This window comes from Kogia breviceps, chromosome 14, assembly GCF_026419965.1.
Source record: "Kogia breviceps isolate mKogBre1 chromosome 14, mKogBre1 haplotype 1, whole genome shotgun sequence".
Taxonomy (NCBI): Eukaryota; Metazoa; Chordata; class Mammalia; order Artiodactyla; family Physeteridae; genus Kogia; species Kogia breviceps.
The window spans coordinates 11,819,407-12,030,186 of NC_081323.1; the positions used below are offsets into that span (position 1 = coordinate 11,819,407).

Consider the following 210,780-nt stretch of genomic DNA (forward strand, 5'->3'; position numbering starts at 1 on the left):
TGTGACACCAATTGGATCTGAAGGTCGGGGCACTTTCAGGTTCTTACGAGAAACTTAGAGAAAATCCTGGGCCTCAGAACTCATCAACTTTTTATCAGTTCTTCATTTCAATCCATTTGCAACAGGCTTACCAAAAAACAGTGGCCAGAGAAGCTTGCAGCCAAATCCTGAGACGACATGTCCCCAGAATCTGCCATCTCATCTCCCCTCCCCTTTCCAGCTGCCTGGCTCCGTAGAGCCAGAGATTCGTGGCAAGGGCAGTGGTATTTTTCCAGCTTCCCCCTATCCAGGCCTCGGGGAGTGTCTGGACTATCCTGATAATTAATTCTACCAGGCGGTTTCCAGGCCTCGGGTGGGCAGAGGACATCTCACGAAGCAGGATCTTCAGCAGGAAACGATTCTCCATCCATCAGCTCATGCAGGAAGATGAAGCAAGCCCAGATAATCTCCATCTTGCATCTATAGATTTTCATATCCCACCTGCCTCGCTGTCAGCTACAGGGCTCTGGCCTCTGCCCAGGTCAGGGATCTGAGCCAAATCAGGACCCCCAGATGGCAGTGAGCCATGCCTGTTGGGTCAACCCCAAGAGGAAACCATCCGAAGTACAAATGTGTCATTCTGGACTAAGATTCTAATCAGCGTTCCCCCACCCCCCACCGCCAAATTCCTGGTAATCTGGTTTGAACCAGAGCCAAATAAAACAGACAAGATTTTTTTAAACTACTGCACTAGAACAACAACAACAAAATTGTCTCGCAGTCATTTGCTAGGTTTGATGCCCAGATAAGCAAACACCCTTGCCTGTGGCCATTTTCATCTAGAGGTTGTGTAGTCTGGGTTTCCATCCACTGACCTTGATATTGGCTTAACCTGGAATTTCTCCTAAACTCCCCAAAATGCCATCTTGAAGACATGGATTTGGAAGGGACTCTGTTAATCAAGTGACCCCTCATCTTCACTGCTAACTAACCCTCCATTCCTTCTTGCAAAGATCCTGGAAAGATCTAAAGGTTGGAGGGGACGGGGATGCAGTTCACCTGAAGGACACCCCACCTGCCCACATTATCTCTGCATGCCAGTCTCTGAAAGTTTCTCCTGCATGAAAGGGACAGGGCAGTCCATTTCAGCTCAAATTAAGGAAGCACTTCTAATAGGTGGGCCTGCCTCACCATGGAACTCGATGCCATGTTGGGTAATGAGCTCTCTGACAGCACAGGTGTTTTAAAGACAGGCTAGTTGATGTACAAAACGGATGTTGCTGAGGGAACCGAGCACGGCATGCTGACTGAACTGAACGTCTGGGGAAGTTCTCTCTCCAGCTCCGCCGCCCCACCCCCTTCCAATGTACGCATGTGTGTGTGTGTGTGGTTTGAACATCTGAGCACAGGCTCAAGCCACTGGGGCAAAGGCAGAAAGCACAGTTAGCAGAAACTCAGAGTCTAGAATGTGGCGCTTTCTGGGGGAAGGTCAGGGAGGGAAGTGCCAGCAGGATACCCTGATCCTCTCTGCTCCCCATCTTGGACAGTTTTAGTGACTCTTGGTCGCTTATCCACCCCCAGTTCCCCGACAGGGCCCACACTGTGTGGGATGTGAGGTTCGTGCTCCCCTCCCCCAGGCCAACCAAGGAGCAACCCCCCTGTTTGGGTGGCCTTCTCACGGTGCTTCAGCCCTTCTGCCCAGGCCCTGGGCCCTCGTAGGCCTCAGGCTTTCTGTACAAGAGATATGATTATCCTTTACCCTCTCGCCAGCTACCTAATAAACAAACTGGCCAGGCAATAGCAAATGGTACCATCCCCAAAGGGCTTTTTTTTTTTTTTTTCTGGAAAATAAAACAGGAAATCCCGTTCAAGACCCTTGAAAGTCCCCACCCAATGAAGTAAGTCCAGGAGGGCCCAAAGCAAGAGACAGCTGCAATCTAGTTTTACAACAAAACGAGGCTTCGGCTACCTGCAGGTTGAATGCCCGCTCTCCCACCTCTGCAGCCCCTTCCCAGGTGAGTCTGGATACCGCATTCTCCAAGGACAGCATGTGACACAAGAGGTTTGAAAGTTCCATCTAATTGTGTATGGTGGGCTTGGAGGAAGTGAGGCTTCATCCTCAGGGTGACTCCAGGTCCAGGAGGTCTCAGGTTGCTTCATTATAGGAGAGGCAAGGCCATAGGTTTTGATGGATAGTCTGAGCAGCTGCCTTCCTCCCAAAATTAAACAAAAACCCAGTTTCCAAGATCCCCCTCTGAGGCTCTGCCCTACAGAAATAGCTCAAGTTGCTGGCTGCAATGAGATGACAATTCTGGAAAATGAAGAAAACTCCCAATTCTGTCCCATTAGAATGCTCTCCAGAGTCCTGCATGGATTGTTGCGTACTTCCTGCCTCCCTAAACTAATCCAGATTTGGAAAACAAGGAGGGAAGCACAGAAGAAGATGCCCATGAGGGGCTCCCCTGGTGGCGCAGTGGTTAAGAATCCGCCTGCCAATGCAGGGGACACAGGTTCGAGCCCTGGTCCGGGAAGATCCCACATGCCGTGGAGCAACTAAGCCCACGAGCCACAACTACTAAGCCTGCACTGTAGAGCCTGTGAGCCACAACTACTGAGCCTGCATGCCACAACTACTGAAGCCTCTGCACCTAGAGCCCGTGCTCCGCAACAAGAGAAGCCACTGCAATGAGAAGCCCGCGCACTGCCCTGAAGAGTAGCCCCTGCTCGCTTCAACTAGAGAAAGCCCGTGCGCAGCAATGAAGACCCAACGCAGCCAAAAAAAAAAGAATAAATAAAATAAATAATTTTTTTTTTAAAAAAGAAGATACCCGTGAGATCTGGACTTCTCCACAGCGGGGCTCAGGCTCCCTGGTCTTCACCAGGGCTTTGGGGTCTCTCTCTGATGAGCTTGACATCTGAGCTCTGGACGCCTGCAGGGTGGGGAAGAGGAAGATCAGCAGCTGCTGGGTTGTGCAGCTGGCCCCTTTGCTCTCCAGGCCTGTCCTGGCTTCAATCCAAGGTCAAGGAACTCAGGGTTATCTCCCAACATATGACTTTGGTACACAGTGGTCACCCAACCTGTGTTTGTCTCTTTTTGTTTGAGTGATTGTGTAAATGGGTGACTTCTGAGCGAATGAGTGAATGTGTGAGTGGAGAGGGGAGTTCATTCGTTCTCACCTGGCTTGAGGTATTCCTAACTGGGAAGGAAGGAGAAATGGGAGGCTCCTCCCACTGAAGCCCGCAAGCCCCCTCAGTGCCATCTGTTCTTTGACTCAGTTGGGGTCCAGATGACAGTCAAAGTTTCTTCCCTAAGGATCTTCTCAGAGCTACACTTCCAGGGGCCTATGGGGACAGCCCCAGCCTCCTTTTGACCCTCCTATCCTGCATTTTCAGCCTCGTGCTCTAGTTTAGCTCACACTAGCCCATGGGAGACTACAGGGTGGTTTTCCACTAGGCTAAGCCAAGGGTCCAAGGTAACAGTTTCCCCTGGTCTGGGACTCGCTGGGGGCAGGAATGTGGGAGCTGATATCTGGAAACTGGATTGCATTCCCTGAGCCGTGGGAGCTGAGCTGGAGAACGGGGCCAGCCTGTCCTCCAGCTTTGAGAGCCAATGGTCTTCCTTTTTTCTGAGCCCAATTCCCTCCCATGGTAGCATGCTCCCTGATCCCATCAGCTAAGACCCTCTGTCTCTCCCAGGAACCATGGCGTGAGGTTGAGGCTTTTCTGCCAGCAAAGCCATTCTGATCGCCCCACCCATAATGGGGGCCAATCACATTAGCCATAAATGACCAATGTCCTTAGCCGCTCTTTTCTCGGGGTCACGTTCATGGGTTCTGTTCATCTCCGGTCAGTTGATGTCTCTAGTCCTTCCTGTAAAGGTGAAAATGAGCAGCATACACACACACACACACACACACACACACACACACACACACACACACACACACGGAAACCAAACAACAAAAAACCCAGTGTCTTTTTATGCATGTGATGAGATGAAATTGTGACCTCCAGCTGCTGTCCTGTCTTGTAAAATACGTCCAAATGTTTAAGAGTTGCTAAGCAAATGGTCCCTTAATGAGTCTGCAGAGTTCAATAAAAAAAAAAGGTATGGAGAAAACAAGCTTGGTGGTTTATTTTCTGGAGGGCACGGGGAGGTGAGGGGGTGAAGATCTGTAAGGGAGGCTGAATTGGAGAGCCTGGGGACCCGGGGGAGCAGCGCTGTTTCTCTTCATCTGAAAGAGAGGAGGCATGAAAATATTACTGACTTATCCCAATATGCAAGCAGTGGTCACCTAACCCAAGCTGTGTCCATGGAACCCCAATTCTGGTCATTTGACTCTCATGTCAACGATGCCTGGGTATTCCTAGCCTTGATACCTCATAAAAATGTCTCCTAACACAACTTGTAAGCTCAAATGCCTACAGAAGTTAAGCAGGTAACATAACTGAGTAAAGCAACCCAGCTAAGACACACAGGGAGCAGTGGTGAGTGTGGCGAACTGAAGATCACATTCCCCATCTAAAGGGGTGAACTCTATTCATCTCTGGCTGGTTGTCAGCACACAGAGATGCAGGCCCAGCAATGCCAGATCCTCAGACTTTTTCAGAGAAGTCAAAAATCTTGATTTCTATAGGAAGTATCCCAAATTCTTAGTGTCAACAACGAATTCTGTTTTTTTTCTTTTGGTCCTGTAGTAGCCAAATAAAAACATCTATGGACAGGCTACCCTGCTCATACATTGCCCTTTTGTGATCACCTTGATTGACAGGGCTTGATGATTTCTATATTAGTTATCTATTGCTACGTAACAAGTTACCTCCAAACTTAGTAGCCCGAAACATTTATTATCTCATAGTTTTTGTCCGTCAGGTATTCAGGAGGGTCTTTAGCTGAGTAGTTCTGGCTGGTGGGGTGGGGGGCAGTTTCTCATGAGACTGCAACCAAGACATCAGCTGCAGTCATCTGAAGGCCGGACTGAGGCTGGAAGATCTGATTCTGACTTGGCTCAGGAGGCCTCAGGTCCCTGCTGGCTGTTGGCAGGAGGTCTCAGTTCCTCACCATGTGGGCCACTCCACAGGACTTCTTGAATGTTCTTACAGCATGACAGATGGCTTCCCCCAGAGTGAGTGATCAAAGAGAGAAAGCAAGGAGGAAGCATAACGCCTTTTGTGACCTAGTCTCAGAAATCAGACAGCATCACTTCTACCAAATTCTATTCATTAGCTCATACTCAAGATAAGAGGAATTGGGGACTTCCCTGGCAGTCCAATGGTTAAGACTCCACACTTCCAATGCAGGGGGCATGGGTTTGTTCCCTGGCTGGGGAACTAAGATCTCACATGCTGTATGGCAAAAAAAAAAAAAAAAAAAAGTTAAGAGGAATTGCACCTCATAAAGACAAAAGTATGGAAGAATTTGTGGACATATTTTAAAACCACTACATTTCAAAGCCTGGAAAGAGTAGTTTCCAACTTTAGAATTTCATACGCCAATAAAATTTGGGGAAGTATATAAGCCTTGCTGGCATTTTTTTTTTTTTTTTGCCAAAGTAACAACCATGTACTATCACCATTTCCTAGTAAAACAAAAGGTATTTCCAAACTCCCCCAAAAATATTATCTCAGAATAAAAGACTGTCTTTAAAACATGGAACTTTTATTTTTTCCATAGATCAGTGTTTCTCAGCCTCAGCACTACTGACATTTGGGGCTGGATCATTCTTTGTGATGGGGGCTGTCCTACACACCGTAGTATGTTTAGCAGCATCCCTGGCCTCCACCCACTAGATTCCAAGAACACCCTCTCCCCAGCTGTGAAAACCAAAAATGTCTCTAGACACGGCCAGATGTCCCTGAGGGACAAAATCACCTCCAGTTGAGAACCACTGGAAGAGGTACAAAATTCAAAATCCAAAAGGTATATTGAAAAGTGAAATTTCCCTCACACCTCTAGACCCCAGGCCCCCTGTCTCCAGAAGCAACTACTGCTACCAGTTCCTCATAATATATACTTCCAGAGACATTCTTGGAAAACACACACACACACACACACACACACACACACACGTATAAGTGTGTGTGTGTGTTTGGTTTTACCCCACACAAATAGTAACATTGACACTGTTCTGCACTTTGCTTATTTCATTTAATATATCTTGAAAATCATTCTGTATGGATACACGAAGAGATTCCTCATTCTTTTGCAAGCCTATGTCCTATTCTATTGTACACAGTAACTGCTAGTTTCCTACAGCTGAACATTCAAGTTGCTTCCAAACTTTTGCTGTAACAAACAGTTCTGAAATGAATGGCCTGTCAGCGATTCCTGTGGGCTCTGCCTTCAAAATAGATCTGGAATCTGCACTTCTCACCCCTCTGCTGCCATAGCTCTGGGCCAGCTTGTCATTGTATGTTGCCTAATGATTGCAGCAGCCTCCAGACCAGGCTCCCTGTTTCCGCCTTTGATCCCTTTCAGGCTCTTCTCAACACAGTGGCCAGAGGGATCCCTTCTGTCAGTTCAATCATGTCACTTCTCTGTCAAAACCTTCCAAAGGCTTCCCATCACATTTTGAATAAAATCCAAAGTCCTTGGCATTGTCTACAAGGCCATACATCCCCTGGCCCCTGCCTGCTGCTCTGATTTCATCTCCCCGTGCTCTCCCCTAAGGATGCTTCACTCTATTGTCACTGGCCTCATTGCTGTCCTCAAACATGCCCACCCTGGGTTTATCTAGTGATGCTGCTCCTTTCTGGCCCCCCTCTCAGACCCTTCCACCCTCTCTGACCTCCTATCTTATTACTCTTTACTTCCTTCACTCCCCAACACACACACTAGCCACCAGCCAATTTTCCAATACACCAAGCACACTTCCACCCTAGGGCTTTTGCTCTGGCTCTCCCCTCTACCTGGAACATCTTCTCCAGGCTAGTCACAGTGGCTCACTCCCTATTTATAGCAGCAGCCTCCCACACTGACGGCCCTCACATGCACACATTTCCCAATACATCCCCTTCTCTGCTTTATTGTTCTCCATAATGATTACCACCCTCTGACACACTGGATTTTATGTGTTCATTTTGCTTATTGTTTACTCCTAGAATGTAAATTCCTCCCTCCAGCAGAGGGGAAACTCAAAAGCTGAAAAGCCAAGAGAACAAAGACTGAAAAAAAGAGAAGAGAATAGACAAGGACTGTAGGGTATCTACAAAAGGTTTAACGTATATGTAATGGGAAAACCAGAAAGAGATGAAAAAGATGAACAAACGAAATATTTGAAAAAATAATGATTGACTATTTCTGCAAAGTAATAAATGCAAACAAAAACAAAACAAACAAACAAAAAACACCCTACACCCAGGCATGTGATTTTCAAACTATAGAGAATCAAAGATAAGAAAAAATCCTGGGCTTCCCTGGTGGCGCAGTGGTTGAGAGTCCGCCTGCCAATGCAGGGGACACGGGTTCGTGCCCCGATCCGGGAGGATCCCACATGCCGCGGAGCGGCTGGGCCCGTGAGCCATGGCCACTGAGCCTGCGCGTCCGGAGCCTGCGCTCCGCAACGGGAGAGGCCACCAACAGTGTGAGGCCCGCATACCAGGAAAAAAAAAAAAAAAAAGAAAAAATCCTGAGAGAGCTGAGTGCTGGCCCACCCAGCAGCCACTGCTCAGCTGCTTTCCAACGCTGTCGAATCCACCTCTCCAGGGATCCGGGTCCCACTCCATGGCCGCTCTCTCCTCAGCGCCTCGCAGGCAGGGGTCGCCACAGATCACTTCTTGCACCAGGGCCTCTCTCCCCCGACCATCGACCATAGTCCCTCCGGAAGCTCAGAAGGCTGTCCTGGGCTGCAGCTGAGTGCAGGTGAGCACCCAGGAGGTGGTGGGGGAGGGTGAAGGGGTGGGGATTCGAGCATGGTGGGTCATCGTGGAATGCGTGGAGGCGCATGTTGGCTCATTTGACCAAGGCGGGAGGTAAAATCTGAAGAGGCTGAGCCCCTGCCAGGCTGTCTTCACCGGGAAGTGCATGAACGAGAGCAGTTGTCCTACTGAGTGCTGACCTTGCGCTGCTGAAAGGAGGAGCAGAGGGGTGAGTTCCGACTACTGTGTGACCTCGGGCGAGTCCCCTCCTCAGGTCTCTGATTCTCGCCTGTGCCTGCCGGGTGCGGCAGCTATTTTACAGCGTGGTGTCAGTTTAGACCTAAGTTCTGGGCATGGCATTAGACTTGGCCTGTAGTCATAGTAGTAGACGGTGGCACTTATTGTCATGATGAACCCAAATACCCCAAACCTCCACCGTGACCTATCTTATCGGTCCAGGGATCATTAATAAGAAGACCTTCTGAGCCCGGCTGGGGGAACTGGAATGTCGAAGACTTAAATTCCACCTGTTCCTTCCCTTCTCTTCTCCCTGGGAATGCCTCTTAAACTGACCAAAATGAAAAAGAAAGAAAGGAAGGAAGGGAAAAGGAAGGAGGAAGGGAGGGAGGGAGGGAGGGAGAGAAAGGAGGAAAGGAAAGGAAAAATCCTGAAAGAAGCCCAAGGAAAAAACACCTCTCGGGCTTCCCTGGTGGCGCAGTGGTTGGGAACCCGCCTGCTGATGCAGGGGATACGGGTTCGTGCCCCGGTCCGGGAGGATCCCACGTGCCGCGGAGCGGCTGGGCCCGTGAGCCGTGGCCGCTGGGCCTGCGCGTCCGGAGCCTGTGCCCCGCAACGGGAGAGGCCACAGCGGTGAGAGGCCCGCGTACCACAAAAAAAGAAAAAAAAAAAAAACACCTCTCCTCTAGAGGAACAAAGATAAGAATTACATCCAGCTTTTCCTCAGAAACCATGAAAGCAAGAAGAGAGTGGAATGAAATATTTAAAGTGTTGAAAGAAAAAAAAAAGGCTACAATCCTGGACCCTCCAAAATTATTCTTCAAAAGTGAAGGAGATCAGGCTTCCCCGGTGGCACAGTGGTTGAAAATCCACGTGCCAATGCAGGGGACACGGGTTCGATCCCTGGCCCAGGAAGATCCCACATGCCACGGAGCAACTAAGCTTGTGTGCCACAACTACTGAGCCTGTGCTCTAGAGCCCGTGAGCCACAACTACTGAGCCCACGTGCTGCAACTACTGAAGCCTGCGCGCCTAGAGCCCGTGCTCCACAATGAGGGAAGCCACTGCAATGAAAAGCCCGCGCACCGCAATGAAGAGTAGCCCCCACTTGCCGCAACTAGAGAAAGCCCGCGTGCAACAACGAAAACCCAACACAGCCATAAATAAATAAATAAATTTTTTTTTTTTTTTAAAGTGAAGGAGAGGGAATTCCCTGGCAGTCCAGTGGTTAGGACTCGGCGCTTTCACTGCCCAGGGCACGGGTTCAATCTCTGGTTGGGGAAGTAAAATCCTGCAAGCGGCAGAGTGTGTCCAAAAAAAAAAACAAGTGAAGGAGAAATAGTGATTTTTCTCAGACAAACAAAAACTGAAGAAATTTATGGCCGGTATACCTGCCTTGAAAGAAATATTTTTATTTTTTTTATTTGTTTGTAATTTTCATTTTCAAACATTAAACATACTTCAAAGAACTCAAGAGAAACATAATAGTCTATCCTATTCACCCAGATATTTCCTTATCTGCTAGTGTTCTGATGATAATGGAGTCATCATAGTTCAGGCATATAGAAATGGAAACGTCTGCCATCGAGAATCTGGTCTCAGACATGTCCTTACATCAATGAAAACTTGAACTTTCTTTCAACTTTGCCAAACCCAAGGATGCCACTTGCCCTACTGAGAACAACATAACCAGCTGCAACCTTATGGTCTCAAGGTTCCCCCTTGTAACTATGTAATCAAAGAAATGTTTTTAAAAAGTTATTTAGGACTTTCCTGGTGGCACAGTGGTTGAGAGTCCGCCTGCCAGTGCAGGGGACACGGGTTCGAGCCCTGGTCCGGGAAGATCCCACATGCCGCGGAGCAACTAAGCCCGTGAGCCACAACTACTGAGGCCAAGTGCCACAACTACTGAAGCCCGTGTGCCTAGAGCCCATTCTCTGCAACAAGAGAAACCACCGCAATGAGAAGCCTGTGCACTGCAAGGAAGAGCAGCCCCCGCTCCTGCAACTAGAGGAAGCTCGTGTGCAGCAACGAAGACCCAACGCAGCCAAAAATAAATAAATTAATTAATTTTTTAAAAATTAAATTAAATTTAAAAAAATAATTTAAGGAGAAGGAAGATGATATAAGTCAGAAACTCAGATCTACATAAAGAAAGAACAACCATCAAAGAAGAAATAAGTGAAGATAAAATAAAAACTTTTATTTTTCTTATTCTTAAATGATCTAATAAACAACAGTGTGCCCCAGATAATAATAACAACAATGTATTCCATTATGTATGCTTATATACATATATGTATATGTATACATAAATAAGTATATATACATATATACATACATATACACATATGTGTTTATGTATGTATATATAGGTATATGTATATATAAGTGAAATGAATGACAGCAATGATGCAAGAGACAGGAGGGAGAAATTAGAATCAGTTTGTTACTATGAGGTACTCACACTACCTGTGAAGTTGTATAGTGTTATTTGAAAGTGGATTTGTATTAGTTTTAAATATATATTGCGAACTCTAGGGCAGGCCACTAAAGAAGGTTTTTTTTTTAAGTATAACAGGGCTTCCCTGGTGGCGCAGTGGTTAAGAATCTGCCTGCCAATGCAGGGGACACAGATTTGAGCCCTGGTCCAGGAAGATCCCACACGCCGTGAAGCAACTAAGCCCGTGCGCCACAACTACTGAGCCTGTACTCTAGAGCCCATGAGCCACAACTTCCGAGCCCATGTGCCACAACTACTGAAGCCTGTGTGCCTAGAGCCCGTGCTCCGCAACAAGCCACCACAATGAGAAGCCCATGCACCACAACGAAGAGTAGGCCCAACTACCCAACTTCAAGACTTATTTTAAAGCTATAATAATTATTCACTCAACACACATATACTGGCATCTTCTACATGTCAGCTATGGATAAGCATTACAATTTTGAGATAAAATAAGACATCCTTCCCTCCTTTGTTTCTTTCTTCTTTCCTTCTCTTCTCCCTCTCCCCCTCCTTTCCTTCCTTCCTTCCTTCCTTCCTCCCTTCCTTCCTTCCCCTTCTTTATTTTCCTCCCTCCTTCATGCCTTCTTGACTTCCATAAACATTTATTGAGCACTTACTGTGTAGTAGACCCTCTGCTTGGTGCTGGATGGGCAGAGTCCCTGCCCTCATGAAGGTAAAAATCTAAAGAAGGAGCCCACACTCATTCACCTTACAAACAGGTGAGGGGGCTTCGAAAAAAACCACACATACACACACATGCATACACACAGATCACAGGTGCCTGCAAGAAACAGGATGTGACCCAAGATCTCCTATTGTCCCACATGCTTTGCTAAGCCCTTCCCATGTATTATCTCCGCCAATCCTCACAAAGCACTACTAGGAAAACACTGTTATTACCTGCATCTTGCAGCCAAGGGGACTGAAGCAAAGGGCAGTAAGGTGACTTGTCCAAGGTAACCTAGCTAGGAAGAGGCAAAGCCAAGATTTTAACCCAGGTCTGTCAATGTTACCAGGTTACTACCTCTACCAAAAGGATCAAGCATAATTATTCAGTAGACAGAGCAGTGCAGGGTTTGAGAGGGCTTGTACAGAGCCAGACTGCCTGGGTTCAAAATCCTGACTCCTCCATTTAGCAGTTATATGGCATCAGGGAGGTCTCTAGCTTCTGTGCCTCAGTATTCTCATCTGCAGAAGAAGTCTAATTCCCTTAAGCAACGGTTATATATTAATTAAAGTCCCTCAGGGCCAAGAATGGGATGAGGTGACCGAGGCAGAATTGTACCAGTGCAGAGTTGGATTCTGTCTTTATTTGAAATGTTGATATCTTGTTCATTGTGGATTTTTTGCATTAATTTTTTAAACATGTATTTATTTATTTATTTATTTATTTTTGGCTGTGTTGGGTCTTCGTTTCTGTGCGAGGAGGGCTTTCTCCAGTTGCGGTGAGCAGGGGCCACTCTTCATCGCGGTGTGCGGGCCTCTCACTGTCACGGCCTCTCCCGTTGCGGAGCACAGGCTCCAGACGCGCAGGCTCAGTAGTTGTGGCTCACGGGCTTACTTGCTCTGCGGCATGTGGGATCTTCCCAGACCAGGGCTCGAACCCATGTTCCCTGCATCGGCAGGCAAATTCTTAACCACTGCGCCACCAGGGAAGCCCCTGCATTAATTTTTAAAATATGCTTTATCTTTATTACTGAGTTTGGGACACACCCTTAAATATCTCATGAGAGATGACTTCCTCACTCACCTCACCCTGGTCTCAGACCTTTCCGCCCCCCCACTCCCTCCCCCACCCCGGACTCGGAATTTGCAAATTCCTGCCTTAAAGAGAGAGACCTATATTCTAGAGGGGAAGGCTGCCAATCAACAGAGTTAAAATGTATGACACATCTGGTGCTAAGAAGAAAAATGAACTTGAGTAAAGAGACAGAAAGAGACACAGCAAAAAATAGTACCTATCCCACAAGGCTGGTATAAAGATTAAAGCAAATGATCCACACAGAGCGCCTAGTATAGAGGCAGGCACATGGTAAGTGCTACTCAAGCACTGGCCATTAATGTGATTTCAGTGCTGGCTCAGGGGGCACACACAAGTTAGAGTCTCCAGGGCTCTGCTCTCCCTGAGCTTACAGCCTGGGGCAGTGTTTCATAAACTGTGAGCTGGGACACCCTGGTGCCAGGGTTCTTAAATGTTGTGTGCTGTGGACCCCCAGGCAGTCCAGTGAAGCCCACAGACCCCTTCTCAAATAATAATTTTAAGTGCATAAAATAAAATACCTAGGTTTACAAAAGAAACCTGTTGAAATGCAATTATCAAAATATTTTTAATACATGATACAATGATACATGTGCTTCCTAGCAAATCAAATAACAGGACCTAGCAGTGGGTCTAGTAACTACCATAATTTTTTTTGGTGGTACGCGGGCCTCTCCCATTGCGGAGTGCAGGCTCTGGACGCACAGGCTCAGCGGCCATGGCTCACGGGCCCAGCCGCTCTGCGGCATGTGGGATCTTCCCAGACCGGGGCACGAACCCGTGTCCCCTGCATCGGCAGGCGGACTCTCAACCACTGCGCCACCAGGGAAGCCCCTACCATAATTTTGAGGTAGAGAAACATTTATAGGCTGTTTCAAGGCATCTGAAACAGCTAAAATGGGATGCAAAATAATCTATAGTGTTTGTTAGTGACAATGTCACAAATACTGCATATGGTACTAAGATTTTTTTTGCCTATATTTCTAACTAAAGGAAGTGCTACATTTCAGCTAGAAGTCGGTGAAAATAAAGCTATAGAGTTTTGTCCCATCCAAGTTCACAGACCCAGATTACAAATTCCTGCATTAGGGGACTTTGAAATCTATTTTATGGGTCACAACTAGCACTTTTTTGATGAAAGAATGATATAGACGAGACCAGATTAGAACAGAACATAATAGATCAGCATGCATTGCTCACAATAAAGTGAGTACAGATTCATGAAACTTTCATTTCACTTGTGTGTGTGTGTGTGTGTGTGTGTGTGTGTGTGAGAGAGAGAGAGAGAGAGAGAGAGAGAGAGAGAGAGAGATACAGGTCATGATGTAAAAATACTTCTTCCTGCAACTCATGGTCAAAAATATCGGAGAAGCAATGGCACAAAGGGAAAGCAGGTCCAGCACAGCCACTGGCCACTGCCACACTGCAGGTGCACACTTCCATGTCCCTCCCTCTGGGCCCTCATCGGTCTTGGTTTAGCCTCTGTCTACATTTCTGCCCACACACAAGTGTACACACACGACCCAAGCTCAAAAAACACTGTGTTGTCAGTGGCTGCACAGCTCTTTCCCCCGTCCTCAGAAAGAGGAGCAGGTGTGGTGATGCCCATGTCCTGAGCTCATTGCCTGCCTGGGGACATGCCCCTCCTGATGGCCACATGTCCCCACAGCAAATATTAGTCAAGCTCTTTGTGAAGAGCCAGCTGGCAGCATGTCTGGAGGTGCCGGGTTGCAAAGGTTTGGGGCTAATTAAACAGCCTCTGATGACACTCTAGGAAGCTAAGGCCAGGCAGATATTCTTGTGCTTCTCTGAAATGTGTGTGTGTTCTTCTTATCGCCCATACTGGATATCAAAGGAGAGAGTCAGGGAGGGGGTATTGGAATCAGAAAAATAAAACTTCTAAGGGAATTTACTCTGGGTTTCCCAAGGGGAAGGGGGTTTGACCCTCTGCAGATGGGAAATGAGGAAACAAATTATTCGGCTGTCAGATGTGTTGGCAATTAACCCTGTGCTAATAAACAGGAAATTGCTGAAGGGGAAAGAGGGCCTTTGGGGTGAGGGGGTGGGATTTCAAGCTGCAGCTCAATCTAGTGGTTCAGAAGAGAAATGTTGGGGTCTGAAGCATCTGAGTGCAAATTCTGCCTACACTACTTCTTTGCTGTGTGACCTAGGGCAAGTTATTTTACCTCTCTGTGCTTCATGAACTTGTAACAGCTAGTCCCCAGGGCTGTGGTGAGGATCAAGTGTGCTGTCTCTTGTAAAGTCCTTGTCACAGTCAGTAAAAGTTACTGTGGCTTGTCCCTCCCTGCACCAGACTGTAAGCTCCATGCAGGCAACAACCATGTCTTATCTCTGTTCCAAGCACCAGCACAGAGCCTGGCACAGGGAAGACACTCAGTAAAAGTTTGCTAAATGAATTCAGGCATTCATTTCACAAATATTTATTGAGCACCTTCTCTGTGCCAGGTCCTAGGGAGACAAAGGTGAATGAGGTAGGCATCTGTGCTCTCATGGGGTTTGTATTCTCATAGAGGAGACAGCCAATAAACAAATAGGCAAATAAGTAAACAAAAAGATATAAACTGCTCAGTGCTATGGAGAAAATGAAACAGGTGGTGATATAGGATGACTGGGCAGTCAGGGAAGACTGCCCAGAGGTGGTGATTGTGAGACAAGATCTGATTGACAGAAGGATCTAGCCACCAGAAGAGCTGGGAGAGCTTTTCAGGTAGAAGGCACAGCAAGTGCAAAGGCACTGAGGTAGGAACACTCTCGGGAGGCCAGCTTGGCTGGAGAGGGATGAGTGAGGAGAAGAGTGGTGGGTAGGAGGTGGGAGAGGTCAGCAGGGGTCCATCACACAGCACCTTGTTAAGCAGGGTAACTCTGAGCAGCCATTGGGAGGTTTAAGCCAGGGAACAACACAGTCTGTGCATCCAAGAGCCTCTCACATAATGAAAACAGTCCCCACTGAACCTAGAAGAATCTGCTCCTCCAAGGCAGCATCTGAGAGCTCAGCCAGGAGCAGCTCAGCTGGGAGTCGCTACCATCAATCCTTGTCTCGGCCACCTAGTGGCCCCATTAAAATAAATGAGGTCTTTGCTGACTTGATTTCCAAATGAGTCCAGCCGCTCAAGATCTTTATTCCAGGAAATGTGAAATTTATGTAATGAAAATTAAAAGAGAAACTGGGAAATTAAAATTAAAAGAGAAACTTAAGCAGCTCCTTAAGTGCCTGCTTGCTGGGTAAGTGAGCCAGGTTTGCTCATCTGGCAGAAGTTGGATGAAGGCGCCACCCAAGGGAACCTGTGACCAGCAGGGAGGCGGGGAGCATGTTGGCTGCAGGCAAGGATGAAGGCCCCAGACCTCCTTCGTTTCCTCCAAAAAAGAGCCATGATAATAATAGCTCACATTCACTGCTACCTGCCCAGCCCTGTTCCAAGCGCTTTACTTACGTGGGTTATTTCATTTAACCTTCATGACAACCAGATGGTGTAGGCACTACTATGTTCCCCATTTTATAGATGGGAAAACTGAGGCTCATGTTGGAGAAATAACTCGATCAAGGTGACCCAGCAAAATAGTGGCGAAAATGGGACTTAGGTCTTTTGTCTATTATCCCCACAGACCCTCTCGTCCAGAGCTCAGACAAAGTGAAATGGAAGAAAGGCTCAGGAGGAAGGGAGATCTGGGTTCGAATCTAAGTTTCAACTACAGATCTGCTATGTGACCTTGGACAAGCTGCTTCCTTCCCTGAGGCTCAGTTCCTTTATAATCTTAGCCCCTTCACCAAGTTCATATCTGAATTAAGGGAGATAATGTATAAAGATGCCAAGCGCAGAATTTCAGATGCCTTCTCAAACCGATTTAACTTTAAAAACCAATTGTAAAAAAACATTCATTGCTGGTAAAATCTAAAAGAAAAAATAAAAATTAAAAAAAAATGAAATCACAAACAGGTGCTAAATTTTACCAAAATTTTTATTGAGTTAATAAAGTTTTTTTTCTTTAAATGAAAAAAAAAACAATTGTAAACTCTTAGAACTGGAAATTCTTCAGGCAATAGCTTCAGGTACAGTTGGATGCAGAGGCTCTAAAGATGCCAAGGGCTCATTTTTTTTTTCTCTTTTTCCATGTAGTGGACACTCCTTCCAGGATTATATCAGATTTCTTATAGCTAGAAATCTAGGTTGAAAGAGAACTTTTTTCCCAACAGGGCAGCAAAAGTCCTAGGATTCACTCTGATTGGACCAGCTTGGGTCATATGCTCATTCCATAACCAATCTTTATAGCCAGAGGAATGGACTATGCTGATTGGGCCACCTGGGCCACATGCCCCCTCCTGGAGCTAGGGGAAGAGGTACAGAAAGCCCTCCCCCTAGCTCCAAAGTCTGAGACATTAGGACTGTGAGGGGGAGAGGCTAGGTTCCCCCACAAAAAACTGGGGTGCTCTTACCAGAAACATTGTATACTGGGCCAGCAGGCATACCAGATGGTGTTCCTGGCACATAGTAGGCCATAAATAAATACATGTGCAATTGAATGAACAAATATCTACCCCCAGAGGTTGGTTGTGAGGATGAAATGAAAATATGTATGCAAGGCCCTGGCACATAGCAGCACCCAATAAATCTTGTCTTAGAGGAACAAGAGGTGCTCAGATTGGGCTTGGATTCTGGTCATGTGCTGATGAGCACAGATGCTGGAAGAAACTAGAAGGAAAGGCTTCCCTTGCCTCAGCCAGGCCTCCCCCACATTCATTTTATATACATCCCCAGGGCAGAGCAGGGACAGGACTATGGTAAGGGGCGTTTGGCATAATTTGTAAGGGGAGACCAAAAAACTCAGTAATCAAGATAAATAATATTTTTAAAAATCAATATTGTAAAAATCCATGATATTCAAAATATTAACATTTTAAATAAAGACATATCCATATGCACACATTTACATATCACTTATATGCAAGTGTCCAGACACATGCACATATGGACATTTTCACAGAGATGTTTTTCCGCTTTTTTGTTTTTTTTCACATCTTTATTGGAGTATAATTGCTTTACAGTGGTGTGTTAGTTTCTGCTGTATAACAAAGTGAATCAGCTATACATATACACATATCCCCATATCTCCTCCCTCTTGCGTCTCCCTCCCACCCTCCCTATCCCACCCTACTAGGTGGTCACAAAGCACCGAGCTGATCTCCCTGTGCTGTGCAGCTGCTTCCCACTAGCTGTCTATTTTACATTTGGTAGTGTAGCTATGTCCATGCCACTCTCTCACTTTGTCCCAGCTTACCGTTCCCCCTCCCTGTGTCCTCAAGTCCATTCTCTATGTCTGTGTCTTTATTCCTGTTCTGCCCCTAGGTTCTTCAGAACCTTTTTTTTTTTTTTAGATTCCATATATATGTGTTAGCCTATGGTATTTGTTTTTCTCTTTCTGACTTTACTCTCACAGACATGTTTTTATGTTTCAATATTTACTCATAAATCTGCGCAGGGCCACTGCACGGCACAGCCCCAGGAGGTCCCATCGATTGTAATCTGCATGGATGGCATCCCCTGCATTGTGTGGGCACAGCATCCATCTTGTCTTATATGTGGCCAAGCACAGCCACATGTTTGTGTGAACAAACATGTACGCACATCTCCATCCATGTGTACACATCCACATCCACGGCACGACCACCCATCTACCACTAAATGTGTGCCACATGACACCATACATGCACACGTGCCAAGAGATATAACTGCACAGTATGGTTTCATACATGCCCACTTTCCTGGGCCAGGGCCTTTGCACTTGCTGTTTGCTCTGTCTGGGATGTTCTTGCCCCAGATAACCACATAGCTCCCTCTGTTCCCTCCTTCAACCTGTGCTCAAAGGTCACTTTCTCAACGAGGCTCTGACACCCTACCACTATCTAAAAGTGCAAACCTTCACCCAGGGTCCATATCCCCCCCACCATCACCTTGTTTTATTGTTTCTCCTGAACATTTAAAATCATCTGACATAATACGTATTTTTCCTTTTTATCTTATTTAATGTCTACCTGCTAAAATGCCAGCTCTATGCAGGCAGGGATTTTTGTCTGCTTTGTTCACTGTTGTATTCCCAGCCTCTAAATCTGCCTCACACAGATTGGGTGCTCAATAAATATTTGTTAAATGAATGAATAAAGCCAGGGAAGTGGGGATCCCTGAGAATGACCGAGACCAAAATTTCCCACTACCCCAGCAGAAAGGCAATCAAAAGTCGGATGTATCAAAAGGTGATTTCTAGAACTTAGTAACAATGCAAGATACATCCTAAGTGATGCAAGAGCATTATTTCATTTAATTATCACAGCAGCCCCATAAGGTATCCATACTATTGCCTACCCCCTGTTTACATTGCAAGGAACCAAGGCACTGAGAGGTTAAATCACTTGCACAAGATGTCACAGTGCAGAAGTAGGCAAAGCTGGGATTCAAACCCAGCACCCTGGTTCCACATAGTGCAGACTCCTACACACACACACACACACACACACACACACACACACGCGCGCACGCACGCACATGCACACACACACACTTATATAGTGCCACCAAGTCCTTTCAGTTTTTAGGCAACTCTCAGAAAAGAAACCTCCTTCCCCCAGACTGGGTGTGTGGAGTCTCCGTCCTCTGCCAATCCCATCCCCATCGTCCTCACTGCATCTCAGCCAAATGCAAATCTGCATCCCTGGTGACAGCTGGAAGCTGTAGGCTGTCCAGTTGTCATGGCGATGGTCTCCAGCTCCTATAAACAGTCCTACCTCCTGGCTGCTGGGCTGGCTTACTCTTATCATACTTAGAAGCTATTTCCTGGGCCTTGCTTCATACTTGACCCCTTCTGGGTGGCTGGGTGTGCCCGAAGGTCCACATGTCTATCCTGTTCCCACCGGGGAGCCACAGGAAGCTTGGAAGCAGGGCACCTGGTTCCCACCTCCCTTCCCGCCCCTTCTTGGCTATGTGACCCTGAGCTGTCGCTTCCCCTCCTGTGCCTGCTTTACAGGGTGGCCGTGAAGAGTTAATGAGCCCAGTCATTCCTTTATGCAACAAATTATTATTGAGCACCTACCATGTGCCAGGCAATGGTGTAGGTACTGGGGGTACAGCAGTGACCAAGATAGACCAGGTCCTCTGGGATTCAGACAACAAAAAAGTTCTGGGAAGGAGATAATATAGCTGAATGTGTAGGAGTGGAGGGATCAGGGCAGAGACTACTTAGGGTGGTTGGGGAAGGCCTCTCTCACGGGTGACACTTGAGCTAGACCAGAATAAGCAGATAGTCATGCAAATACATAGGGAAAGAGTGTTCCAGGAAGAGAGTGCAGCATGTACAAAGGCCCTGAGGCAGGGATGAACTGGACTATTTAAGGAACAGAAGGCCCTTCCCTCAGAATGATGCTTATAATGTTAGGAAGGCAGCTCCAAGGTATGAACTCCAACACTGCAGGTTGAGGGAGAGAAAGTGAACATTGACAAGGGATGCTGCTCATGGTGGCAGGACGAAGATGACCTCATAGCCAGCTGCTGCAGGTCCAGCTTCCAGCTCTTGGAGGGCAGCCCTCAGACTTGGAGTCTGAGCCTCTGCACCAGGCAAGAAGAGTAAAAGAACAGAAATAATACAACATATTCTAGATGCTTTACATGGATTAACTAGTCTATTCTTCACATCCCTAAGGGAGAGTTTACCGTTCTCATCATCTCCATTTTATAGATGGAAAGCTAAGGCAAAGAGCTACTTGCCCAAGGTCAATGGCTGTTGGCTGGCAAAGCTGAAAACATACCTGGCTTCAAAGCCCATGACCCCAACCACCATCCCAGATGCTCCGTAAAAGAGCAAAGGGACTCAGTTCAGAGCCTCCAGGAGTGGTGGGGACAGTGGTGAACTAAAGCATGTGCCCTTTGTAGAGGGTACCGCTGCCCAGCTCCAGCCCATCTTTGGAGGCATGTGGGAATATAGACTCACTACGGCAAGACGTTCTAATTTTCCAAAGTACATCAGATTTTTATGTGAACTCTCCAAATTTTAAAATGTGGACTGAATTATTTTATTTTATTTTTAAATTTATTTATTTATTTATTTTTGGCTGCATTGGGTCTTCGTTGCTACATGCGCGGGCTTTCTCTAGTTGAGGCGAGCGGGGGCTACTCTTCGTTGTGGTGCGCGGGCTTCTCACTGCAGTGGCTTCTCTTGTTGTGGAGCATGGGCTCTAGGCACGCAGGCTTCAGTAGTTGTGGCACACAGGCTTAGTTGCTCCATGGCATATGGGATCTTCCCGGACCAGGGATCGAACCCATGTCCTCTGCACTGGCAGGCAAATTCTTAACCACTGCCCCACCAGGGAAGTCCCATGAATTGTTGATTTTAAATATCAAGCAGTCCAATAAAACATAGCATCACTCTAGATATCCAGGTGGGACCAGCAGGGACCAGTGCAAAATGATAACACAGGGCCCCTTGTTCAAAAATGATTAAGAATCTCAAGACAGGGACTTCCCTGGTGGCACAGTGGTTAAGAATTTGCCTGCCAGTGCAGGGGACATGGGTTTGAGCCCTGGTCCAGGAAGATCCCACATTCCATGGAGCAACTAAACCCGTGCACCACAACTACTGAGGCAGGACTCTAGAGCCCGTGAGCCACAACTACTGAGCTCACGCACCACAACTACTGAAGCCCGCGCTCCTAGAGCCCGTGCTCCACAACGAGAGAAGCCACCACAATGAGAAGCCCGTGCACCGCAACGAAGAGTAGCCCACACTCGCTGCAACTAGAGAAAGCCCGTGCGCAGCAACGAAGACCCAACACGGCCAAAAAGAAATTTAAAAATATATATATATTTAAAATTATAAATATATATAAATATCTCATGACAGCAACGATAGAGCAATAAGCCAAGTGCAGGGCCCTGTACAACCAGCCAAGTTACACATGTATGAAGCCAGCCCTGCCTCCAAGGTAGGCACTTCCTAAATATTTGTTGCATCAAATGGAAGACAGGGGAAAAGGAAGGAAAACAGACATGTATTTGGCCCCTTGATGTATCAGACACAGCTTTATATAATAGCTCACACTTATCAAGCAGTCACTACGTGCCAGGCACTGTGTTAATGCATTTAAACCTCACAGCAGCACTATATTATTATTCCCGCTTTCCAGATGAGGAAATTGGGGCTTAGGGAGGTGAAGTCCTCTGGTTATCGTTAATACTTGATCAGCCGCAGGGTGAGGAGGAACAAATGCGGGGAAGGAAAAGTAAGAGAGAGAGAGAAAGGCAAGAAGAAAAGAAGCCACCGCGGCGGGCCTGTCTCCCAAGCTGGGCTGCACTCAGGTCTCTGCCAAGAGCGAGTGGAATTTGGGGAGGCCGCCGCACCCCAGATCACAGTGCCATCCGCCCCAGCTTGGCTGCTCTCCAGCGATCCAATTACTAAATGCAGCCGCATTCTTTAAAAATGTCTTTCCTCTTATGTAATGCAATAGTGACAAACGCCAAACAGATGGTGCCGTGACAAGCTTTTTAAAAGTTGATCAGGAGCTCATCTTTCACGATTAATGTATGGGCATTTAAACGAGCTTCAGTCAGCCACAAAACGCCATCGAGAATCCGAGAATCCGTACGGGACAAATCGCTCGACGATTGGCCTTGCTTCACCTCCTCTCCGGCGGGGGGTTGATATGACAAGTGGTCACGTTGACTTGTGAGCAACAGTCAGAAGATACCTGGTTTGGACAGAGTGAAGAAATGCCTTGGGCCTCTCAAAGCCCCCAAAGCTGGAACCTTCCTCAATCTATTACCAAGACTTTTTTTCCCAAACTTTTATGTCGTCTTCGAGAGAGCGGACTGTTTCTCTCAGACGGAAACGGGTTAGTCACAAACAGTGTCAGATGCTGCCAGTGAGCTATTTTCCCTACCCCCACGCCCATCCATCTTCCTCAGTGTTCAGGGATGAGATCATTTCATTTGGAGCCAATTATAGATGGAGAACGCTGGGGATGTGCAAAGAAACCTCCTTGGAGCCCTTCCCTCCCACCAACACAGGCTGTACCCTGCCGGGATGAGCAGGAACAGGAGGCTGGATGTCCGGTCCCAAGTTCAATCTCAGGGTGTGTGAAGGCCACGCATTCCTAAGCCACAGAGCTTGGATCTGTCAAGCTAGGATGCTGGGCCGCTGGCTAAATGAAATCTTTTGGTCTCAGAAGCTCAGAGTTGGATGAGTCCAAGGAGCTCATCACTGTACAGATGGGGAAACTGGGGCTCAGAGAGGGCAAGGGGCTTGCTCAAGTTCACACAGCTGGTTGGTGGCAAAGCCAGAGAGCTGGACGGTAGCTCCTCCACCTCCCATGAGGAAGAAGTCTGTCGTCTGGGACCTGTCCAGCCCACTTCCTTGCTGCTGCTTCTGATAGCGGCACCCCGAGTTTTCCTAGGGGAATCATCCCTTCCCCTTGGTCCATGTGGTTAAAGTAGGACTAACCCCTCTCCTACCCCCAGGACTGACCCAGTCCCAGCCAATCAGAGCCCACTGCCCTCCCTACTGGTTCAGGGGTGAGCATGTACAATGAGCCAGGTCAATAAGCAGCAACCCCGGGACTTTAGTCAGAGCTACGGCCATTGGAAATGAGAAGCTGTCTTCCACTTGGTGTTACTAAACTGGGAGGAAGAAAACCTAGAGATGCTGACGGCCATCTATGCCACCACAAGATGCCTGCTAAGAAAAAAGCCAGACAGAGGAGAGCATGGCCAAAAGATAGCGATAAGACAGCTTCAACCTTGAAACCCCTGGATCTAGCCATACCCAGGAGATCTATCCTGAATATTTTAATTACATGTGTTATAGACATGTAATTATTGACATTAATTACATGTAATGTAATTTCCATTTTTGCTAAGGTTGGTTGAGTTCTGTCGTTTACCCCTCAGAGGTCCTTGACTTGAAGTGCTTAGGTGTGGGGCAGGGCTCCAGGAATAACACACTGCATGCTTCTCACCTCTGTCTCCAACACATTTCTGAACTTTTTTTTTTTTTTTGTATTGGCTGGATGGAGATACCTCCCCTTCCCCTAGCAGATTCCCTGACTCAGCACAAACTCCAGCTGAAACTGGGGGTAATGAGTCAAATCCATTTCACCTGCCTTTGCTAATCAAGCCCTGGCAGGTCCTCCAAGCAGCACGTGGCCTAAACAATAAGACATTTGCTCAGGGTGTTTTCCAGGAACTTGGAGTTGGCTGTGTCTAGTTCTAGCTGAGCCTGTTAAGACGGGACAGGACCATTGACCCTTCAAGTGGGTATTAGTGAGTGTTCCTCTGGTGAATTTTTGACGTCAGAGGGTCGAAAACTCCACCCTCAGATGGTGCTAAGTGCCTTCATTTTTTAACGTACAGAGGCCGGTAGCTTGGTTGCACCTGAGCAGAACAACAGTGACTGCACCTTTTTCCAGTCACCTTTCCCTACGCTCCCCATGCCTCAGACCGCCCTGCTGCTTTATTGTTTCTCCCATAAATACCCTGAGCTCCTCTGGGGAGGCAGATTTGAGACTTGTTCTCCTATTTCCTCGAGATTTGCAAACCTCGGAATCTCAGCGTTTTGGCTTTGCGGTGAGTCAGGCAAAATGAAGCTGGTTCGGTGACATGGCAACACACTCCAGGAGCACCCAAGGTAAATGTCCCATTTCACGGTACCCGTAACCCAGTGTTTCCCACCACAGCCTCTGCCTTCCTGTTCGGTCAAGAGCACAGGCTTTGGAGCCCAGTTCGAATCCCAGCTCCAGAATTTCCTGGTAGTGAGAACTCGTACAGGTCACTTGACTTTCCTAAGCCTCAGCTTTTCCTTCTGCAAATGGGAGAAAGATCATCCACCTTCCAGGATCCTTGAGGGGATTAAAACAGGCATCACTCCTTAGGGGCTGGGTTTTCAACGGTAGCTATGAGGGACTCCAAAAAGTTTATACTACCGAGCCTGGGCATCTCAGACACTTAGTCTGCTTGGGAAGACAGCAGCTAAACACACATAAGATAATTTCCATGTAAAAAGACCTCCTGCGGCCAAAACAAGTGTAGGGGCAGAGGCAGAGGAAGCCTGCTTCTAGGGAACCTGGCCTGGACGTGAAAATCGGGCAGCCCCCTCGCTGGCCTCCTGACCAGTCAGCACCTCTCTCCCCTGCATTGCCCCAGCTCCCCACCCCAGACAGACACACGCAGGTGCTGCTGAAATGCTTGCCCAGTGACTCATTCGCACTCCCAGAGAGCGGGAACAGACAGTGATTCCCAGGAGTGCCCAGAGTCCTGATTTAGGAAGGAGGATTGAGTAGCAGGAACATGTGGGCCAGTCCCGGCCCAGTCCCAAGGACAGCAGAAAGATATACCCCTCCCCCAACTCCATCCTCGGAGCTCCTGGGTCCAAAGGCTGGGAAAGCTGGGCCAGCACGCTCGCATGAGGAGCGGAAGTGAGCCAGGACTCCCCCATAGTTCTTTTTTTTTTTTTTTTTTTTTTTTTTTTTTTTTTTTTTTTGCGGTATGCGGGCCTCTCACTGCTGTGGCCTCTCCCGTTGCGGAGCACAGGCTCCGGACGCGCAGGCCCAGCGGCCATGGCTCACGGGCTCAGTCGCTCCGCGGCATGTGGGATCTTCCCGGACCAGGGCACGAACCCGTGTCTCCCGCATCGGCAGGCGGACTCTCAACCACTGCGCCACCAGGGAAGCCCCCCCCCATAGTTCTTTATTCACTATCACTGGGCTTCCCAAAGTGAGGGGCTCATAAATGAGATAGTTTTACACGAATTCAGGACAGGGCATTAAATAATTGACTACAAGATGAATGAACCTTGAAAACATTATGCTACGTGAAAGAAGCCAGACACAAAAGACCATTTGTATGATTCCATTTATATGAAATGTCCGGAGTAGGCAAATCCATAGAAACGGAAAGTAGACTAGTGGTTGCTTAGGGCTGTGGGGTCTGATGAATGAGCAGTAATGGCTAATGGGTACAAGGCTTCTTCTAGGGGGGCACAAAGAGTTGTAAAATTAGACCAAGTTATACGATCTTACGAATATACTAAAAAAGACTGAATTGTACACTTTGAGGGAATGGTATAATATTGTGAATTCTATCTCAATAAAGGTGTTAAAAATGCTTATTAATTACAGCTGACTCCCAAGGGGAGAAAATACTTGAAAATACTTTCAAGTCCCTTGTAATTCCTCTAGTTTGTCAAGGGCCTAGTCTCCATTAGATACTAGTGTCCCCTCACTCCCTCACACATGTGCTAATGTCTTTTTGTTTTTTGGGGTTTTTTTTTTTTGCGGTACGCAGGCCTCTCACTGTTGGGGCCCCTCCCGTTGCGGAGCACAGGCTCCGGACGCGCAGGCTCAGCGGCCATGGCTCACGGGCCCAGCCGCTCCGCGGCACGTGGGATCTTCCCGGACCGGGGCATGAACCCGCGTCCCCTGCATTGGCAGGCGGACTCCCAACCAGTGCGGCACCAGGGAAGCCCCGTGCTAATGTCTTGTTTGAATAACGAGAGAGCAGGCTTCACGCTCGGCTCCTTGGGCAACAATACCTCACCAGACTTGTTTTGTTTCCATTGTGTGTGGTTTTGTGATTGCCTTCTAATTATGGCAACTGATCATTCACCTATTCATTTCATTTATTCAACAAATATTTATTGAGCATTATGGAGTGCCAGACACTATTCTAGGCACAGGGGACACAGCAGGGAACAAGACAGACCAAAAACCTTGCCCTCCTGCAGCTGATGTACTGCTAGTGCAGAAAATCTTAGCAGTCGGTACAGCTCAGGGGTTTCAAATGCCCACTCTGCCCCTCACTGGCTTTGTGTCCTGGGGCAAGTAACTTAACCTCTCTGTGCCTCCGTTTCCGCCCATGTAAAATGGGGATAATAACTGCACCTAACTCAGGATCCAATGAGTCAGTATGTGTAAAGGGCCAGGACAGGACTTGGCACACTGTACCTACAGTACTTGTACCTTAATAAATGTTTCCTACTACTATTTATTTTCATTTCTAGTTGTGATTTTTTTAAAAAAACATTTCCTATTTATACACATATACGTAAGTATAAGCTTCCTTTAAAAAAAAATTTATTGGGCTTCCCTGGTGGCGCAGTGGTTGAGAGTCCGCCTGCCGATGCAGGGGACGCGGGTTCGTGCCCCGGTCCGGGAAGATCCCACATGCCGTGGGGCGGCTGGGCCCGTGAGCCATGGCCGCTGAGCCTGCGCGTCCGGAGCCTGTGCTCCTCAACGGGAGAGGCCACAACAGCGAGAGGCCCGCGTACCACACACACACACAAAAAAAAAAAAAAAAAAAAAAAAAATCTTAAAAAAAATTTATTTAAGTAAAAAAAAAGAAAAACAAAGGATGAAGTGGGGTGTCAAAAAGAAAAAGGTACAGGTAAGGAAAATAGGGCAAAATGGAGAAGGGTGTATTTAGGAGGTGAAATTTGGGAAGCCCTGAACTAGAGGGAGATGGCAGTAAGGCTGTGACTCAGCTGGCACCCAGTGGAAACATAAAGCTATTTTCAGTGTCAGCATAAGGACAAGGCTTGCTCCTTCAGTCTCAGATGTGCAGGTTTCTCCCCACTCCCTCGTCCTGGAGGATCCCAAGCCCTGGGGGTTTCCCTGCCACCCAGGGAGGCCTTGGAAAGAAGGGCTCTGGACAGACGCGGGTCACCACTGCTAGAGGAAGACGAGGCTGTGGACCTCGGGGCAGGAACAGTCCTGGAGCTGCCCAAGCCTCTCCCAGGTCCCTCGGCACCGGGGGTGGCCGGCTGCTTGCCACAGCGACAGCTGGTGCCTGCAAGACATGGGGCTGCTTCAGCGGCGTCATGAATCTCCTGGGCACCAGGGATATTTGCTTTCGGGGGCCCCTTCTCCATGCAAAAATATTTTAAATCAACGTTTACAACTGCATTATAAAAAGATAAATATAATCCGGGCTGGAGTCAGTATCAGATCTTCACTACTATGACATCTTATTTCTTCTGATTTTAAGAGTTTAAAATTAAAGCATTTTTGTGGAGCCTGAACGTGTGTGGGCACTGGGCCCTGTGTCTACTGTGCCTGATGAAGAAGTCGGGCTGGCCGCAGAACTGCTGACCCCAGAGGCCAGCCGGGGCAATCCAGACTTGGCTCTTAGGGTCTGATGACACTAAGACATCCTTAACCTCCCTGCGCCCCCCTTTCCCTCCTGTTGGGAGGCAACAGAGTGGAGTGATTAAGAAAGGTTTTGGAATGGTGGGATGGGGAGGTTCATGACCCGGGTCCTAGGAGCCTCTGGCTCTTCAGTGAATAACAGATAACTATAATCTCCGCCCCTCTGGAGTGTTGGGAGGGTTTGATGAGATGCTGTGTGCAGAGAAAGTAAAAATGATCATGACAATAATAGCTAACCATTTCAGCAACAAGAATGAACGATCCAGTGCTACAAGGCAGCCACGTGCACGGACCTTGCAAACCGCATGTCGAGCAAAGGAAGCCGAATTCTAAAAGGTACATCCTGTGCCACTTTATATATGTGAAGTTTGGGGGGAAACATTTAAACTGTAGTGTTTAGGGATCTGCACTGAGTTGAGTAAAGCTATAAAGAAAACTGTACAGAGGATTACCATAAAAGTCAGGATGGTGGTCTCCTCTATGGGGAGGGGAGGGGCTGTGGTTTGGGGCGGGACTGGGGGGCTAGCCAGGTTCTGTTCCTTGCCTGGGTGGTGACTACCCAGATATGTCCTCTTTGCAAACATTTATTAACCTGTTCCTATATGTTTTAGCCAATTCTCTTTAGGTATAATTCACGTCTTTTAAAAATGCAAATAATGGCAATAATAACACACGCAGATTGTCTTATGTGCCAGGCACTGTTCTAAGCTTCTAAGCACAGTGCCTAGCACCTAATAGGCACTTCACAAATGACAGCATTTAAAGTTACCATTGTTATTGCCATCCTCAGTGTACAAAATGGAATGAATGTCCCTTGTCTCAACAGGGCTTGTGAGGCTTGAGTGGAAGCTCACATCTAAAGCACCCACTTGGTGCCCAGCACACAGTAGGTGCATGACTATAGCAGGTGTTCTTTCTGCTTGTCCCAAACTCAGAGACACTTCTCATGCTAAATAAACCGTCCTAAAATCCCCAGCTGGCAGGCTAACCCTCCCCGGGGCTGGGCCCTTTGCATGCCTGCCCTCACCAGCTGCCCACGGAAAGTATCTGGCTGGCAGCTTGTCTCCATCCTCACTTTGATCCTCCTCCTCTGCCCAGTCCTGCCTGGTGAGCTCATGCCCCCAATCAGACCTTCCGTCACCTGTTCTGTGAGCCTGGCCTGGCTGGGGTGGGATCAGGGGAAGATGCCCCTGCCTGGCACACACCTGGCTCTGCTTTCCATCCCCACCCATGCCTGGTAGAGGCAGCAGTCCCTGCAACCCTCATCTCAGCCTCACCAAAGTGCCATGTTCCTGGAGTATTTGCATCCAAAAAGAGAAGTTTGGGATTAATCAGAGTTTTAGGGCTAGCAAGGCTTAGTCAAAGATGGATAAGTAAACTGAGGCTCTAATAAGTGAGCATCTAGTCCAAAGAATGAATCTCTAATGGTAGAATCTCAGGTCTAGGATGAGTAAGTGGTGGGGGGGAGAGGTTGGAGGAAGGTTGGTTGAGAGGGCCTCCCTATCGTCTGCCATTTATTTATTGGGCACCTACTATGTGCCAGGCTCATCACATTTATCACATGTCATTTTCACAAAGTACATATATTATTATACCCATTTTATAGGTTAAACATGACAAGAGCAGCTTTCACTACTAAGCATCTACGAGGAGCCAGGTGCTGTGCAAAGGGTTCAGGATCCTTCCCACCATCTGAGTGGTGGGGACTGTCAGGTTAGGAAGGGTTTGCCCAGAGTCATATCTAGTAAGGGCCAAAAGTGGGGTGTGAACCCAGATCTGTGCAGTCCCAATGCCTCTCGTTCAGATACATCTGTCCCTAACACTCCAACAGGCACTGGCATTCCCTGCTCTAGGTTTACAGTGAGCAGGGCTGCTCAATTTTAAAAGTCAGGAAACTAACGTCCTTAGAAATGGGAGAACTCCCTGGAGAGACCCCAGAGAGAGCTATTGTTCCTACAGTCTAATAATCCCTGCATGGAAAAGCACAGTCAGTGGGAAACAGTCTAGACTTGTCTTTAGAGCTTGGCCAAGGAGTCTGAGCAATTTAGGTTCAAAGCCTATTTCTGTCACTTGCTAGGTGTGTGCCCTCGGGCACCTCTTTGTGAATCAGTCTCCTCATCTAGAAGGAGAGGATCCTGAAAGTATCCACTTCGGGCTCTTGGAATGTTTCAAGGGCATCCTGTGTGTCAATGTGTCCTTAGCTCCTTCCACGCTCCCCCTTGCTCATTCGACGCCAGCTTCAATGGTGGCATGCTCCTGCCTCAGGGCTTTTGCACTTGCTGTTCCCTCTGCCTGGAATACCCTTCCCCCAAACCTCCACAGGTCTACCTCCCTCATTTCCTTCCGAACTCTGTTCAAATGTCACCTCCTTAGTGTCACCTTCCTTTAAAAAAAAAAAAAAAAATCCCCAGAACTTCCCCAATTCTGCTTTCTTTTCCTAACACTTATCTCCCATCTGACAAATTACAGATTGACTTGCCAAATATATGCCTCTTCACAGCAGAATGTGTCTCCATAAGAGAAGGACCACAGCTGCTTTGTTCACTGCATCTCCCCAGTACCCAAAGCATTGTCTGGCACATGCTCAGTAGTAAGTGCTCAACAAATATGTATTGAATGAATGAATGAATATAGAGCTTAGAATAATGCTTGGCACATAGTAGGCACTCAATAAAACTTTAGCTACTATTGTAATGCTAAGTGCTTTCCAAGACATCTGCCCTTGTGGGAGGAGTCTAGGGGGATGATAACAGCCAAATCTGGGTCAAATCCTGTGTGACCTTGACTAAGTCACAATGCCTCTCTGAGCCTCTGTTGCCCCATCTATAAAATGAGGGTAACCAAACTTGGCTTTTAAGGGAATTGTAAGGATTCAACAATGAAACCAGCTCCCTTTTCTTGAGTACTTTCTGGATGTCAGGAGCTATGCTAAGTCTTTAACTTGCACAATCTCACTTCACTTACATCATTGCCCCATGAGGAGGTCCTCTTATTATCTGCATTTTCAGATAGGGAAACTGAGGTTCAGAGAGGTTATGAGATCGCCCAAGGTCACACAGCTGGAAATGGCAGGAGCTGCTCCTCCTCAGACACTGGGATCAGAACCCTCCTGTGCCCTGCCCTGGCCAGGAAACAGGCTCCTGCTCCCCGGGCCCCTTCATCCCTCAGGCTGCAGAGAGGGCCCAGGCTCTACAGTTGCACTTCCCCATGCCCGAGTCCCACGGCTTACCCTCCGGCCCCTCCACCATCCCCATAGCAGCGCCGGCTCCTGGCATCCTGGGCAGGCCACTCACACCTCACACAAACTGTGTGGCCCTGGGTCAGATACCTTGTCCACTGGGCATGGGGCGCCCTCACCTGCTGGCAGCTCCCTGGAACGGGCCCCAGCCGGAACTGGACACAGTACCTGCAGCCACACAGGAAGACACCACCCCAAACACCTGTGAGCATTAATGGAGCACCTACTGTGTACCTAGCCCTATGTAGGCTCAGGTTGATACAATTTCTCCCTGCTACAGAAGAAACCTTTTGGGCAACTCAATCTGCATCCGTGAGCCTCAGCTCCTGCTTTTTAAAGTTAACATCATTGAGGGCTTCCATGGGCCAGTTCTTCAAACACCTTATCCAAAAGATTATATTGTTTACTTCTCATCTCTCTCCCCCGCAGTAATGTCAGCTCCACAAAGGCAGGAATTTGTATCTGTTTTGTTCACTGTTGTGTCCAAGTCCTAGACTAGGACCTGGCTGGACAAAAATTTGCCGAATCCTTTGGTCCAATGGAATAGGGAAACCCTGCAAGGTAGATCTCGGCCCCAGCTTACAGATTAGGAAACCGAGGAGCAGAAAGATAACTTGCCCAGAGTCACACAGCTAATAAGTGGTAGTGCCTAAAATGGAACCGCCTAAACCCAAAAGCCTCAATAAGCTCTCCACCACATTTTGTAAAAGATCCTATTTTACAGAAAAGGTTCACTGCAGGAATTATTTAAATAACTGTCCCATTCTGGAGTATCTGAATTAAGACCCAATTTGCTAAAATTTTACTTGGACCCAACTTTTTCTACAAGTAGCGGTAAATGGCACCCTCCTGCTGGAAGAGATGCAGCTTGCCAGGGACCCCGGGAGGTTATTGTGTGGGGCTGCTGCCCCCTGGTGGCTGCAGCCTCTGGGAAGCTCAAGGAGTGGACAGTTTTCTTCCAGGAACAGCCCAAAGCCAGCCCAGAGCCCTTTCCTCTCAGCTGCCCCAGAACGCCTCAGGAACCTGTCCTTGCCAGAACGCTGTGATAATTCGAATTTTCGTCTTCCCAAAGTTCTTTCTCTTGCCCTTTTGGTGGTTCAGTTGGGGAACTCTTGTCCTCACCCTACGTGGTCTTGGAAGGGCAATCAATCAGGATGCCTGGCCTGACTCCTCATACCTGCCCCTAGAGTGGACAGATGATTCAAGCTGACCAATCAGAGGTCCCATCATCTGGGTCACAGTGATTGGTTCAGGGATGGGCCTAGGATCCAAGCAGGACCAATCAACCTCCTCCAGAAATTACACAATGAGACTGGGAGGAAGGACCCCGTCAGCTGGGGCTGCTAAGCTGGGAAGATGTGGGGCTGCTCGTGGGCATCTTGGCTACCACGGGGAGAGAGGCTGCTTCAGAGTGAAGCCAGTATATGAAGGCAGAAAGTGGAGAGGGAGTCCTGATAATATTTGACCTCTTGGCTCCAGTTCATGCTTGAAGTAATATTATTTCAAAACTTCCCCCTCAGTTATATGAACCAATAATTCTCCTTGTCACCTGAGCCAGTTTGAGCTGAGTTTCTGTGCCTTACATTGAAAGGAATCCTAACAAATAGAGCTCTCCTCTCCATCTCCCTTAGCACTGCCTTAGTTCAGACCTTATTCTTTCAATGAATATTTGTTGAGTATCTATCATGTGCCAGGCACTGTCCCAGAAGCTTGACCTCATCACCACCATCAGCAACACACTGTCTGACTCCAGTCCCTGAAATCCACCCTTCAAAGGCACAGGGCTACCACCCTGGTCCAAACCACCTTCATTTCTCATGTGGACCATTGCTGTAGGCCCTGCATATTGGTCTCCCTGGTTCCCTCCTTGCCTCTCTGCGATCCATTCTCCAAATAGCATCCAAAGGGACCCTGTGAAAACCTAAGTCAGATCCTGTCATTCCTCTGCCCCAAACCCTCCTATACTCCATCTCATGCAGAGAAAGTACCCAACTTCCCACCACAGCCTATAGACCCTGTGTGATCTGACCACCCCCCTCTGCCCAGTATATCATATTTCCTACTCTCCCTCACTCTCCCTGAATTCCAGCCTGAACTACTTGCTGATCCCTGAACACCGGGCATGCCCTGCCTCAGGACTTTTGCACCTGCTATTCCCTTTGCCGGTCATGCTCTTCCCCCAGATAACCTCTTCAATATCTTAGTTCCTCTAAACAAGGCTGTCCCTGGCACACCCACCCTCTTCCCTGCTTCATTTCTTTCCATAGCACTTAGAACCACTTGACAGGCTATGTGCTTGTTTATTGTCTGCCTCCTGTGAGGCAGACTCCATGAGGACAAGTATTTCTGTCCTTTTTTCTTCCTTGCCGTAGCCCCAAGGCCTAACCCATATAAACAACGTAAACATACCTGTCGTAGAAACCATAAACACTGAGTGAATGAGCAAGTGAATGAAGTTGAATAGAGACCAATCATTAAGGACTCAAAGTTCATGTTCATGGGTTTACAAACAGGACAAGAAATGGGGAGATGTTAAAGCTATTAAAGCAAGAGAGAGACATGATGAAAGTCTAATCCCAGGAAAAGTGTTCACAGATTTGAGTTTGACTTTGTGTCCATTTGCTTCCACTTACCCTGTTGTCTCCTGCTTCTTGGGGACACCTCGCTTTTCTCGTTCTTTCCCGTAGCTGCCTGCGGTTATCAGAGCAGGGACTGTGAGCCAAGGAGAAAACAGAGTCAGGTGGCCCAGCAACCCCCCCAGGGCTATGACACCACAGGAAGCATGATTAGGTACTCCTGGTGTCAGAGTCATGTCTATGGTAGCCCTAAGGAGACTGCGGGGTCTTGTAACTGGGTAGATAGTCCCCACAAGTACCCCTTATGCAGTGATGGAGGCAGGATCATATTTATGTCTTAGATGCAGGGCCTAGCACTGTGGGTTGTATAGTGAGTCTCAATAAAAAGTTCCTCCAATGAATGATTTTGATGAATGAATAAGTGAGTGAGTGAGAAAAAAAGAGATGAGTTAATAACTGAATGGATGGATGGGTGGCTGAAATGATATAAGAAAGGAAGAATGGACGGGTGATGAGTAAATGGGAAGATGGGAGGATGGAAAAAAGGAGAGACAGAGATGATAGAAGAGATGATGAGTGGAAAGAAGGATGGATGAAAACATGATAGGTAGATGGACAGATGAAGGGATAAAAGAACCAGACGGATAGGTGAATGAATAGGTGGGAAAATGTAAGGATGGGAGAAAAGGGGGACAGAGGTATGGACAGATAAATGAATTAATAAAATTATCTTGTTGGGCCAACTTCCAAGCCTCTTCCTCCCTGGAGGAGACAGAGAACACAGAGGAGAATTGAGGGTCAGTCCATGAGAGGCTGGTGATTCCTTAGGGGGAAAAAGAGCCAAAAGAAGTCCCTATCCCTGCCCATTCCCTGAGTGATGGGGCTGAATCAAAGATATGGTGTTGAACTAATTAATGCTTGTGATCTAGAGAAGGTAACACACTTAATACACAACTTCCCTTTTCTCTTCTCTTCCAACATCCAGTGATGCTTTTGGCGTAGCCTAGAGCAGTGAGGAGAGCCCCAGAGAAGCCCAGATTTTGGTTCCAGCTCTCCCTCTTATAGCTGAGTGATCTTGGTCCCTTCTGAGGCTCAGTCTCCTCATCAGCAAAATGAGTATAATACTAGAACCTATATCATACAGTTATCGTCAGCGTTAAATAAAATGATGCAGGATGAGCCATGTATCTTGGGCAGGTGTTGTGCCTCCCTGAGCCTTGGTGTCCCCTTCTGTAAAATGCATATTAACACTGTCCTCACAGGTCAAGTAATGTGGCCACGTGCATGGCAGATAGTAGGGGCAGTCAGGAAAATCTTCCTGGAGAAAACTGACATCTACACAGGAAACGATGAACCAGGCAAGTTAGATGTGGGTGGCAAAGGAGAGGGAGGAGGATTTCAGGCAGAGGAAATGACATTCCCTCTTTCATCACCTCACTGCCACCATCCTGGTCCAGACATGTTCCTCTCTTGCCTGCACCACTGCAGTCACCTCTTCCCTGGCCTCCCCGCTGCCCTCTGACCCCTTTCAGTCTGCTGTCCCCACAGTGGTCAGAATGATCCCTTAAAATGTAGACAGAAGAAGGAAGATGAGGTCACAGGAGGTAAGAGTCAGAGCACTTGAGCTTGTAGACCATGATGAGGAGTTTGGGCTTCATGAGGGTGCGGGGTACCTATTGGAGAATTTAAAACAGAAGGGTGACACTGCAGTAAGGTTTGGTGAAACTAAGGACATTTGCTGAAACTAAGGGGAAAGAGGCCTTTTCTTCCAGCTGCTAGGCTGGTTGCAGGGAAGCCTGGAGCTATCAAAGACCATTACATGGGGAATGCCTACCTGAGAATGAGGCCAACTCATTAGAAAACAGAGCTGAGAGATGGAAAGAGGTTCCTGGCCACATTGCTTGAGCTCCTGGATCCAGCCATGCCTGAATGCAGACCCTGGGATCTTAGTTACATGAGCCACACAGTTTTGCTCAGGTCAGTTTAAAATGGGTTTCCCATCATCTTCATTTAAACAAAGCCCTGACTGATTCACAATGGGAGATGAGTAGAAAGAAGACTTCGACATGTCTAGAGGAAGTCAGAGCTTCTTACCTCATTCAGAGGGTGAGGAGGGGGATGAGGGAAAAGGAAGACAAAGTCCCACCCTAAACTCAGACCCCACATGGAAACTTATGGAGGGCCCTGCGGTCCGGCCAGGCTGTTCCCTCTGACAGCCCCCCCCGGGGCCACCCCAACTCACGCAAGGACTGTTGGCACTCCACCCCCTGGTGGCTCCAGTACTCCACGCAGCCAGCCCGCTCCTCCAATGGGGGGCAGGGAGCACCCCCGTTCCTTGGCTCCTGCAGGACATGCCTTTGGCGGAGGCGGTAAGAGACCTGGCAGGGCTTGACACAGCGACTCCAGCCGCTCCACTCTGCCACGACGCAGGAGACCGCTGGAAGAGAAGGTGGCGTCTCCAAGGACAACTGCTATGGCATTTGGGCAGCGGCCAGGTCTTGTCCACCTTCCCCACAGGCCAAACCCCCCAAAACACCACAGTGAGCACCAGAACGTCTGCAAACCTGAATCCATATGTGCCTGAAAAGTTTCTCTATGAGAAATTTGTATACGTCTACCTAAACTTAGCATTCCACATTTTATTTACCCATGATCCTGTTGGCGATCATTCCAGTGGTTTCCATCACCCACTCCTCCAATTAACATTTCCTAGGCACTTATGGCAACTGATTTCACCTCCCTGTGCCTCAGTTTCTTCCACTGTCAAATGGGTATAAGAATCGTATTCACCTGATAGTGTGGCCTTGAGGATTCAACCAGATGTGACATATAAAGCGTTCACTCCTGGCACACAACAAGTGCTCAGTCAACACTAGCTATTCCTCTGCAGCAGTGAGACGAACCACGAGTACACTAGCAACAACGTGGATGGAAAGAAGCCTCCTGCAGAAGCTATTTCTGGTGTGATACTATTTCGATACAGTCTTACAAACTGCAAGAGAGTGCTATATAGTGTTTAAGAATTCATATAGGTAATATGCATTACATATATGATACTATATATGTATATATCACATATATATGCTATTGTATTGATATATATATACCTAAGTATATATATGTCAATCTTCACTATTCACAGATTTGGTATTTGTGAATGTACCTATTTGCTAAAACTTGATTTGTAACCCCCAAACCAATACTTGAGGCACTTTTGTAGTCATGCACAGACGTACGCAGAACAGCAAAAAAAATTTTGAGTCACCCAACGTGCACATTTACAGCTGAGGTCAAACAAGGCCCCGATCTGCCTTCTTGGGTGGAGGGAGCCAGTGGCGGTGTGGTGCGGTTCAAGGAGCTCCAGCTCCGGCACCAGGAGGACGGGGTTTGAATTCCAGCTCTGACACCTGTTAGTGGGGCAGTCTCGGGCCAGTCACTTACCACCTCTGAATCTTGTTCTTCCCTTTTTTTTTAAAAGAGAATCTACGAGAATGAGTTGTTTTTAGGATTTACGATTATAAGCTGTGTGAGATAGGGATGTACATATTTCCCCTAGGAGCAATGGTTCAGTACTTGTCAATTCAGTGGTCATGGGGGTTTTATAGACTATAACTACCGTCCGTCATGAGAACTGACTGTATATATTTTATATACATTGAATATATATGTGTGTGTGTGTGTGTATATATATATATATATATATATATATATATATACACATATATATATATATACACACACACACACCCCTCCGCAGGAATTATAAATACCAAATTCAGCATAGCAGTTACCTCTGAGGAGAAAGGGAAGGAATGCAGAAGCTCCAGTGGTATTCATCTAGGCTTATTTCTTAGCTTTTCATGAGGGCTTATTATATTGTTCTCTCCACATTGGGCTAGGTCTGAAGTATTTCATCATTAAAAAAGAAGGAAGTTGCTGGCTGTCCATGTCCATGAGATGCTCCCTGTGCTACCACAGTCAGGGGTCCAGTGAGTAGGTATTTTCTGATGATGTGGCCTTTGAGACCTTCAGCTTCTTCACCCAAGTCCACAGTCCCAGACCAGGACTGGGCCAAACCAGACAGGGAAGGCCATCTGGCCCAAACGTGGGATCTTCGGACTTTCCCCAGGGAGAGGATTTCTTGACAAGAAATTGTCAAGCCATGGACTTCCCTGGTGGTCCAGTGGATAAGACTGCATGCTCCAAATGCAGGCGGCCCGGGTTTGATCCCTGGTCGGGGGCTAAATCCCGCATGCATGCCGCAACTAAGTCCGCATGCTGCAACTAAGAGCTCTCATGCCACAACTAGAAGATCCCGTGTGCCACAACTAAGACGCAGTGCAGCCAAACTAAATAAATAAGTATTAAAAAAAAAAGAAAGAAAGAAATTGTCAAGCCTTTTTTGACAGGCCTTGACAGTCACTCTCTCTCTCTCTCTCTCTCTCTCTCTCTCTCTCTCTCTCTCTCTCTCTCTCTCTCTCTCTCTCTCTCTCTCTCTCACACACACACACACACACACACAGGGCACTACTGCTGTCAGAATTAGTTCACTCCACTCAACCCACAAACATTTACTGAGCATCTCCTGTGAATTGGGCACTGTCCTAAGTGCTGGAGACACCGTGGGGAAAAAGAAAGACCAGGTCTGTCCTCATGACAAACATTCACCAGCTATGAGACATATCCTAGTTCAGCAACTTGAAAATGCGAAGAAAATAAAAGTGTACATTCTTGAACTGAGGGAAGGAGGCGATTGTGTTGTAAAAACAGACAGTGTTGCTTCTGGCACCTCAGGAAGTCACATACTCCTTGCATGGCTCTCAACTCTGAGCAGAGTTGAAATGCTCAGGGGAAGGAGGGAAGGAGGAAATAAAGCACAACAGCCTAACAATCATCTATTGCTTTCAACACCCACCTAATAACGATGTCAATTATGTCACTGCTGCTGGACCAGACAAGTCAAGTCCTGGACTTCATGTAATCTTCACAACAACTTTAGGGTCCTTCTTTGTGCCCTATGCCCCCCGGGGAAGCCTGTGCATCAGAGAGGCCCCCTGGCCACTGATTGAGTTTGGCCAGTGAGGCACCCATGGGGAGGAGAGTGCAGCCCAGGTGTTTATTGGCCCTCCACCCACCTCACCCTCAGTCCTGCATGGAGGGGCCCCTCAGCCATGGATCCTGCCCTCACCAGGCTCCTATAACACCACTTTCATCTGCCCGCACCACTGCGAATGGAACCCTTGTCAAATTATGTTCCATTCAACTCTTCTGGGCGTACCACCTGTCACTCGCCAGAACCCCAACTCCTACATACATACATATATATGTATTTGCGCTATTGTCAACTCCATCTCACAGAAGAGGCAAGTGGAGCTTAAGGAGACTGAATATCTGAGTCAAGCCAAGACACTGGAGTCACACAAGCTTGGATTCCAACTATAGTCTCACAGAATTGGTGCAATGACAGATGTGAAGCACTAGGAAGATAGTAAACACTCAATACAACAGGGGACTCTCTGCATCTATTCAACAACTATTTAGGGCCTACTATATGCCAAGCACTGGCCCGGGTGCCGGGAACACAGAGGAGCAAAGCAGAAAAAGCCCCTGCCCTGGAGGAGCTGACATTCAGTAGGGGAAACAGACAAGAAACAATACAATATATGAGGTAATTTCAACTAGCGATCCATGCTCTGAGAAAATCCAAAAAAGGATAAGAGTGGCAGGTGCAGGGCGATAAGAAACTGTTTTAGACAGAGGGGTCAAGGAGGGCCTCCATGACAAAGGACATCTGAGGAGGTAAGGGAGGGAGCTGTGTAGGTATCGGAGGGGAAGTGTTCCAGGCAGAGGGAACAGGCAGTGCAAAGGGCCGGAGGCAGAGTCCAGGTTAGATGCTGGAGGGACAGTGAGGAGGCCAGTGTGGCTAGAGCATAAAAAGCAGGAAGGAAAGTGGCAGGAAGTGATGTCAGAGAGAGGCGGGCAGTGATAGCATGCAGGGCCTTGATGACTATTGTAAGGAACTTGGACTTTATTCAAAGCATGAAGAAAAGCCACTGCCAAGTTCTGAGCAGAGGAGTGACATTATCACTATTAAGGTTTTAATAGGATGTCTCTAGCTGCCAGGTGGGGGGGTCAGGGCAGAATCAGGGAAACCAATAAAACAGGTACTTCAGTTGTCCAGGTGAGAGTATAATCTACAATAGAAAAATCTGCTAGTGGGAACTTCTCTGGTGGTGCAGTGGTTAAGACTCTGTGCTCCCAATGCAGGGGGCCTGGGTTCAATCCCTGGTCAAGGAACTAGATCCCACATGCATGCTGTAACTAAGCAGCCCACCTGCTGCAACTAAGGAGCTAGCAAGCCACAACTAAGACCAGGTGCAACCTGCTCTTAGTTAATAAATAAATAAATATTTTTTAAAAAGAAAAGAAAAAAATCTACTAGAAAAAGTGAGTTTAGTGTCACTTAGTGTTCACAGAGTGGCTGGACAACTGACAAGGAGATGGCAGACCAGATTCAGGCACTGGCTGGGCAGTCGGACCAAGAGAATTTCCAAAGTCCAACCATGGTCCCCTGCCAGGCAGGTGAGAAATTTTGCAGAAAATTAGGCAGATGCCACCCTACGCATATTCTTTCCATGTCGCTGGCATCTGTGATATCACCAAGCAGCACGCACGGCTGACACCCCCAGGGAACTGTCATCACACCTCACCTAGACCCAGGGTCACAACCTCGGTACCTTCATGTGATTATTCATATCTTGTCAGCCTCTTCAACTAGAATGTCAGCTCTGTGGAGGCAGGGGCCTTGTTCCCTGCTGAATTCCAGGACCAAACACAGTGCCTGACACATAGGGACCTAGTAAGTAACGAGTCAGTGAATTCTGAACGAGCAAATTGTGCCTTAGCAACCACAAAGGAAATGTGACCGCAAGTTGGCATTCCAGAGAGGTACCACCAGATGGCAGTGTTTCTCAAAACAAAGGCCATCCCACCTTTTTCTGAGTAAAGGAGAAATTCTAGCTTATCAGTGCAGCTGAAAAAGAGGGAGATGCGAGGAGCTTTTAAGGTTGCTCTTCCAGCCCTGGAGACCCAGATAACATCATGTCAGCAGAGCCTGCTGGAGCCAGGCTGAATTTCCCACAGTCCCCTTGGACCCCTCTGCCCTGCCGCCAACAGGCCCAGGCTCAGCAGGAAATACTTTTCTGGACAATGCAAACCCAACCTTTTTCTCTGAACCTCACTGCCCAGCCCCCTGGCCGTCCATCCTCCTCACTGTCTAGCAAAAGGATTTTTCTGGAATGCAGTTCTGACCTGTCACCTGAAATCTTTTACTGGTTTCCATCTCCTGTTGAGGTGTTTTCACAAAAGTTCTTTTGTAAACACTAGTGGCTAAAAATGTGTTTCCCCAGTGCATCCACAGTCACCCCCTGCCTCCTTCTCCTCCTGTTTGATGTCTCAGCACACTTTTACTTCGAGTTCCCTGAAATGCAGGGTCTGCTACAGCTCAGAAGTGGGCAGCTGTCATTTCTGCCCTCCCAGCCTCCTTACCCCCATCTTCCGGTAACACCGCCTCAGTTTCCTTTTGAGGAAGCAACCCTCCCCACTCTCAGTCCACATAGTTTGGGTAGGTCTGACCTCACCTTCTCATTCCTGGGATTGGGTACATATGTGACCCAGACATGACCAGTTGACATATTCCTTCTCCCTAGGCTCAGTGATTTATTGGATTGTGAATGAGCATGCAACCCAAACTGGGCCTAAGAGAACCATCCCTAGGAGTTTGGCTGGAATAACTAGGAAAAGGATCTCTCATTCCACTAGGGACACCAGTTTGGAGCTACTAGGTACTATCTTTATAAACACTTGGTGACAGCATGCCTGAGATTGAAACTAACACAAGCAGAGCTGAGAGGTGGAAAGAGAGTCCCAATGCCATCCTTGGAGTCCCTGGATCCAGCCATGCCTGAAGTCAGAATCCATGGATTGTTTTTCAGTTACCTGTCCCAACACATCCCCTTATTAGCTTAAGTAATACGAGTTGTGTCACAACCCTCAGAGTACTGACTAGCACAATGAACACATAAGTCCATAAGTAGGGACTTTGACCCCTACAGGGTTGAAGTAAGAATTAAGGAGCATAAAATACTTGAAAACATTCAGTAAGGAACTTGAAAAACATGAAGTAATGGTGTCCATCATTTAAGGTTTTACTAGCCGCTCCAGACCCACCCTCTTCCTGACCCCACCCCATCCTCACCAATCATTTCCAGGCCTCCTCTTGCTCTAACTGGGCAAGCCACCCTGTCTCCCAAAAATAGAATATAAGCTTGAGGGGGACCAGAGTCCCATCTTTCTGGCCCCCACTGGTCCCAGCTGAGCTGGGCACATAGCAGGTGGCCAGCAACGTAATTGAACTGAAGGTGGGCAAGGTCAAGGGCTCCTGTTTCACCTGAGGGCTCGAGCTTCCCTCCTGCGACAGGCGTAAGTCCTCCCACCCTCAAGCAACCATATGGTATTGTGATCTGGAGCCAGACTGCTAGGGTTCAAATCCTAGATCTCCTGCCTAATAGCTGGGCAAGTCAGAGCAGCTCGCTACCCCTCCATGTCTCCATGCCTCATCTGTAAAATGGGCGTGATAACACTGTCAATTCCATCGGGCTGTTATGAGGCTTAAAGGAGACAATTTATTTAAAGCACCTAAAACAGTACCTCCCCAGAAGGTAATAAGTACTCAGTAAATGTTAGTGGTTTGTTTTTTTGTTTGTTTGTGTTTAAGCCATGCTCAACACCTCCCTCTACCACAATCAATTCCTGAAGTTAGTCAACTTTAGCACCTAAATCCCTCATGAAAAAACATATCTTGCCTCCTAACTGGTCCCCATGTCCCCTTCTGCTCTGCTCCCCTGGGAGTTGGAAAAGTGAACTTTTCCCAGGTCTATTCATAAGACCTCAGCTCTGCCCAGCCTAGACAAGGGGGCAGATCCTAGACCTACTGCCTTTTTGACACCTTCCCAAAGGAGCAAAACAAAGAGGTGGGCAAAGCTTTGAGGCTGCTGGGCCCACCAGCCCAAGCTCTTTATGTAATGGGAACCCCCGGGGAGCTGATAACATTGTGTGATTCTGTCAGCGTGGACCAAACCGTGGGAAAGTATCACTGATCCATCTGCCTGGTTCCCTTCCTGGTTCCCCACTCCTGCCCGGTGACAGGGAAGCAAGCCCCTGTGGGTGCAGCTGAAGCCCCAAGAACCTCAGCCTTACGCTCTGAATGACCCCACAGCTGCACGCACGCTCTGCACGGAAAGCAGATGAGTACAAAAGCATTCCCAAGAGAGCCCTTCTGCAAGTTTAATCTGGGGGAGTCTCATCTGCTATGATTTGGGAAGACAGCACATCCAAAATTACTTTTTCCTCTCTGCTACCTGAACTTCCACCATTCGCCACTCAAAGTTGTGAGAAGCAGCAAGGGGCCAGAAGAAAGGGGAACGCCAGGTCCAAATCCTACTGGATCGCCTTGGCTGGCCAAAGCCCACTCCTCTCTGAGCCACGCTCTTCCCATCTGCTGAGCAGGGACATTGTTATAGACCAGAGCCCCAGAGCGCTGTGAGGCAGTAATCAGGTTGGATGAGACACCCAGCCCACAGAGTAGGTTGGTGATCAATAAATGTTGGATCCCTTCAATTTTGAAATTTTTTTAAAGCTGCCCTCATTTAAATATAAGTTCCTGAAGGAAGCTCCACTGATATCTCCAGGTAGAGGGGTCCAATCAATCACTCTTCTCCCTGACAAAGGAAAGTTAGATCCTATCCGCTTGACAAGGTGACAGAATTTAGATTTTTGTGCCCAATGGGTGTGAAAAGGTTATTCCTGGAATTTAAAAAGGATGGAGTCCTCCCCACTGGGGGCTCAACAAAAGTGGAGCCTAATTTCAAAGCCTGGTGGATACCGCTCTGGCTGGGGTCTCTATAGGGAATGACCTAGACCCTGGTCCGGTGGCCACGGCCAGCGCTGGGACCAGTGCCCGGGCTTTACTTGCCCAGGGATCAGTACATCCCATCCCAACCCCCTCACACCTCCCCCACCATTCACCTAAGTTTTAACCTGTTCCCCCCCACACACACCCAGTTCTTCGGCCCCTCCGGACCACCCAGCCCGTTTCCTCTCTCTGCTCTCAGTGTCTGTCCCTCCACTTCAAACCCTCTCCAGGCTTCAGCCTCTCTCTCGGCTTCTCAACACCCCCTCCACCTGCCTTGTGGCCTCCCTGCCCGCGATGTGGTGCGTGGTCCCGCCCCCCGCGCTCCCTATGCCGCAAGCCCTTCCACCAGCTAAGGTTGCTAGATAAAATGCAGGACGGCCAGTTAGATTTGAATTTCAGAAAAATAATAAGTTTTAATATAAGTATGGCCCGTGCAATATTGAGGACACACGTATACTTTAAAAGTATTTGTTATTTAACTGAAATTTAAGTTTAACTGGGCATCTTGGATTTTTATTTGCTAAATCTGGCAAGCGCCAACCCAAGCGCCCTCTGCGCCTTCTGCAACCCCTCCACGCCTCACGAGCCCTGATGATCGCATACGCCCCCTCCTCCCTCTTACCCCTTCCAGCCGCATGCGCCCTCCTTAGCGAGTGCGCCCCTTGCTCTCTCTCGCACCCTCCTCTCTCGCACCCCTCAGTGCCCGCACGAGCCTATTTCTGTTGGGGGCCCTGCGTCCCTCACCCGAGTGCCTGGCTCGCGCGCCTCTTCCACGAGCCCTCCATCCTCGCGCGGTCCTCCCAAGTCCCGCGCGAGGGGAGGACTCTCGCACCCTCTCCTCCCAAACGACCCTCTACTCTCCTCGCATCCGTCTCCATTCCGCCCCCTCCCCCAGACTCGCGCACCGGCGTCCATGGCCCGAGCATCTTTCTCCTCGCGCCCCTTTCCAGCCCCACGCTTTGCCTGGTGTCCTGAGCGTCCCCGTCCCCCTTGCTCCTGCGCCCCTCCAGCTCCAGAACCCCCTCCGAGGGCTGCTTCCTCTCTTCCATGTACGTTCGCACCCCGATACCCTGCTCCCCTCCGCGCTGGGAGCTCCGCCCATGCCACGTGCTCCCGGGGGCGCACCTGGGCAGGCCCGCGCGTAGTCGGGGCAGCAGTCCCGAACCTCTCTGCACGCCTGATCGCAGAAGCAGCGAGGGGGCCCGCGGGCCGCGCAGGTCGGGTCACGGCCCGGGCAGCAGCGGCCCAGCGCGGCGCAGCCCTGCCGGGACCAGAGCGTGCCCAACCGTCCCCGTGCACAGGACACCGCGGCCACGGCAGCCAGAGCAAGCGCCAGCGGCAGGATGGGCGCCGCGCCGCGAGGGGCCATAGCCGGGCTACGGCTGGGGACCGAAGGCCGACCGGGACCGACCCTAAGCGGCCCGCCCCACGGGGCGGAGGCTCCTGGCCCGACCCCTCCCCAGACCCACCTCCTACCTGTCACGGAACTGTTATCCACCCCCATTCTTCCTATCCAAACTTCGCGCAGCTTGAGGTGGTGAAATATCAAGATAATAGTAATAATAACCGCAGCAACTTTGCAGCGTTTCCCATTGCCCCCAGGTTCCAGGGAGTTAGAAGCGATACAGAGGTTCATCAAAACAACGCATTATAATAGATAACAATAGTGTATTGTTACAGCAATAATAACAGTAATAGCCGCTATGCCATAATTATAATAGCAATAAGACCAACAATAGCTGCCAATATTATTTAAATAGTAATAACGGGCATAATAATTGCCGGGTGAGCAGCTTGAGAGCCAGGCTGTGTACCAGGCCCTTTGTGTATCATCAGTATTGCCCAAAACTAAATCCCTTGGATACACCTTCCCTTTTTGCTATATTCCTACCACTTTGACTATCATTTCCTGAATATTTATCCTTAAGTTGACCCATTTTTAAAAGTTTTAAATGATTTATTTGTTACAAACCTGTATCACTCAAGAGGATGAGAAGAGGGGCTTCCCTGGTGGCGCAGTGGTTAAGAATCTGCCTTCCAATGCAGGGGACGCAGGTTCGACCCCTGGTGGGGGAACTAACATCCCACATGCTTGAGGCAACTAAGCCCGCATGCCACAACCACTGAGCTCTGATGCCTCACTGAGGCAGCCTGCGTGCGGCAAACTACAGAGTCCACACGCCCTGGAGCCTGTGCCACCACAACTAGAGAAGAGAAAACCTGCACGCCACCGCTAGAGAGAAGCCCGCATGCCACAAAGTAAGATCTCGTGTGCTGCAACTAAGACACGATGCAGCCAAAAACAAAAAAGGAAAATAAAATAAAAGAAAAGCAGAAAAGCATTAAAAAAGAAAGAGGATGAGAAGACAAGCCACAGGCTGGGAGAAGATATTTGTAAAAGACACATCTGATAATGGACTATTAGCCAAAACATGTAAAGAACTCTCAAAACTCAACAAGAAAACAAACAATTGGATTAAAAACGAGCCAAAGACCTAAACAGACACGCACCAAAGAAGAAATACAGATGGCAAATAAGCATATGAAGAGATGCCCCACATCATGTCATTAGGGAAATGCAAATTAAAACTATGAGCTACCACTACACACCTATTAGAATGGCCAATATCTGGAACACTGACAACACCAAATGCTGGTGAAGATGTGGAGCAAAAGGAACTCTCATCCATTGCTGATGGGAATGCAAAATGGTCCAGCCGCTATGGAAGACAGTTTTGGCAGTTTCTTACAAGACTAAATACACTCTTACAACACAAGCCAGCAATCGTGCTTCTTGGTATTTACCCAAATGAGTTGAAAACTTATGTCCATACAAAAACCTGCACATGGATGTTTATAGCAGCTTTATCCATAATTGCCAAAACTTGGAAGCAACCAAGATGTCCCTCAGTGAGTGAATGGATAAACTGTGGTATATCCAGACAATGGAATATAAATCACCGCTAAAAAGAAATGAACTATCAAGCCATGAAAACACACGGAAGAAACTTAAATGCATATTACTAAGTGAAAGAAGTCAATCTGAAAAGACTACATAATGTATGATTCCAACTATATGACATTCTGGAAAAGGCAAAACCATGGAGACAGTAAAAATATCAGTGTTGCCAGGGATTAAGGAGGAAGGAGGCATGAATAGGCAGAGCACAGAGGATTTTTAGTAGAGTGAAAATACTGTGTATGGTACTATACTGATGGATCTATGTTATTATACATTTGTCCAAACCCATAGAACTTACAATACCAAGAGCGAACCGTAGCGTAAACCATGGGCTGTGGGTGATAAGCTTGTGTGGATGTAGCTTCAATTTATTGCAACAAATGGATCGCTCTGGTGGGGGATGCTGATGGGGGAGGGGCTGAGCAGGGGTGGGGAACAGAGAGTTTATGAGAACTCTGTACTTTCTGCTCAATTTGACAGTGTCTAAAACTGCTCTTAAAAATAAAGTCTATTTAAAAAGAAAACATATCACTACCATAAGTGGAAAGCCGATTACTTTTTTTTTTCATAAATAAATGAGAAGGAAGGAAGGTTGGAAAGAAAGAGGACATGTAAGACAGAGGATACTGTAAGTGCGCTAAATCCTTATTTATTGGAGCAAAAATCAATAGATAATGTCTAAAGCTGATAAATCAACAAATGTCCACATGAGTACATTATTCAGGTCTATGCAAATAACAACTAGAAGAAATAGCTACAAAGGCGAGACACAGTTGCCATGCCAACTAAGCATGTGCAGATAGTCAAACTTCCTAATAAGACATTTCAAATGTAAAAGTACAGAGATACCATTTCTTACCAATTAGGGAAAATCAAAATTGTTGATTTCTCTTTGAATAGAATTGGGGAGGGTATGGAGAAAGGGTATTGAGTATGAAGTTGGTGGACAAGTACATCAGCAGTCTCTTTGGAAGACAGTCCATCAATATCTATCAAAATTAACAAAAGTGTGTATCTTTGGACTCAGGAATCCTTACAGGTAGAGGCATGTGTGCAGGAAAATAAGAGTACAAGGTTCTTTGCTGCTTCACTATAATATCAAAAAGTTGCCATCAACCTCACCGTCCCTCACAGGGGCTGGTTAAATCTGTTACGATCCATCCCTACAATGGGATATTGTGCAGTCTCCTAAAATAACAAAGCAGTTGTTTATGTACTGATACAGAAGATCTTGGAGATACATTATTAGGTGAAAAAGCAAGGTGCACGACAGTGTTTGTAGCATGTTACCATCTCTGTTTTATTTTCAAGAATATTTATATTGTATGCTGACATAGGCATAGCATATCTCTGGAAGGAGATGTACTAAACTGGTAGGAGTAATTGCCTTTGGAGAGAGGAGCTGTGTGGTACCTTTTGAAATTTTTACGTCATGCCTGTATTACCTATTCAAATAAATGTGAAAAAAAAAAGTTAAGTGATTGCCCCTAGAGAACTGAATAGGGGGTGGGAAGGGTAGAATGGGATGGTGGCTTTTAATTACATATATATAATAAAATATATATTATATGTATGTAACAATATTACATATATATAAAATATTGATTTACAAATGTTTTAACTACCAAGAAAAAAGAAAGAAAGGAAAAAAGAAGAAAGAGATACAGAAACAGAGAAAGGTGGTCTCTATTGATGTAAGGGTCAGTTGGGGGCAGGGAACCACTCCTGACCATGGCATGTCTCCTTGACAAGGACCAGGAGCTTCCTGTAGCTTCCAGCCTCCTTTATCTGGTTTCTTTCTGTCCTGCCAGGTTTGAAGCATCCAAGTAACTGGTGACCCAGTTCCCAGAAAATCTCTCTTGTTGTCCTTTTGTAAGGCCCCTGGGGGCTGTGGGGCTCTTGGCAGATGCCACATCTATGAACACAAAGAGAAGTTTATTCTCCTCTTAGCAGGGAGGGGGGACCCATCAGAATGCAGAGAGCCGTCCAGCTGAGGTGGAACACCCCTCTCTCCATGGGTCTGGGCTGAAGGCTTCGGGGCTCTGGGTGGGGGCAGGGAGGCTTGTCAGTCTCCCTTCACTGCTCACGCCTGTCTCAGTTATCTGCTGCTGCATAACAAACTGCCCCAGAACATAGAGGCTTAAAACAACAATTTATTATTATCACTCATAGTCCTGTGGGTTGGTTTGGTGGTTCACTTGGGGTCTCTCATGCAACTGCAGTCAGAAAGCAGCTGCTGCTGGGAATTCCCTGGTGGTGCTGTTAGGACCCCGCACTTCCACTGCAGGGGCCTGGGTTCAATCCCTGGTCAGGGAACTAAGATCCCGCTAAAATAAATAAATAATAAATAAATAAATAAATAAATAAGCAGCTACTGCTGAAGTCATCTCAAGGCTTGGTTGGGCCAGATATCCAAAACAGCTTCTTCACTCACCTGTCTGCTGCCTCGACTGAGATGGCTGGAAACCAAGGACTAACGGGCCATCTTTTTCTCTCCATATTGTCTTTTCATGTGGCTAGCTTGGGCTTCCTCCCATCATGGTAGTCTCAGAGCCAAACTTCTTGGATGGCAACTAATTTATTCCAGAGCAACGTTCCAAAAGCCAAGGTGGAAGCTACAGGGCTTCTTACAACCTCAGAAGTCAGGCACGTCACTTCTACTCCATTCTGTTGGTTTTGCAGGGCCAGCCCAGAATGAAAGTGGGAGGGGCCACACCGGAGTGTGAAAAGCAGAGGGTGTGGTTCTCTACGGGCCATCTTTAGAGGCCAGCCACTATAGTGTTGCCTGCCAGGAAACACTTTCTTCTGTTCCTCCTCCTCTTACCTCACCAGCCACTCCTTCTTAGTTGCTTTGAGTGGTTTTTGCTCATCTTCTGGCTTCAGATTAATCAAGTGCCCCCAAACCCAGACCTGGCCTCTTCTCTGCCTACACACTCTCCCTTACTGGTCTCATCTGGTCTCGTGACTCAAAACACCGATAAGCTGACAACTCCTGAATTTACATCGCCAACCTGGACCTTTCCTCTAAAGTCTAGCCTCTAACCTTCAACTGCCTGGGACTTCCCTGGCGGTCCAGTGGTGGTTAAGACCCTGTGCTTCCAACGCAGGGGGAGCAGGTTTGATCCCTGGATGGGGAACTAAGATCCCACATGGCGTGGCCAAAAAAAAAAAAACCTAACCATGCAACTGCCTAATTGACATCTGTGCTTGGGTATCACATGGGGACCTCAATGTTAGCAGCTTTAGAAACACCTTCAACCCCCTGCTCCCAGACACTTCACCAAAGAGTATATGTGAATAGCCAGTAATTGCACATAAAAAGATACTCCATAGCATTAGTCATTAGGGAAATGAAAATTAAAATCACAATGAGATACCACTGCACATCCATTAGAACATCGAAAATTACAAAGACTGATCATAACAAGTGTTGGTGAGGACAGGGAGCATTTGGAGCTCTCATACACTGCTGGCGGAATGCAAAATATGCTAAACCATTTTAGAAAATAGTTTCTTGAAATGTTAAACATATATACCCACCATAGGATACCATCTAGCCATTCCACTCCAATGCATTTACCCAAAGAAGCAAAATATTTGTCCACACAAAGACTTGTACTTAAATGTTCAGAGCAGCTTTATTGGTAATCACCAAAAACTAGAAACAATCTAGAAAGTTCATCAACGATGAATGGATAAACAAATCATGGAACATCCATACATGAGATACTTCTCAGCAGTAAAAAAAAAAGGAAAATTATTGATACCTATGACATATCAAAATCATCATACTAAATCAAAGAAGCCAACCTCCATCACCTAAAAGTGAGTACATACACTGTGATTTCATTTACATAAATTCTACAAAGTGCAAACTAATTTATAGTGACAGGAGTAGGTCAATGTTCGGTTGGGGGTGGGGGAGGAAGGGAGGGAGGATTGCAAAAGGGCGCAAGGATGGATAACAGATTTGGGAGGTGATAGATATGTTCATTATCTTAATTGTGGTGAAGTTATCATGGGTTTGACATATAGCAAAACTAATCAAATAACAAACACACTTTTTTCCATTCCATGCACCCAGCTTCCTAGTTTAAATTTTTTCCAACACGCATGTATTACTTATGAGCTTAAGAAAAAGAGCAATACATTTTTTGCCCCAAACCTCAGCCCAGCGTTCAGGAGGCCTGTGTCACATGTCCCCAGTGGACCAGGTTGTTCTGCTAAACAAAGACACCTCCTGGAACTGAGCCAAGGGTTTCTGGGCCAAATTCCCATCTGGAGACAATGAAAAATGCTCTCCCTCAGAACAGGGACTTTATTTACACCTTATATCTACATTCCGGACTGAGGCCCACATAGGATGATTGCCCAGGAAGATAATGGAGTCATTAATCTCTGCCCAAGACTGGGCTCTCCCAGCCAACTTCCCATCTGAGTAATTAAACCAGCTGGCAGCCCGGTATCAGTCTCCACGGCATCCGCGGGGCAGACGGACAGGGCATCTCTGGATGCCGCACTTGACTCCTCCAGAGGGGCAGCTTCCTGGATGACTTTAGGACAAGAGAACCGAACAAAGGCTGGGGTCCTTGGTCTTGACTTGGCTAAGGCCAGGACTCAGGCAAACATGGACCTCTTGGCATGTCAGGGGTTTGGGAACAGCTGTCTGAGCTTCTGTATTTGTGACGTTGCCCATGTGTGTGCTTCTATTTTTCCTAACCTCACCCTAAACACTGGTTCCACTGAATGCCACAGAAGTGGGCTACCCCACAGCTAGTCTACCTCTCCCCCAACTTTCTCCCTTCCTCAATAACAGCATCAAGATGTTTCAGGAGATGGCCGCCTTCCCCTGCCCTCACTACCCAGAACAGAGTCCAGCACCCGCATCACCTGGGAGCTTGTCAGAAATGCAGAATCTCAGGTCCCATCCCAGACTTACGGACCCAGAATCTTATTTATATTTATTTATTTATTTGGCTGTTTGGGGTCTTGGTTGTAGCACGTGGGCTCCTTAGTTGTGGCATGCAAACTCTTAGTTGCGGCAGGCATGTGAGATCTAGTTCCCTGACCAGGGGTCAAACCCGGGCCCCTTGCATTGGGAGCGTGGAGTTTTATCCACTGTACCACCAGGGAAGTCCCCAGAATCTTCATTTTTTTTTTTTTTTTTTTTAGCAAGATCTCAGGTGATTTGAACACATTAGTTGTCAAACCTAGCTGAACATTAGAAGCCCTGGAGAGAGTTTTCCCAGTACCAGTACCTGAGATTCTCAGTTGAGATTTTGATTCAGTTGATCTGGAATACAATTTAGACATCAGTATTTTTTACATTTAGTAGAGTTAAGTGCACTAACCTTAAATGGATAGATTGGTATTTTTACACACATGTACACCCATGTAGCCACCACCCAGATAATGACAGAGAACATGTCCAGAAAGTTCCCTCTTGCCCCTTCAAGGTAGGATGACACACTGTCCTGATTTGTCCAAGACTGGGGGTTTTTTCTGGGATGTAGGACTTTCAGTACTAAAACAAAGAATGTCCAGGGCAAAATGGGACAAGTTGGTCACACTTCTTGAAGGTCTATACCCCAGCCCACTTCCAGAGGTAACCACCATTCTGATTTCTATCCAGTGGTAGTTTTAAGAGTTGCCCTGATGATTCCAATGTGTAGCCCAGGCTCAACCCAGTGTGGATCAGAATCACTGGGAGACCTTGGGAAACCATCGCTGGGCCTCATCCCTAGCCTTTCTAATTCGGTAGGCCTGGGGTAGAACCCAAGAATTTGCATATCTAACAGGTTTCCCAGGTGATGCTGATCCAGCTGGTCTGAGAACCTTCCTTTAAGAACTAGCGGTCTAAGCCAATCACAGTCATTCTATCTCCCTGCCAATGACGGTTTAGCCTCGACTGCAGGATGCTCCTCTGGCCACGGAGATGTGAGAAGACTGCTGCGAGCTGAGGCAGCATTCCGGTAAAGTCTGTTAAACTGGTACCCTTGGGCTGTGCATATCAGTATCCCTCGAGGGGCAGGGGGCTCTGGGAAAGACTTTCCCACTGATAGTGGGAAATGCACAGGAGGGGATGCTCTCCTCTTCCCTTGAAAGTTCAGTAGTGTGTGGGTGTCCCCTGGAGCTGTCTCATGACCTTGAGGCAACAAGCCTGAAGACTAAACGCCAACCACCCAGGATGGGGGACAGGAAAAGGGGAGAGAGCCGGAGTCCTTAAAGGACTTGTTGAACTGCTGGATCAACCAACCCTGAACTGCCTCCTTGGGAACTTCTTTCCTTTTTATTTGTCACATATAATTGGCTTCTCTCTTATTTGTGTACAAAGGTATGCAACACCCTGCTTTTCAAAGTGTGGTCCTAGAACCGGCGGCATCGGTCTCTCCCGAAATCTTGCTTGTATCGAATGACAAAACTAAAACAATTTAGTAACGTGTTCGATGTCTCTGTTGAAGGGCAAACAATGCATGGAGTGGGGGAGTACAGCACCTCCCGAGCAATGGGACACTGTTCCTGAGGGGTTTGGGGCAAGAGCAAGTTTTATAGAGCATTAGGGGAGGCAATACAAAACAAGGGGGACCTCCCTGGTGGCGCAGTGGTTAAGAATCCGCCTGCCAATGCAGGGGACACGGGTTCGAGCTCTGGTCCGGGAAGGTCCCACATGCTGCAGAGCAACTAAGTCCATGAGCCACAATTACTGAGCCTGCGCTCTAGAGCCTGCGAGCCACAACTACTGAAGCCCGCGTGCCTAGAGCCCGTGCTCCGCAACAAGAGAAGCCACCGCAGTGAGAAGCCCGCGCACCGCAACGAAGAGTAGCCCCCGCTCGCCGTGTGTGTGCAGCAACGAAGACCCAACACAGCCACAAATAAATAATATTTTAAAAAAATACAAAACAAGGCATGATGGGCTAGAAGGTCCTGCTTTCTGGGGTTAAGGTCAGCTCGTGAAGTTGGAGGATTGTGGTTGGTGTACAGGATTCCTTGACAGGTGTTTCCCACAAGTGCAGGCAGACTTAGGTTTGGATCTGTGACGTGAGCCAGGCCACTGAAGCAGCCTTCACTTTGTGGGTCCTGATATACAAATTCACTTTATCACTAGAAATTCAGAACCTCGGGCCCCAGCGCAGAATCTGCATTTGAACAATGCACATTACCCCCACAGTAAGGCCTGAGAAGCACTGCTCTAGCCTACACAGCAGCACGTACGCTTTGAATTTTCTGGGCCTTTCGGTGGGCTGCCTGCCCCACCCAATAGCTGCATGAAATCATGTTATTGCAACCACACAAGGGCTCCTGTGCCCTTGGCGCAGAAAGCCAAACTCTTGACAGCTGATGTTTGCAGCAAAGCAGGGCGCCAAGCAAGGGAGTGGGAGACAAGCCTCAGATGACTCCAACTTGGTCTTTGATTAGGTTTTTTTTTTTTTAAAGGGGAAGAACAAAGAGGTTGAGATTAATCATTATCTTGTGACACTTCTTAATCCTAGTTTCTAGAGTCAGAATGTCTCTGGTTTATGATTCTCTGGCCAGGTGGTCCATGGCTTGGGGGTCGGTTAACTCACCTTGCCCTGAAGAAACAACCTGAGTTTGTACGTTAATGATGACATATCTATAACAGCGATTTTAGTACGTTAACAATATTATTGACAACAGCAATTGTAGTCACCTGACTCTGGTTGATGAGTGTTTGGTTAGCAGAGGATTGAGGTCAGAGGGGACAAGAAAGGGAATAAAGTTTTGGAGAGAGAGATTAATCATAAACTCAGTGAGGGAACTTGGTTTTAGGGAGACTCTGTTTCATGATTATTAATAATCATATGAAAAGATGCCATGGGCACTGCATCTAGAAACTCCCTGGCCAAGTTTTCCTTGCATCTCATTGGTCAGAACTAAGCTGCGTGCCTTAATGCAAAGGAGGGTTGGAAGGTGAGTGGCTGGCTTCATCTGCCTCTAGAGGGGGAGACTCGAGCCAGCAAGGACACAGGTCAAGGAAATAGCTGTTGGGTAGGAACCAATAGTCTCTACCACAAATAAATATTATTATTATTTATTTATTTATTTATTTATTTATTTATTTATTTTGCGGTATGCGGGCCTCTCACTGTTGTGGCCTCTCCCGTTGCGGAGCACAGGCTCTGGACGCGCAGGCCCAGCGGCCATGGCTCACGGGCTTAGTTGCTCCGCGGCATGTGGGATCTTCCCGGACCAGGGCACGAACCCGTGTCTCCTGCATCGGCAGGCGGACTCTCAACCACTGCGCCACCAGGGAAGCCCACAAATAAATATTATTAATGACTTTTGCAGAGGTTGGACAAGGCTCAGAGGTGTGAAGTCACTTGCCTAAAGTCACAGAGCTAGAAAGTACTTGCCACTTCGTAGAAAACTGGTAAATTGTTATAAATGACGGTGGCCGAGTCAGTGCCTAAGCTGGGCCTTGAACCCTGATGTCCAATATAGTGATCTAGCCACTTCCTCAAGCTGCCTTCCTCTCGCCCTTCGCATGTGGTTAGATCTTAAATGATGTTTTTTGAGGACAGAGCTAACTCAGTGGGCAATATGCATCTGTGTGACTTCCTGTATGGCTAGCCACACCCAGAGTAAACAGATGGATGACTGATAAAACTGGAATTTTCCCAGCTGCTTTTGGATACCACCCAAGCCAAAATGCATATGGCACCCTCAGACACCAGGAAAATGTTATTTTCACCATTTCCTGCCAAATGTCTAGCTGGCTCCACTGGTAAATGATGAAGTTTAGGGTGGAGCCAGGTGCATGACCCTCTCTGGATGATTAACTTTCCAGCTCAATTTCCCTCTCTGGCAGAGAGAGTGAGAAATTGGAGGCCCATTAGTTAGAGGTGAGGAAAATTCCTCCAGAGCAAATGAAACACAAGTGTTTATAATGTCTGGAGTTTTCCATTTTTACTCCACCTTAACATGAGTCCAGGTATGATAAGTGGCTTTTTTGTTTTATTTTGGTTTTTATAAAAGTTTTTAAAATAAATTTATTTCTTTATTTTTGGCTGCCTTGGGTCTTTATTGCTGCATGTGGGCTCCCTCTTCCCGGGCCAGGGCTCCTACCCGTGTCCCCTGCATTGGCAGGCAGATTCTTAACCACTGTGCCACCAGGGAAACCCCTAAATTTATTTATCTTTTATTATTTATTTTTGGCTGCATTGGGTCTTCGTTGCTGCACGTGGGCTTTCTCTAGTTGCAGTGAGCAGGGGCTACTCTTCGTTGCAGTGTGTGGGCTTCTCATTGTGGTGGCTTCTCTTGTTGTGGAGCACGGGCTCTAGGCGTGCAGGCTTCAGTAGTTGTGGCACACGGGCTCAGTAGTTGTGGCTCACGGGCTCTAGAGCGTAGGCTCGGTAGTGTGGCTTACAGGCTTAGTTGCTCTGCGGCGTGTGGGATCATTATGGTTTATCACAGGATATTGAATATAGCTCCCTGTCCTATACAGTAGGACCTCATTTATCCATTCTGTATATAATAGTTTACATCTTCTAACCCCAAACTCCTAACCCATCCCTCCTCCACCCCCTCCCTCTTGGCAACCACAAGTCTGTTCTCCATGTCTGTGAGTCTGTTTCTCTCTTGTAGATAGGTTCATTTGTGTCATATTTTAGATTCCACATATAAGCAATATCAAATGGTACTTGTCTTTCTCTTTCTGACTTACCTCACTTAGCATGTTAATCTCTAAGTCTATCCATGTGGCTGCAAATGGCATTATTTCATTCTTTTTTATGGCAGCATAGTATATCATTGTATATAGGTACCACATCTTCTTTATCCATTCATCTGTTGATGGAAACAACCTAAAAGTCCATGTCTTGGTTTTGTGCATAGTGCTGCTATGAACATAGGGGTGCATGTATCTTTTTGGATTATAGTTTTGTCTGGATATATGCCCAGGAGTGGGATTGCTGGATTGTATGGCAACTCTAGTTTTTTGAGGAACCTCCATACTCTTTTCCATAGTGGCTGCACCAACTTACATTCCCACCAACAGTATAGGAGGGTCCCCTTTTCTCCACACCCTCTCCAGCATTTGTTATTTGTAGACTTTTTAATGATGGCCATTCTGACCAGTGTGAGGTGGTACTCATTGTAGTTTTGATTTGCATTTCTCTAGTAATTAGTGATGTTGAGCATCTTTTCATGTGCCTTTTGGCCATCTGTATGTCTTCTTTGGAGAAATATCTACTTGGGTCTTCTATTTGTTTTAAAGCGTTTTGGGGTTTTGTTTGTTTATTTTTGGCTGTGTCGGGTCTTAGTGGCGGCACATGGGATCTTCATCACAGCACGTGGGTTCTTCGCTGTAGCGCACGGGCTTCTATCTAGTTGTGGCGTGTGAGTTTTCTCTCTCTAGTTGTGGCACGCGGGCTCCAGAGCACATGGGCTCTGTAGTTTGAGGTGTGTGGGCTCAGTAGTTGCCGCACGTAGGCTTAGTTGCCTCGCAGCATGTGGGATCTTAGTTCCTGACCAGGGAGCGAATCCGTGTCTCCTGTATTGCAACGCAGATTCTTTACCACTGGACAGCCAGGGAAGTCCCTCTTCTGCATTTTTTTTTTTTTTTTTTTTTTGCGGTACGCGGGCCTCTCACTGCTGTGGCCTCTCCCGTTGCGGAGCACAGGCTCCGGACGCGCAGGCTCAGCGGCCGTGGCTCACGGGCCCAGCTGCTCCGCGGCATGTGGGATCTTCCCGGACCAGGGCACGAACCGGCGTCCCCTGCATTGGCAGGCGGACTCTCAACCACTGCGCCACCAGGGAAGCCCTGCTAGAGGCTTTTATTTTTATTTTTTAACTTTTTAGCCACGCCGCACAGCATGTGGGGTCTTAGTTCCCTGACCAGGGATCCAACCTGCGCCCCCTGCATTGGAAGCACAGTCTTAACCACTGGACCACCAGAGAAGTCCCTGAGACTGTCTTTTAAATGGAAGGTTTCTTCAAAAATGACATATTCTAATTTTTTTTTGTTTTGATGTGGACCATTTTTCAAGTCTTTATTGAATTTGTTACAATATTGCTTTTGTTTTTTGGTTTGGTTTTTTGGCCCAGAGGCATGTGGGATCTTAGCTCTCTGACTAGGGATCAAACCTGCACCCCCTGCACTGGAAGGTGAAGTCTTAACCACTGGACCGCCAGGGAAGTTCCAGAAAATGACATATTCTAATGATAAGTCCATTGCCAGCAGAAGTTCATATTCTAATGATATGTCCATCACCAGCATTGCCAGAGGAGAGTTCATTATTCCTCACTGAGAAAGGACCCTGGGCCAGATGTCAGGAGAAACTCATTATGTCCTTGAACAAAGCAAGCTCTCTCTTTGGGACTTAGTTTCCTCATCTATATAATGGGGACAGGGTTGAGGGAGGGCCCTTTTCCAACAGCTCTTACATCTCTGACAGCCAATGACTATAAGCTGTGATGCAAATACTTTTTTCCGTAAGGGTCATAAGCTAGTAAATCCACACAGTAAAAACCAGAGGGGACCAGCTCTAAGATGAATTATTTGGGTGGAATTATTTTACACCTATGTGGGTCATGGAAAGTTACCTTTTATGTTAACACCGTGGCAGACACTGCTCCTTCCATATTACCAGAGTTTATTGTTGCCCTTGAACATTTTTTTTCTAATTGTGGTAAAATACACATAACATAAAATGTACCATCTTAGCCATTTTTAAGTGTACAATTCAGTAGTGTTAAATTGTGCAACCAATCTCCAGAACTTTCTCATCTTACAAAACTAACACTCTGTACCCAATAAATAACTCCCGATTGTCCCCTCTCCCCAGTCCCTGTCAACCACCCTTCTATTTTCTGTTTCTACGTTTGACTACTGTAGGTACCTCATATAAGTGAAATCATACATTTTTTTTGCCTTTTCATAACTGGTTTATTTCAAGGATACTGTCTTCAAAGTTCATCCATGTTGTAGCATTGCCAGAATTTCCTTGTTAAAGTTGAGTAATATTCTGTTGTATATATATACCACATTTTAAAAATCCATTCATCTGTCGATGGACATTTAGATTGCTTCCACCTTTTGGCTATTGTGAAAATGTTGCTGTGAACATGGGTGTATAGCTATCTCTTTGAGACCCTTCTTTCAATTCTTTGAAGTATATACCCAGAAGTGGAATTGCTGGATCATATGTCATATTTTTATTTTTTTGAGGAACCACCATACCATTTTCTAAAGCAGCTAAACCTTCCTACCAACAGTTTGCAAGGGTTCCAATTTCTCCATATCCTCACCAACACTTGTTATTTTCTGCTTTTTTTGTATAGTAGACATCCTCGTGTGTGTGATGTGATATCTCATTGTGGTTTTGATTTGCATTGCCCAAATGATTCGTGATGCGGAGTATCACTTCATGTCCTTGTTGGCCATTCATATATCTTCTTTGGAGAAATGTCTATTCGAATTCTTTACCCTTTTAAAAAATTTATTTATTTATTTATTTTTGGCTGGCTGGGTCTTCGTTGCTGCATGCAGGCTTTCTCTAGTTGCAGCGAGCGGGGGCTACTCTTTGTTGCGGTGCGTGGGCTTCTCATTGCACTGGCTTCTCTTGTTGTAGAGCATGGGCTCTAGGCACGCAGGCTTCAGTAGTTGTGGCATGCGGGCTCAGTAGTTGTGGCTCACGGGCTTAGTTGCTCTGCGGCATGTGGGATCTTCCCAGACCAGGGCTTGAACCTGTGTCCCCTGCGTTGGCAGGAGGATTCTTAACCACTGTGCCACCAGGGAAGTCCCAGGAAATGCTTCTCAAAATGATTCTCATTAAGAACTTGGGGGTAGGGTGAGGGCGGGTGTGCAAGACTTCACTAGGAGATTGTTCCTAAGAACAAGTTACATCAAGCTAGCATTGTTTTTGATTTGTTTTTAATAGAGTCCATATACTAGCAGGCACAGAGAATGCACTTAGCAACATTTCCTGTAATTGTTGGAGAAAAGAATAGAAATGAGAGTAGATCATGGTCCAAGCCAGAATGAAAACACCGTGGCTGGCAGGAGCAAGCAGTTCTCGGACGCCATTAGCAAAGAGGTTATTCTGGAGTCTTTGGGTTCGAATCCCAGTTCTGCTTCTCTACCAGTCCTGGCCCACTGGAAATAGAATAACTCTAAGCAGAGTATAATTCAAGAAGAATACAGTGGTGCTCACAGAATATAAGGAAACCACAGGAGCTAGTGCAAAACCTTGGAGCTGGAAGCAGAGGGGATACCCCTACATCTGAAGGGGCCAGGGGAGGAGCATCAGAGCCCAGAAGGAGGGTCAGGTAGAAGGACATCTGGAGAGGCATCCCCACAGGGGCCGGCCAGGGGGATGCATAGGTCTTCCTCACTCCCCAACCCCACCTCCATCTCCTGCTGATGCTCCCACCACAGGGCTTAGAACTGACACTGATGTGTCCCTGCTCTAGGAGCAGTAAGCAAGGTGGACTAGGGTAAGGAGGGGACCTGGATGGACAAGGAAAGACATTGGTAGAGCCATTTACTAACTGTGTGACTTAGGTAAGTCACTTCCCCTTTCTAAACCTCAGTTTCCTCATCTGTAAAGTCAGGATGATAATATCACTGCCCTTGCAGAGTTGAGGTGAGGAATAAATTATTTTAAAATGTAAAGTACCCTAGATTAGAGGCTGGTAAGAAATTTCAATAAATGGCATTGCAGTTAGTGTGCTGTTACTATTATGATTCAAGAAGGGAGAAATGGAGCTTAGAGAGGAATGTTTGGACTTGACCATACAGTGGGACAGTGAAATATTTGAGTCAGCCTAGCATTTACTATGATGAATACCACCATTCTCAGCAGGTAGCTCCTCTAGCTGTAAAAACACCAGGTCAACCTGGGCAGAGCCAAAAGTGATGACAAAGTCCTAGTTTGCACATGCCACCATTTTAACACTGGAGCAAAAAAAAAAGAAAAAAGAAAAAAATGCTCTCACCCACCAGGACCACCCCCATCCCAAACCCTCCCACCTGCAAACTGTGGCCCTGTGGCGCCAGTCTGTTTTAGCAAAAGGACCATTTGTTTAAATGGGCCTGCCAAGTGAAAGGATCCAGATTTCTCCTTTTCTCTCCTTTCAAAAAAGCCACAGATATAAATAAGCCCAAGATGGTCTGTTTCTGCCATGACTAACAGATAAAGGAAAAGACAGTTGCCTTCTAAACAAACCTGCAATTAATCAACATTGGGACCTTGGGAGAAACTGATCAGGGGACCTGCCCAGGAGACCATAGGACCTGCCAATTCTACCCATTCAGGCATTGAAGCCAAATTGTAAACTATCGGGAAATTTCATAAACCCCAATTCCGCACCCCCCCCCACCCCCGCCAAATAATCTGAGAGGAAAGTTCAAGTTGGCAGAGATACAAGTTACTCAGAAGGAATGAGGTCCATCAAGGCTTCATCTTAAAGAACAGATGCATCATCCCAAGCCAGATGCTCCCTGGAATGAGGTTGTCAGATCTAGCAAATAAAAATACAGAACACCCAGTTACATTTGAATTTCAGATAAATAACGATTTTTTAGTGTAAGTATGTTCCATGCAATATTTGGGACATGGTTAAAATTATCTGAAATTCAAATGTATAATAACTTGGCATCATGTTGTGTTTTACCTGCACCAGGAATGACAAGGGTGGTACTGAAAGGGTCACAGCTCAAACTCCAGAGGTCTTACACTGGTGGCCTCTGGGCTATATGAGGCTCACACGTGTGCATTGTTCAGTCTTCACAGTTTATAAAATTGGAATCAGTTGCCAACATTTTAAGGCTTTCTGGCTTTCTTTAAAAATTGGAAGCTCCAACCATGTTGGTAGTAGCTGCCCCACTACAACGAGAACAGAATGGAACATGGAAAAGTGAAAACTGATTACTGATATGTTAGATGAAGGGATCGTGGGTAAATTTGTTTTTGGTTGGTTTCTTACACTGTGAGTGGTGGTCGAACGATCAGCAGCCCATGATTCAGGCCCGGGGAATTCGCCCTTTCTCAGGCTCCCCTGCGACAGCCAACCCCCAAAGTGCTGGCTGCAGGATCTGAAAATCTGGCCTAATCATGAAAACTCCCCCGCGGGCCATCTTCCTTCTTCCTAGCCGGAAAGTGGAAGCATCTCGCGCAGGCTGGAGAAACGTGTGTCCACAGCTCCCCCTGCAGACACAGGCTGGAGCTGCAAGTTCTGGAAGGGGTAAAATGGGATAGTAATGAACAAGGGTGGGGTATGGATTAATGAAATAACACAATATGGCACATGGTAAGCACTCAATGAGCACACTTCTTACATCTCCCCAGCACAGATTTTCTCCCATCTCAATGTGGCAGGAAGATCTGTTTATTCACTAGATATGAATTGTGTCCCTATAATGTGCCAGTCCTGGTCTAGGTGCTAGACCTGATTTTACTGAAGGCGTCAACTCTCTGAAGCAGGCATTGTTATGAACCCCATTTCACAAATGAAGAAACTGAGGCTGATAGCGGTAAAGAATGTGCCCAAGATCCCTCAGGTAAGAGGAAAAAGAAGTAGAATGAGTCTGAAGCATCAAATGTTTTGTGGGACTAAAGCTGGGGAGACAAGGTGCAAAGAATTTGAGTATCTGAGGCGTATCATTGCCTTTTGGGTTCAGGGAAGCAGTGATAGCAAAGCCTAGAGACTCAAGGTGGGTGGGAGCTCTCTAGGGAACTTCTCTGACCCCTGGCTGGTAGGCATTTGGGGCCACTTCTGACCTCAGAGGTGTCTCACCAACAAGGAAGTCAAAAGCATTGAACTGGACTTCCCTGGTGGCCCAGTGGTTGAGAATCCGCCTGCCAGTGCAGGGGACACACGTTCGATCCCTGGTCGGGGAAGATCCCACCTGCCACGGAGCAACTAAACCCATGTGCCACAACTGCTGAAGCCTGTGCACCTAGATCCTGTGCTCTGCAACGAGAGAAGCCACTGCAATGAGAAGCCCGCGCACCGCAACGAAGAGTAGCCCCCTCTTGCCACAACTAGAGAAAGCCCACGGGCAGCAACGAAGACCCAATGCAACCAAAACGTAAATAAATAAAATAACAAATAAATAAATAAAAGCATTTGAACTTTTCAGAACCAGAAATTGGCTCCCTCCTGTATCAGTCAGACTGCATTTCAATAAGAGGCTGCAATTAAGCCAAGGGTTACAAACTCAAGAGCCAGACTGACAGGGTTCGAGTCCTGGCTCTATTACGTACTGACTGTGTGACTTTAGACGAGTCATTTTATCTCTCTGACTGTTCCTTCAACTGTCAAATGAGGTTAATAATACAATCTGCCTCATATGGTTGTTGGAAGAATAATGTTTTATTACATATGAAGAACTGTAATTAACACACAGTCAGGGCTCAATAAATGTTAGCCATTTTACAGGGGCTGGTATATTAAAAGAGGGAAATACACCATTGTGGGGAACTAGAAAGCACATGACCTGCCTAAAAACACACACATGCATACATATTAATACATATATGCATAAAATGTTATTCAGCCACAGCTAATTATCAGGCAGGAAAATGGGTCTACTATAATCAGATCTTCCAGTTTTCCATAAGAAGCCACAGTGACCTCCTTTCTATGCTCCAAACACAAAACCCAACAAGCAGGTTTTTGCTTCAAAGCCTTTGCACTGGCCTGGAACATTCATTTCCCACTGATACACCACTCAGTCCCTGATCTCGTTCAGCTCTGTACTCAAATGTCCACCTTTACATTTACATATCTTTTCCGTTTCTATTCCTTTTCCTCACTTTAGTTTTCTCCATTGCACTTATTAAATAACATACTACAGTATATTATTTTTTATTGTTTCTCTCTCCACTAGCAATGTCATGTCCCATGTAGGCAAGAATTTTGTTTTTTTCACTATTGTATCCTCAGCACCTAGAACAGAGCCTGACACAGGGTAGATACTCAATAAATATTTATGGAATGAATCATGTCAATGCATTTTCTTTAAGAAACATTTTGTGGACTCAATATGTCTTCAGGTTACCAGGTTGAGTGTTGGTTCAAGGAATCATTTAGTCAGTTTTGCCTCTTTGAGCACCTACTATGTGCAAGGAACAGCTTTAGAAACTGCAGGGGATACAAAGAACTAAAAAACACTTCTTGTTCTGGTAAAAGGCAGTTAAGTTGGAGAGAGAAAAGGAGTCAAATAAGTCAGTTTTTGACCTGATTCTGTCTCATATAGAGACTAAATCTCCTCATCTGCGCAATAAGAGTGAGAATCATGCTAGTTACGTCACAAGGCTGTTGTGATGAGTAACAAAGTGTGCCAGTCAAGGGCTTCGCTGGCGGCACGGTGGTTAAGAATCCGCCTGCCAATGCAGGGGACACGGGTTCGAGCCCTGGTCTGGGAAGATCCCACATGCCACAGAGCAACTAAGCCCATGTGCCACAATTACTGAGACTGCACTCTAGAGCCTGCGTGCCACAACTGCTGAAGCCCGTGTACCTAGAGCCTGTGCTCCACAAGAGAAGACACTGCAGTGAGAAGCCCGTGCGCCGCAACTAGAGAAAGCCCACACGCAGCAACAAAAACCCAACGTAGCCAAAAAGAAAAAAAAAGAATAAAGTTTAAAAAAAGGTGTGCCAGTCAAGTACCTTAGCAGTCCTGCCACAAGGCAAGTGTCTGATTCACTTTTTTTTTTTTAATATTTATTTATTTTGCCGGATCTTAGTTGCGGCACACTGGATCTTTGTTGCAGCATGCAGGATCTTTAGTTGCGGGATCACAGCATGCAGGCTTCTTCGTTGCAGCGTGCGGACTCTTAGCTGCAGCATGCATGTGGGGTCTAGTTCCCTGACCAGGGATTGAACCCGGGCCCCCTGCATTGGGAGCACGGAGTCTTACTCACTGGACCACCAGGGAAGTCCCAGATTCATTCTTTCATTTAATATTTATTGAATGGCCTACCACGTGCTAGATCTGTGCCACGTGCCATGGAGGCGCCACAAAGGAGGGACAGCTGCTATCTACACTTATCTCTTGTGCTGTCTAGCATGGAGTCATGGTCTAATTTAGGGAGGCAGATGACAAATATATATGCTACATAAACGTACACATATAATGTATGTATACTGTATATGCATAGGCACTATTTATTAGGCAGTGAAAAATAATACAAAGAAAAATATAAGGGAATAGAAAGTGATGGGGAAGGTTGTTTTAGATAGGTTCCCAGAGAAGGTGACGTTTAAGTAAACCAAGGGAATCATGCAAAGACCTGGCGGGGCTAGGCCTGGTCATTCATTCCAGGTTGGAGTGCACCTAAAGTGATGGAGGACAGTTAGACCTGTGTGACTGAAAGGAAGGAGGTGAGGTCAAAGGTTAATGGAGAGGAAGATGGTCCAGGCCATTGAGTCCAGCTTTTACTGTGTGAGGTGGAGAGACACAGGAGGGTTGAGCAGGACAGTGGTGTGATCTCTGGTTTTCAAGGGCACTCTGGCTGCATATAGAGAATAGATCACAGGGACCAAAGGTGGAAGTACAGACCAGTAATCAAAGCTTGGATGATGGTGGCTTGGATCCGGAAGATGGTAGCAATGGAGGTGGGAAAAGGGGTGAATGTCAGATGTATTTTCAAGGTAAACCGGGAATTCCCTGGGGGTCCAGTGGCTTTTGGGGTCTGGGTTCAATCCCTGGTTGGAGAACTAAGATCCCTCATGCCGCATGGCACAGGCAAAAAAAAAAAAAAAAAAAAAAAAAAAGGTAAACCAATGTGGGGAATGGAGCAAAATGTCAAGCATAACTAAGATTTCTGGCCTGAGCACCTAGACTGACAGTGTTGGCGACACCTGGAATAGAAATGGTTGTGGGAGCTGCAGCCTTGGTGGGAGGGGGTCAGTTCAGGTCTGGACATGTTAAGTTGAATGCATGAAGGGAAGGAAAGAATGGAAATGTTGCATCCACACATGAACTCTGAAGGCCCTGTCAAGAAAAATGTTAGAGACGCTCAAGGTGTCAAGGTCATTACAGAGGGCTTTCGATTATGGTGTTCTGCGTTATTTATTGCTGGGTACATTACCACCAAAACTCAGTGACTTGAGGGAATTCCCTGGGGGTCCAGTGGTTAGGACTTGGCGTTCTCACTCCCAGGGCCCCAGGTTCAATTCCTGGTCAGGGAAGTAAGGTCCCACAAGCCGTGCAGCAGGGCCAAAAAAAAAAAACCTTAGTGACTAGAAACACACTTAACCAGGCTTCCCTGGCGGTGCAGTGGTTGGGTTCGTGCCCCAGTCCGGGCCCAGGCAGTTTAGGTGGGTCCCATTTCAGGGCCTCTCACAGGGATCATGGTGTCAGCAAGGTTTCTAGTCACCAAATACCAGGGAAGGATCTGCCCCCAAACTCAGCTGTTGGCAGGACTCAGTTCCCTGCACATTATTGGCTGGAAGCCAATCTCAATTCCTCACTAGCTTGTTTCACTAAAGTGAGCAAGCCAAGGAATAAGACAGGAAGGGAACTAGGCAAGAGGATGTCAGAAAGTCGTTAAGTCTTTTATAACCTAATACCAGAAGTAATACCCCTCCTGGACTTCCCTGGTGCAGCAGATGTTAAGACTCCGGGCTTCCATGGCAGGGGCATCAGGCCGTGGTGTGCGGCAAAAAAAAAAAAAAGTAATACCCCTCTAGCTAGTTTTCTATTCACCGGATGCACTAGGTCCACATACTCAAGGGATTTGGAGTCAACATCAGCAATCAGATTAGAAAGCACAAAGTCAAAAAAACCCACAATGGAATCCTATCATCTTCCTAAGATTAGTCAGATCAAGTATCTGGGGACAAAGTAGGGAAGTTAAAGTGAAACCAGATTAGCCCTATGTCACTAGTCTGGAACTTTCCATGTTTAAACATTAAAATTTTAAGTTTAATATTAAAAGATCTCTCTGCCCCTAGAGCTTTTCACCTCAAGTATCATTTGGTTCAAGGTCTCTATCTCCAATGACCAAATACAACAGTATTTTGATTCAAAGGATTTTATTTTCTTTCTCCAGATAGGAAGGCTACAAAGTTAGAAATTTTTACGTAAGTTTAATATAATACTTGATTCTTCAAAACAGCCAGAGGTTTGTCAGCTCTGGACACTTAGGTTATACAGCAACCTTTTGAGACTGATTCAACCGGAAACTTCATGCTTTCTCAGTAAAGAACAGGGTCATCTTTTCCCAAGAGACCTTGCATTCCAACTCCACAGCTGAGAAACTCCTTAAAAGAAAAAGATAAATCACGATCAGGACTTCATTCTGATGTAAACTGATATGAACAGCTACTTGTTTGGGATGTGGGAGCATCTAGACTTCAGAACTAGGTGGATGTAGAATCAAGTACCAGACCAAGGAGAGACTTCCAACCTGAGTCTGGCACCTCACTGAAGTCTGTGTTGTTCCTGATAATGTCAAAATGTTCATCATCAATCTACAGCCTTTCTAGGTACAGTAAATAGAGGTAAGGGAGACAAACCTAGGACCACACCAAAAGTTATGTTAGTTCTAGAGGGACTTAACACAAATGAAGCTCATGCAAAAGATACTTTAGGGACAAATGGGGGATTCTGAAATGAAATATAAAGTGGATAAGCAGATACCAGGGATACAAAGTGTTATTTGTTTAAAAAGAGAGGAGGCAGGAGATAGGCTTGCTCACTGTGACGCAGCAAGCCATTGCGTTCCTTACCCACGGGGTAAGGAACTGAGGTTGGCCTCCAGCTAACAGTGTGAAGAATTCAACCTTTCAAAAAAAATTACAATCAATTTCAATCAAAACTCAAAAGATGGACTGGAGCTCCTCATCTCATATTATCTGCCAAGGCAGAATTAACTTTTCATTTAATTTCCCCCCCTTTCTTAGGGAAAGGCCTGGTAGTACCAATAGGTCAACAGTCCTGCCAAGGACACGATTTTTCCCTCCTGTTTTACCCAACTTGGAACTGGGTACTCAGGTTACTCCCAGGTGGGCAAACCCAACACCTCTCTATCCTGAGCACATTTGGTAATCATTTTACTAAGGAGGGGTTAACACCTAGATAACAATTTGCAGAAACCTCACCTGTTACAGGACAGACTGAACCAAGCTGAGATCAGGCTGCAATCAACCTACTTACACCCTGACACACAAAGGGCTCTGGTCCTGTAGGAAGTTAACAGATGAAGCCAAGATAAATGACTTGAATGACGGAAGAGAGAAAAATCCATAGGGCAAGCCCAATTCCCACTAAAAAAAACCCCACAGAGGTGGTTAAGCAGAAAACAGATAAACAAGTTATCTTTGTGGCCAAATGCATCAGACAAAACTGGCTAATACTTCAGTTAGATCAACAGGGTCGATCTGACGGGGAAAAAAGCTAAGTCATCAGCTGCAATGGCCATATGAGTCACAGAAAGTAGAAAGCAATGGAGATAACCTCTTTAAAAGAAAAGCAGTTAATGGACGTGACTTACCAATTCTCTCCCAATCCTGGATCCATCATGGTCCATTCAAAGCCTGCTTTCTGCCAACGGTGAACCTGAGATGAAAACAGAAACATGACAGCCAGTCAGCTAGATACCCAAAGGAGTGGGGGACACAGGAGATGCTCAAGCTGGCATATCAGACAGAAACTGGCTTAGAGAACTTAGATCAACATGGTCGATCTGTCGGGGAAGAAAGTTCAGTCATCATTTATGCCAGCAGGAAGCTTTTCGCCTCTACAGAAAGAACCCTGGGGACTTCCCTGGTGGTGCAGTGGTTGAGAGTCCGCCTGCCGATGCAGGGGGCGCGGGTTCGTGCCATGGTCCGGGAAGATCCCACATGCTGCGGAGCGGCTGGGCCCGTGAGCCATGGCCGCTGAGCCTGTGCATCCGGAGCCTATGCTCCGCAATGGGAGAGGCCACAATAGCCAGAGGCCCGCGTACCACAAAAAAAAAAATAAATAAATAAAATAAAATAAAATAAAAAAATAAAAGAATCTGCCTGCCAATGCAGGGGACATGGGTTCAAGCCTTGGTCCGGGAAGATCCCACATGCCGCGGAGCAACTAAGCCCGTGCGCCACAATTACTGAGCCTGCGCTCTAGAGCCCACGAGCCACAACTACTGAAGCCCACACGCCTAGAGCCTGAGCACCGCAACGAAGAGCAGCCCCCACTTGCCCCAACTAGAGAAAGCCTGTGCGCAGCAACGAACACCCAACGTAGCCAAAAATAAATAAAGAAAAAAAAAGAAAGAAAAGAAAGAATCCTGAACTAGGAATAAGATTTGGTTCATCTGTTTCTCTACCTTCGACTTCATGCAGTATTTCAGCACTTCTGTGTCCTGTTCTTGGCAATAACATACTAGCTAAGACAAACACCTCTGCCTTCTGTGCTTACATTTGATAGAGGCCAGCGTGGCTGGCAAGAATCGTGGGGAAATGGCTGGCTTATACTTAGGTGACCGCAGGGTTTTGACTATGTGTTAGGATGTTACACTTTAATGCAAGATGTCAGCACTTAAAACGCGACTTAATACTCTGGGACAGCAAGGTTTAAGGAACACTTCGTCCAAGAAGTCCCACCCTTAAAGTGGCATTTCTGGACTCAGTTAAGTTAGGGAGTTGGGAATTAAAGCAAATAGGCCGACAGAAACACATTTGGCTTTCCTTAAAAATGTCATCACACCTAAATTGGAAGGAAATCTAAAAAAAAGAGGGGATATATGTATACATGTAACTGATTCACTTTGCTGTACGGCAGAAACTAACACAGCACTGTAAAGCAACTCTACACCAATAAAAAATTTTTAAAATTGTCTTCACATTATCCATCCACTTGGAAGCTCAAGTATAAAAGAAAGCTGTTTATTAAGAAACAAGTGAAGGAATGGCATCTGAAAATGTGCCTTAAGGAGCATTACAAAGACATTTAAAAATTAACACCTATTCACTTTCAAGAGGTAATTCACTTATTCCGCTTTGTAGTAAGTCTAATAGGTATGTTCTTGTGAATTATAATAAAACCAAGCACCCAGAACACCTCAAAAAAACCCTAGTAGCTAAAATATGCTAACTGGCTGCCCTTAATCATCTTTTCTTTCCCTCCAAGCTCGCCTAGCAAACTAAGACGTTCCTCAGAGCACGTGTTTCCTACAATAGGCCAAAAGACAAATGCTTACTCCAGAGGTCAGGAGACTGAAGGTTGTTCATGTCTACACGCGGTTTCCTTGAAGGCCCAGCAGGGACCCCTTCCTCCAAGATCCATTCTGTACGCTGTGATCGCGCAAACCTGCGAACCAACAAAGAAAGATCATCAAGCGCCATCTTCCCACAGTCGGAAGAGAACATGGCAGCGCCTTTTGAGGCCGGTGTCTCAGAACTAACTGGCAAGTATTCAAAGACATCAGCATTGTCGATCTGATGGGGAAAAAAGTGAAGTCATCATTTACACCAGCCGAGGACTCCTCAGGCCCGAGCACAAGGCGCGGGCTTTTCCAGCTCTAACTGATCTCCCCAAAGGCGCTGAGGCCTATTTAGAGTCACAGCAAAGGGAGCCACGAGGAGGGGGCCACCGGTAGGGGCGACGGCACAAAAAACGGAAAGAGGCACAGAGATCTCGAAGCGAGGTTTCCACTCACCACATACAGTAGTAAACCCTGGTGCCGGGATGGGACGACACAAGAGGTGAACCATAGTAGCTAAGGATAAAGAAGAGACAGCGCCGAAGACGCAAAAGAACGAGAAGCCCTAAAACCTCCCTTATATAACCAGAGGGGACTCACGCCTGCGCACTGCACCCGAGACGCTTCCTTCCCCCCCCGCCCGACCCGCGCCGCGCGAGGCCCTCTGGGAAATGTAGTCGCCGCGCCGCCCAGGCGGTGGAGGCCTAATGGTTGTCAAGGCCACACTAGCCCCGCCCCTTCCCGGTGCACACGAGGCCCCCTCGCGCTCGTCGGCCTCGCCGCCATGTCGCGCTTCACACGCACCAAGTTGTCCGCCCGGTCCCCGCTCCTTTGGGGATGGCTGAGGCCTGCAACGGCCTCGGGTGCCGTTAAGCCGCCCCCCGCAGTCCTCTCCCTTCAGCGGCGCCGGCCCGAGCCCGCCTGCCCCGCCGCCGCGGGGAGCTGAGGCGACGCCCGCGGGTCCGCCCGCCCCTGCCGGGCCTAAGGGCGGGGGCGCCGGCTGCGCCAGGGCCCGGCCCCCGCGCTCGCCGCCCCAGGCCCCCTCCTGCTCCCCTCCCTCCTCCTCCGGGCCGGCCTCTCGCCCCGCCCCGTGTTTGCGGGGAAAGGAAACCGAAAGTACGCTGCGCCGGGCGGGGCCGCTGACCTGCTTGGGCCCGAGTCCGAGCACCAGTTGGCGGCGGCGGTGGCAGAGAGAGGACGCGCCGGAGCCGGTGAGCGACCCCCGCCCCGCGCCGCGCCGCGGTCACGCATCTGCTCCTGCCCGCCGCGACCTCCGGCGCCCGCGCCGCCCCTCCACTACCACTTCTGCCCCGACTCCCGCCTCAGCGCCCCCGCCACCTCCTCAGCCCCTGCGCCCCCATCACCCGCTTCAGCACGCGTCTCCTTCTCAGCGCCCCCATCACCCACCTGAGCCCCTGGCCTCTCTCCTCAGCGCCCCTCTTAGCCCACTCAGCGCCTCCATCACCACCTCCGCCTCCAGCCTCATCACCTAGCTCTCCTCTGTCCCCCCATCTCCACCCTCATTTACTGCCTCAGCTCCCCCTTCATCTTCCAGCGTCCTCACCTCCCATCATCACCTCATTCATCCCCATCCTTTACAACCACCCTCCGCACCTAGACTCCCCACTCCTATTTCCAGGCCCTCATCACTTTAGCGAACAGCCCCCAGCTGAGCTCCGCCCCACCCTCTCCTTGAGGCCCCCAAACCTCTTCCACGGTTCTCCACCTCCCCAGCGGCTCCCCGCTTCAGCTTTGCCCTGGCACCTTCTTCACGGCCGCACACAGCCCTGGCTCTCCCTTGACCCTACAGTATCTCCATCAGGACTTGCTGGGCCCCTGGGTGCCAGGGACTCCTCCATCCTTTCTTAATACTCTCTCAGGACCCTGGAGACTCCCCCCTGAAACCCAGCTCTAACCTCTTTCATCCCATCCTGGTAATTAATATTCCTTTCTAATTTAACCACTACACCAGCTTGACCATCACTGATTTTCTTCATCCTGCCCTTTTAGGCCTTGATTCCCAAAGAAACCCATTCTATTCTGCTTTTGTGGTAGCATTTCCTGTTCCTCTCTGCTCCTCCCTTTCCTTGCCTTTCTTTTTCCTTTTCTTCTGTTTCTTTTATCCCAGAAAATTTGTGAGTTTCTATTCAACAAGAGGAAGAAGGAATTTTCCTCTGAGCATTTTTTTCTAATTAAACAAATAAACAAAAAACCCTCTAAATATTGAACCTGTGCCATGAGAGCTGGGTTTGATAAGATGAGGGATGAGATTCACCAAAAATATTCCCAGCAGGAAGGAAAGGGACTCCTTTCTCTGATGAGAGTAAAAGCTACTTCTCATGTAATGCCAGATCTATTCACAGTTTCCAACCATGAATGTTTTAAAACTCAGTGAAAGGGACAGTCAAAAAAGTCCCTTTGCTGAGGACTCTCAGCCACTCTTTCCCTAGCCCCAGCCCACATGATGTGTATGAGTAGGATGGAGAAGTTTCCTTAAAAGGGGCTTCCTCTTTCTCTTACAGGGCTACTGTCGAAAACCATCAAAATAGAAGAGGAGAAGGAAAGAACTGCAGATTTCTAGCTGGTCCTGAGGAAACAGCATCTTGTAGATGCTAAGCCTCCTGGTTATTGAAACATGTAATTTCTTTCTCTTGATTCAGTAGAGCGGAGGGCTTAATCAGTTTGGCTGTGTTCCAAAGAGTAGTATAGGGATAACTGCTCACTAATTATTTATGTACTATAGAGTACTGTAAGTTATAGAGTATTATATAGTATAAATGCTGGATGGAATGGTAAATACATGATTTGGGGGTTAATAAAAATGTACTTCTTTCTGTCCTGGCAACAATATTTGCTTCATAGGAGAGGAAAATGAAACCTAGCAACTGATTAAGTATCTTGGCTAAAGGCATAAACCAGACAGGAGTTTTGAATGGGAATTGATAATACTCCCTTAACCCCAAGAAAGTACAAGGATAAAGGGAAGGGGGAATTTGATCCTTTGAAATTTGATCCTAAATTGTGAATTTAGTGTTTTGTATCATAATTGGTCATTTGCAGAGTTGAACACTTGTGCACATGATTAAAATCTATGTTTGGGACTTCCCTGGTGCCGCAGCGGTTGAGAGTCCGCCTGCTGATGTAGGGGACACGGGTTCGTGCCCCGGTCTGGGAAGATCCCACATGCCGCGGAGCGGCTAGGCCTGTGAGCCATGGCCACTGAGCCTGAGCGTCCGGAGCCTGTGCTCCGCAACAGGAGAGGCCCGCGTACCGCAAAAAAAAAAAAAAAAAAAAAATCTGTGTTTGACTCTTAATTAACGAATCATTAAGATGTAGCAGTAGAAAGGATTAGCTTGATACTGTTTGGGGTTTTTTCCTGCTGGATTCTGTATTTCAAAAGGCACTGATAACTGTCAACCTGTGCAGACTTCCAGACAACTGAAAGTAACGTGAATGTGGAAGAAATCAGGTGACTCAGACATGGAGGACCGAAGAGCTTGTCCGGAGGCCAGGCCCAGGAATCCTCGTATTAACCACAGAGGTAAGCGAGGGTTTCTACCTTCAGATGGTCCCAGACTGATGATGGTTCCACGGATGATGATTTTTTGACTTTACAAGATGGTCCAAAAGCAATATGCATTCAGTAGAAACCATACTTCAAATTTTGAATTTTGAACTTTTCCTGGGTAAGATTACTCTCTTGTGATGTTGGGCAGCGGCAGTGAGCCACAGCTCCCGGTCAGACACTCTGTCCCAAGGGTAGACAACTAATACACTTACAACCATTCTGTACCCAGACAACCATCCTGTTCTTTCAGTACATTATTCAGTAAATTACATGAGATATTCAACACTTTGTTATAAAATAAGCTTTGTGTTAGATGAGTTTGCCCAACAGTAGGCTAATGTAAGTGTTCTGAGCACATGTTAAGGTAGACTTGGCTAGGTTACGATGTTTGATAGATTAGGTGTATTAAATGCTTTTTCGACTTAATGTTTTCAACCTACAGTGGGTTTATCGGGAAGTAACCCAGTTGTAAGTTGAAGAAAATCTGTAATGGGAAGGAAATTGAGTTACTTATGAATGAGCAGGCCCCTCAAAATAGACTGCATTTCTCAAGTAAAGAATGGTTTATTCCTGGGAATTCCCAGATGGCCCAGTGGTTAGGACTTGATGCTTTCGCTGCCATGGCCCAGGTTCAATCCCTGGTTGGGGAACTAAGGTCCTGCAAGCCGCACAGCATGGCCAAAAAAAAAAAAAAAGAATGGTTTATTCCCTAGCTACAACATGAATGACTCTGAGACTAGACAACCGTCCCCTTTCTTTAAGAGAGCTTCTAGGGCTTCCCTAGTGGCACAATGGTTGAGAATCTGCCTGCCAATGCAGGGGACACGGGTTCAAGCCCTGGTTTGGGAAGATCCCACATGCCGTGGAGCAACTAGGCCCGTGAGCCATGGCCGCTGAGCCTGCGCATCTGGAGCCTGTGCTCCGCAACAAGAGAGGCCACAATAGTGAGAGGCCCGCGCACCCTGCGCACCGCGATGAAGAGTGGCCCCCATTAGCCACAACTAGAGAAAGCCCTCGCACAGAAACGAAGACCCAACACAACCAAAAATAAATAATAAATAAAATTAAAAGCAAAAAACTATTCCCTTTAAAAAAAAAAAGCTTCTAAATGGGTGCAGTTCACTTTAGCAAAGGTAGTGTTGAGGTGTCAGAAATGGAAATAACTGTTTTCTGGGTTTTTTTAATATTTATTTGGCTGCGTCAGGTCTTAGTTGCAGCATGTGGGATCTCATTCCCTGACCAGGATCGAACCTGGGCCCCCTGCATTGGGAGCACAGAGTCTTAGCCACTGGACCACCAGGGAAGTCCCCGGAAGTAACTGGTTTAGAGCAGCATTATCCAGTAGAAACATAATGCAAGCCAAAAACTTAATTTTTAATTTTCTAGTAGCATCATTAAAAACAAAAAGAAACAGGTGACATACATTTTTAAAACTTAATTTAATTAAATTTGGTATTTGTCTTATTTAAGCCAATATATCCAAATATCATTTTATTATAATTGAATATATTTTACTATTATAGTACTTTTCTTGGAGTTTTTTTTCTTCTTTTTTTTTTTTTTTTTGTGGTACGCGGGCCTCTCACCACTGTGGCCTCTCCCATTGTGGAGCACAGGCTCCGGACGTGCAGGCTCAGCGGCCATGGCTCACGGGCCCAGCTGCTCCACGGCATGTGGGATCTTCCTGGACCAGGGCACGAACCCATGTCCCCTGCATCGGCAGGCGGACTCTCAACAACTGCACCACCAGGGAAGCCCTTCTTTCCAGTTTTAGTGAAATATAATTGACATACAGCACTGTGTAAGTTTAAGGTGCACAGCATAAATGATTTGACTTACATGTATCATGAAATGATTACTGAAATAAGTTTAGTGAACATCTGTCATCTCATAGATACAAAATTAAAGAAATAGAAAAAAATTTTTTCCTTGTGATGAGAATTCTTAGGATTTACTCTCTTAACTTTCCTATATAATATATAATGGTGTTAATTACATTTATCATGTTGTACCTTATATCCCTAGTATTTATCTATCTTATAACTGGAAGTTTGTACCTTTTGAGTCCTTCATCCATTTCCCCTTCCCCCAACTCCTTGCCTTGGGAAGTCACAAATCTGATCTCTTTTTCTATGACTTAGTTTTTGAAGTATAATTGACCTACAACATTATGTTAGTTCCTGTTACACAACATAATGATTCAGTATTTCTGTATATTTCAAAATAATCACAATAAGTCTAGTTACACAATCTGTTACCATACAAAGATATAACATAATTATTGACTATATGCCCCACACTGTACATTTCATACCCATGACACATTTATTTTGCAACTGTAAGTTTGTACCTCTTAATTTGCCACACCTATTTATCTTCTCCCCCTACCTCCCTCCCCTCTGGTAACCACCTATTTATTTTCTGTATCTATAACTCTGTTTCTGTTTTTTTGTGTTTGTTCATTTCTTTGGTTTTTTAGATTCCACATATAAGTAAAATCATACAGTATTTGTCTTTCTCTGTGTTATTTAGCATAATGCCCTCTAGGTCCATCCATGTTGTTGCAGATGGTAAGATTTCATTCTTTTATGGATGAGTAGTGTTTCATTTTATATATATATGTATGTATATATGTATGTGTATATGTGTGTGTGTGTGTTTGTACACCCCACATCTTCTTTATTCATCTGTTGATGGGCACTTAGGCTGCTTCTGTATCTTGGCTATTGTAAATAATGCCACAATGAACACAGTGGTGCACATACCTTTTCTAATTAGTGTTCATAGTACTTTAATAATTTTAATATTTGTATTGACTCCCCCCAAATATTCAAATATTATCATTTTAAGATGTTATTGGGCTTCCCTGGTGGCGCAGTGGTTGAGAGTCCGGCTACCGATGCAGGGGACGTGGGTTCATGCCTCGGTTCAGGAAGATCCCATATGCCGCGGAGCGGCTAGGTCTGTGAGCCATGACCGCTGAGCTTGCGCGTCTGGAGCCTGTGCTCCACAATGGGAGAGGTCACAACAGTGAGAGGCCCGCGTACCACACACAAAAAAAGATGTTATTAATATAAAAAATTTCAATGAGGTATTTAACATTTTTTGCTGTTAAGTCTTTAAAATTCCATGTGTCATTTTACACATCTTAATTCAGACTAGTCATATTTAAGATGCTTAATAACTACACATAGCTAGTCGCCGTGTATTTGATAGTACATGTCTAGAGTCCTAGGCACCAAAGCAAAGTTAGTTCCGAAAGCATCACTCTACTGTAGTGATTATTCGGTTTGCTCAGAACTTTCTAAAACGAAACTAAACTGAATGGATTCTTGCCTTTCCCTGAGTTTGCAACATGTCTTCTGAGTTTCAGTCATGGAACGAATGAGGAAGAACTGTAGAACTTTATTTTATGAGCTATGTGAATGTTGAAAGGATGAGAAATGATACAATTTTCCATTCTTCCAAAACACTGAGTCTTCTATTAAAAGTAGGACTTTCTTATGATATCTTGGGAGTTTGAAAAGTAAATATAGGGCTTCCCTGGTGGCGCAGTGGTTGAGAGTCCGCCTGCCGATGCAGGGGACGCGGGTTCGTGCCCCGGTCCGGGAGGATCCCGTGTGCCGCGGAGCGGCTGGGCCCGTGAGCCATGGCCAATGACCCTGCGCGTCCGGAGTCTGCTCCGCGACGGTAGAGGCCACAACAGTGAGAGGCCCGCGTAATGCAAAAAAAAAAAAAAAAAAAAAAAAAAAAAGTAAATATAAAAGTAACAATTATAAAAATTTAAAGTTCAGTATTACAGTATTTATATTTTACCAAATTTTTCTTTATCTTGTCACATTAAAATTTTCTCGGGACTTCCCTGGTGGTCCAGTGGCTAAGACTCCGGGCTCCCAATGCAGGGGGCCCAGGTTCGATCCCTGGTCAGGGAACTAGATCCCACATGCCGCAACTAAAGATCTTGCATGCCCCAACTAAGACCCGGTGCAGCCAAATAAATAAATAAGTATATATATTTAAAAAAAAAAATTCTCTACAACGTACAAAACAAGGAAACGTACATTAGTGGATTTAGGATCTGACGGCATGAAAAGATACAATTATCTTGAATATGATGTGCATTTGAAACTTTCATAACATTTGTTATCATCCAATCATGGCATACGGTCTTATTTTGTTTATTTGTTTTTAAAATCTGCAAGTCATTCTGCTAAGTTGGGTCAGCTCCAGAATCAGTTTTAGAGAAAAGGAAAGTGAAAGAAAAAGGGCTTGGGTATGTTGGCCAGGGTCACTTATGAAATGTGTGGCAGATCAAGGAAGACAAATTCAGCTTGAGCCACAGGATGATGTTAGCTTTCCTGTGTGTGCTGGGTATGTCTCCTGCCTCTCCCCACCTCCTTGTGTGAGGGTTGGTAATAGGTAAGTACTATGTCGATGAACTCGTGCTGCAGAAAGGAGGAAAAGTTAATTTTCATTTTTCAGTTTCCTGATTCAAAGTTTGAGTTTCATTTTTCAGTTTCCTGAAATAGAACTTGAGCTGTATTTTTCAGTTTCCTTCACAATCTATTATTTGGCTCAAAAACATCTTGGTAAAGGAAGCCCTACCTTCCCCTTTGCCATCTGATGCTGAGGAAAGTTCAAAAAGCACTTCCCATTATGGTTTTATCCCATTTGATGTCTCTGTTGCCTATGACCTAATTGTTTAGAGGCAAAACTAATGGCCCTAGAAATCAATAGGGTATTCCCAATAAAAAATTATTAGTATTTCTGCTAGTAATTAACATTAATGAGAGCTTTTTATGTGTCAGGTAGTATACTAAGCATTTTATAAACATTTAATCTTTACAGCAACCCAGATGGTGAAGCTTAGAGAAATTATGCAACTTAGCCAAGGTTATACCGTAAGGAAGTACCTAGACCAAGGTTTGAACCAGGTCTGTTTAGCTATGAAACTCATGCTCTCACTGTTGTTCAGTACTGGCAAGAGACTGAAAGCAATGAGATGACCTTTTTGAGCCTCTGAAATAATGCCAGCTTGTGAGGATTAAATGAGTAGTTATCCTCTATCATGTATTAGGCACTCAACAAATGTTTATTTTTTCTTTTGCACCCTTTGAAAAGACAATATTTTCATAATGTATACAACAACCATCGTAAACTAGTTTATATTTATCACAACTTGGTCGGAAACCTTTTTTCTCTCCAAATAAAACCTAAGCTCCTTAGTTGTTTTGGAAAATGAAAGTATGTTCATATCATTGTGCTTACCCCAAATTCCCATTGTGTTTAGGGCCTATGGATGGAGAATTATCACCAAGAGCTAGAAATCAGGCCGATAATCCACCATCCAGTGCTCTCAGAGGAGGAGCCAACCAGCCCGGAAGGCATCCTAGGGCCAACAACCATCCTGTTCCTCATCGGCAAAGAGAAGAGAGGTTTGGGGCTATGGGCAGGAACCCACATCAGGGAAGGAGAAACCAGGAGGGGCATGCCAATGATGAACCTAGAGGCCAAAGACATGGTCAGGAAAATGACACCAGGCGGAGAAGTGGCAACCAGGAGGGAAGGAACCGCAGACCACCACGATCCGATGAAAACTTTCAGCAGTGGTGGAACCCCCACCAAAAGCCTGCAGAACAGCCACAGCAGGTGAAGAAACTGGGCTACAAGTTCCTAGAAAGTCTTCTGCAGAAAGATCCCTCTGAGGTGGTCATCACACTTGCCACAAGTTTAGGACTGCAGGAGCTCTTGTCTCATTCGTTTATGAAGTCCAGCTTCCTTGAGCTCATCTGCCAAGTTCTTCGGAAGGCTTGCAGTTCCAAAATGGACCGCCACAGCGTTCTCCATGTTCTGGGCATATTGAAGAATTCCACATTCCTCAAAGTCTGCTTGCCGGCTTATGTGGTAGGGATGGTCACTGAATCCATCCCCCATGTTCGAAACCAGTATCCAGAACACATCAGCAACATCATCTCCCTCCTCCAGGACCTTGTAAGTGTCTTCCCTGCCAGCTCTGTGCAGGAAACTTCCATGCTCATTTCTCTCCTGCCAACTTCTCTTAATGCTTTGAGAGCCTCTGGTGTTGACATAGGAGAAGAGACAGAGAAGAACCTGGAAAAGGTCCAGACCATCATCGAACATCTGCAGGAAAAGAGACGAGAGGGCACTTTAAGAGTGGACACCTACACTCTTGTGCAGCCTGAGGCAGAAGACCATGTTGAGAGCTACCGGACCATGCCCATTTACCCCACTTACAATGAAGTGCACTTGGATGAGAGGCCATTCCTTCGCCCCAACATCATTTCTGGAAAATACGACAGCACTGCTATCTATCTGGATACCCACTTCCGACTCCTGCGAGAGGATTTTGTCAGACCCCTGCGAGAGGGCATTTTGGAACTTCTCCAAAGCTTTGAAGACCAAGGCCTGAGGAAGAGAAAGTTTGATGACATCCGAATCTACTTTGATACCAGGATTATCACCCCCGTGTGTTCGTCAACAGGCATTGTCTACAAGGTGCAATTTGACACAAAACCACTGAAGTTTGTTCGCTGGCAGAACTCCAAGCGATTGCTCTATGGGTCCTTGGTGTGCATGTCCAAGGACAACTTTGAGACATTTCTTTTTGCCACTGTGTCTAATCGGGAGCAGGAAGATCTCTGCCGAGGAATTGTCCAGCTCTGTTTCAATGAGCAGAGCCAACAGCTGCTAGCACATGTCCAGCCCTCTGACTCTTTCCTCATGGTGGAGACAACCGCATACTTTGAGGCCTATAGGCACGTCCTGGAAGGACTCCAGGAAGTCCAAGAGGAAGATGTCCCCTTCCAGAGGAACATCGTGGAGTGTGACTCTTACGTGAAGGAGCCAAGATACTTGCTAATGGGGGGCAGATATGATTTCACTCCCTTAATAAACAATCCCTCTGCCGCTGGGGAGTCTCTGAGGAATACTGAGGGCTTGAGACATCCCAGAGTTAATGTCTTAGACCCCAGCCAGTGGCCCTCAAAAGAAACACTGAAGCTGGATGACTCCCAGATGGAAGCCTTGCAGTTTGCTCTCACAAGAGAACTGGCTATTATTCAAGGACCTCCTGGAACAGGTAAGAAAATTTTTCAGAGCACATGACATCTGCCCTATGAGATAGGCAAGGGAGGCTTGACTCTAGGTTTCTGGAATGTCTCAGTTTAAGACATTCCCCTGAAATGGGCATTGAACTTGTTTAAAAAGCAGCTTCTCATAGTGATTTTCCAGTGAGGACCCATTGGTATGCGTAGTAAGACTGCTGAGGGCTCAGACTTAGGGAGATGTATTACTTCTGCTTCATCGCAGGCTATATTAATTTGCTTGATCCTATATAAATTTAAGTTAAATAATATCAACTGTATAATAGCACTGGGCACCAAATACTGCTGTATATGATTTGCATCTGTTAACTCATTGCAACTCTGTGAGGTAGAAACCATTCCATTTTACAGATGAAAAAAACTAAGGCAAAGAGAAGTTGAATAGTATGTTGAAGCTCACACAGATGACAAGTGACAGACCTAAGACTAGAACTCAGGCAGTCTAGAAGCCAGCTGCTGGCTTCTCTATCTACCACACTGAACTTGCTTCTCTTGGAAATATACCTCCCTACATCCTCCTCCCCGTGTGCCACTCTCTAATCCTCCTCTGAGATGATAGCTACTATTAGCAGTTTGACATGTGTCTTTTGAGATGTTTTCCAAAGTTAAAACTGATATATCTTTGTGTCTTTATGTGTATTTATATGTTTACATAGCACACTTTTCCTATTTTTTAAATAACAACAAGATTATGCTCTATATATTGGCCTACAACTTATATATATGTATATAACATGTTAGGGATATTTTTACATTCCTTACAGTACAGTCACATTTAGAAATATACCTCACACTTTTTTACCATGCCTGCATTCATGGCATGAATGCACCAAGATTTTTTTTTGTTTCATAGACAGTGCTTAGTAAGTATTCATAATCTATTATCTGTGTGTGTTTATCTCTGAGTACTCTGCTTATTATTTCTGTAGTTTTTTTCCTAACGTGGGAATTCACATTAATAGGGTAGGTACTGCTAAATTACCCTCCCAAAAGAATATTTTAAAAATAAAAGCAGGGGGCTTCCCTGGTGGCGCAGTGGTTGAGAATCCGCCTGCCGATGCAGGAGACACGGGTTCGTGCCCTGGTCCGGGAAGATCCCACATGCCGCGGAGCAACTAAGCCCGTGAGCCATGGCTGCCAGGCCTGCGCGTCCGGAGCCTGTGCTCCGCAATGGGAGAGGCCACAACAGTGAGAGGCCCGCATACCGCAAAAAAATAAATAAATAAATAAATAAAAGCAGGGCTTCCCTGGTGGCGCAGTGGTTGAGAGTCCACCTGCCGATGCAGGGGACGTGGGTTCGTGCCCCGGTCCGGGAAGATACCACATGCCATAGAGCGGCTGGGCCCGTGAGCCCTGGCCACTGAGCCTGTGTGTCTGGAGCCTGTGCTCTGCAACGGGAGAGGCCACAACGGTGAGAGGCCCACATACCGCAAAAAAATAATAAGAAGAAAAAATAAAAAACAAAACAGGAAGAGGTTCTTTAAAAATAACGATAAAATAATGGCAACTCATGATAAAAAGTTAATGTAACAAAATGGAAAGTTCTTTCTGATAAGAAACACCCATATGATGGGAAAATTTGCATAATTAAAGTGATGCTTTCAGGGCTTTAGAAGAAGAAAAATGATGTACCAGTTTGTATTGCCACCGAGAATGAATTAGTGTTCCCATTTCCTTATATACTTTCCAGCATTGTTGTATGTTATCAATCTTTTCTCATCAGCAGTTTTTGCTGATCTGGGAGGTTATGGCTCATTAATTTTAATTTTATGTTTTAATACAAAATGGTTCAAATATTTTAAAAATTCCACATCTCTCTCCTTCCACTATCCCACTCAGTTCCTTTATCTAAAGCAAACAATGTTATTGTCTTCCTGTTTATCCTTCCCGAGATATTCTGCTAGAAGACACTTTGCATGTGTTTTGTTTTGCTCGCTTATAAAATATCTTGGTGATCCTTTCATTCTGGTACATAAGTATTATCTCACTCCTGTTTGTGGCTGCATAATATTCCATTGTATAGATAGCTCATAATCTCTTTAACCAGTTCCCTATGGAAAGATTTACTGATACAAACAATAGGTCAGTGAATAACCTTGTTTTTGAGTCATTTCACACAGAAGCAGAATATATCCAGGAGTTAATACCTAACTGAATCAAAGAATATGTGAATTAGTAATTTTAATAGATAGTGCCAAATTGCCCTCTGGAAATGTATATCACAGTGGTTAATTTGTATTTCTTTAATCAAGAATGAGATTAAATATCCTTTCTTGTCTTTATTAGCTATTTATATAACTGTTTCTGTGGATTGCCTTTTCATACTTGCCATATTTCTGTTGAATGGTTTCTTTTTCTTACTGATTTATAGGAGCTGTTTATATATTCAAAATATGCATGTTGCAACTAATTTCCCCTAATGTTATCATTTGAATTGAGACTCTTTAACTCCAAGTATAGTACTGTAATCACTTCACGCTAGGTTGACACACACACGCACGCAGAGCTACTAAGAAGCAGCCTACCTGGGAGTTTGAGAGGGATGTGACAAAGGGGGTTATTTTTGAGGTGGAAATCCCGAAAAGTATTTATTCTAAGGGGAAGGAAGCAGTAGGAGAGGATGGGGTAAATATTGAATTATAAAGATTTTCTTTCCTCTGGAAGACTCCTTGGCCATCCAGTCCTCCAAATTAGAAACATAGGAGTTATCCTTTTCTGTTCCCCACCCCAGCCAAACCATTATCAAGTTCCAATCAAGTTTACCTCTGAAACTTCTCCCCAGTCTGCGTACTTATCTCAACTGCTAGAGCCAGACCTTGTCCTCACTCACTGGAAGATGTCAGGAACCTCCCAACCAGTCCATTCCTATTCCCCCTTGCCTGCTCTTACTCAGTTATCACTTTCCCAGGGAAGCCTCTTCTAATCTCATTGAGTAGGCCAGAATCCCAATTATTTGTTTTCTTGGTACCATATATTTCTCATTTCCTACATTTGTGATTTTTACATTTGTTTGTGTGATTAATTATCTTTCTCTTCTGCAAGTCTGTCAGGTCCAGGAAGATAAGAACCATGGCTGTTTTGCTCACCATTGTATTTCTTGCACCTAACCCAGTATCTAACACCTGTCTGGCACTCAATGCATATTATTTGAAGAAAAAAAAGGAAGCAAGAAATTGTTATTTATCTATACTGAAAAGTATTCAGCTGTACTGAAATTTTTTATTTTCTTGTACTGCTCACTCAACATTGAGTATTTTTTAAGACAGTGGCTACCTTCTCAGCTTGACACAATGTAAGAATTTAGCTGTTTGTAAACAATTAGTTATTGGCCATTTACTAATGAGCCGATAACTCTAACTCCAATGTTGATTTCTGTGAGTTTTTCACTCCTATCACAAAGGCAAGTCTACTGTGGTATATTAAAAGCATTGCTAGAGCTTCGCTGGTGGCACAGTGGTTAAGAATCCGCCTGCCAATGCAGGGGACATGGGTTCGAGCCCTGGTCCGGGAAGATCCCGCATACTGCGGGGCAACTAAGCCTGTTCGCCACAACTACTGAGCCTGCGCTCTAGAGCCCGCAAGCCACAACTACTGAGCCCACGTGTCACAACTACTGAAGCCTGCGTGCCTAGAGCCCATACTCCACAACAAGAGAAGCCCTACAATGAGAAGCCCACACACCGCAACGAAGAGTAGTCCCCACTTGCCACAACTAGAGAAAGCCCGCGTTCAGCAACGAAGACCCAACGCAGCCAAAAATAAATAAATAAATAAATAAATAAATTTTTTTTAAAAAGCATTTCTAAATAATTTGCCATGTGAGATTGGAAGCAATGTATATGTCCATCAACAGAAAACTGGCTAAGAAAATGCCTTACAGCCCTGAAAAATGAAAAGAGGATTCTTTTTATGTACTGATAGAGAACTACCTCCAAGATATATTAAGTGAAAAAAGTGGGATGTAGAACAGTGAAAATAGTCTGCTACTGTTTGTATTTTAAAAAGGAAGGGGGAAGGCTAGAAAAAGACTGTATGTTCGTTTTTGTTTGTGCATAGAATGACTACCTCTGGAAAGTTACGCAAGAAACTAGTAACACTGGTTGCTTCCAAGAGGAACTAGGTGGCTGGGGACAAAAGAGCGAGGAGGACATAATACATCCATTTGTGCTTCTAGGATTTTAAACCATCTCAATATATTACCTTAAATTTTTTAATAATAATAATAATTTGCTGTATGTATTTACTCCTTTTAGAAAGTCTCTAAGTTTGTTAACTCTCCTTTTTCCTTGTTTTTTAGGCAAAACCTATGTGGGTCTAAAAATTGTTCAGGCCCTTCTAACCAATGAGGCTGTTTGGCAAATTAGCCTCCAGAAGTTCCCCATCTTGGTTGTCTGTTATACTAATCATGCTTTGGACCAGTTTCTGGAAGGTAATATCTGTAGGCAAAATTGTTCTCTGTTGGGAGTTCCCTGGTGGCCTAGTGGCTAGGATTCTGGGCTTTCACTGCTGTGGCCCGGGTTCAATTCCTGGTCAGGGAACTGAGATCCTGCAGGCTGTGCGGTATGGTAAAAAAAAAAAAAGTTCTCTATTAAGACATTTGTAGTTGAACCATCAGCAAGTTCAGTAGCTTTCTATTGCTCTTTGGATAAAGTCCACAACCTGAAAGGCTGTGTGTGGTTTGCTCCAGCCTAATTCTGAACCTCATCTCCTACCTCTTCCCTTGTTCTCTCTAACTCCAGCAACCCTGACTGTCTACAGTTTCTTGACTTCCTCCAGCTTCTCCCTTGGCCCGTGCTGTTCCCTCTGCCTAGCATGTACTTTTTCTTTCTCCTGCTGTCTCCATCTTGATGCATCCAGCCTGGATGGCTCCAGCTGATTCCTCAGGTCTCACTTCATGTGGACTTGCCCTCTTGGCCCCAGACAAGGTTAAGACTCCTTTTGTATTTTTTTTCTTCAAATACTTAATTAGCATATATGTACCAATTTATTTGTATGTGTCTCTATGGTCCTGTTTCTTGCTGTATTCACAGATCCTGGCACATACTAGACACTCAAACAATACTAATTGCATAAATGAATGAACAAGTATTTGTTTTTCCTTTGGAAAATAATGCTTAGACTATTATTTTCCACTCTTTCATATCCTCCTTTCACCTAGATTAAATCTTCCTTATTCCTAGAGTATCAGTTTAAGTTAGATCCTCAAAAATTAGATCTCTACCCCACCCAAACGAGTTAAGGTCCCCTGTTGTACACTTTTAGCATGTATTTATAGTATTAAGTTTTATTATGATAAAATGTTTAATATGTATCCTCTCTGGTAGACTGAGAGACATGAGAACAAATGAGGAACTGAGCCTGTGTTTTGACCACTGTATCTTCAGAAACGAACACATGCCTGGCACATAATAAGCAATCAGTAAATATCTGTAGAGTGAATAATAGAGAACATTTACTAATGCTTACTTTGGGCTAGGCCCTCCCTGGGAGCTATAAGGATACTCTCTCGTTTATCCAGACTATAGCCCTATAAGGAAAGTATTAATGTCTTCAAATCACAAAGAAACTGAGGCTCAACTTAAGTAACCTGCCCCAGGTTACATAGCAGTAAGTGGTGCAGACGAGACTTGGGTCCCCAAGTGTCTGATTCTAAAGCCTGTGCTCTTAAGCACCACACTTTACTGCTCTGCAGGTCACATCATCTCTGGGGCCTTCTTGTTTACTGATGGGGTAGGTTCCCTGTAAGTACCAGTTTGTACCCTAAGGGACCAGCTGCAGCAACATCCCCAAACATATACAGCTCTCACCTGAGAGAATCCAGCATAGCTCCTGTTAACTCTGCCATGCTCTTCTTTGCTCCACAGGCATATCTAAGTGTCAGAAGACCAGCATTGTGCGGGTGGGTGGAAGGAGCAACAGTGAAATCCTGAAGCAGTTCACCCTGAGGGAGCTGAGGAACAAGCGGGAATTCCGCCGCAACCTCCCCATGCACCTTCGAAGGGCCTACATGAGTGTAAGTCCCAACTTTGGAGATCTGAGGTAGCTCAGGGGAGAACTAACCAAGATAGCAGTGGCTTTCTGGGTAGGCAGTCCAGGGGAGATAGGGAAGCTCCACAAAGCTGTGAAGGACCCTGGTTCCTTCCAGCATTCCACTTGGGTAATTCTACGGTGTGATTTTTGCCCTCATAATCCAAGATGGGGAAAGGACAGAAAAGGGCACACCACCCCTCCCAACCCCTGCCAGGGCCTTAAAGCTACTTCCCCAAAGCCACCCATAGCACTTTTACTTAACAGCCTGTTGACCAGGTAAGTATCATCTTCTAGCTGGGCAGCATTGTGCCCAACCAAAACTTTGAGTTCTTGTTACTAAGGAAAAAAGAGAGAGGTCTCTACCACTATATTTGGCTTGTTTTTCTGTTGTATTATTTGTTTTCTTTTCTTACTAGTTGGTAGGAGGTTTTGAGACATTTTAGATATCAGTCCTGTGGTTTCAAGACTGGCTGTTCCTGTGTTAGCTTTGTTTTCCCTCAAGGCAGAGACTGAATTTGGGGCATGATGATACTTCTTCATCATTTTTTTCCCCTCTGTTCTTGATAGATCATGACACAAATGAAAGAGTCAGAGCAAGAGCTGCATGAAGGGGCCCAGACCCTGGAGTGCACCATGCGTGGCGTACTACGGGAACAGCATCTGGAGAAGTACATCTCCCTCCAGCACTGGAAAAGCCTGATGAATGGACCGATACAGGTAGGGGTCATCTTGTGGGGCACAAGCATCTCTCTTGTCCCCATATTTGGCAGCAGAAGTAGCAGTCCAAAGCATTAGCTATAATCTGCTAAGATGCTGCTGTGATGTGAAAAATTCCTTTTTGTGAGAAAAGGCAGCTGAATATACTAGTCAGAAACAAGACTCTGGAGCCAGTCTGCTGGATGTGAATACTGATTTTGCTCTAGGCAAGTTACTTAATTTTCTTGTTCCTGTTTCCTCTTTTATAAAGTGGGGATAGGGACTTCCCTGGAGGTCCAGTGGTTAAGACTCCAAGCTTCCACTGCAGGGGACATGGGTTCGATCCTTGGTCGGGGAACTAAGAATCCTGCAAGCCGTGAGGCGTGGCAAAAAAAAAAAAAAAAAAAAAGTGGGGATAATAACATTAAGTTGAACCACGTGAAATTGCCAATATTTTTAAATTTAACTTGCAAAAATGACAGTTTCTTACAGATGAACTTAATTCTTAGAGGATTGTTATTGAATAAACAAGTCAATATTTGTAAACCTCTTGATTTAATAAGTGTGCTCTAAGTGCTTGTTAAATTAAACAAAATCATAACGAGGCAACCTAGCACGTATAGAGGGCCTGGGATTTGACAGACTGGTCACACAGACTTGTGACTTGAGCCAGTGTGATCCTCAGGTCCCTCAGCAGTCAAGCAGGAATAATAATAATGCCTGCCTTCAAAGGATATTATAAGAAGTATCTGCTATCTGTGTATTTTTTTTTTCTTTGTTGGCTGTACTGCGCGGCATGCGGGAATCTTAGTTCCCCAACCAGGGATCGAACCCGTGCCCCCTGAAGTGGAGCACAGAGTCTAAACCACTGGACCACCAGGGAAGTCCCTGACACGATCTCTGTAACGTGGTTGGCCAGGAATCCAGTGAGATGGTAGCTCTACTATCAATGGGTTGGTGATTTCCAGGGTTTCAAGCCCCAAAGCCTAAAAGGGTCAGTCAGAGTCCTATAAAGGACTGAAGCAGCCTAGATGTGAGGCGTTGGGAAGTAGCAAGGACTGAGGCAAACTGGAAAAGGGGTGGCAGCAGCCCACTTCAGCCATTTGCTGCCATTTAGGAACGCAGGCTCATTGCTCCCATAGCTCCTGATTTTTTCAAAAGAGGCAGGATATTTTTGTTTTTAAATCTATACAAGTCATATTAAATGATCCAGTTGCCCAAATGTTGCATTTTTAAGAGAATTTTAAGGGAATTACCTCTTGGTCCTTTGAGAAGACCTTTCCTCATGCTAGTTGTCTTAGAATTCTCATGACTAATAATTCTTTCCTCAGAAGAGCGAATGGGTTTGCTTCCAGGGCTGGAAGCATTCCATGATGCTGGAGTGGCTGGGTCTGGGTATTGGTTCTTTCACCCAAAGCGTTGCTCCAGCAGGACCTGAAAATACAGGTAAGAGGTGCATGTCTACCTAGAATCACATCTTAAGGTGGAATATGGTAAAGACTAGAAGAGCAGGACTTAAAAGTAATGCCCAGAATTTATAAAGAGCTATAATCAATCAGAAAAAGACAAATAATAGCTTAATAGGAAAACAGATAAAAGACTTTTAATAAGCACATCACAAAATAAATCCTCATGGTCAATAAACATGAAAAGTGCTCATTAGAAATGAGAGGAATTAAAACTACAATGATATACTATTACACACCTACTAGATTGGCAAAAATTAAAATGTTTGATATAGTCCCACATTGGAAGATTGTGGAGCAGTGGGAACTCTGATATGAGGCTAATGGCGATATTAATTGGCAAAACCACTTTATGATAATAGAAAAGCAGAAGGGACTCAAATATCCAACATCCACATTTGTACACCAAATGGATAAATTACAGTCTATTCAGATAATGGATACAACTGAAAAGGATTGAATTGAATTCAGCATATACAGCAATATGCATGACTCTCAAAAACATTCTGAATGAAAAAAGCAAGTTATAGGAAAATGTTGATATATACAGTACGATTTTATTTATATAGAGCTCAGAAAAGTCAAAACTAGATGATGTGTTGTTGTTTGAAGATATATATACATTATATATGAGGCAAAATTAAAAGGAATGACTAATATAGAGTTCAGGTTAGTAGAGCCCACAAGGGTCTTCAGAGAAATTGGTAACTTTCTGCTTCTTAAGTTGGGTGGAAGGTACTTGGATGTTCATTTTATATACTTTTATAATCCTTTAAGTTGCACATTTACGTTGTATACTTTCCTTTGTATATGTATTTTACATAAGTAAAACCTTCCTTAAAAAGGCATACATTCATGTGATTTTTTAAATGTAACAAAAATGTATGCAAGGAAACCTAAGTCTCTCTCCCTTCTCATTCCTCCCATTTCCCTACCCAGAGGTAACCACTTAAACCCCTTAAGAATGTCTTCATGCATCTAAGCTCTTATAGGTACCCTTTTTGGTCCTTTGGCTTCAAGAGTCTCCATCCTTGTCCTGCCTGCTTTCCTCTCTTAGCCAAAGCAGAAGGGGAGGAGGAAGAGGAAGAAGCGGAAGAGGAGGGTTCGCTGATTGAGATCGCAGAGGAGGCTGAACTGATTCAAGCAGACCGGATGATTGAGGAGGAAGAGGTGGTGAGGCCCCGGCGACGGAAGAAGGAAGAGAATGGGGCAGTACAGGAGTTGGCTAAAGCGCTTCTGGCTATGAGGCTAGACAACTATGGCCCCGGGACAGCAGCTGGGCAGAAGCAGCCTGCAGGAGAGTGGGAGGTAAACTCACTTCCTTGTAGCCCCTGCAAGTCCTAACAGAGTGGGAAATGGGAGGTCAGTTATTACTGCCAGGTGGGTGTGGGTAGCTCTCCTGAAGCAGGCCTGAGAGCATCTGTTCTGACCAGAGCCGCAGCCCCTGATTTTCACTCACTTCTGTTGCACCGTATTCACTTCATCCTCATAATTAGCTTAATTTACCCTTTTACAACCTAATCCTAGTATAAGATAGGTCCAGTTTCCAAGAGTATAAAAATTATGGCCTTTCAGAGGGGCCCTGGCAAGAAATGCTAACTTAGAAAGACAGGAAGCAGGTAGCCAAGTGCTTCTCTTGAACTTTTAGAGAAGCGCAGCACATGTGAGTCAGATCAAACACTTACGGTCTCAGTGCTTGGTGGTTTCATGGATATTCTCTTTTCAACTACAAACAAGTCTGTGCATTAAGATTTTAGAGGATTCAAGTAAAACAGAATGAAGTAAGCTATGTAGACTGGATAGAATATTCATCCTTCAGTCACTCTGAAATTTGATATTTCTCTTAGAGCCAGAATAGTATAAATGCCCAGACTTTCTGTCTGTTCCTTCCTTTGGTAGAACCCAGTGGTCCTCAGAATTTACTGTGTCTTACTCTGACAATAGAGCACTGAACCCCACTGATGATTTAAGGGACTTTAAGGGCAGCTTTTTTTTTTTTTTTTTTTTTTTGCGGTACGCGGGCTTCTCACTGTTGTGGCCTCTCCCGTTGCGGAGCACAGGCTCCGGATGCGCAGGCTCAGCGGCCATGGCTCACGGGCCCAGCCGCTCGGCGGTATGTGGGATCTTCCCAGACCAGGGCGCGAACCCGTGTCCCCTGCATTGGCAGGCGGACTCTCAACCACTGCGCCACCAGGGAAGCCCTAAGGGCAGCTTTGAATGCAGCTTTCTCCAGTCTGCTGGAGAGCCCTCATTTAGCAATGAAATATCTGTTAGGAGAGTGTGAGACACTTAGAGAAGTTCATCAGAGATGACAGCTCCTTTCTTGAAATGTGCTCTGGCCCCCGCCTTGGGCTTAGAACCAGGCCCACCTCTACTCAGTGACTCTGACTGGTATTGATATCTACAGGCCCAGCGCAGCCAGAAAAAGAAAATGAAGAAGAAAGTGAAGGTTGAACTTCGCAAGCTGAACACCATGAGTGAGGCCGAGGCCAATGAAATCCAGGATGTTTGGCGGCTGGACCTGAATTCTCGCTGGCAGCTTTATAGGTACTGTGCCCATCCCCCAGCCCCAGCCCGCCCATGTAATTTCCCCAGGGGGTTCCTTTCCTGTTCCTAGAATATAAGGCCTTCAGATCTTCAACATTAGTGTTAACCGACGATTGATTGAGCACCCCACTGTGCTGAGTGCTAGATGCAGCCATGGGATAGAATAGACACGCTTGGTTCTACCCTCACGGGGTTTAGAGGCTATCCAGGAAGACAAATCAGTTAGTTCCACAAATAAAAAGTTACAAGTAGCATCAATACCAAGGAAGAAAAGAGCAAGGAGTGCTAAGAATATTAACATGGGAGCTGAGCTGATCTTGAGATATCCAGGAAAGTGACATTGGAGGCAAGATCTGGAAGATGAGTAGGCATTAATAAGGCCAGTGGGGAGGGGGAGCAGATGAGCTTGCAGGGACCGCATGGGTAAAGGCCTCGAGGGGGAAGGGAGCATGTTTGAGAAATTGAAAGAAGGCAGCCAGCATGGCTGTGGCTCAAACAAATGGAAAGTGAGGTCAGAGAGGTGGGCAGGGGCCAGACTGTGCAGGGCCTCTTAGGGCTGAAGAGTACCACTGGAAGGTTTTACAGCAGAGTGGTGACATGATCTGTTTTTAATTCTCCACAATTACAAGTAATTGTGAGGGGAGGAGTGGGGACTCCAGCAGGAATGGAGTAGGGACAGTTTGTGAGAAATTCTTCTTGAAGCTTTTAAAGTCCCTTGCTTTTGTCCAGTAATTAACCTCTGTTCTTTATCCCCCTCCTTCCTTAGCTCCTGACCACGTATATACATCTCCCTGTACATCATTTTGTTGGCCATTTTGGACTCTTGGGTCCCTGCACATCTGGCTCTCTCCTTTCTCTGTGGCTTGTAACTTCCTCTAGGGTGTAGGTTCCACTTCATGCCCAGGGCACACTGAAGGGGGTTCCTCCACCTTCTCAAAAAGCACATGGCATCCTCTCCCTGGTTCTTCTCATTCTCCAGGCTGTGGCTACAGATGTACCAGGCTGACACTCGCCGAAAGATCCTCAGCTATGAACATCAGTACCGCACGTCAGCAGAGAGAATGGCTGAGCTGAGACTCCAGGAAGACCTGCACATCCTGAAAGATGCCCAAGTTGTAGGAATGACAACAACAGGTAAGAAAGCAGAGTTCACTACTGATGCCAAATGCCTATCAGATTATCTAGGACAAGTAAAGAGAAACTTCTTTAGTAGGTTAGAGGAAAATACCATGAAAAGCTATTGAAAGCAAGCTGTGTTTAGGGTTCTCTTGGTGAAATTCACCCACTTGCTTCTACTGCATTTAGAACCTCAACAGTGACAACATGGGGATGATGCTCTGGAGACCACCCAGCAGCACTCATTCTCATCCAGTGGTCACCGTGGCCCTGGGTGAATGTGAGGACTCGGTTGTAACAGACCCAGGCTCAGGGGTCACCGGTCCAGAAGCCCAGTGGCACAGCGAGTCCAGTACATCCGCTCAGAGAAGTCTCTTTGTTCTCTTGACTCAAGGTGCTGCCAAATACCGCCAGATCCTGCAGAAGGTGGAGCCTCGGATCGTCATCGTGGAGGAGGCCGCTGAAGTCCTTGAGGCCCACACCATTGCCACCCTGAGCAAAGCTTGCCAGCACCTCATTCTGATTGGGGACCACCAGCAGGTAGGACAGGGCACCCTGGAAGACGGGCTGGCTCTCTGCAGGAGTGGAATCAGGAATCAGACAGGAAGACCCTGGTCTCTGCTTTACCAGTCCTCAAGTTTATTAGTGGCTTTCTGTGATACCTCTTTTCCTCACCTCCCATGTTCAATCTAAGAGCAGGTTCTCTTAGATTGGGGGCATGTTTTAGAGGTAGCATTATCCATTTCATCTGTTCCCTTTGCTACTTTTTAATCTACCGTGGCCTTTTAAGTGGACTGTTACAACAGCATGTTCCCCATCCCACTGCTTCCATTTTTGCCACCCTCTAATCCATTCTTCATAAAGGAGCCAAAGTGAATCTTTTCAAAAAAGTAAATCAGGTCATGTTACTCCCCAGCTTAAAACCCTCCAGTGGTTTCCCATTGCACTTAAAATAAAAATCAAGCTTCTGGGGCTTCCCTGGTGGCGCAGTGGTTAAGAATCCGCCTGCCAGTGCAGGGGACACGGGTTCAAGTCCTGGTCCAGAAAGATCTCACATGCCACGGAGCAACTAAGCCCATGCGCCAGAACTGCTGAGCCTGTGCTCTAGAGCCCGTGAGCCACAACTACTGGGCCTGCGTCCTGCAACTACTGAAGCCCACGTGCCTAGAGCCCATGCTCTGCAACAAGAGAAGCCACCACAATGAGAAGCCCGTGCACCGCAACGAAGAGTAGCCCCGCTTGCCATAACTTGAGAAAGCCTGTGCACAGCAACGAAGACCCAACGCAGCCAAAAATAAATAAATAAAAAATAAATTTTTTTAAAAAATCAAGCTTCTTAAAGTGGCCTACAAAGGCCAGTATTCTCAGGGTTCAGCCTGCTTCTCTGACCTGACCTCATACCACCATCTATCTCATTTGCTCACTGTGTTCCCACCCTCTGTTCTTTGTGCTCCCTCTTATGGCTTGCTCTTTGAATGACTGGTGACTTCCTCCATGCTGGTCTCAACCCAGATGTCACTGTTCAGAGAGGCCTATGTAAAGAACCTCCACTCCTGGGCATTCTGTCCCATCACCCTTATTTCTTGGCTTCATGGCCTTTGTCACTCTTTGTCCTTAGCCTGTTAACACCTAAAGCAGTGCCTGGAACACAGAAGCCACTAGAAAAACATTTGATAGGTGGGTAGATGGATGGATGGTTAAAATACATTTTCAGTGGAGAATCCTCAGATGTGTTTCTCTTCTCAGCTGCGCCCCAGTGCCAATGTGTATGATCTGGCCAAGAATTTCAACCTTGAGGTGTCCCTCTTTGAACGGCTGGTGAAAGTAAACATTCCCTTTGTCCGTCTGAATTACCAGGTGAGAAGCTAGACCTTTGTTACTACCAAATGTCCAGGAGAAGGCTCCTGGGAGCCTGCCAAATGCCAACAAGAAAGCTTGGTATTTTTATTTCATTAAAATAATGCTAGTTTAGTAATGATATGACTGTCAGATTTTTTTTGTTTTTTTGTTTTAAAATACCACAAGATAGTTCAGCCTGTGTTGAGTTTGTGTCAGATGAAGGAGCTGTTTATATTCTGCTCTTTTCTCCCGATTATTATTTTCAAATGTTACCTCCCCAGATTTTCCACTAGCAACTTAGTCTTTAGAAAACCGTCCATTTTATTCTCTGCCCATGTTTTTAATGACATACATGTCTTGTTTCAGCACCGCATGTGCCCTGAAATTGCCCGGCTTTTGACACCCCACATTTACCAGGATCTGGAAAACCATCCCTCTGTTCTCGAATACGAGAAGATTAAGGTGAATCTGCCCTACCTGATCTTTCTCTGATGCTGTCAGCAACCTAGGAGGTTATATTTTCCTCAGGACAAAAAAGGGCTTTCAGAAGGGAATACAGCCAGCTTTTTAAAAAGCTACCTATGGGGAATTCTCTGGAGGTCCAGTGGTTAAGACTTGGTGCTTTCACTGCTGGGGCCTGGATTCGATCCCTGGTTGGGAACTAAGATTCCCCCAAGCCATGTGATGTGGCCAAAAACAAAAACAAAAAACAAAACAGTAAAAAGCTAGTTATTAAGAAGAGGAATAGTATATAAGTTGAGAATACAGACCTGGGTTTTTGAATCCCAGCTCTGCCATTTAGTAGCTGTGTAACCTTTAGCAAATTATATACCAATTCTGAGGGTCAGGGTCTTCTTTTGTACATGAGAATAATGGTTGCTGCCTCGTAATATTATTGTATTGAAGGAGATAAGGTATATAAAGCATTCAGCACAGTGGAATGCTCATAAGCTAAAAATTATGGTACAGAGTATACAGAAGCCTTCTAAGGTCCCTCCCTGGAACAGGGTCAGTGGCCAACGCACATGAAGATAGAAAAAACTACCATGAGTGAACCTTCTCTTCTTTCTCTTTCCAGGGGGTCTCTTCCAACCTTTTCTTTGTAGAACACAACTTTCCTGAACAGGAAATCCAAGAAGGCAAAAGCCACCAGAATCAGCACGAGGCTTGCTTTGTGGTGGAGCTGTGCAAGTACTTCCTGTGCCAGGAATACTTGCCCTCCCAGATCACCATCCTCACCACCTATACTGGGCAGCTCTTCTGCCTGCGCAAACTCATGCCTGCTAAGACATTTGCTGGTGTCAAGGTCCATGTGGTGGACAAATACCAAGGGGAGGAGAATGACATCGTCCTCCTCTCACTAGTGCGCAGCAACCAGGAAGGAAAGGTGGGTTTTCTCCAGATATCCAACCGCATCTGCGTGGCCTTGTCCCGTGCCAAGAAAGGAATGTATTGCATTGGAAACATGCAGATGCTGGCCAAGGTGCCCTTGTGGAGCAAGATCATCCATACCCTTCGAGAGAACAATCAAATCGGCTGTGCCCTCCAGCTGTGCTGCCAGAACCACCCTGCTACCCACACTTTAGTATCCAAAGCTGCTGACTTCCAAAAAGTGCCCGAAGGAGGCTGCAGCCTACCCTGTGAGTTCCGGCTGGGCTGTGGGCACGTCTGCACCCGTGCCTGCCACCCCTATGACTCCTCGCACAAGGAATTCCAGTGCATGAAGCCATGCCAGAAGGTGATCTGCCAAGACGGGCATCGGTGCCCCCTTGTTTGCTTCCAGGAGTGTCAGCCTTGTCAGGTGAAGGTGCCCAAAGTCATTCTCCGGTGCGGCCATGAACAAATGGTCCCTTGTTCCATGCCTGAGTCAGATTTCTGCTGCCAAGAGCCTTGCCCCAAGGTCCTGAAATGTGGGCACAGGTGCAGCCACCCATGTGGTGAAGACTGTGTGCTGTTGTGTTCAGAAAAGGTTACCGTGAAACTCAAGTGTGGGCACAGCCAAGAGGTGAAGTGTGGCCATGTGGAGGACCTCAGGTATGACCTGCTAGTCAAATGCACCACCAAGTGTGGCACCATCTTGGACTGCGGGCATCCATGTCTCGGCTCCTGCCACAGCTGCTTCAAAGGGCGCTTCCATGAGCGCTGTCAACAGCCCTGCAATCGCCTGCTCATCTGTTCACACAAGTGCCAGGAGCCATGCATTGGCGAGTGCCCGCCCTGCCAGTGGACCTGTGAGAACCGCTGCGTCCACAGCCAGTGCAAGAAGAAGTGTGGGGAACTGTGCAGTCCCTGCGTGGAACCCTGTGACTGGCGCTGCCAGCACTACCAGTGCACCAAACTATGCTCTGAGCCCTGTGACCGACCCCCATGCTACGTGCCTTGTACTAAGCTGCTGGCTTGCGGCCACCCCTGCATTGGTTTGTGTGGGGAACCATGCCCCAAGAAGTGCCGTGTCTGCCACCAGGAAGAAGTCACCCAAATCTTCTTTGGCTTTGAGGATGAGCCAGATGCCCGCTTTGTACAGCTGGAAGACTGCAGCCACATCTTTGAGGTGCAAGCCCTGGACCGCTACATGAGCGAGCAGAAGGATGACGAAGTCGCCATCAAGTTGAAGGTCTGCCCTGTCTGCCAGGTGCCCATCCGCAAGAATCTGAGGTATGGAACCAGCATCAAACAGCGGCTGGAAGAGATTGAAGTTGTCAAGGAAAAGATCTTGGGCTCAGCAGGGGAAATCGCAGTCAGCCAGGAACAACTGAAGGCCCTACTAGAGAGGAAGAATCTCCTCTACCAGCTGCTCCCTGAAGACTTCCTGATGTTGAAAGAGAAGCTGGCCCAGAAAAATCTGTCAGTGAAGGACCTGGGCCTTGTTGAGAATTATATCAGTTTCTATGACCACCTGGCTGGCCTATATGATTCCCTTAAAAAAGTGCATGTCTTAGAACAGAAGCAAGTGAGGACTCGATTAGACCAGGTCCATGAGTGGCTGGCCAGGAAGCGTTTGAGCTTCACCAGCCAGGAATTAGATGACCTCCAAAGTGAAATCCAGAGGCTCACATACCTGGTGAACCTGCTGACCCGCTGCAAGATGGCAGAGGGGAAGGTGAGAGGCAGCGCAGCAGAAGAGGTCTCCAGAGTCCGGAAGATCCTTGAGGGTACGTGTAAGTTCACCCGGGAGGCTGAACAGTTTGTGCAGAGAAAGATGGAGTCTCTGAAAGCCACGCTTCCCTGCTCTGGCCTGGGCATCTCAGAGGAAGAACGAATGCAGATCGTCAAAGCCATGAGTTACCCTCGTGGCCACTGGTTCAAGTGCCCCAATGGCCATGTCTATGTGATTAGCGATTGTGGGGGAGCCATGCAGAGGGGCACGTGTCCTGACTGTAAGGAGGTGATTGGGGGCGTAAACCATACTCTGGAAAGAAGCAATCACCTTGCTCCCGAGATGGATGGGGCCCAGCACCCTGCCTGGTCTAACACGGCCAACAACCTGATGAACTTTGAGGAGATCCAGAGGATGATGTAGGAAGATGACACAGCTGCCTTTTGCCCCGGCCACCATATGGCTGGGGCCGGCTCCCCCATGAAAGAACCGGTTTGTTTTTTATTACTGTCCTTTTAGTCTTAGCACCTAATTAAGGATCCACTTTTAGGGCTTGCCCACATTTGTTTCTAGATTTACCCCTGCTCTAGAGTAAGCACTTTACCTCCAGAACTGAGAGCGAAGTTAACAGGTCTCTACTCTTCTCTCGTCTGCAAGTTAGTGGACAGACTGCGTGGAGCACGTTTGGGGCTTCCACCTAGGCTACCTGATATCTTTGGATCCTGACTCAGTCAGGTGTTTTTTCCACAGTGCTCCAGAGGCAGATAGGAGCTCAGTGAAGCAGACTTATTCTAAATTGCCAGGACCTAACTTGCAGACTCACTTCCACTCTAATAAACAGAGGCCCGGAGTTGTTGTTTATGAACTGCTTATCCTTTCAAGGAGCACAAGAATGCCTCCTACCTTCCTCCTTGGGCACCCTCATTCCAGGAGACGGAGGCACCTGATAAGACAGACTTCACTGACTAATCCTGATGTTACATATTCACTGAGAGTGGGGGAAAGTGTGATAGACCACAGCTGGGGGCTTATGCAGCAGGCCCAGGCCAACTAAGGAGTGACCCCTGTACCCTTCCTGTGACTTGCACTTTGGGATGGTTGAGGTTTCTTTCCCTGCAATAGGAGAGGCTCAGTAGCTGTGGTGGTTCCCCAGGGCCCTGAAAGGACTAAACTCTCATTTGGTACCAGCAGCGCCTATCCAAAGTGTGACCCTTTTGTCCCAACACCCTCTAGTGCAGCTTTTGCCTGGGCGGGGTTAGCATGCCAGCAGCTTCTGTAGGTCCCAGGTCCATACCAGAAGCCAGCCCCCAGGCCTGCTGCCTGCATACATATTCCCTCAGTTCAGTGTTCCCTAGAACTGACACTTAGGCATCTCAGGTCTTTCTAATCTTGGCAAGAAAACATCCCTTTGCTATGTATACATTTCCTTTTTTGTCTCTACTATGCACTTTAGCCTATAAAGTCAGTTAATAAAAACAATGATTGAGAAAATCAGTGGTCTGTGTTTGTCCTCAACTGTTAAAAGCAGCTTGAGACAGGATGGGAATGGAGGCAGTGCCTATGAGGAGGCCATACTTCTGTGTCGGTGGTGTGGGGTTTTTTCTTTTGGCTGGTAAGTCATTTTTACTCTTGGTGAAAACTCTTAAACCTGTACCAAAAGGTATACTTGAAGTTTCCTTCCCCAGAGGCACTCCTATTAACAGCTTCATGAGTCCTCCCAGAGAAAATTGATCCATCTGTGCATATGCAATATCTAACCCTTAAAGTATGTAGTTCTGCACTTGGCCACGATCTAGCTTGGGGATCTTTCTGTAAGTGCGTAAAAACAGCGAGTCTGGGACTGCCCTGGCGGTCCAGTGGTTAAGACTCCGTGCTTCCACTCCATGGGGCACAAGTTCAATCCCTGGTCTCCATCTTGTGTGTGTGCCATTATTTACTGAACTGGAACCCTCTGTTGGCACCTTTTAGGTGCAGCCTAAATGAATAGCGCTAAACATACTCTAATCTGGAGGGTATGTGCTACTGGATAATTTTGAGCTGGAGGAAAAAGGTCTGTGTACTGCTTGAGATTATATATGACATAAACTACAATCACAATTTTCCCAAGGAGTGTCCTCTGGCTTTCAATCTAATTGTCAAAGGGACCTGTGATTCAGAAAAGGATGAGAACCACCATTCTACAGGGTACAACCTGTTTTCTTGCAACAAAGAGCTAATTTATCTGGTACCTTTTCTGAGGTTTTTTTTTTTTTTTTTTTTGGCCGTGCCGCATGGCATACGGGATCGTAGTTCACCTACTGGGGATCAAACCTGTGCCCCCTGCAGTGGAAGCGCAGAGTCTTAACCACTGGACCACCAGGTAAGCCCCTATGTGGTACCCTTTCTGTCCCCTTTGAGCTTCCATCTCTCCAGTAGCACTTCCACACCATAGTAAAGAGTCAGGGTATAGGTTGAGGTATACCATCATTTCAAAAACTTGAATTCCCAACTGCAATTTTGGAAAGTTATGCCATCTTTCTAAGCCTCTGTTTCTTTATCTGCAAAATGGGGATAACAGTACCTGCCTCATAGGGCTGTAGTGAACTGAATGGAACAGTGATCAGTACACAGAAATGTCTGGCGCATGGCTGGTGCTCAATAAATGACAGCTTTTTGTTCTAGGACATTGACAGAACTTCTAGCACGAATATCCTTACTCCACATCCAGCTCCTCTACAAGCACAGAGATGCATTCCAAGTATATATGGCAGTGCCAAGCTAGCAGACGACGTAGACTGTGCTATGGAGGGAAGAGACAGAAGGATAAGATACACAATTAGACTGGTCTCTTCAGCCTCCCAAAAATACTTCTTCCATTTGGTATTTTCTTAATTATTTATTTTTGGCTGCGTTGGGTCTTCTTTGCTGCGTGCAGGCTTTCTCTAGTTGCGGTGAGCGGGGGCTACTCTTTGTTGTCGCATGTGGCTTCTTATTGTGGTGGCTTCTCTTGTGGAGCACGGGCTCTAGGCGTGCGAGCTTCAGTAGTCGTGGTACGCGAGCTTAGTAGTTGTGGCTCGCGGGTTCTAGAGCGTAGGCTCAGTAGTTGTGGTGCACAGGCTTAGTTGCTCCACGGCATGTGGAATCTTCCTGGACCAGGGCCTGAACCTGTGTCCCCTGCACTGGCAGGCAGATTCTTAGCCACTGCGCCACCAGGGAAGTCCCTAGTATTTTCGTTATGTGAAAGCTAATCAAGAAAGGAGCCTTGGCTGACAAGGATGCTTAGGAAACAGCTATATACCCCCCCCCCAACTTTTCCGTTTCTTTAATGTACAAATGACAAAGATGTATTAAAGTTTTAAAGAATTTTTTTACAGACAGAGAAAAGAGAGACCAAACCAGGATGACTTCCCACAAAGAAGGGATCTAAGAGCCGCCCCATGAACTTCTTCAGGCCACCACGGCTACTTCCTCCTCTTGTACCTATGAAGAAAATGAGCAGGGTAAAGACTAACGCCAAGACCAGAAAGAGGAAAGATAAGCTCCTTTCCCAGGAAAGCTTTCCTCTCCAACCCCACTCATAGCCTCTGGTCCTCCAGAACTGCAAACATTACCTGGATTTAGATTTAAAGTTTCCTCCTCGTCTCTGGTGGGGCAAGCCCAATTGTTTTCTTTCTTCAAAGGAGGGGCTGTGAATGAGAGAAGACAGCAAAATGTTGGACAAGCAGGCAGTGTTTCACCCCCATCCTACCAGCTCCCACACAAAGCAGCAGCACCACAGATGCGTCATTTTCAGGGCCTGAGGTTCTAAGTCTGTGTTCTTCCACCTGATAATATGGGTTTATGGAAGTCAGGGCCCAGCGCTAAAACAAGACTGGAAGAAGCCCTTCCTTCTTGTGTATATAATAAAACTGCTTGGGTAACTTAGTTTACCCAGCCACCAACCCCAGCCCAGAGGATGTGCGGAGGAACAGCACATTCCCAAGAGAATCCTTTCTTTGGGTTTCTATCACTCCCCTGGGAGAAAGCTCTATTTCTGAACCAAAAATGTGCTATTTCACCTCCAAGGCAGGAGGGCCTTAACACTTCTCTTACTCTCAGCCTGGGAATCCACAGATGGGCTGGCGGGGGAGAGGGCAGACAGAAGCCCTTGAAATTATATACAGGCAAACCTCAAAGATATTGAGGGTTTGGCTCCAGACCACTGCAATAAAGTGAGTATCGCATTAAAGCAAGTCACGCAGATATTTTGGTTTCCCAATGCATGTAACAGTTACGTTTACACTATACTATAGTGTCTTAATAAAGTGTGCAATAGCATTATGTCTAAAAAGAAAAACAATGCACATTTCTTAATTTAAAAATACCCTATTGCTGGTAATTCCCTGGTGGTCCAGTGGTTAGGACTCTGCACTTTCACTGCTGGGACCCGGGTTCGATCCCTGGTCGGGGAACTAAGATCCTGCAAGTGTGTGACGCGGCCAGAAAATAAATAAATAAAAATTTTAAAAATAAAAATACTCTATTGCTAAAAAAAAAGGCAAACCATCATCTGACAACGCAGGGTTGCCACAAACCTTCAATTTGGAAAAACTGCAATATCTGTGAAGTGCAATAAAGCAAAGTGCAATAAAGCAAAATGCAATAAAACGAGGCACGCCTGCATTCTAAAGCTGTAGGTATATGAGAATTGGGAGTGGGGAAGGAAGGAGGGAGAAGATTCATAGCTTTCATCAGAATACCAAGAGCTCCATGATGACTTAAAACCCTACCCAGCTCGATACTGTTTCAGGGCCTTCTTGCTTGTGTTGGTGAGTTCTTCATCAAATACAGATTTCTTCACCTGCTTTTGTTTCTTTGCTGTGCACAGAGAGAATGGGTTAGATATGGCCTTTTTGTCCCAAGCTCCTAAATCCCCTTAAGCTCAAGGTAATGGTTCCAAGTTCAGTGGATGCTCTGGCCTGATGTTTTATTGACACGGAAGCAAGACATCAGCAGAAAAGAGATAAGTACCAGATGTGAAGAACCACTCCAAAGGATGCCTGCAGAGTCCAAAGGTGGAATGGACCACCTAAACATAAAATGGGCTGAAAACATCTTCCCCTCATTCTACCCTGACCCACTCCTCCAAGCAGCAGCTGGTAAGGATTTAGGCTCCAGAATCAGAAAGGCTTGAGTTCAAATCCTACTAACCACGGGGTCACGTCACCCCTTGGAGCCAATAAAGGACAGCAGTACACACCTACATACTCATTACTCAAAAAACGTGGGCTCTTATCATCATCCCTCCCCCTTTGTCCCTGACCACAAGCCCAGGTATCAGGCAGAACCTTCCTACCAGCTCCTTCAGGCTCCCCATCTGCCTACCAGGGCCCCCCGCTGGCTCCTCCTCAGGCATTGCTCGGGCCCGCTTGGCTCTGCGGTTCCTCTTGGCCAGCCGCTCAGCAAACATCTGTGCCTTGAGGATTTCAAACTGGGACCTTTCGTCTGCCTGGGGAGAGGATGACATGTAAGTGTGGAACAGACCTGGCAGCCTTGACCCACATCCTCAGGCAGGGACCCAACTCCAAAGGGGAGGCTACTCACTGTCATCTCCCCCTTTTTCTTGACATCCTTCATAAACTTCTTCCTTTTTTTCTTTCCTCTTATGGCTAAGTCAAACTCCTGCAGAGCCTTGGCAACTGGGATGAGAAGAGAGCGTGAGAGTTCAGGTACCATTTTATAAAATCTTTTTTTAAACTTACAACAAGAAGTGTACATATTTAAAAGTGATACATTTAAGGGCTTAAAATGAAAAGCAGCAATCACTTCCTCTCCTGGTGGTTACCTCCATCTCACTAAATAACATGCTTGTTCCACTATTTCTTAATTAATCCACTTGAGACATTCATTATATATCTGCCTCGTATTATGAAAGATATACTTCCCACCCCTTCCCACAATATAGTTATAACTCTATTTATAACACAGAAACTTAACATACATACACCTTTTTTGTCCCATCAAATATAGACAGTATTTCTTAAATGCTGGTACTACCTCTTTGGAGGGTAATTTTGCAATCCCTAACAAAATAATAAATACACATAGCCTCTGACCTACAATTTCACTTTTTGGAACTTAGCTTGTAACTCAAATATGCTTGCTTAATTGTGAAAGGGCATCTGTATAGCTATCCACTACATCACTTGTTTATAATAGCAAAAGATTGGAAACACCCTCAATGTCCCTCAATGGGGAACTAATTAAACTATAATCCACCTATGTGATGGAAGACCACACGGCCACTGAAAAAAAGAAAAGGCAGCTATATATGTGTCTATATAAAATGATCTCCAAACTACAAAATTCATTGAAAAACGCAAGGTGTAGACAATGTGAATTTGTTTGTTTTTTATAGGGAGAGAAAAGGGAATATATCTATCTGAATATCTTTCTGCCTTACTTTTTTAAAATTGGGGCAAAATATATATAACATAAAGTTTGCCATTTTACCCATTCTTTAGTGTACAATTCAGTAGCATTAATGACATTCACAATATTGTACAATCATCACCATTATCTGTTTCTAAAACTTTTTCATCATCCCAAACAGAAACTCTATTACCACTAGGTAACAACTCCTTCCCCATGGCTCCTGGTAATCTCTATTCTACTTTCTGTGTCTATGTATTTGCCTATCTAGGTACCTCATATAAATGGAATCATAAAGATTTGTCCCTTTGTCTGGATTCTTTCACTTAGCATGTTTCCAAGGTTCATCCTTATGGCATGTACCAGAACTTCATTATGGCTGAATTAATATCCCATTGTATGTACCTACCACATTTTGTGTATCCATTCATCTGCTGATGGACACATGGTTGTTTCCACCCTTTGGCTATTGTGAATAATGCTTCAATGGTCACTGGCATACAAGTATCTGTTTGAGTCCCTGTTTTCTGTTCTTTGGGGTATACACCTAGGAGTGGAATTGCTGGGCCTGATGGGAATTCTATGTTTAGCTTTTTGAGAAACCTCCCCAACATACTTTTTTCCTTCTTCCTTTCTTCTTTGGTCTGGAACCAGCTCCTTTCAGGCTCAGGGTTTGGTGCCCCCTTCCCTTTCTCCAGGAGCCTCTGTGCTGTGTTGATCTGTGGGGACAGCAAAAGGATGCCTGCCATGAAACCTACATCTGATAATACAGAACATGGCGGCTGCAGGAAGCCACTGCCTGTAAATACTTGGGGCTCTGATGATACGTTTGGCAGACACAGCATATCAGAAGGCAGACCAGCCGGGGTCCATGCAGTCTGCTTACTAAGCAGCACTGTGGACCAGAGCGCTCCGCACAGCCTCACCTGGGCTTCTGACTTTTGCATCTCTTTTTCTTCAGCCTCTAACTGCAGAACTGCATACACATCCTTCTCCATTTTCTCAATCTTGTCCCGGAATTTGAGGATGACGTCTCAGGGGAAAAGAACGAAAAAGATTTTAAAATAAGGATGAATATGGTGTAGCTGATGCAAATAACGCAGATGGCTTTTTATTTATTTATTTATTTATTTATTTATTTATTTTTGGCTGTGTTGGTCTTCGTTGCTGCGCGTGAGCTTCTAATTGCGGTGGCTTCCCTTGCTACAGAGCACGGGCTCTAGGCGCACAGGCTTCCGTAGTCTTGGCACGCGGCCTCAGTAGTTGTGGCTCGCAGGCTCTAGAGCGCAGGCTCAGTAGTTGTGGCACACGGGCTTAGTTGCTCCGCGGCATGTGGGGTCTTCCCTGACCAGGGCTCGAACCCGTGTCCCCTGCATTGACAGGCGAATTCTTAACCACTGCACTACCAGGGAAGCCCTCAGATGGGTATTTAGTGACACAGAAAGCTGGGTGGTGGTTTGTTTTTTTTTTATGTGTGGCTGCTCTGCTTAACACCTCCCCAAAGGCTTCCTGATGCTCGTGGAATAAATTCCAAACTCCTCAGTGTGGCCCCTGCCTACCTCTCTGACCTCTGCCTACCCCTTGCTCACAGGCCTCAGGCCTCTGGCCCTCCCTGTCTTCTACTCCCACATCAAGTGTGTTCCTGGCTCTGAGGCTTTGCCCTGGTTTTCCCTGCTTGGCACGCTCTGTCCCCAGACCACCCACGGCCATCTCACTCTTGTCATCCAGGACTCGGCTCAAATGCCATCTGTCAGAGGCCTTTTCTCAGCAGCTTTTCTAAAGTAGGCGCTTCTCCTGTCGTTCTCAATCACACCTACAATTAGCTTATTTATTGTGTCTTTTTCCCAACAGTGTCAGCTGTTTTGTTTCCTGCTGTATCCCCAATACTTTTACATTTTTACTCTTATTTGCTTTACTTTTTTCCAACACTGAATACATATTACTTTTGTAACTTAAAAAAAATTTTTTTTAATGATGTGCTTTATATGACCCCTACAGATGAGTAAAAAAAAGAATGAAAGATATACAAAAAGAGTAAGTACTGACCTCCTCCCCATGCTGTGCCCCCAGCAAGAGGAAGTGGGGAAGGGTTAGTGGGAGTGGTGCATTAAGAAGAGTCCTTCTCTTCCCCAAGGCTGGCACATACCTATGACTAAGCACTTGGGGCACAAGTCTTTCCTCAGTCCCTTTCACACACACAGAGAATGAGGCCCAGAAGGGCAAGGGGAGACCCGCACGGGGCCCCTCAGCAAGGAAGTGGCAGAGCTGGAATTCAAATCTGTCTCCTAACTGCAAAGCGCCTGCTCTCACCCATTACTCTCTGCCCGCTGCCCCGTCCTTCGGGGTCTGAGCTAGGATGCTCCCCCTCCCACGCGAACCGCCCTGAGCCGGGGCACTGACGCCTGCTCACCCTGGGGCGGTGTCCGGGCCTTCACGGGGGCCTTGGCGGCCTTCACGATCTCCTTCAGCATCTTCCGCTCCTCCTCTCCCACCAGAGAGACTGAACGCCCGGCCCGGCCGGCACGAGCTGTTCGCCCCACCCGGTGGACATAATGCTTGATGGTGTTGGGCATCGTGAAGTTGATGACCTGGAAGGCCAAAGTGAAGCATCAGTCAGACCTGGGAGTCGGGGAGAGGCGGACGTGAGGAGGCAAAAGGACTCCCAGCGAAAGCTCAAGGAAGATGGGGCCCGCTCACCGTTTTGACCCCCTCGATGTCAAGTCCACGGGCTGCTACATCTGTGGCCACAAGGATGTCAATCTGTTCATCCTTAAAGCGCCTGGAAACAGCCACAAACATGGTCCTCTGAATACCTGACACCAGTCAATACTCTGCAGAAGCCTGAGCCAGCGAAGAGAACACAACCCCTTCTGGAGTCAAGCAGCAGAGAACAGACCATCACAGTGGAGACAGATCCTAAACATCAGCCTAACAACACTTACATGCCCCCCAAACATCCCACAACATAGAGCAAATGTAGTTTTGTGTAAATCACTTTTAACAGCAATTCCTATGAATAGAGAAGCTTGGGAACCACAGAGCTAGACTATAACATGGAGCAGAGGCAAGTGCCTCAGCATTCAAAACAGCCTTTAAGAAACAACTCTCAGCTGCCTGTGTGAATAGGGTCAGTGGAGATCCTAAAGGGTTCCTCCTTGCCTACCAAGCTGACTCGATTCTGCGAGAGTTAAACAAGAAATCACGTGGAAAAGCACAGGGCCTGGCAAAGTAAGTGCTCAAGAAATACAAATGGATCTGCTTCAGGATCTCATTCTAGCAGACCTGGGTCAGCCCCCTGCTCTGGGAAGGCTGCAGAGAGCTGAATGTGTGCTGCACCATCCCAAGTCAATTTCCTGCTGTGACCCCACTCAGCAGCTCCCACGCTCAAATCCTGGGGCAAGAGTATCATTTTCTACAAAGTCAAAGTTCTGAATATAAGACATGACCTTAGAATGGTTAGGCTAAAATTTCTGAAGTGGGGAACTGTACTGTATCCCCTGGTATCGCTCAAACATGACCTCTGGATAGTACTTTCCGTCTTTGGAATGAAGAGAGCCAGCCCTCTCTGAAGGATGGGTAGGAGCCTCAGCCCCCGAAACTGTACCGGAGGGCCTCCAACCGCTGCGTCTGTGACAGGTTGCCGTGGAGCTCGCCCACCTGCAGCCCCATCAGCCCCAGGAGGATGTGCATGCGGTGGGCCTGCTTCTTGGTCTGGGTGAACAGCATCACGTGGTCGGTGAAGGTTCTCATCAACAGAGCTGCCAGGGAGAGAAGAGTGAGCGGGCGGCTGCCTCCAGCACGTCCTCCCTCCTCGCCTGCAAAGCGGCTGCTGTGCCTGGTTCGGGGGTGGCAGGTGAGGCCCCTGCCTTGTGGAACTCCCACTCCAGGGCAGAGACGGAGAAGCCGAGTCCCAATTCTCAAGGGTGGTAAATGCCATGAGAGAATGAAGAGAAGATGCGGCAGCTTCAGGGCTGGCCTCTCTGAGGAGGTGACATTAGGCTGAATGACAAGACAGTCTCATCCACAAGAAGATTTGGGGGAAGATTCCAGGCAGAGGAAAGAGCAAAAGCTTGGGGGGATTTGAGAAAGCGAAAGCAGGCGGGTGTGGCTGGAGCGCCATGAGCTAAGGCACCAAGGCCAGGGGCTCCGCGCAGGCATGGGGCTCCGGGCAGGCCGGGGCAGGTCCAGGGGTCTTACATGACTCGCTAGGGAGCATGGATTTCAGTCTAAGAGCAATGGAAGACACCAGAGGGTTTAAACAGCGAAGGAACAGGAGCGAATGCTTGTTTGTAAATGACCCTTTTAAATGGTCTGCAGTGTGGAGAAGGCACTTCCACAGAACAGGCTGGGAGCAGACGGCCAGGTCAGAGGCCACTGCAACAATCCAGGTGACACAGGAGTGGCCTGGATGAAGGGCCAGAGGGGCAGCTGGAGGGAAGTGGCTAGGAGTTCAGCCGGACATAAAGAGGACTGGATGGTGGAAGGGAGGTGAAGCGACGAAAGAAAGGGGGGAAGAACTCGTGGCGAAAGTATGGAGCAGAGGAACAGCAGTGCCGCACGCTGGGGTAGGGGACACCGGATGGAGGAGTCACCGGGGAAAAAGCAACACTTCGGTGTGAAGCTCAGGGGAGTTGAGCAGCCCTCCCTGCTCAGTCCCACCCTGGGCTTTCACCTGCCACGATGGCTTCCCGGTCCCCTTCCCGGTTTGGCCGGATCCGGATGAACTCCTGCCGCAAGAAGGGGGCCACATCCGTGTTGCTGTTCACAAATATCCGGACGGGATTCCTCAAGGAGACAGAAGCCAGATCTTTCACCTGCCAGGCACAAAGGCAGCGAGGCTGACCGGCCGGTCCGGAGGCAGGGAGGGAGGCAAGCCGGTGCTCCAGCTCAGCCCGGGGTCCTCTGCGCTGCCCCTCTGTTCCCTACAGCCCACCTCATCCGTCATTGTGGCTGAGAAGAGCATGGTCTGGCGGTGGTGGGAACACATTCGGATGATCTCCTTCATCTGCTCCTCGAAGTACTCGTCCAGCATCCTGGCAAGCGGGGGAGGGGAGGAATCAAGAGAAATGGACTGAGCTTGCATCTGTATTGATGAAGGACAGAAAACACTGCACAGGTCATGTTTCGATACTGTCATTGGTTATGTTTCAGGCTCACTTATTTACTTATTTTATTAGTGTTATTTTACCCTTTTTCTAAGATTCACCAAGAATTATCATTTGGCCATATTTGCTTAGTCTTTCTTTTTTCTTTTGCTGAATCATTTGCTATTAAGTTGCAGATATCATGACACCAGACCCCTAAATATTTCAGTACACATTCCCTAAGAACGGTGACTTTCTCCTACATAAACACAATGTCGTTATCACACCTGAGAAATTCAAGGGTCTGGATGATATCTAAAGTAAAGTACAATGTATATTCAGTTTTCCCTACCTGTCCCCAAGACGTCATTCTATAGCTGTCTTTTTATTTTTTTAGTCCAGGACAGTTCCTACGTTGTACTTGGTTGTCACATCTCTTTAGTCTCCCTTAGTCTAGAAAGTCCTCTCATCCTTCTTCACACTCTGAACATGTCTAATCATTCCCCAGTGACTGGATTCAACAATCATTGCTGGGAGTGGGGTGGGGGGCAGCCGTGCACCTCACCCTCACTCCATCCGGAGACAGACGGTCAGTTTGTTCCAGCATCGCAGTTTGGTCACTTGGTTGAAGTGGTGTCTACCAGCTCTCTCCACTAGGAAAGGAACCTTTCTCTTTGCAGATAATAGTCATCTGTGAGATTACTGTGACTCCAATTTTTTCAACCCACCCAATCCTTTACAGTATTTTTCATCCAGTTCAGGCTGCAGTTGAGGGACAGGTATCACCTTTAGCTGTCATGTCTCTTTGGTCTCAGTCTGAAACTTCCATAGCCTTTCTTGGTCTTTTGAGACATGGATATTTTTGATATTTAAAACCTAAATCAGATCATGTTCCCTTGACTTAGAACGATCTCCTTTACCTCCTTCAGGCCTCAAGAATGCTCGGGGGAGGCAGTCGACCAGTTATGCAACACCTACTGTGCACCTGCTAGATCCTAGACATGGCCCTGGCACTGGGATGTGGCAGCAGGCAACACAAACACAAAGCCGGCCCTTCTCGAACATGAAGTTCTGGGGAGAAGAGGGACACAGCCACCACACGAGCATTCAGGTAACAATGCAGGAGGTCAAGGAGGTGTAGCACCTCAGAGAACATAAGGCAGGAAGGGAAGGACAAGGCAGGGATGTGGGGTGAAGGGAGGAACAGGTTTTTTAAAAACATTTCATTTATTTATTTATTTTGGGGGGCTGCATTGGGTCTTCGTTGCTGCACACAGGTTTTTCTCTCTAGTTGTGGTGAACGGTGGCTACTCTTCATTGCGGTGCATGGGCTTCTCATTGTGGTGGCTTCTCTTGTTGCAGAGCACGGGCTCTAGGCGCACGGGCTTCAGTAGTTGTGGCCTGCAGGCTCAGTAGTTGTGGCGCACGGGCTTAGTTGCTCTGCGGCACGTGGGATCTTCCCGGACCAGGGATCGAACCCGTGTCCCCTGCATTGGCAAGCGGATTCTTAACCACTGGACCACCAGAGAAGTCCCAGGAACTGTTATAGAGTGGCCAGCAAAGTGACAGCTGGAGCGGAAACCTGAGGTAAAGGAGGTCATTCCAAGCTGAGAGAATGACGATGCAGGAGAGAAGCCCCAAAGTGGGAGTGTGTGGATGGGATTTACCAATGGATATCCTGGGGGGGGTGAGAAAATGAGGAGACAAGAGTGGCACTGAGAATATGGCCTGAACAACTAGAAGGATGGAGTTGCCCTTCAGTGGGATGGGAAGTGGGGGAGGGGCACAGAGGATGAGAAACTTGGTTAAGGACCTGGTTAGTTTGGAGATGCTTCAGTTTGAGAGTAAACTTGAACAGCCTCCTTACCCTGCCACCTCCACAGCAGTCCAGTTCATTAAGAGTTCATTCTGTTGAGTCACGAAGGAAAGAGGTGAGCAGATGGGACACGAATGAGCGAAAAGAAGGAAGAGAGGGAGGGAGGGAAGAGGAGGAAGGGGGGAAGGAGGGGGAGCCTGCATCACAGTAATCGAGGTTGTCGGTTGAATCCTCCCTGTGCACTGACACTTTACTGGACTTACTCCTTGAATCCTCAACACCATGAGCTGGGTACTTATCCCCCACTCACAAACAAGAAAAGATTTGTTTTGAGACGCTAAATAACGTTTCCCAAAGCGACGTTAGTGGTGGAGCCAGAATTTAACTTGCCTTCCCTCTTAACCATCACATTCCAGAAAAACAGCAGGATAACCTGGGCTAAGATGGACAAAGGCTCAAACATGAACAGCTGAACTGGTCAGAGCCATGTAGGACCAGGCAGAGTGCAGGTTCCCGCCCCGGGGTGTGGCCCCGGGGACCCCAGCATCTCAGGTGTACCTGTCAGCCTCATCCAGGATGAGCACCTCGATGCTGCTCAGGTGGAAGGAAGGGCAGTTGTGGAGGTGATCGATGAGCCGGCCCGGGGTGGCGATGAGGATGTCAGGCGCTGCCCGGAGGGCTGCTTCCTGAGACTTCACGTCCAGGCCGCCTGCAGAAAGAAGAGCCCACCAGGCAGGCAGCTGAGTCACTCACCAGTACGGACTGAGCCCTGCTACCTGCCAGCTCCCACAGCAGACGCCGAGCAAACGGCAGAGCACGAGACTGACAGAGGCCCCACTTGCGCAGATTTTACAACATGGTGGGAGAGACAGATTATTTAATTACAATTGTGCTAAGTGCAAAAATCAAAAACGGTGATGATGACACAAAGCCACTTCAGAATACAACAATTCAACCATCCACCAACTGAGAGAGGCAGCCGCGAAGCTGATAATCTTTCTAAATCACCTATGATGTCCTGCCGCATAAGGAGGGTAAAATGAAGCTTAGATAACACCATCATGTAACATCATCAGAGAGATTCTGCCCCAATAAATATTTCATTCATTATTCATGCAAGACAAAATTATATCCTCAATTTATTCAGTGTCAAGAAAAAATTTGTTTCATAATTTTGAAGTTTCATTTTGCAAGGCTGGTGAAGCCTCAGTCAAACCCCTCCCCATTCCCCTCACTATCTACTGTGAAAACGTCATCTGGTTTTTAAGTGGTTTCAATCACATGAGGGCTTTCCTGCACCCGTCACTCTCAGACAGTGGTGCACATCCCCCCTCCACCACGCCACACTCTCTCAGAGGCAGCCAGCCCTCAGCCACACACTCACCCACAGCCAGGCAGGTGGTGATGCTGCAGAACTGGGCCAGCTGCTTGGTGACGGAGTGCACCTGGATGCCCAGTTCCCGGGTGGGAACCAGCACCAGCACACGGGTCACCGGAGCCTGGCGGGGTTTGTAGATCAGACGCTCCAAGACGGGCAGGGCAAAAGCTGCAGTTTTACCTGGAGGGAAGGGCAGCAGGAAAGCAAAATGAGAAGAGCTATCCTTCCCAGGTCCAGGTTTTCACCTGCACACAGAAAACCTACATATCTACTCAGAGGGAAATGAAGCAACTTATTTTTCATAGAACTTTTTTTCTAGTTTTAAATCACATGGTCAGGGCTTCCCTGGTGGCACAGTGGTTAAGACAGGGGACACAGGTTCGAGCCCTGGTCCAGGAAGATCCCACATGCCACGGAGCAACTAAGCCCGTGTGCCACAACTACTGAGCCTGCACTCTAAAGCCCGCGAGCCAGAACTACTGAGCCCACGTACCACAACTACTGAAGCCCTCATGGCTAGAGCCCGTGCTCTGCAACAACAGAAGCCACCGCAGTGAGAAGCCTGTGCACCGCAACAAAGAGTAGTCCCCGCTCACCACAACTAGAGAAAGCCCGCACACAGCAACGAAGAACCAACACAGCCAAAAATAAATAAATAAAATAAATTTTAAAAATCAATCAATCACATGGTCAATGTAAAAAATCTGGGGAAAAAAAAAAAGAAAGCAAGCAGGGCTTCCCTGGTGGTGCAGTGGTTGGGAATCTGCCTGCCAATACAGGGGACATGGGTTTGAGTCCTGGTCTGCGAAGATCCCACATGCCATGGGGCAACTAAGCCGATGAGCCACAACTACTGAGCCTGTGCGTCCGGAGCCTGTGCTCTGCAACGGGAGAGGCCACAACAGTGAGAGGCCCACGCACCTCGATGAAGAGTGGCCCCCGCTTGCCGCAACTGAAGAAAGCCCTCGCACAGAAATGAAGACCCAACACAGCCAAAAATAAAATAAATAATTAAAAAAAAAAAAAAGCAATAAAAATCACCCACAGTTCAGCCAACCAGAGGTAAGCATTACCAAAACAGTATCTATATTACCAATCTTTTTATTAATGGACAAAAATATTAATTTTAATGCAATAACACTATATATTGTTTAGTAACTTCCCTTTAAAAAAACATATATTTTCCTATTTCTTTAAGTACTCTACTTTTTTAAAATGGTTGCATCGTATTTTATTACATGACTATATAATTAACTGCACTAATACACAATGTTGTGATAAACATCCCTTTTAAAAAATCTTTACTCCTATGACAGGGGCCTATCATGGGAGTGACAGGAGGTCATGGTCACAGAGACACCCTGATAGGATTAAATAAAAATGACCTCCATGGGCTTCCCTGGTGGCACAGTGGTTGAGAATCCGCCTGCCGATGCAGGGGACGTGGGTTCGTGAGCCGGTCCGGGAAGATCCCACATGCCGCGGAGCGGCTGGGCCCGTGAGCCATGGCCGCTGAGCCTGCGTGTCTGGAGCCTGTGCTCCGCAACAGGAGAGGCCACGGCAGTGAGAGGCCCGTGTACTGCAAAAAAAAAAAAAAAAAAAAAAAAAAAAAAAAAAAAAATGACCTTCACCAGACCACCTGAAACCTGTAACCTGTGACTACCCTATTTTTAAAAAGTAAAGAGTATTTTTTTAAAAATAGAAAAATATATATTAATTTTTTTAAAGGGATGTCACTACACAGAATATATAATATTATTGCATTAAAATTTGTATTTACATATTTAGCAAAGTGGGCTTTTGGTAAGTCAACCCAGAGCCTATTCTATGTTGCACATCCTCCTTGTCTCCCTCCCCCACCCCCAAGTCCCTATCCTTTTTACCTGTCCCAGTGGCTGCACAGGCACATATGTCCTTCCCCAACAGACCCACAGGTATGCATGCCTTCTGGATCGGTGTGGGCTCCTTGAAGCCCATGGCTGTGATGGCCTGAAGAGAAAGAAAAGATAAGGTCAGAGAGGAGAGGAGGGGGAGTCTCAGCAGAAGACAAACAAGGCAGGTTTCCAAGCAGGTTTCAAACCCTCCCAGTCATTCAATCCACCTACTGTGTGTCACTTTTCTAGGCCCTGAGGATATAGTAATAAACAAAAGGAACAACACTGCCCTTAGACTCTGGTAGAAAAAACAGGCTGAAAACAAACACGTGTCATATGAAGATAAATGCTATGGAGAAAGCTACAGCAGTCAAGGGGGCTGGCAAGGGCAGGGGGAGGGGATGAGTGCAATTTACAGAAGGGTTGTCAGGGAAGGTCTCATTGAGCAGGGGATACTGAGTAGAATCCTGAAAGAGGCGAAGAGCACCCCAGCCAGGTTTCTGGAACGATCTTCCAGGCAGTGGGAACAGCAAGCACAAAGGCCCTGAGGAAGAAGATGTCTGGCCTGTGTGAGGGCCAGTGAGGCCAGTGTGGCCAGAGCTGAATGGCTGCTGAGACACATCATCAGAGGGACCCAGAAGGGGCAGGGCCATACAGGCCAAGATGGAAATCTTTGTGTAAGTGGGTTCTCTGGCAGCTGTGTGGACAACAGAGTTCAGGGAGGCCACGAGCCCAGTTTAGGGCGGACAGCCCAGTTACGGGGCGACTGCAAGAATCCCATGGTTGACAAAAGGAGCCACTACCTTCAGAAGAGGGCGGGAAAGGTTCATGTCCTGGAATGAGAGGTTTTCATCATACTGAGATGCATCTTCAAAAAATCCTCCTGCTTCCTACATCAGAAAATCAAAAGACAGAATAAGAATTCAGCAAAAAGGGAACTACATGACCTTAAAGTTCTTTCAGGTTGTAAACACAAGCTGTGCACTGTTGTCCAAGCCCACGCGCACCTGTCCTTTCTTCTTCTTCTGCTCCTTTACTCTGAGTGTATCTGTGGAGAAAAAGAGAGCTGATAATCAGGGCTCACACTTCCTGGGCGCTCAGTCTGCTAGACACTGTCCTAAGTGCATTACGTGGATGGACACCTCACTGAATCCATGCAACAACCTGAGGGAGCTCCTGTCACCAGCGTCACCTCACAGGAGAGGAGGCTGTGCAGCCGTGCAGGTAAGTCACTCACCTGAGGTCAGACAGGAAGCAAACTTGGCAGGTTCCAGAGACAAGGCTCCCAACCACTGTGCTATATAAGGATGCTTTAGCACTCACTTCTGCAAGAAATATTCATGGAGCACCTACTATGTGGCTGGACTCATCTGAGGTGGGGGACCTATCACCCCGAATAAGTTGACTCATAGAAGTGCCAACAGCTCTGTGGGGCTGGAGATGAGGAAAAGAGTCAACGTGGGAATTCCCTGGCAGCCCAGTGGCTAGGACTTGGCGCTTTCACTGCTGGTGCCTGGTTTTGATCCTTGCTCGGGGAACTAAGATCCCGCAAGCCTCGCAGCATGACCAAAAAAATAAAAAGAAAAGGAAAAAGAAAAAGAGTGAACTCTGACTGCAAAGTACAACAACCCTAACAAAATCCCAAGGAAAAAGAGAAGCTAAAAGAAAAGAAGTCGGGACTTCCCTGGTGGCACAGTGGTTAAGAATCTGCCTGCCAATGCAGGGGACATGGGTTCGAACCCTGGTCTGGGAAGATCCCACGTGCCACGGAACAGCTAAGCCTGTGAGCCACAACTACCGAGCCTGCGTGCCACAACTACTGAAGCCCATGCGCTCTAGGGCCTGTGCTCCGCAACAAGAGAAGCCACCGCAATGAGAAGCCTGCGTACCACAACGAAGAGTAGCCCCCACTCACCGCAACTAGAGAAAGCCTGTGAGCATCAATGAAGACCCAACGCAGCCAATAAATTAATTAATTTTAAAAAAGAAAAAAATTTAAAAAAAAAAAAAAGAGAAAGGAGGTCAACCCACAGATCTTAAATTTAACTGTGTAGAAGAGCATAGGATAACCTACAAAGTAAAAGCGAACACTCCAATTTCCTGTCCCCATTTCTGACAGTATCGCCTACCTGCTTTGGTGAGGATGTTCTCATCAGCTGATGAGTAGTCAGTCTCTGATTCTTCATCTTCTGTGGCTTCCTCATCTTTCCCTTCAAAGTCTTCCTGCTCCTCCGGTTCACAGCCCTCCTTTGCTTCTTTCTCCTTCTCCGACTTCCCAGACTTGGCTTCTTTATCCTAGAAAAAGAAACTGTAATAAAGCAAGGCAACTACAAACTTCAGGAAATCCAGAACCTATGAAGGGAAAGGGAAGGGAAAGAAGGGAAAAATATTATGCTCCCAGGCCTGGAGAAAACTATGAGGATTCTTAGTGACTAGTAACCACAGACACACAGAGAAAACCTGCCTGCACCAGCCGTACTGCAACCTAGGCTCCAAGAGAAACGGTGTGGTCACACTGAGAGTAAAGCTCAGGGCTCACCTACAAAGAGAAGTAACTGCTTTGCTTACTCACCTCTGTTTTCCTTTTCTTTCGAACTTTCTCAATCTTCTCATCTAATGTTGTGGCTGCCCTCTACAGATAAAAATAAAGAGATGAAAAAGAAACATACGCATGGGAAAGAGATGAAGCAAAGAAAGAGCTTCTTAAGGTAGGGTCTCAGGTGTTAGATATAGAAAAAGCTCATCTGTACTTGGACAGATTAATCAATCCATAGATTATTCACAACAAAACAAACAAGCAAACAAAAAACCATTAAATAAATGGTCTTTTTGTGAAAAAACTTCAAATTACCTGGAACCCGTAAGAACACCCATATTGTAGAAGGTGTTTACTATTGAGAATGATAATTACCAAGACATGCCACATTGTATCTGAATGCTACTTGGAAAAACTCTTCCCCTTGCCCATCGGACATAATTTAGCCTATCAAACTGTTGAAAGGCAAGCAAATTCAGGTAACGCTGGATCTTGCTAAAACTTTCAAAAGGTGAGGTAATGGCAGGCTCCCTTGATGCACGCTCAAAGCACCCGGAACTGCTACAGCGCTTACCACAGCCGTAAGGAATGGCTTAATTGTTTGTCTAGTCATTTTCTACCCTGCTAGAATGTAAGTACTGTAAGACAAAGTCGGTAACTACATGAAGTACACATGAAAAGGAAAAAAAAAAAAACCCGCTCAAGATGACTTTGAAAAGGCAATGCTGTTTTATTTGAAACAGAACAAGCACCAGCAGGGTCTGGATTACTGGATTAAACTGCCCTGAGCAGGCAGTATTTCCCTCAGAAGCATGTGAAATGGAAAACAACTTTTAAGCACCTTCTAGCTTGTTAACCAGATTCAAAGAAAAGCACAGGGTCTTGGCAAAAAAGCAGATGACAGTTGACATTCACGCCAGTTTTAGCTGTGATGTGTGGGAACCAGGGACCCTAAACAGAAAGGCCACATGAGATCACCTGGCAAGTGACAGAGAGTGATAGTATCCGTGGGGCAGAGTCAAGCCTTCAAAAACACCACTACTGAGGATGCCTGCTAGACTGTTCTTTGTTACAAACCAACATAAAAAAGGTTTCTTTCTAATACTCAAAACAAGGAGCGAATACCTAAAAAAGAGACGATTGTAACATAGCTATGTCCATTTTTTAAGCAATTTATATGTAACATTTGGTATTCCTAAACCACTAGACCTTGAAGCCCACTGTCCAACGCTAACAGCCCACGGCCTGGAACTGCCTATCTGTGTCAGTCTCACCTTCTTCTTGAGCTGGCTCATGACGTCAGCCATGGCCCAGCTGCCATCGTACATCCCCTCCTTCTCAGTAAAAACAAAGTCAGGGTTGAAATCGGCACTGCGGTTCTTCTGCAAGGCTTTCTGCTTTCTGCCCAGCACAATGGGCCCCTGGAAAGAGGGAGAAGCAGGATGACTATGGGACTGAGATGACAGAACACTGGAAAAAGAAGAAGGAAATGAGGGTACCCAATAAGAGAACAGAAATATACAGGGCAAAAGCTGACAGATGACAAGAAGGAGAATAATCTACAATTGTCCTGGGAGATTTTTTTTTTTTTTTTTTTGCGGTATGCAGGCTTCTCACTGTTGTGGCCTCTGCCGTTGCGGAGCACAGGCTCCGGACGCGCAGGCTCAGCGGCCATGGCTCACGGGCCTAGCCGCTCCACGGCATGTGGGATCTTCCCGGACTGGGGCACGAAGCCGCGCGTCCCCTGCATCTGCAGGCGGACTCGCAACCACTGCGCCACCAGGGAAGCCCTGTCCTGGGAGATTTTAACACATCTCAATAACTGACAGATCAAACAGACAAAAAAAATGAGTAAGTCCGTAGAAAATTGGAACAGCACAATTAATAAGCTTTATTCCAATGAACATATAGAGAACACTGCACTAGAGCATGTACATTCTTTCTAAACACATGTGGAATAGTTGCAAAAACTGATCACATAGTATTCCTTTTAAGCAAATCTTCAATAAGTTCAAAAAATCAATATTATACAGACTCTGTTCTCTGACCACAATTCAATTAAGTTAGAAATAAATAACAACAACAAATTTTTTTTAACTCATACATTTGGAAACGGGAAAGAAAGGAAAACTGGCTGAACTATGGCAACAGGAGGATAAACAGAAGAAAAAACCCTGAGAACTAAAAAGTGCTATACTGATTTTTTTTTCTTACTTGAGTTAAACAATTTCATAAGAACTCTGACCCTAAACTTTATTATTAGTAATGATTATATCTCATTTCTCCAGTACCTAGTTTAAATCGGTAATTGTATAGCACTTCAAGCTAAACTTGAAGTTTAGCATTATCATTTGCCATATTTCCTTCAGTCCTTTTCTATGACAATTTAAAAACACTTTTATTGAAGTATGGTTGATTTACAATGTTGTGTTTAATTTCTGCTGTACAGCAAAGTGACTCAGTTATACATATATATTCTTCTTCATATCCTTTCCCATTATGGTTTATCAAAGGGTATTGAATATAGTTCCCTGTGCTCTACAGTAGGACCTTGTTGTTTATCCATCCTATACATAATAGTTTGCATCTGCTAACCCCACACTCCCAGTCTTTCCCTCCCTCCACCCCCACCTTGGCAACCAAAAGTCTGTTCCCTATATTTGTGAGTCTGTTTTTGTTCCATAGATATGTTCATTTGTGTCGTATTTTAGATTCCACATATAAGTGATAATTTTTCTATGATAGTTTTCCATTCAAGAAACAAAAAGAGGGCTTCCCTGGTGGCGCAGTGGTTGAGAGTCCGCCTGCCGATGCAGGGGACACGGGTTCGTGCCCAGGTCCGGGAAGATCCCACATGCCGCAGAGCGGCTAGGCCCGTGAGCCATGGCCGCTGAGCCTGCGCGTCCGGAGCCTGTGCTCCGCAACGGCAGAGGCCACAACAGTGAGAGTCCCGCATATGGCAAAAAAAAAAAAAAAAAGATTCTTGTTGCTAAGTGGAAAATACACTTGGGGGGAGGGGGGGGCGACAAGAGAAACAGAGACCAGGTATGTTAGGATTGTAGGTATCCAGGTACAAGATGGCAGTGTGTCCTGGACTAGGGTGGAAGCAGTGTGGACTGAGGGGGGAAGAAGCTTAAGAGAGATTTCTGAGGTAGCCTGCAGAACACTGGAGGGGAAAGAGGCTGGATAACTCCAAGGTTTCTGGCTTGAGATAAAGCACGTTGGGAGGGTGAGGGAGACCAGAGTTCAGCTTTGGAAAAGCTGAATTTGTAGAGGCCGAGGGACGCCCAAACCAGAGGTGTCAGTAAGCAGATGAGGCCACAGAGGGGAAAACACTTGAGCTGGAGCTTTAAAGGGTGAGCACCTTTTCATGACACAGGTCCCTTTTTAACTGCCATGCTGCTTAATGTCTCTAACTCCCCACCACAACATAAGATTCAGGAGAGCGGTGTTCCTTGTCCTTCTTGTTCACTGCTGTGTCCTAAATGCTTAACACTAGGTGTAGCACATATAAATATTCAATGAATACTGACTTAATGAACGCATGGATAACCATGGCTCCTTGACTAGGAACCAGGACTGACTCTGTCTCTGGATCTTTATGACACAGCGCCTGGATTAAATATCAGTTCAGTGAATGGGTACTGAGTTCACCAAGGTGACACAGAAAAGCACGAGCACAGGCGCGGAGGTGAGGAAAAGCTAGTGGCGAGCAAAATGAGGAAGATCTGGGGGTCGGAGTGAGACCCAGGGACACTTGCCGGCCTGGCAGAGGATGCTGAGCCCTTGGGGGCAGGGATCTGAGGCACCACGGGGAAGGGAAGCAGTCAAGGACATCAGCTGCCCGCCGCCGCGCTCCCACCCCGATCGGCTCATACCTCCTCCTCCTGGTCTTCGGAGTCAGTCTCTGGCTCCACCGGCACCTCATCATCTTCGCCTATGGTCCCGATTAAACCCAGCTCCGCAAGCATGTTGCCGCAGCAGCCACTTCCGGAAACCAGCGCGGCGCGCTAGGCGGCTCTCTTGTTTCCGCGACCTCCGCGTCGTCACTGCGCTTGTGCTTACGTCACTTCCGCTTGGAGGCCGCCCTGGCCCGCCCCCTCTCGCAAACTCTCGCGGCGCGCGAGCGGCAACCTGGGGCGTGGTTTGTGTGACGAAGGCAAGGCAAGGCGTTTGTGTTAAACTGGAATTCCGTTCTCTTGGTACTCAGAAAACGGTGGGACGGTTGGAGGCGCGTGCGAGTTGCGGAGGAGAAAGTCTAAAGAGGTGCGTGGATGAGCTCCGTATATTTATGTACAAAAAAATTGTGGAAGAAAATACAATAAACACTTAGCAGTGATTGTCTCTGGGTGGTAGAATTTTAAGCGATTTTTAGTTTCGTCTTAGGTTTTTTTCCACAGTAAACATTTATTTTCATAAAAAAAGAAAAAATTAAAAATAGGAATAGCTGGGACTTTCCTGGAGGTCCAGTGGTTAGGACTCCGCACTTTCACTGCCCAGGGCGCGGGTTCGATCCCTGGTCGGGGAACTAAGATTCTGCAAGCCACCGCTGTGAGGCCAAAAAATAAGAATAGCTAATACTTATATAATATTTACTCTATGCCAAGTACTGATCTAAGCACTTTTACATGTATTAACTAATTTAATCCTTATGGCAACCCTAGCAGAAGGTACCATTACTGTCACCATTTTACAGATAAAGAAACTAAGGCGTAGAGAGGTTCCCAGGGTCACAGAGCCAGTTAATTACAGAGCCAAGATTATAACCGAGGCAGTGGCTCCAGGGTCCTTAAGGAAAGTAGATCACACAGCTTACCAGAAAGTTTTCATCTCATCTCTGCTTGTGGAGATCTTACTGAATCTTAACTTCCTAAACACCACCTCCTACATAGTCTTCATGGACTACCCATCCTCCTTCATAGCTGTTTGTTCCTTCCGTGTTAACACTTTCTACTTGCAGCAGAGTTGCAGTTGTGTCATAAAGTAGGTTCAGTTGTCTTTTTTTTTCCTGCTATTTTAGCTATCTTTAAGAGTACAGTTCATTGGCATTAATTATATTTACAGTGTTATGCAACCATCACTGCTATGTGTTTCCAAAACTTTTTCATGAGCTCAAGCCAAAGCCTTGTAACCATTAAGGAATAGCTAACTCCCCATTCTTCTCTCTCCCCAGTCCTGGTAAACCTCTAACCTACTTTATGTCTCTATGAATTTGCATGTTCTAAGTATTTCATGTAAGTTGAATTATACAATATTTGTCCTTTTGTGTCTGGCTTATTATACTTAGCACAGTGTTTTCAAGGTTCATCCATGTTGTAGCATGTGTCAAGTTCATTATGGCTGAATAATGTTCTGTTGTATGGATATACCACGTTTTGTTTATCCATTCATCTGTCAATAGACACGGGTTGTTTCCACCTTTTGCCTATTGTGAAGAATGCTGCAATGAACATTGGCATACGAGGATCTGTTTGAGTCCCTATTTTCACTTCTTTCAGGTGTATAACTAGGAGTGAAATTGCTGTGTCATATGGTAATTCTGTGTTTAGCTTTTTGAGGAACCACCAAAATATTTTCCACACCGGCTGTACTTTTTTTACATCAGTAATATATGAGTGTTCCAGTTACTGCACTTTCTATCCTGTTCACTGCTGTATCCCTAGTGCTTAGTATATAGTAGGCATTCAGTAATTACTAGATGAATAAATAAGTGAATGAATGTCCTTATGTGTTTTTGAATCATTTTCAGATGTCCATCAAGTCTATATGTCAATGTTTGCTCAATTCAAATATGCCTTATGTCAACTCTGGCTCCCTCCACTCTTCTTCCCTGAGCTCTGGAGGGCCGGAACCATGTCCAAGTCATCCTTGTACCTTGGAGCACTTGTACCTGCAAGTGCACAATCTATAGTGAAGGACCAGCATTTTAAATTTCCAATCCATTGCAGACTGGTACTCCTGTAAAATACAATAAAAATGTGTGGCAAGATCAGCTTGCTAGAAAACTTTCTGAAAGCTTATTCTCAATTTCTATATTTATAGTGTCCTGAGCAGGTAATGAACAGTTTACAGTTTAAGTCACACTGTCCATATTTTGAATCACACTGCCTTGAGCTCTTAGGAAACCAAGACAGCATCACATGGGATTAAAGACAAAGATGGAGGTGAACAGACTTTGTTTACTACAAAACATCAGATAAATGCCAGTTGTTAGTTTAATACTGTCCATTGGAACTTTTTGCAGCATGAAAATGTTTTATATCTGTGGTATCCAATATGATGGCCACTAGCCACAAGTGGCTATTGAGCACTTGTAATGTAGCAAGTTGAGGAATTGAATTTTCTGTTTTTATTTTAATTAAAATAGCCACATGGTGGCAGGGGGAATAATTAGGAGTTTTGGATTAACATATACACACTACTATTTATAAAATACGTGGGGAATTCCCTGGTGGACCAGTGGTTAGGACTCGGTGCTTTCACAGCATGGCTGAATAAATAAATAAAAATAAAAGGATTTATTCTCTTAGCAACTTTCAAATATACAATACAGTATTATTATCTGTTGTCACCATGCTATACGTTACATCTCCATGACTTACGTATTTTACAGCTGGACGTTTGTACCTTTCGACCACCTTCACCCATTTCACCCGCCTCTGGCAACCACCCACGGTTCTCTGAGGTATGAGTTTTGGTGGGGGTTGCTTTCTTCTTTTTAGATTCCACATATAAGTGAGATAATACGGTATTTATCTTTCTCTGTCCTACTTATTTCACTTAGCATTGTGCCCTTAAGGTCCATCCATGTTGTTGCATATGGCAATATTTCCTTTTTTATGGCTGAATAATATTTCATTATGTATAAATACCACATTTATTTATCCATTCATCCATTGATGGACACTTAGGTTGCTTCCATGTGTTGGCTATTGTTAGTAATGCTGCTATGAATATGGGGGTTCAGATACGGTTTTGAGTTAGTGTTTTCATTTCCTTTGGATAGATACCCAGAAGTGGAATTGCTGTATCATATGGTAGTTGTATTTTTAATATTTTGAGGAATCTTCATACTGTTTTCCACAGTGGCTGCACCAATTTACATTCCCACCAACAGTGTACAAGCATTCCTTTTTCTCCACATCTTCAGCAACACTTATTTCTTGCCTTCTTGATGATAGCCATTCTAACAGGTGTGAGGTGATATCTCCTTTTGGTTTTGATTTGCATTTCCCTGATGATTAATGATGTTGAACACCTTTTCATGTAACCATTGGCCATCTGTATGTCTTCTTTGGAAAAATGTCTATTCGGATCCTCTGCCCATTTTTAAAATCAGATTTTCTGGGGTTTTGCTATTGAATTGTATGAGTTCTCTATATATTTTGGATATTAATTAGTCCCTTATCGGATATGTGATTTGCAAATATTTTCTCACATTTGGTAGGTTGCTTTTTCATTTTGTTGATGTTTTTCTTTGCTGTGCAGAGGCTTTGTAGTTTGATGTAGTCCCACATGTTTATTTTCGTTTTTATTGCCTTTGCTTTTAGTGTCAAATCAAAAAATCATCAGCAAGACTGATGTCAAGGAGCTTATTGCCTGTGTTTTCTTGTAGAGGTTTTATGGTTTCAGGTCTTACATTTAAGCCTTTAATCCATTTTGAGTTAATATTTGTGTATGGTATGAGGTAGTGGTCCAGTTTCATTCTTCTGCATGTTGCTGTTCAGTTTTCCCAACACTGTTTATTGAAGAGACTGTCCCATCCCCACTGTATATTCTTGGCTTCATTGTCATAAATTAATTGACCATATATATGTTGGTTTATTTCTGGGCCCTCTATTCTGTTCCATTGATCTATGTGTATTTTTAAAATATGAATACCATACTGGTTTGATTACTATGGCTTTGTAATATAGTTTAAAACCAGGGAGCATTATGCCTTCAACTTTGTTCTTCTTTCTCAAGATTGCTTTGGCTATTTGGGGGGTCTTAAACAATTCTTTACATTAAATTTTCTCTGTTAAAATAACTAGTATAGGACTTCCCTGGTGGTGCAGTGGTTAAGAATCCGCCTGCCAATGCAGGGGACACAGGTTTGAGCCCTGGTCCAGGAAGATCGCACATGCTGAGGAGCAACTAAGCTCGTGCGCCACAACTACTAAGCCTGCACTCTAGAGCCCACGCGCCACAACTACTGGGCCCTCGTGCCACAACTATTGAAGCCCACGAGCCTAGAGCCCATGCTCCACAACAAGAGAAGCCACCACAATGAGAAGCCTGTGCACCACAACGAAGAGTAGTCCCCGCTCGCCGCAACTAGAGAAAGCCCGCACGCAACAACGAAGACCCAACACAGCCCAAAATAAATAAATTAAATATATATATATATATATTCAGACAAGTGTAAAAAATCATATGTACATCACAACACTATTTACAATGGTAAAAAGCTGTAAATGACCCTACTGTGTAACAATAAAGAAATAGTTCACTCAGTTGTACATTTTTACAAGTGAATACTGTAGCCATTAAAAAATATGTAGCTCCATTTATGCTAACATAGAATAATATCTAAGATACAGTAAGAAAGCGGATTATAAAACAACATGTATGGTAAGATTCCATTTTTATGTCTGAAATATAGGGGAGTTGTTAAGAAAACGGTTGGTATTTTATGCTTTTTGCTGCTGTGGACTCACCAAGAGGGGGCAGTGGGATTTTAGGCCCACCAAGAAAGGCTAAACTGAAGAGAAACAGAGGAGAAAGCAATAGAGGTGTGTGGCTTCGGGGTTGTGAGAAGAGTGTGGCCTAATGTTTATGTTGGGTTATAGGTTTTCTAAAATGGGAAAGAGGTGGAAGCTCCTGCTTTGAGTTGAAGACGGACAACTAATCCAATCCCAGAAAGTTGTTTATTGGTCATTGTGATGGTTAACTGTATGTGTCAACCTGACTGGGCCACAAGATGTCCAGATATCTGATCAAACATTCTAGGTGGTTCTGTGAGAGTGTTTGGGGGTGAGATTAAGGTAAATCACTAGATAGAGTAAAGCAGATTATCCTCCATAAGGAGCCTAATCCAATCAGTTGAAGGTGTGAATAGAACAAAAGACTGACCCCTGTGTGAGAGCGAATTCTTCCTGCCTCAGGGCATTTGTCAAACTGGAACTGGAATTCTCGTGATTCCAAAACAATTTGCAGCCTTCGACTCAAACTGGGACATTGGCTTTACAGATTTTGGACTTGCCAGACACATAATTGCATGAACCAATTCCTTACAATCTCTATCTGTCCCTCTCCCATTCTTCCTCTGTCTCTGTCTCTTTCTGTATCTCTATAGCCATATAGGTATCTCTAGGTGGATGGGTGGATTGATAGATGGAAAGATAGAAAGGAAGGAAGGGAAGAAAGGAAGGAGGGAAAGAAGGAAGGAAAGGAAGGAAGGAAGGCAGGAAAGGAAAGAAAGAAAGATAAAGAAGGAAGGGAGGGAGGGAAGAAAAAGAAAAGAAAAGAAAATCTTCAGACCTGAAGGCTACATCCAGAAACAATGGCCAAATTACTTCGTAAATCTCCTTTGACTGAGATACCACTGAAGCCACTTCTGGTTCCAGACATCATGATTTGTCCTCTGACTAAAGAACCGGAGGTCCCTGCTGCCTCCGAAGTTGAGTCTCTTCTGCCATGCTGGCTACAGTGGATTCTGACTGGCTGTCTGCTTCCCATGGAAGACGGGCACTGATCCTCTGATTGGCGGAGCTTATGTCACAAGCCTATACTCCAGATGCAGGGATCCTGAAAAAGTGGTGATCTAGTCTCAATCTTAGATAGGCATGAATTGATGAGGTGGGATACTCCCGAACATTGTGAGGGGAAGGAATCCAAAGATGTTGAGCAGCCATAAAGAATAACAGACATTCACTACAGGAAGGCTGAAAGGACAGAGAGTGGTGAATTTCTGAGTATTCAAGATCTACATCTCTCATGCTCCCAGTGCCCTGCAAAGCAGCAGGTTCCTTGATTGGGGTCTCTGCGTGGCCAGGCTTTGCACAGAGGAAGTGGATGTTGAGAGCAGAGCCATCTAACTTTTTGGGGACTTGGTCTGGACTTGGTCTCTGAGCAAGTCAGCAGTGATTATGAGCAGAAAACTAAATTGGGCCTTTGCCACTTTTCTTGTATTATGGGAACCTGGGCTGGTGGGTTGGTTGGTTGGTTGGTTGGTTGGTTTTGCATGATTCCAAGTGATGGGAAAGAGCCCCCCAAAAGAGCTGACATTGGATTTACTGACAAACTTGGTGAATGGAGACTGAATCAAATAAATTCAACACTGAGTTCTCTTTTGAATAAAAGGGCAAGTAGGGTGGTTTCACAAAGTCATCAGGAACCCAGGCTCCTTCCATCCTTTTGTTCCATATCATCATCACATGGCTTCCACCACACTGTCCAAAATAGCTGCTAAACCTCCAGCCATCAGGCCTCATTCCAGCAAGCAGGAAGGAAGGGGCAGGGAAAGAAAAACACATATCCTACCCTTAATCACACTTCTAGGACTTCTGCTCCCATCCCATTGACCAGAACTTAGTCTGTGGGCATACCTACCTGCAAAGAAGCTAGGAAATACAGATTTTATCCTGAGCAGCCATATGCCAAACTAAAATTCAATGGAAGACGTGGATAACAGCTACTGGAGACAACAAGAAATCTGTCACAGTCAAGAGGTACATACACCAAAATTTATCTCTGGAAAGGGGGTAAAATTATGGGTGATTTTAAGTACTTCTTTATAGTTTTCCATAATACTTGATTTTTTAAAAACTGACCATATATTTGTAATCAGAGGGGAGGGGGAAGCATTGTCACTCTTTTCAGTTTGAGGGGGAAATACAATATGAGTAAAAGAAATGGTAAAAATGAAACAGGAGGGAAGAGGCCAGGGCACAACCTTTAAAAGAATGACATAGCCATAGGACATGACAAAAACTAGTTAGAACTAACCAGATCCAAGCTGGTGGAAGATGTGACTTCCAGTAGACCTCATTATATGCTCATTGTAATACACTCGCTAAATGACACTCCCACCAGTGCCATGACAGTTCAGAGCTAACCATAAAAGGCCAAAACTTCGGTGGTGGCTGAGTTCCTGGAAATCCCCACTACCCCGCCACCCAGAAATAGTTGGACTAATCCTCCCACTCATTAGCCTATGAAATTACCCCGCCCATAAAAACTAAACACGCCGTATTTCCAGACCTCTCGCCTTCTGAGATGGCCCACACTCTATGGAGTATGTTTCTCTCTAAATAAATGCATTTCTTACCTATCACGTTGTCTCTCAATAAATTCTCTCTGCGTCGAGACATCAAGACCCTGAGCTTCATTAAGTCCTGAGACTCGGTGTGTGACTTCAATTAAGACTGTGGGTTGGGCTTCCCTGGTGGCGCAGTGGTTGGGAATCCGCCTGCCAATGCAGGGGACACGGGTTCAAGCCCTGGTCCGGGAAGATCCCACATGCTGTGGAGCAGCTAAGCCCGTGCACCACAACTACTGAGCCTGCACTCTAGAGTCCGCGAGCCACAATTGCTAAGCCCGCATGCTACAACTACTGAAGCCCGTGCGCCTAGAGCCTGTGCTCCACAACAAGAGAAGCCACCGCAACGAGAAGCCTGCGCACCGCGACAAAGAGTAGCTCCCGCTCGCTGCAACTAGAGAAAGCCCGCGTGCAGCAACAAAGACCCAATGCAGCCAAAAAAAAGAAACACGTCTGCTCTCTTGTGCAGTGTTCCCAAGGAAATAAAACTTCCCTGGAAATGCTGCTTCTTTTAGCAGCCCTACTTGGCTCTCTCCACCTACAGATAAAACCTCTTCCTCCCCAGAATGCCAGTATGATCTGTTAGGACTTGTCATGGCACGAGGAATGTTTTGTATTGACGTGTGTCTACTTGCCTTGATTCTCGGGCCACCAAGCTGTGTTCCAGGAGTGCTATGCATTTCCCTGCACGTGGTGCCCCACCGGCTTAAGTTTCATTAACTATTCATTAGCCAAATCCAGGCTGCCTTCACATCTTAATTCCCTGAAATGATTTGCAATTGATAAGATCTGGGTAGATGTGGAAATCTTAACAACCTTGCCCAAGAATGAGCAAGTCCTCTGAAATCTTTGGAGGTAAAAGATGTTGGGAGCTTTGGAGATTTGCTGCACTTCCTTGTAAAATCCATCTTGACTCTCACTTCCACCCCTCCTCCTCACCATTCCCACTTAATTTCTTATCTCCTCTACAAACTAAAGTCTAAGAAGAACAGACTGGAAAAAAGGAAAAGAGATTGCTTATTTTTCTCCTTGGGTCTAACATCAGCCCCAGGACTTTATTTTTATTTATTTATATTTGGCTGTGTTGGGTCTTTGTTGCTGTGCGCAGGCTTTCTCTAGTTGCGGCGGGCGGGGGCTACTCTTCGTTGCAGTGCACGTGCTTCTCATTGCAGTGGCTTCTCTTGTTACAGAGCACAGGCCCTAGGCACGCGGGCTTCAGTAGTTGTGGCGCCCGGACTTAGTTGCTCCGCGGCATGTGGAATCTTCCCAGACCAGGGATCGAACCCGTGTCCCCTGCATTGGCAGGTGGATTCTTAACCATTGCGCCACCAGGGAAGGTCCCCAGCCCCAGAACTTGAGCTGTATTTAGGAAAATCAAGTTTTCCCCCTCCAATTCAACACAGAGTTTCCAACTGATTTCGTTCTCAGAGAGTAAAGGTGGATATTCTCAATAATTAGTGTTGAGCAATATTCTACTACTGAACAGTGGTACCAAACGTCTTCATTAATTCCACAAGTATTAATGAGCTTCTGCTTTGTTTCAGCCTCTGTTTTACACACTGGGGATATTGCCTTCTCATTCCTTCTCTCTCCTCTCGCCAGAGCCAACCATTCTCGTGAGTTTTACGTGTAACCTTCCTAATGGTGCTATCATATCCTCATTTTACAGGTGAAGAAACTGAGGCACAGGGAGATAAAGGAACTTGCCCAAGGTCACACCCTTGGTAGGTTGTAGAATCAGTACAAACGGAATAAGTGAGATGAAGAAAGGCAGGTTGATAAGAGGGACTGTTCCAAAGCTGAGAACTGAAAGTGGAGGAAGAGGCACCAAATGTCGATTTCTCAGAAATCCTCCCCCCCACACCCCAGCCCTAGGCAACCACGAGTCTACTTTTTGTCCCTATGGATTTGCCTCTTCTGGACAATCATGTCATTGTGTAATATATTGACTGGCTTCCTTCACTTAGCACGTTTTCCAGGTTCATCCATGTTGTAGCATGTATCAGTACTTCATTCTTTTATACATGGCCGGATAATATTCCATTGTATGGATATGCCAGATTTCACTTATCAGTTGATGGGCATTTGGGTTGTTTCTATTTTTTGGCTGTCATGAATAATGCTGCTGTGAACATACATGTACGAGTTTTTATGTGGACATACGTGTTCAGTTCTCTTGGGTACTAGGAGTGGAATTGTTGGGTATATGTTAACTCTATGTTTAAATTCTTAAATAGCTGCCAAACTCATCAAAACAACATTGGGATCATTAGGTTGGGAACTGTGCTGACTGTAATCACCCGTGGGCCCAGGCTCACAAAGGCTTTATCTCAACATGGGATTTGATGATCACTGCAACAGTGAGAAGGATATATGACAACGATTGAACTGCCTCTTAGATTTTTGTCCAGAAACAATACACATCACTTCTGTTCACATTTTACTGGTCAAATCAAGACATAGAGCCACACTCAACATCAAGGGGACAGGAAAGTACAGTCTTACCTAAAGTGCTGACAAGGAGAACTAGAGACCTTTACAGAATGATGTTAATAATGGCAGCTGCAGGACTTCCCTGGCGGTCCAGTGGTTAAGACTTCTTCCAATGCAGAGGGTGTGGGTTTGATCCCTGTTTGGGGAGCTAAGATCCCACATGCCTTGCAGCCAAAATACCAAAACATAAAACAGAAGCAATATTGTAACAAATTCAATAAAGACTTTAAAAATGGTCCACATCAAAAAAAAAATCTTAAAAAAAAATAATGGCAGCTGCAGTGAATGTTACATAAAAGATGTAGGGAAGGCCTCTGTGAGAAGAGGACCTTTACTCTGAGACTTGAAAGGTCAGAAAGAGCCTGTTGGAGATGATGAGGGCAAAGAGATGCTCAACGTCACTAATCATTAGGGAAATGTAAATAAAAACCACAGGCACTAGCACTTTGCATCCACTAAGATGGCTATAATAAAAAGGTTGGGGCTTCCCTGGTGGCGCAGTGGTTGAGAGTCCGCCTGCCGATTCAGGGGACGCGGGTTCATGCCCCGGTCCGGGAAGATCCCACATGCCGCGGAGCGGCCGGGCCCGTGAGCCGTGGCCGCTGAGCCTGCGCGTCCGGAGCCTGTGCTCCGCAACCGGAGAGGCCACAACAGTGAGCGGCCCGCGTACCGCAAAAAAAAAAAAAAAAAAAAAATGAGAGAGAGAAAGTGACAATAAGAACTGCTGGCGAGAGTGTGGAGAAACTGAAACCTTCATACATATTTGGTGGGAATGTGAAATGGTGCAGCCCCTTTGGAAGACAGTTTGGCAATTCCTCACAAAGTGAAACACAGAGTTATCATATGGTCCAACAATTCCACTTCTAGATACACACCCAAGAGAATTAAAAACATCTATCCACACAAAAACCTGTATATGAATGTTCATAGAAGCCTTAATTTATAAGAGCCCCAGATGGACACAACCCAAATGTCCATCGGCTGATGAATAAATAAGCAAAATGTGGTAAATAGATCAATACAGTGGAATATTAGGTCATCAACAAGAAGGAGTGAAGCACTGATACCAGCTACAACATGGATGAGCCTGGAAAACATTATGCCAAGTGAAAGAAGCCACCAAATATTTTATGATTCTGTTTGTATGAAAGGTCCAGAATAGGCGAATGCATAGAGACAGAAGGTAGATTAGTGTTTGCCAGTGGCTGGGGAGAGGGATGAACAGAGAGTGACTGCTAATGAGTACAGTGTTTGTTTTGGGGTGATGAAAATGTCTGGAATTAGAAAGGTATGAGTATACTAAAAACTCCTGAATTGTACACTTTAAAAGTGTGAACTTTTTTTAAAAAGGTGAGTTTTATGGTATGTGAATTACATCTCAATTTTTAAAAAAGTAACAGGGACTTCCCTGGCAGTCCAGTGGTTAGGACTCGGCACTTCCACTGCTGGGGTCACAAGTTCGATCCCTGTTGGGGAGCTATGACCCCACATACTGCATGGCGTGGCCAAAAAAAAAAAAAAAAACCAAAACAGTAGCAGATTAAACCCATTGAATAAAAGAGAAAAATAAAGAAATTGAAGTCTGTACAAACTACTGTTCATAAAATAAATAAGTTATAAGGATATATTGTACAGCACAGGGACTATGGCAAATATTTTATAATAACTATAAATGGAGCATAATCTTTAAAAATTGTGAATCACTGTTTCACACCTGAAACCTATAATATTGTACATCAACTATACCTCAATGGAAAAAAAAATTTTTTTAAAGAAATTGAAAGTCTGATGAGGAATAACATATTTACCTAATTTCAAAGTGCCTCTCCACAAAATACTTAATAAGAAGGAAAAAAGAGTAACTGTACAGATGTGAAGCCCAGCAGATGCCACCTTAATCAAGTGATCAGAGTGAACACCATCAGCAGGGGGACAAATCACAGTCACATGTCACCTGGTCAGATGCAATGAGAAAACACCATTACCAGTGTTCGATTTTCCTGCCAAAAACCTGAATTGAATCATAAGGAAACCTCAGTTAAACCCAAATGGAGGAATGTGCCCCAAATAGTTGCCCTGAAATCTGCAAAAGTGTCAAGGACAAGAAAGTTGAGGAAAGACTGAAGAACTGTTCCAGACTGAAAGAAATAGAACAATCTGAATGCAAAGATCTTTTTGCTGGAAGTTACATTGTTGGGTGAATTGGCAAACCTGAAAGGGGTCTGAGGGTTAGATGATAGTCCTGTATCATAATTATTTTATTTGGATGTGTGTATCACATAGAAGAAAGTCCTTGTTGTAGGAAATACACACTGAAGTGTTTGGGGGTGACGAGGTATCAAGTCAGCATTTACTCTCAAATGGTTCAGGCAGGACAATAAAAAAAAGATCCGAACCATATTCACAACTTTTTTTGCTTGTAAATCCGAGATTGTTTTTAAAAACTAACACTCCCCTGGTGGTGCAGTGGTTAAGAATCCGCCTGCCAATGCAGGGGATGTGGGTTAGAACACTGGTCCAGGAAGATCCCACATGCTGCGGAGCAGCTAAGCCCGTGCGCCACAACTACTGAGCCTGTGCTCTAGAGCCCGCGAGCCACAACTACTGAGCCTGTGTGCCACAACTACTGAAGCCCGCTTGCCTAGAGCCCGTGCTCTGCCACAAGAGAAGCCACTGCAATGAGAAGCCTGTGCATCAATGAAGAGTAGCCCCCACTCACCGCAACCAGAGAAGAGCCCGCACGCAGCAACGAAGACCCAAAGCAGCCAAAAATTTAAAATTAAATAAAATAAATAAATTTAAAATAAAAAAGAATCCACCTGCCAATACAGGGAACACAGTTTCGAGCCCTGGTCCTGGAATATCCCACATGCTGCAGAGCAACTAAGCCCGTGCGCCGTAACTACTGAACCTGTGCTCTAGAGTCAGTGAGCCACAACTACTGAGCCCTCGTGCCAAAACTACTGAAGCCTGCGCGCCTAGAGCTCGTGCTCTGCCACAAGAGAAGCCACTGCAATGAGAAGCCCGTGCACTGCAACGAAGACCCAACACAGCCAAAAATAAAAATAAATTTTAAAAAAAATCAATACACCAATTTCCAGTGAGGTTTCATACTTTCTCAATTAACTTACTTTAATTGTTTTGGGATTTTTGTTTGTTTTTTGTTTTGTTTTGTGTTGTTTTTGGCTGTGCCCTGTGGCATGTGGTATCTTAGTTCCCGGACCAGGGATCAAACCCGCACCCCCTGCTTTGGAAGTGCAGAGTCTTAACCACTGGACCGCCAGGGAAGTCCCCTCAGTTGACTTACTTTAATGTTAATCTCTTCTGCACCTTACAATCTCTTATATCTCATAGAATATAAATAATATCTACCATTTATGTGGCACAAAATTCTTTATACACGTGTGACAACTTGCATGAAAAACCCTGTAATTTATTGTGTCACTTAGAGTTCAGGTTTCTGTATTCTTTTTCCTGCTTGGCTAACTCAAGCAGGAAAAAGAATTTACTGGAAGGATGTGGGGTATATGGCAGGCTCTGTTGGAACTATTTCCTCCACTTAATGAAAGTGTGTTGATCTTGGCAAATGACTTCATTCTGCATCTGTAGAATGGAGGAAATTATAGTACCTACCTCATGAGATTGTTGTGGGGGTTAAATTAATTAATACATGTAAAGCACTTAAAAGAGTGCCTGACACATAGTCTGCTCCATAAGTGTTATTTGTGATCATTAACTGACTTGTCCAAAGAAGCCATTGAGTGGCCAGTGCAGGATTTGAACCCAAGTCCACTGGAAACCAAAACCTGAACTTGCCAGCAACCCCTTATCACAACATTAACTGAGCCGTGATTCTCCCTCTTTTCTCCTAAACGTTGATGAAAACTGAAGGATGTTCTTTCTCCCACCCCACAGCAGTTACTTCCTCTTGCATTCTCCTAGGGCTTATACACAAAAATTTGTCAAGCCGGCTCCACCCTTTCAGAAACTCAGTTCCTGCCCACACCCTCCAAAAGCTTTTGCTTCACTGGTACACTTTGTTTGCCTTGGGTAATGTTATTCTTTTAAGTATAGAGGACATTTAATGTAAGTAATACTGTCCATGGTCTTTGACCTAGGCCTGCAACAGCTGCAGCTGTGAGTAACATGCTTGCTTCATGCATTGTCTATCTATCTAAGCATTATCCTTCCTTCTCATATCTGATGGAAAGTATCAGGTCAGCATCTGAAAGAGTAATGCAGTTCCCTGGAAGGTGTAGTATTAATCATGTTTTAAATTTTCTGTATTTTCTGATGTTTTGACATCTTAAAAAGCTTGCTGATAGGGAAGAGGCTGCTCCTCCCAGGGCTCTTCAATCGTTAGAGATAGCAGAGGGCTCAGCTCAGAGCACGTCTTTCATATACAAACCAACCAATCTCAAGTCTATAGCTCTAATCACCTCCTTATCTAACTCACTCATCAAGCCAACATTTCCCTTGCCCTACATCATCCCAAGGCTAGGTACCAGGCAACTAGAGACCACCCCTATAGCCCAGAGCCCACTGGGATTATTCAAACTAACCAAACCTAAATGGTTTACCCCTATTCCAATAAAGGCTCTGGCCCAGGCTTTCCCCTCTCTCCTGTCTTCTGCCACCTGACCAACCCCGGGTGCTTCCTCTGTGGTCCTGCATGGTATAGAGTGATCTGATCCCTTCTCTGGGGAACCTGTGAGTAAATAAACTTTTTCCTTGAAGAAGAGCCTCATTCTCATTTCCACCAGCTTTACCATGCTATTGCTAACATTTACATTCTTAGAACATACTATGAATTGATTATTTTCTAAAAAATATGCTTGATTTATATATGTTGTTAAAACACTATTAATGCGTGTTAATTATACCCAAATAAAATATATATTGTACAAAACACTGTTACAGTATAAAGGAAATTAGAGAGAGAAGATAACACCTGTAATCTACCATTTCAACAAAACCATCACTTTCATTTTCCAGTCCACCTTCCAACTTTGCTCCATATGCATTCCTCTCTTTATATTAGTAACAAGAATCTATTAACGATTTCTGCTAATTACAGTGTTCAGGTTTGCAAAACACTTTCATCTATCTCATTTTGTGACCTTAAAAAGACAGAAAAGGGGACTTCCCTAGCAGTCCGGTGGTTAAGACTCTGCATTTCCAATGCAGGGGATGCAGGTTCGATCCCTGGTCAGGGAACTAAGATCCCACATGCTGTGGGGCAACTAAGCCTGCATGCCACAACAAAGGGTCCCTCACGCTGCAACGAGTATCCCGCATGCTGCAACAAAGATCCTGTGTGCCGTAACTAAGACCCGACGCAGCCAAATAGATAAATATTTTTTTTAAAAAAAGAAAAGAATAGGAGTGATCAGAGAAATAGGATAAAAACTAGAAGAGAGTAGGGTCCAGAAGCCCAGGGAGAAGATTATTTCTAGAAGGGAGTAATGGACCATGTCAAATGCCAGTGAAAGACCGAGCAACAAGAGATCTGAAAATGTCCATTGGACTTAGTGACCTCTTTTAATAAAGTATTGGCAAACTTTTCAAGAAGTTTGGCTGTGAAGGGAAAGAAGAAAATGGGATAGAGCTGGAGAGCAGATGGGACTAAGGCATTTTTTGTTTGTTTGTTTGTTATGTTTTTGTCCTTTAAATAAGAGAGACTTGAGAATGCTTAAATAAAGATAGTTGAGAGCTAATGCTTAGATAACCAGAAGAGAAAATGAATCATTGAAAGTGTGAGGTTTATACGAAGGAGAGGAGGAGATAAGGATTGGTTTGGATGGGAGAGACACCAACCACTCCTATGGCAACTGGAAAAAGATTGGTTCAAATGTAGATAGGTTTTTGTTTTGTTTGGGGAAGATGAATGAGTTTTTCAGTATAGACATTGGCAAAGCAGATAGATGGGTTTTGACAGGCAAGTACAGCAAAATACAAATGGTCACTGGAGTTTAGGGTGTTGGAAAGAGTGTTCTTGAAATGATGGACCATAAAATCTTGCTGAATAAGGAAGGGCACGAAGAATGAAGAAAACTGTTGGAAGGGGAGAAGCTAGATAGGTAAGTAGACTAGAGTCCTGATGAGCTAGAAGAACAGTCTTACTGGTCACTGAATATGGAAGCTGGAAGGGTTATGGCCAGAATGTAGAATGATGTTTTGGATATGTTTATTTTTTATGTTAAGACCCAGTGTATGGCCATAGGATGAGTGACTGAGGTGGGAGGGAGGAGATCGCTGGAAATGAGAAGGTCCTATAACTCAGTGACCAGGGTCTTTGATCGTATGTGTGTGTGAATGTAGAGGTCACTAGGATGGTGAGTGGAGGGGAATTATGAGAGCCAAGTACCAAAATGTGATGGATGAAGGCAGTGGGAAAGGGACAACCGGGCTATAGCTGAATTACATCTCTCCTGAACTCCATTCTTCAATTTTCAATATCTCCACTTGGATGTCTAATATATTCAACTTAACAGTGTGGCTAAGCCTTGAAGCAGAGGGGCCAGAAAATATAGCATTTTTTTTTTCCCGGGCACATAGTTCTTTCAAAATTAGAGCTTCCCTGGTGGCGCAGTGGTTGAGAGTCCGCCTGCCGATGCAGGGGACACGGGTTCGTGCCCCGGTCCGGGAAGATCTCACATGCCGCGGAGCGGCTACGCCCATGAGCCGTGGCTGCTGAGCCTGCGCGTCCCGAGCCTGTGTGTCCCGAGCCTGTGCTCCGCAACCAGAGAGGCCACAACAGTGAGAGGCCCGCGTACCGCAAAAAAAAAAAAAAATGGGGAAAGAACTTGAATAGGCATTTCTCCAAAGACGATATACAAACGGCCAAGAAGCCCATGAAAACATGCTCAACATCATTAGACATTAGGAAAATGCAAATCAAAACCATAATGAGATGCCACTTCACACCCACTAGGATGGCTATAATTTTAAAAAAGGAAAATAATCATTGGCAAAGATGTAGAGAAATTACAACACTTGTACATTGCAGGTGGGAATGTAAAAGTGGTTCTGCTGCTGTGGAAAACAGTTTGGCAGTTCCTCGAAAAGTAAACATAGAATTACCACGTGACTTAGCAATTCCACTCCCACGTATATACCCAAAAGAACTGAAAACAGGTACTCAAAAAAAATCCTTGTACACAAATATTCATAACAGAATTATTCACAGTAGCCAAAGGTGAAAACAACCCAAACATCCACAAGCAGATGAATGAATAAACAAATTGTGTTATATCCATACAATGGAAATTTGGCTGTAAAAAGGAATGAAGGTCTACCTATACATGCTATAATGTAGATGAACCTTCAAAACTTTATGCTAAGTGGAAGATGTCAGACATTAAAGGTCACAAACTTTATGATTCCATTTATATGAAATATCCAGAATAGGTAAATCCATAGAAACAGAATGCAGATTGGTGGTTGCCAGAGATTTTGGGGAGGGGAGAATGGGGAGTAACTGCTTAATGGGTACAAGGTTTCCTTTAGGAGTGATGAAAATGTTTTGGAACTAGGTGGAGATGCTGGTTGTTCAACATTGTGAATGTACTAAATGCCACTGAATTGTTCACTATAAGATGGTTAATTGTAAGTTATATGAATTTCACCTCAATTTAAAAAATTAAGGGGAAGAGTTGTAGTATTAGGAATGATAGAAAAGTCACTTATCAAGGTACAAGCAAATTTTTTAACTGAAAAAAGCAGTACATGATTGTATGTATGTTCTCACTACAGCAGTAATTCAAACACAGCGCAAACTGTAAGTACCCAATTTCTTTTCTGCTATGTAAATACAAGTCTATGGACTTCCCTTGTGGTCCAGTGGCTAAGACTCAGCACTCCCAATGCAGGAGGCCTGGGTTCGATCCCCGGTGAGAGAACTAGATCCCACATGCCACAACTAAAGATCATGCATGCTGCAACAAAGATCCCACGTGCCACAACGAAGATCCCGTGTGCTGCAACTAAGAGCCAGCACAGCCAAATAAATAAATAAATTAAAATAAATAAATAAATACAAGTCTATGTTAGGAAAACAGTTGTGTGCTTTTTGACAGCTCTAGAGTTTGAAAACCCAGTGATATCGAATTTTTCCTCACCACCATCAAGAAGAAGAAAGAGAAGGAGGGGGAGTAGAGGGGAAGGAAAAGAAAGAGAGACAGAGAGAGAAATACAGGGAAGAAAGAAGAGAAAAGTTGGTTTCCCATCTAAGTGTAAAGTTCTAAGGAACAGATTTCCACCCCCCCCCATTCCCTCTGCCAGTATGAGATAGAAAACCTCTGTGTTCTGAAGGACAATGATCTCTAACCTAGAATTCTATACCCAGCCAAATTACCCATGAAATGAGAGGATAGAATGAAGATATTTCCAAATATGTAATCTCTCAAAATTTTCTCTTTCTCAGAAAGAGAATGGAGCATGAGGGAGAAAGCCATGAAAAAGGAACTTGTGGAATCCAGGAAACAGGAGTTCCAGCCCAGGAAAAAGGCAAAAGGAAGGGCTAGTGCTGCAGCTTCCAGCAGGTCTAGAGAGGAATCAGTCCCAATCAGAGCAGGAGAACAGAGAGGTATGGGGTAACGTCTCCAAGACAAAAAAAGAAGAAAGAAAGAAAGAGAGAGAGAAAGAGAGGAAAGACGGAAGGAAGGAAGGAAGGATGGAAGGACGGAAGGAAAGAAATAGGTTACCTATTTCTGATGTGTTTGAATTTATTGAGAGATTTCTATTCCTGTCAGAGACTTTGTGGGTCGACTGGTGATAAACACATAGAAAACGAAGTGTAGCCAATTTGTTGAACAGATGGGGCCTAGGGGTGTAGGCAGAAAAGAAGTTTATTCTTGGATGTAAAGTTTATTCTTTGCATGTCAAATTGTCTCTGGGAAGCCAGTTCTTCCCTCATACCCTTGGATGAAGTCTAGGGCAAATCTCACTCTCAGGTAATAAAACTCTCTCCATCACTTAAAACCCCCAAACAGTCTCAGTTCAGTAACTAAAAAGTCTACTCTTATGCATTAAGCTGAATCACATGAAATTGCCACTTTTGTGAGCATAGATGGTTGTATATTAACAATTTCATCTGATTCACTCTAATGAGTCAAAACTTCCAAACTTATTTAAAATAAAACCATCTCCCCTTCTGCCACTTTGGACTGGTCACCTGAGGTGAGAAGAAGAGGCTTGGGGGGCTTCTCTGTTTCCCCACCCAGGCCTTCCACCACCCTCCTCCACTCAGGAGTCAGCCTCTGTGGAGGTGGGGTGGGCACTCTCTGACCTTGGCAGGTGTTTCCAGTGGACTCTACCTCTCTCAGGGTACTTTTGGCATCTGTGATGCTCAGAGATACTCCTCCACCTCTCAGCCCCCACTCTGCACTCCTCTCGATGGGTCAGGCCTCTGTCAACCTAAAGATCCCTTGATTTGATGACTGCTTACAATTCCACCTTTAGTCCTCAGGCATCCAGTCTCTTTTGACAGGGTCACCTCACACCATGGGGGAAACCTCTTAGACAAGATGCAAGCTGGTGTTTCCCCAGCACAGCCCAGTCTGGTCCTCAGGACGCTGTCCTGCACCCTTGAACACCACCACCCCTTCCCTCTGCCACTATCAAAGCGGCTAACCAGCCACAGTGCCTTTCATTTATACCTCTCAGGTGTGAGTCAGACACCACTTACTGTGTCACCTGAGCTTCCATGAGACACTCCAAGCTCTTCAAGAGGTCTGATGGAAGTGTCTTTCTTTAGGCTTGAAGAAAACGCATCGTTCTCTTCCCCTTCCCATAAATTGGGCAAACTTACTGTCACATCTCATCAGCAGCTCGCTCTCCAAACATTTTCTTTATAGTCTCTGGAAATTTCAAACTTAGCCCTTTTAAAATGCTCTTGAATGGGTAAGGGACCAAAGATTAAAAAATCAGTTTTTGTGTTTTTATTTTAGCAGATTTAATTTACTTTGGTTTTTTAGAGCAGTTTTAGGTTCACAGCAGAATTGAGCAGAAGGTACAGAGATTTTCTGTACATCCTTTGACCCCACAGATGCACAGCCTCCTCCAGCATCAGCATCCCCCGCCAGAGTGGTACATTTGTTACAATCATGAACCTACACAGACACATTATTAACACCCAAAGTCCATAGTTTACTAGGGTTCACTCTTGGTGTTTTATATTCTATAGGTTTGGAAAAATATATAATGGCATGTATCCACCATTATAGTGTCATGTAGAATAGTTTCAACTGCCTTAAAAATCCTCTGTGCTCTACCTATTCATCCCTCCCTCCCCCGCAAACCCCTGGCAACCATTGATCCTCTTCTAACCATCTCCATAGTTTTGCCTTTTCCAGAGTGTCATAGAGTTGGAATCACACAGTATGTAGCCCTTTAAAATTGGCTTTTTTTTCACTTAGGAATATGCATTTAAGTTTCCTTCATGTCTTTTCATGGACTGATAGCTCATTTCTTATTAGTGTGGAATAATATTCCATTGTCTGAATGTACCACAATTTATCCATTCACCTGCTGGAGGACATCTTGATTGCTTCCATGCTTTGGCAATTATAAATAAAGCTGCTATAACCAGTTTTTAATCACCACTTTTACAAGTCCCACCTGGGTGGACTTACTTTGGAATGCGGAAGCATCACTTGAAACTGAGATGGAAATACTTCTCTATTACATCCTGTTACACAAGAAAATGAAAAACCAAGGCAATTAATAACTTCAGGCAAGGAAATTTATGTAAGAAATGAAATTTAACCATACTACTCTACATACTCAGTGGTGAATACTACTTGTACAGTCTTAATAATGTAAATATTGATTGAATCAAGAATTGTGGTACAAATGTATTGGAAGGATAGGAGAAAGGGAAATTTGTGTGTTGGAGTGAGTGGGAACAGGACTAAGAGAACAAAATTCTTATATACCATAGTAAGCAAGCAACAGAGGAAGTCTAAATGGAAGAATCAAGGATTATCTGTTCAGGCATGTTATTTAGAAACATGAAGGGAGATACCAGAAGAGCTGAAAGTGTCCAAGTGAGTGGGTGGGGATGTTGTTTCATGATAAGCTTCTTAAAGCTATTTGACTCTTTAAACTATGAACACATTACTTTGATTAAGCAATTTAATTTTAAAAAACTGTAATAAAACATAGAAATTATCTAGAGACTAGGTAATATTTAAATATAACAAGAGCACTTGTGCTCTTTTTTTTTAACATCTTTATTGGAGTATAATTGCTTTACAATGGTGTGTTAGTTTCTGCTGTATAACAAAGTGAATCAGCTATACATATATCCCCATATCTCCTCCCTCTTGTGTCTCCCTCCCATCCTCCCTATCCCACCCCTCTAGGTGGACACAAAGCACCGAGCTGATCTCCCTAGCACTTACGCTCTTAACGACAAATGAGTTGCATGAAGCCGAAAGTTATTTTGCGTGACCAAAATCTTTCTAATGTTACAGAGAAAATGACTCCCTTTAGCTTTCTGCTTCCAGTATAATATGAAAATGCACCCTCCTGTTTCCAGATAACCTTGAGATAAGCAGTGGATTCTCCTACAAGATCAATATTTAAAAATTATATCGTGAGGGATTTGTTTTTCCCACTGGGTTACTTAGTATTAAATGTGAGAAATAACCAGGTCAGCTAAGCCAAGAGGGGCTACCTTGTCGATCTAGAACTAACTCATGATCACTACTTCTCACCTCACTTATCCTGGAGCCCTTAACATCCCGATGATGAAACCCTATCAAGATTTTTTAGGACAATCGGTGAGAGAAAAAGACCAGGAGAGAAAAACAGAGATATGTTCTTCATGTAACCTCCACGAGGACAGGGGCCTGTCTTGTTCGTTTTATTTATTTATTTGTTTGTTTGTTTGTTTGTTTATTATTTTAAAAAACTTTTTGTCTGCGCCGCGGAGCATGCGGGATATTAGTTCCCCGACCAGAGATCGAACTGGTGCCCCTTGCGGTGGAAGCGCGGAGTCTTAACCACTGGACCGCCAGGGAAATCCCCGTCTTGTTCATTTTAGTATTCTCAGTGTCTGGCATGTAGTTTATGCTCAGTAAGTATCTAAGAATCTATTGAATAAATAAATCAATGAGTGACCCTAATTCTCCACTTTTCTCAAAGTCTATGTGCATTGGAATAAAGTTATGTTATATTTACAATTCATAGATCTGTAAAAATCAACAGGTAAGATAGCCCTTAGATAAGGATACCCCATTGGATGTTTTGTGAAACAGCCAATTACAAATACTGGAAATGTAAAATCTACCAAGTGCATGAGGAGATACGCAAAAATGTTGACAGTAGTATAATTTATAATAAAAAGAAATGTCACTAACCTAAATGTCCATCAATAGAAGCCTGGGTAAGTACAAGATGGTATACTCATTTGATGGCATACTCTATAACAGTGAAAATGAACAAGCTAGAGCTACACATACACATATAGATGAACCACCCAAACATGTAACGTTGAGGGAAAAAAGCAAGTCATAGAAGAATTCAAATATTAGTATGCCTTTTATATAAAGTTTTAAAATATACAAAACAATATTGTTTTAGGAAGCCTTCATTTGCAGTGTAAGTATAAAAATACATGGAAATAAGAAATACTAAATGTTAAATGAATGAATGAATATGCTTTTTAGAATTACCAGCCCCCAAATGAAGATGTTTTCATTAAAAAAAAGCATTTTATTTACTTTTAATAGGTGATTATATACGCACATTCAAAAGAATACTAAAAGGTATTTTCAGTATTTTTTCCACCTCATCCCTAGCTACTCAGTCCTCCTCTCCAGAGGTAAATACTGTTATCACTTTTTTTTTTTGGGTCACACCACACTGCATGTGGGATCTTAGCTCCCCAACCAGGGATGGAACTCATGCCCCCTTGCATTGGAAGCATGGAGTCTTAACCACTGGACCACCAGGGAAGTCCCCTGTTATCACTTTTTAATGTCTCATTCCAGACCTCTGGAATCCAGAGGTGTTCTCTTCATTAATAAACATATATGTGTTCTGCACCTACCACAAAACTTCTCTCTGTCTTTCTTGATCAGTATGGCTAAAGATTTATCAATTTTATTGATATCTGCTCTTACCTTTATCATTTCTTTCCTTCTGCTTGCTTTGGGTTTAATTTGATTTTTTAAAAAATAAATTAATTTATTTACTTTTGGCTGTGTTGGATCTTTGTTTCTGCGCGCGGGCTTTCTCTAGTTGCGGCGAGAGGGCTTCTCATTGCAGTGGCTTCTCTTGTGGAGCACGGGCTCTAAGCGCGTAGGCTTCAGTAGTGGTGGGACGCGGGCTCTAGAGCGCAGGCTCAGTAGTTGTGGCGCACGGACATAGTTGCTCCAAGGCATGTGGTATCTTCCTGGACCAGGGCTTGAACCCATGTCCCCTGCATTGGCAGGCAGGTTCTTAACCACTGCACCACCAGGGAAGCCCTTAACAACTTTTATTTATAAAGTGCAGCAGCATGAATCATCTTTATCATGTTGTACATTATATCCCTAGTACTTCCTTATAGTTAACTGAAAGTTTATACATATTGACCATCTTCATCTAATTCCCCTCCCCCCATTTCTTAGGTCCTTTTAATGTGTTATGAAATTTGCCTTTTCCATAATTGAGATGCAATTCTATTTCCAGTTTGTCATTTGTCTTTTTACTTCACATGATTATTTTTTGTGTTTTTATTTATCTTTTCCCCTAAGGCTCCTGAATTTTGTGTTATAGTTAAAAGGGTATTCTCCACTTCAGGGCTGTAAAAGAATTCACCCAGGGATTTTCCTGGTACTTTTATGGTTTCCTTCTTTCCATTTAAATCTTTGATCCTTTCGGCATTTTTCCAGGTATAAGATATGAAGTACGTATGTAACTGTTTTTTACTTGCAGAGGCTGCATAGATGTCCCAAACCTCTTACTGAATGAAATCCATCTTATCTTAACCAATTTGAAATACCACCTTTGTTGAATATTAAATGTCTACATGTATTTGCGTCTCTCTGGGAATTTTTCTTCTCTTCCACTGATTTGTGGAACTAATTAGGTACTAGCACCTAATAGTCATAATTAATAAGGCTTTATAATATGTTCACTACGTGGTCAGGCGTTTTCAGAAATGTTTTCTTGTTAATTTTTCCAGAAGAATTTTAGACATGGCTCATCTAGTTCCAAAACAAAATCCTGTTTGTGTTTTTCTTGGGCTCTCATTAAATGTCTAGATTAAATCTCACCAACTGTCTGATACCTTAGTGATATGGAGCCTTGCTAGCCAAGAACATAGCTTATATTTCTGTTTGTTCCAGTTTTTTCTGTGTCCTTCTGCAGAATCGAATTTTTTCCTCACATAGATTGTGAATCTTTATTGTAAAGTTTATTCCTAGGAATTTTAAAAGATATCTTTGGAAATGTAGTCTTCCATTATATCTTCTGTTGTATCCCTAAGATTTCTGAAATAGCCCTAGGAGATCACACTATCTTAAATAATCCTGAGAATTACCTAGACTAGCAAGTAGTTCTCAACCTGCTTCCCCTTGCAACACATACTATAGGTGACCTTGACATATGCCAATCAATCCTACAGGTGTTCCTTGTTTTTTAGAGACGCCAACAGAGAAAGAGAGGCTGTGGTTCTTCAGCAGCTGATGGAAATTTATGTGTACCAGACACACATTGAGGGTCAGGGACACCATGGTGACCAAGACAGCCTGAGTCCCTGCCCTCATGAAAGTTGATCACATAGTTCTAGCCAAACAGAGCAAACTCAGCAAATAATTGAATAATTATAAGGGTGCAAAGTTCTGCTAAGGGGCTATGAGATTGGAGCAGAGATAATTGTCAGGTGTTAACATCCATTAACATCCACACACAAGGCTTCAATTACCTCCCAAATGCTACTCCCTCATACGTTGTGTCTCCAGTCCTGACTTTCCTCTAAACTCCATTTCCACTTCGCCATCAGGAGGCAGAGTCTAATTCTCCTACCCTGATCTGGACTGGCTTGTGTTTTGCTTGTAGCCAATTAACTACAGTGGTAGTGTGAGATATGAGTCTAATTTCTTCCTTATGCTTGTGAATATTCAGTTTCCCACTAATTTACTGAAGAGAGGATCCTTTTCTCATTGCATATGTCCAGCACTTTTGTCAAAGATCAACTGATTGTAAATATGTAGGCTTATTTCTTTCCATTGTTCTGTATGTCTGTTATGATGTGGCTCTATGTTACGTACAAGGCTAGGTCACATAAGGTAGTACAACAGCTCTGCCTGGCTCTACGGGATACACACTCTTGAAGTCTTCAGCTGCCACGTAAACAATTTGACAGCCCTGAGGCTGCCATGCTGTGAGGAAGCTCAAAGTAGCCCATTCAGAGACCACATGGATAGGCCCTAAGGCTTCCCAAAGAGAGAGAGGCCCAGCTAGCACCCAGGCACTCTGTCCCCCAGTGGTCCACTCCACAGTAGAGACCCCCAAATTAGAAGGACCTAGCCAACCTCTCTCCAAATTCCAGACCCACAGATCTACTAGAGAGAATACAATGATCGCTGTTCTTCCAAACTACTACATTTTGGAGCAGTTTGTTTTGTAGTATAGTAACTGGGACCTGGGCCACGTGTCCTACCACAGGGGTTTGCACATGCTTTCCCTTCTACTTGGAACACTTGCACTGCTTTTGCCTAGTTACCACCAATGTGTCTCTTCAGATCTTTGCTAAAGCTATACAGTGTTTCTGGATGCTCCATCCTTAAACCCTGAACCCAGGGTTTCATAATGCCCTCATAACACCAGGTGCCTTTACTTCCGATACTCATCACAGTTGTATTTGGAGATTCTTTCACTGTCTTTCTGACAGGTCTTCAGCTCCATTGACCAGCATTCAGTCCACGCAGTTACACAGTAAGCCAGGCATTGCAAACTCAAATATCAACAGGTACAGTAAAGTAACATAAATGAGAGATGCGAGCAGGGTGGGGACTGTGGTGAAATATAAGTACCCATCTCTAGGGCACAGCTACCACTCAGCAGGCTCTGTGCAGCCTAATTTTTTAAAAAATTTATTTTATTTTATTTTTGGCTGCGTTGGGTCTTCGTTGCTGTGTGCGGGCTTTCTCTAGTTGCAGCGCAAGGGCTTCTCATTGCAGTGGCTTCTCTTGTTGCAGAGCATGGGCTCTAGGTGCGTGGGCTTCAGTAGTTGTGGCACATGGGCTCAGTAGTTGTGGCTCACGGGCTTAGTTGCTCCATGGCATGTGGGATCTTCCCAGACCAGGGCTGGAACCTGTGTCTCCTGCATTAGCAGGTGGATTCTTAACCACTGCGCCACCAGGGAAGTCCCTGCCTCATTTTTAAGGAGATGACACAAACCCAGATTATTATGTGTGTGTTAAAGTGATAGCAACTAATTAAAACTAAAAACCCAGGAGAGAGAAAAGAAAAACAACAACCACCTGAAGACTTAATGCTCCTTGTTTTCTGAGAACAACTCTGAACTCTCACTTTGTGTAACCAAGAAATTGTATTTAACTGAGGCATAGGTTAGCCGTGGGCTGGCTGGGATTCAGGAGTGGGTCACTTGGATTTGTTTTTCTCTGTTTGTACCTAGATACTGTCAGTCAAAATCTATTCCAAGGGCCAGAATGCTTGTTGACTCTTGCTTAATAATAAAATAATGATTATTATTTTTTAGGAATTATTTATTTTTCTTTAGGAAGCAGGTGGAAGTAAGATATTGTGGCCATTAAGTTACACTAAATCCTGTGTGTTCCTTGCCAGAAGGCAAATTATATATGTGTTTGTGATAAGGAATGGAACATGCAAAGCTCATAAAAACCCTGTGAGAAGTTGATTTTTATCTAAAGATTATGCTTCTTCTTAGTTAATGTGTCTGTCAAAAAACAGAAAAAGAAATGAGCTATCAATCCATGAGAAAGCATGGAGGCAGGAGTTCCCTGGCAGTTCAGTGGTTAGGACTCGGTGCTCTCACTGCCATGGCCTGGGTTCAATCCCTGGTCGATGAACTGAGATCCCACAAACTGTGCGTCGCGGCCAAAAAAAAAAAAAAAGAGAGAGAGAAAGAAGAGAAATAACCAGACATGAAGGCCACATACATACAATGCATATTACTAAGTGAAACAAGTCAATCTGCATGATTCCAACTATATGGCATTCTGGGAAAGGCAAAACTGCAGGACACAGTTAAAAGATCAGTGGTTACCAGGGAATGGGAGAGGGAGGGGAAGGCAGTGCTCTGAGAACAAGTGATTCCCTAGGATGACGTGTGATCAGTCACTAACAAGAGCAGGTAGGGAATTCCCTGGAGGGCCAGTGGTTAGGACTCCATGCTTCCACTGCAGAGGACACAGGTTCAATCCCTGGTCGGTGAACTATGATCCTGTGTGCTGCGAGGAGCAGCCAAAAACAAAAAACAAATAAACCAAGAGCATGTAATAGCCTTGGTTGCTCAGAGCAGCACACTTAGGACTCCACTAAGGAGCGTCCTATCACTCTTTAGATGGGGAAGTTCAGACAGGGTGTCATCAAACTCTACTAATTCTCATGACCCCTGGATAAAACAGGAAATTATTGTTCCCATTTAACTAAGAGGAAAACTAAGGCCCAGCTGTGTTGAGGCCCAAGTCATAGGATAAAATCCAAAGACTGGGTTAGAGAAGGAAAAGAGAGATCTCCCATCAATATATGGAAGGAGGGAAGAAAGTTGAGACTAGAAGTCATAGGCCCATCATTTGGGTGCCCAAGGGTGATAGTAAAATGGGTCAGAACACCTCCTTCTACCTTTAAACCTTTGAAGAGATTGTCTGATTGTGCAAGGACCTCAGCTTTGGGTTTAGGGAAACCCCTCTGTGTCTGCTCCTTTACCCAAGTGATGTATGGGATCCAGATTGCTTGGAAGTTAGAAAAAAATTCACCTTTAGCAGAGGGCTGGACAATATCTGAATGTTGCTTAGTACTGTCTTAGACGGGCACTCAATGGACAGTGAAATTCCTTTGCCTGTTTTTGGTGCCCTGAAATTCAGTCTCCATGTATTTTATAAGGAGCAAAGTAAGGAGGCCTGCCTGGTCCAGAGAAGAGAGTCCTCCAAGGCTGGGGCAAGGTCCCAAAGCACTGTTTGGAGTGGCCCCGTCAGCCACAACATTTCATATCATGAACTTATGCAAATTAAACTATATAGCCTTGGCAAGGAAGATTGAGCAGGAGTTAAATTGAGAGATATTGAGAGAGAGAGAGAGAAACTATTTTTAAATAGTGGGGAAGCAGTCCTAGAATGAGCAAGAGAGAGCTTGCCTGGACATCTTCAGTCCCTTCACTCACTGTTCCCTGAACCTACCACAACGCGTGTATGATTCTTTGCTGAGTGTGATTCTAGAGGGTCAACATTCCCCACGCCCAAAATGCAATCTCTCATAAGAGGGCTACAAAAAACTACTTAGTTTATCTAGAATTGGGTGAAAGAAATAGCAATGTGGCACATCTTGCCTTTTAACTCACTATAAAAGTTACTGATTTTATTGTGTTTCACCCTCACTAGAACCTAAGTTCCATGAGGGCAGGGATTTTTGTCTCTCTTATCACCACTATATTCTCAGCTCTTCGAGCAGTGCTTTGCAAGTAGCGGGCGTTTAATAAACACTTACGAAAGGAGGAATTGAGGGAAGGAGAGAAAGGGGTAACAAAGGCCGGAGAAGAGGAATAGGGAAAGGGAAAAAGGGAAGAATGAAGCGCAAGGAGAAAAGAAGGAAGCCCCAGCGTCCGCGTCTAGCGGGCAGCCTGCAACTCCTAGTAGAACTACAACTCCCAGCAGGCCTCGGGGCCCAGGGCAGGCCTAGGAGGCTCAGGCGCGACCAGCGAGGGTCAGCCCGGCTCCCGGCGTGCCTTTGCGAGCGCAGGCGCCGCCGCAGGGCCCGCCGGGACTTGTGGTCCGGGCCGCGGGTGGGGCTGGGCATGGAGGCGGGCGGGGGCCGGGGGCGGGCGCAGGCCCCTCCCCCGTCACTTCCTGCCGGGCTGCGGGCGCCGGAGCGGCTCTTCAGTGTTTGTACCGGTAGCGGCCGCGTCTGGCTCGGCTCCCCTTTCCTCTAACCCCCGGCCCGGCAGCGCCCGCCTCCTCCGCGGCCACTCCGCCTCTTCCCTCCCGCCGTCCCTTCCTCCTCTTCCTTCCTCCTTCCCCTCCTCGCCGTCGCCTCCGACGCCGCCCAGGACTGCCGGCCGGGAGACGAGTTCGGGGCAGCGGCCAGGTGAGGCGGCAGGGCCAGGCCTGGCGGGGCCCGCGCGGGCGCCGCGGCCGCTGGGAGGTGGGCGGCGGGTGGGGTTTAGGCCTCGGCGGGCCAGCGCGCTCGGCCTTTTCCCCCGGGCTTCTCTCCCGCCCGCGGGGCCTTCCCGGAGGAGCCGGGTTCTCCCGCGACCCCCGCCTCGGGGCGCCCCGCGGCCTGGACCTTGGGCGTCCCTAGCTCCTCCACCCGTTGCTGGGCCCAGAAACAGGTGCCACGCCGCCTTTCCTCATTCCTTTTCTTGTGCGGCGATGCCGAAGTTATTCCCGGGGCGGGGGCGGGGGGAATCCCCGCTTCAAGTCCCTGCGGGCCGGAGCACCTAAATCTCCCCAGCTGGGCCTGTAGCGTTATAGTTAAGCACACGGCCCAGGTGTCCAGCGCGGGTGCAAATCCCAAACCTGTCCTTTTCGGCAAGTCACTTGAAGTCTTTGTGTTTTGGTTAGAAAAAGGGGTTAATGCCGTCCCTGCCTCTGAAGGCTGTTAAGGTTCAGTGAAATGGGGCGTATGAAGTGCTTATCAGAGTGCCAGACGCACAGCGTGTCCCAATAAACTGCATAATTTATTAGCATGATATTAAGGTATAACTTAATGGGTAGAGTGGACCAAAGTTGAACTACGTAGCCGTTTGGGTTTCTTTAGAGGCAGAAACGTTCAGCATTGTGCCCACCGCCAGCGCCGGGGCATTGTTTTGGGTGGTTCACAGCTGAAAGGGGCGTACGTTTAATTGGGACACTCTGTAAGTAGGCAGTCTGTAAAAGATAGTGTTGCTATTTCCACGTCCTCCGCTGAGTCAACTGCAGGATTTTCACCAGCTCCCTCCGTATGAGCAACCTGTCCATTTTCCTGCCATCATCCGCTTCTGTTGTCTTTCCATTTCTGGGAAAGTTTCCTTGAGTTTAGCAAACCTTTCTGGAGCACTTGCTGTGTGTCAGGCTCTGGAGGGAGGGTGTACGAAGCTGGAAAAGTTGTCTGTCTTTTTTTTGCCGCTGCATTTCTAACTTTTGACTTTTTCTCACGGCAGCTTTGCTTTTATTCCCTCCGTCCCCGTTGGCCGACTTTCCTTTTAAGCCCTTGCCCCACCTCCGTGTCGCAGTAATGCTTATGTGGAAGTTTTCTTCTGTTCGGGCGAAGATGTGTGCTTCAGTCTGTTCTACCTCTGTTCTCTTGCTGTGGGGACGTTTTTAAGGTCACTCTTCTCTTCCGCTTGTAGCTTTAATTGTTCAGAGGGTGGTGGAAAAAGAGTTACACCAGATTTTTGGTTGATTTCGGACTTTCAGGAATCAGTGTGCTTACCAGATGTAGTCAATAGATTACGTTGCAGCTTGAAGTAAAAACTAAAAATACAGTGGGATTGTAGAGGGGGTAGTTTCAGTCATCCTGGTGACAGGTGGGATTTTTAAAACAGCAACTTTATTTAAAGATACTGAGTTTGTTTTAATTCTGTTCTTAGTTGTATAGGTGTACCCTTCATTAAGGAAATTCAATTTATGGAGGTTCAAATTTACAAAAGAGGAAGGAGGGTGTGTTTGCTCTACTGACTGATCCTCCTGTGTCATAGCATTGTTTTAGGTAGTAAATTTCCTTACTGAACTTAAACTCTTTTGATTTACACCCATCTCTCAGTAACACACAGGATGCAAAGTGGCCTCCCTGTTTTTGACATTTTCCTGGAATTTTCTGACACAGTCTTACCATCAAGAAATAGTTTAAAGTCTTTGTTTGGATGACTCTAAAAACACCTAAGCAAACAGCTGTAGAAGCAGTACAAAGCATGTCTTCCGCCATATCAAAAACAGTAGTGTTAGGGAAATGATGTTTTAACATTTCAGTCAATAATCTAATTTTGAACAACTTTCTCTTACGGAAAACATATAAAAGTCGAGTAGTATAGAGAACCCCCCTGAACTGGTCACTCAGATTTGATAATTATTAACTCATAGCCAAGGTCCATCTTGTTTCATGTAGTACTCCCTCCCCCAAACTGGGTTATTTTGACATAAATCCTGAATATCATATAATTTTACCAGATTGCCCCAGACTCTTAACCTGTCACAAAATTTACTTCTAGTGGAATCATAGTTCTCATTTTGTTTGGTTTGTTGGGCTTCTTATCTCTGTTTATGCATGATTACAGAAGAAAAAAAAATCCTTATCCCCCTCAAAGTCATATCCAGGATGCTGCCTTGCTTCTTTGTGTACAAGAGCAACAATTTTTGAGCTATTAATGACTATAATTGAGGAGCAATCAGAAATACAGATATACCTAATCCTGTTTTGGTGGAGGCCTACCCATGAAACCACTTTTGATGGAGAATAACTTTGTGTTAAAATACAGTTAATAATTCATAATGAAACTTGCAAAGTTTCTTTACAGTAGTTGTGTAAATATACTGCTGTCACCTTAGGTTAAGAATTAAGCAAAAGATATTTGATTTCAAAACTTGTAGAATTATTTTCTAAAGACCGCCCCCCCAATCTGCTGTATTTACAAACCAATTTTGTAAATATGAATGAATTCACAGCATAAATGTTCATATTTTTCTTTCTCATCTAAAAAGAGATCTCTCCTAGAATGGAAGTTGACAGGACTATTACGTTTGTCATTGTTGCTTTAGAAATTTCTGGTCATGAACAGTTTTCAACTTGTAGACCTGTAATGTCATTATTTCATTTGTGTAGGTTTACTTTTGAGCTTGATCAGTTACAGTTAACTTATGTTTTAGTTATTACAACTTGGGAGATGAGGAGGAATATGCATACCTCTTAACGTTAGGGGGAAAAAAAAAACCCAACCAATTTGGCATCTAAGAAAGGACACAATATGTACTTTATTTAAAAAAATGCTCAGTGCTTCCCAGTAGGCTTTCAGTAAAACGTTTAAGTCTTTGGAATTGTTACCGTTAATACAGTTTGCTCAGACTGAAGTGCTCTCTTTTAAGATTCAGCCAGAAAGCCTATTTACATACAGATTATCTTAAGTTTAGAAATGAGCATGAGGCATGGAACTCCCCCCCTCCCCCAGTTCTTGAGGTCTAACCCATTAACGTTCTGGGTATAATCATTAAGCATGGGGCTGCACTGTGCTGCTACATCCACAGCTTCTCCCCAATATGACAGTGACAATGTAAGGCGACACAGAGTGGGTCTCAGCTTGTGGGACAGTTTTCTCTGATGCCCTTTTACTAGATGGAGTAAGAAAGAGTGAAATTCACCAGCATAAAGATGGAACTTTCATGAAAAACATATCTTTCTGTAGAATGTCATCAATCAAAATTCTAGGAGCCTTGTTTATGAACCTCCAAACTGGATCATATTTGATGTCATACTTAGTGACAAACATTTGCTCAATTTGGGGAAATATAAATTCTTCCCCCTCAGATGAGAGCTTTTGGAGTTGCTTTATTTCTCTCAGAATAGGATTTTGTGGCCTTCAAAAATGTTAGAGAACTTGTTTCACTTATATATATGTATATATGTTATATATGTGTGTGTTTGTTGGATTGTCATGTAAAATGTATTTTTTAGATCCAAAAAGTTTGCAGGCCACTGTAGTTAAGTTATACTGGCAAATAAAAGCACAAATTAACCTCCAAAAAATGTTTAGAGAATTTTATGACAGATTTTTGTTTCACACTAGACCTATAACAGATTGTTTTAAATTAACTTCTTGTGACAGAGACCTTTGTGGTTAAAATGCTTCTGGTGTAATTTTCTGCATGAGCTTTTCCTTAAATGCTTGATTTTGACCAGTTTTTATTTATGCCATTCCAAAAATATAATTTGTAGGGTAGAGTTTGAACCATGAGAAGACATGTTACTTGCTATGGTTATTTTCCCCCAACATTTTGTTATGAAAAATTTCACACACATAAGGAAGTTTAAAGAATTTCAGTGTACACCTCTATATTTAGCACCTACTTTCTGCCATTATTTTACTGTATTTGCTTTATTACATGTCTTCCATCTGTCCATCTCTTTTAATTCATTAATCCATTTTATTTTTTGATACATTTCCAAGTAAATTATGACATTAGCACACAGCATGCATATCTACCACAGTTAATTTTATTTATTTTCTTATAACTTTTTTTAACATCCTTTTTTTTTTGGGGGGGGGGCGCAGTACGCGGGCCTTTCACTGTCGTGGCCTCTCCCATTGCGGAGCACAGGCTCCAGACGCGCAGGCTCATAGGCCATGGCTCACGGGCCTAGCCGCTCCGCGGTATGTGGGATCTTCCTGGACCGGGGCATGAACCCATATCCCCTGCATCGGCAGGCGGACTCTCAACCACTGCGCCACCAGGGAAGCCCATAATAAATACTTTTTATTATATTTTTGTCATATTTTCCTGGTGGCGCACTGGTTAAGAATCCGCCTGCCGATGCAGGGGATATGGATTCGATCCCAGGTCCGGGAAGATCCTGCATTCTGTGGAGCAACTAAGCCCGTGCACCACAACTACTGATAAAGGAAATTGTTTAAAGAACTTTTTGCACCAAGCTGTGCTTACCTACGCATCACGTATTACGAAGTTGGAATAATGTTAATCAAATCCTTGCTTCTCACATAAGGAGATAAGATTATAAATATGCAGCTATGTTGATTTTAAAAAAAAATTTATATTTATTTATTTGGCTGCACTGGGTCTTTATTGCTGCACATGGGCAGTACTCTTTGTCACGGTGCATGGGCTTCTCGTTGCGGTGGCTTGTTGCGGAGCACGGGCTCTAGGCGCACGGGCTTCAGTAGTTGTGGCTCGCAGGCTCTAGAGCCACAGGCTCAGTAGTTGTGGTGCGTGGGCCTAGTTGCTCCACGACATGTGGGATCCTCCCTGACCAGGGCTCGAACCCGTGTCCCCTGCATTAGCAGGCAGATTCCTAACCACTGCACCACCAGGGGAGAAGTCCCAGCTATGTTGATCTTAACAAATGCTACTAGATGGATGGCTTGGTATGTTTTGCTGATAGCTTAATGCTCTGAACTAAAAAACTTTACCAAAGAGAATTATTTATTTTAATAAAATGGTAAAATGAGGAAATTACTTCAAATAGCTTATTTATTTTTAAAAAAATATTTACATTCCTATATTAGTGAATAAGGTTGATGTAAAGTGATTTATGTCACCAGATAAATGGAGGTAGAAACAAATTCTCTTCAGACTTAATTATATTTTCTGGAATAACACATGTTCAATTATTTGTTAAAGGAGTATATTCAGGGGGCTCCCTCAAAGTAATTTACTGAAAGCAAAAGTAGGAAAATGTATCCAAGAATGTATTTGCTTTCAATTAAAAATTAGTCTAATAGGGCTTCCCTGGTCGCGCAGTGGTTGAGAGTCCGCCTGCCGATGCAGGAGACACGGGGTTTGTGCCCCTGTCTGGGAAGATCCCACATGCCGCAGAGCGGCCAGGCCCGTGAGCCATGGCCGCTGAGCCTGCCTGTCTGGAGCCTGTGCTCACAACGGGAGAGGCCACAACAGTGAGAGGCCCGCGTACCGAAAAAAAAAAGAAAAAAAAAAATTAGTCTTCTAAATATTAAATCTGTAGCCCATCTGCTTCTGTTTAATCTGGAATCTAATTTGGAAAAATGTGATGACTTTGTGAGTTAATAACAGTAATGGAAGCAAAACAGATAATTGTATTATAATAGAGAGGTCATAATTGTCCTAGAGGCTTTTTGAAATGTCTGCTGGACTACAAAGTCTAAGAAAATCTATTTAAGTGCCCTGGGGTCTCTTCCCAAAATCAGAGTGGTTGCTCATCAGATTGTCTCTATATTTGAAGTAGCGTTAGAATTGGTTGCCCAGTGAGTGTGGGTTGATTTTAGTCAGCATGTCCTCTATTCCCATTTAAAATGTTTTTTTTTTACAAGTGGTGTGTAACTATAAGTTTATATTTGTGACTGAGGACAGGATCAGTGAATCTGCTGGATAATAATATTTGCTACTATTTATTAAACTCTTACCATGTGCCAGGTTAGGATTACAGAGTGAGAGTTATTTGATGGAGCAAAGGAATCTGAAAGGTCAAATTGAATTTATCTAATAATATAAAAGCTGCTGTTCACTGAGCTCTTCCTTTGTGCCAGAGGTTGAAGTGGATGCTTTGTGTTGTATTTGTGTTACTCTCCAACGTCTTTGCAAAGGAAGGGTCCTAATAGCTGAGGTGCTGAGGCCCATCTGGGAGACCAAGTAACTGGAGTGGGGTCCTGAGCTCTTTCCACTGAAGCACAACGTGTCTCTAATTATTCTCAGGTGCTTTTTGTTTAGAGTAATTTATTCTGCGTGTCACGGGTGCTTTCTCCCCAGTTCTACCGCCCACCAGTTAGGATGAATTTTGTTCACTAGGACTTCACACCAATTTGGAAAAAAGTCTGGCTCAGTAGTACTCAGTCTTTTAAATGAATGCTGTTCATCATTTCCTTGAAATAGTTTGAAGATTTTCAGTTTCCTTTTGTTTGTTGTGACAGATTACTATAGTCAAATTAAACTAAAACTTTTAAGCTGTTTCAAAGGTTGGGGTTGGGGCTTAGAGGTAAATGGACATGAGGATGTTTCATTAGCCTTTGTGTTGAAGGACGCTGTCCCCTAAATTATTGCTATAATCTTTCATGAAGTTTATTGAAAATGATTTATTAACTGTAGACAAGGTTGTTGCCAAGAAAATTAGTTTTTTATTTTTAATATATAAATTTATTTATTTATTTGGCTGCGTTGGGTCTTTGTTGGCTGCACACGAGCTTTCTCTAGTTGCGGTGAGTGGGGGCTACTCTTTTTTGCGGTGCCTGGGCTTATTGCAGTGGTTTCTCTTCTTGTGGAGCACAGGCTCTAGGCACGCGGGCTCAGTAGTTGTGGCTCACGGGCTCTAGAGCGCAGGCTGAGTAGTTGTGGCACACCGGCTTAGTTGCTCTGCGGCATGTGGGATCTTCCAGGACCAGAGCCCGAACCCGTGTCCCCTGCATTGGCAGGCGGATTCTTAGCCATTGCGCCACCAGGGAAGCCTGAAAATTAGTTTATTTAGAATCATATTATTCTGCTTTACTCTGAAATGAGTTAACTAAGCCTCTAATTAACTTTATAGGGTTGTTGCCCTCTTTGCTTCCCAGCCATTTTGAAAAATATTTATTTATTTATTTTTGGCTGCGTTGGGTCTTTGTTGCTGTGCGCCGGCTTTCTCTAGTTGTGTCAGGAGCGGGCTACTCTTCTTTGTGGTGCATGGACTTCTCATTGTGGTGGCTCTAGGCATGCGGGCTTCAGTAGTTGCGGCACGTGGGCTCTGGGGTGCGTGGGCTTAGTTGCTCTGCGGCATGTGGGATCTTCCCCGACCAGGGATCAAACCCGTGTCCCCTGCATTGGCAGGCGGATTCTTAACCACTGCACCACCAGGGCAACCCTTATGGCTAGTCTTAAAAGGCAAGATCACTGAAATTAAATGTGCCTTTGGATTTGGGGTTATGAGTTTGGATTTGGTATATGAGTTTCCATTCTGTGTTTAACCTCAACCAAGGCATAAGTGTGTCTCATTAATCATGAAAAGGTGTTGGAAATGTGTCTTTTCTGGGAATGAAATGAGCAGATAATGCTTCTTAAGGTGTTACTATATTAGCTTCTCTCAGGCATGAGCTGTATGATCTACCTAGATCTTGTCTGATTCTCGCACATTTTTGCTCTTTTGAAGTCCATGCTTTCTATAGATTAAAATTAACTAAGACATGAATTTTCTGCCCTTGCGAATTCCATCTTGATATGAATAGGACCATTGTCTGCCAGTGCCGTTGTGATTTGGTACAAAATGCAAGGGAGTCCTTTCCTCTGTTAGTAGATAATTTATATGTAATGATAAGTCTGATTATTCTTGTAGGCTTATGTTCTTTGTTGCACAGTTTAACCTGCTCATTGAGGCTCCATGACCCTTTACCTAGATGACAGTCAAATGTAGTCAGGTAAATAAGTTTCCTTTTGGTTTGTAGTAGAGTGAACCTTTACAGTCTGGAACATTTAGAGGACTGCCAAGGAACTATTTTCCCTGTTAACTCAGAATTTATTAAGCACCAAACATCAAGAATAAAGTACACAAAATTTTTTTGGAGGGGACGAGGTTCTTTTTAAGTTTGCTACATTTTTTTTCTTTCTTAAATAGTGTGTTTTGAACATAATTTATTAATATTATTTTATAATATTGGTTACTGTGTACCCTAAGAAAGTGATGTTTATTAGCTAACTTTGTCGTAGTTTATAAGCATTTCACCTACATTATCAGTTCATCCACCCAAGAATAATATGATTATTGTTTGTTAATCATATGAAATTGGTGGTGGTAACCCTATTTGATATATTAAAAGGTTGACGTCTACAGAGTAACTTGCTCAGGGTAGTTCAGCTGAGCACCTGAGCTGGCACCCAAACTCAGACCCCCAGTCGAGAGTTTTCTCTACCTTTTACCCAGACAGCCAAGCCATAGCATGTTTGCCCTTATTCTGAATCAGTGTCTTGCAGCAGGGGACCTTTTATGTTCTTTTGTGTCTTCTTTAGTTATGAGGTAATGTGTATTATAAATGATGTTACTACTAATTAAAATGCCACTGTGAGTTACTTATTTAAGTTTGTGTTGGAGTCAAGGTTATTCCTATACAAATGTTAATTCCATGAGGAAAGGGACTACATCTTATTTGTGTACTCCTCTCTCCCTAGTGCCCAGAATAGTGCCTACTGTTTAGTAGGTGTTCAGTAATTATTTGTTGAGTGACTAAAGCAATGAATTTAATTCACTCTCTTGTGTTCTAGTGTGTTTCTTGAGTGGGAAAGAAAGGGACTTGGGCTTATCCCATAGTCTTTCTTCTCTGCTGCTGCTTGGAGTAAGTAAGTGGTATAAAGATACACTGGTAATAATCATGATGGCTTTGGAAATGGGGATTTAAAAAAAAGTTTGCTCATGGAAGTGTGAATGTTTATATGAATCTCAGCTATCACCTGTGTTGTGTTGAGATGTTTGAAATCCATGGGGTTGTAGACTGCTGTTTTTCTCCTCCCTCCCCCTTTTTTTCTTTGTTGTTAAGTTGTTAGAGTTGTTTCTCACTGTTGTCTGATTCTAGCACCTCCTTTTTAACATTTTATTTTTTAAACTTCAGGTTTGGACTAGAAAACTAGATAACCAAACCTGCCGCAAGCGTTCAGCATAGATTTAGATGAGCTTGAATTGAGGGAAGCCCGCACTGGCAGAAGGCATGGCCTCTATGAGGTGGTCTTAGACATTCGTTTGGGCTGTGCAGAGAGGCCTTTTCATTTTCCATTCATGCTAGTCTTTTGAATGGGTGAGATTGTGGAACAGTAGGGTTCTAGATTGGAGAATTGTTAGTATAGTGTACTATTTACAGAAAGAATTTGTGTTGTTAAAATACTGTAGAACCAATTAAAGCTCATGATTTTATTTCTGAAATTATTTGGACAGTGAACAGCTACTTTTTATTGTTTACTAAGTCACAGTAGCAGTGTGAAACTGAAATGAGCAAAATTACTTTATGTTGTAAACATGCAAAAAGCATCTCAAGGTAAGGAATTCTATTTGTTACTGACTACTGCCAGTTTACAGAAGGGGCGCCTCTAGATAAATGAGACCTGAGAGTTTGAGAGTTAAACTCTTATGTCATCTGAAATCCAGTTCTAAAGAATGATTATGATTTGGATTTACTAGAGGTAATGTGCTTTTTCATATTTTGCAGTTTAATATAAGAATATTTATGTACAAGTTCCTTTTTGTAAATTTTCCCATGTAATTGCATTTGCATCACCAAGCATATGGTAAGGACATTTATGAATAAAATATTTAATCAGGAGTTAAAGACTGCAAATTTAAAAATCAGGCTTGTGTGATTGGACAGTGTATGATGTCCAGTTCCTTTTTTTTTTTTGGTCATGCCGTGCAGCTTGCAGGATCTTAGTAGTGCCCTGACCAGGGATTGAACCCACGCCCTCAGCAGTGAAAGCACGGAGTCCCAACCATTGGAACGCCAGGGAGTTCCCTCCAGTTCCTTTCTAAAAAATTAACTCCGAGGTATTCATAGTTCTCTTAGCAGGAAGTAATTAAGATTTAAAAAGGAAATTTTTACTGTCTCATATGTTTGTGTCTCTGCAAAGCACTTTTTATCCAGTTAGTTCCCAGGCACTTGTTTCTTTTGTAGACTCTGCAGTGTGCTGCTTCAAGCCATGACATCATGCTTTCAGAAACTTCCTTCCCTACTTGTAAATTTTAGGTTTCCCCAAAACTTTAGCAATATATATCTTCATTTTCAGAAAAAGATCTACTCTAGTAAACTACTATTGTTTCTTATTTTCCAGGAGTTTCCCAACCACTTAACCTCTCTGAACCAAAACAACATTGTTGCTGGAGCGCTTGTTTTTAAGGTACGCATAATTTGGCTCTGTAATTTCAGGCCTGCTCATAATCTGTAATGTTTTTGAATTCTTCAGTGATTTGTGTGGAAAATGACTTTTACTTCTGGCTATAGTATTAGAGAAACAAGAAATTTTATGCAGTTTGATTTCTTTTTACTCTTGAGATTTAATTAGAAAGTCAGTACAGGGAAAATTGTTGGCAAGAATGTAAAACCTTCTAGCCAGCACTGCCATACACTTTAAATGTAGAGACATGAAAATTTACCACTGAGGTGTTGTTAAACATAACTCGGTCAGTAGCATCTTGGTCATAGAAACTTCCGTAGTTTGCCTTTGATTTCACAGATTGCTTATGTTAAACTTGGTTTTCAAACTTGTGGAAATAATTCCACATTGTTTTCTGTTGTGAATGAAAACAAGTTCCGTTTACCACTGACTGCTTGTGATCATCTCGACCAAAAACGTTTTACTGTAAGAGTGTTCAGGATTTTACAGTCCTTTGTCAGGACACTGCAAACATTGACACTGCTTTGTGTTTTTTAGCACTTTCCCTCTAAGGGCTGAAAGCACATGATTATACCCTATCTCCGAGGTGGTAATTAATAGACAAATTAACCCTTGCTTTCTTTGGGAATAAGGAAATTGATGTATAAGGAATTTAGAGAAGTTATACAAAGCTCAGGGAATGGATTTGCACTCATCACACTGAATTTGTATAATGCTTTTCTTTTCAAAGTACCGAGTAACTGTTACCAGGATTCCTTCAGTGTTTTAGCTCTCAGATTGCTACAACTAAGGCTTTGTCAAAGAGCGTATTACAGAGTGCTTTGGGGAAACTGAGGCAGCAAGCAGTGGATTGGCAAGAGTTGGGCATATAATTGCTATCTGAGTTGGGAGTAGAACTGAAAGCCACAACTGAGAAGTTTGACCTGATTTAACATTGTTTGTTGCTACTTAGCAGCAAGGCTGGTTTCTACGTAGATGGCACATGGCTACAGACTACAATTTTTTTTCTTTGAAAGAAAAGACAGTTAAGTGTATTGAACCAAGCCCCTTCTTATTCAAGAATATGTTACACAGTATTACTCTTAACAGTCACCAGCAAATCACAAACAGATATTCATTTTGATTTAAAAACACTTCTATTTTTGGAATTCTCTGGCGGTCCAGTGGTTAGAACTCTGCGCTTTCACTACCGAGGGTCTGGGTTCAATCCCTGCTTGGGTACCTAAGATCCCACAAGCTGCGTGGCATGGCCAAAAAAAAACCAAAACCCAGACTTCCATGTTTACAAAAATAATAAGTGTTTGTGTTGAGTTACTTTTAAGAAGTTCTCCTAGGGAAGGGCAGAGGGGAACTTGATAACGTTTCAAACCTAGAAAAGAAAATAAGGTTTGCAGCTTGTTAGGCTGCAGAGGTAAATTTTTTTTTTTCCCTTTTAGTGCACAGTATGGTGTGATGGTTTTTCTGTGATGAACAATTAATAATGAATTCTCTTTTAGGAAGTATTTCTTTAAATGGACCACCTAATGGTTACATCTGTGTGGAAAGAAAATCCTCCATTGCCCACTTGGCATTGGGCCAAGTGTGCGAGGGGGCTGCAATCAGTCACTTGTATTGGATGCAAAGGTCTCGAACAGTCTGGGTTGTTTCCAGGCATTATTTTTGACTCACTTTATTGTCTTGTGAGTGATTGTGCCTCATCATGGTTGTTTGTCCTGTGTCTTTCTCTTGAGCACCAAGTACATTGTGGTCTTTTTTTTTCTTTTAAGTAGTTTGGTCATATTTCTTTTCAAGAACCTTTTATTATTGTGTGATTTGATATATGGGCCTGCTGTTGGACATTTATTTGCTTGATGTTGACATTGTCTTTTTGGAAATGGTTATGTAGGATGATAGTGATTGCCATGTTTCTGTACTTGTGGTTGCCCCACCTGCAGGTGTTTGGATAACATTTGGAGTCAGTGAATTGCTGTTTCCAAGGGACGGGATTGTGGATGCTGGTAGGGGGAGGTGAAGGTAGGGTGGTATGGTGGCGGAGTGAGTTCACTTGCAGAAAACATAACCACATTGCAGCTAGAAAGATGTATTGGACAGGGATCTTGGAAGTAAGTGTTGGATGTAAGGGAATGATGTGGGTATTTTAGATGTGTTTCAAAGCTTTTATAGGAAAAGTGGTTTATTCCTTAACTTTTTGTTGTTGTTGACAAAGTTCCTCTGAGAGTGAAGCCTCTCAGAAGCTATAGAGAACAGATTAATAGACGTACAGTTGGTTGCTTAAAGAGCTCTTCTTGTGTCTTTGAGGAAAAGTTTAACAAGTAGTTTCTAGCACTTGAGAATGTACAGTCTGCCATAAAAGGGTTCACATGTAGTAGATGCTTAATAAATTTTTGTTGAATAGTGAATAAATATATCCTAAAATTGCTGTTGGTACTATTAATGTTCTTTCATGGTGAGGAACTGGAATATTCTTTTGTATCTGTGTACCCATACTATATAAGATATAATAAAGAAGAGAAGGGGAGATATTTCATGCAATGTTTTGGCTATCTTAAAAGCTTGTCCAGAATTGGGATGACTTTCTTTTTCCCTCCCTCCCTTACTTCCTTCTTGTTTTTTAAAAAACACATCTTGTTTGGAAACTTCACTTATTACAAAGGGGAATGATGTGTTGATTGCACAAAAGTATAGACACTTCATTATGTCATGTGTAAATCTTGACAAAAATTGGATATTAAAAATGATCTTCCCTAATTGCTGAAGTAGGTATTTCATACTGCAACAATTTAACAATCTGTTAGTTGAAAGTGATTAGGACTAAGTGTATTGTAGGTGTTTCTGTAAACTGTTTCTAGAAGGATCTGCCTTTTTGTATATTAAATCTCTCAGACTGTGTACTCAGTATGGCCCAGTCTTGGTAGATTCATTGCTGAGTTAGGAATATGCATTTTGTGCCTGATCACCCTTTAGCACATCATGTACAATTTTAAAAAATGCTTTTATAGAGGTACCCATAATTATCATCTCACCCCTTATAATGTCGTAGTTCTTTTTTTTTTTTTTTTTTTTTGGTGGTACGCGGGCCTCTCACTGCTGTGGCCTCTCCCGTTGCGGGGCACAGGCTCCGGACGCGCAGGCGCAGCGGCCATGGCTCACGGGCCCAGCCGCTCTGCGGCACGTGGGATCTTCCCGGACCGGGGCACGAACCCGTGTCCCCTGCATCCGCAGGCGGACTCTCAACCACTGCGCCACCAGGGAAGCCCTAATGTCGTAGTTCTTATATGTACTCCACAAATTTAGGATTTGAGAATAGGATGAAAATGTTTTCTTGAGTTGGTTTCTCAAGCTCTTGAAATAGGAAAAAAACCCAGGAGGTTAAAGGTTCTCGTCTGTGCTGGAGGCAGGGAAATAGCACAACACGGGCTTAACAGTCAAGGTGTTTCCAATGCTGGGGAAAACTGGAGTCTCTGTGTTTCAAACTTTTCAACCTAATTTTACTGTGTGTGAAATATTGTTCTTCTGTAAGAAGATTCTAATAAAGCATTTTAATCTCTTTTAAGTCCCTAATTTATCTGATGGAAAACAATCCTTAAAGACAGGTGTAAAGGAAAAGATAAGTTTTCATTTAAGGATTTAATCTCAGTATGGAGCACTGTTGAGCAACAGGTTCTAAATTTATACAGAAGTAATATCTCTGAAATTCTGTGATTCTCCTGAATGCTTCTGTGAACTATATAGATAGCAGTAATGAAAAACTTTATATGTTCTTTGAATTATGTGAGTAAACCATATATTTCCCCCCATTTATAGCTATGATAGCTGCCTGGCTTCTCTTAAGGGAGGAGCATCTGTTTGGGTAAAATATTAGCATCAATGTTGTAGAGCCTTTTGAGATGAAAAAGGGGTTTTCTTTTCCTGTCGGAGAATATAAGCTGCTTAATACATTAGTAAGATTTTATTTTGTGGATTCGTATTATATATGTACTAGAAATAGCATGCTTGCCCCTCTACCCACTAGATACTAATAGGATCTGCCATCCCCCAAATATGACAACTAAATAATGGCTCCAGATATTGTCAAAAGTCTTTGGGGAGCAAAATTGCCCCCTCTTCAGAACTACTGCTTCAGATTCTCTTTTCAGGCTTAAAGACACATAGAAATGTTAAGTTAGTAAATGACTAAAAATGAGTACTGGTTGTTGAATTTTTATTGGTCATATTGGAAATTAAAAATCTGTAAAATACAGAGCCTTATTAGGAGGGTTTAAACATTTTTTTATTTACTGTTCTGAGCTACTGGTTTCAACCAGTTGTTTTAAAGACATAACTCCTCCAGGTGTACCTGGGTTTAACATTTTTGGGGCAGTTTTAATTAATAACTTGTTTGTTCCCTTTCTCATCTTCTAGAAAACCTATGAATTTATGTCTGTGACTGGAAATGCTGGCAGTGGGCCTGCTGTAGAGAACATTAGCCAAAAGAGATCCCTTTGGGCCCCACCCTTTCTAAATTTAGTTCATTCAGTCTCAGACTCTCAAGAGCCACCCAGGGCAGAGTTGGGTTGCTCCTTCTGGATGCAGGTAGACTCTGGAGCAAACACTTTGCTTTGGGCTTACGTTTTGACCTGTGACCTGTGGTTGGTGTTGTGAAGTTGTGAGTATACTCTTCAGAAAAACGCCCTCAAGACAGAGTTTAGAAAGAGAGGGAGAGAGTGAATAAGAGAAGGAGGGGGAAGATTGAGAGAGAAATGTTTATATTTTGGCAGCTGAATGAAATAAGAACAATGAAACAAGGTCATAGCTGACTTCTGAAAGGTTCTGGACTTGTTTCTTGACACTGGCAGCTTGTCTCCTAAGACCATTACCTAGATCTTCAAGTGCATCTCCTCTGTTATTTTGTTCTGATTTCAAAAGTAAGGAACAACTGCAATATTGGAGAATTTTGTTGTATAAGGTAATGTTTATGCCTCTATTAACCAAAGTCATAGTTTAGCTGAGGTTTGTTTTTGTTTTTTTGTCTTGTTTTGAACTTTGTAGACCTTTTTGCTCTCAGCAAGAGAGGGTGTGGCAGGACTCCTCAAGTAACTTAATTGCTCTGGTCATTTATCTCTTTCTAGAGGTCCAGCATTAATTAAAAATCACTTTGAGACTTAAAAAATAAAGTAACAAAAATTACTCTATAATAGAACTTCTAATTTGTTAGCTTGCTGGTTTGTGCTTTGGTTGGCTTTTTCTATTCCTTGTTGCTTACCGGTTATTTTTGAGTACTTTTGATTTGCTTAAACATTTTCAGCTTTTTGAACTATGACTATGAAAATGAGCAGAACTGTCCTTATTTTTGACTTGTAAAGACATTTAAATGTATTTAGGATTAATGCCTTTGGAACTTACAAGATGCAGTAAACAATCTATGCTCCGCAGGCTCTACCCCCACATGCCATGCTAGTAAAATCGTCTGTCTGAAATCTGTTCCTCTTCTTCATCTTCTCCACTTTTGCTTTTAATGATAGAAATACTATAGAATGTTCTTTGCTATTCAAGTGATTTCTCAGGATCACGAGCATTGATGTGGGTACAGCAATTCTTGTTTGGCATCTGTAAATAAATGAGACTATCTCAAACAAACCTTGTAGGAAAACAAAGAGATCTTTTACCATCATAAGGAAAAAGAAACAGGAAAAGTGAGGAATTCTTCTCTTTCTTCAGTTAATGTAAAGGAAAGCTCTAAGGTTGCCAGTCTGAGCATATGGCCCTAAAATGGAAGCAGTGTTTACTTTACATTCACCTGTTAATGGTGTTACAAACCCAGTTTGCTTTCAGTTTCTTATCATTTTGAAACCAGAAACCTTTACCATATCCCATATACAATGGAAAACCTCTTCATATTTTTTAATTTGCATTTTAAAATATAAGCTATAGTTTATAATTCTTAATATTCAACAATAAACATTATCATACCATGCCGATTCTCTTTGTAAATGAACATGCAGGGCATGTGGGTATTGTAAGTCATTTAAAAACACTATGAGAAATTCACAAGGCTAGTGAACCTTACTCGATACCAAGGAGAGACACATTTCTAATACATCAACATAGCTACGTACTAAACGGGGCTATTATCATAGTTGAGTAGGTGACACCAATTTTGACTGAATATTGGCAATTACATATCTCCTCTATAATTTATCTTTTTATTTTCTTTCCCTTACAACTTTCAGGTAGAACTTTAGACTTCATAGCACTGAATTAACCTGCACTGAAAGCTGTTTACCTGCAGTTGTTCACTTTTGTTGAAAGTGACCATGTCTCAAGTTCAAGTGCAAGTTCAGAACCCATCTGCTGCTCTCTCAGGGAGCCAAATACTGAACAAGAACCAGTCTCTTCTCTCACAGCCTTTGATGAGTATTCCTTCTACTACTAGCTCTCTGCCCTCTGAAAATGCAGGTAGACCTATTCAAAACTCTGCTTTACCCTCTGCATCTATTACATCCACCAGTGCAGCTGCAGGTAAGCGTGTGACTCCAAGTGTCTTCTGTTTCAAATGTTTTCTTAGCCTGTTTTCTGATCTGATAAGTAGATTGCAGATGTAGGGAGCTCTCACACACATTTACCTTCAAGAAGCAGAGGAAAGTATACCACCCACGCTGCTTTATCCCAGATATAGAACACACTTGGTTGTGTATTGGGTTGATGGAGGCCTTTGACACACCATTTCAAAGTGTAAGAAAGAAAATTGGAAACTAAACTATAAAGCCTTGTCTATTATAAAGTGGTAGCTGGCAGAAAGAACTGAACAGTAAATACCACTTTGGATATTCATTGTTATATGGGAAAATTCTGCTCTTATAATTATTTCCCAGTATTGATTTGTAGGTGTAAGCCTCCTTTTTGGATGTCTATAAGATTTTTCCCAAGCAAGGGGGCAGGCAGATTTATTGGAAAGCAAAAGAGTGTGTTGGCATTTGATAATTTTTATTTTGAATTAATAAGTTTAAATTGAGATTCCAGAGGTTGCTAAGAAATCATAGTGAGGACCAATTAGAAATTGAACAAAGAAGCAGAGATTTTTTAAAAAGAAATAAGTTTAGAAGCATTCAAATTTAAATATTAGGAAAATAAAAATGAAATAAATGTGCTCATTGATCAGAAAAGACTTGAAACCCCTGGAGAAAAAACCCTAAAAACAATATTCTGCTCCCCAAACCTCCCCTTCCCCCAAGTTGCAAAACCAATTAAATGGGGTGTCAGCATAGGTGTCTCTATACTAGAGTCACCTTATAACAAATTCTTTTCAACCTTAAGCCTGACAGTTTCCCTTGCATTTCCTCCTTTTCCTTCATCGTCTCGTTTCCTTTACTTTGTAAATCTGTTCTTAGAGTGTTAGCTTGTCCCACTCTCAGCAGCATGGCATCTATCATGCTGCTACCTCTAGACTTCCTTGGACCAGCTCAGCAAACAGCATTCTTGACTTGTCATGGTCCCCGAGAGATGCAGTGTTCCCCATATTTGCCATTTGAATACCATCTTAATAGGAAATGGCACAGACTATTTCACTCCTCTGGGATTTATTGCTTTTTCTTCTAATGTGTTCTTGTACCCACACTTTATTGACTTTATAAAACTCCCACCCACCAAGGACATTTTATTTTACTTATAATTATCAGAAATAGATATGGTCTGAGGATGGCAGCCTCTGGAGATAAGACTAGAGGACACCCTAGGAATGAGAAGTTAGCTGTGTGGAAAAGGACAGTAGTTGTTTGAGAAACGGTATTGGCATATTGAGTTTTTATGAAATAACGAACAGGGTACAGCTGACAGCTGTTGCAGTAACCAGTGTGTGTGTGTTTCTGCTCAAAAGACCTCCGTGTTATTCCCTTGGTTATAATAGCAGTGCTTCATCTGATTTCAAATCTTGTGTGCTTGCCATGGTTTAGTTATTCCTCTGACTTCTATTCTCTCTCTTTTGAAGACACACCCCCTCCTAGGTTACCTGGCTTCAGCTGGTTCAGAAAAGATCCCAGCTGTGTCTTCAGATATGTGCCCCCAGTGTGGTTTGCAGTATTGCATCACTGCTGCTTTAAATCCTTAGACCTTCAGCTTGTTTTCCCTCTTTTTTCATATCCCTGGGAGAGCTGCAGTCTTAAATACTGCTAGTTGACTTCAATGCTCTTACGTTATTTTTCAGTTCCTTCTAACATGGCACACCCCAAAGAGAAAACCCCAATGTGTCTTGTGAATGAGTTAGCCCGTTTCAACAAGATTCAACCTGAGTATAAGCTTTTGCGTGAGCAAGGTCCAGCTCACTGTAAGGTAAATATTGTCCATACTGCTTCTGCATTTATAACCCACTAGGAATGTTTTCTTTCTTTTTATACAGTTGCAAGTGGTTCTGTGATGCAAAATACATATTTTCAAACTGCTGAGGTTGTCTTAAAGAGATGCAAAAGTACAGATTGTGGCGAGTCGCTTCTTTTTTCATCCTTGCAGAATGGGTCAAAGAAAAGATGTGCTTCTTTGGGGGATATTTGGCTTTTAAAACTCCAATTAGTGTGTGGTTGTTTAGCATTCTGAATAGAGACAATTCCCAAGCACCTGTGAATGATTTCCTGTGAGTTTTCCAGGCTCTGGGCCTCCTGGCTTCTGCCTACCTCTGGCTCCTTTCCTGCTTGTTTGAAAGTGCATGTATACCTTAGACTGGGCAGGGAGAGGAGGTGAATGGGAAATCAGTTTTGCCACTTGTTAGCAATCAGATAACAAGATTTGAATATGAGAGGTAAAATTAGTCTCCCAGTGAGTATTTTGGATTATCTCTGATTTCAGGTACCCTTCTCATTCCCCTCATCTTAGAGGATGAAAGACTGACTGTAATTTGAATTTTTCCTATTTGTTATTCAGGAGTTCAGTCTTTTAAGCTTGTTTGATATCTGTGCTAATGTATCAATACATCTTGGAACTTAAATGTTTGCATATCTGGCTTTATCTTTTGCAGCTGTAGTATGAGACATAAGGAATTGGGCCTCCTGTTTCTGATCCTAGCCTTGCAGTAAGATAATATACTTTTTATAAGGATGAGTTATTTGTCTCTTTATGCCTCATTTTTCTTGACATGCAAACCTCAAACCTTGAATGATACCAGGTTTCTCTTTTCATTTGACTAAAAGTAACATCAACCACAATCATAAATAGGCACCATAGGATAGCACACAGTTAGGTGAGTTGCCTTTGGAGTCAGACAGATCTGGGTTTGACTCTTAGCTTCTTACTAGCTGTGTGACCTTGGGCAAGTTGCTATTTTTTTTTGAACCTCAGTTTTCTCATCTGTAAAATGGGGATAATAATACCTACGAAATAAGTCTATTGTGAGATATATTAAAGTGTGGAGCACAATGTCTGGCACATAGTAAATGTTTGAGAAATGGTACTATTATTATTAGGCAATTATGCATTTAAGAAAAACAGAAATTTCCCACTCACATGAAGCTAGTTTTAATATTATTCTAAAGCATAATTATATTTGAAATGTTTCTTTACTTTTAGAAGGCAATTAGCCATTTTTTATAACTTCTGTTTCTTCTACAGGATTTTTTTTTTACAGATCTTAACTTTGGGATTCCCTTTATTAACTGTTTTTGATATTTTTGGAAATATGTACTTTCTCACTTGAACTTTAGTACTGTAGGTAATTTGGCTGTGTGTTCAATCTGTAACTGCTTTTTTTTTTTTTTACCTACAAGTTGTTCAAAGAGGAAAAGTTATTCCCTCCTAGATGATTGTTAGACTGTTTAAAAAGTCAGAGGTCTGGTGTACTTTTAATTCTGTCTGAACCAAGATCTAACCTCACTACCAACCCTCCACACAGAAGGCAGCAGAGTGGCAGCAGCACCGACGGGGACAGTCCTGGAGAAAGGCAAGACTGATCATGAAATTAACTCTTTTCTATCTTTTAGCATTTTCCCCTTCCATGTCTTTCCATGAAAGGATCACAAAAATGACTCAGGGATTGCACGGGATTGCAAGCTTCTTCTGCCATTTGACCTTTCATGCCAGCCAGGGTTTTGAGTTCATGCTATTGGTGCTTAAATGAGTAGCTTTTATGAACTGCAGCACAATATAGGAGACCCCTAATATTTCAAGGGGGATGAAGGATTCTTTAATTTCTCCCCTTTAATGGAAGCTGTGCACTGAGGGAATCCTGAAGTTAAGACCTATAAGAAAAATCAGCTGTAAGGCAAGTTGGCCCCATCCCTTTAGGCACCAAATTTAAATGACCTAGGCATACTCAAATTACCATTTCTCATGTGAATTATTTGTCAATGAAATAAAGTGATATTCGGTGATAAAGAAGATGAGAAGAATAAAAGCTCCAAAGTAGTGAGTTTCAAACGTTGAAGTGCATCAGAATCACTTTGGGAGCTTGTTAAAAATACACATGCGTGGGTCTCCCCTTGTGCCGTTCAGTCGAAATCTCTGGGCGTGTGTATCTTACCAGACTTCCCAGGTTATTCTTCAGATGCACACCAAGGTTAAAGAATCACTGAGCTGTGACGGGTCATGGGTTTTTTTTTTTTTTGATAGAGTATTAGTCCAGTTCTGATCGGATTACGTAACCTAATTTTACAAATGGAGTGTGCACATGAGTTACCTTTATACTTAAAAAGGAAGAAGGAGGCTTGCCATTGTCAGTATTTGTTGAGGACAAAATTAGCCGTTTTGGATGCCTCCTTAGAATTGGGTTCAGAAACGTTTTTAGATCTTTGCTTGCTATGAATCTGATTTGCTTCTGCAAGTGGAAGCAGTGTCTGACTAGTGCAGTCTTAGGAAAGTAAAGGGCAACATTTTTGAACCTGTCTGACATTCCCAAATTTATTTGAGTTTTCGTCCTAATGGGGTTGTGTTTTCAGACAAGCGTCCACAAACAAATTATAACATCAAAACAAATACTGTCTTCATTTGTATGAGGTACTACTGTGTGTCTAAATCAAGTTTGCTAAGTTTCTTCCACGAGAAATAATGGGAAGACAATTTTCTATTTAGATGGCTTCCAAATCATCAGCATTTAATATTTTAATATATAAGAGAACATTTTTAAATCTCTGTACTTACCCCCATCTTTCAAAGCATAGTTTTTTCATGGAGTGCTATGCAGTACAAGTCAATGATATGTGTATCTTTTTGTGTTTATAAAAAGAACGGAAAAGGGGATAAAGGGATAAATTATCAAGATAATGACCAGGCCTTTTAAACCATGACCATAAATTATGTTCAAGGACCAAGTGACATATTATAGTCAACATCAGGTTTCATGAATTGAGAGCTCACAATTTTCATTTGTAGGTGTTTACAGTACAGCTAACACTTGGAGATCAGCACTGGGAAGCTGAAGGAACTAGTATTAAAAAAGCCCAACACACAGCTGCTGCCAAAGCTTTGGAAGGAACAAAATTTCCTAAACCTATAGTCCGCCCTTTTCGTAGCGAAGGAAGGAATCCAGGTATTATGCGTGGGCCAAGACAGGTTCCTTTCAAAAGTGTGTCTAGAGGTATCCGTTTAGTATGTATATGAATTCTTTCTTAACTAACTTGTTGGTTTTGAAAGCACAGTCTGCACTACCAGTGGCAAATGCTATCTTTTCAGGTCTTAGCCTTACTCTCAAGCAGTGGTTCCCAGGCTCCAGTCCCTCTACTCCTGCTGGTCTGGAGAGGTGGTCGTGGGAGGCGAGGGACGTCGCCAGATGATTTCCGAGATTTTTAGAAAAGCATAATGAAAATACATGTTTTCTTTTGATAAAGTTGTATAGACGGCAAGAATGTGGGTTTTAGCTAAAATCACTTCAACTCCGTGTGGTCATATTGATTATAACATGTTGATCATAACCGCTAATTATCAGTTTTATGTTTCCTGATCATTAACAAGAATGAGAAATATTTTAAATATTTGTTTCTTAAATACAAATTAGTAGGTAATATCTCTTCAAGCAAGGGCCCAACTGGCGAGAATACTGATAAAGAGGAGTGTCTGGCAAGAGCTTGGGAACCACTGACCTGGAGACTGTAGATAGAAGCTGCTGTTTTAGGAGAGTTACCCCTCCAGTACATGAAGTCATCCCAGGCCCTTTGCACTCGGGAATGATCTGGGAAGATCTCAAAAGATCTCGGTCACACCTTTCTTGTTGCTTTTGATTGCTTTGTGGTATACTTTCTTTAAATTTATTGTCTACTGCAGATAAATTTTATGGGTCAGAGCTGCTCTTACTTAAAATGCAACTATTTGAATTGTGTAAAAAATATAATTCTGATGCTAGCTAGAGAGAGGTTGGTTATTCATGTGACCCTCTGACTTTGCAAACTCAAACATATTCTTATAAATTTGATTTATGCACTAAATTTAGTCAAACCAGTTATGGTACCAAATCGAGTCATTTTTATTTTCCTCTACATACATCCTAAAGAGGCATTTTAAAGTGCATTTTTGTGTGCATTTAAATCTAACTTTGCCATTGCTAGTGTTGTTCTGTGTTTGATATTAAAGTGTTGTTTTTAAATGTGATTGTGCACCTACACTAATCTTTCCAGGCTGGTTTTCTTTTTAAATGATTTTTAAAGGTTTATGGATTGGTTGAAATGAGAGGGGGAAAAAAGGAAGATGAATAATGAGTATTTTCTAAAGTTGCTATTTCTGAGATAACCCAAGATATACTTGCTCCTGTTGTATACGGCAACGGAACTCATTTTTCTAACAAGTATTACCACAAGTCAGATCCCATTATAAGTATCAAGAATGAAACATCCAGTGCTTCCCTGGTGGTCCAGTGGTTAAGACTCCGTGCTTCCACTGCTGCGGTCGCAGGTTCAATCCCTGATCGGGGAAGTTCCACATGCTGTGAGGTGCGGCCCCCCCCGGCCAAAAAAATTAAGAATGGAAACCTCTAAATATTTTGTGGGTCTCATCTGACTTCTCCAGATAGAATTTACTTGTCTCCTCCTCAGTGATACTGCACCTTTCCTTATAGCACACACAATGTTGTTTTGTAGTTCTTTGAGTGTGTTTTGTGTTCTTTGAACTCCTCTGGGGCAAGAATTGTGTTCAAGCTTAGCACAGTACTTTGCCTCCAGTTAGTACTGAATAAATGCATTGTTCTATGAAATAGTGTGTACAAACATCCTTCTAAGTGTAAGCCAGTCAGTTAGTACAACCAAAGTTATGTTGGTTGAGTATTCCCAAACAATGAAATGATTTGGACGGTCCTATGGGATTTTTTAATCATGGAATTTGATGTGTATTGGAACTTATTTCTGACAACTGGCTTTCACTGCTAACATCTTGTGTTACACTGATGCTCCCCTAATAGCCGTTACAGTATATTTTGTGCTGCTGACTGTGTATTAATACCTAGAAATCACAGCAGATTCTTGGATTTCCTGACCTGATGCCTAGCAGTGAAGTACTTAGATCTTTTCCTGAAATACATCATGAATCCAATTAGTAGAAAGCATGCTATTCTTTTTGATTTTAGTGAGTGTCATTCTCATATCGGAAAAAAACAATTCTTTGTGTTGATTCTGTGTTGCAGAAAGCATAACCCCTACTGTAGAGCTAAATGCACTGTGCATGAAACTTGGAAAAAAACCAATGTATAAGCCTGTCGACCCTTACTCTCGGATGCAGTCCACCTATAACTACAACATGAGAGGAGGTGCTTATCCCCCAAGGTATGTGTTTGTTTTGTTTTCAGTACAGGTGAAGATATATTTGATCTTTTACATAGAATAATAATATCTTTAGATTGTAGAGCGCATAATGGTTTGGTCCTCTTTGGCCTGCCAAATGCTAAAGTCAGTCTTAATTGTCTTGGTGTCATTGGAACTGTATCTTGATGCTCTTTAAACTCCTGTCATTGGAAAGGGCCTGAGCACATTCCTCACGAGCAGTACGGCTCGTGCCCCAAGCTATCTGGTTAAAGCTATCACCCTTCTAACTGCTTTGTGCAACTGAGTCATATTTTTATTTTTTAAAGAAAGATGGCCTAATGATATTATTTATTTTTTAAAATTTGTTAATTTTTTTTTGGCTGTGTTGGGTTTTCGTTGCTATGCGTGGGCTTTCTCTAGTTGTGGCGAGTGGGGGCTACTCTTTGCTGTGGTGCACGGGCTTCTCATTGCGGTGGCTTCTCTTGTCATGGAGCACGGGCTCTAGGGCGTGTGGGCTTCAGTAGTTGTGGCACGTGGGCTCAGTAGTTGTGGCTCACGGGCTCTAGAGCACAGGCTCAGTAGTTGTGGCTCACAGACTTAGTTGCTCCACAGTATGTGGGATCTTCCCGGACCAGGGCTTGAACCCGTGTCCCCTGCATTGGCAGGCAGATTCTTAACCACTGTGCCACCAGGAAAGTCCCATACTGAGTCATATTTGAACATGATTCCTGCAACACCACAATTCTCAGCATTCACAGATTTCCTGATTATTGTTTATTGGGTACTTTTTGACTGTTGAACTTACATATGTGTTTGTAAATAGCCTTGGTATACAGATGCAGTAAAATATTAATTGAAACCTGAAAATGCCATGTGTTAAAGACCTTCTGCTTGTGGTCATAAGACACTAGTGGATAGATTGATGATCAAACTGGAGGTCTTCATTTCCCTGCCCTACTTTGGGGTAGGAGGGAGGTGGAGGCCAAAGCCCTTTTAAAAATAGAAACCAGCCTCCGGCAGGCTGTAGGATATTGGGATTTCCAGAAATGAGGGTCCTTTCTAAAAGACGTCTGTTAAAAAATTTCCATCTTTTTCTGGAGACATGGAAGCGTGAATCTCAGGTACGAGAAAGTAGAGAAAGTTAAGTTTTCTGTCTCAGCCAAAGTCTAATCTATTTTAGATTTTGTAAATATGGGTTAGCTTTATAAATTGAACTCATATAATTTATAAGGCAGTGTGTTTTGTGGAACATAAACAGTATTTGCTCATAGCATGTGGCAATTCTAATGCAGCATAAACATGGGAAATCTCTGGATGTACTGATGAGGAGTCATTATTGGAGAGCAAACGCTGATGTGATCAGGACCTGTGATGAAGGAAATACCTGGAATTTGTCAGAGAATGTATGGTGACTTACCTGAGACTAATTTTCCTTACCCCCTCCTCTATTTTTAGGTACTTTTACCCATTTCCAGTGCCACCTTTACTTTATCAAGTTGAACTTTCTGTGGGAGGACAGCAATTTAATGGGAAAGGAAAGACGAGACAGGCTGCGAAACACGATGCTGCTGCAAAAGCTTTGAGGACCCTGCAGAACGAGCCCCCACCCGAGAGGCTGGAGGTGAGGAGAGAGCAGAGCTGGGGCTCCTTGACGCTTTGGGTGTAGCAGGAAGGTGGTAGGGAAGACACCATCTCAAGTTGCTTTCTCTAAGAGGATATATTGAGAGTTGTCCATAAGGTTTGTTATTTGATAGCTTACAAGTTTTTATACCCTGTAGCTTTCTTGCCTTTCTTCCCCCTTAAAAAAAAAGTCTTAGCAAGAAAGGTGCCTTCTTTTGTGCTCAATAGCATAGTTCTGAGTGAACATGTTAGAAAGATTGTGGACTCACTTGAGTTGTGAAGAACATGCATGGCTGAATTTGGTGCTGAAGATTATGCTTGTCAGACTCTGTGATTTATGGTACCAGGTTAGAGGATTTTCTAAAGCCATTTTGACCAGTCTTTCTTTCTTTATTATCTTGAAGTACCAGTTATCCATTGCTGCTTAACACACTGTCACAAAAATTAGTGGCTTAAACACCTACAGGCCTTTATTTTGCTCACAAGCCTGCAGTCTAGGCAGGGCTTGGCACGGGGAGCTTGTCTCTGCTACACGTAGCTTGGGCTGAGGCAGCTATACAGGGGCTGGAGGGTCTCTTTCAAGATGGCTCCTTCACATGGCTGGTGAGTTGTTGCTGGCTGTCGCCTGGGAACTGAGAGGGGGCTTTGGTCCGGGCTTTTGGCTCCTCTCCTAGTTAACCTATGCAGAGATTGTTTACACATCCTCACAGTGTGGTAGCTAGGTTCCAAAGGTGAGCATTCTAGAAGACAGGAAATGGAAGCAGCTGCCAGTTTCTTAGGACCTAGGCCCAGAAGTCAGCACAGCGTCACTTCTGCCATATTCTGTAGGTCAAGCAGGCACAGAGCCCAGATTCAAAAAGAGGAGATACAGAATCTCACTTTTTGTACTGAGGTAAAAATCGCATAACATAATTTCACAATTTTAACCATTTTAAGTGTATAATTCAGTGACTTTTAGTGCGTTCACAATGCTGAGAACCCCACTTCTGGATGAGAGGAGTATCAAAGAATTTGGGGGCTGTTTTATTTTTTGGCCACACCACGCGACTTGTGAGATTTTAGTTCCCCAACAAGGGAACGAACCCGGGCCCTCGGCAGTGAGAGTGTGGAGCCCTAATCACTGGGCTGCCAGTGATTAGCCCCCCCCTCCCCTGGGGGGGCTGTGTTTTAAAATCATCACATTAGGTAAAGGATTTGAACTCTTTGTGACTAAATAGGAATATGGGTCTTAGAAAATCAGTGATTCCATGCCATTGAGGGTCCAGAGTTCCAGGAGACCCACTGAGTTAGAAAACATTGAGATTTCATGATTCTATTTAATTATAGTATGAAATGCCTCCTGAAAACATCCCTGGGAAGCATCTGGCTTTTCTTCCTCAAGAAACAAGTCCTCAAAGAATAAGAAGATCTTGCACAGAACATTGGGCTAAATGGGTGTTGATAGGTATGAAGTTGAAGGGATCCTTGGCAGGGTGCTTGCTGAGGTCCGTTGTGTCCAGCTGTCGCCCAGGGTGACCCAGCTCAGGGTGGTGCTCTGTGGCTTCACGACTGCCATGCAGGAAGGTTTTATTTTTCTTTGTTACAGTGCATTTCCATCTTGATTGTCGTCATGCATTTTAACAGAGATGATCTGTTTCCTGGGTCCACTGAGGACCAAATAAAGGAGAATGGACTATAACTTAGAAGAGGAGAATTTAGTGAAGTGAAAGGATGAAGTCCTCAGTGGTGAGATTTGTTAAAAACACCAAAGGTAGTGAAATCTGAGTTATTTTTGGAGGCTTCAGTTTTTGAGTTGACTTTGGTGCTAATATAATTGGAGTCAGATGGAGTAGGTATTTCTTGGTTCCTTCTAGCCAGCAGTTGTTAAACGATTGCTGAACAGTGATATGTGGGTTGTCTGCTTCAGAATCACTTGAGAAGTTTAAAAAAAAAAAAAAATTCCTTAGCCTAACCCACATGAATCTAGATTCTAATGCAGTGGGTCTAGCCAGGAGTCTGGCTTTTTCTTTTTTTTTTTTTTTTTCTGGCTGTGGCATGTGGGATCTTAGCGCCCTGACCAGGGATCGAACCCATGCTGCCTGCAGTAGGAGCGTGGAGTCTTAACCACTGGACCACCAGGGAAGTCCCGCTTTTTTTTCTTTTTTAACATGCTCTTAGAGTACCTCTAAAGCACAGTCAGGGTTTGGGAATCCCAGGTCCTAAGTATTTCCAGTGCTTCCCAGGCAGTTTTCCCCCTTGGAATCCTCCTTGGAAGTATGTACTCACCATATTGCTGCAAAGGGAAAGTGCCCGTCAGTGTCTCAGAGTGACTCACGGAGCAGCTGGTTGGCTCAGGTCTTGAGGTCAGGGGCTGTAGTGGATACCCTCTCCTCGGCTCATCTGATGTTCTATAAGCAGCTTGGCTGGGAGTCATGATCATCACTTGTGCCTCTTGTTTCCTCCTCTTTGCCCCTTTTCTAGTTCTGTATGGTTTGAAGTAGAGACTTCAGAAATGAGGATCATTAACTAGGATATGACCTTTTCTTTGAGGTAATAAGTGAAACACTTGGCTTCCCACCTAAATGAGCTGCCCCTGGTCTACCAGGCCCCCTGGAGGGTGGGCAGCAGGGGAGAAAGACATTTTTTAAAGACAGCTTTAATTTTTTTTCTTATAAGTAATGCCTGTGAACTATAAAAATTTTAAAACTCAAAAAAAAGAAAAATAATGCTGTATAACTTTACCACTTGTAGATAGTCACTGTAAACATTTTTGTGGATGTCAGTGCACATGTAAGTAAGTACATGCACCTGTTTCACAAAAATGGGATGATATTGTGCAGTAACCACCGTTTTTTCACTGAAGTGCTCATTATGAATATGTTGTCATGCCATTTACTTATAATTCCATGGAGGACTCAAATTCAACATGGTTCTAAGCACTTTTTTTTGGCCACACTGCACAGCATGTGGGATCTTAGTTCCCCGACCAGGGTTCGAACCCACACCCCTTGCACTGGAAGTGCAGAGTCTCAACCACTGGACCGCCAGGGATGTCCCTTAAGCACTTGTTAATGGCTGCACAGTGTTCCATTGTGTGAGCGTACCAGTTTATTTTTTCAGCAACAGAGGCTTGGTTTTTAGGTTGTTTGCAGTTTTTCCTGTTATAAAAATAGGTAGTGAAGAACATTGTTGTAGTTAAATCTTTGTGTATGTCCGTGATCATTTTTATGAGCCACAGTCCTAGAAGTGGAATTGCATGGTAACGTATATGGCCAAATTCCCCACCAGGAAGATGGTACCATTTTAGGCCTCTGCCAACAGGGCCTGAGCAGCCTGTTTGCCCACAGCCTGCCAGCACTGGAAGTCATCATTTTAAACAAATTGTCCATTTTGCTATTGAAAATTTTAAGCTCATGTGATCGTGTGGTGGATCAATTCACCTTCTCTAAAACATAGCCAATAAAGCTGGCGGTTTCTGTCTAAGACAGGTGTGGTCTGGTCCCTTGATGACAGGCACTGTGCTCGGCTGACCCTAAAGGTAAACAGCAGCACTTCCCCTCCCCATGTGGAGCTTGGTTGAATGGAGTATCATCAAAAAGTGCAGTGCTAGGATGGAAGTAGCAAGTATCATGAGAGCATAAAATGTCTTGTTGAGAGGTTGGAGTACTGATGGTGCATTGAGGAAGAGTCATTTAAGCTGAGACTGAAGATGAGCAGAAGAGCAGGGGAAGTACATTCCCACCAGAGGGAGCAGCTTGAGCAGAGGTCCTGAGTTGGGAAAGCACCTCTATTCTATTCTGTTCTCTTCCTGTCCTGTCCATGGCTTGTGCTAATAAAGGATGACTTATTCAGTGTTGAGGTGTTAGGAGTAAGATGGTCATAACTACAGTATCTGTAATAGAGAAAAACAGGAGCTAGCCTAATAAGTCCATTAGTAGGGAAACGGTTAAATAAATGAATACATTTATCCCAAGAGTATCAGAGTGCGGTAGATCTATTTACGTGGATGTGAAAGGAGGCCCATAATGTATTGAATGGGGGGGAATCATGATCCAGAGCTGTTACCACGTGTATAGTGTGATTGTGTTAAGTAATCAAAAGCGCCAACTGTGTGTGTATGTATCTATATATTTGCATGTGCATAGTTTCTATCTTGAAGCTTATAGCAAACTTTAAAAGTAGTTTTCTCTTGAGGGTAGTGGTAGAGGACAGACTTTTTAAAATTTTATTGTTTGAAGTTTTATTTTTTTAAATACTACTTCTGAAAAAATAAATAAATGCAGTTCTTCCTGGCCTTGAGTTCTTATCTTCACTTGAGCCAGGGACATATTTAAGTAGGACTAAAACTAAAATTGGAGACCGTAACCTTCATTATACTGTCAGGGTCCATTGGACCTAATTTTCATTTTTGAGCTTTCTCTAGCTCTGTAAGAATTGATATTGCATGACTTTTATTCTTTTTCTAGAGGTTTTCAAAAGAACAAAGAGAAAACATACTTATTTTTGAAAGTAGAATAATAATTTCTGTCTTAAAATGATCATGTGGGTCCTTTGGATCCTTTTATAAATCTTTACATTATGGAATCTTAATTTTCCTATGCTTTGAAACATTTTGCTGCTGTCCTCCTACATATCATTTCAGCACTCTTCATCCTATTTTCCCAAATATGCAATAAACAAGACTAAAATAATAAGAAAGTGGAAGAATGATGAAATCCCTGGGTGGATGATACAGTAATGAAATAATTGTTGTTATTGCATCATCCTGTAATCTCTTATTTCATTGCCTAATGTATCACGTTATCTTTCAAGAAGATACAAAAGAAGACTGGAGACATCATCTTTTTACTCTACTTTTAGCTTTTGTTGAACCCAGGAGAGAATTCAGAATTTTTCTTTTTCCATCCATACTGGCAAAGAGAAGAAAATTGATGGAGGAAGACATTTTCATTATTAGACAAATCAGAAGATGAATGCAGAGAGACAAACGGCAGCATTCTAGACTCTTAATGGTGACGGTGAGATTGAGTGTTGACGTGACTCAGACTGGGAGTCTTCAGATGATACCTTAGATAAGTTTTCCCAGACTTGAAGAGTCAGCAGGTGAACTATGTATTTCTATGGTATATGAAAAAAAAAATGTGCATTCCCTTCTTGTCAGTCATTCAACAGGAAGGACTTTGCTGCACAATATTTTGCAACAAGAACTGGACCATCCTGTTTTGTTTTTCTAAAAAATTTGTGTGGCAATATGCTCTCATCTTATATGATGTTTGGCCACCGAGTTTTCTCACCACTTAATGTCCACAAAATAACTGGATACATGTAAAAAGAGGTATATGTATTAGAAGGAAATTGATGATACAACAATGAAAAAAATCATTAGATCCTTCTTTTGGTGTTTATAAATCTAGAAATGAAAGCAGTTTGTATTGGGTTGGCCAAAAAATTTGTTCGAAGTTAGTGAATCCATTCAGTAATGTTCTTCGTGAAAATGAGTCTTTTGTTTTTACTTAAAACTGAACGAGCTGTTTGGCCAACCCAGTAGTTATGGAGCAAAGAAGATGACTTTTCTCCCTTCAACAAAGTTATGAGTCAGTTTCAAAAGTAATGTGTTTTGACAATACCAGTACAAGAAGAATCAGAATCATGATAAGCTAGAACCCATTGGAGGTGGATTTGAAATCTGGCATCATTACTGTGGGCTGGGCTCAAAGTTCAGGCGTGACAGCTGGTGAGCAGTTGGTTGCATTTAGTGACCTTGTCCATTTTGGGGATATGGACCTTCCTTCCTGACTACACAAACCTGGAATAAAAACTGAGGTTTGTTGTTTTAATTTTTTATTAAAGTCTCTAATGAAATGATTTTTGTTGTCTTTTTATTCTGTATGTTATTTGTAAAATGTCTTTAAATATAGAAAAATAAAGAGGGCCCGCCCGTTGGAGCCAGATGGTAAATGGTGATTACTATTTTTCCCTGGCATATTGAGGGTTAAGCATGGTTCAGAGTGTTTTTTTCTTTTCTTAATGTTGCCTAGATTTTATTGCTGAACCATACACTATGGGATTGATGTTAACAGTAATTCCCACTTCATGAAGGTAAGACTGAGGGCCCACTACACTTTGCTCATCTCACTGGGAATGGTATTTGTGGATTTGTTTTGAGTCATTTGCTGCTTCCCCCATTGCAACAGTTTGTCCAGTCCAGATAATAAAATTATTTATGTAAAAGAGCAACATAATCTTACTTCCAGATAAATGTTTGTTCCTGTTTTGCATTTTTATTTTACTGGCTGCTTTGTCCCTTTTGCAGTTCCTTTAGAAGCAATACCTTCGAGCAATGAATCTCAACTCTGTTTGCTAGTAAAATCACCTGGGGACTTAAAATCAAATCAAATACTATATATAAAACAGATATCCTGGGACTTCCCTGGTGGCACAGTGGTTAAGAATCCAATGCAGGGGACACGGGTTTGAACCCTGGTCCAGGAAGATCCCACATGCTGTAGAGCAAATAAGCCCGTGTGCCACAACTATTGAGCCTGCATTCTAGAGCCTGCGAGCCACAACTACTGAAGCCTGCGTGCCTAGAGCCCATGCTCTGCAACAAGAGAAGCCACCGCAATGAGAAGCCCGTGCACCGCAATGAAGAGTAGCCCCCGCTTGCCACAACTAGAGAAAGCCCGTGCACAGCAACGAAGACCCAACGCAGCCAAAAATATATATATCCAGGCCCTATCTGCAAAAATTTGAGTTCACTTATCTGGAGCAGGGTTCTGGCATCTGTATTTGTAAAGAGCCCAAGTGATTCTAATGCTGCTGTGGTTGAGAACTACTGGCTGAGAGTTTAAAATTTAGTAGTTGACCATTGTTTTTTATCAGACTTATGTGGAACCTCAATATGCAAAATAGAAAAATAACATTTCATTAGTAAAATTTATAAGTTTGAACTTTAGAATATTTATAAAAGGCAATCAATGAGAAAGATTTATGTGAATTTTCACAACACAAAATTATACTATATATTGTTTTGGTCCATTTGAAAAAAAAAAGCCACATGGCTGGGAAAGATCCAGTCCCATTTTAGAATAGCAGTTAACTCTTCCATGGGAAGAAGAGTGAGAAGGGCTTCATTCATTGTTTTCCTTAGAAAAGCAAAAAAAAATTGATGTTGATAGTGTCTAGTGTTGGCATTTGTTAAATCCAGCACAATTGCCTGTTACATTATTATCGGTACTTTTCTGTATGTTTGAAATAGGTCATAACTAAAAATAAAAGTTAAAAGGAATTGAGCTGATATAGTAAACAAAAAAGTGAAAATTGGCATGCATGGCAATTGAAGTATTATCCCCATCACCTGGTTTATTTCCAAATTTGGTTCTTGTTGCACCTAAGGAAAACATTCTCATTGACACATTTATCATGAGAGTGGACCATTTTTTAAAGTAACTCATTTAAAAAAATTTGTGGATACTCTTCAAATAAACAGCTGTCAGAAAACGTGTTTGTGTACAAAAATGAGTTAGCCTGTTAGCACAAGTTAATGTGTTGATGGTCTCTAGTGTGTTGCTGTTTGGTATGAAACACATTCTTTTCTTTGTTGCTTTTCAAAAAATTAAGGTAGAATATATAGATAATATAAAGGATGCCATTTTAACCATTTTTTAAGTGTATAGTCCTATGACATCAAATATATTCTCAATGTTATGTAACTATCACCACTGTCCATTTTCATCATCTCACACAGAAACTCTTGTACACATTAAACAAAACTCCACCTTTCCCCCATCCTCATCCCCTGTAAACCTCTGTCCTGCTTCTGCCTCAGCACTTGCCTGTTCTGGATACCTTGTATAAGTGAATATTTGTGTTTTGTGTCTGGCTTATTTCATTTATCATAATGTTTTCGAGGTTCCTCCATGTTGTAGCTTGTTTCACAATTCCATTCCTTTTTTTCCCCCCCATTCCTTTTAAAGACTGAGTAATCTTCCATTGTATCAGTATTCCACATTTTGTTTATCCATTCATCTGTTGATGGATGTTTGGGTGGTTATCATCTTTTGGCTATTGTGAATAATGCTGTTATGAACACTGATGTACAAGTATCTGTCCCTACTGAGTATATATTTAGCAGTGAAGTTGCTGGATCATACTGTAATTCTATGTTTAACTTTTTGAGGAACTACCATACCGTTCTCTACAAGGGTTATACCATTGTACATTCTCACCAGCAGTGTACAAAGATTCCAATTTCTGCACATTCTTGACAACACTTGATATTGTCTGTGGCTGTCCTTATGGGTGTGAAGTAGTATCCCATTGTAGTTTTGATTTGCATTTCTCTATGATTAGTGATGTTGAGCATTTGTATATCTTCTCTGGAGAAATGTCTATTCAAATTCTTTCTCCATTTTTGAATTGCATTGTTTGTTGTAGTCTTTATATATTTTGGACATTAATTCTTTATCAGATACATGATTTGCGAATATTTTCTTCCATTCTGTGGGTTGTCTTTGCTCTCTTAATCGTGTCCTTCAATGTACTGAAGTTTTTTTTGGTTTCTTTTTGTACTAAAGTTTTAAATTTTGAGTCCAATTTATCTATTGGTTTTCTTTTTTAAAATTAATTAATTAATTGTCTGTGTTTGGTCTTCGTTGCTGCGTGCAAGCTTTCTCTAGTTGCGGCAGGCGGGGGCTGCTCTTCATTGCAGTGCACAGGCTTCTCATTGCAGTGGCTTCTCTTGTTGCAGAGCATGGGCTCTAGGCACATGGGCTCTAGAGCACAGGCTCAGTAGTTGTGGCGCACGGGCTTAGTTGCTCCGCGGCATGTGGGATCTTCCCGGACCAGGGCTCGAACCCGTGTCCCCTGCATTGGCAGGCAGATTCTTAACCACTGTGCCACCAGGGAAATCCTGTTGGTTTTCTTTTGTTGTCATATCCAAGATACCATTCCCAAATCCAGTGTCATGAAGCTTTTCCCCTGCATTTTCTTCTAAAAGCTTTATACTCTTAGCCCTTATGCTTAGGTCTTTGATCCATTTTGAGTTAATTTGTGTATGTGGTATGAGGTAAGAGTCCAACTTCATTTTTTGTGTGTGTGGTATCTGGTTTTCCCAGCACTTTAGTTGAACATGCTTACTTTTTAAAATAAATTTTTGTTGTTGTTGTTCTTGATTAAACCTATTTAAAAAATAAATTTCAAACCAAACCTCTTTGGAACTCTAGCCTTCTAAGACACCTTTCTTGAAGATTTCTGGCTTTAAGGATTCACTCATAAAAAGTCAGGCCCTCTTTCTCCTTATGATTTAAACAACAATCATAAAAGTGTGTTTGGCTTAATTAATCACCAGAAGTTGCTATGCAAACAGTTTTGACCAGGTAGTGAGTGAAGTGAAACCAGATTGGAAAGAAAACATTATCATCATGGAAGGAGAGAAAGAATTACAGTGTCTGGTTAAATTTACTTGTGCAGGATTATATTCTTAATTATATTAATTTTTTAAATTTAGAGTTTTCTTTCTTTAATTATAGCTTGAAATATGGATCCTGTGTTAGGGTTAGGATCTACCTGATAAACCTAAGGAAATGCAGAACAAATCAAATCCTGGATGGTGCTACATCTTGCCTATTCAGTGATTTCAGCCATGGGTTCCTGTCATATAGTTCTGATCTTGGAAATAGGATTTTACAAATTCTTTGACAAAAGAATCCCAGTAGTATGAAAAACACAGCTGTCTTGCCATGTTTTGGGGTCACTTTGCTATTACTGAGCTTATCTCATTTCTTGTATTATCATTGCCACACAGTATAGACTCCATGTGGTACGTGTGCACAGAGAAGATCTCTGCCGCTCTGTAGTCCCAGCCTGTGGAGGACTGTAAATGAACCTTGTTACAAAGCTGGAGTCAGCTTTTGTTCAAGGTTCTTTATTAGTTTGCACCTTGCATTTTTGCCAGCAGCAGTTAAGTATGAGGCACGTGGCGGTTTTGTAATTGTTCCACTGCATCTTTTTTTAAAAAGTGGATTCCAGGGATTTTTTTGTCCAAATAAGAAACCCCCATACCTAGGTGGAGAGACTTACATTTGTCCTTGCCATGCCCCACATAGACTGTACTTGGACTTTTTCCAGAATGTGGCTTGCCAGTCCTCGAGGGGACTTTGGGAGTCCCTCTTCCTGAGCGGCCGTGGCTCACTACAGCGCGATTAGACTGATCCATACCCAAAGGCCTGTTATGTGTGGACTGTTTATGTTGGATTTATGAGGTAGAAACTAGCCAAAGTTTGATAGGACACTTTTTTTTAACCTTTTAATTTCAGTGACACATGGAAAACATGTGGTTCTGTTCACGGGGTTACTGCTGCAACCATAAAGCCTAGTTTCAGTGCTTTTAAGGTTTATCATCACAGCTGGGATCTTGACCGCTTTAACAAGAGTTCACTACTAACCAATTATTCTTCCTTTAGGTGAATGGAAGAGAATCAGAAGAAGAAAATCTCAATAAATCTGAAATAAGTCAAGTGTTTGAGATTGCACTTAAACGGAACTTGCCTGTGAATTTTGAGGTAAGCTTATTTTACACATCTATTACACTGTTGGTGTTCATCATGGGAATTGTATTTCTCTTAAATAACATTGGAATGATAATCATATATATGTGAATCTTCAAATTTAAGATTCAAACTCTTTATTTATTTATTTATTTTTAAGTAATCATGTTTTATTAACAGAAGAATATACAAATTTTTTTTGAATTTTATTTTTTTATACAGCAGGTTCTTATTAGTTATCCATTTTATACACATCAGTGTATACATGTCAATCCCAATCTCCCAATTCATCCCCCCACCCCACCCCCCAACCCTGGCCGCTTTCCCCACTTGCTGTCCATACGTTTATTCTCTACATCTGTGTTTCAATTTCTGCCCTGCACAACGGTCCATCTGTACCATAGGTTCCACATATATGCATTAATATATGATATTTGTTCTTCTCTTTCTGATACTTCACTCTGTATGACAGTCTCTAGATCCATCCAATGACCCAATTTCGTTCCTTTTTATGGCTGAGTAATATTCCATTGTATATGTGTACCACATCTTCTTTATCTATTCGTCTGTTGATGGGCATTGAGGTTGCTTCCATGACCTGGCTGTTGTAAATAGTGCTGCAATGAACATTGGGGTGCATGTGCCTTTTTGAATTATGGTTTTCTCTGGGTATATGCCCAGGAGGGGAATTGCTGGGTCGTATAGTAATTCTGTTTTTAGTTTTTTAAGGAACCTCCATACTGTTCTCCATAGTGACTGTATCAATTTACATTCCCACCAACAGTGCAAGAGGGTTCCCTTTCTCCACACCCCAACAAAAACAACAGCATTTGTTGTTTGTAGATTTTCTGATGATGCCCATTCTAACTGGTGTGAGGTGATACCTCATTGTAGTTTTGATTTGCATTTCTCTAGTAATTAGTGATGTTGAGCAGCTTTTCATGTGCTTCTTGGCCATCTGTATGTCTTCTTTGGAGAAATGTCTATTTAGGTCCTCTGCCCATTTTTGGACTAGGTTTGTTTGTTTGTTTTTTGGTGGTACGCGGGCCTCTCACTGTTGTGGCCTCTCCCGTTGCGGAGCACAGGCTCCGGACACACAGGCTCAGCGGCCATGGCTCACGGGCTCAGCCGCTCCACGGCATGTGGGATCTTCCCGGACCGGGGCACGAACCCGTGTGTCCTGCATCGGCAGGTGGATTCTCAACCACTGTGCCACCAGGGAAGCCCGGTTTGTTTGTTTTTTTGTTTGTTTGTTTTGTTTTAATATTGAGCTGCATGAGCTGTTTATATATTTTGGATATTAATCCTTTGTCTGTCGATTCGTTTGCAAATATTTTCTCCCATTCTGGGGGTTGTCTTTTCATCTTGTTTATGGTTTCCTTTGCTGTGCAAAAGCTTTTAAGTTTCATTAGGTCCCATTTGTTTATTTTTTGTTTTTATTTCCATTACTCTAGGAGGTGGATCAAAAAAGACCTTGCTGTGATTTATGTCGAAGAGTGTTCTTCCTATGTTTTCCTCTAAGAGTTTTGTAGTGTCCAGTGTTACATTTAGCTCTCTAATCCATTTTGAGTTTATTTTTGTGTATGGTGTTAGGGAGTGTTCTAATTCCATTCTTTTACATGTAGTTGTCCAGTTTTCCCAGCACCACTTACTGAAGAGACTGTCTTTTCTCCATTGCATATCCTTGCTTTCTTTGTCATAGATTAGTTGACCATAGGTGCGGGGGGTTATCTCTGGGCTTTCTATCTTGTTCCATTGATCAATCTTTCTGTTTTTGTGCCAGTACCATATTGTCTTGATTACTGTAGCTTTGTAGTATAGTCTGAAGTCAGGGAGTCTGATTCCTCCAGCTCCGTTTTTTTCCCTCAAGACTGCTTTGGCTATTCAGGGTCTTTTGTGTCTCCATACAAATTTTAAGATTTTTTGTTCTAGTTCCATAAAAAATGCCATTGGTAATTGGATAGGGATTGCATTGAATCTGTAGATTGCTTTGGGTAGTATAGTCATTTTCACAATATTGATTCTTCCAATCCAAGAACATGGTATATCTCTCCGTCTATGGGTGTCATCTTTAATTTCTTTCATCAGTGTCTTATAGTTTTCTGCATATAGGTCTTTTGTCTCCCTAGGTAGGTTTATTCCTAGGTATTTTGTTCTTTTTGTTGCAGTGGTAAATGGAAGTGTTTCCTTAATATCTCTTTCAGATTTTTCATCATTAGTGTATAGGAATGCAGGAGATTTCTGTGCATTAATTTTGTATCCTGCAACTTTACCAAATTCATTGATTAGCTCTAGGAGTTTTCTGGTGGCATTTTTAGGATTCTCTATGTATAGTATCATGTCATCACAAACAATGACAGTTTTACTTCTTTTTTTCCAATTTGTATTCCTTTTATTTCTTTTTCTTCTTTGATTGCCATGGCTAGGACTTCCAAAACTGTGTTGAATAATAGTGGTGAGAGTGGAGGTCCTTGTCTTGTTCCTGATCTTAGAGGAAATGCTTCAGTTTTTCACCATTGAAAATGATGTTTGCTGTGGGTTTGTCATATATGGCCTTTATTATGTTGAGGTAGGTGCCCTCTATGGCCACTTTCTGGAGAGTTTTTATCATAAATGGGTGTTGAATTTTGTCCAAAGCTTTTTCTGCATTTATTGAGATGATCATATGGTTTTTATTCTTCAGTTTGTTAATGTGGTGTATCACATGGATTGATTTGCATATATTGAAGAATCCTTGCATCCCTGGGATAAATCCCACTGGTGTGTATGATCCTTTTAATGTGTTGGTGGATTCTGTTTGCTAGTATTTTGTTGAGGATTTTTGCATCTATATTCATCAGTGATATTGGTCTGTAATTTTCTTTTTTTGTAGTATCTTTGTCTGGTTTTGGTATCAGGGTGATGCTGGCCTCATAGAAAGAGTTTGGGAGTGTTCCTTCCTCCGCAAGTTTTTGCAAGAGTTTGAGAAGGATGGGTGTTAGTTCTTCTGTAAATGTTTGGTAGAATTCACCTGTGAAGCCGTCTGGTCCTGGAGTTTTGTTTGTTGGAAGACTTTTAATCACAGTTACAATTTCATTACTTGTGATTGGTCTGTTCATATTTTCTGTTTCTTCCTGGTTCAGTCTTGGAAGGTTATACCTCTCTAAGAATTTGTCCATTTCTTCCAGGTTGTCCATTTTATTGACATAGAGTTGCTTGTAGTAGTCCCTTAGGATGCTTTGTATTTCTGCGGTGTCTGTTGTAACTTCTCCTTTTTCATTTCTAATTTTATTGATTTGAGTCCTCTCCCTTTTTTTCTTGATAAGTCTGGCTAATGGTTTATCAATTTTGTTTATCTTCTCAAAGAACCAGCTTTTAGTTTTATTGATCTTTGCTATTGTTTTCTTTGTTTCTATTTCATTTATTTCTGCTCTGATCTTTATGATTTCTTTCCTTTTGCTAACTTTGGATTTTGTTTGTTCTTCTTTCTCTAATTCCTTTAGGTGTAAGGTTAGATTGTTTAGTTGAGATTTTTCTTGTTTCTTGAGGTAGGCTTGTATAGCTATAAACTTCCCTCTTAGAACTGCTTTTGCTGCATCCCATAGGTTTTGGATCGTTGTGTTTTAGTTGTCATTTGTCTCTAGGGTTTTTTGTTTGTTTGTTTGTTTGTTTGTGGTACGCAAGCCTCTCACTGTTGTGGCCCCATTGTGGAGCACAGGCTCCAGACGTGCAGGCTCAGTGGCCATGGCTCACGGGACCCAGCTGCTCTGCGGCATGTGGGATCCTCCCGGACCGGGGCACAAACCCATGTCCCCTGCATCGGCAGGCGGACTCTCAACTGTTGCGCCACCAGGGAAGCCCTCTAGGTATTTTTTTATTTCCTCTTTGATTTCTTCAGTGATCTCTTGGTTATTTAGTAACATACTATTTAGCCTCCATGTGTTTTTTTTTTTTTTTTTTTTTTTTTTTGCGGTATGCGGGCCTCTCACTGTCGCGGCCTCTCCCATTGCGGAGCACAGGCTCCGGACGCACAGGCTCCGCGGCCACGGCTCACGGGCCCAGTCGCTCCACGGCACGTGGGATCCTCCCGGACCAGGGCACGAACCCGTGTCTCCTGCATCGGCAGGCGGACTCTCAACCACTGCGCCACCAGGGAAGCCCCCTTCCATGTGTTTTGTGGGGTTTTTTTTTCTTGGTGTTACGCGGGCCTCTCATTGTTGTGGCTTCTCACATTGCCGAGCACAGGCTCTGGATGCTCAGACTCAGCGGCCATGGCTCACGGGCCCAGCCGCTCTGCGGCATGTGTGATCCTCCTGGACCAGGGCACGAACCCGTGTCCCCTGCATTGGCAGGCAGACTCTCAACCACTGTGCCACCAGGGAAGTCCCATGTTTTGTGTTTTTTACATTTTTTTCCCTGTAATTTATTTCTAATCTCATAGTGTTGTGGTCAGAAGAGATGCTTGATATGATTTCAATTTTCTTAAATTTACTGTGGCTTGATTTGTGACCCAAGATGTGATCTATCCTGGAGAATGTTCCGTGCTCACTTGAGAAAAAAGTTTAATCTGTTTTTAGATGGAATGTTCTATATATATCAATTAAATCTATCTGGTCTATTGTGTCATTTAAAGCTTGTTTCCTTATTTATTTTCATTTTGGATGATTTGTCCATTGCTGTAAGTGAGGTGTTTAAAGTCCCCCACTATTATTGTGTTACTGTTGATTTCCTCTTTTATAGCTGTTAGCAGTTGCATTATGTATTGAGGTGCTCCTACGTCGAGTGCATATATATTTATAATTGTTATATCTTCTTGGATTGATCCCTTGATCATTATGTAGTGTCCTTCCTTGTTTCTTGTAACATTCCTTATTTTAAAGTCTATTTTATCTGATATGAGTATTGCTACTCCAGCTTTCTTTTGATTTCCATTTGCATGGAATATCTTTTTCCATCCCCTCACTTTCAGTCTGTATGTGTCCTTAGGTCTGAAATGGGTCTCTTGTAGACAGCATATATATGAGTCTTGTTTTTGTATACATTCAGCAAGCCTGTGTCTTTTGGTTGGAGCGCTTAATCCTTTCATGTTTAAGGTAATTATCAATATGTATGTTCCTATGACCATTTCCTTAATTGTTTTGGGTTTGTTTTTGTAGGTCCTTTTCTTCTCTTGTGTTTCCCACTTAGAGAAGTTTCTTTAGCACTTGTTGTAGAGCTGGTTTGGTGGTGCTGAATTCTCTTAGCTTTTGCTTGTCTGTAAAGCTTTTGATTTTTCCATTAAAGATTCAAACTTTATATTTATTTAGCAAAGCAGTACTTATTCCTAGGGCAGCCATGGATATCTAGACGGTCCACAGCTGGCCTCTGTCGGTCCATTAACCTTCTAAAATGGTCTGAAGGGGATCCTCTTGATGTTCACATGTGTTTTCTTCTGGCGGGAGGGTCCGTTGCCTTCGTAAGAGTCTCAAAAGCATCTGCTACCCTCCAAATATTAAGAATCTCCTTAAGTGGTCCCTAAAAATGTCAGAGTAATTGTTAAAAAAGACATAAGTTTTGTCGTTGTCCAGTGTGTGCCTCCCAGTTCACCCATTCAGTAACCGCATTTGTTGTTGGAGACTTTGTGGTCTAAAAACAACAATTAATGATTCTTAGTTCAAAATGGAAAATAAAGTACATTTAGTATGTGTTTTCTTCAAAAACACAGTGAGTCCAAATAGGTTAGGCAAGTAAGGGGGAATTTTTTTTAAAGGTTCCCTAATTTTCAAAAATTCTTTGCAAATTCTTTCTTTTGATTCTGTGCTTGGTTATGCAAGGTTGTGTTTTAATAGATTTCTTTATCAACTATTTGGTCTTTCAAAGTTATAAAGAGTATAGGTTTAATCTTCCAAAGATCTTTAAAACTCAACGTATTTGTTACTTCAGGCAAATGTAATTTGAGGTGGGACATCTGCTTAAAACAATTACAAGTGGTTCATAAACTTCTTTTGGCCGATTTCTTTTTAAAAAAGTCTACCTGAAGTTTATTGTCCTGTAAAATACTTTACTTTTGTAGTAGGTGATCCCCAAATTTCATGTCTGACTCTCATGAAATATATACCTTCTTCTATTATGTGCTAATGCCCTAAACTGGCTCCTGAGTTCAGTCCTTATGCCATCAGCTGGGTGATGGTGATTTGTGACCTCCAGACTCATCTGTTGCCATGAGGCACAGGTGGGGGTAGGGAGCGGCACTTGGCTCACAGGGCCATCCCACACCCCCCCACACCCATCCCTGCCCCTTCCTGGCAGGCAGGACCAGTTTATATTGTCCCCTTTCCAGAGTGCAGTGCACCAGATGGCTCTCGGGCTGGCATCTTACCTGGCCCTACATCCCTTCCAGCCTTTCTGCCTCTGTCCTGGGTGGGAGGTGGTGGCTGGGGAGGCGATGAGACAGGGGATGCACAGAATGACAGGGCTAGTTGTTGAGTGGGAACTAGGTGGGAGCTTCACCAGGAGAAGCCACACGGTCTCCCTGGGAACCTGTTGCGGGAAAGGGAAGAAATGCTTCTTTCCCTGCTGAGGGATTAGCGTGGCACAAGAATGGATGTTTAAAGATTGGAGGGAGGGGTACAAAGATTGTGGGAATGGGAGATGCCTGGCTTCTTGGGTCACCGAGGTGACTGCTGGGGCCAGGGCCCTAGATCCTTGTGAAGCTTGTCACCTGCCTACACCAATTGCTGCTTTGCCTGAGAGTCACAGAGCTTTCTGGACCTTAGTGAGGGATTGCCATTTTATACTTTTGCTCTTTGGGATTTGGGGACCAGATTGCCTCTGTCCGACCTATACTTTTGTTTAGGTTTTAGATTTTGCTTTCATACTTCTGTTCAGGAATATGTAACACTTAGCAGGGTATTGTCAGGTAGTCACAAAGGAAATTGTGGGAGTGCCCTGTGGTGGTGGATATCTCTTAAAGTAATAATTTAAAACATGACAGTTTGTGTGTAGGTAGTGTCATTGAGTTTGTTAATATGAGTGCTTATATTAAATAGCTCTCACATATCAAAAGTTCATATCAGCTTCCATTATTAGGTTGAGCAAAGCTTTTATTTTTTCCCTACAGTTCTAGCTCTGGTATCTGGAAGATTCCCTGGCCTATATTGGATGCTCGGGAAATATTTATTGAATAAATGAATAGAATAGTTTTTGTTTTTTGTTTTTGTTTTTTTTTTTGACAGTAAGATATGTCATGTTAGAAGCTGAGTTAAGTGTGCAGTAGAGAAGACAGGAACCATTCATATAGCTTTCCAGATAAGTGTATACAGCTAGATTTTTGATAAAATACATAGTTTTAGTTAGAAAATGTTATGGTGCTGATTGATATAGTCACTGGGAGGCAGTTGTGACTTGATCCCACTAAATACATTCTAGGTTAAACTGCAGATGTAGGTTGGTGGGATTATGATGTGAGCAGACAATGAAAATGGTTGCTGAGGGACCAGGATGGACTGTGAATCTGAAGTGAGCCATCAGGGTGGCTACCGTTACTTTTCGAGTCTCATCTGAGGACGTGGAGAGCACTGTTCAAGGAGGGAGCATTTGGAATATAGGCTGTCAGTGTGGGAGGGCATATGGGGGGCTCTCTAAGATCAGTCTGCAAGCACCTGTGCGAGCGGGGCTCTTCCCAACAAACCTCTTCCTTTGTAGGGCAGTGAGGCCACTCTTTGAGATGCCTCCCTTTCTCACCTTTGAGCACAGCACAGCCAGTTCTTGGGCTCACACAGTTTTCCTAGCCATCTTTTCAACTTTTTATTTGGAAACATTTCAAACCAATGGAAAAGTTGCAAGCGTAGGGCAGTGAATGTATCCTTCACATAGATTCACCAGTGGTTAACATTTTAGCACATTTGCTTTTTTTTCCTCTGTAAATGTACATATTTTTCTATTTTTTATTCTGCTGAATCATTTGAGAGCAAGTGGCAGACATCATGCCCTTTGACTCCTAATATTTCAGTATGTGCCTCTTAAGAACAAGGACATTATCTTAAAATAACTATAATCTGATTGTCAATACAGGAAATTTAGCATTGCTGTAATACTGTTACCTAACATACATCCTAGATTCACATATTGCCAGTTGTCCCCATGATGTCCTTTAGAGAAAGTATTTTCCTGGTCTTGAGTCTGGTACAGAATCACACATTGCGTTTAGCTGATGTATCTCTTTAGTCTCCTTTAATCTGTAACAGTTCCTCAGCGTTTGTTTTTTTTGTCTTTTATGATATTGGTATTTTTTTTTTAACATCTTTATTGGAGTATAGTTGCTTTACAATGTTATGTTTCTTTTTTTTTTTCCAACATCTTTATTGCAGTATCATTGCTTTACAGTGGTGTTAGTTTCTGCTTTACAACAAAGTGAATCAGTTATACATATACATATGTTCCCATATCTTTTCCCTCTTGCATTTCCCTCCCTCCCACCCTCCCTATCCCACCCCTCTAGGTGGTCACAAAGCACTGAGCTGATCTCCCTGTACTATGCGGCTGCTTCCCACTAGCTATCCACCCTACGTTTGGTAGTGTATATATGTCCATGCCACTCTCTCACTTCGTCCCAGCTTACCCTTCCCCCTCCCCGTATCCTCAAGTCCATTCTCTAGTAGGTCTGTGTCTTTATTCCTGTCTTGCCTCTAGGTTCTTCATGACCTTTTTTTTTCCTTAGATTCCACATGTATGTGTTAGCATATGGTATTTGTTTTTCTCTTTCTGACTTACTTCACTCTGTATGACAGACTCCAGGTCCATCCACCTCACTACAAATAACTCAATTTCATTTCTTTTTATAGCTGAGTAATATTCCATTGTATATATGTGCCACATCTTTATCCATTCATCTGTCGATGGACACTTAGGTTACTTCCATGTCTTGGCTATTGTAAATAGAGCTGCAGTGAACATTTTGGTACATGACTCTTTGAATTATGGATTTCTCAGGGTATATGCCCAGTAGTGGGATTGCTGGGTTGTATGGTAGTTCTATTTTTAGTTTTTTAAGGAACCTCCGTACTGTTCTCCATAGTGGCTGTATCAGTTTACATTCCCACCAACAGTGCAAGAGGGTTCCCTTTTCTCCACACCCTCTGCAGCATTTATTGTTTCTAGATTTTTTGATGATGACCATTCTGACCGGTGTGAGATGATAGCTCATTGTAGTTGTAATATGCATTTCTCTAATGATTAATGATGTTGAGCATTCTTTCATGTGTTTGTTGGCAATCTGTATATATGATATTGGTATTTTTTTTAAAAGTCAGTTATTTTGTAGAATGGCCCTCAATTTGGGTTTGTCGGATTGTTTCCTCATGGTTAGTTTCAGGTTATGCATTTTTTGGCAGGGAGCACTACAGAAGTAATGTTGGTTCTTCTCAGCAGCACATGATGTCATTTTATCCGAGTGTTAGTGATATTAGTTTCATTGCCTACACCAGACGTGTGCCACTCTGTGGAGACTTCCTTTCCCTTTATAGTTAATCCATAACCTGTGGGGAGATGCTTGAAGGCTATGCCCTTACAGAGTTCCTCAGTGTTTCTAGCAGTCATTGATCATTCTTCCCAGCACCAGTTATTACTGTGGTGGATGTCAAATGTTGATTTTCTGCATGTCCAAAGAAAATCTCCTCCTGCCTTATATTATATTAATTTATATTAGTATAGATGCATTCAAAGTGTTACTCCATTATTGTTGCTAATCATTTTGATGTTCAAATTGCCATTCAGACTAGCTCCTGTATCCTTTGATATGCCTCTATCAGCTTTTCTTGGGGTGGGGAGGGGGGATGAGCAGTCTGATTCCTTGAGGTATAATTTACATAAAGTAAAATTCATCCTACTTAAGTATGTAATTTGATGTGTTTTGATGGTATGGCTGTGTAACTATCACCACAATTAAGATAAAGAACATCTTTCACCCCATAAAGTTTCCCCTGTGTCCCCTTGCAGTCAGTCCCTTCCCTCCATCCTCAGCCTTGGGCAACCATTGATCTGTCCCTACAGTTTTGCTTTTTTTCAAAATATTACATACATGGAATTAGAGAATTTATTGCTTTTTTTTTTTTTTTTTTTTTTTTTTTGCCCCTTTTGGGCTTTCCCTTTACCTATTTAACGGGATGAGTATTAACATTTTGAGAAGCCTGGAGGGAGCACATAAAAATATAAAGCCATCTTAGAAAACACAACTCAGACATGACCTTTCCATAACTGTAAATCATGATAACAAAGGCCAGAGTTCCTTGTACCATTCCTTCCCTCAGGCCTCTCACCTTTTAACAAATGGCCAACCAGATACAGTGTGTTCAGTGTTGTCCCTTTGGAAATTTTGTGATCTTTCCAGATTACACATCTACTGGCAAGAGTATTTTGCCTTTTGTGGGGCTTTTTTGTTGTTGTTGTTGTTGCGGTGCGCGGGCCTCTCAGTGTTGTGGCCTCTCCCGTTGCGGAGCACAGGCCCGGATGCGCAGGCTCAGCGGCCATGGCTCACGAGCCCAGCCGCACCGTGGCATGTGGGATCTTCCCGGACCGGGGCACGAACCCGTGTCCTCTGCATCAGCAGGCGGACTCTCAACCACTGCGCCACCGGGGAAGCCCCTGTGTGGCTTTTTAACTTAACACAATGCAGATTTTGAGTCCATATGTTATACATATCAATAGTTCATTTCTTTTTATTTCTGAATAATGTTCCATTGTATGGATGTACCACAACTTATTCATGCATTTACCAGTTGAAGAACATTTTCTTTTTTTTTTTTTTAATTAAAATAATTAAAAAAAAATTTTTGGCTGCATTGGGTCTTAATTGCTGTGCAGGCTTTCTCTACTTGCAGCGGGCTACTCTTCATTGCAGTGTGAGGGCTTCTCATTGCAGTGGCTTCTCATTGCAGAGCATGGGCTCTAGGCGTGTGGACTTCAGTAGTTGCAGCCTGTAGGCTCAGTAGTTGTGGCACACGGGCTTAGTTGCTCTGCGGCATGTGGGATCTTCCTGGACCAGGGCTCGAACCCATGTCCCCTGCATTGGCAGGTGGATTCTTAACCACTACACCACCAGGGAAGTCCAAGTTTAAGTTATCTTTGCAGTTCTTTTTATCTTTATACTGAATATGTATATTCAGAGCATTGTTTTCCTAACTTGCTTGGATTATTTTTTTCCCTATGCTAACAGTCTATTATAGAGTAATGTATGTATCTTAAGTGCACAGCCCATTAAATTTTAACGTGTAAAAACCCATGATTCACTACCCAGATCCAGATATAGAACATTATCATAACCTCCATAAGTCCCTGTGCTCCTTTCTAGCCAGAAGAAGCTGCTTTCTGTAATCACTATAGATTTTGTTTTCTGTGTTCTTAGACTTCGTATAAATAAAAAGATACAATGTGACTTACTTCACTCTGTATGACAGACTCTAGATCCATCCACCTCACTACAAATAGTTCAATTTCATTTCTTTTTATGGCTGAGTAATAGTCCATTGTGTGTATGTGTCACATCTTTGTTATCCATTCATCTGTTGATGGACGCTTAGGTTGCTTCCATGTCCTGGCTATTGTAAATAGGGCTGCAGTGAACATTGGGGTGCATGTATCTTTTTGAATTATGGTTTTCTCAGGGTATATGCCCAGTAGTGGGATTGCTGGGTCATATGGAAGTCAGAAAAAGAAAACAAATACAGTATGTTAACACATATGTGTGGAATCTTAAAACAAAACAAAACTGGTTCTTATGAACCTAGGGGGCAGCACAGGAATAAAGATGCAGACGTAGACAATGGACTTGAGGACATGGGTAGGGGAAAGGGTAAGCTGGGATGAAGTGAGAGAGTAGCATTGACATATATACACTACCAAACGTAAAATAGATAGCTAGTGGGAAGCAGCTGCATAGCACAGGGGGATCAGCTCGATGCTTTGTGACCACCTAGGGGTGGGATAGGGAGGGTGGGAGGGAGATGCAAGAGGGAGGGGATATGGGGATATATGTATACGTATAGCTGATTTACTTTGTTATACAGCAGAAACTAACACAACATTGTAAAGCAATTATACTCCAATAAAGATGTTAAAAAAAAAAGATACAATATGGATTGTTGGGTGTTGAGTTTCTTATCCTTAACAGAATGCTTTTAAGTCTTATCTATGTGTATCGGTAGTTTAATGCTGAGTGGTATTCCAGTGTATGAATATAGATATTGGATAGTTGGGAACCATTATAAATAAGGTTGATAAGTCTTGGGTGCATGTGCACTCAGAATTGCTAAGTCAAAGGGTAGGTGTTTATAAAAATTCTCAAAACTATTTCCCAAAGTGATGGTACCAATTTACACTCCCACCACGTGCTCCACATCCTTGCCCAAAGTACCTGTTGAAGTATTTTTTTTAGTTGAATATTTGTCTTTTTATTATTGACTTGTAGGAATTCTTTAAATGTTCTGGATATAATTCCTTTTTTTGGTACATATATTGCAAATGTTCTCTCCCATTCTGAGTCCCCTTTTTAAATTTTTAAATGTTGTCTTTTGATGAGCAGTTTTTAATTTTGAGGACTTCTAATTTGTGTTTTTTGTCTTTAAGAATTCTTTGCCAACCTCATGGTCATGAAGTTTTCTCCTTTGTTTTCTTCTGAAAGCTTTATAGTTTTAGCTTTCATGTTTGGGTCTGTGTTCTAGCTTCAGTTAATTTTTGTTTTTGGTTGAGTTTAGAATCTTGGTTCAGTTTTTTCCCCACGTGGATATCTAGTTGCTCCATTGTCATTAAAAAAAAAGACTTTGGATTTGCTTTGGTGTGTTTGCCAAAAATCAAAAGACCGTCTATGTGCAGGTCTATTTCTACATTCTGTTCTGTTTTATTGATCTTTTGGTTTATCCTTAAACCATACCATGATGTTGTAGATGCTGTAACTTTACAGAAAGTCTTGAAATCTGGCAGTGTAAGTCTGCTAACTCAGTTGTTCTTTTCAAGGGTATCTTGGCTCATGTAGGTTGGATTTGATTTTTATTTTCCTTCTGTGTGATTATGTAATCACTTCAATTACAATTAGGTTTCTGTTCATATTCCATTTTAGTATTTTCCCCCATCTCTGTTGACTTATTCTTATATATTTAATATGTGTAATACTAAATGGTTCCAAGAGTCAAAGCTACACAAAAAGATATATTCAGAAGTGTCATCTCGTCTCCCAATCCCTCCCACCTGCTATAGGAAACTGATTCCATTGGTTTCTGCTTTATCCTTCCTGAGTTTCTTTTTGCAAAAATAAGCATATAAACATACACACTTATGTGTCTATTTATATGTGTGTGTATATGTATACATAGATTTAACACCCTCCCCTCACCCTTTGTACACTCTTGCAGTTTGCTTTTTTCAGTTACTATGTACTGGAAATCACTTTATGTGCTTGGAGATTTTCTTATTCCTTTTTACAGCTGTAGAGCAGCCAGTATTTAATAAGCTCAATCTTGGCTGGCAGCTCAGAGCAAATATTAAACTTGAACTCTGTGTGCTGCATTTATTGCTGGGCTTTGCTGGGCCAGTTTCCTTTCTGCCGTTTACAGGGGAGCTCACTAAACTCAGGACAGTCTGTGACCCTGGGTTGGCGGGAGTAGAAAATATTTCCTATTCCATGTCTGTTTTGGACTCATCAGACCTGAGAACATTAACAAGTTTGGGGGAAAAAAAAGAAATGGGAAGAGAAAGCTTGTTCAGGATTATCAATGTTTACACTCCCTTTATTTAATGGGTCTTGTCCTCAATTCCCCTTTTCCTGTGTTTTGTGTGAAGTAGTGTGCTGACCAGTGTGCCGTGCAGCTGGTAATGAGTGTCTGTCACGCTTTCACTCAGTCTTTCCCTCTAAAACAGGTTGCCCGGGAGAGTGGCCCACCCCACATGAAGAGCTTTGTGACCAGGGTGTCGGTTGGGGAGTTTGTGGGGGAAGGTGAAGGGAAGAGCAAGAAGATTTCAAAGAAAAATGCTGCTATAGCTGTTCTTGAGGAGCTGAAGAAGTTACCGCCCCTGCCTACAGTTGAGCGAGTGAAGCCCAGAATCAAAAAGAAAACAAAATCCATAGTCAGGGTAAGGACTTTTCTGAATGAAGAGGGCGTTTTCATTGCCCAAAGGCAGCTGGGGGCTTAGAAGTCTGGTGCAAGAGGCCAGGAGCTGGCAGGCACAGGCCCGGCCTCGGAGAGCCTTTACAGGGGCCACCTTGTGTTGCTCTCACAGGAGTCCCAGGTTAGGCCGCGACAGGGACACTGTGCCGGCTGCAGTGGAGGCCTCTGCAGGCGGCCACGCCCGTCTGGGTGTGATCACAGTGAGGAGCTGTGTGTTGGCAGCTGCGCTGCCCATCTGCGGGGAGAATAGTTCAATTATGCTGCCTCCGTCTCATTGCCCACTGCGCGGTTCTGAATGCGCAGGAGATTCCTGGGCGGGGAGATGTCTGGGGCAGGCCAGGCGTAAGAGTCAGACGTATACACCTTCTTCTTATTTTTGAGTCACGCTAAAGGACCTATCAGAAATTACACTATCCCTCACCCTCCCAAAGAAGGGACAGGGGTCCATTCGGGGACATTTATGAACACCAATATCTGTTCTGATTGTCAGTATAGTTTCATGTTGTATCAAAATCCAAGTTTTTCTCACACATAAGTTAGCATTCTGTACGTGTGAAAGTTAGCATACTTTGGCAGTTCCCTTTTTCCACTTAAAGTATCCTGGAAATCGGTAAGTGGGTAAGGAGTCACTGGCATGGAAGGTGGCCACCAGGAAGTAACTGTGGGATTTTTAGGTTCTTTCCACATGGCAATAGCTTGAATATATATATTTTTAATGGTTTCTGGATTTTGAGTCATTGTTAAGAAAGCTGGGAACCCATCCTTATAATGTAGACTTTTGGGAAGTTTTAGAAAGAGTTTGTTATATTTTTTCTACCTCTTCATTTAGTATCATATGTTGACATTTATTGTTCAAAAGCAGACATTACAATGGTGCTTGCCTACTCGTAGTGAATGGTGAGGTTGGTTTGCTAAGAAGACCTTAAAATCACCTCAGAGCGATCAGAGAAAATCATTAGGCATCTTTCAGTTAAAAAAAGGTTTAAAAAAGATCTGATTAATTCTGAGCCGTTAGAACAACATAGAAGTAATCAACTGTCATGTCCTGGTCTCTGAATTGGCCAGGTCCTTTCTATGACTAACATGGCACATGGTTTCTACATTCATTGTTCCTCAGCTACAAAGCAGCCCGGAATACGGCCAGGGGATGAACCCGATTAGCAGACTGGCCCAGATCCAGCAGGCAAAAAAGGAGAAAGAGCCAGAGTACCTCCTCCTCACTGAGCGAGGCCTCCCGCGCCGCAGGGAGTTTGTGATGCAGGTGGGTCAGCCGGCTTGTGGGCGGCCCTTCTCTGACCGCCTCCTGTCTCAGGGCCTGAGGTAGTCCAGGGTCTGGACACCTTTCCCCAGGAGGCCAGGTCCAGGGGGCACTCCCTGCCACCAGATGTTACTGTTATTAGACCATGTTGCCTGCACTCATCTGATGCCTTTAAACATGCTTGTCTGCACATCACACGTGCTGCTGTATCAACAGGTAGGAGCCTGGACTCACTGCGCCTGTTTAGAGGAGTGGGGGAATCGTGGGTAACTTTTTTTCTTTGTTACTTATTGAAGGTTAATATTGTTCTTTTCAGAAGTTTTATAAATTATACAAAGGATCTGTTTCTGCTCCTCCTGATCCTTCTATAGAATCTGGAGTCCGGGGATTGGGTTTACACCTTAGAATTGTACAGAGTGTTTCTCCATGCACCTTAGCTTATTAAACAGTTATTCACACGGGCAGCTGGATTTGTGATTTGAATTTAATAGTGTTTTCTGGTGAAAAACAGAATACTTCACTCTGCATAGCAGCTTACAGCTTATAAAGCAGCATCAGTTAGCCTGGTGTGTTTCACCTCTGCAGTCAGAGGGCAGGAAGAGTAATGACCCTTCTGTGTACAAGAGAAAATTGCAGCTTGTTGAGAGGCTCAGTAATTTGCCTAGGATCAAACGGCTGGTAGATGCTCGGTTGGGATTCCACCTCAGCCCCCCCCTTCACAGGCCAGGGAGGGTTTCCTTGACTCTTTTGTGAGAGGGCTTTTGGTTTTGGTCTGCGGTCAAGACCAGCTTGGAAGGGGCTGGTAAGCAGTGATGTGTGCTAGAGCCAGCTCTTAGGGGAAGGCAGTGTGTGCAGAGACTATACACGTATATGCACACGTATTATATGTACACATGTGTATGTTATAAACTTTACTGATAGGAAGGAAGTGTAGCATGCAATTTACAAAAAATATGTAATACTCTTGTAAATGTCATACATCTGTAACTTCAGTGTGACAGTCACGAATAGCAGCGTTACAGAACGAGACTCATGTGAATTCCTATTCCTCTCAGGTTCAGAAGGAGGTTTGCTCCTGTCATTGTTGAATGACTGTGGTACTAGCATGAGTACTGGTTGATATTTTTATTTACATTAACAACAAAGACATGTCAGAACTTCGCTCATTTCAACAATATGAATGGCTTCTTTGCTGAATCAGATCATAATTTTCCAAGACTGGAAGTTTCAGTTTTTTGTATTAGTTAATGTCATGGCTGCAGACTTGACAACAATTTAAAGCTTAATCTGCATTATTAACCTTTTCTCCATCACTTAAGAGTAGACAATCAACAGTATAACTTAATCCTTGATAAGTAGTAGTTGCAGATTTCTGTGGTATAAATACTCTCACTGCGGCCATTTTCCATCTGAGTTGGAAAGAGATGTGTAGCTGCATATTGACACCATACACATACAAGTGTAAAGAACCTCAAAAGCATAGACAAATGTAAAATGGAGTCCAGTTAGGGAGTGATGAATGTGGAGTATTAATTACCTCTGTTTGTTAAAATAATTTGTTTAATTATAAGCTTATATACTTTAATGTTTAATAACAGCTACCTTGAACAGCCAACTCTCCAGATTCCTCAGGATTTCATAATGGGCTCTCACAGGCTGGCCCAAGCCAGCTCCAGGGCACCACTGTTAAGCCATCCATCTTCTGACCATTCTGGGTTCTTTCCAGTTCCTGACCAGTCTTTATTTTAAAGGGTTAAGCCCTGATCTGAGTTCTGCCTTCTTTATGCAGGTGAAGGTGGGAAACCACACTGCAGAAGGATCAGGCACCAATAAGAAGGTGGCCAAACGCAATGCAGCCGAGAACATGCTGGAAATCCTTGGTTTCAAAGTCCCACAGGCTCAGCCCACCAAACCAGCCCTCAAATCGGAGGAGAAGGTGACTGCTCAGGGCTCTGTGTCCTTGCTCTCTAATTGCAAGATGACCTTCTCACCTCAGGACTCTGACTCCTCCAGGGCTAAGCTTCAGGGCAAGGCTTCATCCTCCTGGCAGTAAAGCAGCCTGGCTGAGCAGGGTCCTAGCATTTGGTTCATTATAATGTGGTCAGAAGGGGAGTTGCATGTCCATGGCTCCAGGCATGGTGCCTGGGTTAAGTCGTTAACTGTTTCAGTATCTTTGTGGTCTGGGATGCTTGGTGGAGGGCACCTTGCTCCTCTCCTTTTGTGGGATGATGGGTAATTAATTGGACTTGAAATTAATGTGTGTGATTCTATCATTTGTGCTCTTAGAGTGAGTCCTGCATAAAAGACTTATCAGCCTTAGGCTTTTGTTAGTTGTGGAACATGCTTGGGACACTGAGACAGTGTGATAATAGAGTCAGGGCCAAATCCCTAGTTTCGATTTGGGATTTCTTTCTCTTTATGAATTGAACATTAGACAAAAATGATCCCATATTGAAAATTGCACTTCTGCCGAGGTTGGTAAGCAGTACCATCAGTGAAAGCCTTGGCCGACCTTGTTTCCAGTCGCTGGATGGTCCTTTCAGGATAAACTTGGAAACACCAGGACTGATTCAGTCATGTCTGTCAGTCCTGTCAGCAGAGAGAAGTGGCAGCAGCTGTGGCCACATAGTTAATAATTGGGATCCCAAACACTCATCAGAGAATCTGTAGAGATCCTGGACTTGGCTTTAGGGGTTTTCATTCCAGAATCTTACAGAGCATCATAGGCACCTTTGCCTTCTCGGAAGGGAGACCTTTGTGTTCGGCAAAAGTTTTATCTAGTAACGTTTTCCCCCTGCATTTGTTGCCTTTGGTTATGTCACTTTATCTTTCGGTCAGACGTGTGCTCCAGGGAATATTCTTCGTTTGTTTAATTATTTAGCATCAACCTAAAAGTTTCTTTCTTGGTCAGCTCTGTCAATCTAACATCTTCAGGCTCCTCTGGTTAAACGTTCCCCTCTCTTCTTGTGAGCACAGAACAGAGGCCGCATCCCTTAGATGCTGTTCGTGGACAGGCTGACGTGGCTGCCAGTGTGCTTTGGGAGAAAGCAGGGGGCTCTGCTGTGGGCACATTGGCGGCACAAGCAGACCAGTGGTGGGGCCTTGGGAGAGGGCCTTTCTGCCCGTGCCCTTATCGCTTAAGAGTTTATAAACTAAGATTAGTGCTGGTTGGAGTTTGTTTAGTTTTGGACAGAAGGAACTAATTTTTCAACAGTTTGATTGATGCTCATGGCCTTTTTTTTTTTTTTTTTTTTTTTTTTTTAAAGACACCCATAAAGAAACCAGGGGATGGAAGAAAAGTAACGTTTTTTGAACCTGGCTCTGGGGATGAAAATGGGACTAGTAAGTGTGATGTTAATATTGTCTTGATCTGACTGTGATTCTGGGCTTTGCGTGGTTCCTGGTAATAGCAGGTACCTAGGTAATGAGTTAGTGTTCAGTGCTTGGTTCTGCATTTCCCCTGTGCTGTTGTGTGTGCTGGGGGAGGGCCAGCGTGGGGTTTTACAGCATCTCTCCACACGGCGCACGTGGACTTGAGTTGATTTGTCTGCATGTCCCTCCCCAGGCAATAAAGAAGATGAGTTCAGGATGCCTTATCTTAGTCATCAGCAGCTGCCTGCTGGAATTCTTCCCATGGTGCCCGAGGTTGCCCAGGCCGTAGGGGTCAGTCAAGGGCATCACACCAGAGAGTTCACCAGGGTAGCTCCGAACCCTGCCAAGGCCACGGTAACTGCCATGATAGCCCGTGAATTGTTGTATGGGGGCACCTCGCCTACAGCCGAGACCATTTTAAAGAATAACATCTCTTCAGGCCACGTACCCCATGGACCTCTCACGAGACCCTCTGAGCAGTTGGACTATCTTTCCAGAGTCCAGGGATTCCAGGTAACTGTTGGGTCTGAGCTGTGTGGTCTGTACCTCAGTGAGGTCATCTCTGGTTTCTCTCAGTACTAAGTACCTTGTTTTTTAAATCAAGTTCTTTGTCTAGGGGGATGGTTGGGGGAAGCATGGTAAAGAGTGGTCCTGAGGAAGGGAGGGTGCACGGGAAGTATTAGAACCCTGGATGGTAAGAGAATATCCTCAACCTTTGGTAATTTTTAAAAATCCAGGCCAACCATAATAACACAGCCTCGAATCCAGTGAGAGTTACAAATTTAGACTTCAGTGAGAACAGATTCATTGTGCTGGCCCTTTTTCTGCCTGCTAGAAAAGGACATGGCTTCTTCCAGACCAGGGTTTCTGAGTAGACATTTAGGTTCCTGGAAGATTCTGGAAGCTGGGGCCCTGGCATCCTGCCTGCAGCCCTCAGTGCCCCGTAGTAGCAGACCCCACTGTGAGTCTCTCGTGCCTGTTGAGCAGGAGTTGGTGTAGGCAAGTCAGGCTGAGACCAGGGAGAGGTGTCATCTCTGTTCACTGGGCCCAGAGCCGCAGCCCTGTGCCCCACTTATACTCCCCACCTTCCTATCCTTGCCTCAGTTTTCTTTTCCCCTTTAGGTTGAATACAAAGACTTCCCCAAAAACAACAAGAACGAATTTGTATCTCTTATCAATTGCTCCTCTCAGCCGCCCCTGATCAGCCACGGTATTGGAAAGGATGTGGAGTCCTGCCACGATATGGTACGTTACCCCACACGGTGGGCTGGCCTCAGAGAAAGACAGGAAAAGGGTTCTCCTGTAGACTTCGAGAACAGTTGATTGATTTATAGGTTTCATATTCTTGAAGACTTTTCTTAGGTTACTGGCTTGATTTCTCATTCTGTTGATCAGAACTCATGGGCTTTGGCCAACCCCTCTCCTCTCTTCCCTTGCTGACCTGAGAGGTGGATCCTGGAATGCATCCAGATGCTGTATTCAGTTCATCTCTGACCAGAACAAGGAATTGCAGGCCCCAGTTCTGGCAACTTAGAAAGCCCCTTGTTTTGGTGTTCTGTTCAGATGAAATTATTATTGTAAGAAATACTAAAACAAAGAAAAAGAATTGATTAAATTGACATAAACTTTGGTATATTCACCTGATGTAACATAATGTACCCATCATATTAATGTCACCGAGGGTAACGTATTCTAATTCTAACACGGAAACATGATAAGGTTTTATTTTAAAGTGGGATATAAAATTTGTACAGTCTGGTGACCACAGGTTAAAAATATTAGAAGGCAATATATAATAAAATTAACAGAGGTTGTGATTCAGTGAGGTAACCATGGATAACATTTTTTAATTTATATTTTTAATTAAAAATTCAAACATGAGAGGGTTATTTAGTGGGACCACTTGTTTTGTTGGGCAGTTGGAGGAGCCCTCGACTCACTATTCAGTGTCGTATACTGTGGTCCTGAGCGGTGGCCGTGGTTTGACTTCCCTTTTCATTCCTGCTAGGCTGCACTGAACATTTTAAAGTTGCTGTCTGAGTTGGACCAACAAAATACAGAGATGCCAAGAACAGGAAATGGACCAATGTCTGTGTGAGTGAGCTGATCTACAGGGAAAGGCAGTTCTGTTCCTCATTTGCATTAAATTCAAATTGTCTGCTCAACTTAGTAGTGAAATACTTGTCTTAGTCACTTTCTGTCCCTTTGCCCTGAAAGGCTTCCAAGTTTTGGGCAGAGAGCTCTACTTTTTTCTTCTTTTTTAATTGTTTTGTTTTGTTTTTTAAATTAATTAATCAATTAATTTATGGCTGTATTGGGTCTTCGTTTCTGTGCAAGGGCTTTCTCTAGTCGCGGCGAGTGGGGGCCACTCTTCATCGCGGTGCGCGGGCCTCTCACTGTCACGGCCTCTCTTGTTGCGGAGCGCAGGCTCCAGACGCGCAGACTCAGTAGTTGCGGCTAACGGGCCTAATTGCTCCGCAGCATGTGGGATCTTCCCAGACCAGGGCTCGAACCCGTGTCCCCTGCATTAGCAGGCAGATTCTCAACCACTGTGCCACCAGGGAAGCCCCCCCCCCCTTTTTTTTAAGCTTTCAGTAGGTAATACATTCATATGGTGCAAAAGTCAAAATTATTTTAAAAGGTGTCCACAGTGATACATCTTGCCCTCATGCAGTCCTCATCCATACCATTCTCTTCACCCCCCCCAGAGATCACATTTGTATTAGTTTCTTGTGTACCTTTCCTGTATGTTTCTTTATGAAAACATTATTTTCTTATTTTCTTCCTTATTTTCTTCCTTTTCCTCCTAGAGATAACATACTACATACCCATTCTCTTCTTTGCTGTTTTCACTTGATGGTGTATTCTGGGAAGACCTTAATCCAGTTATCATAAACTGGGGCCTGAACTATTGGACTTCTCAATGTCTGCTAGTTTCATTTTTAACATGGCTTAATTGTCTTAAATTTCAAAACTTGGGTCATTTTTGGTTTTTTTCTTCCTTAAAGGTGTGGGAGGTGCTGAACCTTATCTGGCCATGAACCATTGAAAAATCCCAACATACATACTGAAAATACTGAAACTGCTTTGAAAATTTGGAACTTCTGATACCTCCAGTGGGCTGAGAGACACGATGGGTAAAGGACTGGAGACAGCAGTGGTGAAGAAGGCGGGGCCCCGAGGAGGCAGCGGCACGGCCGCTCGCCTGTGCTATGGTTTCTCCTCACGCGGCAGCAGCTGCTGGGGGCCGGGCGGGCCTGCCGGGCACCCTGGCGCCACTGGGAAACCAGTGGGCCCACGCCCCAGGCACCCTAGCGCTTGGTTAGGGTGGGGGGTTGTTTTTTGGTTTTGTTTTTTTGGGGTGGGTTGTTTCTCTTTTTTTTTTCTTGCTGTGTGAAAGAAGAAACAGAAAGCATGACCCGACCCCTTCTCAAACTGGCTCAGTCAGACACTTTGGGACAGACCCTGGACACCACGCTGGAGAGAGGCCTTAGTCTGGCCCCAGAACTTAAAGCACCAGAGAAAATCACATGCTTCCTACTCAGCCTGAGCTGACCTTCTCGGCGTGCTCTGGCCCACACCTACCGCGGTACCCACACCGTCACCACTGCTCTCTTCCAAAAGAGATACGTATTCTTAGTTTCATTATTTTTCCTTTGATTGAAATGACACTATATAAAATTTTCATTTGAGAGTTTCTCAGTTGTATTTAGTTACATAGCACAGTTTAGAAACTTGTCTGAGGCTGACCTTATCAGTAATCTAACCGGCAAAGATCATATCCATGTGTATGTGGTTATATATTTTTATTTCATTGGACTAACCCAGGACCATTTCAGTGATGCAAATTGTGTGCCCCCTCTGGTTTAGCTGAAACAGTCCTGCACTTCTCAGAAACCTTGATGAAGTCTCCCATAGTTGTATAAATTGGACAATTTAGGAATTTTAAACTTTAAACAATCATTTGGTTCCTTTTCTATTTTATTTTTGTTAATACAACAGGACTTAAACAAATGAACTTTGATCTTTGTTTTAAAGATTATTAAGAAAACTGTGTGTGTGTATATATATACATACATATATATATATATACACATACATACATAGATACATGACTCTTGAAGACACATAGCTTTCACTACACTACAGGATATGATCTCCATGTAGCACATCTACAACTGCAGATCGATTTTCCTTGAGTGCTTTACACTGTTGATTACATCTCCATGTAGGGCTGAAAAGAATGACCCGTGTTTATCTCTATAACTGTGTTGCTTTGATGTCGTGTTGCTGTGCACAGAAATGTGTGCAGTGAGGTCCTGCATATGGTCCAGATGAAAAGCACGGTAGCCTTGCGAGTTAAGTACTGCTTCGATTCATTGTTTACGCTGGAATTTTTTCTCCCCATGGAATGTAAGTAAAACTTAGTGTTTGTCACCAATAAATAGTAATACTAAATTTTTTTTGTTAATTTATTCTTAAATGCCACTACTGCTAGGTTGGTCCCTCCCAACCTGCTCCCTATCCTTTTTTTATTTTTAAGAAAAAAACTTTGTAATGCTTGTGATTCCATTTGGGCAAAATTCTGAAATAACTTTATATCAAACCATTGATCAATAAACAGCTACTAATGAATTTTTGGTCCTGTTGAGCAGTAACTGAAGCAGTAAGGGAAGATGTGAGGGCATGGAAGCATGGCGTGGGGGGCACTGCTGCCAGTGAGGGGCGAGTGGGTGCCCGGGTGAAGGGAGGCACCTCTCATCTGAACCTGACATTGTCACCCAAAGAAATGACTGAGGAGGAGAGAGGCTTCCTGGTCACTTCCCTCAGGCGGGCTCGTGCTCGGAGGAGTAAAGGTGAGGCGTTGCGTTCTAGTCTGGCTGCGGAGTGGGCTGGTGGTTTTCTATTTTTAAATTTTAGAATGTGCTCATAAAGGTGGTTCACTATAAAACCAGCCTGTGGATTGGACTGCAAGAAGCACCGAAAGTGAGTAGATTATGGAAAAATGCTACTGGGTAGAAGGGGACTCAGCAGGGCAGGGATAAAAGCAGTGAAAGGAAAGGCATTTTTCCCTTTCCAATCCTGGATTCAGCATTTCTGCAAGAAGCCGTGATCCTCTTTAGTGATAGATGCCATTTAGAAACCAAGATCTGGGTGCCCTGAGACCTCACACTGCTAGGGGCGTGTTGTGGCTGGGCCCTGAGTGGACAGCTAGGAAGTGTATCTGTGTGTATGTATACACACACATCTACCGATTTGTATATTTAAAAGCCATGCGTTGGTCCTGATACCTCTGGCACCTCAGGGTTCTTCACAGCCTTCCCTGCTGTGTTTTTAGCACCTTTTCCAGAATCGAGATTGTAGCCAGTCTCCCAGCCTTGCCAGCCACTGCCTCCACTCCTGCCCTGAGATCTTGCTGCCTCTGCCCAGCTCTCACCTCCTTGCCTCACAGTGTGTCCAACCGGTGACCCTCCACACTGTGAAGGGAGGATGGAAAGGGCTGGACAGTACAGTCTTAGAAGTAATTCATGACTTCTAATTGGCAGTCCAGTTGGCCCTCATTGACAGCACTCCAAGAAGGGGAGAGTTCCTCTTACTATCTGGGGTATTGTTAGGAAGGATCTACAGGTTTGAAAGGAGGTTTTTTTGAAGGTGATGTATTTCTGGTTGCTTTGGAAAGCTGTCCAGATGGGATGTCCTTGACTATTCTTACATTGTATTGTAAACTCTCAAACTAGTCTTGCCTCTGTGAAGGCCCTGTAGCTGTCATCACCTGCTGAGGACTCACTCACCTGCAGTATCTCTGTCTCAACAGGCTTTCAGAGAACTGCCCGGGAATCAAGTTTGCACTAAGTTTTATCCCAACATGATCTCTAAGAGTTGTAAGAACTTTGACTCAAAACTAGCCCTTGGGACAATATGCAGTTCTGGTTTCCAGACTATAGGCAGAAAAGCAGACAGGAAGGCACCTGAGAGGCAGGTCTGAAAAAAATCAGAGCTGCGAGTCAGCCACAGTAAGACTAGTGGGTCTTAGAATTGAGGAGCATTGATCCGCAAAGGGGGAGCAGCTCCTGTTGTCCTTGGGGAAGACAGACTTGGGGTTCGGTCACCCCACAACAGATGCACTGACATTAGGTCAATTTTGTTAAGTTCCTCTTACCGCAGGGAGATATTTATGAGTAAGGATGATTTCCCCATAGCAGGGTTTTGTTCTGGTTTGTATTGTTTTTAAAGGCCTTCTTGAGCTGAGGAATGTGAACCGTAGCTCTTAAAAAAGTGTCATGTCTGAGTCTAGGTTTTGTTCCATAGCTCACTGAGCTAATGTGCACAGCTTTGCAGGGTGAATGCCCATTGACGGAGACCTTGGCCTGGGTCCCAAGGCTTATTAGATTCTGGGGTTCTTGTGACCCATGGGAAAAGACACCCGGCCATTCCCAAGAAGCAGTATGCTGCTGCTTGCTCTCTAGAAGCTAATAGGAGCTCAGTGGAATACAACCACCAGGAAATAGACCTGAAGATGGAGATGTGTAGCTGTTTGTATGAAACTTAACTTCAGAAACTTCTGACATTACCATCTCTGGTTTAAGTGCTTAAACATCTGTGTGCCCTTAAAAACAGACAAGAAAAACTTATTAAAATTTCTAAATACATAAATAATGGATTGTTGAGCATTTAAGCATTGCTGGATTGGCAGGGAGGAGT

The 210,780-nt window shown here is 44.2% G+C and overlaps 4 protein-coding genes, 1 long non-coding RNA gene and 3 other non-coding genes across 35 annotated transcripts; 2 read left to right on the top strand and 6 right to left on the bottom strand.

Moving 5' to 3' along the window:
- Positions 1–26,973: 26,973 nt before the first annotated feature.
- Positions 26,974–44,690, bottom strand: LOC131740351 (somatomedin-B and thrombospondin type-1 domain-containing protein-like). The gene is made up of 5 exons (XM_059036084.2): positions 44,266–44,690; positions 35,591–35,787; positions 33,406–33,484; positions 30,764–30,940; positions 26,974–27,175 (listed from the first exon to the last, which is right to left on the bottom strand). Exons 1-5 carry the CDS (start codon positions 44,688–44,690, stop codon positions 27,058–27,060), a joined length of 996 nt encoding a protein of 331 aa, XP_058892067.1. The 3' UTR covers positions 26,974–27,057.
- Positions 44,691–66,270: 21,580 nt separating this feature from the next.
- On the bottom strand, positions 66,271–67,438 carry LOC131740358 (uncharacterized). Its single transcript, XR_009330903.2, has 2 exons — positions 67,356–67,438; positions 66,271–66,515 (listed from the first exon to the last, which is right to left on the bottom strand). It is a non-coding gene; the product is annotated as an uncharacterized lncRNA (long non-coding RNA).
- Positions 67,439–67,579: 141 nt separating this feature from the next.
- Positions 67,580–67,672, bottom strand: LOC131741900 (small nucleolar SNORD12/SNORD106). Its single transcript, XR_009331255.1, has one exon. It is a non-coding gene; the product is annotated as a small nucleolar SNORD12/SNORD106 (small nucleolar RNA).
- A 214-nt stretch (positions 67,673–67,886) lies between these two features.
- Positions 67,887–67,977, bottom strand: LOC131741899 (small nucleolar SNORD12/SNORD106). Its single transcript, XR_009331254.1, has one exon. It is a non-coding gene; the product is annotated as a small nucleolar SNORD12/SNORD106 (small nucleolar RNA).
- Positions 67,978–69,621: 1,644 nt separating this feature from the next.
- Positions 69,622–69,712, bottom strand: LOC131741898 (small nucleolar SNORD12/SNORD106). The gene has a single exon (XR_009331253.1). It is a non-coding gene; the product is annotated as a small nucleolar SNORD12/SNORD106 (small nucleolar RNA).
- A 705-nt stretch (positions 69,713–70,417) lies between these two features.
- On the top strand, positions 70,418–98,411 carry ZNFX1 (zinc finger NFX1-type containing 1). Of its 3 annotated transcripts, XM_059036019.2 has the most exons (15): positions 70,418–70,650; positions 71,962–72,076; positions 72,866–72,980; positions 78,298–80,106; positions 84,429–84,560; positions 85,996–86,144; positions 86,729–86,878; positions 88,189–88,303; positions 89,381–89,631; positions 90,731–90,870; positions 91,850–92,004; positions 92,381–92,526; positions 93,733–93,843; positions 94,192–94,287; positions 94,904–98,411. In XM_059036019.2, exons 3-15 carry the CDS (start codon positions 72,893–72,895, stop codon positions 97,343–97,345), a joined length of 5,784 nt encoding a protein of 1,927 aa, XP_058892002.1. In that variant the 5' UTR covers positions 70,418–70,650; positions 71,962–72,076; positions 72,866–72,892; the 3' UTR covers positions 97,346–98,411. The 3 variants fall into 3 exon arrangements, with proteins under 3 accessions (XP_058892002.1, XP_066870142.1, XP_066870143.1); XM_067014041.1 differs by lacking the exon at positions 71,962–72,076 and having other exon boundaries at positions 70,423–70,650; XM_067014042.1 differs by lacking the exons at positions 70,418–70,650; positions 71,962–72,076; positions 72,866–72,980; positions 78,298–80,106; positions 84,429–84,560 and adding an exon at positions 84,994–85,056.
- A 1,837-nt stretch (positions 98,412–100,248) lies between these two features.
- On the bottom strand, positions 100,249–120,100 carry DDX27 (DEAD-box helicase 27). Its single transcript, XM_059036037.2, has 21 exons — positions 119,879–120,100; positions 117,275–117,421; positions 116,037–116,096; positions 115,594–115,759; positions 114,472–114,512; positions 114,268–114,354; positions 113,474–113,579; positions 111,597–111,770; positions 110,771–110,921; positions 108,246–108,345; positions 107,985–108,126; positions 106,917–107,070; positions 106,010–106,091; positions 105,723–105,900; positions 104,239–104,345; positions 103,929–104,031; positions 102,485–102,579; positions 102,266–102,389; positions 101,671–101,758; positions 100,513–100,587; positions 100,249–100,381 (listed from the first exon to the last, which is right to left on the bottom strand). The coding sequence occupies exons 1-21, from the start codon at positions 119,969–119,971 to the stop codon at positions 100,363–100,365; spliced, it is 2,292 nt and encodes a 763-aa protein (XP_058892020.1). The 5' UTR covers positions 119,972–120,100; the 3' UTR covers positions 100,249–100,362.
- Positions 120,101–120,189: 89 nt separating this feature from the next.
- On the top strand, positions 120,190–208,536 carry STAU1 (staufen double-stranded RNA binding protein 1). Of its 26 annotated transcripts, XM_067012035.1 has the most exons (16): positions 148,851–149,076; positions 159,444–159,509; positions 167,686–167,810; positions 169,360–169,407; positions 170,835–170,991; positions 173,071–173,209; positions 174,644–174,809; positions 185,251–185,349; positions 199,201–199,413; positions 200,566–200,709; positions 202,496–202,642; positions 203,973–204,048; positions 204,272–204,591; positions 205,201–205,323; positions 206,087–206,172; positions 207,087–208,536. In XM_067012035.1, exons 3-16 carry the CDS (start codon positions 167,697–167,699, stop codon positions 207,100–207,102), a joined length of 1,848 nt encoding a protein of 615 aa, XP_066868136.1. In that variant the 5' UTR covers positions 148,851–149,076; positions 159,444–159,509; positions 167,686–167,696; the 3' UTR covers positions 207,103–208,536. The 26 variants fall into 26 exon arrangements, with proteins under 26 accessions (XP_066868145.1, XP_066868146.1, XP_058892041.1 ...); XM_067012044.1 differs by lacking the exons at positions 148,851–149,076; positions 167,686–167,810 and adding an exon at positions 120,190–120,266 and having other exon boundaries at positions 170,835–171,039; positions 199,183–199,413; XM_067012043.1 differs by lacking the exon at positions 167,686–167,810 and having other exon boundaries at positions 148,834–149,076.
- The last annotated feature ends 2,244 nt before the right edge of the window (positions 208,537–210,780 follow it).

What these genes read in the sequence shown, in the direction of transcription:
- LOC131740351 (XM_059036084.2), bottom strand. Translation starts at nt 44,690, where the DNA reads ATGGCCCCTCGCGGCGCGGCGCCCATCCTGCCGCTGGCGCTTGCTCTG. An exon ending in GGAGTGCCAACAGTCCTTGC is followed by an intron (nt 33,485 to 35,590) that starts GTGAGTTGGGGT and finishes CTTGGCTCACAG; the next exon opens with TCCCTGCTCTGATAACCGCA. An exon ending in AAGAAGCAGGAGACAACAGG is followed by an intron (nt 30,941 to 33,405) that starts GTAAGTGGAAGC and finishes GTGTGGCTGCAG; the next exon opens with GTACTGTGTCCAGTTCCGGC.
- ZNFX1 (XM_059036019.2), top strand. Translation starts at nt 72,893, where the DNA reads ATGTGGAAGAAATCAGGTGACTCAGACATGGAGGACCGAAGAGCTTGT. An exon ending in TCAAGGACCTCCTGGAACAG is followed by an intron (nt 80,107 to 84,428) that starts GTAAGAAAATTT and finishes CTTGTTTTTTAG; the next exon opens with GCAAAACCTATGTGGGTCTA. An exon ending in TTCGAAGGGCCTACATGAGT is followed by an intron (nt 86,145 to 86,728) that starts GTAAGTCCCAAC and finishes TGTTCTTGATAG; the next exon opens with ATCATGACACAAATGAAAGA.
- DDX27 (XM_059036037.2), bottom strand. Translation starts at nt 119,971, where the DNA reads ATGCTTGCGGAGCTGGGTTTAATCGGGACCATAGGCGAAGATGATGAG. An exon ending in CAGCCACAATGACGGATGAG is followed by an intron (nt 108,127 to 108,245) that starts GTGGGCTGTAGG and finishes TGTGCCTGGCAG; the next exon opens with GTGAAAGATCTGGCTTCTGT. An exon ending in AGAAAAAGGGGGAGATGACA is followed by an intron (nt 102,390 to 102,484) that starts GTGAGTAGCCTC and finishes TCCTCTCCCCAG; the next exon opens with GCAGACGAAAGGTCCCAGTT.
- STAU1 (XM_059036040.2), top strand. Translation starts at nt 165,800, where the DNA reads ATGTCTCAAGTTCAAGTGCAAGTTCAGAACCCATCTGCTGCTCTCTCA. An exon ending in CCAGAGTCCAGGGATTCCAG is followed by an intron (nt 204,592 to 205,200) that starts GTAACTGTTGGG and finishes TTTCCCCTTTAG; the next exon opens with GTTGAATACAAAGACTTCCC. An exon ending in TGGAGTCCTGCCACGATATG is followed by an intron (nt 205,324 to 206,086) that starts GTACGTTACCCC and finishes CATTCCTGCTAG; the next exon opens with GCTGCACTGAACATTTTAAA.